Source organism: Eleutherodactylus coqui, chromosome 12 (assembly GCF_035609145.1).
Source record: "Eleutherodactylus coqui strain aEleCoq1 chromosome 12, aEleCoq1.hap1, whole genome shotgun sequence".
NCBI lineage: Eukaryota > Metazoa > Chordata > Amphibia > Anura > Eleutherodactylidae > Eleutherodactylus > Eleutherodactylus coqui.
The window spans coordinates 64,988,567-65,222,287 of record NC_089848.1 but is presented as its reverse complement, the minus strand read 5'-3'; the positions used below and the strand labels follow the sequence as shown (position 1 = coordinate 65,222,287).

At 44.6% G+C, this 233,721-nt stretch overlaps 2 protein-coding genes across 5 annotated transcripts; one reads left to right on the top strand and one right to left on the bottom strand.

Annotated features, from left to right (window-relative positions):
* Window positions 1-13,058: 13,058 nt before the first annotated feature.
* On the bottom strand, window positions 13,059-127,040 carry HYCC1 (hyccin PI4KA lipid kinase complex subunit 1). 4 transcript variants are annotated; one of them, XM_066585278.1, is made up of 12 exons: window positions 126,798-127,040; window positions 78,223-78,298; window positions 75,082-75,183; window positions 67,608-67,787; window positions 56,896-56,976; window positions 48,955-49,070; window positions 41,146-41,241; window positions 36,202-36,318; window positions 32,649-32,736; window positions 31,049-31,208; window positions 19,276-19,484; window positions 18,088-18,233 (listed from the first exon to the last, which is right to left on the bottom strand). In XM_066585278.1, exons 2-12 carry the CDS (start codon window positions 78,271-78,273, stop codon window positions 18,219-18,221), a joined length of 1,215 nt encoding a protein of 404 aa, XP_066441375.1. In that variant the 5' UTR covers window positions 78,274-78,298; window positions 126,798-127,040; the 3' UTR covers window positions 18,088-18,218. The 4 variants fall into 4 exon arrangements, with proteins under 4 accessions (XP_066441370.1, XP_066441375.1, XP_066441371.1 ...); XM_066585274.1 differs by having other exon boundaries at window positions 18,096-18,233; window positions 19,198-19,484; XM_066585277.1 differs by having other exon boundaries at window positions 18,104-18,233; window positions 19,214-19,484.
* Window positions 127,041-203,966: 76,926 nt separating this feature from the next.
* KLHL7 (kelch like family member 7) lies at window positions 203,967-233,179 on the top strand. Its single transcript, XM_066585732.1, has 11 exons — window positions 203,967-204,183; window positions 206,181-206,283; window positions 208,321-208,414; window positions 210,416-210,540; window positions 214,964-215,139; window positions 215,810-215,984; window positions 217,190-217,332; window positions 218,682-218,922; window positions 220,891-221,092; window positions 222,071-222,168; window positions 232,474-233,179. Exons 1-11 carry the CDS (start codon window positions 204,061-204,063, stop codon window positions 232,755-232,757), a joined length of 1,764 nt encoding a protein of 587 aa, XP_066441829.1. The 5' UTR covers window positions 203,967-204,060; the 3' UTR covers window positions 232,758-233,179.
* Window positions 233,180-233,721: the final 542 nt, after the last annotated feature.

Genomic DNA, 233,721 nt, shown 5'->3' with positions numbered 1-233,721 from the left:
TAGGACATTTGCACACTGTGAGGGAAGGGCTGTCTCCACAGTCTCAGCTTTCTTGTGCTCAGACTGCTCTCAGATCCACGGTCAGTGTGTACAAAGTCTCTGCCTCTCCTGATGTTACAGTTACCTAACCTGTTATGTGCACTTGCATCCTAAGATCCTAGCTGTTAGAGAAGCTGAATGCCTAACAGCAGGCAGTGGATTGCAAAGGGGCTACGCTTCAAATGATTGAAAGAAGTAAAATGAAAAAAGTTTAATGAAAGTCTATTGCAAAATTAATGAGACACACACAGGCTATTAAATGAGGATAATTTGTCTGAAAAGTTAGGTGCCCTTTAATACCATGGTCATGCTAGTAGTAGTTCCTCTAGGTTGTTTCTTAAACCATAATGCAGGTAATAACATATGCTCAATCAAGAGTAACTTCAAATAGAACCCATAAACGCTGAATCGGAACAGTGTTTCAGTAAGAAGCACGGGACTTTGAAAAGTGTCACATTTTAATCCAGCGTGCAGACTTCAGCAGCTAGCACTGAAGGAATCAGGAAGCGGGTGAGTATGAAAAATACAGAACCTAGCTCCCTGTCACCTCCCCTACCAGCACCATTGGTTGGGTTATGGAGCTTTAGGCAGGTAACAGGTTTCCTTTAAGAGAATCTTGTAAGATTGGGCTTAAGGGTTGGGGTGCAGAGGAATAGAAAGCCACAATATGCATTTTATTGCAAGGGGCTGAACATCAAGGATGTCCAGAGACACCCACATGGGTATTTGTGAGCGGCAATGTAGTGTACTTAGCTATGACATGGTGGCCATCCGATAGTTTTTTGCCACATTGCGGATGCTAAGCCTACCATCTGCTTTAGGGTTCTTTCACATGAGCATAGGCGATTTTTGGTTGGCCGTGACCCAGTCACGGCTACATCTCCTGTTTATGCGCCCGTTCAGACGGCCCGGGTCCGGCGAATATACGCCGAGCCTGGGATACCGTCAGGCCGGGGAAGTCAGTTTAGCTATCGTTGCTGGCCGGCTATTTTTACACTGCGGGAATACACTCATCTGAACTGATGCATTGTAAACCAATGCATCAGATGGGCAGCATATATCGGCAGGCCGTGAAAGCATGGCTGAAATACACTCATGTGAATGAATCATAAGGGATATAGAAGGTGCATCTGGATGTATGAGCTCTGATACCATATAAAAGAGAAATATATTTTGGATGTGCTGAAGTACATGAGGGAGTATTTTGACCAGTAGGCTATGGAATAAGTATATCAATTTGGGGAGTAATTCCATTTTAATGGCATATACACTGTATGCATGAACAAGGAAAGTGGCATGGAGGGTTATCTAAGGAAAAATATATGTAAATTTATATATAAACACTTTTTGGATTACCTTTTCTTATTGTAATTTTGGATTATATGGGACTCACGTGGATCCAGAGTAAATAGGTCATCTGCCCTTTTAACAGAACTTGCAACATGACTGATGATATAAGTGATACTAGAGCTTTCTCAATAAAGAGAAAACACTAATCTACAGATAGCTGTTTTAGGGCTCTTACCCCTCATCAGTGTACAATAGAGTTCTGGATGGCTGGGAAGCTACCTTCCAATAGTTGGCCCTACAGAGTTATTATTATACCATCTCCTATTTGCATACCTTATTACCCAGAGGAGTATTGCATGGTCTCATCATGCCAACTTGGTAGTCTCCATAAAGAAACCAGTACCTCTCCAGACCCACATCAAAAGCCTCTCAGACAGTGAACGAGAAGCGTACTCTGCAATGATGGGAGCCAAGAACCTTGAAACAGCTGCCTGTAGATAGATGTCTTTTCCTTTAGACTCTTGTTTGGCTTCTATCTTTAGTGATGTTGCAAGGCCAGTTAAAGGCTCAGACAATGACTTATAGGAAAACTACATTGTAAGGCCATATTCAGGGGGCGGAGTGTGAGTTGTGCCTGTGATTCTCGAGAACAACTTGCATTAGACAGCACAAGGCAATGAACATTACATATCTGATTCTGGTCTATGAAATGGACCATAATAGGACATGCTACAAGTTTTTCCACACGGACCATCAGTCTGTTTAGAAAAACGTTAATAATAATCTTTATTTGTATAGCGCCAACATATTCCTTACATAGACAGGGGGAATACAGAAAGACAAAAAAAAATAAAAAATTACAGAACCACGGTTACCTAGCAATCAGTTGATGGAAACAATAGGGGTGAGGGTCCTGCTCCAACAAGCTTACATACTACAAGTAGTGGGGTGATACAGAAGGTAAAGGGCTGGAGATGTGCATGGTATGGCGAGGTGGAGAGTGAGGGATTTTATACACATAGACAATGGTGAGACTATTGGCCGTGTGATGGCAGAATCGGTATGACTGCAGGAGCTGTTTATGAGGGCTAGCAGGAATTGCAGTCACTAGGGCAGAGAGCATGTTATCAGGCGGAGTACAGAGGGGGTTTGTTTAGGGTATGCGGTATGCCTCCCTGAAGAGGTGCGTTTTTAGAGAACGCCTGAGTCCTGGATTGCCTGGGTAGCCTTTGGTAGTGCGTTCCAGAGGACCAGTGCTGCTCTGGAGAAGTCTTGGAGGCGGGAATGAGAAGTTCGAATTAAAGGGGTGCTCAGTGTGGTTTCGTTAGCAGAGCAGAGAGCCCGGGCTGGGTGATGGATTAAGATGAGGGAGGCAATATAGGGGGGCGCTGCGCTGTGGAGGACTTTGTGGATGAAGGTAGTAAGTTTAAATTGAATTATGTATTTAACGGGCAGCCAGTGCAGTGACAGTCACAGGGCAGAGGCGTCCAAGTAGCGGCTGGACAGGAAGAGGAGCCTGGCTGCCGCATTCAGGATGGATTGGAGAGGGTAGAGTCTGGTGCAGGGGAGGCTGATCAGCAATAAGTTGCAATAATTGAGCCGGGAGTGGATGAGGGCAACAGTAAGCGTTTTTAGCGTGTCTACAGTGAGAAAAGAGCGGATTCTTGCAATGTTCTTGAGGTGCAGCTGACATGTTCGGGCGAGAGATTGAATGTAGGGGGTAAATGATAGATTAGCATCGAATATGACCCCAAGGCAGCGGGCATGTTGTCTAGGAGTTATGGTGGTGCCACACACTGAGATGGAGATGTCAGGATGAGGTTGGTTAGTGGAGGGTGGAAATACCAGTAAGTCAGTTTTAGAGAGGTTTAGTTTTAGGTAGAGAGGACATAGTGTTAGAGAGAGCGGACAGACAGTCGGTGATATTTTGGAGGAAAGGTGCAGAGATGTCACGGAATGAGGTATATAGCTGGGTGTCATCAGCATACAGGTGGTATTGGAGGCCAAATCTCCTAATGGTTTGTCCAATAGGGGCTGTGTAGATAGAGAAAAGGAGGGGGCCGATGACCGAGCCCTGGGGGACCCTAACAGCAAGGGGAAGAGGAGGGGAGGTAGAGCCAGCAAAGGAGACGCTGAAAGAGTGGTCAGATAGGTAGGAGGAGAACCGGGAGAGAGCAGTGTCCTTTAGGCCGATGGAGCGAAGCATATGAGGAGGAGTTCGTGGTCAACAGTGTCAAATGCTGCGGAGAGGTCGAGGAGGATCAGTAGGGAGTAATCGCCTCTCGATTTGGCTGTCAGTAGGTCATTGGATACCCTTGTAAGGGGAGTTTCTGTTGAGTGTTGGGGTCGGAAGCCAGACTGTAGGGGGTCTAGGAGAGAGTTCTTTGATAGATAGCTTACAAGGCAGGAGTAAACCAGGCATTCTAGTAGTTTGGAGATGAAGGGGAGATTAGAGATGGGTCGGTAGTTGGCAGCATCAGTCGCGTCAAACGTCTTCTTCATTAGCAGTGGGGATATGATGGCGTGTTTGAAAGAAGAGGGAAAGATGCTAGAGGGCAGAGAGAGCTTGAATATAGTGGTGAGATGGGAGATGACCACTGGGGAGAGGGATCGGAGGAGGTGTGAGGGGAGAGGGTCGTTAGCGCAGGTGGTGGGGTGAGCAGAGAAGAGCAATTTGGAGACTTCTTCCTCTGTGGTTGGTCTGAGTACAGACAGTGAGCAGGAGCTAGATGCAGTGCTGACAAGACTAGGGACAGGGCTAGTCTGAGATTGGGAAGTTATTTCCTGATGGATGTCATGAATTTTCTTTTTGAAGTAAGCAGCCAACTAACTCTACAGCACTGAGAATTTGTAGTGGAGGAGGTCTGCAGACGTTTGCGACTTCCTCCACAGTCGTTCAGCACTTCTAGAGCACCCCCGGATGAAGCGTGTTTGAGGCGTGAGCCAGGGTGCCACGTTCTACATCGGATGGCTCGGGTCATGGGGGGCGCCGCTTCATCCAAGGCATGTTTGAGAGCGGTGTTGTAGTGAGTGGCAGCCAGGTTGCGGCAGGAGAGGAGAGAGATAGGGGACAGAGAGGACTGTAGGGATTCAGCAAAGTCCTGGGTGTGAATGGCCTTAAGGTTCCTGTAGGTACGGTAGGTAGGTGGGTCTGGAGAGATGTTAGGGAGCATGACAGAGAAAGAAAGGAGGTTATGATCTGAGAGCGGGAAAGGGGAGTTAGTGAAGTTGGAAGAAGAGCAGAGACGGAGGAAGACCAGATCAAGAGAGTTTCCATCACTGTGAGTGGGAGAGGCTGTGAGTTGAGAGAGACCAAGGGAGGAGGTGAGCGAAAGAAGCTGATAGGCAGATGGGGAGTTGGGGTCATTAGTGGGGATGTTAAAATCACCAAAGATGAGGGTTGGAATTTCACAGGATAGGAAGTAGGGGAGCCAGGCAGCAAAGTGGTCCAAAAACAGGTGAGGAGCACCTGGAGGCAGTCAGACTGCTGTATCCATGTTTCTGTGAGAGCGAGCAGATTTAAAGATTTAGCAGTAAAAAAGTCGTGGATGGTGGGGAGTTTATTACATGCTGACTGGCAATTCCAGAACACACATTTAAAGGAGTCAGGGGAGGGTATGCATGGGCTAGCAGTTGGGCTTGGGGATTTTATCAGTGAGTCAGGTAGGGGGTGATAGCTAGGAGCAGTGGAGGATGGGCCAGGATTGGGAGAGATATCCCCAGCTGCTAGTAGCAGCAGGATAGCGAGGGTTAGCAGATGGTTAGGAGATTTATGAGGGCGACTGTTATGTTGGTTAGTGGCATTAGGGGGTTTTAGGCTAAGTAAGAAGGTAAAGAGTGCATGCGAGCTGTGCATAGGTGAGGACAGGAGAGAGGGGCTAATGTGAATAGAGAGTTTCAGAACTTTTTTCAAGTGCCAACCTCTGCGACAGAGAGCAAGGATGAGAACAGAGGTGAGAGCATTAGCGATAGCTTTGAAGTGTAAAGCATTTAGGCAGAGTTTGAGGCCTACCTGTCTCCTTCCCTGTTGAACTGCCATGGTCAAACTGCATCATACTTCATCCAGCCATACTTAATGCGAATAGCCCATTTGGCTATAATGGGTATGAGTTCTGTCCATGAAATACACTAACAGCCCTGGAACGGGAAAGTCAGCCATCTGACTAAGCCCTAATTGGTACCTCAGAAACATTACACAAGCTTTCATTTGCTTTGTTAATAGGCAGTAACAGACTTGAGGTTTCTATCGCTTTCTGTTGTCAGGAAAGCAGCCACGGAGATAAGATTCTTGTTGATCTCCGAGACAGAAAGCTAAAATTCGGATGGGTAAGTAGTTGAAATTTTTGGACATACTACACCAGTTAAATATATTCACCTTTTGGTTGGGGAATTTCTTTAAAAGAATAAGGGTTCAAGTACACGACTGCATTCACAATCAGTATTATACATCAGTTTTTATATGCCAAAAGATGAGGGTCTCCAAAACACAGAAAAGTTACAAATTTTTCCATTATACGAGTAGTTTTTGTTTCTATGTTCTACTCCTAGACTTGGCTTACAAATACTGAAGCCAAGTACTGACCACAATACTGCCATTCGAGTGAGGACTTACATGTATCCTGAATATAGTGGTAAGTACATCCCTAGAGAGACATAGCTACAGTGTTATTTTCATACACATTTTTTTCTTTAGAGAACACATCCCAACAAAGGGAAGTACAACCCTTCCTTCCTTCTTCCGTCCGATTACTTTCCCATTTTTGGCAAGAAGCTGTGAAACCAACCTTACTTTCCTCTTGAAATAGGGAACTTGAGTAAATAAGCATTTGAATTATTACAGCATCTTTATTACTTTTTCTGTAAAGCTCATTAGTCTTTCCTTGTTTTTCATGCTTGGGCTACTTTATTGTCTTGTCAGACGTAGGTTTAAAAAATAGAAGCACAGAAGGAATGGAAAGCAGGATCTTCACTGGCATCTTATGGCTGCCAGCAGCGTGCAAACAAATTAACCCAATTATATAGATCTGGATAAAAAATGTATTTCTACGGTCTCATCCTCTTTGTTATTCACTTTCTTTCAGCTAGATGGGATTTTCATAGGTCTGGCTCGCAGTGCTATCAATCTGTCAAGTGGGCTGGCCCCCCTGCTCACTGTGAATCCAGGGGACCTCCCACTTGACAGATCGAGAGCTCTGATATCCAGAGCGATGTAGAGCCTGTTCTCGTGAGGGAAGGTATTGAGAAAAAAAAAGTCAGTTGCGCTGTGGCTACAGAGACCTGCTGCTGGTCCCGCTGATTCAATGCCATGACAGATGCTCTTTAAAGGGGGTAGGGGGGAGTAGCAGGTTCACTAGTTACTCGCTCTTCATAGGATAGGGGATAACTTGCTGATCAGTAGGGGGCCTCACCGCTGAGACCTCCACCAATCTCAAGAAAAGGGGTCCCACATGCCCCTCTACTGGTCACTCCGGGGTCCCTTCTCCCCTCACAGTGACGTAAGAATGAATGGAGATTTGGCTGAGCATGCACACTTGGTGTTCCATTCATTTCAATGGGGTTGATGGAAATACCGGAACACTTGCGGCTCGGCTTTACCTGCAGTCCCTATTTAAAGTGAATAGAGTGTCAGTGCTCCATTCAGTCTCCTCAATGTGAGGGGTGCTGTAAGCACACAGTGAGAAGGGGGGACTCAGGATCAGCAGGGAGGTCAATGGTGGATAGGAGATAACTTGTAATGCTAGTACAACTTTTTTTTTTTTTTTTTTAAGTAGGACATGTCATCTTTCCTGACATGACTGTTTTAGTTATATGGTTATTCTTGTCTTATAAAGTCATGGTATACCACCAAGATACGGCATCACTTTATCAGCGGTGGAGATACATCTCTGGGAACGCCACCGATATCCTTGGGAAATGCCATCACTTGATTCTCATTCTCAATAACAAAAATCATACACCTAGGAGTTATCAGGATGGAATGAAATTTTATATGCACAGTTGTCACATTGATATAAGTGATTACAAAATCAGAGCAAAGGATAAATTTATTACAGAAAACTGAACACTTTAAGGGAGGCTCTAGTACCCTGTTGAGCCACCTCTACCTTGTATGCAAGATGTGATATGGGAGGGTAAGGAGGCAAACTGGTTCAATATGATATCCTGCGGCATATCGGTCTCCACAATCTAGAGGCTCAATTATAGCAAATGTAAACTCATAGGCTGCTGAAGTTTGTAGCCCTAGATATGTTCTATTGGCAATAAATCTGGTGGCCATGAAAGTGTGGCAAAGCTGTGGAGACATTCCTGTGACCCCCCTTGTGTGTGCGGCTGAGCATTATCCTACTGGAAAATACCTCTTAGAAGGATGTCCTGAACATATCACTAAGCTGTCATTGTTCATCATACCACTACTAGTGGTGACCGACTGTTGTATGCGATGCCCCTCCACTCCAGACCATCACACTAACAGTGGGGCAATGTGCCACTCCACAGCAAAGGCAGGATTGAGGCGCTCACCCCTAGGTCACCAGACACGAACACGGTTGTCGTTAGCGCCCAAATTAAATCTGGATTTGTTGCTGAAGACAACCCGGTTCCACTGTGTAGCAGTCCAGTTCCGTCATTCACGACACCACTGCAATAGGGGGCAATGGTGGGTGGGTGTGAAAGGCAGTACACGTAATGGGCATTATGAGAACAAATGTCCTTCAGCCAAGGGCCTGGTAATGGTTCTGACATACACAGGAGCCTGTAACGATGGTTCCTCCTGTCTCTGGATGGCAGATAAACCAGTTGGAGCTGCTCATGCTTGTTGGATGATCATACGATCCAGGTGCCGGTCAATTCATCGATACTATTGTCCAGCTTCTTGCATTCCCTCTCCCAAACTTAACTGGGCGAAAAACTCTTGGATTGCATCATAGAACCATGTCTAGTGGTCAACAAGCTTTACACAAGTGGAAAAAGAGGTCACTACACACAAGGAGCCTCTGAGAACCGGAGATGTAGATGCATGTCGAGGTCTGCAGCAAAACGACAACTGTTTCTAAAAAGAGAATACCCCTTTACCATTTGAATTCCCCATGAAATCATACTTGTGCATTTTTCATATAACACTGTGTTCTGCCATTCCTCTGTTATAATGCTTAGAAGTTAACCAATTGGGGGTCTACTGTCACAATCAGTGCTGACTGTGCAGGGGCATATCCCTTTGACAAAAGCAACACTAACACCCAGTTGTCAATTTATTTAAAAATCAGGAGGAATAACAGTGGAAAGACAAAGCGCAAAGTTTTGAGAAAATATGCTCCAGAATGGTTATTTAATGGGAAACAAGCATTTACTAAAACAGAAATGTCAAGAGAACCCATGGGTCTTAGAAAGCACTCTCTTCCACTTCTTGACCAAAGACCCAAAGTAATTTCCTGGTTCCACAGCAATCTTTCTTAACTCCTTAGTGACCAAGCCTGTTTGCACCTTAATGATCAGGCCAAATTTTGGAAATCTGACATATGTCACTTTAACATAGAATGACTCCGTAAAGGTTTTGCATATCCAAGTGATTCTGACATTGTTTTTCGCCACATATTGTGCTTCATTTAGGTGATAAAAATTAACTGATAAAATTTGTGTACATTTATTAAAAGCGCCAAAAAATTGGGAAAAATCTTTTAAAAATTGTCATTTTTGTCACATTTTGAACTGCAATATGTCAAATATAATAAAGAAATTTTTGATCAGATATATCTCCATCTGTTTACTTTATTCTGGATGTACATTTGAAAAACTTTTAGTTCTTTTTAAACCATTTAGGAAAGGTAGAAATTTAACAATTACAATTTTGAGGTACATTTTATTTTCCTACACCAAGCCAAGATTGCAAAGGCTCATAGGTGTTAGAATGATAGACACCCCCAGAAATGACCCCATTTTAAAAACTACACCCCTTAATATATTCACTAAGGGCAGGGGGTCATGAGTATTTTGACCCCACAGTTTTCCCCCCAGGAATTAATGCAATTTAGAGGAGAAAATAAAATAGAGAAAATGAGGTTTTTCACCCCAAAATGGATACCCCCGTTTGTCCTGTGTTCAGAAACATACCCATTGTGGCCCTAATACTATGTCCGTATGCACAATGGAGCCTAAAATGAAAGGAGCTGCCAGTGGCTTTCAGAAGAGACCTTTTGCTTGAAGGGGATTTAGGCCCCATTGCCCACCTGTAGAGGCCGTGAGCAGCCGAACCGATAGAGAACCTCCACAAATTACCCCATTTTGAAAACTAGACCCCTTAACAAATTCATCTAGGGGTGTACTGCGTATTTCAACCCCACAGTTTCTGAATGAATCAAAGCAAAGCAGAAGGAAAAAAAAATACGATTGTAATTTTTTTGCCAATTGTGTCATTTTAAAAATGTTTTTTTGTACACCACACATAGGAATGAAGACTTACACCCCAAAATGGATATCCCGGTTTGTCCCGTGTTCAGAAATATACCCAACGTGGTCCTAATCTTCTGTCTGGATGCACAACGGCACCCAAACCGAACAGAGCATCAAACTTTAACTGTCTTAACTTTTACGTGATCAGCATTATCCATTAGATAATAGCGATCACGTGACCGGAAACTGCTGACCGCAGCCCTCGCTCACTGCTCCAAGCTCTCGGTTACCTTTAGTAGCCAGGTGCAAGCAGATTTTAAATTTACCAGGTCCTCCACCAGCTTCTGTGCGCCATTTTGGTGAGGGGCGCACGCGCTGAAGCTAGAGAAGGGTCCGCGGATAAGAATCCCATCGGGAGACATCGCCACAGGCCTTAAGTAATTTAACCTTCCCTCACGGTTCGGATCCGTGACAGGAGGTGAAACTTTAGCTTTTATTTTTTTTAAATTTTACTTTTATGTGATCCATTGGATAACGGTGATCACGTAACAAAGAACTGCGGCCCCCCATGAGGTCACCAGGCTCTTGGCTGCGTTTAGTAGCAAGGAGCGGGGAGATTTCAAATTACTCCGGCAATCTGTGCCTTTTGCGCATGTATCTTCACTTTTACAACGAGCACGTGCGCAGAAGCCGGGGTAAGGTCCAGGGGCCTTAGATACAGAATTTCATCTCCCCTCACCGATATGATCCATAAAAGGAAGATAAACAAACTTTTTTCATTTCTCTTTACACTTTTTTTTACTGTCAATTGACTTTAAGGCGATCACGTGACCAGGGAGCTTCCCGCGGCCCCCCATGACAGCTCTGTTAACCGACAGCATGGAGCTGTCACATCCAAAGCCTGAAGGGTTTTAATCTCCAGAAGAAGCGGGTTTTTACGACCTTGGGGATTAAAGCCCAGCAGGCCAGAACGTAAAAAGGCAATGGGGTGGTCACAAAGGGGTTAAATAATGCTCTGTCAATTTTAAAAGGTTTAGTGCTTGACTAACTCTTTCAGTCCCATACAGTTTTAAGGAGCACCGTCTCATTATGGGGAGGAATGGGGTACTGCTCCCAGTGTTCAAACATTTATCATCCATGCTGTGGTCAGGTGATAAATGTCAATTGTCTGACCATCCTTTTCAGTTACATTATGCAACTAAGATTGTACTGGGTCATCTTGTTCATCCCAAATAGTCAATCTGAATAGTGGGATCATTTGATCATTCTGGACTTTTTACCTGGATTTCAACCAGAGAATAACTGATGCTGGAAGAGATTTGCACCGTTGTTCCATGAAGTCACATATCTACAGTCATGCCAACTATTGTTCTAATCCAGTAGGCACAAGTCCACTTAGAAGGGGTTGTCCAGTTGTAAACTACCAATGGCCTGTCAGCAGGTGAGGCCATTAGTAATAGATCAGCTGGGGTCTGTCACCCAGGAACCCACCGATCAGTTGTTTGCAGAGTCCGTGTGTTAATACAATGAGCTGACAGTTCTGTTCTCACCACAGTGGCTAGACTTGGTATTACATGCAAGATTCCCATATATTTAAATGCGAACTGAGCCGTCATGCACAAAGCTGATTTCTGCAGGATGCAGAGCACACAGGTCCAGCGAACAGATGCTTGGCAGGCGTCCCTGGTAGTGAACCTCTGTTAAACCGTTGATAACCTATCCTGAGGATAGGTCATCAATACTTTACAGCTGGACAACCCCTTTTAAGTACATCTGTAGGATACACTATGCCCCTCTGAATGGCCTTAAAAGTCTCCTCACTCATCTTCTAGGTGCTCTCCTTAAGGAGTGATGATACCCCCCTCCTCTCGACTCACGTCACAGGCCTCTCACTAGCCAAGCCAGGATCCTACTGCAGCACACTGATGAGGGGGCAAACACTCCGAAACAGCTGTCTGTGTATGGATACTGGCTTGGTTTTCAATTCCCAATCATTGTTGCATAGACTTGTATAAAAAGGTCAGGCATTGATTTGCAAGAATGCTGCTATCCAATAGGTGGCGCTGCAGGAGGCATTGTTCCATCTTTAGCATCTCTCCTTCCAGACTGCAAATAAGAAACTGCAAGATACATAATATTCTATCTGATTCCGTCTTTAAAAGAATTAAGAGAAAACATGTCAGTTCTGCTTTACTAGAACACAGTGATCAACAGCCTCCGAGCGCAGGAAAATCAGGACTCGAAGGCTTCCACTCCCGAGTCCCTGAACAGTATATTATCATGCAAAATGCTATTTAATGAATCAAGTTATAGAACGCTATATAGTCTCAGGCTCATAAAATTGGAGCAAAGGAGACTTAGCTGATTCACTTTAAGCAACTCAATGGATTCCAATAGGCATGACTGGTACACAAAGGATGCTTGACAGCAGCAAGTGGACAAGCAGTCTGGCCATGAATATTCGATTTGGGCAAAAAATACTTGAAATACCATTGGGCCACCAAATACTTCAGGAATAGGCTGTCTGAATCTATTAAACGCACTTTCATTGGTTTATGTAACCTGGGTGCCCACAATGCTTTATTGTGGCTTTGCTAATGTGCCAAGATTCTGATACTTTGTTAAAAGGGAATGTCATATATATATATATATATATATATATATATATATATATATATATATATATTTTTTTTTTATTTTTTTTTTCCTTTACTATAACCAGATCCTGAAAGATCTTTCTTCGAAAATATATTTTCTGATTGTAGTTTTTTCATTTTTCGGTACCCAATTATGTGGGGCGGCCATATTTTCTGAGCAGAGTCTATGGCCAAACTGCCTCTGACTGAGGCCATGAACTATTGGTGGAACTTAGGTTATCTGCCTCCAGCCTTCTGTTCACGGGCGATGTGTCACTGCGTGATAATCCGGCCGCGGGTAATGCAGTGAACGCTTCCCATAGACTTCACTATGGAAAGCGCAACCCAATGTCCACGAGTGGAGAATCATAGCGGTTTTACCTCTTGTGGGATTTAAATCGCGGCATGCTGTGATTTGCTGCGATGAGCCTATCTGTCAGATAGGCTCACCGTAGAGACCTGTCAGTTCTCCCTCCTGCTCCCCCGCAGCGGAATATGGCTAGCGATATTCCATCACTGCCGTGGACAGGCAGCCTTACTGTATAATAAAGGAATTAGCCATCACTGTAATCCTGCTTAGACCATTGAAAAAGGAGCTCTACAGAACAGGAAGTGTCAGACTATTATAGGGCCAGTTGCCAGAGTGAAAATTGTAGGCTTTCAAGGGTTTTTTTTTTTTTAACTATATGAAAAAAAAGTGTATTTAAATAAATGTTTAAACATAAAAACTTTATTCAAAATAGGACATTTTCTGAGGATACATTCCCTTTAAGGACTAGAGGACTTCACATTGCTTCAATTTGAACATTATCACCCAACAGACAAATATATAGGTAAAAGCGAAAAAGTACAAGACAGATTTTACAAGGATTTATTTTAACATAAGAACAAAATGTGCAATACTAAATACATTACTAGGGTGTAAAAAACAAAAAAACAGAACAAGTAAATACGGCTAATCCTATCATACTACAACAAAGCAAAAACTGAACAAACAGAAGACAAAGCGGAATTCCTACATTAAAGACAAAGAAACAACATGGCTAGGAGTCTCAATCAAAATGTGGTGAGAATTACAAACTATCAGCGGTTACACGGTATGGCACATCCATAGCTCATTACAAAACTACACAAATACCAAAATAATAAAAACATGAAGAGGGAATATAAAACACACAATGAAAAAAAAAAGTCACTGATCAGGTCTGGTTTTATGTGCTTTTCTATGGATGCAGTTTTGTTATAGATATCCTATGATCGACCGTGGCAATAGAAGCAAGACCTGCAGCTTCACATCCCAGCATTAAGCAATTGTGTCTATATTAATGACCAGCATGACTGGTCCAGAGTAGAACCCTAGGAGGGGATTAGCAAAGTGTAACTGATAGTTCATCTTAGGGCTGGGTGATTTTTTTTTTCCTTTTTACTGATAACCTAGGTCACAAATTAAATTTCTTTTTTCTTGTTAAATGATCTAAAAAAGATGGCTCTACTTTGGGATACATATGACGGATTGTGTAATTTGGGGGTGGGGTGATAAATTTTGCGCTTTTTACGGTGTTACTTTTATACTGCAGATCACAGTTTATGGGGATAATAATCTTCATGTATTAATACTTTTCCACAACAAAAAAAAAAAAAAGAAAGAAAGAAAATCACTTAAAAAAAAAATAAATTCTATTTGCATGGTTGCGTAAGACCCATAAGATTTTTATTTTCTTCCCAATGGAGCTGCATGAGGTTTTTTGCAGGAGGAGTCAGTTTCCATTGCTACAATTTTAGAGTACATATAAGGGTTTATTCAGACAACCGTATATCGGCCGGGTATTCACGCCCAGCCAATATACTGCGTCTGTCTGCAGGGGGAGGAGGCTGGAAGAGCTTCTTCAAAAAAAATAAACTGAATTTTACAATTCTGTGTACAAGCAGAACCGCGTGGTTACTAAAGGACAAATTAATCAGTTTGAATAAAATCACCCAGCCCTGGTTCATCTCTACATCTAACAAGCTTTAAAGTAGTTTACAGTAGTGCAAAAAAACTTCTTTCATCCAGAAATTGTGCCCCACCTGTCCATAGGTTGTGTCTGGTATTAGATCTCCACCTCACTGATTTTAATGAAGCCAACCTGCAATACATAGACAGGTTGGCCAAGCTTGTGGAAGAAAGCATTTTTTGTTTTTTTTTATTAAAGGGCCACTCCATTGATTTTTTTTTCTTTTTTTACCTAACTAGTTTCCCGGTATGAGTCAACTAGTATTACCTTGTTTAGGAATTTCCAGATAGAAAAGAATAACTAAACTCTTCAGTTGGGTCATGTGATCTCATTGTGACCACTTGGTATTTACTTGGCTTTGTGTTCTCTCAAGAAGTCACTATATCAGTCACCAGAACTTCAGTATAATGTAACTGCGTGGACTGTACCATACAGGCTCTTCACTGGGGGCAAAGAAAATCCTATCAGTTACTGCTGATTAAAAGCTCCTGTCACAGTTATAATGAAGATGACCGTTCTTCCTCCCTGACTGCATTCATGGTCTTTAGGTTATTTAAAAAGTATATAGGCGATAACCGTCTTCCCAGCAGGCAGATCTGCTATTGACTTTAGCTTGTCATGTGATGTTATGCTGATGCATCATGGGACTGCTAGCACAGCATAGAATAGAAAGCAGGGAGAAATCTACAAATCAAGATGGCGTCAGATAAGTATCAGACAGGAGGCTGTACTGCATGGCAGTTAGTGCAATATACATAGGTGACTTCCAGAAGATGATAGACAATCAGCTGAGGAGTCCAGGGATGGAAAAATACGTTTGCGCTGCAGTGGCCCTATAATTTCCACAAGCCCTATTCCTGTTCCTTCATATGTATCAATCCAAGAATTACTTTTTGGGACTTAAATAAAAGCTTATGTTAAATGGTATCTTTGTAACTAAGTGAACATGTGAAGAAGATTGTGCTTTTGTCATGTTGGTATTTTATAGAGCCATTTAATATCTCAAATTAAAAGCTCAAGGATTGTAGAAGGTTAAAAACAACTGATGTGTTAGCGCACGGACATTTCATACATATTGATTCAAGATGATAATCTAAGGTGGAGCATTTGCTTTATCAATCATTCAAATTATAACCCAACTCTTAAGAGGGTTGTACCAGAATTAACTTTCATCACCCATCCATAGGATAACTAATAAGTCTGATTGGTGATGGTCTTTCTGCAGAGAACCCCACCAGACCTTAGAACAGGGGTCCCGCTTCCCTCATCCTCCTCACTGTAGTGAGAAGGAGTTTAATAGAGCAATGGCCACTCTTGTAGTTAACTATCTCCAGCAGTCCCATTGAAAACTAAGAGTTATGAAGCCCCATTGAGATGAACGGAGCAGCATATGAGGTCATCACTTCATTCAAGGAGACGTCCCTGCAGGTGGCAGAAGCATCCCGGTAGTGATGAGAAGAGGAAACATGGATCCCTTGTTCTCGGGATCAGTGGGGTCTCAGTGGTGAGACCCCCATGGATCAGAATTATTACCCATCCTATGGGTAGGTGATAAAAACATAATTTTTGTGCAACCACTTTTAAAGGTACTAGATTGACCCGATGTTTAATACACGAACATATAAGGTTTCGAAAAGTGGTTGTGAATGTTTTAAGAACTGCTGAACTGAGGATTCGGCTTGAACTGTTCGCCCTCCACGGCTTGGTCTTCCATGTTTTGAGGACATGGCAACAGTCAGTCAAACTGCTAAGCACTTAATATGAACGTTGCTTACCAACAACTTGACTCTCCCTAGTGGTGATGTTGGCCGAAGCACAACAGCGCCGCTAGACTTAACATAGGAACTTTGACCTGGCCTGACGGGTCAATCAATGTACCAAACTCAAATTTTATTATTTTATGGCAGCGGTGAGGATGTCACAAATCTAATGACACCAAAATCATCCACCAAAGGTCACTCAAAGGAGTTAAAGTGTGGTGCACGAAAAAGCCTGTGGGCTTTTTTTCTATTCGATATTCACACATCCCAGTCAGTGTTTTTTTCCAGTAATTAGAAAAAAAAATTGCTGTGTTTTCACAAAAATATGAACGTGATATATGAATATGCCATATGGATTTACACTTACGCAGGTATTCCCAATAAGCAACACACACGAAACATGGAACACTTGCAATGATAGAAATACCAAGTTATCTAAGCATTACACATCCACTGTATACTCCGGTCACTTGCTTTATACCCACCTATATTGCAGTATTCACATCAACTCCGAGCACTTACATGAAAACCATCTTCATCATCTGACCTACCCCTACAACCAACTGGTAACTTGTGTGCAAGTTTCCATTAAAACACCTTTATTTCAGATTGGCAGTGAGCGGCTGAATTCTTTGCATCATTGAACCTTTAGGATGTGCTTTGTGACGTGCCAAAAAGAATAATAAAATTTACAAAAATTCTCCTGCTGCTTGAGTCATTAAGGAATACAGACTACGAAGTAATCTTCCCTTAATTTCATACACAAGCACCAGGCTGCACGGGTGTTAAGTTAAACCAACACTTTATCACGGCTTACATGATTTTTTTTTCTTGAACTGGAAATAAAAAAAGGTTTGATAATAAAATATTCAGACATTTCCAAAATATTAAAATATTGTTTAAAAAGACCTAAGAGAACTGTAAAAAAGTACTTTTTGGAACACAACTATAAATCACAAAAAAAAATTTATTACAAAAAAACTATGACTTCACTTTTTTTTCCTCTTCTTCTTCAAATCAGCAATCAAACCAGCAACAAACCTGAAAACACTAACACGTGGCACATTACACTGCCACCTGCTGGCACGCTCAGGTAGTTTCTGTGGTATGTACTTGCCACTTAAGGACAATTAAATCCACAGTAAAGTGCTATACCAACTGTATACTGTAGAGGACGCCATTTCTTCACTTCCAGAGTCCCCAATTCCTCAAGTGCAGTTTCTACAGCCCCTGGCGGGCTGATCACCTGCATTTTCTAAAATAGTTCAACAACCACCCCCAAAAAATGGCTACCTAAGCAGCAGGCTGTTCAAGGTGCACTTTCAAGTAAATAGTACAATAGTAAAAATCTATGGCTAGATACCTATCCAATGTATAGAAACCGTTTAATGCTCTGTTAGGCAGCGTGTAAAAACTTTGGCAAGTTATTGTATACAAGTCAATGAAATATCAAAGTTTCGCCATTAAATTTTTTAGAAAACATAGGGTCAATATAATCAGAACCCCCCATCCGTATTCCACTGGACATTGCTGCCAGGTCTAGTCAGTAGACAGAGTAATGCAGATACTTGGGGACCTCTGATGAAGGTTTGGTTGGGGTTTACCAGGCACTGCAAGCTCAGTCCTCTCCGAAATGTACACCAGGTTTTCCTCTTGAAGGCTACATGCGCTAAACCGATTTGTTTCCACACAAGAGCCCGAACCGATATGGTTTCCACCCACAGCATTATGTAACACAGCCGCCCCACTCATTTGCTCAAAGGATTTACTGAACACAGATGTTGCAGTTCGTGCAAGACTGTGACTCCCGGGTTTCGGGAGGGATTGACTAGTTGTCAAGGTCAGCCTCTTCAGAGACACCAGCTCCAGGTTTTCACTCATAGCCCGCTGGTTGTGCTTCCTACTGAGATGCTCACGGCAAGAATCTCCCCCAGAATCCCGGTCTTTAACCCCAGCCCGAGTTCCGAGAGATCTTCTCTGGGCCTTGCCCAATGATGGCCTGCTGAAACTGCCACTACTGCTGTGAGACAGGGCAGACTGGCTGGAGCTAGAGGCAGCCCTTGAACAAAATCCTTCATCCACCTCCGCTATTTCGGTCAGCTCATCTTGTAGTGTCAAATCTGCAGAGTCTGGAGAGGGAAGAGTAAAAAAGTTAATATCACAGTTCTATGTGCAAGAGAACAGCAGCTCTAATGCTAAAGTGCCACCCATAGCCAAATCATCGGAAGCAGGGTCATTAAATACTTACCCACTGATCAATCAAAGCACTAAAAGGAACCAGTCATCAACTACCAACTAAGTTACGGTGCTTATAGTTTAGGCGACATGGAGTCCTGGGAGCCAAGTCTCATACTTACCCGGTCCCCCATTTCTGTGGTATTCCCTGACAATGTCAGTACACGGTTGCCTCTTTTCAGCAGGCTGTGCGCATGTACTTCCATTCATCTCTATGGGAGTGCACACCACGCCTTCTGAAAAAACGTCAAGTTGCTGTGCACATGCCAACTTTGCTGAGGGACACCGAAGTAACAAGAGGCTCCTCGGACTTCCCAGTCACCTAAACCATAAGCACCATAGCTTAGTTCATGGTGTTAATAGCTGATGACAGGTTCCCATTAAGATTTCTACTGTGCAGATGACAAACAAAAAAAGCAAAGATTTAAAGAAACATGCGCGATTTGATTATAAAGAAAGTTCGGTTGTTAATCATGCAAGAAAGTAGACTGCACGGTCATCCAAGTCGTAGAAACCCCAAACGTTGGTTCTTCTACAACTTAAAAAGGTCACAAATGGAAAGGTCGTATAATGCATGAAGTGACTTGCCAATTTAATTCATATACGATTTCAAGAGTTTAATAGAAACCCGTCCATAGCATATATTCCTTTACATAGAAGTATGTTGAAGAGATATATGCCCTCATGCATTCCAGGTTAGTCTTCCATAGAACCACTTGAAGTAGGTGGCTGGATGGAATTCAAGCGAAATTGCCAACGGTGTACAGTAATATACAAGACAAGCATGCTTGGCTGAGCTCATTTCTACACCCTTTAGTGTGCATATCCATGCATTGTGACCCTTTCACTTGCAGGTACCTTGAAGCCAATCTACCAAGTGATTTAACACTGCACTCTGCCAGGTGATGCCATTCCGTCCTCCATTAATCTCCTTACAGATTTTTGCCTTCTGATTTCTGGCTTGCCCTCAGCTCTAGCTTCAGAACAGATATCCTGCATTGCCTGAATATGGTGTGCATCATTCTCTGTTAGTGATTTCACTCTTTCCCCATTCCCGATTCTGTCTCCAGCCACATTAGTGACACTAATCTCGGGAATGACAAGGTTTCCTGGATCTGAGGAGTCATTATTTGTGTCATTTTGTTCTAAAATGGAAAAAACAAAAACAAACAAAAAAAAGAACATGGTAGCTGAAATGATGATGATGGCAGCTTGGCTGGAAAAACAATATACATGAACATGTAACAAAAGTTAGGTGAGAAATGACAAAATATAGGTCTATGCTCCGTCCACAGCGTGGGGATCGTTTTTTGATCCATTTCAGAATGATTTTGGTGACAAAAAAGACCAATGAGATTTTATCTGCCACATTAAGGTGTTAATGAGTCTCACTTTCCTGCATGTTGCAAAAAACTGTTTTAAAAGGGGAAACTTTCATGTTGAAAATACAGTCTGGTCTGCAGGCAGCATATTATAGAGCAGGAGGTGGTGAAAAAATATAAAATTTTATGGGAAAACATTCAGTAGAACTTCTCATTTTATCCTAAGAGGGGTTTTCCAGGCAGCGCCAGCTGTTAGTGTCAGGATACACTGATGTCAGAGTTGAAGCAGCTGTTCCGACCCCTGTGTAGTGGCCGGCACTTGTAATTGCAGGCTGGGGTCCCATTGATTTCAATGAGAGCTGTGTCAGCAATTACAAGCGCCAGACACTATACAGGGGTCAGAGCGGAGGCTTCCACTCCAACCCCGGTGTATCCTTGCACTGCCTTAAAAAGTCCTTTAAACCCCTGCCCACTGGACTCATAAGGCCAAAAGTCTTAGGCTGTATTCACACGAACGTATATCGGCTCGGTTTGCACGCCGGGCCGTTATACGTCGTCCTCATCTGCAGGAAGTGGGGGGGGGGGGGTGGAAGAGCCAGGAGCAGGAACTGAGCTCCCGCCCCCTCTCCACTATTTGCAATGAAAGGAGGCGGTATGGGGCAGGGCTAACTGCCGAGAATTAGCCCTGCCCCCGTCCCGCCTCTCCCCATTGCAAATAGTGCAGGGGGGTGGAGAGGAGGCAGAGAGGGGGCGGGGGCTCAGTTCCTGCTCCTGGCTCTTCCATCTCCCCCCCCCCTGCAGATGAGGATGATGTATATCGGCTCGGCGTGAAAACCGAGCGATATACGTTCGTGTGAATCCAGCCTTACTGCATGGGAGTGATTGACAGCCATCTCCGCATACGCACAGAGTAGAACCGCCCACTGGACTCCCAAGACCACAATGAGCAGAGGTTTAAATTAATAAATTGCTAGTGACACTGATATACATATTTGTGGAAAATTTATTCAATCAGCTCATTTTGCTCTAAAATATGCCACCAGCAGATTGGATTTTCAACAACAGAATCAAGAGGGGTTGTGCAACATTTAAAATACATAAAATCAATCACTGCGGGCATATAGAGTTTTTTTTTTTAAATCTATTATACATCAACTTTCTAATGCCCTGCCCCATCCAGTCCCCATCGGTCTGATCCGGAAGGCAACTGCAGCACTTATTTGCCATACCTCACTGAAATAACCGTTCAGCCAATCACAAGCCTCAACTGCCATCTGTCCATGAAAGGCATGCGACAGCTGAAGTCGCTCCCTTGATTGGACTGACAGGGTTGAATATGGGAGGCCACCAGGAAGGAAAAAAAGATTTTAAAAAGTGGCTTTTTTCTATTTTAGACCATTATATGCTCCATGTGATTTATTTTTGAAGTGTCAGGAACCCCCTTTAAACAGTCTATGTACAATAAAGTCAATAGAACAATGACTGAAGGTGGGTGGGGGAGACCTGACATAACTTTAGTAGTTTATCACATCATCTCATTGACTTCATTGTAATTTGAAATAATTATAAAATGGATATTAAGTGATAAGTGACGATAATGTTTATGGATTCGTGACGGATCTATAAAAACTGAGGATAAACAAAACATCCAGAGGAAGACACGAGCCCCACTGTGAACATCGCCATAATACATAACATTAGTGGTGGTTAGAAGTCTGACGGTACATGAATGAATACATGATTGAAAACAGTTGAGCCCTAGTAACTTAAACCAGATTTGCCAATGTAACTGGTGAAAAAACTGTAACACAAATCCTAAGATTACACATATGAAAAAAAGGTGGAATTATCCAATGAGTAAACAAAGCAGACAAAGAAGAACAAACATAAAATGGTCATAAAGGGATTAATCTCAAAGTTACACTTGTTGAGAAATTGTTCTTGCCAAGTTATTATATAGTCAATTAGCCTATTTTACTTGTATCTGGTCATGCCAGCCGAAGCCTGATCTTCACCCCAAGGCATGACGACCGACTGGGCATCAAGGCAGTCAACAAAAATATGGCCTGGCTGTATCTATTCACACTGGTCAGAAAAGATTCTCTCTACCCGTATCAGACATCAGCGGGTTTGAGGTGACCAGATACATACAATTGAAGTTCATCTTTAGAACATATTTTCCTCCCAGAAGGTGGGGATTTAACTTGGGGGATATTCCCATCTGGGTTATGATATACCCCAGGATATGCTGTAAAAGTCTGAGAGATGTGGTTCCTACTCTTAGGATTCACGCCTATCTCGATATCTGGCCCATACTGTCGCTGGTTCAGTCGTATATGGCGACTAGGACATACGTCAACAGCCAAGCGGACTACCCTATGCCGTTTATGTAACCCCCATCCAAGTTAATGGGACTTATAAGAACAGCATAGTATAGCAGGCTTTGCCGTTTCTGCAGCTGACCAGTTATGTAAACTGCGTAGCTTGCTGTGCCCGGCCGTCTCCATAACTCCCATCCACTACTATTGGAGTTACAGAAACCGCATGGCCAAGCCACACTCAGCATGTTCCATCCTCCCGGGCATCTCATGCAGAAAGATATTTCCATCGCGCCATGTCTGGCAAAGATGGAATACCCCTTCAATTTAACAATGGTGATAAGAAATACCCAATCATCATACATTTACTGGATTTGGTTAAAGGGAAGCCATCATGTCCCCACATCACCATAAACTGCTGTTAGGGGACGTGACAAGGAGCCGGGTGATGCATTTTTTAATACTTAGCCACTCCCACAATGCAGTGCTGTCACCTGGTGCAGTGCGCGCAGCACATGAAAATCGGACTTTTCCAGAGTCGTGTGCGCACTCTTCCCTACAAGCCTTTCTTTGTCCAGGACCTGGATGGTCACATCACCGGGCCCCCAATCACTTTACCCTAGCAGCACCATAACTTAGTAGTTTATGCAGCTGTGGGGACGCGACAAGTTCCTCTTAAAGTGACCCTCCAGGACAAACCAGGATGACCGAACCACTTCTCCGACTACCTGATAGACTAATGATGCATAGTGGGCATCATTAGTCTCAAGGCTGGGTTCACATCATGTAAAATTAAGCCAGTAGTCCAAAATGCTATTTCCATGTACCCACTGCATTGTCCCAACACCTACTGTAGAGCATGATGAGGATTCCATGGACAACATTTTTGCACCCAACATGCTGTTCGTTAACCCAGCTATTGGGTATACTTGCTTATAACTTGCTCCTTTTAGGTTCAATTTGTGAGACAATTCCATGAAAAATGGTAAAAAAAGGGGAGACATCTGCAGTTTCTGTACATCACTTTCCCCCAGAAGCCTGCAATTTCCATAAAGACTACATTTTAGAGACAGAATGTATCCGGAACTTAAAATGATCCATTGAAAGCGATGCCCGCTTCCCCTTGGATCAAGTTCTATTTCGACCTTACAAGTCTGATTTGAACAGACATCCCTCAGTCCATGATGCCCAGACTGAGCACATTACAGTAATTATAGAGCAATCAGCGATAATTGTGACAACCACCCCGAAAAGGAGAGCAAGAGTCAAGAACCTGTCAGTAACACAGTCATCACACACAGTAATTGTTTCCCCGCTCTGTGCAGGATACCAAGAAGCCAAAGCTTTAAATCCACGGTATGTAATAAGAAGGACAGAACGGCTGTCACATTCTATCAACGCAACTACGACCGCCATGCTGATGAATTACAAAATGCAACATAACATGGGGCTTGTGTTAAATGAGAACTACTGTACACTTAAAATATACAACGTTTGATATACAGTATATTGGGATGGTAAATACAGTTAAGGCCGCCTGCAGAATTTCCGCCCCTGGACGCCTGCATAGGATTGCATTACAATACGCAATCCCTTGCAGACGGCCGCGGTCTGTCTGCGCGAAATCACCTGCAGAAAACAAACCGCGGCCTGCTCTAATTCTGTCGGGGCTCGAAGACTCGCACAGAAACATCACTCACCAGCCGCCGGCTCCGCTCTGCGCCGGCACGTGAAAGTGCCGGAGCGGGTGAGTTCCGCGCTGCTCTCTGCAGGCGCTCGGGTCAGGTCCCGCTGCGAGAATTCTCGCAGCCGGATCCGACCCGGCCGTCTGCAGGCAGCCATACTCTGGTTTTCAGACTATAAGATGCACCCAGTTTAGACAATAGAAAACAAGAAAAACATTTCATACCAATTTAAACGTCCCTGAGGGTCTCAGCAGAGGGGCTATGAATGGCTGTGATTGGCTGAGCATCACAGCACTTAGCCAACCAGAGGCGGGGTTTTTCCAATTCCCGGCCAGAAGAGATGCTGATGGAGGGGGATGGGGGTAAAGGGGAGCCAACAGCGCTTCTTAGGTGGGTTTTTTTTTTCTGCAGCTAGGGCTTATTTTCAGGGTAGGACTTCTATCCCAAGCCCCCTCCCCCGAAAATCCTCGCAAGTGGTGCTACAAAGTCACGCAACCTTGTAGCGCGACTTTGTAATGCTACAAAACCGTGGTATTGGCGCGAGAAAACAAAGCAACGATTCTCCCGCAACGATGCAGTGTCATCCTTGTGAAGGGGGCCTTAGTGATCGAGTACAAGCAACGCTCACCAATCACACTTCTATTTCCATCAGCTCCATTGAAGATGAATGGAGCGGCACCACTCTAATCAATCTCCTCCTCACTGTGGGAGGTGCAGTGAGCTTGCAGAATGGTGAGAGGGGGGATATAGAACCCCTGTCCTCAGGATCAATAGGGATCTGAGCGGTGAGACCCCCACCGATCAGACTTCTCACTTGTCAATCTTGATGCAGCCCCTTTAAGAACTGAACTTGGAAGGTTTATCTAGTTTGCTCCGAAACTCTTGTGAACTCCTCTAGGGATTCATTCATCTACAATGGTTTACATCTAGAAGACTCACAGCAAAACCACAGAAGATCATATTTTTGTGATGCTGCTCAAGGGGACAACCCAGCCCGGTTTGGGAGGAATTTCATTACTTGTAGATTTTTGGATGTTTTTTTTCTTGGTTGTCATTTAACATAATATTAAGTCTACTAAACTTGATAAAGTGTTCGATCTACATGTAGAATGCTATATTGTTAATAAACCATCATGGCCGTTCAATGCACATCAGTATAATGGTCAATACCAGTCTCCTAAAGTAGCACCTATAAACCGGCTGTCAACTTTAATCAAGACCCTTGTATAAGGTCGAACCGTCGTTTACGATGTGGAGAAATTAAGATGCATCTTAACTGATGCCAGTGTTTGCACCACGTATGCTGCTCTTGGACTCTATCACTTCCCAGCTGTGGGTATGAAGTTTGTGCTGCTGACCAACTATTGCATATTGGAGCACCTGCGATGAGGTCACCGTCATGTAATCAGTTACATCTCTTAGCTCCGTCTCTGATAGCATTACGGTGACGTCATCACAGGTGCTGCTTCAGTTTATTACTAAACCTGCAGAGCGTGCATGTAGCAGAGCTGTGCACGTCCCGCGCGCATGTAGCAGAGCTGTGCGCGTCCCGGGCGCATGTAGCAGAGCTGTGCGCGTCCCGGGCGCATGTAGCAGAGCTGTGCGCGTCCCGGGCGCATGTAGCAGAGCTGTGCGCGTCCCGGGCGCATGTAGCAGAGCTGTGCGCGTCCCGGGCGCATGTAGCAGAGCTGTGCGCGTCCCGGGCGCATGTAGCAGAGCTGTGCGCGTCCCGGGCGCATGTAGCAGAGCTGTGCGCGTCCCGGGCGCATGTAGCAGAGCTGTGCGCGTCCCGGGCGCATGTAGCAGAGCTGTGCGCGTCCCGGGCGCATGTAGCAGAGCTGTGCGCGTCCCGGGCGCATGTAGCAGAGCTGTGCGCGTCCCGGGCGCATGTAGCAGAGCTGTGCGCGTCCCGGGCGCATGTAGCAGAGCTGTGCGCGTCCCGGGCGCATGTAGCAGAGCTGTGCGCGTCTCGGGCGCATGTAGCAGAGCTGTGCGCGTCTCGGCGATATGTAGCAGAGCTGTGTGTAGTGTGTGGCGTCACAAGAAACACTGATATGTACACTGAACCTCATGCAGCTTGTCCAGTCTCCCCACAGACTCCATGACACTCCAAGGTGTCCATTTTTCATCCATCTCAATTCTGTAGTCCCATTTTGAGGTACAATGGTTGAAGACTCGCGGTTACTTGTTGTCTATTGGAAAAAAGCTCTAAGAAGCTCGTCACAATACAATCGCCATCAATGGACATGTTCCACACAGGCAGGTAGTACTGTACGAAGACAGGTAGGAAATAAGACGCATACCTTTAGGGACTTTTCACAAGTGTTCCATAGGATACAGTAGAAATGGGTTAAAAAAACCAAACAGTTTAGTACTTACCCGAATCCCCGCTTTGCGGCGACTTCTTTCTTACCTTAGCAAGATGGCCGCCGGGATCTTCACCCACGATGCACCGCGGGTCTTCTCCCATGGTGCACCGTGGGCTCTGTGCGGTCCATTGCCGATTCCAGCCTCCTGATTGGCTGGAATCCGCACACGTGACGGGACGGAGCTACGAGGACCAGCTCTCCGGCACGAGCGGCCCCATTCACCAGGGAGAAGACCGCACAGCGCAAGCGCGTCTAAAAACGCCAGAAGACAGCGAATTTAGACGGCTCCATGGCGACGGGGACGCTAGCAACGGCGCAGGTAAGTGAATAACTCCTGTATGGTTCATAATTAATGCACGATGTATATTACAAAGTGCATTAATATGGCCATACAGAAGTGCTGAACCCCACTTGCTTTCGCGGGACAACCCCTTTAAAGCTGCTTCACAATCCTCCTGCCCCCCCGGCTGCTGCAGCCAACTAGGAAGGACAGGATGATTCTGAAGCAGTTTTAAGTCCTAGGAAAATCCCTTTAAGGTCCTGGCCAAAGCTCTGCCTCTCGAAGGTCGGGCTCACTGGAGCATGTGGTGACAGTACCAATCCACCATAGGCTCCCATGTAGCTGCTCACACATATTGCGCAAAATATGCTGGCAAGAAAAATCGCATCATGTTCTATCTTGGTGTGCCAAGATGGTGCATGGCGAATGGCGGCACGTGACATGCAGTGAATTACCATGTGAGCCCAGCCCAAGCAGCATACAGGCCTGTTACATTCTGCATAAAACATTACATTAAAAAAAAAATTAAAATTTAAAAAAGGGAACATTGTGGCCCGCATCATTGGTTGTAAAAGATTATTTCCACTTCCTCCAGTACACAATACATCGCTTCATGCGGGAATTTGCTTTTCAATCCGTGAAAATCTATAATACTTTGCTTAAATGAAACGCCACATTGCCGAATTATCACTCCTTTAGCGCAAATGCTAAACTAGGTCAGGAAGGGAACGGAAGCATCATATAATAGCTCACACTATTATATGAAGGCTAAGTGATGCTCTTCTCAGTCTCAAAACAACGGCATTCCCCTAAGTGCCGAGCGCTCCGTAAATTAACGCTCATTTACTGTACTTTTTATTTTAAAAAAATCTATAAAAACAACTTTTCAATATAATGGCTCTATATTCTGAAAGGTTTACAGGAATCGTGAAACCGGTGTGCGTTTATGAGTGAGGGTTTAACCCTTCGCAATCCAATTCTGGATTTTCTAGGGGTTTTCTCTTTCTGCCATTATAGAATGGCGCCATCTGCTGGCTAGAGCAAGTACTTCAGTATGGGACATGCTGGAGAGTCCAACAGAGCAGCCAGTAAATCTACAGTAAGAAAACCCTGCCGCACGTCTTTCGACATCGGAGCTGTACAGCCTTCAATCAGAATGTCTTTAGGCGGCAGACAGTGGTTTGGAAAGGGTTAAAAGTACGTATTAAAAAAGGGACTTCATGGTGCTCAAATATTCTTTAACCCCTTAACGACACAAAGTTACGTCCTGCAGGTTCGGGGTGTGTATGGATAGATTTCACGGGTTAATGCCGGTCTATACAATGCAGGTGCCGGCTGAGCTGTTAACCCATTAACCCCTTGAGTGGTGGGTTTCTTACCCCCCTGTCAGACCCACCAGGACAGGTTTTTTATATGGGCCAATCATTTAATTTCAACTAATTTTGCAATCACGTTCCAAGAGCCATACCCTTTTCATTTTTCCACTGACACGGCCATATGAGGGCTTGTTTTTTGAGGGACAAGTTGTACTTTTTGATGGCATCATTTTTGGGTATATATAATGTATTGCAGAACTTTAAAAAAAATATTTGTAGAGAGATTGGGGGAAAAGAAAGAAATTCTTCCATTTGTTTCTTGGATTTCATTTTTATGGCGTTCAGCGTGCAGAATAAATAAAGTGATAACATTATTCTCTGAGTCATATGATTTCGGCGATACCAAGTTTACACCGTTTTTTTTTTAATGTTTTGCTATTTTTGTACATTTAAAATATTTTTTTTTCTTTTGTGTTGCCACATTCCAAGAGCCGTATTCATTTTTTACCATTGCCAGAGCTCTAGAAGGCCTTGTTTTTTGCAGGATGAACTCTAGTCTTCATTTATCTAATTTTTTGGAACATGTAAAATTTTGATCACTTTTTATTGCATTTTTTTCTAGGGGCAAGATTAACAAAATCTGTAATTCTGGCATGTTTTTTTATTTTTTTTCACTGCATTCTCTGAGCAGTATAAATAATGTATTAAAGTAATTCTACAGGCCAGTACGATTATGCCCATACCAAATAGTAGTTTCTTCCTTTTAAGCTACTTTTTCACAGTTAAAAAAAAAAAAAAAAAAAGCAATAAAAGTTTTAAATCACCCTCCTTTTGTCGTATCTGTAATAAAAAATCTAAATCATAAAAGAAATACACATATTTGGTATGTCCAATCTATCAAAAAATGTAAAAAATTAAGAACGCCAGAAATGCTGGCTTATGACAAGCAGATGGTCTTCGTGACAACCTGTAAACAAAGCAGTGCAGGAGTTTAAAAAAAGAAGCAGGAGATTTCCAGCAGATCGGATCTATCTTCCTGCTTCTTTTTTTGAAGTCCTGAACTGTTCTATGAGGGTCTGTGCAGGCAGAGCACACTACCACAGCTTATGGCATTGTGCTCTGCAGCTCCCATAGTGAAACATAGCCGGGAAATCTTCCGAGCTATATCGCTATGGACAGTGGAGCTCGTCCCGGAAAATTTCCGGGCGTGCCACTCAAGGGGTTAAATGCCACTGTCAATTCTGACAACGGCATTTAAATACCTCGACCAATGTTCGGAGGTCCATTGGCTGATCATAACGTTATTACCTATCCACAGGACAGGGGATAACTTTAGATTTTGCCAGCAGTTTGTATGTCTGTTAAAGGTAATTCATTCAGCGTCCGTGCCCGTCGCTCATTTTGGCCCTCCTAGCAGGGAGGAAATAAAGGCTTGTAATAACTGAAATCTCCTACCCGCCGCATATTAAAGAACGAATAGAAAGTGCAACCTGCAAGTAAGGCAGTACACACTGAACACCGTGGGTGACCTTCAGCCATGGCTATAGCAATTTTCAAGGTCAAATGTTAGTTAATACAACAATACTTTCTATGCAGAGATTCGCTTACAGCGTGAATTTTGACTATATTTGAAAACGAAGGCCATTAGAGAAGTGTCAGCATCACCCATTTGCAGAAGTTAAACCGCAGGCGTTTTCTTGTTGATTAATAAGACACATCTGCCGTCCTTCGAAGACGTTTCATTTTGAAGATCTTGCATTTCTAGGATTGATGACTTTCTCCAAGTAGCTTTTCACAGCTGATTAAGACGTTTCATTATTTTCTATATGAAAGACTGACTAGCTGCTGGTGAAAAGTGGTTTGCAAGTTATATAGATCCTGTAAGGTCGGTGACCCTGCGTGCAGCAGGTACTTGTATTGCGGATGGCTTAGCGACGCTGCGGGTACACGCAGACCATACGTAATGTTCATTGCGTATGGGCTGCGGGTTGGATGCCTCTATTGACATCAATAGAGGCCATCTGCGTAATTTCTGCTGTAAAATAGATCATGCTGCGATTTTTCTTGAGATCATTGAATACGCAATGCATATCCGCGAATGTAAAGGACAAACCAAAAATGCATGCCTTTCAGTGCGCTGTGGTTTACCATGGAAAGTCCACACGGACGCCGATCACGGAATCCACAATACGAATACGAATCGTGTGAGACCGGCCTTAGAGTGGATGGGTCTTATGTGTAAAATGTAGAGTAGGCAAAAAGTGGTGCAGTTGCTATTAGCAACCAGGCAAAATCCAACAGGTTAAAAATTTTTTTTAAAAAGTATAAATGGTTGCTATGAACAATAACTCGACTTATGCAATATAAGTAGTCAGAAATCTGCCATCGGCGATGTTGGTGGTCATCCAAAAGATCAAGTCATTACATTTTCAGATCCTCACCAAGCTAACGTTCCCATAAGGTCATCAGCAAAGACGGCTCTACGATGCACATTCTTCGTTAAAAATAAATAAAAAAAATAAATAAATCAAGCACCTAGAGGAATTTGTTGCTTTGCTGCAAAACTCTGCATGCAGTTACATCTCAGGGAGATATGCAAATAATTAGATGAACGGTCTTGTCACCTGAGGCCCTAAAAGTGGTTCCCCCTTGGCCTATAAAAAGGCTATGAGAGGCTCCTTGTGTGTAGTGATCTCTTCTTCTGCTTGTATAGACCTTGTCGACCACTAGATCTGGCTCTACAATGCAATGGAAGAGAATCCGCCCAGTTAAAGTTTGAGAGGGGGCGCAATAATAAAATGTAAGAAGCTAGCTGGTTATATAAACAAAAATTGCTCACCACCTGTGAGCTTCTGACCAGACTGCTAGGGGGTGTTGGGACCAGTGGATGTGTGAGGGCACACAAGGTGACCGGGCACAGGACACCCTCAACAGACCACCAGTAGAGAGGATTGCCTGATCATTCAACAAGCACGATTAGCTCCAAATATTTCGTTGTCTGCCATCCAACGAAATGTGGCACCATCCTTACACCCCCCCCCCCCCCCCCGAACAAGGTACTAAAGCCTCCATGCCTGCCTATATCACCTCTCGCATCGAAAGCTAGAGGTGGTACAACAGGGGACTAGAGCCTCCCTTCAAGGGTTCAATTTTCCTTAGTCAACTATCCTTTTGCTCAGGTAGTGAAATCACTTACATCAATGTTAGAATCACACAAAGGAAGTTTCATTTGATTCGGACAATTCCTTGTAGGTGCTTGATTTGTTTTGACAATGAGTACTTATGTCAGACATTTGTATTCTCTGTAAAGTAAAGCGGTCTTGAAAACATCATTAAGAAAAATGTGCAAGTTGGCCTCTCAGAATTTGTGCAAACCCCTAAACATATTTCAAAAAGAGATACAAAATTTCAAGTCTCACCATTCCTCTTCCACCGATGACCCCGTATGGACATACTGGTCACAGCATTTCTAGATATCCTGGATGACGTTGGCGCAATTTCAACTTGGATACATTTAGTGCCTTCCTTAGTTCCCTTAATAGCTCCTTGTGGTAATGAAGCCTTTATTGCATTGGCAACCTGAGGTGGGGAGGAAAATATGGGTCAAAATCGGCAGTTTTATATTTACGATCTGGTAAGCACACTATACACATGAATATATGCTGCATGTGGAAGCACTGAGGGAGATGGCTATGCCATGAAGGACTGAACTATTGATGACCTGTATGGAGCCAAAGTGTTGTGGGAAAGACACAGTTCCACCCATAGCGCAGTAACTTGGGAGGTTTACCCAGTTTCCAATCATAAGAATGCCTGTAATACCACCCTGGGCCACTACAGTGTGTACAATGCTATGCATTTCCAGCAACATATAAGCTCCATACACTAATGCAGCAGCTCGGCAATCAGCGGGGGTCCCAGGTGGCGAACCTCCGCCAGTCTACTTTCAACGGCCTATCTCAAGGAGGTGTCATCAGCAGTCCTAGAAAACGGCTTTAAACAGATGTTCCTACAACGATCATCACTTTTGTGCATAAAACCAGCTATACCGGGTTGCACTTTACAAAATGTATTTTGGTAAACTTTTTGAATAACTCCTATCTTGAAAAAGATGGTATAAGCTTTTCCCGCGATGCATGTAAATTCATGGTTTGGTGGGCAGACTTAACCGTCTCTTGGGAGATGTTGGTGGTGGGCAGAGGGGTGGGGTGGGTGAGATTAGCAGCGCATGTGCAGTTCAATCTAACAAATGTGCCCACAAAGGGGCGTGATGAACTGCGCATGTGCCGAGCCAGGATATCCCAATCCATGCGCAGTCTCCCAAGTCGTCCACAGCACAGTGCCAGAAAGGGGCAGTGGTAAGATACCCATAGTGGCCAGGAGATCTAGTCCTGACCGCCCACCGGGCCACTCATGGTGAAGTTACATGCAATGCGGGAAAGTTTTATACCATCTTTTGCAAGGTAGGAGTTTCTCAAAAGGTTTAGGGTGCATTCACACGGACGAGTGCGATATCGGTCTGAGAAAGGCTGTCCGACAGCGTTCTTGTAAAATTGCGATTCTGGATGAGCGCATGATGCGTTTTTGTTTTTTTTTAAGCAAAAGTGCATTGATGTTCTTGTTATTTTCACGCGCATTTTCCATTGGCTTGAAAGAAAAAAAAAAGTTAAAAAATTGCAAGAGGTTACAATAACGTTCAATGGTAAAAATTACATTGCAATCTTATGCAAATTGCATGGCGTGCGAGCGGGATGCAATTATATTTTTTTTTAAGATTTCACAGGAAATAATGGGTGGTAAAAATGCTATGAGAGGAAAAAAAAAGCTCATGCGAATAAACATATTGAAATACATTTGTGATTAGGACACGCTGGTTCAGTTGCTATCGCTACCAGATGGAACTGGCATGTGTGAATACACCCTTGCCGAAACAGGTTTTGTAAAGCACAGAACTTTACCGGTTTACTGGCTGTGTGCCCACAGAGGGAATGACCGGTTCCCTTTAATCCGTACACTTACCAATAGAGGCTCTGGGAATAATTCCAGTTGTGCCCGGTATAAAACATCATCCAGTGCCCTCCGTGCTGCATCCCATTCCCCGTTGTAACTAGAAAAAGACAAAAAAAACCAAAAACATTAAGAACAAGAAATCCTGTCATTTCCAATTAGGATTATAAAACTTGCGCCAAGTAAATTGACAAAAACGCATCCATGCCCTCCTTTTGCTTAGGTTTCAATGTAGCGGCAATATAACATGGACATGCCGAATGCACACGGCCTGGTCGGATTCAGAATAGGAGATCCCGCAGCGGAATCCGACCCAGTGCCTGGCCAGTGACCCCTGCGTACCTGTCCGGATCGGTCTTGCCAGCACATGCACAGTACAGGCGCTGACGCGGATTCCGAGGCCCGTCCGCAGTGACTTCTGCGGATCAGATGGCCTCTATTGACTTTAATGGAAGCCATCCGCGCCCATACACAACACGCTGTGATTTTCCCTCCGCAAGCAGAAAATCGCGGACGTGGAAAAGCGATTTTCTATAGCATGTCTATGGAAAATATTTGCTGAAGAATCCAGAGAACGCCACCGCTCCAGATTCTGCAATGCAAAGCCGGCCGTGTGCATTGGGCCATAGAAAGGGAATATTCAGGAGTTATGAAAAATGGAGCAGTTTTGTAAACTACATAATGAGTTAAATTCCCCAGAAGGTTTTCATTCACATCTCTGCAAATATACGAATTGCTGAATGTAATATGCTGAATATCAGAATATACAAAACATATATTTCATATGTAACATTGCTAATATGGATATTAAGAAAAACTCAAAAAAGGCATTAAACAGTTAACTCAGGTTTAACTTGATTATGTCTGCAACACAATTTACACTGATTATGACAAATTCTTCGCCCCCTTGCATATGGCCTTGGTTAGATTACTTATTTTTTTTAAACAGGTGGGTGTAGGACTGTAAATCATTCATTTACTAATGTAAAGTCTGCCGTCTATGGCAGCGGGTACCTGTGCCTACTGGTTACCATGGTTTCAATACTTTATTTCTGAGTGCTTTACTTTTCATACCTTACAGCAATTAGAAAACAATTCTGATATATCACCCGTTATTCTTGTACAGATTGCCATCTATATGCAGGAATTAGTCTGCGCCATTAAAAAGCAATCACATTTCTGAATACATTAGTAGTTGATACATGGCAGAGTATATAACACTGGTGTAGCCTACAACATAACTGGTGCTAATGTACAGATGACATGTAGCATTACAACCCGGAATTAAAATAGATTTATGTAATGACCCGACAATATAGTCCAAGCGGTTAGTAGAATTCAATAAGGCTGGTTTAAAAAAACAACAAAAAAACAAAAAGAAACCATAAAGTTTGAGTGCGTATGTATCCCCGCTGCCGAACAGATCTGTCCTATGACAGAATAAAACCGCCGAATGGACGCCATTGACTGTGATGGGGTTCGTCCACTCAACTTTCCAACATTTTACCGGATGAAAAATGCGTCGTTTTTCTGCTGGATCTGTGATGGAAACTCTGAATGGAGGTTCCAGTGCAGTTGTGAAAGCAGCCTTAGGCTGCCTTCACACGGGCATTAAAAAAAACACAAAAAAACACAAAAAAAAAAACACAAAAAAACTGAATATGAACCCTATTCTTTTGAATGGGTTAATTCACATTAGCGAGGTTTTCTTGCTCGGCGCCATGATGCTATGTGGGAAACATAGCATCCTATCTTTTTGCGGGACCGCCTACGGTCTTCAATGGGCCTGGCGCCAGCAGTGCCGGCCCCATTCAAAGCAATTACATACCTCTGCAATCCCCTGCCACAACTGACAGCCACAGCGGGGGATTCCCTTCGTCCACACACTGATGAGAGGCTGTTTTTACATGAAACGGCCTCCCATCCACAGGGCTTTCACATGGTGGCAAATGCGATATTGGGCCATGAATCACAGCCAGATATCACCCTCGCCAGTGTGAAAGACGCCCTTAAGCTAATAATCTTTATTTGTAACCTATTCTGCAGCGCTTTCAGAGCATTGGGGGAACACAAACAAGACAATTACACATGGTATACACTTATTTGGAGAAAGGCGGGTGGGGGAGGTTCAGGAGGTACGGGGAAACACAACACGGTGCGAAAATTACATACGGTATTTAATTATTAGGAAACAGAACGGTGGGATGGGGTTATAAGGAGGTACAGGGGCAGAAGATGTATACGATAGGCAAAGTGGAAGGTAGGGGGAGCCACAGAGACGGGCAGGGGGCATCTTGTGAGGGGGTGGGGATTAGATCAGGAGATTCGGTATGCCTCCCTGAAGAGGTGCGTTTAAGGCACGTCTGAAGTTCTGTGCGCTGGGGATTATCCGGTTGTTTTGGGGTAGAGCGTTCCAGAGGACTGGTGCTATTCTAGAGAAGTCCTGGAGGTAGGACTTGTAACAAAAAGATATTGACTTTCAGAGATAAATAATTATTAAAAAGCTCTCAGTTTTGCCTGTATTGTTTAAGTTACAGTAAAACATATATTGCACCTTCAAAGTGGTCGGCATGTTGTGCAAATCAACTAGTACAAAGTGAATTTTTACGGTTTCACTTAATTCCAGTAAAATATACACATAAGGGGCCAACTCCGATGGACATCTTGTCAGGCCGTGTGCTGTCCATGTATTCCAAGGACAGCAGACAGACCCATAGCAAACAACGGGCCTATTGATGTGGGAAATTTATCACACAATTCGATTGTCCATTTGGGGAAAAAAAGGAATAAAATAATAAAAAGGAATAGCTGCATGTTCTATGTTCTCCCATTTTCACAAACAGGAATAAAGCATTCCGTATGTGGGGCTCCATGTATATCAGAGAGCGCATGGGTATGCCTTCGCCACAGTATGCCACACCCCTGCCAAGTACCAATCCACAAATCTGCAAAATGAGAAAAGTTGCGCACAAGCTTGTACAGGGTGGGCCACGGAAAAATAGTCCAGTATCACCATCTAGCTGTGTAAGACATTGTCTGTTGTCCATAGCAACCAATTACAGTGCAGCTTTCTCTTATACTGCTGAGGTAAAATGAAAGTTGCACTGTGATTGGTTGCTATTGGCAAAAGAGATTTTCTTTCAGATCGCTTTCATCAGGGTGTGGTGCCGGCCTACTTTTCCATGGCCGACCCTGTATAGATAACCCGACACTCTACACAGTCATCACTTTCATACTTGTACCCTGATGATGGGCTTCCTATATGTTTAACACCGTAGGTAACAAAAGGATAACATGGCCTACAGTAAAATACTTGTCTTCCACAATATTTACATGCTTCCCTTTTACATTTTACCTCAGGCACTCCAAGTGTAGAGAACATGAAACCAGCCTCCCTATAGATGAAAATCCCCATCGCTGAATTACCGTGTCCTCTAATAACAGGAAAATCAAAACCCATTTAGCTGTCTTTATGGGATTCTCCTGTAGCTGCATTGTATTTTCCAATAAGGGGTGTAATAATATATTTATATAGCGCCAACATATTCCACAGATGTAATCTTACAAGGAGTAGTAAATGCCAGTCAGAAGCTGCACCATAAACTCCGAGGACGCCGGTATTCTGTTCTTGACACCGCTAAATTTTCTTGCATGTTGCCGGGGATATCCACATACACAGAGCCTGCAAAAACATCAGTAAGAAATGTATATTATATGATAAAAAGGTGAGCAAAATACACAGCCCTTCACCTTGTTCATCGGTCCCTGTGCCTATAGGTATAATCTAACACTCCTGGGCCCTAAAGTAAAAGTATAAAAATAAAAAACAGTCAGCGTCTTACCAGGTTCCAGTTATAATATCGGTACCTTCTTATGTGGTAGATGGTCCATTGGGCCCCCTCAGGCACTACTACCTCTGCACCCCTAGGCTCCTCTCAGTCAGTGAGCCCAAGATTAGACTAGGAGAGCCATATACATTGTTCGGTGACAACTGGCATGGGATCGAGCAAGCCGAACTGTAGACCCTGTGATCTTTTGGGTAGTGATCTGTTGCCCTGACCTCTTGAGCTATAGCACAGGCCATAGCACCCCACAACGCCAAGAGAAGAGTCCACCTTCTGCAATCATTCCTGGATAAGTGGGGAAGTTCTGGACCTCAACCTAGTAGTCTGCACTGTTGGATAGTCAAGCGCTAGAAGAGCCGCTACGTGGACCAAAGCCGAGTGTAACTTGTTGCCCTGTGATGGGTTCTGTTCAAGTGAATATCCTGTGAAGCAATAGAGACTGTAACCATTAAGTTGTGTGCCCCACCAAAAGACTGATTATTGCTACCTGGAACCACCAAGTGCCCACATTGAGAGACAGTACCTGCCATGGTCTGTACTTTTTCCCTAGTCCCGATGGTACAAACTTCGTGGTTCAAGTGCTAGGCTTCCCTCCAATTGAAACCAATGGGAGTGATACCTTCTATTACACTTCGGAGTCCTTATTGCAGTCAGAGCCGAAAACTAATAGAAGGCATCACTCCCATTTGATTATAACGAAAGTGAAGGTTTCTATTACACTTCCGGCCATGACCACTGAATCGGACGTGCGGCCCCACAGCACTGACAGCAGGCCGTAAGTGTAATAAAAGGCTTGTACCTTCTGTGGAGTTACATATTGTCAAGAGTATTCCAGGAGTTTATTATTGATGACCGATCCTCACGATAGGTCATCAATAGTTGATCAGCATGGGTTCGTCACTTGGTATCCTTGCCGATCAGCTGATCCTATAGCCTGCTGTCAGTACAGTGGAACCGGGATGTCTGCAGCAAGGTTCAGGGTCGGAAGTATAATAGAAATCTTCATTTCCATTAAAACCAAATGGGAGTGATGCCTTCTATTACATTTCCGGCTCTGACTGCAATGAAGAGCCCGAAGTGTAATAGAAGGCATTACTCCCATTGGTTTCAATTGGAGTGAAGCCTTCTATTACACTTCGGTAACTCTGACCACTGATGTAGATGTCCGGCCACGCTGCACTGATAATGGGCTGGAGGATCAGCAGGGATCAGAGAGGTCATCAATAGTAAATGTCTGGAATATGCCTTTAAGTCAGCCTCATTTACTATGCCATCCTTGGCCTGCAAGTAGGGTCAAAGGCCAAACACTCATTCCAATTGATACAGGATGTAGTCATTGATTAAATAAAATCCATTGTCCGGGCTCCTTCTGTCGAAAATAAGCTACAAAAACCTAAATGCTACACTATTCATTCAGTGCCTGAAAAAAATAGGAAAACAGCTTGATTAGAAAATTCTGAATTTTACTGACCTAGATTAACGTAATCGGAGATAATCACCACTTTATATGATTTTTCAAGTAGTCTGTCATGGCCATCATTAAAAATACAATTTACTTATTCAGCAAGCATGACGTTCTCTATACACGGAATGCAGGCAGCACCGTCCACATAGCTAGAGCTGGCTATGCTACGGGCAGAAAGGTCCTCCAAAACACCAAATCAGTCAAATATGTGCTACATTGTCCAAAAGGAAAGTGTATCTGCTGCTGTATCTGCCCGCATGCAACACCATTTACTAAATAAAGGCCTTTCTGTTGCTCAGTCACACAGAAAATTAGACTCCGCTGGGTATTTTTTCTTTTTCATGTACCGTTTTGTCCATTAGCTACTAGATTAATGCCTGGCGCTGCAGAGATGATGGAAATGTATTGGGATGTAGAGTCTAATATGGCTAAGACTATTGACCGACTCCGCACTTAGTTGATCAATACAACCCAGTCAGCGATCGGTCAACCGCAGCGCTCATTTCTACTTACACGGCATTTATAACGTAAACCAGTGCTTAAGGGCATAAAAGCTTAAAAAATAAAATGCATTTTGCTTATTTTGGGAATACTAGAAAATACTGTGCAAATTGACATTTATTGATTCTCAATGCGAAAAAATCCCCACAATGCGATATAGGTTATTAAAAAAAACAAAAAAAAAAAAACACAACACACTTCTGCATGTTTGGTTAAAGCCTACCTAAAACTTTCAGAATAGGCGGTGTGTTGTTTTTTTTTCGGTTTTTTTTTTTAAACAGAAGGTTTTCCCTTACAGACTTCATCACCGATTCTTAATTTACCTTGAGCCAGTTGGTGGAGACTAGCTGCCATGTCGTCTCTAATACACTACACACAAGTAGAAGAGATCCTGTTTTTATGTCGGTCTCTAATATACAGAAATATCAGCAGCATGGATGACATTATAGAAAAGGATTATAGCCAACGGAACCTCCTTTTCAGGCAACCATTATAACACGGCGTTTCTAACACCATGCTAAACTAACGCTGTATGTTCTATTTTAGTGCATTGCAGAGCTTTTTAATGGACCATCATCCATTGCAATGATTGGGTACGCTAAAACGCTGTAGAAACACCTGTGTGAGTGGCCTAAATGGTCACTAACTTTACAAACAACGAACGCTTTTATGATAGCCCGTGTGATAAAGTAAATGGCAGTTTTGCAAACCATTTACCTTTAATTACATTTTTATGCTGAAGAATCACTCAAGTGACCACTAGAGGGCCCCACTACTGTTAACTTGCTTTCCACTTTCTGCTATCAAACGAGATTGCCTCCACTGAAGATGGTACTATGACAAAACAGGAAGTGGAGGAGGTGGGATGAGTCATCCTGTTCTTTGAAGTCTATGAGAGCAGAGTGGAGGGGAGGAAAAGACACACATGGACATCCTGCAGGAGCTAATGGCAAGTTAATTGCTTTTTTTTCCCCAATTTGCCACTGCTCTGTACTGCTGTATACTGTCTTACATGATGAGTGTGCTACAGGCAGAGACCAGAATCTGCAGTTCTCTGTACATGGTCTATAAAAAAAAAAATGCAGCAGCCAGGCTCTGCCCACTAGTCCACAAAGAGAAAACGGAGGGAAAAAAAAACAAATAAACCAACCACAGGATACATATCATATAATGGACAGAAATGGCGTTATTACTCATGTACACACGGCAGCTTATTCAAAAAGTCATCCGAAACAATAGGCAAGCTTTAAATAAGGCAGATATAGGATACTGTATATCCGTACAAAGATTATTGCATCCTCAGAAAAACGATGCTCTGCATAATAAGTTGTTGAAACAAATAACGTATGCACATAGGGCAATATGGACGCTGACTGCGCTCGTTTACAAGAGCATAAAATAAGCAAAAATGACCCATCAAGAACACAGTTCGCTTGACCAAGAGACCAAATGAAATATACTGTACACACCACCGGGAGCCTATAACACAATATACTGTACACACCACCGGGAGCCTATAACACAATATACTGTACACACCAACGGGAGCCTATAACACAATATACTGTACACCTCAACGGGAGCCTATAACACAATATACTGTACACAACGGGAGCCTATAACACAATATACTGTACACAACGGGAGCCTATAACACAATATACTGTACACAACGGGAGCCTATAACACAATATACTGTACACCTCAACGGGAGCCTATAACACAATATACTGTACACAACGGGAGCCTATAACACAATATACTGTACACAACGGGAGCCTATAACACAATATACTGTACACAACGGGAGCCTATAACACAATATACTGTACACAACGGGAGCCTATAACACAATATACTGTACACCTCAACGGGAGCCTATAACACAATATACTGTACACCTCAACGGGAGCCTATAACACAATATACTGTACACAACGGGAGCCTATAACACAATATACTGTACACCACGGGAGCCTATAACACAATATACTGTACACCTCAACGGGAGCCTATAACACAATATACTGTACACCTCAACGGGAGCCTATAACACAATATACTGTACACACCAACGGGAACCTATAACACAATATACTGTACACACCAACGGGAGCCTATAACACAATATACTGTACACACCAACGGGAGCCTATAACACAATATACTGTACACACCAACGGGAGCCTATAACACAATATACTGTACACACCAACGGGAGCCTATAACACAATATACTGTACACACCAACGGGAGCCTATAACACAATATACTGTACACACCAACGGGAGCCTATAACACAATATACTGTACACACCAACGGGAGCCTATAACACAATATACTGTACACACCAACGGGAGCCTATAACACAATATACTGTACACACCAACGGGAGCCTATAACACAATATACTGTACACACCAACGGGAGCCTATAACACAATATACTGTACACACCAACGGGAGCCTATAACACAATATACTGTATTGCATATGGGTTGCACGAAAAAAAACAAACAAAAAAAAGCTGTCAAGGCTCATTGCCCGCACAGTTGGTGGCCGGCGTGTTTTACAGATAATAATTGTTATAATCATATATTCCTTGTGTGATGGTAAATGCTATGTAAAGTTCTGCAGTATATATTCCATGAAAGAGAAAAGGATCCCATTTAAAATGTCAAAAAAATGGTATTCTTACCTTGAGGACATGTGACACAGGGATCGGAGGGAAGGTGCTGGCATGAAGTTTAAGGCAGAATTATAGCATAATAGGAGGAATGACAGGACTTCAAATCTAGAGGAAAAATTGATATATGGCATTAGTACTACAGAAGCTCAACGAGCAGCCATGGAAAGCAGGCAGAATAAAAACATAGCTAGACATACTTGGATATAGCAGCTGGCGTTAGTAAACTACATGATGACTTGAAAAGGCAAAATCCCCATATCCGCCACACTGACTAGTCAAAGTCAACTAACCAAAGTGTGGGAAGAAAAACACGAAACCAGAGGAAAGAAAACACTTTACATGGACACATTATACCATGGTGTACAGCAGTATTTTGGAATTTCACCCCTCCCCACCCACACCGATGACATTCTATCGTGTTTCCCCCAAAATAAGACCCTTATATTAATTTTTGCCCCAAAAGAGGCGCTAGGTCTTATTATGGGGGGGAATCTAGCAGGCTCTGTCCAGGTCTTCTGCTCTCCGGATCTCAGACGTGCTGAGTCGCAACATTAATTGGCGAATTCATAAATCCCGACTCCACAACGCGATGGCTGTGATTGGTTCTTAGGCTGCTGCTCAGCCAATCAACGCAGAGCTCGATAAACTAATCACAGCAATCACATTCGTTCATCGATTGCTGCATTGAAAGGCTGAGCAGTGCTCGAGAACCAATCAGAGCCATCGCTTCCTGAAGATGAGCTTTATTAATCCCATAAGCAGGAAGTGGTCTTTCGTGGGCAGCCGACGACAGCAAGAACCCCGTCGGAGCTCCAGAGAGCAGCGGGAGGGACCTAGGCCGCTATGTAATGTATTCCTTTTTTATGAAAGGGCTTATTTTTGAGATAGGGCTAATATTTCAAGCCTCTTCTAAAATCCTAAAAAAAAAAATCATAGGGCTTATTTTTGGGGAAACAGGATATCATAAGGGTAGGTTATCAATAGGGTCCTGGAATAAACGAATTCTAAAATAAAAAAGGCCTCTTCCTCACTCAGTGACGTCTATAGCTCTGTACATTAGAGAGGTCACGCATTCCACCTTCATAGCGTTTGCGCCTCACTGATTGATCAAGCGCAAGCGGCTGCAACTCCTCGGCAGGTTGGACTAAGGTCATGCACCATCAGTGTATTGTAGCTGGTAAGCAGGAGGTCTCCAACGGGGGGGGGGGGGGGGGGAAACTGAAAAGTCACTGAGCAAGGAAAGGGACTTTCATAGAATAGGCAGGTAGAGCCTAGGCTGCTGGCAGAGGTGGACCGCAGATCGGACAGACCACCGCTAATTAGCATATGGTGCACAAGGAACTTCAGGAGCTATAATTTGAGATGGAAGTCAGATTGGAACATACGGGTGCTGCTGCATTCGCCATGACATCACACATGGAAAGGTAGATTTGATTACAAGGCCAACAATATGGTGACAAACTTCCTTTAACCAACCTGAAGAAACAAAACCAGGCAAAACGGCTACTGTGTTACGCTTTGTGCAGGCCATCATTGGTATTCGCTCTATGAATCCCCATCTCAGGTCTCGCCATGTATAATGTATAGCAGGGTTCAGTTTAACCAAACTCTTTAAAGTGACGTACAGGGGACATAACACGGCATTTTAACAGGGGTGTGTAGATGGATTGGTACCGCGGTTCCTGCATTAGGTTCTATGGACTTTAATAGCTTTCCTGCCACCAATGCAGACATGCGTTATTTTACCGCAAATTTACGCGAGCAGTTAAAAAAAACCTAAAAACTAAAAAACGTGGCATGTTCCATTTTCATCGGATTCATGCCGCTGGAGGTCTCCATCAATATAGCCTTGATGGAGACCACGTGAAAAACGTGTGATATTTCGCGAACAGCAGCGCCCGTGGTTTGTTTACAATCGCGGTACTCCTGCAGCGTAAAACCGCGTATCACGTTCCATCCGTGGACATGAGCCCCTCGGGTGGATAAATAAAATAAATCTAAAATAAATGTGGTTGCGTAAGTGTGAACACCCTCTTATATTTGGGGAGGTGGTTGTGTTTAGAATCAGCCAAGCCCCTTTAAAAACGCATGAATAAATAGTAGTCAGTACTCCGCTGTCATCATTTAAAGAGATTCCAATTTCCCCCATATAAAGCTCAGCTCCTATAGGAGGATTTTGCTGAAAATTTTCTTAGTTGCATTTTTCAGCAAACGCCATAAAGATCTTACAGCACATCAAAGGGATCTGACTGTTGAAAGGGATCAGTCAGGAGAAGGGGAGGCGTTACATATACCATGGGACACCGTGAAGACATCATCAGGAATTGGATTACATTTGGAACAGTGACATCAAAAACTGGATGTCCCTCAAAAATTGATGAAAAGGCCAGAAGAAAATTGGTCCAGGTGGCTGCCAGGAGCCCAACAGCAATAGTAAAGGAGCTGCAGGAATTCCTGGCAAGTACTTGTTGCGTAGTACATGTGACAACCACCTCCTGCGCATTCTTCATATGTTTGGGCTGTGGGATAGGGTGGGAAGACTGAAGCCTTTTCTAACAAAGAAACATCCAAGCCCGGCTAGGTTTAGCCAAAGCCTACATCAAGTTTTCAAAAGCATGTGTGAGAATGTGTTATGGTCTGATGAGACCCAATTTGAACTATTTGGCCATACTTCCAAAAGGCACATTTGGCGCAAAGTCAACATTAAGCATCACCAAAAGAATACCATACCCACAGTGAAGTGGAGGCAGCAGTATGCTTTGGGGCTGCTTTTCTGCTGCTGGACCTGGGGCTTTAGTCAAGGTGGGGGGGGGGGGGGGAATTCTGAACAGTTCCAAATAATCAGTCTATTTTGGCACAGAACCTTCAGGCCTCTGCTAAAAAACTGAAGAGGGACTTTCACCTTTTAGCACAACAACGACCCAAATGAACAAAAGAATGGCTTTGCCAGAAGATCTGTTTTGGAATGCCCTTGACATGAGTCCCATTATACATCTTTGGGTTGACCTGTAGAGGGCGGTACACACGAGATGCCCTTGCAATGACAGATTCGGAGCACTTTTGTAAGGAAGAGTGGGCAAAGATTGCCAAGTCAAGATGTGCCATGCTGATAGACACCTAAAAACACTGAATGCTGCCATGAATTCAAAGGATACATCAGCAAAGTATTAGGGTGTGCATATTTATGCAAACACGCCATTTTTGTTTTGTCCGTTTCCAACCCTAAAAGATTTCAGTTGGTTTTCCAATCCAATTGTAGAAATAACAGGTCACATTGAAGGTGGAAATAACTAAAAGGATTCATTTTTGTTGGATTTTTTTATTTATTTTTAGCATTACAAAAAACCTGGCGTTTAACAGGGGTGTGTAGACTTTTTGTATCTACTGTACTGTCGGTATGCCATAAGTGCCTCTGATAGGAATAATCCTTTAAAGGGGTTGTCCCGAGGCAGCAAGTGGGTCTATACACTTCTGTATGGCCATAATAATGCACTTTGTAATATACATTGTGCATTAATTATGAGCCATACAGAAGTTATAAAAAGTTTTATACTTACCTGCTCCGTTGCTAGCGTCCTCGTCTCCATGGTGCCGACTAATTTTTGGCCTCCGATGGCCAAATTAGCCGCGCTTGCGCAGTCCGGGTCTTCAGCAGTCTTCTATGGAGCCGCTCGTGCCAGAGAGCGGCTCCGTGTAGCTCCGCCCCGTCACGTGCCGATTCCAGCCAATCAGGAGGCTGGAATCGGCAGTGGACCGCACAGAAGAGCTGCGGTCCACGAAGACAGAGGATCCCGGCGGCCATCTTCAGCGGTAAGTATTGAAGTCACCGGAGCGCGGGGATTAAGGTAAGCGCTCCGGTAAACTTTCTTTACTTCCCTGCATCGGGGTTGTCTCGCGCCGAACGGGGAGGGGGGGGGGGGGGGGGGGTTGAAAAAAAAAAAAAAAAACCCGTTTCGGCGCGGGACAACCCCTTTAAGCTTTAGTGCAGCCCTTAGGAATGGTACAATCTGCTAAAAGTTTGTGCACCCCTGAAATACAGTATATCCTGCATGGAAGCGCAGTATATATTTTGTTTAGGTTTCGCCAACAGGTTTGTGCTGTATATACAATTTTTCAGAATATACTGGCTTAACAAAGAAATTAATAAAATATCGTTTAGGTTAAAATCCATATAAAACAATCAAGACCCAACAATTCTTGCAAGAAATACAAGTTTCCCTGTTGCAGCTTTGCCTTAAACTAGTGTTGATTACTGTTTACGATGGAAGCATTGTAACGCTACATTTCCTTATTCCTACAGGCGGTACACAAAGGGGTTTCGGCATACGATGCTACCTGGGAGATGAATGGCTTCTGTTGTCTGAAGTGTTCTGTTTCCATAATCAGCGCATATAAATGCAGATTACAATTGCCTTTGATAACTGCTCTGCTGCGATGTGCTGACACAGAGTAGTGCTCCGCCGAGATGAGAACGCAGCCCTACCCAATCTAAACGCACGGCTCGCATTTCCATACCGCCAAACCATGAGCCCTTACTGATCGTAAATCCTTCACTGCACAGTGTCATTATAAAAGGAGTACTAGCATTAACCGTTTAGATACATAACCACATTGAGACATATATTTTTGCATTTCAAGTAAGTTCATTTCATAGTGATTGTTATATTGACTCTATCTCATTTCTTTTCTTAAAGGGCATCTGTCAACTACTTTGAGCCCTACAAGCTAAAACTTAGCTAACCCACTGGATCCGAGATGTAAGCTTTATACTTATCTTTCCCGCCGTTGTTGGAGCTCAAATCCGAGGCTGAATACACCGAGCGGACTACATTAGCATGTGCCAAGTAGGCCTTCCATTCTATGCATAGAATGGGAGGACTACTTAACGTGCACCTATGAAGTCTGTTCCATTCTTCCAGCTTATTGGGTTTTTTTTGCCTTCCTCTGGATCAACACTGTTGGGTAATAGGCTGAAATGGATTGACACGTCCTTTTTCAGCCTTAGATACTGTTAATGCATTAATTATTAGTCCCGAGCCTCTACTTCGATTATTCTGCACCCCAGTTCCAATGACTTCATACATAGTTGAGTCACTTGGCCTCATTTCTAGCAAGGACTAAAGGCCCCCAGGATTAATTTGCTGAGATACTTTATACTGTATTGAAGACACACACAAGTGGATCAAGGAATTTGGGCAATCCGATGTTGTTCCACAAAGGAGAAGTATAGGTACAGAAAGAGAGATTGCCATAGTGCATAAAAGCACAGGCCCAGATCTGCTTAGCCTGGAGGAGGATGTAGTCAACCGCAAGGAAAGTACACGCGGTTTTTTTTTAGCAAGAAATGTATATCCATGGTCAGAGATAAAGGGAGGTAAGCCATCAGTCACTAAAGCCTGCATGTGGTGGTGTTCCAATCCACCTCAATGTATACTGCGTGAGAGTTGTGCTACAATGTAATGCAGCCAAGTGACAAGAACTGCCATCTCATCTGAGGGGTTCGGTGTGGTTCACCAGGATAACTTAACCTGGCTTGATTGCCAAACAAAGAATGACAACTGAAGTGTTAATTTTCTGGAAAACAGATTTTGGGAGATAAATGGAAGACAGTCTAACACTGGCTTTGTTGCCCAAGATTCCATTTTAGTGAGATTGACTCTTCCTACCACTGACCGTGCCAGTCTCGCCCCAGGCGAGAATATTCACCAAGCTGGTCTAGGAAGTGAAAAGTCTTTTGAAAGGAGAGACCAGGATCTGCTAGATACAAAAGCAGGTCATCTGCGTTCATACCCACCCGTTCTTTAAAACTATGTTTGCACAGGCCTTCTATAAAAGGGACGCAACAGACTTTCAGGCAGAGGTTCCACTGATAACGCATACAGAATGGCAGATAGCGGGCAGCCTTGGCATGTGTCACGGCTACAACTTCTGATTTGCATGGAAGCATAACGTGCCTTTCATCTGCTGCATCAAGTATGCTTTTCCGACCATCGAGCCTACAGTCCTCAAGTTCCTTTGAAGTAGCACAAAGCAACGGCCAGGAGCAGACAGCACATCTTGAAGACCCAGTCTGCTTTGAAATCCTTGGAGAGAACTTACTGATGAGGTATACCTTGTGACTTGTTGCTGTGCGCAGTCTTGCCATGGTGTATGACCTGTGACATGAAACTGCTACAAAGGTGAGGTTGTGGAAGACAGTTTGGCTGTAAAAGTTCATTCACACGTGTTTATTTAGCATCGATCTAAATGCACGTAGTTTTCAAGGACGGAAACTCTGCGTATTTTGACCTTCTTAAGTTTTATTTTTGCGCTCGTGATCATAGCGTATTTAGAAGTGCAAATAAAAGTGCAAGAAGCTCCAATAGATTACGCCTTCCTCCCTGCATAGATACGCAGCGACTAAGCATGCATCATGCGTATTCACTGCGAATTTACACAATTCCATTGACTTTAATAAACTATTTCGGTCCCCAACACAGATTAATATAGGATATGCAGCTGCATTATCCCAAAGAGGTTTATAGGCATGTGAAGACGCAGGTCTGAATATCCTAGTGGAAATCAATGGGGTTTCAGCACTGCATAAATACCCCTATGTGAAGGAGCCCTTTTTTAAGCCTCCTACACCGCGGTTTCTGTTTCAGTTAATGATTGTTTCAACCTACATATGAAAATGATTATGACCACCGGTTCCATATAATTGGTTAGCCATACCACTGGCTATAATCCAAAAAAATCCCGCTGATCTGCAGATATTGCATCCCTCATTCCCTTGCCTTGGCAGGTTATCCTGCATTCTGTACATCACAGTACTCATTGTGAGCCACGTGTATTATGTTCGAGAAATCAAGACCGATTAACAAAAAATGGCTGATTGATTGTAAGTCCCAGTAAAAGAAGAAAGGAAAGTTCATTAACCCCTTCAGTGGCAGGTTTATTATTACCATGTCAGCGCAGAAAGCCCCGGAGATTTTCCTGAGGTCGTTCGAAGTGGCGAATGTGTACAGTGGCACAATAACGGTGTCCTGGCCAGCATTTCAGCACTAAAGCTGTCCACGGAAATCTTCTGGGGTTTAACTGCATGGTCAGTGCAGCAAACCCTGGAGATTTTCCGGGCGTGCCACTAAAGGGTATAATGGAGTTGTGATCAGCCCTATTCAAATGGAGATTTTGTTTGCATGGATTTTGCGCCAAAATCTACGTTATTTTAGTATCCCATGGGAATCCATGTAGCAGAAAATAAAGAATCAACATGTTCAATTCTTGATGCGGAATTAGTGTTGAGAAGTCTGCATGTAGATCCATGCCATCTTTAAATGCAAATCCTTGGGAGAATTCAAAGCTTCCGTCTCAGATTACTGCCAGGGATTATAAACAGAGTCCGTGACAGATATTTCATTATAGGAGCGTGCCCTGATAAAAGGTGTGCACACTGCAACCTGGCAGATTAGTATGGCACGGGTTTAGAAACTAGTACTCTGATGTAACTGGCAAACTTTAGTAACCACTACTATGTGGCAGGCACGATAGAATGGGCAATCAATTAGTAATGTACTAATAAGCTGGCATAAACTTATATATGAGTAATGGTGAACTGCAAGGTTGAATCACTGTGTCCTGCACAGACTTAGTCTGAGGGCTGCTGGGACTATTCCATTGGCAGCCATTCAAGGCTGTCGTCAGCATCATGAAATGCACAGACCTCTCTTCCCAGCATGTCACATGAAAGGTATGCAATCCACATATACTTGGCAAGCTGCGGTATGATGCCAAGAGGATATCATCATAGACCCAAATACACTTAAACCTGCACTTTACCTGTTCTGAGCAGTTAACGTTTCCCTTTGTGGATGAGGCCCACTGTAGACAACTCTGGAAAGACCATGCTGGGATAATGCGCCTTCAGTGAGTGCCATGGATCCTATACTGGAGGGCTGGAGACAAAATACACTTATCAGTCATTTACTACCAAACTACTTTACATCACGGTGAATGGCTGCTTTTTATTAACATCACAATGTGAGATCCAAAAAGGAGTGCCAATTTGTTTCTGAACATATCTTTAGAACTTTTTGGATCCATTCTAAATGCAAGACATCACATGCTGCCACTAGAGGGAGCAAAGGAGCACACTGCATACTCTTATCAATGTATAACATTGCTCCTTAGCCCTCACTAGGGCTGGGCAGTTAATCAAGTTTAATTTGATAAATCGCAATTGTGCTGAGGAACGAGTCTAACTTCTGCCAGAATGGTGAAATTGAGATTAATCCTGACAGTGGTGGAAGTGGAGTGTGTAGGATCCGGGGGAACAAGGGTGTAAAGAGGGGTGGAGAGGACAGGTTATGGAAGGGAGTGCATGGTACATGGGGGGCCGGGATGACCGTGGTATGTGGAACTCCATCCTTCATGTGTATGTAACTAAGGCCGATTCACAAGGCCGTATATGCGTGCGTAATACGCAGTTAATAGAACCTATTGATTTCAATGAGTTGGTTCACAATTTTGCATATGCAATCCTGTCACGCAAAAAAATATGCAGCATGTCCAAAGTATTGCATATGGACAGCGTTGCATACGCTGCCCATGGAAGAGATTAGCGCTCACGCTGTGTGGTACACAGAGAAAAAAAAAAAAAAAAGAAAAAAAAAAAAGAGCATGCTGCCATCTTTGTCTCGCTCGCATCTAATAGATAGTGTATTTAACCCCTTCGTGACGGAGCTTTTTTGCTTTTTTCCATTTTTGTTTTTTCCTACTCCCTTTTAAAAAATCGTAGCTCTTTTATTTATCCATCGACGTCGCTGTATGTGGGATTGTTTTTTTGAGGGATGAGTTGTATTTTTCAATGGCACTATTTATTGTACCATATAATTTACTGAAAAACTTTAAAAATTCTTAGCGGAGAGAAATGGAAAAAAACACGACATTCCACCATCTTTCGATGCTTCCTGTTTCTACAGCACACAAATTGCAACAAAAACGACCTGATATTTTTATTCTATGGGTCAGTACAATTGCTACGATACTAAACTTGTATAGTATTTTTTTGCTGTAGTACTTTTTTTTTAAAGATATTTAATTTTTTTCAATTATTTTCTGCAGTCATTTTGTGCGCGCAATACCTTTTTTATTTTTCTGTCAACGTAGTTGAGCAAGGGCTCATTTTTTGCGGGATGTCCTGAAGTTTCCGATAGTATCAATTTGGAATACATACGACTTTTTAATCGCTTTTTATTGCGTTTTTTCTGGGAGACAGGGTGACTAAAAAAGTGTATTTCTGGCGTTCTTTATTTTTATTTTTTTTCAGACGACGTTCACCGTGCGGGAAAAATAATGCACTACTTTGATAGATCGGACTTTTACGGACGTGGCGATACCAAATACATATTTTTATTTTAGGATTTTGATTTTTTAATAATGGATATGGCAAAAGGGGGGTGATTTAAACTTTTATAACTTTTTTTTTTAACAATTAAAAAAACTTTGATTATTTTTTTTACATTACTTTGAAGTCCCCCTGGGGGACTTTAACATGTGATGCTTTGATCGCTCCAGCAGTATGACATATTGCTATAGCATTACGTCATACTGCTTTTTTACAGGCAGTCTATCAAGCCACCCTGTGTGGATGGCTTGATAGGCAGTCTGCTAAGGCAGCCCTGGGGCCATTCATTAGGCCCCCCGGCTGCCATGACACCTGCACGGATCCCCCGATGTCACCACGAGGGGGCCGTGCAGGACCCCCGAACAGCATTCGGGGGATTTAAATGCCGCTGTCAGAATTGACAGCGGCATTTAAAGGGTTATTAGCCACGTTCGGCCGAACGGCCGAGCGCAGCTATTGCCCGCGGGTGTCAGCTGTAATAAACAGCTGATGCCCGCGCTGTATGGAGGGAGATAGCGCCGCTACCTCCCTCCATACACGTCCTGCAACAGCAGGACATAGTTTTACGATAGGGCTGTCACTAAGGGGTTAAGCTAATGTGAATGGATCAATGAAAATCCATTTACTTTCACTGACTTCATTCATCGCGTAACACACAGTTGTACATTGTGTGCGAAATACACGCTTAAAATACGGTCGTGTGAATGAGCCCTAAGGAAAAAAATAAAAATTTAGGCCTTATTCACATTAGCATTTCATGTGGCTGATTTAGCCACGATGAAAAAAAAAAAATGGCGACCATTTGAAGTATTGGATTTCAATGCATTCATTCAGAGGACTGATTTTAGCTGCATAAAACCTGTATTTAGTCATTAGAAGTAATTCTGAGGATTAATGCTGACCGAGAGCATTCTGGGCAGCGGGGTATATACATTGCACCCTGCCGTGTGAATGGACGAGAAAACGCCAATTTTAGCCGCGACTCAATCAAGTCTTTTCCCCGTGCATGCGATTTTTGGCCGTGATGCGGCCAGTGTAAAAATACATCACCCGTGTGAAAGGGGCCTTAGGCGGAGAATTGAGAAGATTGAAAATTGAAGGAAAAAATTTTTTTGAACTTTTCGGCTAATGCCCCCAGCTTTAGCTCTCACTAATGGTGGATGCAGGCAGCAGTGTGTCTGCTTTTACATTTATGACTATGCAGGAAATTTACAGCTCTGTAGCAGAGAAGAAAAAAAAAAAAAAAGAAATGCACCAGCTTTAGCACGGCGGCTCACGTTGGATGATAACTGCCACTTGGCCAACTTCATCATAACTATAATGGACTTTTCCCACAGGACGGAGTAGGCTGTCTGATGCACCGCAAGCCGCAGTCAATTCTACACCATAACGGCTTAAAAAACCTGCCTGCAGTTCCACCTCAAGATTTTGGTGTGGAATTCCAAAGTTGCGAATTTGGCTGCGTCCTGCGAAGTAATTCTGAGTAGTACAAAATCTCCCCCCCCCCCCGTATGTCCTTATTTTAGTATGAATTAGGTGCACAGCTGAAGACCTGAAGTCCATTGGTGTCAACGATCTGCATGTCCTCGCTGCCCCTATGCTCGCTTCCTTCTATGTATAATGAAGTCTAGTGACTGCGACCCAATTCACTGATATCTGCAGCAATCTACACTAATATGCTGCATTGTTTGCTGCTCTGACCACATAAGCCGCTTATCACAGCCACGTCTTACTGGAAAGAACAAAAAATAAGGTTTAAAAATGACAAAGAAAAAACCTTAAGATGCATAAATCCTGATGAGCACGATGTAATTACCCACTGCGTATCACAGATCACATGACCTCTCCTAATTATCAGATACACAGCGCAAGTATCAACAAGAGCAAGCAAACCCTCAGCATTGCTGATGAGATACCGGTTTACCCGGTGTGTCTGGCATCAGTGTGGTACTTACAGAGGAGCCACCATGGAAATGTAAATACGGAGATGGCTCCACCTGTGGATTGTCTGCGGATTTCACCCCTCTACATTGAAAAGGGTGAAATACAAAGTGAAAATTTGCATCAGAAAACAACAAAGGCCCTTTTACACACAAAGATTATCACTCAAAAACCATCTTTTGAGCAATAATTTTTGCGTGTAAATGTGCCCATCTTTCACTTTCCTGCCTCATCGTTCGGCATAAAATCCATTGTTTGGCAGAAGAGCTGATAGAGACTTCACACTGTGTTCTCCACGGGGAGCGCTGATAACATTGTCTCATAATAGCATGCAGCACACTGTCTATCCACCTTTAACCAAAAGGGAGCACTCATGGGCAATGATGTAAGCTCCACAGATGAGGACCCATCATCCAATATCCATATAGTATATAGCGTTAATGAAGCAGCATCAAGTCAGGCTTGAGTAAGACTGACTGCGTTCAGTCGAAACGTTGCTCTGTATGCAAGGTCGTGGCAATAGAGAAAAAAAACTTGGTGAGAAGATTAAACTGCTTTTGGAGATTTTCTGTACCCTTGATGCTGCTTCATTAATGCTACAATAACATGTCTCAGCTGTCAGCCCCAGGGCAGAACAAAGGGAATGTATTCAGAGAACAGACCACCCGCTGTTCTCTGAATATAGCTCCCAGCTGCTCACCCGCATTAATAAGCTACTAATTAGCATCAGTACCAATTAGTAGTTTACGCAAAATGATCGCTCAGAAGCCATCTTTTGAGCAATCAATCATCTTTGTGTGTAAAAGGGCCTTCATGTTGCATCCACAGGACTTTCTTTTAGACCTCGTTGACACGCCTGGCACTGTAAATCGGCTGTGGATTTTCCATGCGCAAAGATGCACAGAAAGCCCACAGCATTCCGCTGCGTGCGATATCCTCACGTGGGGTCTTTAATGGATTTACAATTAGGCCAACAACATACCAGTAATTAGCTTTTGTTTACAATTTATTTTTGTGCTTCTCCATCAGGCTTAATAATCGTGTTGAGTAACCCAAAACCAGTAGAACCCCATTTTGGGCCAAACTTTGATACAAGTTTGGTTCGGCAAAAACCTGAACCGAGCTTTCAGCGGAGTTCTACTAGTTTGGTTGGCTGAACACTGGTGTATAACACGGTCTAAGAGCCATAGAAGCAATATATAACACTCAGAGTTATACAAGGCTTTTATGGCTCTTCACGTTACAGATCAGTTTTCAGGAGTTTTGGTGAGTCCGGTTCCGGTTGGACTAACCTTCTTGCAAAAATTCAGCGAACCAGCCACCCTGAACTTTTCTCACCCTGAAGTTTGCGCATCACTGTTGATGCCATTCACAAAAAAAAACCACAACAAACAAAAAAAACCACAACTACTTTGTTATAAGCAGAGCAATGTAGTTATTTCTATAGCATGCAGTTGCATATCTCTGCCACTGGTATAATGCCGAGGTATGAAAGGTTTGTTGATTTTTTTGCAGCACTAAACATAGCAATCTTAAAGGGGTTGTCTCGTGGCAGCAAGTGGGGTTATACACTTCTGTATGGCCATATTAATGCACTTTGTAATATACATCGTGCATTAAATATGAGCCATACAGAAGTTATTCACTTACCTGCTCCGTTGCTAGCATCCCCGTCTCCATGGTGCGGTCTAATTTCAGTGTCTTCTTGCTTTTTTTTAGACGCGCTTGCGCAGATGGGTCTTCTCCGTTCGGCTCGGCAGCAGCGGCGATTTGGCTCCGCCCCTTGTACGCGTCATCGCGTAGCTCCGCCCCCGTCACATGTGCCGATTCCAGCCTCCTGATTGGCTGGAATCGGCACATGTGACGGGGGCGGAGCTACGCGATGACGCGTACAAGGGGCGGAGCCAAATCGCCGCTGCTTCCGAGCCGAGCCGAAGGGAGAAGACCCATCTGCGCAAGCGCGTCTAAAAAAGCAAGAAGACACCGAAATTAGACGGAGCCATGGAGACGGGGATGCTAGCAACAGAGCAGGTAAGTGAATAACTTCTGTATGGCTCATATTTAATGCACGATGTATATTACAAAGTGCATTAATATGGCCATACAGAAGTACTTAAAGGGGTTGTCCCGCGAAACAAAGTGGGGTTATACACTTCTGTATGGCCATATTAATGCACTTTGTAATGTACATTGTGCATTAATTATGAGCCATACAGAAGTTATTCACTTACCTGTTCCATTGCTAGCGTCCCCGTCTCCATGGTGCCGTCTAATCTTCAGCGTCTAATTGCCCGATTAGACGCGCTTGCGCAGTCCGGTCTTCTCCCTTCTGAATGGGGCCGCTCGTGCCAGAGAGCGGCTCCTCGTAGCTCCGCCCCGTCACGTGTGCCGATTCTAGCCAATCAGGAGGCTGGAATTGGCAATGGACCGCACAGAAGACCTGCGGTCCACCGAAGGTGAAGATCCCGGCGGCCATCTTCACAAGGTAAGTAAGAAGTCGCCGGAGCGCGGGGATTCGGGTAAGTACTACCCGGTTTGTTTTTTTTATCCCTGCATCGGGTTTGTCTCGCGCCGAATGGGGGGGCTATTGAAAAAAAAAAACCCGTTTCGGCGCGGGACAACCCATTTAACCCCACTTGCTTTCACGAGACAACCCATTTAAGCTCTACTCACATCTTCCATAGGCTGCCTGCAGACGGCCGGGTCAGATCCCGCTGCGAGAATGCGAGATGAGGACTCGTGCCCCTGCACAGCCCTGCGGCTCACCTGCTCCCGGCGTCTCCTCTGTGATGCGCCGGCTGCCGCCTAGCCGGCACATGCACAGAGTGGAGCCAGTGCCTCACCAGTGACATTTCTGTGCAGGCCTCTGAGACCTGCACAAAAATAGAACATGCTGCGATTTGTTTCACAGATGACAGCTGCGGTAGCGGATCAAGCTGCTGGCACCCAGTAATTGTTTTTCAGGGAAGGGCTTTAAGTATAAGCCCTTCACTGAAAAATAAGAAAAAAATAGTGTAAAAAATAAACACCACATACTCACCTTCTTTTAGCTGCCGGGGCTCAGCCGCGTCCTCTCAGCGCCCTCCTTGGCCCGGCAATGTAGTTCTTTCAGCAGGTGGGGATTTTATACAATACACCAAAATGTTTGTTTTTCAGGGAAGAGCTTATATGTAAAGCTTTTCCCTGAGAAAGGATTATGGGGTGTCGGCAGATCATTGTCTTCAATGGAACTGTCGGCAGCAGCTGCGGCTCCATTGAAGACAATGCATGGTTTCTCAATTGTGCACGCATGTCCTATCTTTATAGGCACCTGTAAAACACGGACATATGAACACACCATAGGGAATGCAGTGGTTGTAATAGACCCGCTCATGTGAAGGCACCTTTAGAGTCATCCCAATCTATGCCCTTGTATAAACATTGCCTTAAAAGAAGGCCCTTCAGAATAAATATATATAAGGCCATGGTATGTGCGAATATATGGAAAACGGGTTCTCTCATTTGGGCCATTTAGATGCGCATCTACAGGAGGAAATGTGAGAACGGAGGTTCTGTCAATTTCCGCTTTTCCCATTGAATTCAACAAATAAAGTGGCCTCTACCTGGAGTCGTCTAGTCCTAAAGTTGTGGATACTGGTAGGTTTTGACATTTCCTGTTTCAATCTCAAGTTCAGTGTTGTAATAAAGCTTCCCTAAAAGTTTCAATCAAAAACAGTCCAAAAGGAAAAAGGGAAGCTGCTGACAAAATAATCAGGTTAACGCTTTCATTTCCAAAGCGCTTCACAAAATTATGGTAAGTTCAGTTAATGTAAATCGCAACTTCGTTCCACACAAGGACTCAGTTTTCGCTTTTCTGATAAGTTCAAAGTGCTCCGAGATAGACAAATTTTCCCATATTCATAATAAATCATTGATCCATCTAACTATTTTTCAGCCAGCAATAAACCCTTCCCAATCCACTGTCTGACGTCTGAAGACATTCTGATTGAAGGCTGTACAGCTCCAATGTCGGAAGACGTCCGGCAGGGTATTCTTACTGTATATTACTGGCCCGCTCTGTTGTCAGGAGCCTCTTCAGCATGTCACACACCATAGTACTGGCTCTAGCCAGCAGATGGCGCCATTGTATAATGGCAGAAAGAAAGCCCCCTAGGAAACAGTGTATATGCATGCACAGCCTGTAGAGAGGAGTCCACTGCACTTCCACGGGTGACAGCGGACTCGAGACATACCCCATAAGTTAGTTTGTGGTGCTCATTGTGGGTGACAGGTTCCCTTTAAGGGATACCTATGGCAGCCTTAGTGGATATCAAATGCCAACTAGGAAGAAGACTTTTCCAATGAACCTTCCTCAGACAAACGGATATTGGTCAAAAGCACAGAACGATGCCGCAGCCCCGACATAAATGACAGATAAAACACTAATTTCCTACCTCATGGTATACAGAGGGCTTCGACAAGGACGGGATTGTGAAAGATAAGACCTTGCTGTGCCCTTGTTCATCCATAATTTCCTGTGAAAAATAAGAAAGATTTTTCAAGTTAAAAACATTAAATCTCAGTGAAAAACATCCCCCATCTGAAATCAATTAAGCCTTTCCCTGTACAGAGCATCAGACCCTAATCTTACCCATCCTAATGCTAGTCTAACCTCCGGATGTGGAGCGCATTTATACATACACATTCCATACATCAGACGGTGGGCTTTAACATCAGAGGACGTACAGTATGGAGAAGGGATTAGGAGCCGATCCTGCTTCCTACAGCGCAAGTGATGGCTGTTTTTTTGTGGATTGATTTCTTTATTGCCGGCACCAGCCACGATCAGCATGAATGCCAATCACAGTTGTTAACCCTTTAAACGGCACTGTCATTTTTGAGAGCCCCAGCGCCCAATCAGCTGGGGTCCTGAGCAGCTGATTGGAGGCTGGAATCGGCACACGTGACGGGGCGGAGCTACGCGATGACGCGTAGAAGGGGGCAGGGCCAGAACGCCGCTGCTGCCGGACCGAGCCGAAGGGAAAAAAGACCCTTCTGCGCAACCGCGTCTAATCGGGAGATTAGACGCTGGAATTAGACGGAGCCATGAAGACGGGGACGCCAGCGCAGGGAAGGTAAGTGAATAACTTCTGTATGGCTCATATTTAATGCACGATGTATATTACAAAGTGCATTAATATGGCTATACAGAAGTGCATAACCCCACTTGCTTTCGCGAGACAACCCCTTTAATCAGTCAATCGAGCTCAGGAATGTGACAGTTTTATGATGTGCCTTGCAGCACCACCTATTGGATGCCAACATTACTACAAGTCAAGTTCTGAATTTTTATGAAGTTTAAAAAAAAAAAAAAAAAAAAAAGTTGGGACGAGGACATCGCTCTTGAACTCCTTTAACCTTTCATATTTTCCACTTCCTGGGTTGAGGTTCATTCCATTCTTGAGGGTATCAAACATGGCCATAAATTTGTACTCCCAAATTCGTCTGACGCTGCGACTTGAAATTGCCCTTTAGTATGATAACTCTCACCTGCTCTATGCTGTGTCCCTGACCACAAAAAATGTTTTGCCACAGGTGTAACCTTAGAACATGCATCTGCCAGAAGTCTATTCCTTGGTATAGGTTTCTTTTGGTATATGACTATTGAAGCACAGTTGTAGGTTTGCAGAATCCCAACATATACTGTATTATGCCAAGAGCAAGCTATTTGGTATAGGAGGTGTTAGCACATCAGTATATAAATGTTAGATTTCCTGGTGTATACTGTACACATGGGACCATAAAAGGTACATCTCACCCAGACGCTTGTCTTCTGCATCCTCCGCTCGGAGTGCTTAGCTGTATAACAGCCGGCCGCTCTGAGCAAGGAACAGCTGGATACAGAAGGCAAGCGGGGCCACCCTGCTTGTCTTCTGCATCCTCCGCTTGGAGCGCTCGGCTATATAACAGACGGGCGCTCCGAGTGGAGAACATCTGGATGCAGAAAACAAACGGCCCGCTTGTCTTCTGCATCCTCTGCTTAGAGAGCGAGGTGATCGCTCAATGTTTAAGCGATCACCTTGCGCTGTAAAGGGACAACAATTATCGCTCAAAAGAATTGTTGTCTACATGGGCCTTAACACACATTGCCACAATACACAGATTATATCTTCTGCACATGCATTTCAAGGTCATTGAAGAAAAAAAAAAAAAATGCATGACTTCGTCCAGTTGACAAAAATATGCGAAGACAAAAAGCTAGCACAGAATCCACTAAGGGCTCCTTTAGACTTGCGAGCGCGATATTACCGCGAGAAAAATCGCGTCAGTATCGCATGTTTGCTCATGCAATGTTTGAGCGTCAGCGCTGCTTTTTCCTGGAAAACAATCACGTATCGCTGTTGCCTTGCCAGTAGTTTTGCCAATCGTGCTGTTCAAAAAAAACATACATTAAAGTTAATGATGTCCATCAGAAATAGCCGGTATCGAACGAAGATATAGTGTCTCCATTATAAGACAGAAGATATGACTAACGAGTACTGACCCTTAAGGTCCTTTTACATGGCCACTAGCCATTGGTTATCGTTCACTTTTTACATTGACTAGTTTTGATGTGCATCGGCCATTACCGCGCCTCTAGTCAACCCTTCTGCAACTGCTTTCTAAAGCAGCAAATCTTTAAGACGCTAGTTTATACCAAAAGATTTGCATCAGACGAATGATGATTTTTAGGTCTGCAAGAAAGATCCAAATCAGCCACAATTAACAATTTTTCACCAATTGTACGGTCGTTGCACAACTTTACACCAAACAATTATTGTGGAAACTAACGTAACAACTTTTTGCACAATTGTACTAGATAAAAACAAACAGCCTGTAGTAGATCTCCCCCTCCAGCACAGGCTAGATTTTTGCTGAGGACAAACAAAGCACTTGTTCCCATTTATTCTTTCATTGCCATCAGTTGTTAGACATCAACTCCAGCGCCGCAGGGATCCCCATTCATTCACCGAAACGTATACTTACTAACCCACTAATCCAACAGCCCCCCCCCCCCCACCCCACAAGTAACTCCTTCTAGTGCATAATCCAACACCGGCGGCCGTAATTACCTTCATTACAACGTCAAACTGCATCTCAACAAGGTTTCATTTAGCAGGTTTTTCCTTCCCATTAATGGAATTGAAACAAAAGCAACGTACGGGGTCTTACTTTAAAATGCGTCAAAATATAACCTTTCCTATAAAAAGGCATAGCAGAGGCTTGGGAAAACTAGGTGAGTTTTAGAAAAACTCCAACACTATACCAAATTTTTATATATTCAAAAAAAAAAAAAAAAAATTATAATATATATATATATTTTTTTTTTTTAATTTATTTTTCTTACTAACCGTAACCTCTGTCTGCACAGTCTCCAGCAGAAGTGCCTCAATAAAAAAACATCATAAAGTGTATGACCCTCATCACACGGGCACAGCTGTTATGCCTAGGTGATTACTTGCAGCTGTGATTGATGGATGCTCTGGTAGTGGCTGGAATAAGAAAAAAATCTCAGCCAAATATTGATTGCGACATCTCCGGGTCACAAACAAAAAGGTGACCATTATCTAGAGAGCTCGAGGACTAAGAAAACTCCCCAGGTATCCTGTGAGAATGTCCAAGGGGTATAGTTTCTGCTTAGGGAGAGCACCTGGTAAGTACGAGGAGAGTTCTAAGAACATGCATGCTCCTCTGGGAATTTATCCAAAATGGAAGATGGAATAGCACCTCTACAGCACCACCTATTAGGGTCCTTTTAGACAATTCTCATTTAAGAGAGCAAGTGACATCACCACTAGCTTGTTTGCTTTGCTGTACTCTGTTTAGACAGATACATTGTCGGCTCGTTCAAAGGAGAATCGTTCTCAATTACTTATGCAGTGAATGTGAGAGACTGAATTATTGCTGTTTAAACCAAACCATAAATGAACGGGCCAACAATGATTTATTACGCCCACATAAAACGAACGAAAAGTGAAAATGAAAATTCGTTAGTTATTCAGTTGTTTGCTCAGGTTTAGACTGAATCATTAACATTCACTTTCCCTCGTTTGAACAAATTTTCGTTTCATATATTATATTATATATATATAAAAAACACACTGTAAGGTGTGAAGATATGGTCAAACATGGAATTAAAAAAAAGTAATGATAAAAGTTGAAATAGAAAAATAAATAATCCGAAAAGATTTAAAAATGAAACCTTTCCATATCACCATGGCAACCTGTACAATAAAAAGTGTTATTTATAGCGTATGGAGAACACTTTTTTTTTTTAATTCTAAAGCACACAGAGAAACTTCCACAAGAAAAATATAAGTGAACCCTTTCATGACTAGAAAAATGTCACTTTTGCCACCTGGTTGTACCTGTCCTCATGCTCAGGAGTCTTTATCCCCAAGCATGTACACCCCTTTCTTTGCGCACTTTTTTGTCCCCTATATTGACCTTCGTCTACAAAGACTGGACTCCGTGGTGTTACTGTTCTTACATGCAGAGATCCTTGTCAGAAAAGTACATTACAAATTATTTAAAAATTGGAGCTCAAATAGAAGAGAGAAACTAGTGGCAAACAGTCATTTTGTACATTTGAGTCAGGAGGGGTGTAGTTTCCCCTTAGGGAGAGCACCCGATATGTATGAGGAGAGTTCTTAGAACATGCATGCTCCTCTGGGAAATTTATGCAAATTGGAAGATGGAATAACGACTCTACAGCGCCACCTATGAGAAGGCAACATTCCTGCAAGTTAATGTCTGACCTTTAACAGACCTTGTAACACGACTGTGAATAAAGCCTGTATTATTGCTCCTGTGTGTCATCCAGGTTGTCTAATACTGGTATGTGTGGATTTGGAGTGGTGTATTGTTAGGGTTTGTTGGGTTCAAAAAAACCGATGCATGGACCCTAAAAACGACCAACACTGTTCACTCACACCCCTCAACACGTTGCCTTATTTTTGCCAAGCACACCAAAAACGGAGATCGATCTCGTCACAGGAGTATTCTCACAGATGCTATATTATGGGAAGAAAAACAAAAAACAAAAAAACCCACATATTTGGCGTCGCCATACTTATAATGCCCATACTATAAAAGCTAAAGTACTTTTATTGTGCAAAATTGGAAATATAAATACAATTTTCTATAAATATGGTAGCGCCATAATCGTACTGACCTGCAAAAATAAAAGAGGTAGAGTAAGACATTTAAAAATTTCCTCTCCGAGAGTGAGCTAAAGGTTTTTTTTTTATAACCTTAGTTGGGACAAGTCTATTTTGGTACAACCCATCAAGAGAATTGGAGTCACTGCTGAGACCCCCATACGGTCCCAGAAAGGGGTTCCCCAGTGTCCCTCTCTCCTCCTCACAGAGAGGACGAGACTTAATGCAGCAGTGGTAGCGCATGCGGTATGCCGCTCCATTAATCCTTCAATGGGACTGCCAGAGATAGCGGAGAGTTTGTACTCCGCCATTTCCATTAGCACAACTGAAAGAAAAGGAGCGGCACCACGCATGTGTGACCACTACTCTATGCAATCCACATGTCCCTGCGGGTAGGTGCAGTGACGAGAAGGGGGGACATGGGACCCCTGGTCTTGGGATTGGTGGGGGTGCCAGCGGTGAGACCAGACCCATCATATTACCCATCCATAGGACAGGAAGTAAGGCAGTCTATTTTGGTACAACCCCTTTAACTACTGAGGATGTGTCCGGAGGATGGTTATCAATTGTTAACTGTGAGGGTCTGCCATTGGGGACCCCTGGCCATTAGCAGTTATCAGGCCTGCTGTTATTCAACGGGAAGTCATTGGGAGCTGTGACAGCATCAAGACCCCAGGCTGCTCCAATATAGACAGAGCTGTCAGCTTCTGGCTCTGTCCATACTGACAGCAGGCCTGATAACGGCCAAATGGTTATCGATAGTCAAGTCAATAACTTATATGTACCACAAAATAGTGCCATTGCAAACTACGACTCATTTCCCCCACCGAGAAGCTACTTCGGCCGTTCAGAGCCATTAGACAACGGCTAAATTGCTTGCATTACACGCCTCATACAAGACAACCGTTGGTTTTTACTGCGGAAGTGCTGCACCTGCCAGCGGTACGCCGGTGAACGCAACGTAGAGGAAGATTAAACTTGACTCCCGCTCAGCTGGGATTCTATATGTCTACAGCTGCTAACAGAATGCCTTGTATATTAAGTCACAAATCATGCTTCCCAGCTCCGAAGTGTGATTATTAGCATTTCTAATGTAAGCAGAGCGCCGTCAGGGGACGCAGTGGTCAGATGTGCCAATGGATTCCTGGAAGGACAGAGGCACAAAACCGATGAAGATATAAGCCGCTTCCCGACACTGAGCCACTAATGCAAAACCAGGGAGGGATGAAAAACGTCTTATTGTTCCACCTTATTAACACAGCATGGGCAAGACAAGATGCAGGGACTTCTCTTCATCTTCTATGGAGGGGAGATCTGGAAATCCTCTATACAACTGCTGTTCTGTAGTTCATATACATGACAATGGGCAGCGACAGGCCAACATATACGCTGAACTACCTTATTAGAGGTAGCTGACCCTCCACAGTTGGAACGTCTCTGTATGGAAATTAGATGGGTGACCCCATGGTGCAGCATAAAATAAAGTGAGCACAGATCAGCATCAGTGTGAACCTACCAATGAGTCTTGGTCATCGGTGCTAGACTAGCCGGGGCCAGGATTTCAAACTACCAAACTTTTCTTGGGCTTTCTTTTGCAGTGGTGTCAAAAGGTATACAGAGAATGGTGTGATCAAGGAAAAACACCCAACAAAAGGGATCAGAGGAGGAGGTCAAGAATCTGTCTGATGAAGAGGTGGTGCCCAGTCAAGCAAATTGCACCAAAATACAATGCTGATACTCGAAGTCTGAACGTACAACTCAACTTTTTCTCTTAGGACAAATGGCTATAACAGCCAAATTTGAGTGCTATTGCTGTCTAAATGAATCATAAAGGAGAGACTGCAATGAACAAGAGCATAAAAATTCAATCTGAGCAGTGGGAAAACACCGGCTGGTCAGATAATCCAGAATACTGTTGCACCTTTCTGATGAGAGGGTCAGAATTTCGCGTGAGCAGCATGAATCAATGAACCCTTCCTGTCAAGTGACAGTCCAGGCCGGTGGAGGTGTAGCAATGGGTGGGGAATTGTTTTTGGCACATGCTGGGTGCTCAGATGTCTGTAGAAGGCAGACACTGGACTCATGTGGTATTGAAGGCTATAGGAGGTACAACACTACTAGATTTGTGGTAATTGCCCTATGGATTTACAGATTTGGCGGCCGCAGAATTGACATTTCGACATTAACATGTTAGGATTTCATCTGTGCTAAAATCAATCTGGGAAAAGGTTAGTACAGACATTATCAGAAGTTTTACACCAACTGCGTACCATTTTGCGGGTTTATTTTTTTCCTCCCCGCATATCAAGAGCTATAACCCTTTCATTTGTCCATCAACATAGATGTACGAGTGCCAGTTTCTTGGGGGATAAGTTGTGTTTTGATGGGAACATGTAATTACCATATAATGTATTGGAAAACTTTAAAAAATAGGTTTAAAGTAGGATGCAATGGATAAAAATGGAAACCACACAAGCGCGCCACTTTCAGGGGTTTGCTTTGGCAGTATTTATGGTGTTGTAAAAACGCCATGTTAAGTTAATTCTACGGCTCAGTACCATTACAACAACACTAGGTTTATGGAGGTGTTGCATCTTTTTCCCCTTAAGTTTTTGCCCATACCTCAGACATCCCATAGGATATTATAAACTGGACTGGGTTTTCTATAAACCAGTTTGACAGAGGTAAGCACCATCAGGCCATGATGCCCAACTTCTTCGACTAACAGCTGCTCTGTAATTAAGGTTCCATGTCGAAGAGGAGGAAGAGCGAAAGAACGTCTATAGAAGTTTGGCTCTCAGGACCAGCTACATTTTTACTTCTCTTCAAATATTTTACACAGAGCTAATGATTTCCCACATCAGAACACGTCACACAGTCCATTTACAATCTTTTTTTTTTATCCCAGAGCTAGTTCCTTGCCCACATCGGACCATAGGGTTTCTAAAAACTGCATTAAATAAGTTCTTGTGTATGCCGGAGTTCAGTAACGAACATTCGCTCTTTTCTATGGTTTTGGCAGAGGGTTAATAGAACGAGCGCATACGGATATATTTATTTAGTGTTTACCCGAAAATAAGACCCTGTCTTATGTTATTTTGCCCCAAAAGAGGCACAGGGTCTTATCCATTTATTTTTTGTGGTGGTGGTGGGGCGTCTTCTAGACGTCCCACCACCACCTGCTGGAGCGCCGCAGCCCATCCGCACCTAGCAGGTGCGGATGGGCTGCGGCGCTCCAGCAGGCTTCTGTGCAGCTTTCAGTGCCGACAGAGCATCTATTGCTGGTGAAGAGCTCGAATGCCCCGCCTCCAACAAGCGATTGCTCCGATTAGCTCATTGAGCGCCGGCTTTGACTGGCTGAGGCGGCACTCCTGAACCAATCAGAGCAAATCGCTTGCTGGAGGCAGGATATTGAAGCCCCGTCACCAAGAACATATGCTCCGTTGGCACTGGGGCCTGCATGGAAGCCTGCCGGAGCGCCGCAGCCCAACGGGAAGGACTCGAACAGCGCCTGCTAGGAGAGTATTGCTTTTTTTTAATGTAGTGTAGCTAGGGCTTATATTTCCACCCCACACACACCCCTCAAAAATAAGGGGAACATATATTTGTAGATGGAACTTTTTTTTTTTCCTATATAAAAGTTACTGAATAAGTTTTGGTTCATGTTTATATATATATATATATATATATATATTTTTTTTTAATTTATTTATTTTTTTTCTTAAAGTGATAAGCAGTCCTTAACAGCTCAGCTTTAAGGTTGATCGGCTGATAAAAATGAATCTTTACATATGTAAACTAGAACTTATTCAGTTAATTACTGTCTTACAGTTTTCTCCGCACAGAGCTCCACTATAAATTACTCCTCATAAGAGAAGGGAAAGTTCCATGCAGCTCATCAGTGAGCGAGTTGCCCAAACCGAGTAAATTAAGTCCGTAGGCACCTTCTCTGAGCGAGGCCTCCTACTACATCCAGCATGCTATGCATCTCTAAACTGCTCTCAGTGGTAGACATCACATCTCCAGTGAAACGTAGGAACATCACCCCTAGGCAGCCGAAACGGAATAAATGTCCTCTAAGGAAGGACACGAGTATTGTCACATCTACTTACATAAAAGACAGATCAAGTGAAGCACTTTACTGCCGGCTCTTCTCCATCGCTCATTTTAATGAAGCCGATTTAACCCTTCACTATAAAACAAACTATGACAACTACTATTCAGCAAAGAAAGCGTATGACTAAGTTTTTCCTATTGTTACCAAACTGACTCCAACAATAAAACATGCCATTGAAATGACCTCATTGTTCCCCGTGGCAATCTGCTTTTCTTCATAATGTTAGCAGAGCTCTGTCAATTACCTAGAACAGAATGCAGCTATACAAAGTCTGTCTCTGGAGGACCCGACCATTATTTACAACATGTAAAACATAATTATTCCAGTGGTGGAGCTGCATGGCAACTGTACACTCGCTGCCAGGTTTCCTTGCACATTGAAGGTATTGCTGACGCTCTTAGAAGCAGGACACCATGCGGTCAACTTATTTTTCAAGGGAACCTTTCTTACTAAAAAAAAAAAAAATATATGAAAATGTCCGGAATGGATAACTCTACTTGATGACTTTGTAGTGGGTGAGCAAGGGTATAGTTTCTCTGTAAAAGGAGAGCATCTATAAAACGTGGAGAGGCTTAGGCCCAATGCCAACGACTGTATTTGCACTGCGGGATCCGGAACGGGTGTTCACCTTCGGATCCTGCAGCAAATATTGCCCATAGGACATGCAAGGAAAACAATTTTCCCTGCCCACGAGCAGAAGTCAACTGCAATATTCCGCTCACGGAGGAAGAGGAGGCCAGCACATCCACAGAGCAGAGAGAACAGCTGACAGGTATGCCGGAGTCAATGCCGGGGCACAGGGTCTGACTCCGCTGCGAGATTTCACGGTCGGAATCCGACCCAGCCTTTGGCATTCGGCTTTATAAGGCCATACCTGCTCCTCTGGAAACACTGCAAATACAAAGATTGAACACATGTCTCTACAGCGCCACCTATTGGATGGCAGCATTCCTTCAAGTCTATGTCTGGCTTATACTCCCAGTCATTGTTAGAAGGCCTATGAAAATGTCTGCCTTCTCTAGAAGGAAAAGATATGATGGCTTCGTAAAAATGGCTGCAGGTGGAGTGCGAACCACTTAAAGGGAAATTCTGGCAAACTTTTGAGCTTTCCATTGTAATTATACACTATGCCATTTTTCGATATATTACAGTTTCCACATATGTTACACTTTGCTATGCTGCCCTTGAATGAGTTTGACCAAGCAAATTTGACCATATTGGATCTGTACAGGAGGGGAAAAAAAGGGCATTTGAGGCTGAGAGAAATTTTCACTAGCATTTCCACTTATTGCCATTATTCCAAACGTCCATCTAATTCAAACTAAACTCCAGTACCTGCTTTCCAGCCCATTTCCAATTTCGACATTTCAAATGGCCACCAGGAAGTGCAAAAACTACAATCTCCCACAATGCCCAGTTACTGACAAGTGAGCATTCACAACTGTACAAACTATCAGCATTACAGAATTTGAAGGCACTGCACAAGTCTCACCAAGTCGTAACCATTGGATAGCAATGGAGAACCAATTAGGAGGGAAGACCGCAGGTAAAGTAATATCTCTGCAGCTCTGTAATACAAGTTGTCACATTATTCAGCAATTTGCTATCATATTACTTTCACTCTGAATTACTGGAATTCCCCTTTAAGTAGAATTACAGCGATTTAATTCCAATAGTGTTAGCCCTCCAGCACTGTGCAGGGGATGATGATGGTAGGTTTCCTGCGCTGGAGAATTACAAAATTTTTCTTATATTTTTAAAACTGTACATGCAAGAGCTGGTGAGAGGGAACGTTTCTACTCAACCCCTCTCCCTTCATAATAAAACCCGTAAATTAACAGACACTAACCAGGTTGTAGATGCTCAGGAGAAGCGCCTCGATGCATCCGCTGCTTTGTAGGTCCCTGCTGGTAGACACGGACAGGTAACACCATATTAGTTCTGGAAGGAACTGAAGCGTAAATATCCTCAGGTTCTTCTCTTTGCTGCGATAGAATTCAAAGAGCTGATGGCAGACAGGTTCTAGTAACTGCAAACGGATACAAAAAGTGTAATCTCATGAAAAGGAGCCAGATATGTAAAACTGAAGAGCACAACATGAATAAAACATGGCAATATTGTTGTCAGTATTATTACAAGTATGGCTGAGTAGATAAAAAGGTAACACCAGCCAATAGAATGCACACAATAGCGGATCACCGTTGGGCCGGTATGTTGGCAGCATCAAGTCCCCTGTGGTTCCACCGAACTGAAGTTGTCAAATATTCTATGATAATCTAATCCTGCTTCAGTAGAAGTTGGGGAAAGGCGTGGGGGTTTGGGAAGGAGGGATAAGTTTATAAGATGTTCCTGACTGAGGTCCCCATAATATGGTCGTCAAACTGGCTTTATATACCAAATTTTATGGTCATGGTACTTTCCCCCAAGTTCCTGAATCAGACGTTAATGGGGGCTCACTTAACTAATGAGCTGAGCTGGACAGCCAGCCCCTTCATACACGTCACCAACGCAGAGAGAAGAAGCTTCCTGTCTTCTGGGAGTCTGGTCTTAAAATCAAAGCTTACAGCAGGAGCTCGAGTCTTCCAGGACGACTCGACAGGGACCAAAATTGTGCAATCCAAGCAATTTTGAAAATTAAAAAAAGGGGCTATCCAGCTACTGGTTAACATTGCTCCTTTAGTGCCCACTGTGTTAAAATAAGAAGAGGAGCACTACTTACCTGGTCCCTGCCGCTGCGATACAGCATTGACAGATATCACTAGAAGTCAGGTGACAGCTGCAGCGTCACCAGTTCTCACATTTTGAGCTCAATCATGCAAGGAGTTTGGGAACACGATACGGCAGCCTCTAACTGGAAGTCAGGTGAGCACTGCAGCCAAAGACATCACCTGTCACAACAAACACTGGGACCAGAGCGGGACTGGAGTGCTGATTGCTGCGCAGGAAACGGCCAAGTACCGCGCCTCCTCTTATTTTAGCGTAGGGGGCATTAAGGGGGCCCTGTTTTCCAGTAACCAGACAGGCCTCTTAAAAGTGCATTAGCAAGTTTTTTTTCTTCATTTAGAGAGAGAGAGATATATATATATTTATTTTTTTAAATGGCCATTAATGAATCCGATTATCTATTTCACACTAGAAGTGGATAAACCAGAGTAGTGTTCCTAAACTGGGCTCCCCGTACCCTGGTTAGGAGCAACCCAACACAGTAAGACCTGTCACTTTTACAGGAGGGATAGCAAATAGATTTCAACTCGTCAAACATCTTTGAGCAGAACACTGACGCTTCGGCACCAAACTTCATTGGAGGAAGGATTTGGAGTTTCCTGGGAATCTAAAAAGTTACTTAGGCACGTCGGCTGGGAATCTGAACTGCAGATTACAATTGCCTGCTGTGATGTTTCCCATGTGAAATTTTGACAAATATATAAAAGTTTGTCACATCAAAGCATTTTACGACTACTCCTAGCAATAAGTACCAAAAAGACAAGAGGCGTGATACAATATGTTCTGCATAGTGCATTGGAACAACATTATATGATGCCATTACTGCCATTCTGTTTGAAGACGTGCCAAAAAAAATTCACATATATAAACTAGAAAAGCCGGCCATTCAACATAAACAATTCTCAATAAGAGCTGGCTGGGTTGCCAAGCCGCAGCAGAGATAGAAAGAAGCTTCCACCTACACTCCGGGAAACAGACCAGCTCTGCTGATTCACAAAGTGCTTATCTTCTTCACTATATACACATCATCCTTCCAGATACTTTGGCTCCCTATTAAGAAGCTGCAGCATACAGTTGGCCCTATAGAAGTGGGGCATGAACTGGATCTGAATGTACGGGTCTAGTGCTGAATACAACAGAGCACGTTACCCAGCTAAATGCATAAGGACTGGCCCATTAACCTGTGAACTTACACTGCAGGGCTTATGGCCGTTACACACAAGAACTGCATGACTATTTGCCCGAGTGAATGAGCCGATGACGTCATCACCAGTTCGTTTAAACAGGCAGATCGTTGACAACTGCTCGGTTCTCGTATTCCTACATGAAGCACTGAGCGGGGAGTGTTTAAACGCATCGAGAAGTGAACGAGCCAACGAGGATTTTTAAGCCCCGCTGAACTGAATGAGCAGCACACAATTCTCGTAGTTTTTAAAAAAAAAAAAAAAACATGATTCTTGTTCACTTTCGTAAGTTTGAACGGTTCTTTAATGATAATTGTTCAATCTAAAGGCACCTTTACTTTTGAAGGGTTAAGACCATAGTGTGAATAATCTTTTTCCCTTACAGCGCATAATTTTTATACCACTTATCAAATTTGTCTAATGAAGGGAGTTAAAAATAAAAAAATTAATAAATAAACCACACTCATACGGGCATTGGTTTAAGATTAGACATAAGCAAATGTGTAAACACATGCAGAGGCCGGCTGGCAAATTTTAGCCTGCGGGCAAGCATACAACACTGGCCCAAGAGTAATCACCCCATCATTAGGGTATATTCACACGGGGCAGTTTGGATGCAGTAAAAACCGCATCAGTAATGCCGCAAGTGTTTTTGCCACAGTTGCAGTTTTCACTGGCACAGACCGCAAAGGCACACCGTTTGGTGATGCGGTTTTTTGGGGGGAAAAAAAGTCAAAGTTCTTCCCACTTGAGGTCTTCAAAAGACATAACAGGAAGGCATCAGTTTCTTACAGAGTGTCCTGCGTCACCTCCTGATTTACAATTTGCATTCTCCGCCGCTTTATCTGTGCCCCACACTACTAAATAAGCCACTTATGAAGCAGAGGGAAGCAGCAGAGAAAATGAAGAATGACAACTTTACTGCACATCCCATGAGGGCTAGAAAGAGCTCTGGGCCCTAAACATCTAGTGGGGGAACCAGCCTGGGGGCCGGCCCAGCCCTGAACACATGCTTCACCAGCATTTCACTCATCAGCGAGTCTACTATTAGGAAACCCCAATTTATTACAGTATAAAGGGGATTCAAAAGTTAGGACCACCCTGAAAACCTTCAGAACAAAAAGGGATACATGTAGAAAATGGTGTAGAATACTTAAGGCCCATTTACACGCAACAATTGTCCCTCAAATCCGCTGTGGTTAAGCCAGCAGTAGTCGCTGCTGCGGCGCAGATTTGCCGAACGCAACAGGTCTATTTTTTTTTTTCCACTGCGGCCGCGCTCTTCTCTATGGGAGTGCCGGCCACAGCGGAAGAGCGAGCGGCCGGGCCGCTTCAAAGCCGCGGTGGCAATTCTCCTGGCGGAAATGTTGCGGTTTTTGCTACGGCCAAACCACAACATTTCCGTCTGAATCCGCCCTGTGTGACCGGAAAACTTGGGGAAAACTTTCACACTATGGCCATCTTCTTGGCAGCAATTTTGGACTGAGTATTATGATGAACAGAACAGAACAGACCACATTGACTTTTATGCTGTCCATTCAGTTTGTGCTCAGCTGGCCGGGATTTTACATGCAGCAGAAGATCGCTGGTATGGCGATGAAGGATTGGAGGGTGGAAAGATGTGCTGCTGACAAGTAAGCATTTTCATGCATACATTAAAGTGTACTGTTCTAATACACACCAGGTTATTCACCTTATTTGCAATCTGTTTCACGTCTGGAAGTTCTGATTTTCAGGTGGCCTTCACAATTTTTGTGCTGTTAGCAACCCACTTTCATAAAGGGGCACGTAGCAATTATACCATTCTGCTAGTAACTCACTGTCCTGCACTTCCTTGCTCTGACTTCCCATGTTGCATTACACTGTCAGAGGTCCAATCAACAGGGAGGCAGTATTTAAATGCCCGCCCCAATGCTTTCCCAGAAGGTTTAAGACACTCGGAGATATTCTGGCCAAATGGTTAGTAAACCCACTAACAGTAGCATACACACACACACTCGCTGTAACAGCATAAGAGGCAGAGATTGTGGTGAGAATTATCAGAGTGTCTACAAATCTGTCAGCCTGCAGCCTCTGCGTGCACAGGAGCCACCTGTGAAAATAGCTCCTTCCTCTGTTGCTAAGAAACTTCCCTGTGTCCTGGTTACTACAGAAGCTCTATACCCAACAACAGAGAGTGGATTGCAGAGAAGCTGGAAGGGAGACCCCTAGTGGCAGCCACTTAAAACATGACTTACAGTGGTAAAGCAACAACATTTTTAATGCAAGTAAATTACAGAAATGATGAGGCCAACACAAGCTAGGAGATGAGCAGAAGTTGTCTGAGAAGTTAGTGCTTCTTTAAGAGAGCCAACTGGCTAGCAACAGGCATTTGCTGGCTGATCACAACATCTTCAAGCAGGCAAATTATCAGGTAGACGTTTGTACCGATCCGCTCAAGTAAAAGGGGCCCTAAAAACTGAAATAAAGGCTGCGAGTTAACCATGAAAAGGCTTAAAATGGTTCTCAGTCAGGAACGGGTCAACAGCTCTTCTCCTACGAAGCTCTATTCCAGCTACAAGCCACACTGTTCTAGCTGTATAATTATGAAGCTTAACTACCCAGTGGGGTGATAAATCGTTCTATAATGAGAGAAATATTAAAACTTAATGACCGCACCCCATGAGGCCTTTGTCTAATAACTAGACAGATAAAAACATTTGTGCAGAGAGTCATTTCTGAAAGAGTCCAGAAATACATTTTCTCTATGAACTTTTGAAATCCCTCCGTTTACGTTAATCTGAAGTCTGATAATTCTAATTAATGTTTAGATGTGTAGGCAATTAAAGGCATATACCCATCACAAAACTATCCCCCATGCACAATATAGAGGATAGCTAGCTAATCAGTGGGGGTCCAACCACTGGGACCTCCACTAGTCCTGAAATGGCCTCATTTCTACATCGAAGGTAAGGTTTTTTTGGCCACAATTCTTCCATGAAGACCAAACTTTTCCGAACAGTAGATGTATACCTGGGTCCCACTGGTTTCTGCCAGTACTAAGCTGATAGCACTGTTGGATATCTTACGATTTCGAAAGGAAGCAAGCATGAGTCTTTCATCTGCTGTTAACTTTCCTTGGCTGACCACTAAGTCTATGGTCCTCAAAAGTTGTCTGTTTCTTTGTGCCCCTTCAAAAAGAGCTTGAACAGCGCATCTTGAAGTCCCAGTCTGCTTTGAAACCCTTGCCAGAGAGAGACCTTGCTGATACAGTATAAACTTGTGTCTTGTTGCTGTGCTCAGTCTTATCATGGTGTATGAACTTAACATGAAACGGTCTTCCACAACCTCATCTTTGTAGCAGAGTTTATGGTTCCTCAGCCAGTTTTAAGCCTCCTACATAGCTGTTTCAATTTATGACTGTTTCAACCTACATATGAAATTGCTGATCATTACCACCTGTTTGGTAGAAATGGTTACCGTATATACCGGCGTATAAGACGACTTTTGAAGCCCGAAAAATCTGCTCTGAAGTCGGGGGTCGTCTTATACGCCGGTAATACCAAAAAAAAAGTGTAAAAAAAAAAAAAAAAATCATTACTCACCTCCCCCGGCGTTCTGTCGCGCTCCGGCAGGATGTCGCTCGCTCCTCGTCCCCGGCGCAGCATTGCTTTCTGAATGCGGGGCTTGAAATCCCCGCCTCCAGAAAGCTAATACACACGCCGTCAGCCAGTTACAGCCATTCAATGACAGCATTGAATGGCTGTGATTGGCTGAAGGCGCACGTGGCTTCAGCCAATCACACCCATTCAATGATGTCATTGAATAGTGTGATTGGCTGAAGCCACGTGCGCCTTCAGCCAATCACAGCCATTCAATGCTGTCATTGAATGGCTGTAACTGGCTGACGGCGTGTGTATTAGCTTTCTGGAGGCGGGGATTTCAAGCCCCGCCTTCAGAAAGCAATGCTGCGCCGGGGACGAGGAGCGAGCGACATCCTGCCGGAGCGCGACAGAACGCCAGGGGAGGTGAGTAATGATTTTTTTTTCCTCCACTGTATTACCGGCGTATAAGGTGAAAGTTGGGGGGTCGTCTTATACGCCCTGTCGCCTTATACGCCGGTATATACGGTAATCATTTCTGACTACATAAGCAAAAAAGAAAAGAAAAAAAAAAAGCGGACTTTGTGCTAGTACACCTAGAAGAATTGATCGCTGCGGTTTTGAAGGCAAAAAAGGTGTTCACACCAAATCAATTTGATAGAGATTTTTCTCTTGTGCATTCACTTTTCATTTTGTTAATTGACAAAAGTTTACTACGAATACTTACATTTCTTACAGCATTCTTACTTTGCAGATTTTTTCAACACCTGCCCAAGACTTTTACACATTTTTCTCAATTACTACTACAGGGCATGGCTCATGAAAGCTTCAGTTCATCAATTTTCATAGCTATAATATGTCCTAATGCTATGTAAATGAAAGTAGAGGATTTAAATAATACTTCGAGATTTCTACTTTTTTTTTCTTAAACAGCGGGATACGGATGGACACACTTACATTCCTGTTTTACCCTCCCTCCCCCCGCCTCCCTCAGTCTTGTTGCCCCCTTATCTTTTCAGAAAAGAAAAAAAATTTATTATATATATATATATATATATATATATATATATATATATATATATATATATATATATATATATATATATATATATATATATATATATATATATATATATATATATATATATATAGGCTGTGACCAATCACAGGCAGCGTTCAGCGAATGACTGAGCGCTGCCTGTGATTGGCTGAGTACTCAGTCAATCGGTCGCAGCACTTTCAGGAGGCAGGGGAATTTAAATCCCTTCTGGCTGAAAAATCTTCAGTAAAGCGCCGGGGAGCCAACTGGGAGATCCCGCCGAGTACCGGCGGAGAGTGTGAGTGAATATAATATAATATTAGTATAATATATACCGTATGTTTTTTTTCCTTTTTTGCACACTTTTGGGATGATTTTCAGGGAAGGGCTTATATTTCCAGAAAATCAACGCCGTGGGGAGTCTCATCACTGAACACTGTGACAGCACTGTTACAGTGTTCAGTGATGAGGGAACTCCCTGCAGGCGTCAAGGAATCCTCTGCCACAGCTGTTACAGCAGCGGCTCACGATCATCGCCCATTGATTTCAATTGGGCCGGAGCCGCTCTTGCATGTCGCATGTTTCGGAGACCAATTTTAATTTTTTTCTCCCGAACGCATGCCTGACGAAGGAGTCAGGCAAGGGGTTAATGTACCCTACTTAATAAAATTAGAGCACTACATGAAATTCCAGCATTGATTTATAATATTCCGTGACAGATTCCTAATATTCATGGAGAGAACGTCAGCATTTTATAACAAACGTAGATTATCTCCATGCCCTTTGACTACTTACCTCACTCTGAGGTTCCTGAATGACTTCATAGAGTGCAGAAACCAAAGTGGTCTTCTCCTTCAGATTTACGGCATAACTTGTAAGAGACGCCTCCGGCAAACTCTAAAGACAAAACGTCTCCTGTAAGTCGACATTACCGCTCTACTAACTCATGCAAAACAGGCTTTTAGGCGCTCGAGATCACCACAGGCGACATAGAAAAGGCCTTTTATATTCTTCAAGCAAATTGCAAGGCAAATTTAATGTGGCTTTGCATGTACCTGTAACCATCATAAAGGCTCTGGATGAGAATTTCATTACAGCAAGCATAGATACCGGCATTAATAGATCACTTACAGATAAAAGAACAGGATAATTTGGATTATAGAGCTGAACCATAGAATGGAGCTGGGGTAGTGTTGAGTGAACCAAACTAGTAGAGCCCCATTTTGGGCAGACCTTGCTAAAAATTCAGTTCAGCGAGTACCTAAACCTCAGGCCACTCATTTCTGCCGAACAAAAAGGGTCATAAAAACTCCTAAAAATGTGTTTGGAGGGAGGAGTTCTTCAAAGGATGTGGCTCAGTTGTTAGCACTGTTGCCTTGCAGCGCTGGGGTCCTAAGGTTCAAATCTGACCAAGGTAATCATCTGTATGGGTTATGTTCTCTCCGAGTTTGTGGGTTTTTTTTCTTCTCCTCTGGAGTACAATAAAGGAAGGAGAAAGAATCAGCCTAGCGGTTCAGTGGTTAAATGGGTTTGGTCATTAAAAAAAAAAAATATATATATATATATATAATAATTATCTAAACGTACCTATTGCTTCCCTGTCTGTCTCCTTATCACATCATCTCCTGGTTGAGCCTCTCTAGTGCCCCAGGTCAGCTCACTGCAGGCTGGGCCCAGCTTGTTATGAGGGCTGCATATATCAAATTCCTTCCAGCTGGGTCAGTGAAGGTCACATCCCTGTGCTGTAGCTTCACTGCCTAGGAAGGAATTGTAATCAGAGATAGCTCTCTTGAACAATCTCTGAAGATAGGCAGTTCCCATGCTGACCTGTGAGCTGTGACGTAACGTTCATTGGTTGGCAGGCAGAAGACTGCCAACCTAATGTACGTAACCTCACAGGAAGGAGAAGAATCAGGCAGCTGGAGGTGAAGTGACCCCCTGGACTGCAGGAGACAGGAGAAGATAAGGGAGGTGAAGATCTGGTAAGTAGATTGATGGGGGAGGAATAGAGAAGTATAGAATTTTTCTTTTTTAGTGACAGAACCCCTTTAAGAATATTGCATGCAGTGCTGGAGTCCTAGGTTCAAATCTGACCAAGCACAATATCTGTATACAGTCCTTATGTTCTCCCTGTGTGCTTTTTCCCCCCCTCTCCTCCGGAGGAGGGAAGAGGAAGAAGGAAGTATGGTGGTTTATTGGTTAACATTGTTGCCTTGCAATGCTAGAGTCCCAGGTTCGAATGTGACTAAAGGCAACATCTGCATTGAGTTTCACATAGAGACCTGAACCCAGTACCCCAGCGCTGCAAGGAATCAGTACTAAACACTGAGCCACATCCATTGAAGAACTACCAAACTCTTAAGTGTTCAAAAACTAGTCGTTGGGGCTTTTATGAACTTCCAATTGGGTTCAAACCAATCTGGCCAAACAACTTTCTGATGAAATTTGTCGAAGTGGCCAAACCAAACTATTGTAAAATTTGCTCATCTCTAAACACAGGTATTAAAGGAGTTGACTTTTTTGGCATTTTCTGGGTTTACCAGCAGCTTATCATCCACTATCTATTGAAGTAGACATGCATGCCTGGTTGATCTGTGCATGGATGTTTATAGGGGAGTCATGGGACAACTCATGTATATGGTCCACCTCAGCTAGTGCGGGTGCAGGGGAAGCCATAAGTACTCCAAACAATGGGAAGTGCTTGCGATTACATGCAGACACTTCCTCTCACAATATAAAGTCTCTGTACCATATAACCCATTGCACCTTTCTTCTGAAAAGGAGATGAAGATGACAAATTACATCAACAGAGTTCCCAAATGTACCTAGACATCTTCCCCTGCCAAAATGCGCTTGGACCGTTACAACCAAGTGTGGTGCCATCAGATAGACCATTCTACCACCACTAAACTGTTGCCCTCTTCCTCAGAGGGAAATAAAATCTCAGGAAACACTGTTATAAAAATATAGGTTTGTAATATTGGCGATCTATATAGTCGCATGACTGACCAGACCGCTAGATAGGAACATAGAAAACGTAGCCTTAATGATTTTTCATTGTAAAACAGCAGAATGAAGATCATGAATCTAAAACCGTTAAGGCGCACACACACACACACACACACACACACACACACACACACACAGGTTGATCCCTCAAAAGATGGCTTTTAAGCAATCATTTTGCATAAACTACTACTTGGTTCTAATGCCTATTAGTACCAATTAGTAGCATGTGAGCTGTATTCAGGAAACAGACCACCTGCTGTTCCCCGATTATTCCCATTGTTCTGCAGCAGGGCTGACAGCTGAGAACAGCTTAGAGAATGCAATCAGCTGTAATCAGCTCTCCCCTGCCAGAACACAGCGTGCGGTCCTGCTTATCAGCTGTTCTGGCAAACGATGGATTTCATGCCGAACTGAAGATCGTTCTGCAGTAAAGTGAGAGATGGGCACATTTACACCCAACGATTATTGCTCAAAAGATGGCTTTTGAGTGATAATCGTTGTGTTTAAATGAACCTTTAGCCTGTGAGCTTATGGAAGACAAAAGGAGGTTTCACATCTGCGTCCAGGTTCTGCTTTCCTACTCCATTTGGGAGCAGGAAGGGAATCCCCGTGGCTGAAAGGCTCCGTCTCAGAGCGGAACAGAACAGCGCTTAACGGACCCCATTGACTAAAATGTCCAGCTTTTAGATTGAAGTAAAAGCGTTGCATGCAGTGCTTTCTCTTTCGGTATCTTGAGCAGGATCAGTGACAGAACCTCCACCGCAGATGTGAGACCACCCAAATCCTGTCTGAACACACAAAATTTACCTAAAATATTTTAATATGTATGAAAGGAACGTAAATAATTACAGCGAAACAAGATGCAGTCGATCGTCACCATCATCTACAATGTAAGTTCAAGAAGACTTAGATTTTAAACATAACTACCTTAAACTCTGACAACCATTCCTCCACAGCTCCTCGCTCTGTAGTCAGCATCTTCCCGCAGCGTACAGCTAGTTGCCTAATGAGAGATAATAAAAGGAAATTAAAAAAGTCTACCCAAGCATTTACAACAATAAAATGCATCGATTTTTTGATCCAAGTCCAGCCCACGGTCAAGAGGAAGCAAGAACGCTAGCGGTCACCCTCTCAATGAAGTCAGAAGATAGGCAAAATATTGTAGAGTCATTTGTACTTTAAAGGGGTAGTACAACCTTTAAGGGGAAAAAAAAAACCCAGACACACTTTGAAATCCCTTGACTCAAACCCATCAGGCTGCAGCTTTTTTGCAGGTTTCTAGGAAAAAACGGTAAGGCAAGAATGTACATCATTATAAGTCGGTTTTGCCGCACTTTAGAGAGCACACTATGCCCCATTCCTCACAATTTTGCCATTAGTCTTTCTTATGTCTGTCTTTTCATATCAATGCACATCAAAAATGTGTACAAGAGCCCAAATAAAACAACCCTTCAGGCTCCGCAGATACAATGAAGGAATGTCTTCAAATGAACAACATCTGCAGCTCGGTAGCTGGCAGCAGAAAGCCTTGGCACGCTCTTCTGGGTTTAAGACATTAAATATAACAGAAGACACAGAACCAAGCTAAGAAAGCAAACAGCAAACGTAACGTATGGAAAAACAGATCAGTGATCGTAATAAATCGGCAGGTTTAGACAGAGCCATGTGTCCAGGCCATACACGTCAGATGGGAATGCCCATTTAAAGCATCACTCTAGTCCTCGGACCAAAGGGGTTGGTGGGGGAGGATTACTACTTGCTGCTCTTTTTAACATTCTACCTGTTGCCGGATTCCTCTTAGGTCTTCCAACATGGCCTTACCGCTTCCTCCCAGACTACCCAATGCACATGGGCACTGGTGGTACATCGGTAATCCAAGACCCTATAGGCTGATATGATTGGAGCTTTTTACATGAGCAATGCTGGCCAATCGTTGAGTAGCATGAAGTGGCTCAGACTACAACTGCACAGTGTAAATTGTGAAGTGACGGAGTGATAGCCATCTTTTAAAAAAAGAAGAAAGGAGGCGTGGCTAGCAGATGGCGGGATAGGTCGCTTCTCAGGCGAGCTCCCGCGTCCCTCACCTTAATCAGCGCTCAGAGGCACCATTGAGCCGAAAAAGGTGACCTCCCGACATCCCATGGGCAAGAAGAAGCTCCCGCACTCGCAGTCCTGCACCCCGATGAGCCGTGGAGGCACCCTGGAGCGCTTTCTCAGCGGCAGAGGAGAGACCGCCGGCGGAGGCAAGATGGCGCCGGCTCCCGCGAGACACGAGTCACAGGAGCCCCAGGACGGCGCTGAGCCGGCACAGCACACCGGAGGACCGGAGGAGAGGAAGAGCAGCCGGAATAAGCCAGGCACAAGCTCACCAACGGGGGAAGGAAGCTCCCAGCCATACAGAGGAAGAAAACTAATCCAGAAGGAGGGAGACCGAACACCGGAGGGCGCAGTGAGTACTCCCAGCAGCAGCCCCTGCAAACAGGACAGCTCTCCACTGCACACAGCCCAGACACCCATAGTTGATGGGGGTTGTAGTCCCCACTGGTCTCCCTCACAAACATCAAGCCCAACAAGTAGCCCACCACATAAGGAAGGAAGGGGCTCCCCACACAATATAAATGAGGAGGCCTGGAAGAGCCGCATAATGGACATCCCCACAAAAACTGACCTCAACCAATTTTTTCAGAGACTAGAAGCATCTAATAAGAAAGCCTTAGAAAGCATCCACCAGGACATGCAACATCTGGGTCATCGCATACTACAAGTGGAGGAAGTACAGGAAGACACAGCAGCCATCTTAGAAACACACAGGCAAGCAATCCAGGCGCAGGCAGACTAAATATCTGGCATCGTAATGCATTTAGATGACCTAGAAAATAGAAATAGGCGGAATAACTTACGAATCCGAGGCCTACCGGAGGAAGTGGAGGGGCAACACCTCGAAACGTGGGCTCAGTCCTTCTTCCAACAGTTACTAAACCGTAAATCGGACGAACGCATTGAAATTGATCACATCCACAGGGCCCTCGGCCCTAGAGCAACGGACCCAAATAGACCAAGGGACATTATTTGCAGAATACATTTTTTCAGAGATAAAGATGCAATCTTACGAAAGGCCAGAGAGAAGGGAGACCTACAACACGAGGGAAAGCCTATCATCCTCCTACAAGACCTTGCTCGCCATACATTACGAATGAGAGGAGCCCTCAGACCCCTGCTGACTACCCTGAAAGCCAAGGGGATCCCATACAGATGGGGATTCCCTTTCTCACTAACTGCCAACAAAGATGGGAAAACAGCAGTGTTCCGGTCAGCAGGTGACCTCCCCAACTTCTTAGGTACTCTCCAACTGCCTATGGTGGCAATACCCGACTGGCCCACAGTACCCACTGTCCTAGCCCCCACAGCCCAAGAACAATGGCAGACAGTGCGGCCCAGAACAGGACGAGAGAAGCCCTCACCCAAAAATTCCTGAACCTACCTCAGTACATCGCGGAAAGACAATTGTCTCCTTAAGGCCAAATACATGCTTCCCTGACGAAACACTTGGAACCTCAGAGTAACTACCCCGCCATGAAACATAACCCCCAGCGAGAGTCGACATAAGAGACTGACCAACAGTGGATCTCCGCTGGCCCCCTGAAACATGCGGGAATTCACCCTGTGTAACTCAAAGCGGACATTCTGCCTTACACACGGGCGGGGAATGACCTAAACTCACCTACGTTTGAAAACAGATTTTAGTTATTAGCTCTGTTCTTGTTATACTGATTGGTGCCTCTGGTGCTTTAATCCAAGGCCCCAGACAGGGGCCGGTAGCAACCTGAAAGGGGTCGTGTTGTGTGTGTGTGTGTGTGTGGGGGGGGAGGGGGGGGGGGGGGGCCCAAGCCTGTCCTGACCGGTGCCTCCGCGTTCCTCACACAGGGCAACCATTCGCATTTTATGTGAACACTGGTTCTTACTGACCAGTAGTTCCCCCTGACTACACACGCAGCAGCTGTACTCTGCGCAAGGCCCTGCCTTTTGGGCCTTTACTTACTAAGTCTTTCTCTTTCTCACTAGGGCATAGCCACCCATGCCTAAACTCTTTACACCTTCTCCCCCTCCCTATACTGACCGGTCCACCCTTGACCTTCCGGCCTCAAATAGTCATCATCTTATATCAAGTGGTAGGTGGATAACATTACCTTTTGTACTTTCAACGCCAGGGGTTTGAATGGGCCCACCAAAAAAAGAGGACAGATCGTGGACCACCTGCACCGCAAAGGGACCCTGATCGTCTTCTTCCAGGAGACGCATTTCCAGGAATCAAAACTACCCAACTGTAAATATAGACACTACATGACATGGTATCATAGTCCACATCCAGATAAAAAGGCGGGCGGCACATCCATAGCGATTCACAAACGTTTACCCCATAAACTATTAGAAATGGAGATAGACAAAAAGGGGAGATCCATATTTCTTAAAATCCAAGTAGACAATGAAATTCTAACGTTGGCGAAGGTTTATTTTCCAAATCAGGAGCAGAAACGTTTTGGAGTCCGAGTACTGGGAGCCTTGGTGAACTTTGCGGGTGGATCTCCTATCATTCTCGGTGGAGACTTTAATCTGGCAATGGATCCAACCAGAGACACCTCCGGGGGTAAGTCGGGGATCTCCCCATCAGCACTACACAAAATCAGATCAGAAGTAGCCAACCTTAAATTGATAGATCTATGGAGGGTCCTGCACCCAGGAGAGAAGGACTTCAGTTTCCACTCTCTAGCCCACAATAGCTACCATAGGTTAGACTACCTATTTATATCCCATAAATTGCTAGATAGAACACCGACCTCAACCATGGGTTCCTTTATTTGGTCTGACCATGCTCCGGTCTGGGGATCACTACGTAGGAGGCAGGTGGGTGACTTGAGTCCATCCTGGCGACTTAATGATAACCTGCTAGAGGACGGGGCCTGCCTGCAGGACATACAGCAGGCTATCGACACATTCGTGGACGTTCACAAAACTGACACCACATCTGCCCCACTGAAATGGGAAGCCCTCAAATGTGTCATCAGAGGAATCTGCATTTCCCATGGGGCACGTCTTAAAAAATTGAGGACGGCCAAGTTGGAGGGGCTCCTTGCCCAACTAAATAGTCTGGAGACAAACAACAAAACAACACCATCAGACGACACCGCAGCAGAAATATCAACTAGAATTAACATACTGCGCATTCTAGATCAGGCCTCACTATGCCAAAGAAACAAAACAAAAGGTTGGCATTATGAGTACGGGGACAAAAGTGGTAAAGGCCTAGCTAGGGCGCTAAATCCCAGAACCCTCCAAACATATGTCTTCGAGGTACATAAACTGGGAAAGGGAATAGTCCATAGCAATACGGAGATCCTCGAGAGTTTCCAGGGGTACTACCAGGAATTATACAACCTCAGGAAACAGCCCGAGGAATCCGTAGGAGAACTAGAAAGGGATAGGGACACATATGTGGCCGAACATACCCACACGCACATACCGAGAGAGGATGCACAAGCACTAGAACAGGACTTCACCCTTGAGGAGCTGAAAGAAGCAATAACTTCACTAAAAATAGGGAAGAGTCCAGGCCCAGATGGCTTTTCGCCACGTTTCTATAAGATCTGCATGGATCGTTTGGCCCCTCTGATGCTGGAAACGTTCAATTCAGTCTCGAGAACCTGTCCCTTCCCGGCACAAGCGTTGCAAGCAATCATTACGGTCATCCCCAAACCGGGCAAAGACATAACATGTTGCGGAAGCTATAGACCGATCTCCTTATTAAACATCGACACCAAACTATTCTCTAAATTAATAGCAGGACGCCTTCAAAATCATATCCCAACCCTGATCCATGGAGATCAGGTGGGCTTTGTGCCGGGAAGGGAAGCAGGAGACAACACCATAAGATCTATAGCCCTGGTCTCAAGGGCCATTAAGTCTAAAGACCCCTTGTGCCTGTTGTCAGTCGACGCTGAAAAAGCGTTCGACAGAGTGGAATGGAGTTTTCTGGAAACGGTGTTGAAGCAGATCGGACTAGGCCCAAGATTGTTAGGGTGGATTATGGCACTATATAACAATCCATCGGCGAGAATTCGGGTTAATGGTAAACTCTCACAACAGGTACAAATAGGAAATGGAACGAGACAGGGCTGCCCACTGTCCCCTTTTCTATATATCCCAGTGATGGAGACATTGGCAAATGCCCTCGGAGCAAATCCCAGCATCAGAGGGGTACAGATAGCTAAAAACGAGCAGAAGATTGCACTATACGCCGGCGACCTCCTAATATATCTATCAAACCCAAGGGTGGCCCTCCCCAACGTACTTGATGAATTCCGGAAATTTGGTCGACTCTCCAACTTTAAAGTTAATGTAAATAAGTCAGAAATCCTAAATGTCAGCATACCTGAACAAGAGGAGAGAGCCTTGCGGGCGGCTTTCCCGTTTAAATGGAAGAAGGAAGGAATCAAATGCCTAGGTATAAATATCACACCAAAGCCAGAAGATCTCTTCCTAAAAAACCACCAACCACTACTGGCAAAAATTGAAAAAGACTTAGACAGGTGGCGAACGGCACCTCTAACTTGGTTCGGCAGGATAAGTTCTGTAAAAATGAATGTCCTCCCTAGACTGCTATATGTCATGCAGACGTTACCAATTTTTCTCCCGGCGACATTCCTAAACAGAGTCAGGAAACTGATAATGAGATTCATCTGGACTGATAATGAGATTCATCTGGGGTTCAGGGAGACCCAGACGGAACTGGAGAGCCCTCACGGGACACAAGGAAAAAAGGGGGCATGGGGATCCCAAACATGGCCTTATATTACAGGGCGAGGCTGACCAGACGCATATTAGAGCTAACACAAGATAGATCACACAAACGATGGGTGACTATAGAGCGGGAAGCAGCTCACCACTGTGTGACCGGTCTAATATGGATCCCGGGAAAGAGGAAATACAAAGACGCTGGCCTATCCCCATTCACAGAAGGGATATTTTCAGCTTGGATAGGATGGGCCACGAAGACGGGACTGATCAGGAGACCGGGCCCATTAACGCCGCTAGTGGGTAACAAGGACATCCCAACATTCTTCAAGGGCTCTCCACTAGTCAATATGCTGAAAGAGGGACAATCAGTAGACATCCCCAGGGTGAGAGATATCACTAAGGAGGGTAGCATGAAAACATTAGAAGAGATCTTGGAGGGGAGAGGGTCCCCGACCGGAGCATGGTACCAGTATATGCAGCTAGGCCATTACATAACATCGCTGGGAGGAATTCAGCTATTAGGGGCCAACCCAACGCCCTTTGAAAGTTTATATATCCTTAACTCAACCACAAAGGGAAGCACGTCCAACTTATACCAATTCATGGTGGGAAAGGATACACAGGAGAGCGGGATTAGAAAAGGAATGGGCAAAGGATTTGGGCTACTCACCCCAGGAGGCGGCATGGAGGAAAACGTTCATCCTTACACACAAATTGAGTATATCCAGTAGAGCACAAGAACTGAATTACAAGATCCTGATCAGATGGTACAGAACACCCGAGAGACTTGCCAGAATTTACCCCCAGTACTCGGACTCATGCTGGAGATGCCAATCGGAAAGAGGTACCTTTGTACATATGTGGTGGTCATGTCTATTGATCTGTCCTCTTTGGCGGGAGGTGGGAGCACTCTATACATGGGTCGTGGGGAGACCCTTTCAGATGACGCCGGAAGTGGCTTTACTTTCTATGTTTCAGGGTTCCATATCAAGCGTTAAAAAATCATTGCTAAAGTTCTTTATACTTGCAACACGTCAGGTTATCGCGAAAAAATGGAAGGCGACATTTATACCCTCTAGACCAGACCTGGGCAAAGCACGGCCCGCGGGCCACATCCGGCCCGCTGAATAGCTCGGACCGGCCCGCAAAGAGTGTCCTGGTGACTCACCAATGAGTCCGGTGTCAGCAACGGGAAGCAGCGAAACTATGCACTCCGAAGCCTTGTCCATTTTGTTCACTTCTGTGCTGTGCTAATAGTTATTCAGGCCTTACTTATTCAAGCACCTCTACCAATGACGTAGGCTTGAATAACTTTATTAAACAGCACATAAGTTAACAAAATGGACAAGGCTTCGGAGTTTGTAGTTTCACTGCTTCCCCATGCTGAGTAAGTGATGCCACTGTAACTTCTGAGTGCCAGGATGCTCGTTGCGGACCTTGGGGAGTGCCAGGACAATCGTTCCACGCTCGTCATTGGTAAGTGTCAGGACTTTTCCCTTTGCATTGTAATTAGAATAATAATACTAATAATATTCACTTTTTAATCTCTCTTCTTGGGGCAGCTCTCTGTGCCCTCTCCTAGGAGCATACTACTGTGTATTAAAAAAATCTATTTTCCGAGGTTAGCTGTTAACCCTTAAATATGGCGGCTAACATTAAAAAAAGAAAAATTGATGCAGAATGCCGAGTTTTTAACAAAGAATGGACTTCTAAATATCTATTTACTGAAACCAAAGGTAAAGCTGTGTGTTTAGTTTGTGGAGAGCAGATAGCTGTATTTAAAGATTACAATTTGCATCGCCATTATGAGACTAAACACGGAGAGAAATACAAGAACTTGACGGAGGCAGAGCGGGCACGGGTATCTGAAGATTTGCTAGATATTACAGCGCCATTCATTTTCAATGGCGGCCGTATTCTGGCCGCAAATCGGGCGGCTGGAATACTGCCCCATTAAGGCAATGTGCATGGAGCCTTCGTATGTTGGTCTGGCCCTCTAAAACCATTCCAATTTCTCATGTGGCCCCATGGGAAAATTAATTGCCCACCCCTGCTCTAGACTAATGTGGCTGGAAACGATGGATCATATAAGTTACATGGAAGAATTAGCTGCTACAGATGAACTGCGGCACAACAAATATATAGCGACATGGAGTGCCTGGATCTCCCTGAGAGAGGGGGCAGAGTTACTCAACTGGACCCAAACAGGGTCGACCCCCCCCAGACGGGGTCGTCCCACCTAACTATAAAAGGAACCAGTGGATGCGAGCTGGAATAGTGGGAAAAGGCAGGAAGGTCTTAACCCCCCCCCCCCCCCCTAACCTTTCCTCAAACTCAAAATTCATTAACTTTCTATCTTTCTAACTCTCTTTGGTCTTGGACCAACACACCTCGTGCCTCTTCTTGAGGTGCATTGGACCACTTAACTGAGTTAACAGTTTTAGTAGTTTTTCTTGAAAAATGGTTCGGAAGAATGTAACTAACTGAAGAAAAAAAAAAAAAAAAAAAGAACAGAACACAAGAACCAATTATTGAAAAGACTTTATTTAATGTATCTACTTATAAGCTCAAGATTGATGCAATGATGTAAGTTGGCCTGGAATGTAGGCCTTGTTGTTAATGGCATTCCAACAATATGCAAAATAAATAAATACATTTTGAACATAAAAAAAGAAGAAAAAAAAAAGTGAACACCAGCCAATATCACTCCCTCTCCAGTCTCAGGGCAAAAAGGTTTTCCCCAGGAACGAAGGAGGCTCCCTTTATAGAAGTTATTCCCCATCCCCAAGATAGAGAGAAATTTTGATTGGTGGAGGGTCTCAACACTGACCCACCCATTTCAGGAACAGAGGTCCTATGCTGCTCCCCCTCACTGCGGGATTACTGCACCCCCTAACTCCACAGTGAGGAGCAGATTAAATGCAGTGAAGGCTCCGCCCATGAGCAGTGCCGATCCATTCACTTTTAAAAAAAATCAGATCGCTCGAAATAGCTAAAGGTACAAAAGCTCGGTGATTTCCGTCAGCCCCATTAAAATGAAAGAATGGGGAAGCGGCCACACACACTCGGCCATCACTCCATTCAATCTTAAATCCCTGCTGGTGGGAGACGCCTCACCGCAGTGATGAGTTGAGGACGCAGGACCCTGGTTCACAGGCTTGATGGGGGTCTCAAAGGAGAGAATCCCACCGTTCATAACGTTATTCCCTATCCACAGAACAGGGGATAACTCCTATAAGTATGGTTTACCCACTACAAACGTATTGTAACCCCAGAGACTGGTCTTTGGAGGACTAGGGAAGGATATAAAACACCTTTCAGATAACAGTTAATGGACGATAAAAGCGGTAAAAAAGGGGAAGTTAGACTTTACTAGTTAACTTTTAGAGACCGCAGACAGATTAGAGGAACAGAGCACAACGCAGCTACATCAACAACTCCCTTTACACGAGAAGAATGATGAACACGTGCCATTAATTACACGCCGCTTCCCTCCTGCGTAATTTACTTCAGACATCTATCCAAGCAAAAACAAGCCTACGGTATTAAGTGATTCGCTATCATGGTAGGGGAGGCTGCGAGTCTACGGCATTCTGACATCTGTTTAACAATTTCTGGGAACAAATCAACAGTCGTACTCTTAAAGCTGAAGAAAAACCATCAAAATGAGGGTTAATTAAGGATACCAACATGCAAGAATGACGGTCACAGCTGTAGAACTTGTTTTCCAATTTTGTAGTAAGCCTGAAATGTCATGTACCGTGACTGACATGGCAGAACAATGTAGCCCACTACACACCCACTCAGCGTATTCATCCCCTCTAAGTGCTGCCGTGCTGTAATCGCAGGAAAAAGGATATTCTTTTCATAAGTTAACTTCAGAATGAACATATGTAGGATAACCGCTCGCCAACAGGAACTACTATATATGTAGACTTAAAACACCCCACGGGTGGTTTGACGTTAAAGGGGGTCATTTTTGTCAGAAAGAGCACCACTTGTTCTTAGACTGTCTGATACTTTTAAGAAGTAGTGCTACTCCTTCCTATGGACTGTGTTTGGTGTTGCAGCTCAGCCCTACGGAAGTGGGGGGAAATATTTGAGTACGGTTCAGCAGCAATCCCAAGAGCAGCCCATAGAAAATACAAAAAAGTGGTGCTCCTTCCTTAAAAAGCTAAGAAAGACAACCCTTCTACCCAATTTCAGATGCAAGCTTTAGAGAAGCTATATAGGCATCTTATAGGTTAGTACATGGGTCTAATGGCTGGCAATGTACACTGAATGGCAACTCTAGTAGACACATCCATTTGAGGCCATGTTTAAATGGAGGTTCTGAACGTAAATGTGGAGGATCCATCACAGATCCAGTACAAAATGACAGAAGAAAAAAAGTCCTGAACAAAGTCCTTCATGCAGTAATTTGTAATTTTACAAGAGACTAGATGAAATGGATACCGTTATAGTCAATGGGGTCCATTTGGCACCATTCGGCCAGATGATTCCCCTTTCTAAATACCATGTCTCCCCAAATTAATCAACAAGGTACTACTTACAAAGCAGCATGGGCGAGGAGTTAGTTAAAATGTAACTTTTATTCCAACCTCCAACATGGTTGGCTCTGTACTTCAGTAACACATACTTGACCCCCACACCAACACATAGCCAAAGGTGCATGCGGGCTTAGCATTACAAACCATCATGGATGTTCAGCCAAGTAGACTGTTGAAATGTCATTAGCTACACTTACAATCAGGATTACAACATCTTGCCGCTATACAGTACATCCTAATGTTCAGATTGTGCCGTACTATTTTAGTCCCTGCTGAGCAGCCTCTCCACTGGACAAGCAGAACCTGTGGATATGAAACCCTCCTATTGGGATACTTTAGGGATATTTGCAGGGTAATCTCTTTCAGGGCGGCAGCCCTACCTATCCTGTAGTATACTTTGCTGTTACAGTTTATAGAAACTATCAGGGTGAGCATTTAGTCCACTTTCCCCTGTTTTTGATGCCAGCGGCAACTCCTCAAGGTTACCATGTTTGTGGTGTATTAAACGAATAAAATATATCTGAACAACATCTATCATTAGTAATATCGCTCCGATTTATTATTTATCATCAGCATTTTTTGGCTGAGTGTCCATGATTGTTTGTAATGCTCAACTCAAATGCAGATTTGGGTCAAGGTTTGCATGTATGCACATAGTTACTGAAGTACAGCAATACTTGTATTGCACTTTGTAATTAAAAAAAGTGACATTTAACGGTATAACTCACTCATTCTGTTATGTAATTTTAGGCACCCATCACCGGTAGCAGCACATAAATGGATCTCCGTTGGCCTTCAGAACTTGAGAATATTTGTTGTGGCATAGATTTTACTAGGTGTTTAAATTGCTACTCTGCAGGAATATTGGCCCATGAGGACAGGATAGCTCCCCCAAATAAAATGGGGGTACAGATATTTTCGGAACAGTTGACGGGAAGGGTTCACTGATTCCTACAGTTGGTACCAAATTCTAATTTTAGCATCCTGAAATAGAAACCCAGATTCATCTGAGCAGGTGTGATTTTTCTACTGCTTGTTAAGCCAATCCAATTTTTAGCTCTTTTGTTCATTGGAGTCTCGCTTTTCAGTTTCTCTTAGGGCTTATTCACACGACTGTATATCGGCCGCCATTTTTACAGTTGGCAGATATACGCTACCATCTGATGCATTGGATTCCAATGCATCAGATCACACAGGCTATTCCTGCGGCGTAAAAGCACCCAGCCAATATAGCCCTAGGCGCTTTAATGCCGGGCAGCAAAGATAGTCCTGGAACTAACAAGGGGCGGGAGCTTAGGTCCACCCCACCCCCTCCCATTGCAAACAGCCGGAGGGGAGGAGAGAGGTGGTGAGCCGGCGAGGGAGAGGGAAGCTGTCCCTCCCCGCCCAACGACATTGCCGCCTCAGCGCATATGCGCCAGGCCCTTGCCATCTGAGCGGGCGCACCAACGTTAGATTTGTGCATGCGATTTTACGGCGCCGGCAGGCGCACGTAAAATGCCTACAGCGGTGTGAAACGGCCCTTAGACAGCAATTGTACTCAAACTGGTTGTTTTCTGCATTCTAGGATGTCCATACTGGGGAGCTCCAATCCTGAAAGGGCAAGTGTCTCTAATAGACTGTACAATTTATATCATTCCTGCATAATCTAGTGGGCATATGCCAAAATGTTAAATCAGGACAAGTTAGAGTGGCACTAAACGTCTTGGGGCAAACGTTTTTTGCAGTTTTAAATTAAAGGGGTTGTCCCGCGCCGAAACGGGTTTTGTTTTTTTTCAATAGTTCCCCCGTTCGGCGCGAGACAAACCCGATGCAGGGGTTAAAAAAGAAAACCGGATAGTGCTTACCTGAATCCCCGCGCTCCGGTGACTTCTTACTTACCTGGTGAAGATGGCCGCCGGGATCTTCACCCTCGGTGGACCACAGGTCTTCTGTGCGGTCCATTGCCGATTCCAGCCTCCTGATTGGCTGGAATCGGCACGTGACGGGGCGGAGCTACGAGGAGCCGCTCTCCGGCACGAGCGGCCCCATTCAGAAAAGAAGAAGACCGGACTGCGCAAGCGCGTCTAATCCGGCGATTAGACGCTGAAAATTAGACGGCACCATGGAGACGAGGACGCTAGCAACGGAACAGGTAAGTGAATAACTTCTGTATGGCTCATATTTAATGCACAATGTACATTACAAAGTGCATTAATATGGCCATACAGAAGTGTATACCCCCACTTGCTTTCGCGGGATAACCCCTTTAAGACCAGACCAGACAGACAATGTACATAATTTATCACAGCGGCTCATGCCATCTGACACATCTTTCTAGAAGTTAGGTACTTTTCTTCTCACCATCTTTTGGTTGACTCCTTTTGACCCACAATTTAAACTTCTTTCAAGGGATATTCTGGTGAATCCAAGTGAAAGTTATGTGCTTCATTAGACGATAACCTGCAATTTTGCAGTATAAACATTATAGCTTGTTTTACAGAGCTGCAGAGATATTGCATTTCCTGTGCCCCCCCCCCCCCCATTAGTTCTCCATTGGTATCCAATACTTATGACCTGTACGCCCCGCTTTTCTACCGGTCAGGCAAGTGCAGTGCCTCCACTTCTGCAATGACGACACCATTTGTACATTTGTGAATGCGTACTTTTCAGGAACTGGCAGTGTGGGAGACGCAGTTTCTGCACTCCGCGGTGGCTGCTTTAAATAATGTGAAAATCTGAAGCTGGCTGGAAAGCAACATTGGCGCTGGCCAGCAAAAAAATAAAATATGGTACTGGAGTTCAGTTTGACAATTTTGATGGGCATTTGGAAAAGGATTGATTGCTTAAAGCGGTTTTTAAGAAACTGGGCGAAGTTTTCAAAAAGTTTCCCAACTTTTTCCACTGATTGCCATTATTCCAGACACTTTTCAAAAAGTCTAGGGAGGCACAAAAAAGCATCTTTAAAAGAAAAAACAAAAACAAATGTGTTGCAAGGCATGGACTCCATAGTATGGTGCAAACAATGTCCAGAGATAAATACAGTTAAAAGCTGGCATTTCTTAGACTGTCTCTCTCTTTGTGGACAGGGCTTAAAACTGTGCGCCCATGCATTTAATCCGTAAATTGCACGCAACCTTTTCTACAAAAGGGACAGGTGTCAGCTGTGCAGAGACGGGGCTCCGCTGTGCCGTAAAAAGATTTTTTTTTCCTTCTAGAAGGATGAAATATTGCACATTGCAACTGGCTGTCAACCTGCGATAGAACATGTCATGTATTGTGAACCCATAAGTAGTTTGTTCTGGAAGGTCTGCCTGAACAAAATGTTCCCACATACCTGTCAATCTTGTTGGGCCATTTATTTGATAGAACATTGCGCAAAAAGTCAGCAGTGACGTGCAAGCTGCGTCCGATACTGCAATAAATCATGGCGATATAGAATATCCAACACCAATGTAATTGAATAAAAGTCTTAGGCACAGATTGTGCAACACGGAAATATTCCATCTCTAATGATAGAATGATGCCGATGGCCCGGCCAGCTTTCAGTGCGGTGGGGCCTGATGTCATCATAGGGGATGGGAGTGGAAGTGCCGTAGCTGGTTTCACTCCCATTGAAATCAACAAGACCTGAAGCCAACAGTATAATTCTGACACTTCCGCTATCTGGGATGGACACATTCATTTCAATGGGAGGGACGTCAGCTACGGTACTTCCGCTCCAGTCCCCTAGGATGACCTCTGGCCCCACTGCAGTGACAGCGGGCCGGGTAATAAGCTGATCGCTGGGGATAGAGTGGTAGGTGATTAACTACTGATGTAATCTATCCTGAGGATAGGTCGTTGTTAGTTTTTGCTTAGAAAGCCAATGATGTGTGTAATATGGCGGTGTTCAATTTTTCTTCTGGACTTATTACGCTAGCTTTCTAATTTAGCTGCCAGCACTGACTGAATAAGAAATAGTTCACTTCTTGTTCAGTTTTTTCCGACACATTGTTCCATGTAAGCAGGCAGCCCTTCGCTTATGAGCGACTGCCTCATTACAGTGATTGGAAGAGGGTGGGCACGATCCCCAGCCCACGAGGCTTGTTCTGTGTAAGCACAGGAACGATTACCATTGGCACGACCTGTTGGGCATCTGTTGACCAACAGATTGTCCTGTGTAAAAGCACCTTATGTGTGTCCCAAGTTGACACCTCTGTATGAGAAAGCTTTAAATGTGCAAGTATTTGCTTAATAGATTAACACTGAAGCAGAAGGAAGGACTGAAAGAGTAAACCAGCTTGTACATAAGGTTTATTATTTAATGTCACACATCAGGCCAAACTCTAGTTTGAACAAGAGGGTGGAGACAAGCTGCTACAGTGTCTCCCTCACACAGAGATAAGAACCTACTCCCCTATGTTTCGTGTATGTAGAAGCAGCATGGAGGACATTATAGAAGTGAAATACGCAGAGCTACTGTGAATCCAGCACTGGGGTGAGACCATGGACAGCTGTGCTACATGGTACTTCCAGTATATTCCCCACACAGCACACACAGCTTTACTACATGTATCCTGATTCACATACATGATGCACAGCTGTGGTACATCCATGCTGATTTCCAGACATCACCAGCTCAGCAGACTCCTGGATACAGTGATTAGGCCCTGGTCGTGTGATCACATGATGGTGATGTCAACACAGGAAATCCTTACAAAATATGTTGAATCAGCACTTCAGGGGTTAATTATGAATAAAACAGCACTTTATTCCTCAATGGTAAAAACATAGCTGCAACGTTTCGATCCTACACACACAGGATCTTTGTCATGCTTGTTAGAATAAAAGTAGCAATAGCTACCCATACTCTAACTACAGTCCTTCTAGTCTTTGGTTAGGAACAGCTAGCACCCACCACTGCCGTTCTGATTGCATCATGGCTCCCAACATCTGAGTGATGATGCCAGAAGAATGGCTGCAGCAGTCAGCTGGTAGCCATTCCTAGACAAAGGCCGAGACAACCGCATGGCTGCATTGCTGAGGGAGAGGATGGGTAATTACGGCTACTTTTGTTTTAACAGATTTGGAGCAATTTCTGAAAATCATATCTCACCCAAACCATCCCTTAGGGTGGCTTAAGACGAACGTGTTTTTGTGCGTGCATACACACACACACACACACACACACACACAAAAACACACGTCTATTACAAGCAATGCATTCCCTATAGTGCGTTCACATGCCGTCACCCCGTAATTGTTTTTCAGGGAAGTGCTTTAAATATAAGCCCTTCCCTAAAAACAATATTAATGTGACAAAAAATACTTACCTGTCCGCCACTGCGTCCCCGCGGGGATGAAGAACACATCTGCCGCAGATGTTTCCTTCATCTCCGCATGGAAAAAGAATTCCCTGCTGCACCTGCCACAGATGACAGCTGCGGTAGCTGATCAAGCTGCTAACACCCAGTAAATGTTTTTCAGGGAAGGGCTTTAAATATAAGCCCTTCCCTGAAAAACAAGAAAATAAAATGGCGCTAAAAATAAAAATCACTCACCTTTCTTCAGCTGCCGGGGCTCAGCGGCGTCCAGCCGGCTCTTCTCCTGCACTGCTGTGAGGAGTATTCAGCAGGCAGGTATTTAAAATCCACGCCTACTGAATGGGCTGCCTGATTGGTCACAGTGCTCAGCCAATCAGACAGCTCTCAGATATTGAATGACAGCTGCTCTGATTTGGCTGAGCGCTGGGACGAATCGCTTACCCCTTCATGAAGTCATCTGTGACAGCTGTGATAGGGAATTCTTTATTCCTCACAGGGATTTGTCTGTGTCACAGATGTGGAAGGTAATTCTTTTTCCACGCGGGGACAAAGGGAGCATCTGCAGCATGCGGCAGATGTGTTCTTCATCCCCGCGGGGACCCGGCAGCAGTGGACAGGTACGGTTTTTTTTAGCACTAAATTTATTTTTTTTTATGTGTAAAGCCCTTGCCTGAAAAACAATTCAGGGGTACCGGCAGACCATTGTCTTCAATGGAGCCCTTAGCAGCAGCCACGGCTCCATTGAAGGCAATGCATGGACCTGCATTCACGCATGTACATGGGTGTGCACTTATGTACGCACAAAACACACTCGTGTGAAGCCACTTTTAAAGCGCAAAGATGAATAAGAAGCAGAGCAAAAGTTGTACACAAAACAAGCAATGTAATTTACCCTTACACATTGGAAGTCCAGTGCCTAGGGCAGCTCCTTCTAGGTGACAGATCCAGGGCAGCTACTTCAAAAAAAGTTTCTCTCAACCCCCTAGGCACCAGACTTCCCAAAATAAATAAATAAAGTAAAACTCTACTGGCAGAACGGGGGAGGGGTGCTGTGTGCTCAAGGCCACACTGACAGCACAAAGCGTGGCTTATAGTTGTAATTGCCGCTTCTGTTATTCGCACGGGCACGAGCTGCAGCAGGGACGCACAGACAAATAGTCGGATCACAGTAGGTCTTATTCTGGTTCATATTTTGGACAAAACTAGTACATGTCAATGGGCAACAGACAGACAGGATGTTAGAGCGCTGCTCAATCCGAAAACATTGGCACAACAAGCATCCATGTGCCCCAAACTAAGATCTTTTTCCATTAAAAAAAGGAAACCTCAAATCAATCATTGGGCAGAATGTATATATACTACATTTACATTTAAAAAGTAATCATTTAAAATTAGTTTTGTGTTTAATAGTAAAAACCCATAATAAAAATTACAAAAAAAAACCCTGACAACTAAGGCCTTCCTGGCAAACTGCTTTAAAAAGGAGGAATAAATTTACGCGTGAAACACAAATCATTCAAATAAATGTAAATGTTGACACACGATGACACTTCATTTGTGAAAATGCAAAGGTCCGATACAACCGCGGCGTATTTGTCAGCATTTCTCTAAACGCGGGTCCTGTGGGATGTGTCACCATGCAGCAGAGGCAACATGATGGATGTTGAAAGCATTTACTCAAAAGTGGCTTATTTGGTTCCTTTTGTTAAACTACTGGATAGCAATGAAGCCGGGAAGTACCGTATTTTTCGCTTTATAAGACACTTTTTCTCCCAAAGTGGGGAGAGGTAAGGGGGGGGGGGGGGGGGGGGGGTCAGATAAGTCACTGCATCTTATAAAGTGAAAGTGCCAAAATTCGGTCCCGGGCGGCAGCTGTGTGAAGAGGATTGCACGTCCTTATCTTATCACCAACCTGCCAGCCAAGACCACATCCATAGCAGGGGGAGGAGAGCCGACCATACTAACAGACGATTGGTGGGGCAGGAGAGCAGCAGCAGTTCCCTCCAACACTCACTAAGCTTTTTGTACAGGCGGCTCTCCTCCCCTGCTATGGAACCGGCAGCTGTGTGATTGCACATCCGCCGGTTGCATAGCAGGGGAGGAGAGCTGCCTGTGCGAACAGCCGATTAGTGGAGGCAGGGGAACAGCAGCAGTTCTTGCTGGCATTCACCAATCAGCTGTACCTACAGGCGGCTCCCCTGCTATGGAGCAAACGTGTGATCCTTATGTCTGACTCCATAGCAGGGAAGGAGAGCCACCTGTATGTACATCCAATTGGTGCCTAGCTGTGCTGAAATGTATACCCCATATCTCACCATTATGAGACAAGCCATGCAGGGTTCCTGAAAAGTTGGGCGACAACTAATGGAATTATTACATTGTCACTCAGCTCTTCCAGGGTCCTAAATACCAACGGCAGAGCATTTATACCACACACATTATATATCACTATAACTAGTCGAACATAGCATTCAGGGCTTCTGAAAAGCTGACAAGTAATAAGACCTCGTAATACATTTACACTTAGCTGTCCCTGGATCTTGAATGGCAAGTTGACCCAGTGGTATACTATTCATTCTGAGGCGGTACTACTGCTCTTTATTCCTCCCTCATTGCCTGGTCTGGGTGAGTCCAAAATATTTTTTCCCATTTTCCTCCTCTAAAACCTAGGTGCATCTTAGAAGGCGAACAATATGGTAGTTACAAGTGCTACATTATACCATTATCTCAGCATGTTCCAAGATTCAGCTACAGCCTGTAAGGCCCTTTTACATGAGCTGATAATTGGGCACGAACTCTCATTTACCCAATTAGCCTTTGTGAATATGCTTGCTCATGGCAGCACATCCCTCCATGTAAAAGGGGGGTGTGCTGCCAACTAATGCAATCTGTATGGGGACAAACAATCTAACACTCAGTCCCTATACTTACAATCAACCACAACACTTGTGTGACAAATGCCATAAAGGTCTCAAGTGCTCTGGTATTCTATTTACAATACCCTCCCTGAGGGATGCCCAGGAGTGTAGGTCCATGGGTAGAGATATACTAGTCAAACCCCAGCTCCGGTCTACTGGGACCAAGGAGCTTCGGATGACAGTTTGACTTGATTAGCATCAAACCAGCATTTTGGGGGTTTTCTATGGATGCAAGTCCATCTCCCTATAGAAGAACAGTTATTCAGTGAACATATCCGCAGACAGAGAGCATGTTCAAATTTTTTTTTGCATGACCTAAATGTGTGCAAAATACGGAAAGCAGACTGAACCCATTGAAATCAAATGGGTCCTATTCTCTGCGTATTGCGTGCACAAGTTTTGCACGTGCAAATACGCCCGTGTGAAGCCGGCCTTTGTAGGTTATTGACAAGTAGACCATATTTTATTAGTAATCAATGCAGAAATCCAGATAAGTCCAAAGGGTACAGGTAGCTATTATTGCAAACTGCCTGATCCAAGTCAAACCTAGTGTAGTATACACAGAAGACGTCTAACAAAGCCAAAGCAGCTCTAGAGAAGGCTGTGTAGTCACAACATACGTCTATGTTCCAGCTGCATCCTGTTTATAATCATTAGCAATGGATTGTGAAACTCAAGAGATCGGCAGTATTCCCCATCTCATACACCTGGATGTGAAGCTGGAGCGCCGAGCCTCCCCAGCGTGACAGTGTTGCCATATGTATTCTCCCCCCTCACTCGGCTATTACAGGAACATCTAGATATATATTGTATATCTACGTGATTTACATATTCACCGCATCACATTGAAATAAGCCACGGAATGACACATTTGCTTTTGGTATATAAAAAGTAATTTCCAACATGTTGGATAACTTATTCTTCCTTTCTGAACACTCTTCAGTAACGATCTTATTAAGGAGGCTAATGAAGAACACAAGGCAGAGGCTTCCCTGCAGTGTTGTGTAGTCATTATCATCAGTCACTGACGGCCACGTCATTACATTGCAGTACGAAGTGGCGGGGGACATCGGTGACCAGCAGGAAAGGCATGGGGCAAAATTAAATCTTTTTCCTCTCTGAACATTAGGTCAATTTCACGCGAGTGTAGTTATAAACAGGAACCTGCAATACGGATATATTGTGTCAGTATTACATCATACCGCTGGGCAGTTCTCACAGGAGAAGAACAAATAAATTTAGTTTACATAAATTATAGCTCCTTTGAAAAACAGTCCCATCTGTATTTTAAACATGCTCCATAAATCTTAATGGGCGCTCTTTCCATCCACAAAACTTAAGTAAAAAAATACTACTTTTTAAAATGTGCTCCTATGACAAGCCCCATAGATTAACCCTTTGCAATCCAATTTTGGTTTCAGGGTTTCCTAGGGGGTTTTCTCTTTCTGCCATTATACAAAGGCGCCATCTGCTGGCTAGAGCCAGTACTGCGGTATGGGACATGCTGGAGAGGCCCCAAGAACAGAGCGGCCAGTAATATACAGTAAGAATACCCTGCCGGGCGTCTTCCAACATTGAAGCTGTACAACTTTCAATCAGAATGTCTGAAGAAGTCAGACAGTGGATTGGAAAGGGTAATCGTAGTACTAGATTACAGATGTAATAATTAAAAATAGACATATGTAAAAGCAGACTCACTTACAAGTTTAGAAGTTAGAAACTTTTTACCGCACCCCTATGTTAATACAGCCTTATAAAATATACCTCCAGTTCATCAATGTTGACTCCTATATCAAATTATTAGCTTCTTAAAGCAATCCTGCAATCCATGGGCAAAAACTGGCCAGCACTGGGGGAGGGGGGTTCTATTAGCGGATGGCATCCCTTCTACTAGTTCAGCCGCCAATCTGCTTGTTCCTGGGGTCTTCTTACTTTTAAAATAGTTAGGTTGATTTACAGACTACCCAATGCACACTGAGCACTGGTGCTACATAGGTGGGAAGTACACACTGCCGATTGGCCAGCTTTGCTCACGTGAGCAGCGCTGGCCAATCAGAACGCAGCATCCTATGTCCGACTACTTTTTACACAGTGTGCATCAAGCAGTGACAGAAGCCATGCTGGAAGAATCAAGGGCCGCCTCAGATTGGTGGTAGCACAAGAAGAAAAGAGGCAGCGGTAATTTAACTCCCACTTTCCGGTCCCTGGACAAATGTTGCCCTTGGGAGTGGAGGGTCACTTTAACTTCAACTAAAAGGCCCATTTAGACACAACAATTACCTCTCAAAATTCGCTCAAACGCCAACTTTTGAGCGATAATCATTGTGTCTAACTGTACTGACATTGTGCAGTTTTCGTTAAGTAGTCGCTGATCGTTTTCTTTCAGCGTGCTGAAAGAGAATGATCGGCCTGATCAGGAATTCACAGCAGGATACAGCTGATACTATTGTTTCAGCTGTATCCCGCTGCCTCAACACAGCCGAGGTATGAAGAATGCAGCAGACACTCCGCTCGGAGCGCTCGGCTGTAAGACAGCGAGGCGCTCCGAGCGGGGGGGGGGGGGGGGGGGGGGGGGGGGGGGAAACAAGCCGCCACACTTGTCTTCTGCATCAACCGATCAGAGCGCAAGGTGATCGCTCAACGTTTGAGCGATCACCTAGCGCTGTAAAGGCTCAAAAGGACATCTTTTGAGCGATAATCGGTGTGTCTAAATGGGCCTTTAAATCAGCACACTCTGCGTACGAGCAGCTCACAGGCATACAACACCGGTAGGGTCCTACTAGAACACAAGGGGCAAAAAAAAAAAGAAACCCACATGGTACTCATTTTTGTCACTTTTTTTTTTTGCAGCGGTCAACTGTATAGGAAAGTTTTTTTTTCCTTCTATAAAAATGAAAAAAAAAATAAAAAAATAATCCAACCCATACCACCCTGAAGAAAAACAAAGGGATGTAGCTTTGGCCTCCATCGGTGAAGAGAGCCCTATAAATACATTCCCATAGCATACATGTTGAACATCGGCTCTCATGCAATGTAGAGCCTTATTCTGTCACATGAAGCCTCGGTTCTACAACTTCCAGTAATTAAAGGAGATGTCTCGAGGAAGCAGTTAAATTTTTTTTTTGCCCAGTCCCCCCCATTAAGTACACATTACTAAGCCCCCCTGTAAATGACATTTCTAGCTGGTTCGTACTTACCGTTCCAGCGTTTCAGCAAGTTATAAAAGTTTCCTCAAGATGGCCGCCGGCTCTTTCCCAGTCGCTCGCTGCAGCCCGACGTGCGCGCTCCCGAGACGCCGCCAGCTGTGTCTCCATGGCAACCGGACGCATCGCAGCCGCCGACCAGACGCCCCGCAGCCGCCGACCAGACAGCAGGTAACCGGCGCTAGCCCCCGGCTCCCCAGCGCTAGCTCCCCCGGCGCAGCGACAGCCCCCCCCCATCGCAGCGACAGCCCCCCCGGCCTAGCGCTAGCTCCCCCGGCCTAGCGCTAGCTCCCCCGGCCTAGCGACAGCCCCCCCGGCCTAGCGACAGCCCCCCCGGCCTAGCGACAGCCCCCCCGGCCTAGCGACAGCCCCCCCCATCGCAGCGACAGCCCCCCCCGGCCTAGCGCTAGCTCCCCCGGCGCAGCGGCAGCCCCCCCCGCGCAGCGGCAGCCCCCCCCCCGGCGCAGCCCGGCGCAGCGGCGGCCCCCCCCGACCCATCACTTACCTGGGAGGCTTCTCGGGGCTGCTGGGCTGGGCTGGGCTGGTCTTCTCCGCTGGGCAGCTCCAGTTTCTGCACCTTCCTCTAACAGAGGATGGTGCAGAATGGCCGCTTCAGCGCGCTCCCGAGCAGTGACAGCTCGTCTGCGCATGCGCAGAAGAGCTGTAGCGGGGAGCACACTGAAGCGGCTCGTGCTGAATGGAGAAGACCGGACTGCGCAATCGCGTCTAAAAAAGCAAGCTGCCAGCGAATTTAGACGGAACCATGGAGACGAGGACGCTAGCAACGGAGCAGGTAAGTGGAATAACTTCTGTATGGCTCATATTTAATGCACAATGTACATTACAAAGTGCATTAATATGGCCATACGGAAGTGTATAACCCCACTTGGTTTCGCGAGACCACCCCTTTAATATACAGATATGAACCTTGTCCTGTGTGTACTAAAGCCAAGACGCTTACTTGCTGACTTAGACATGGTTAAAGGTCGACAGCGGGTCTGCTTCCGTTACTTCCTATGCCCAGCTGGTGATCATTTATGTTAACCATTTTAATGGCTACTCACACCATAAATTGGCCATCTGGAACATAAGCATTGATCGTTCATTATAGGTTTACAGCCTATTCTCAGAAGTGAGCAACTAAAGCAGAAATGCCAATTACATCAAGAGACAACATAGATGTACAATACTGCCAAGTCACTAGATTTAAATGTACGCTTTATGGAATCACATACAATACATATCAGAGGATTTTTTATTAAAGGGCCAATTACATGACTGATGAACGGGGTGGGGTGGGGGGGGGGGAACCAAAAACCATACACACATGCGCGGTCTTTTGTTGCCCATAACAACCAATCACAGCACAGCTTTCATTTCTTATGGTAATCTCGAAAAATAAAATCTGCACAAAAATCGATTATGAGTAAAAAGTGCTTTTAGATTGTTTTAGGTCGACTGTCCACGGGCGATAGCTCATAGCGTGATCCGTGGCGATAAAAAAAAAAAAAAAAAAAACGCATGCTGATCACGCTTTCCATAAAATAGCTATGGAAAGCACATCGCGATTTTCCCACTGGCATCTTAAAGTCACGGCATGCCACAATTTTCCACGATGAACCTTTTGTTAAGATAGGTTCATCACGGTGACTTTAGTGTTCTCCCGCGGTGTTAGAGTGCAACGCCCATGGACAGGCCGCCTCATTAGTCTGCCCCATGTACTATACTGCTGTTTATACTCACACTACAAAAAGCTTGTTTAAAAAACTTGTCAAGTACAGCATTTATGAAAGCCCAAGGGGGAGGAAAAAAGATAAAATTTGTATTCTTGCCTAGAAGAGTTTGTGACTCAGCCAGCAACCTCTCGTCTCTATAAACAATCCTACAAGCACGCAGAACAAGAGATCACATTATACTCCGTTTCCATGTAAGAACCGACGAGAAGCATAGTTTTTATAAAAAAATTTAAAAAAAACATTCCAACACAACCTGCCTAGTGCTTGCATATTAAAAGGGGGTGAACTTTAAAAGGGGTATTCCTATTTCAGGAACCCTAATTCAATGTGTTTACCCATAAGAGGTTCGTTTCCTAAATGCTCTGTTCTCCAGATATTGATTCCTCTGGTTGTTTGGTTTCCTTGCAATGAGCAGTAATCACCTCTTCTATGAAAGGAAGTAGAGGAAGCCGCTCTTCTGCACTTCTTTCATCTTAATCTGATGGCCAGGGTGTCCGGAGCATTAGTCTTCGGCCCAGCGGGCAGCTACCACACTGCTCTACTATTCTATCCATAGAAGAGGCGCTCTGTTTCCCTGTCAACAAATAGAGGAATCAATACTTGCAATATCTGGAGAACGGAGCATTATGAAAATTATATTCTGTGTGTCTCCATTTAAAACCACCCCTTTTTCCCCAGTTATTCATTGAAATCTGTGAGCGAAATAAGGGTTTTTCGAGATTTTAAAAGTCCCTCCACTCCATCACCTCTCTGATTCCATGAGCGCCTGTGCTGATCCTAGGACACATGACCACCGCTGACGATTTGCCGCGATTCTCCGCAATGAGCCTATCTATTAGATAGGCTCATAGCGGAGACCTGTCAGTGCTCCCCCTGCGGCGGAATATTGCTAGCGATATTCTGTCATGGCCATGGACAGGCAGCCTAATTGTGCAACAAGTACAGTAAAAATATTTTTAAAAATGCTGTTCTGCATGCAAATAGGCAATGCCTGATGCACAAAAAATGTGGCGCAAATGTGCAAGTGCCCTTTTGTGCAGTTCTTAATCCCCTGGCTAAATTCAAAAACCACTTGGGGGGGGGGGGGGGGGGGGGGGGGGGGGGGAGACCACACACACACACACACACACACACACACACACACACACACACACACAATGTGAGAACACTTTACAAACAGCACCGTAGATCTCAACTTCTCATACGTCAATACGTATTATTTTAGTAGGTAGATTAATGATTCTTCATGTACTAATAAACTTTATAACTGGTTTTAGACAAACTTTGAGACCCACTTATGAGCAAATTCCATGGAAGAAGCAGGTATCCGGTAATTAGGAAATCTAACGTTCTTCTACACCAGCTTCGCCCATTTCCTCTGAAATACTTTGAGTCGATGACCATCCAGGAGCAGACGATATCTGCTGACTGAATAAAATTCCCCTTTAGTAAAATCCCCATACACACCACACATCAAAACCCATCTCCAGTATATTAGTAATATCTACCAGCGACACAACAGAAAGACCACGAGTGGTAAAGTTCAGAGAGGTTCAAGGCTACACAGAACAGCCGCTATAAATGAGAATAGATCGGCTTTAAATAACCCTCGTCAGCAAAGCAAAAACTTTCCCAAGTTAGTTCTACCTCATTAACCATTAGCCTTGGCTTCAATGAAAAAGTATTAGAAAAAGGAAAAAAACCTAAACATTAAACACAAACATGGTATTCCGATTCTATTTGTGAAGCCATTCCACATCACGGCTATATTACACCCAACACAAATGTTGGCAGTAACAATCATGGCTCATCGTGTTACAAGATGCAGTAGACTAATATCCAGGCACTCCAAGAACAAGGCTCTGGATGATCGGCTCTTGCAGATACCATGTCAGCCCTAGAGCTTCGTTGGGCCCGAGGCACAGAAAGCTAACCCAATAATAAGGGCTATTAAACATGAAATGAGGTTCACACAGAAGCAAACTGCTACTAATGGCAAGAGATCCTACGTACTAACACCAAAAAAAGTTCTCGCGTCAATCCAGAACTCTGCAGAACTCGAGAAGCAGACGGGAACATGTATAAATAGATGAGAGGTCTGAATCAAGTTCCAGGATTCTAATCTCGAGGACTACAGCTGCAGCCACTTCTATGTCCACAGATGGAGAAAAAGTGTGGAGTGATGGAAACATATAGGGCGGGCACTATCACAACGGGTGCAAGCCCCGTCGCCATGGGAAAACAGGAGGAGGGCTGCTTTTCTGACACTTCGAATTTGGAAAGTTGGACATCTTTAGTAAAAGGGTTGCCTCGTTTTAAGGCCGGGCTCACGCGGATGTAGTTTGCTGCGGGCCGCCCACGAGACATGCACTGTGGGCTTAGCAAGTAATGACAGTGCGTAACGGCAATTGCCATGCACCATCTTGGTATGTGCACATAATATGCGACGAGATAAAACACGCAGCCCTTTTTTTTTAGCGCATATTTTGCGCAGTGTGTCTGAGCAGTACAATGCAGGGCATGGCCGATTGGTACTGGGTATTATGCATTTAAAATACGCACGGGGGGGGGGGGGGGGGAAACCCCCCCCCCCCCAAAAAAAAAACACAATCAGCATGCGGTCACGTGAGCCCGGCCTTAATCTGTAATCCAGCACACTTTTACTGACACATTTGCAGGATTATAGCATTTGGCCACGTGCCACAGAAGTTATAGGCCGCAAATAAAACTGTGCGCAGTCCAACGCTGCAGTCATTTGTTACCATCTGCCCCCTTTTCTCACCAAAGCAGGTTAGCAATAAGAGGATGAAAAGTAAGACATGACCTCATCAGACTACATGCATGGTTTGTTTGTAGTCTGTAGCCATGGAGACACATAGGCTTGCAATAGAACTGTCAACACAAAAGTAGGATATTTTTTAATCAAGACTCATGTTAGATGCAGTGGAAGAATAAAAATTTGTAAAACTGCACAGAGCCTTTAAAAATCTCTAATCATGGACAACTCCTTTTAGTGTTCCAATTTTCACATATCAGAAGTACAAGATCACGTTCACACCAGTGTACACAGTCGGTAAAAAGAGGATTTTTTTTTTCTTTTAACGTCTGTATGCCAACCCTTTTTTTACAAAGCGCAGAAGGAGAAAACACACACACACACACACACACACGAAGGTACCAAATCATTTTTAGTGGGTCTGTGTGCTGTCTGTATTCAGCACATGAACAGAAAAGACATCTATGTGAATGAGCCCTAAAAAGAAGCAAAATTTGGGTGTCATTTGTGCCAAATCCATTTCTACCGCTACATACAAAAGCAGACAGAGCTTCCTTTACTTACGCCCAGCTGACAGCTCCAACCTCTCCCGGCCCCTCTGGGGAACAATTTGCTGCTGAAGAACGCAGATTCAGCTTCCCAAGGGACTTGGCCACTTAATTACTGCATTAAATGTTACAATAGGAGGAACACAAGCAGCCCTCGCTAATGATCCACGGTCCAACAGTGAAGAAGCAGCACATTGTCAGACGATCCAGCGCCAAGCCAAACTCAATAATTCAGCCCCGGAGCTGATAACGATCTGCACCGCAGCCACATCCATCCGATAATGCAGCACTCACACCATTTAATACCCGCGCTCCACAGCGAGGACACGGGGTTAAATACCATTTACTTTCTGACAAGCATCCAACCAATAACATAAGCAAAAGAGAAAGAGAAATACCACGGCGGCGTATTCTATGCATCTGTTGTGATGGAAACTGTCAGCATTTTCCTAGCACAGCTCCACCCGCTATTACAGCGCACAAAGCCCGTATAAATAAGGGTTACACAAAGCCGCTATTAAGACACAAGTGTTACATTTCAAGGAAAGACTGTGCGGCTGTCGCTGCGAGGAGCTGATCAAGATGTCTCACCGCAGAACGCGCTGCGAAGCTTCGCTGGCCACGAATAGCAGAAAAACACAGGGCGCTTTTAATTAATTATTCTATTACTAATTTTTGATTATGAGTCACTGAAGCATACGGGGCCTTTATTAATTTAGGTTGAGAACATCTCTAAGGCTGCACTAATTATTACTTTCTTACTGGCTCTATTAACACTTTGTTAGAAAATGCTGCGGCTCATTAGGAGTGAGCGGATAAGAATACATTTACACAATTTAGAGTTTTAATATAGAGTTTCACATAGAAGCAAAGTTATTTAGATCTGCAGATCTACTTAAACTACTTTATATACACAAGTTTCTTAAACAGGGGTATTCCAGGCATTAAAGGGGTTGTCCCGCGCCGAAACGGGTTTTTGTTTTTTTAATTCAATAGGCCCCCCGTTCGGTGCGAGACAAACCCAATGCATGTGTTAAAAAAAAAAAAAAAAAAACGTTTAGTACTTACCCGAATCCCCACGCTGCGGCGACTTCTTCCTTACCTTAGCAAGATGGCCGTCGGGATCTTCACCCACGATGCACCGCGGGTCTTCTCCCATGGTGCACCGTGGGCTCTGTGCGGTCCATTGCCGATTCCAGCCTCCTGATTGGCTGGAATCGGCACACTGACGGGGCGGAGCTACGAGGACCAGCTCTCCGGCACGAGCGGCCCCATTCACGAGGAAGACGACCGGACTGCGCAAGCGCGTCCAATCGGGCGATTAGACGCTGAAATTAGACGGCACCATGGAGACGAGGACGCTAGCAACGGAGCAGGTAAGTGAATAACTTCTGTATGGCTCATATTTAATGCACGATGTACATTACAAAGTGCATTAATATGGCCATACAGAAGTGCATAACCCCACTTGCTTTCGCGGGACAACCCCTTTAACTATTGATGACCTATCCACAGGATAGCTCATCAATTATTGACCGGCAGGTACCCACCCCCCCTGGATCCCCACCGATCAGATGATCCTCTGACCCGCTGTCAGTGCAGAGTGGGTGGACATCCACATAGCTGGTCAGAAGGGTTGGGCTGTACAAAACAAAACAGACGCAAACGCTGTTGCAGAATGTTCCATCCCGTGTGAAAGGTCCCTTGGAGAAATTTTGAAAATGTTTTCTAATCTCTGGAATGCCCCTTTCCCAATTGATGACCTTTCCCAATGGAAGATTGCCTGCATTATCAACCCTGGCTGCTACAAAATCTACAAACCTGTCGGCTTCTTGTTCCAACATCCTGGAGAACAGCTGATTGGAGGAGCTCCCAGGAGGAGGAGGACCTCCACCCATCAACTACTGATGACAAATCCTCAGGATAGGTTAAGAGATGGTGGAGTCCTTAAGTTTTTACAAAAAAACCCCCAAAAATCTTGACCCAGTTATTCGGGAGGATCACCAAATACTAGGCCCATCACCTCATATTTCAGCCTCTCTAGGCTGCACATCCACACATCTACCCTTCACTCTGCAGAAGGTCAACCGGGCTGAAATATCACGGTAACCGAACTAAACAGCGCCAAATGGACCCCATTGAGTATAATGGGGGGTCTGTTAAGTTTCTGCTCAGCTACCTACCATTTTACGGGAAGAAAAATGCACTGCATGTAACGCCATTTCTTTCAATATTTTGTGATGAAAGGAGGTTCCAGTGCAGGTGTGAACCAGGCTTACTGTAGTAGAGTGGTAACCTCACGCTTTTATAGATCAAAATTTAATTTCAAGCTGGAGTTGATAGTTTTTTGGTAAAAACTGACTCCACTAGAGGGGGGAAAAAAAAACAAAAACAAAACAAACATTTTTATTGCAGAGCGATAAAATCTCAATACAAAAACAGCATGGTCTTACGTGTTTCGAGCAGACATACAGCCTTTGGTTATAGATACAAACCTGCACCGCTTAAAAGCATTCCTCCACCCAATAGACACACAAAGATTAGGAACTTGTACAACGTGTTTGTTTTTGTCTTTTTAAATAAAGAGTATGCCAATATTGTTAAATTAAGTCAGATCTGCAATTTATACCAAGTAGCATGCAACACTACAAAATAGAACAAAGTGACTGCACAGCACACAACGCCTAAGGTCACCAGCAGAGAGAGGGAGACTGCAGAAGGTCTAAGAGTCAGGGTGCGCGCCGTCATCACCTTCTCCAGCTGCATCTGGGTAAACATTTGCACAGGTCTCCACCGTGCCAGCACCCACAGTCCTGAACACTAGATGCCGCAAGGCAACTCACGGAACAGATCACCCAAGTGCTCAGTGCGTGTTTAGAGAAAAGATTACAAGATCTGCAGTCTTCAGTACTTTCATAACCCCTTTAAGACAAAAGCCATTGTATTACACAAATTGTAGCACTGTACAGGCTTTCTGCCCAGTAGCTCACACAATACATGTGGACCACAAGACGGGGTGGGGGTGGGGGGGAATGTAGAAGACGTGGCACTGCCAACTAAAACTTCATTTTCTATTTTTATGTATATGGAAGTGTTATTAAGGGAGGAAATAAAATTTTAAAGAGCCATACACTCTCCCAGCCTCAGGAAAGAAGGAGGGGGGAGGGAGGTAAGCACATTCCAGAGCATGATATCGGGCAGAAAAATATAGTTTTCAGTCTTTGCCTACAGTTAACAGAGAAAAAGAAAAAGCATAAAATGAACTTGAAGGAGTCTCTGGATGCTGTGGGTGATGTTCTGTGAGATAACAACGCTTCACCTCATGTCGGTGGCAGTGGAGCTCTTCTACTTGATTAATGTGCTCAAACACAGAGAACGGCAATGTGTGATATTTCACAGAGGGCCAAGACTGCTTGACAAATACGCCTTGTGGTAGAAATGATAAGTGGCCAAAAAAGCAGAAAATGACCATCCTCTACTGAGTTCTGCTTCTCACATGATTTTTATCACACTGCTAGGCCACAACATATTTTTATAGCATGCGAGTATATCACAAAAGGGACGGAGGAGAGGGAGGGGGAAAAAAAAAAGAAAAAAAGTGTATTTTGGCAGCGTGTTCGCATGTAGAACAAAATGTTACTGCTCTAGTCAGAAGAGAATGTTGCAGATGATACCTATTAATGACTAACGCAAAAAAAAAAAATGATATTACAGAACCAGCTTTCAAGGCTATTGAAGATCTCATGCCCGATTACAGATGCGTTTCACAACATTGACACCCAATGTAACGATGGGGTGCGTTAGAAAAAGCACCAAAACGCACTAAGAGCAGACAGCGTTTTCGAACACAGGTCTGAGAAGCCCCATTAAAATCAACGGAGGCGCTTTACAATGCTATGAAAACGGTGTGTGTCTGGCCTTATGGTCCATTAAAAAGAGGGAACACACACACACAAAAAAAAAAAAAATCCACACGCACGTCCCACATGTCCCATTTTGGTGCAATTGGACATGAATGGTCCACTCTTTTGCACATGGACAGGTTGCCCCATGTACTCTCTGATGCAAGTTGAACAAAGACTCTTGGGAGCAACTCACACTTGGCCATTGGAATGCAACCCGATACAAGTAACCAAAGAATTGGCCAAACTGAAAAAGACGAAGGCTGATGAGAAATTGGCTGCTGTACCCTAACTTTTTGGTCTGTTTTCTAGTCTGTGGAGATTCTACCCCCTATAATAGTATAACTGACAGCTATAAGGATACAGTAATGTTATCACCCCTGCAATAAGGGCAGCTGAAGAGCTCATACTTGTGATTCGCCAATGTGTTCCGACCACAACTCCTGGGGCGAGTCATCATGGAACATTTAGTTTCTGGACATACTGTCTGCAGGCAGTGATCTCTACAAGCTGGATTATGCTCTTATATCAAAAGGGATTTTAAAGAAGATAATATAGGATATTGTTCACAGCAAGTGAACACCAAGTTTTCCAAGTGGAGGTGCTGGAAGCAGGAAAAATGGATAAGAATATATTCAACTTTTCCAGAAGCCAAACTGTGATAGCTAGAAGACTGGAAGAGCTTGGGCTTATGGGGTGCTCCCAAAAAAGGAAAGTGGTTTGTACCTACTAAAAGTGGTCTAAGGACGGACAACTGATAAACTGGCAATAGGTTGAGAGCTGCCCAAAGCTCACTGATGCACATAGGGAACAAAGGCTAGCCAGTTTGATCCAATCCCAGAGAAGAGCTACCGTAACTGCTGACAAAGTTCATGTTGGCTATGACGGAAAGTACCAAAACACATAGGGCACTGCAGCTTGCCATGTAGACATCGACCAGTCACAATGACCATGCTAACCCCAGCCCACCACTGAAAGTGCCTAAAACAGGCATGTGAGCATCAAAACTGGACCACAGAGCAATGGAAGGTGGTATTCTTGTCTGGTGGTATTCTTGTCTTGTTCTTTTCCGCAACGTGAACAGCCATGTGTCGGATACCTAGGGGAAGAGTTGGCACCAGGATGAACTATGGGGGGGGGGGGGGGGGAAGCAAGCAATTGGGATGCTCTAGGCAACGTTCTGGTGGGAAACCTTGTGTTCTGGGATTCGTGTGAACATTACTTTGACAACTACCTAAACATTATTACAGACCAACTACACCACTTCATGGCAAAGGTATTCCCCAACGGTAGTGATGTCTATCAGCCGCATACATTGCTGAGGAACATTGAGAGAAAGTTCAAGGTGATGATTTAGCCTCCAAATTTCCCAGAACCAAATCTAACCGAGCATCTGTGCAATGTGCTGGGGAAGACAAGTCCAACCCATAGAGGCACCACCTTGCAATGTACAGGACTTGGAGGCTCTACTGCCAACATCTTGGTGCCAGATCCCACGGGACACATGCAGAGGTCTTCTGGAGACCATGTATTTACAGGGCAGGGTTATTTAGGCAGCACAGGGAGGGGACCTACACAACGCTTGGCTAGAATATGGAATAGCATAGTGAAGCCATCAGCTATGGTTAATTGGTGTAGGTCTGTACACGTATAGAAGAAGTGTACATAAGTATAGACACAGACATAGTGCAGAAGAATAAACTACGAGCATCTGTCAGACAGAAATGAAGGATTAAATATTATGTGGAGGCACAGTAACATACCGAGTGACAGGATACATATAAATCCATAATATGCACTAATACCACAATCCTCACTTTAATTTATGTATTTGACCTACTTGCACACAAGATGCAGATCTGTATCAAGAGAGAACAAAGTGTAGCAACTAACTTCCATCAGCCACAAGGTATAACATACAGCTGTAAACGGCCCAAGATCAGTTTATTTTTTTTGAAAACTCAAGGATCTTATGTCAAATAAAATATTTTAATTGGAAAATAAACTTTAATGGTGGAAAATCCACCAAGGCTGTAGCGTCAGTTGTGGCATCAAAAAGTTGCAATTATGGCACAAGTGATGTCTTCTTGCACAAAGATGATCACTGATTTTTAGGACAGCTTCGCCGCTTTTTCAAGAGGTGGGTGGGGTTTGGTATCCTTATAATTATGACTTTTATACCTGGTTCTAACTGGATCTTCTCTCCTAGCTGCTAGTCCCTACAAGCACTGGCCACTAGAATAGAGTTCCTGTAAGCAGTGCCAGCTGGCTCTCATCCGAGACTATGCCGATTTCCTCACCACTACTGACAGGGATTGGGAAATTTAAGAGAAAAGAAAAAAAAAATAAATAAAAAAAGAAGTGTAAAAGTTAAAGCAAAACTTTATTCCTTTTTCACATGCGACATACCGACCTCATAGGTCTTTGTAGAAAAGGCTTTTTAGCTGTTAAGAATCTGAATTCCAGATCCCGGTAACTGTATGTGGCGAGTCCATCATTTGGGCAATCGGATGTGCTGTTAACCAACTGCAATTTATTTGTAGGGATTGGGAAGCTGAAAGGGGGAGAGAAGAGGGACTACTAGGCAGCAAATCAGTGGAGACAGTAGTGGGGGGGGGGGGGGGGGGAACACTCAGAGTGGTGCTTTAAGTGTGAAACCAAAGCATTTTAAGGCTTCATTCACACAGGTGCGGCTCAAAACGCGTGAACGAGAGGCAGCCGTGACCAAGCCAGCAAGGGGCGGAGAGTGGGAGAAAAGGGAGAGGGAGTTTAGCAGTCATACTGTTAAACTCACTCCCACCTCCCTTCTCCGGCCACTATCATTGGCTCCCATAGGAGTCTATGCAGCCACTGCCGTATTCCGGCCCAAAAGATAGTTACAGTACTATCTTTTCTGGCCGGCGGAAAAGCTATGCTATTGCATAAGCTATGACTACACAAACAGGCAGATGTCGTTGCCGCACGCATGCGATTATTAAGCTAGCAGGGACATTAACATTGATTGATATATAAAAAAATATAATGAAATCTGTGTTGCCCATAGCAACCAATCACAGTGCAGCTTTCATTTTACCTCAGCAGTACAACAAATGAAAGCTAGACTGCAATTATCTCTAAAAATAGCATTTGTGATGACAATCAATAAGGCTCAAGGGCAAACACTTAAGGCAGCAGGTGTACATTTAGGGAGAAAAAAATGCATTTCTCAAAACCTTTATATCCTAGCAAAAGATAGCAAGACCGGAAACGTAATGTACAGAACTGTGCTGACATAGCAGATTATAGATACATTCCTTTCACCATTTCAACTCACAGCAAAACACAGATTGGATTTTAGAAAAAATTATATACAAATTCCACGCGGACGAAGTAGTTGGTAACAAGCAAATATCCATCTATTTCTGAATGTCCAGATCTCAGTAGAGATGGGGGGACAGGAAAAAGTACAGGGTGTCCATATGCTGTTTGATGTAAGTTGCACCCAAGAATCTCGGGTGCAACTCACTCTCAGCAGGAAGGAGTAAGGGGGCATAAGTCTTATGTTGTCAATGTACCCGGCGGCAGCATTGTACTACATGCTAGGTGCATGTGATGAGAGGTCTCACACTGAAAACAATGGGAGAAACTCCGTTGTGGCTGTCAAGTTCCCTTCATCCCCAAAGTGATGTGAAGCTGTTATGTCATGAAAACTCCTTGCAACCTCAGAGAATTCACGTGTTGGGGAGTGCGATATGGGTGGCGGGATTCATGGCCCCATATCATGCCCGCCCATTTGAAGTCAGCCTTAGAGACCTTTCACACAGGCGTAGCAAGTTTCGGTTGGCTGTATCACAGCTACAGCGCGGGGAGAAGAAAACAAAAAAAAAAAACAAAAAAAAACACAAAAAAACCAGATGACCAGGCGCACAGATCTGCCATTTGTACCCCCGTTCAGACAGCCTGGGTCCGGCGCATATATGCCAAACCTGGATTGCTGTTGGGGCGGGGAGACAGCTTAGCTCTGTTAAACTGCCTCCCCCTTTCCGGCTCTTGATAGTTCCTGGAACATCTTCTATCTTTCCCGGCCAACATAAGAGCGCCATGTCAGCCGGCCAGGCACTTTTATGCAATGGGAATACGCCCATCTGAACTGCTGCATTGTATACCAATGCAGATGGTCAGTGTATATCGGTCAGGCGTGAAAGTGCGGCCGATATACGCTCATGTGAATAAAGCCTTAGATGCCAACATTTTCTTCCTGTTGAAGTTCATATTCTTGGCCAATACCATTATAGTTACTTCCTGTGTAGTAGGCCACAATATACAGAGAGCAGCTGTTAATTCCCTTCCTTCACTTCTGACACATCAAAGTGTATTATTCAACACAGTGATGATCAGCACGCAAAATATTTTTTTTTTAAAGTGTAAATTTTTTGTAACTAACATTGTATTCACGCCCTCATTCGTTGTTCAGTTGTTTGAATAGAATGGTAGAGTTGGAAGGGACCTCCGGGGTCATCGGGTCGAACCCCTGCTCAGTGCAGGATTCACTAAATCATCATCATCATCATCATCATCATCACAGATATTTGTCCAGCCTTTGAACACTTCCATTGAAGGAGAACTCCCCACCTCCCGTGGTAACCTGTTCCACTTATTGATCACCCTCACTGTCAGAAAGATTTTTCTAATATCTAATTTGTGATTAGATAGGTCTGACTAAGGAAGAGTAGAGGGGGATAATTACCTCACGTGATCTAGACTCTATGCGTCTCTTAATACATCCCAGAATTGTGTTTGCCTTTTTGGTTGCTGCATCACATTGTTCACTCATGTTCAGTCTATGATCTATTACTATACTCAAGTCTTTTTCAGATGTGCTGCTGCTTAGCCCAATTCCTCCCATTCTGTATGTGCCTTATTTTTCTTGTCCAGATGTAGGACCTTGCATTTCTCCTTGTTAAATACCATTCTGTTAGTCGCCGCCCACTGTTCAAGCTTTTCTAGATCTTTTTGAATACTCTCTCTCTCTTCCCTAGTGTTAACTATACCTTCTAGCTTTGTGTCGTCAGCAGATATGATCCTTTTCCCCTCAATTCCCTCCCCCAGATCATTTATAAAAAGGTTGAACAACACTGGCCTAGGACAGAGCCTTGTGGTACCCCACTTGATACATTCTTCCACTTAGATGTGCAGCCTTTTATGACCACTCTGAGTACAATCACTCAGCCAGTTGTGAAGTCACCTAACAGTTGCCTTGTCAATCCCATATTTTCTCAGTTTAATAAAGTATGGTATGAGATACTTTGTCAAATGCTTTACTAAAGTTAAGATATACTATATATGCCGCATTTCCTTGATCAACTTAGTCGGTGACTCTGTTATAGGCGGAAAATAGATTAGTCTGGCATGACTTGTTTGTTACAAACTCATGCTAGCTCTGGTTAATTACTCCAAGTACTTGCATACATGTGGTTTGATTATTTGTTCAAAGATCTTTCCTGGTATAGAAGTCAGGCTCACAGGCCTGTAGTTTCCTGGATCCACCTACTTCCCTTTTTTGAAGATAGGGACAACATTTACCCTTTTCCAATTTTCTAGGACTTCTCCTGTTCTCCAGGAATTTTCAAAGATTATGGCGAGTGGCTCAGCAATTACCTCTGCTGCTTCCTGCGTTTAGTCTGAAGATTATCATTCACTTTTGTTCGTCTGAACGATTTTTGTTCCATCTAAATGCATCCAAGGGCATTAGTAAAACTGAATAAAACTTCTTTAGAAAGTCCATCCTCCCACACCCTCCCTCTTTGGAAAAAGTGTGAATATTTACCCATCAGCTCTACTGAAATGTCTGATTCAGGGCCCGTCCACACTGTCATATGTCATAAATGAAATGCACCAATTTTTATTTAAAAAGATTTATGAAGAATATGTAATGTACTTGCGTATGGGCTGCAGGTATATATGCGATAATAGAGAACAATGGGCTCGGTCTCACGTATATACACTGCAAAATAGAACATGGTACGTTTTATTTTCCTCTCACCGAATACGCAATTACGACACTCTTAAGTGAGCCGAGCAGGGTAAGGCATACGAGCTACCATGTATCGCACGATCATGTGAGCTCAGCCTTATATTTCTAGTAGGAACAGAGTAACCATCAGTGTTACATTCTAAGAAAACCAACGTTCCAGAACTCTTCTGTTAGAGCGAATACAATTATTAAGCAGACATGTGAGGGGCGATGACGGGACCGCGTTGCCAAGTCTAAAAACACAGGCAAAATGAAAGAAGATTAGGATAGTTAATCACATTTGTGGCCTGCACACTAATGTTTAAGCCCACCGGCAGAGTCTCCTTGGAGACACAGAGTAATGCCGAATATTAATGAAAACAGAGCACACATGCTGGTTTGGCCATCTTAAAGAAATAATGTTATACAGGAATTGTAGGAATACATGGACTATAAAACAGGAGCAGATGGAGCGTGGGCAATAATAGTCGTTAGCCCTAATCAATCATAACAGCCAGGTTCACGCATTACTTTTGAGCAGCATTTCTCTTTTCTCAGCAGGCCTAGTACTTATTAGGACTTGTAGAGGTCACAGAAGAGGGGGTTCCGGCTTCTGACCCCCTTTATGAGCCAGAGGGTCAAGCTTTGGTGGATCTGGCCGTCCATGTATTACCCTAGCCATTTAGGTTAAATATAGGGTAAGGGCTTATTCACACAGGCGTATGCGTACAACGCTGTGCGTTTCCCACAGAGTTGTATGCATTACAGCCCATAGACTCTGCCAGCAGAGAGCACCTAGGGCTGCGACTGGCACTGTGCATGCCTGGGAATCCGGCGTCACGAACAAGACCAGTGTGATTCTCACCCCCCACCCCAAATTCTCCACTCTGTTCTGAGCAGGGATGCCTATTGAAACGCTGCCCCTTCGCAATGCCTGCGTACGGACAGCGTTTTGTATGTAGCCCCATTCAAAGGCTGTGTTTGATACGCAGAGAAAGAGAGCAGGCTGCAAGTTATCAATACGCAGCGCTCACACGCTGGTGTGAATGGAAGAGTGAAAGTCCATAGACTTTCACTGCCTCCATTCACCGCGTGTTACGCACAGGAAATATGCATGTGTAATACGCAGTGGCAATACGCCCGTGTGAATGAGCCCTTATCTAAAAAGAAGGAGCACATTTGGGGATTAAGGCCTCATGTCCACGGGGAAAATCAGGCCCGCCGCGGATTCTCCATGCAGAATCCCGCAGCGGGTCCCTCCTTTCCAGCGGACATGTGGCTAAAAAGAAGATTAAACTCACCTGTTCGGACGCTGCGGATCTTCCCTCCATCGCAGCCGAATCTTCTTTCTTCGGCCCGGCGGATGTGCGCCGTGCACTTTTTTTTTTCCCTCTGAACTCCTGCTCTCCCGCACCGGAGAGCAGAAATTCAGGTACGGGTGTTCCGTGGATCCGGACGGCTTCCATAGAAGCCTGCAGGAGCCGTCCACGCGGGAGACCCGCACTAAAAATGGAGCATGCCGCGGGTGTTTTCCCGCAGACGCAATCCGCGCCTGAAGGGAAAATGACATCCGCAGGTATTTAACTACCTGCGGGTGTCCAATGCATCCCTATGGGGCACGGATCACGCTGCGGGAAAAACGCTGCCGATTTTAAATCTTATTTTACCAGTGGAGAGGAGGCCTTAGGCCCCCCTGTTCACGGGCTTAATTTCGCCAAAGGGAAAACGCCGGCGAATCACGCCATCTGAAACTTTCCATAGTGTTGCTATGGAAAGCGCCGGCCCTGTGTCCACGGGCAGAGAATCATTGCGATTCTCCACTCGTGGCCGGCAGATCGCAGCATGCTACGAATTGACGAGATTCTCCGTGGTCAGCCTATCTGTCCTGCACAGGGGGCCTTAATTAGAAAAACTACAAAAGACAGGTCCACAATCCACACATCACTGCAAAGAGGAAGGTACAAAGTTTGACATTTTGGCAAGTTCTATTTTCTGCGTCACCGCAGCGCTTTTTCTTGTTGTTGGAAAATGGCGAGACACAGAAGAAGTAGTTCTGCATGCTTGCGTTTGCCAACTGTGAATCCATTGTTTAGGTGCAACACGAATTCTGGCGTCGATTCCAAAAACAGCCGCCTTGTCAGAAGCAAATTTATGAGTGGAAGAGAAATTTTGTTGAACTTGGCTGCATATGCAAACAGAAAAGCAGGGAACATAAAACCAATTCTATTTGCATACGCAACCAAGTTCAACAATTTTCCATGTCACTCGTAAATTTGCTTCTGACGGGGCGGCTGTTTTTGGAGTCACTGACGGAGGTCACTTTGTAACTGAACAATGGATTTACACTTGGCCAATTCCAGCGCACAAGACCATTTCTCCTGCGGTGCCGCCATTTTCCTACAAACAATAAACAGCGCGGCGATGTGGCAGAAAAATTGAATTTATGGCCCTTTTACACGGGCCGACAGTCGGGTAAACAACTGCACGAGTGCTGACGTCACCGCTAAGGTAGTCAGCGCCTACACTGAAAGACTTCTCGCTCAGCGTTTCACATTCACAACAAGTGAACTAGAATAGTAAGCTATTTTTTTGCATTTACATGTAATGATTATGAATCAAATTTGTTTGAAGGAATTTTGTCAGGCCGGTTATCACTGCAGATAGTATTGTTTGTAGTGTGGTGGGTACTACAGACATATCATCCATTGCACAGCTCCCGATGAGTTGTGCCTGTAGTACCTAACCTAGCACCGCAATGTTGACAATGCCATCTGCTTCAAGCACTGAGCATAGTGACAGTGGGATAAGCCAATTGGCAGGGATCCCGAGCAGAGGACCTCCCACCGATCAAATACTGATGACCCATCTTGAGGATGGTTTTTGGATAGTTAAAGTCCCAGACAACCCCTTTAAGGCTGTGTTCACATGTAGTGGAAATTCTGCAGAACTCCTGCAGCAAAACTACAGGTTAGAGTAAGGGCCATTTAGACAACGGTTATCACGCAAAAGACATCGTCTCAATAATAATCAGTGTGCATTTACACGGCAAGAGGATTGCTCCAAATTTGCTAAAACGGCCGTTTGAGTGACAGTTTTGAGCATTCACTTTGCACAAGCGGGACGGCTATCTTCTGCATACAGCTGTTGTCTTCTCGAATCGCTCAGCTGGTATACAGCTGAGCGCTCCAATCACGGTATGCGGATGACAGCTGGACCGCTGTTTTCTACATACTCCTGCTGTGGCCACGTAGCGCTCAGCTGGTATACAGCTGAGCGCTCGAGCGGGGTATACAGAAGACAGCTGGACCGCTTGTCTTCTGCATACTCCTGCGGTGTTCTCTGATCAACAATAGTATCAGCGGTATCCTGCTGAGAAGTCAGCGCGTGGCACTTATAAGGCTCATCATTCTCTTTCAGCTTACTAAAAGACAACAAAGAGAGAATATTTAATAAAGACGGCTTTGAGCGAATTTTGAGCGAGAATTGTTGGGTCTAAATGGGCCTTTAGGCTAGCTTTGCGTGGGCGGACGCAAAATGGGGGCGTGAATCCCACCCCCATATCGCGCTCGCCATCCATGTGAAATCCTTGAGGATTCTACATGTTTTCAAGTGAAAACATCCCTGCATCACTTCGGGGATGCAACGAACCTGCCAGACACAGCAGGAGATTGCGGAGTCTCTCCCATTGTCTTCAATGGGAGACCTCGCATTGCATGCACTTTGCATGTGAAAACAATGGGCGGTGCGATGCCAGAGCACGCACGCACAAGGCAGAACATGCAGCGAATTGTTTCCCGCATCGCAGTGCCATACGGGAAAACATCGCACAGGTGTATGACCCCATTCAAAACACTGCACAATGATTTTATCAGCTGTGTGGAGCCGGCCTTACAGAACAGTTACAGCATAAAATTTGCATCCCCCTTCCTACGTAGGAACAGGATTTGCTTTAAGGCCCATTTAGACAACGATTATCGCTCAAAAGATGTCTTTTGTGTCATTTAAGCACAAGGTGATCGCTCAAACGTTAAGCGATCGCCTTGCGCTCCCAGTGGAGGATGCAGAGGACAAGCAGGGGACGCTTGTTCTCTGCATCCAGCTGATCCCCGCTGGGAGCGCCCGGCTGTCATACAGTCGAGCGCTCCCAGCAGAGGATGCAGAAGACAAGCAGGGTAGCCCCGCTTGTCTTCTGCCAGCTGTTTTCTGCACGGAGCACCTGGCTGTTATACAGCTGAGCGCTCCGTGCGGGATATGAAGAACGCAGCTGGACAGCTTGTTCTTTATACCCAGCCTGTCATCAGTGAGCGGGATACAGCTGAAACAATATCAGCTGTATCTAGCTGTGAATATCCGATAAGGCTCAGCAGTGTCTTTCAACGATGAGCGATGGCTTAACAAAAACTGCTTGATGTCAGTGCAGTTGGACAACGATGGCTTTGAGCGATAATCGTGTCTAACTGGGCCTTTAATCCCACGCACTTTAAGGGTTTGTTCACACGATGGAATTCACCATGGAAAAAAATTCCACGCCTCTTTCTTTTTTAAACTCAGTTTTGCAGGTGTATCCGCATAAGGAATTCGCCCTGTCAATGGGCCAAATCTGTATGTGGATTTTCGACGTGGAGACTCTAATTTCTGTATCAAGAAGTGATGCGTAAAAAGGCCATTCCTCTGGCAGTCCCATAGAGTTGACTAGTGCAGCTCCACACATTCGACCAAAGTTCCATTCAATCTCCTGCTTGCTGCAGGGGTGTACTGAAGAATGAGGGGGGGGGGGGGCAGGACCCCTGTTCTCAGGATTCATGGGGGTTTTAGCATTGAGAGCCCCACTGATCAGACTTATCCCCCATGTGGTGGATAGGTGATAGAAGTCAATTTGGGGCCATCAAGTCTAGGATAACCCCTTTCTGCTTCTACAGGGTGGGCCACGCTCAAGTAGCCCACCCTGTATTTAAGAAGCTTCCACAAGCTAAACCCATTAATCCAATAAGCATTGCAGAGCCATCCTGGCAGCTATCAAATGCCCGTACGTTGAATCGCCCATGCTATGTGCGGCTCGTCTTTCGCTTCATACCGTCTATACGTGAAATGACTGAACACATGGACAGAAGAGAATTGGAACGACTTATTCCTTGGAGGACTGAGACTCGCTGACGTACACTATTCACCATGTGTAACCTGAGTGTTGCACAATCCCCAGACCTAGATGTACACAATGAGCGCGCACATCTTCTGCACATCTGTGTGGGTGTAACCAGGACGACTCTGCTAAACCAGTTTCTTTCCTATTGCTCATATGTGAATAATCACCTCTCACCAGGATCTGCTTCCCGGAGAAGCTGATGGACTACAATTGACGAATACCAATACAAAAAGGTTCCGTCGGTGGCGGCTGGAAATGCTCGTCCCCAACAGTTTCCAAACCCACAGACGACTGTCAAATAAACCCAAGAGTATCCCCAAGAGGCTCTTTCAGGAGCTGCAGACATCCGAATGCAAGAAACAAGTCAATGATGGGGCTTGATTAGGATTACGGCCGATATCTGTGTTACATTAATTTCAGTCCTCAAGCTGGACGCCTGGCACGAACGGGCCCCCACCTTTTTCCACTGAGTCTTGGCCTCCATTCAAAGAACAAAATTGTACTTTCTAATCACTACTTGGTACATGTAGATAGACAGCTATTGACTGCAATTCTGTTATTAACCCCTTCCTTGCAAAAAAAAAAAAAATTTAAATTATATCCATACCGTGAAGGGAAGAACTACTGAACTCAATTCTAAGCCCATCCTCGTTCTATTACTTGCACGTAGACATTATACAATGACATCTACTAATATGCTTTTACAGAGCGGCTGTGAAGGAGACTTACTCTTCAGCACCGCACTTTTATGATGCTGGAGAATAAGCCCTGCACGAGTGTCCCATGCCTGGCGGAGCAGGTGATGGCTGTGTAATGACAGTCAAGCTCCTGCTCTAACAGCTGGGATTGGAGGAACCTCCAATCCCAGCTATATAAAACACACACACACACAATTTGCAGAGAGAATGGGCTCCCCCTAAACCAATCATAGTCCATGCAACATAATCACAGGGTGTCAATGGACTTCCATGCCAAGGCTAACAAAAGTCTTCCACCTTCACCATCCACTGCCTGTCGTTAGCCAGTTGGCTTCTCTAGTGACAGGGACAATGCTAGTTACTTCATGCTTCAGAGGATTGGGCATCCAGATGTTGCTTTGCAGCTGATTGAAGCTAGTCTATGTAGGCAGCATGAGAAGTGTGGGAGAGGAAGTCCAGGCCAGCACAGAACTGGGAGAACGGCTGCGTCGGACCACCTCCTCAACTGTAAGTGCATTACAAACTGCAAGGCATCAGAAAAACCTACATGCAAGACTGAACTGATAATACCAACAGCAGCAGCCATGCCTTGTCAAAAAAAAGTGTGTAAATTGCTGGGCTATTAATCCCAAATAGGCCAACCGTTCAGATCACTATGGCAGATGATCAGTCGCAGATAAAAAAAAACACGTTTTCACCACACGGTTAGCAGCATAATCACAGTGATGCAGTTAGTGCTAATGCCCACGGACAGGTTTCTGCCGCAGCCATTAGGTTCTATTGAACCTAATAGCTTTCTACCTGTCAATGTTCACGCTGCGGAATTCAGCAGCGTGAAAGAAATTGCGGCATGTTCTAAATTGCTGTGGAAAAAACACACGGTCGGCTTCCATTGTGAGCACAGCAGAAGTATCGTGTGATTATGCGTCATGGGCGCCGCCTCCGGAGAGGTGAGCATGGTGGTCTTTGGGGGGCACCGTGTCAGACTCCGCTGGCGGAGTCTGACACGGCCGTGGGCATGAGGCCTTAGGGCTAATGCCCACGGACGGATTTATGCCGCGATCCCCACGGCGTAAATAACGCAACTATTAGGTTCTATTGAACCTAAGAGCTCAGTCCTCACATTCAGGATTCTGCTGCGGATTTACGCTGCGGGAAAAGAAAAAAAAAAAAAGGAAAAGAAAAATCGTATAGTATTAATAGAGACCGTGGAAAAAAAAGCGAGTTTTTCCATGATCGCCAGCGGGGACTATTTTGTTTATCTCTGTGGGATTCCCAGCGGCGTGCAACCAGGGGCGTATCCCGCTCCGTCCATGGGCATGAGCCCCAAGGCTGCTCTCACATCGGACACTTTACTGCGATTAGCACAGCGTTCCAAATGCCACGCTAATCCCGGTACACCACTCCCATTGATTTCAATTGGGTCTCGCAGACCTGACCTGCGCTCAAACGCAGAGTTTTTAATGCCACGATTTTCTAACATTGCCTTTTATATTTTTGTGCTTTTTAGCGCTCTTTAAAACACATCATCACCCATCACAATGATGCGGTGCATTAAAAAGTTCTGTCAAATCCTGCATCACGAGTTCAAAAACACTGCTTACAAATTTTGAGCACCGTTTTCTGAACGCATGTGAGAGCAGCCATAGGCCCCCTGCACACGGGAGGAAATTGTGCGGCGGGATTTTCTGCCCTTCGACACCTGCATAGGATTGCGTTGCAAAACGCAATCTATGCAGATAGTCGCGATTTGTCCGTGTGAAAATACACGTGGAAAACAAGTCGCGGCATTCTTTATTTCTGTGCGGTTCTCGCAGAGGCCCGCACAGAAATGTCTCTCCCAGCGCCCCGGCTCCGCTCTGTGCCGGCTGCCAGCACATCAACGAGCCGGAGCCACGGGAGTGGTAAGCGCCGCACCGGTCCCGGCGAGATCCGACCCGGCTGTCTGCAGGCAGCCAGTACGAAGGCAGAGCTGTAGTAAGGGACCCATCACATGGGACAGTATATCCAGAACCACAAGCCACACTAACGTGCACATTTTGATGCACTGTTGAAAGTAGCAGAATTTTGCAGAGTGTTCTGTCCCATGTGAAGGATCCTGAAAAAAAGTGCCTGCAGTAGAGAGAAACTCTGTTGCAGCATAAAAAAGGAGCCAAGCAGCGCTATAGACACCACAGTCCTCAATCTGGACATGTCCGCCGCCGTAAGACACAGAACCCCAACAAAGCCGCACTGCCTTCCATTACACCGGATTGGTGAAGCTGTACCAGATTGTTCTTCAGAAGTGGTGGTTGGTGGGCTTCCTTTTCATCAAGACAGCGGCACTTCAGCCTTGTGACAGACTATACTTCACCACAATTGGGGTCACCAGCAGCTGAAATACGGTGGCATCAATATATGATCCACAGCCATCATTACCGCGGAGTCCTTCACACACAATGACAGTCTGACAATTAAAATGCAACAAAAACCCAGATGAGTTTCCCAAAAACCAAACTATTATTTTCTCCCTTTCACAAACGCCAAGCTCTAGGCAACCAAGCTGAGGAGCGTCTAATGACACACTGAAAGGAGCTTGGGGTTGAGCTTCAGTGTCCGCGAGCGGATTACGCAATTCCGTAAAATGTGAGTGGAACTGTGTAATTCAATGCATTTCGTTGAACCACGTATTACTGGTCGTGCAAGACCGATGAAACACCCACCTGCCCTCCCGAATTAAAGCTGGAGGTGGCGAGTAATGCACTAAAGCGAAGGGGGCTTCCTTCTTGCATGGGAGTACACCTTTGGGTTCTCTAGAGAGGCATTGCTTTTCTGGTTCCCCAAAGGGAGAAAAGGAGGGTATGAATCGTGATAGTGTGGGCCTTCGGTTAGCACGTTGGAGAGGGATACTTGTTTTTGTTGGGTGATAAGGAGTACTAGAGCATTGCTCTGTGTTACATTGGCCAAAAACAAAGAATATGCAAGAGGGAATTAAAGGAGATGTCTCGAGGAAGCAGTGATTTTTTTTTTTTGCCCAGTCCCCCTAATTAAACATACATTACTAATTACCCCTGTAAATTACTTTCCTAGCTGGTTTCTACTTACCGTTCCAGCAACTTATAAAAGTTTCCCCAAGATGGCCGCCGTCTCTTTCCCCGTCGCTCGCTGCAGCCCGACGTGCGCGCTCCCGAGACGCTGCCAGCTGTGTCTCCATGGCAACCGGACGCCAAGCAGCCGCCGACCGGACGCCCCGCAGCCGCCGACCAGTCACCCACCGCCAGGCAGAAGGTAACCGGCGCAGCCCCCCCCCCAGCGACAGCCCCCCCGGCCTAGCGCTAGTTCCCCCATCACAGCGGCAGCCCCCCCCCCGGCGCAGCGACAGCCCCCCCCGGCCTAGCGCTAGTTCCCCCATCACATCGGCAGCCCCCCCGGCGCAGCGACAGCCCCCCCCGGCTTAGCGCTAGTTCCCCCATCACATCGGCAGCCCCCCCGGCGCAGCGACAGCCCCCCCCGGCCTAGCGCTAGTTCCCCCATCACATCGGCAGCCCCCCCCGGCGCAGCGACAGCCCCCCCCCGGCCTAGCGCTAGTTCCCCCATCACATCGGCAGCCCCCCCGGCGCAGCGACAGCCCCCCCCGGCCTAGCGCTAGTTCCCCCATCACATCGGCAGCCCCCCCCGGCCTAGCGCTAGTTCCCCCATCACAGCGGCAGCCCCCCCCGGCGCAGCGGCAGCCCCCCCCCCGACCCATCACTTACCTGGGACGCTTCTCGGGGCTGCTGGGCTGGGCTTCTCCGCTGGGCAGCTCCAGTTTCTGCACCTTCCTCTAACAGAGGAAGGTACAGAATGGCCGCTCCAGCGTGCTCCCGAGCAGTGACAGCTCGTCTGCGCATGCGCAGAAGAGCTGTAGCGGGGAGCACACTGAAGCGGCTCGTGCTGAATGGAGAAGACCGGACTGCGCAAGCGCGTCTAAAAAAGCAAGCTGCCGGCGAATTTAGACGGAACCATGGAGACGAGGACGCTAGCAACGGAGCAGGTAAGTGAAATAACTTCTGTATGGCTCATATTTAATGCACGATGTATATTACAAAGTGCATTAATATGGCCATACGGAAGTGTATAACCCCACTTGCTTTCGCGAGACCACCCCTTTAAAGCTAATACTATAAAAACTGGAAGAAAGGAAATATAAATATATGTATTTTATACCCAAACACTTTCAGTACTGTGCAAAAGCTTTAGGGAGGGGTGGAGAAAATGCTGCTTTTTCCACGGCAGGACAACAGCCCCAAACATCCAGCTAATGCAATTTATAACCATCTTCAGCGTAAAGAAGAACAAGAAGTCCTGGAAGTGATGATATGGCCCCACAGAGCCCTGATCTCATCATCATCATCATCATGTCTTACTGGGAGTACATAAAGAGACAGAAGGACCTGAGCAAGCCGCCATCTACGGTTCGTTCTCCAAGATGTTTGGAACAACCTCCCTGCCAAGTCTACCTGGAAGAATTGATGATATTTTGAAGGCTAAATGCCCATTTACACTGGACGAATGTTGGGCAAACGATACCCGACACTCATCCCTGTGTGTACTCGCTTCTGAGCTGTTACACAGGAGCGAGGATCATTGGCTCTCTGACAGAGCAGCCAGCAGAGGGGTTGGGGCGGCTGGAGGAGATTTCACTCCTTGCCCATCTGCATTCACTTAACATAGCGGCCGTTTAGTACTGAACGATCCTCATTCAGCATTCTACGCAGCTTAAACGATGAACTATGTCCATTCAGTGTAAACAGCAGCAGTTCAGTACTGAACAGCCGTTGCTAAAGTGAATGGAGAGGAGTGGGGGAGATCTTCTCCAGCCGCCCCCCCCCCCCCCCCTGCTGAGAGAGCCAGCGATACTCACTCCTGTTTGCTCGACATTCGCCCCGTGTAAATGGGCATTTAGGGTGGCCAAACCAAATATTGATTGGATTTAGATTGCTCTTTTGTTCATTTGCTTTGCATGCAAAAAAAAAAACCAAACACACAAAAAAACTAAATCACTGGGGGTTTATTTCCGTTTTCTCTGCTCCAAAAACAGAACAGAGACGGAAGACCCAGACATTAGTGTGAACAGAGCCCAATGGACAGTCAGGCAAGCCACACATTGGTGCTCAACAAAGCAGAGGTTGCTGTCAATGCCCAACGCCCACCTATTACCCATCCAAGGGGCTTCTATATACCCGCCCTGACAGACCAACCCAACTTGGTTAGCCACGTCTAGCAGAAGATATAACACAGCAGAATGCACTACTTGCTGCTATTAAAGAAAAAAAAAATTTGAAAGGAACAGACGCTCCCTGGAAATCAATAGGGAATAAAAAAAGTTTTATTTCGGTCTCGGAAAAAGCCCAACAGCAGTGTGAACAGAGCAGCCTTATTGTACTAAGAATGGGGGCTGGTTAATGGGGCTGCCAAGACCTCCCGGGCGGTGGGAGCCGATAATCAAAGGTTTCGGGAAAGCTTAATCCCCATGATTATAACCCATTATATCCACGGAAGCCCAGAAAGTACCTGCGCCTCCCTGGGAAGTGTGCGAGCCAATGCATCAGGGATCATAGGGAGGCGATGTAGTGGCCGAGCTGTAGATGCCCACGAGCCCATATATGCCCACGGAGCACACCAGCCCATAGATGCCCACGGAGCACACCAGCCCATAGATGCCCACGAGCCTTTCACCAGCCCGGACACACTCCGCGCTGCAGCTGACAGCAGGGATGTGCCGGATTCCAGGACAGGAGTACTCCCAGCTGCTGCACACAACTTCCTCACCCGGCACACTCCCAGCCATCACCCAGCCTCTGTGTGCCCCTGTGCCCGCTGCCCGGCACCCCCCGTAGACGTACACAGAGCTGCAGCCGGGATGTGGCTCGTGTGATGCGACCGTCTGTACGCGGGCAGCTCATCAGTAAAGTGCATGCCTAGAGAACGAAGTACTTACAGGGAGGACGGAGCGGAGCGGCTCCCGCACTGGACAGGCCGGTCCGGGGTTGCAGAACTAACTTTGCAGACATTTGAAGGGAAGCGTCCCCTCCCCGATACGTGCTCTCACCGAAGAGAAGAGCCCATACAAGCCGCAAGAAGAGGGGGGATACCCAGCGACAAGGATGAAGCCCGCACCGTAAAAGACACTGAAGCTCTGCTGTTGCTGCTGCTGCCTCCCTCTCTTGTCTCGGAGCTGTCAATCAAGCACCACCACGTGACTCGGGGCCACGAGTTCCGATGCGCGCGCTGGGCAGTGAGGTGACGTCATGCGGGCACGCCCCCAAGGCGAGGAGTATATATAGAGCGCTGCGCGGAGCGGCTGACGAAGTCTCGCTGTGTGGAGCCGCCGGCTTCCGCAGCTCCCTATAGTATGTATGTATGTATGTATGTATGTATGTATGTATGTATGTATGTATGTATGTATGTATGTATGTATGTATGTGACTGGGACGAGTGTAACTCCTTCATTGCCAGTATAGTCTTCACAAGGTTCCTGCCGCGTATGATGTACAGCGTGGAAATGTCTGAGGTAAAAAATACCACAAATTCATGCTTTTGTTCCTGCGTCTCCATGTAAATGGTTTATCTCCTAGATACAGGGCCGGGCTCACACAGCGCTTCCATCGCAAGGTTCCGTCTGGAATTCCGAAAGTGACGGAAGCCGTATTGTACGTGATTCTGTCCGCCGCCGATGTCTGAGAGAAATCTACCGTAATGGAGACTAAAGGAACATTTACGCTGGGCGACTAACACCTGAATAACGGCTGGAGCAGCGCAATCGGGGGGTAGTTGTCCGGGGGACACGCGGCCGCTGAGCGAGAAGTCACTCACTTGTCAGTCACTTGGTTTTTAGCTCACCTGAAGCCCAAACAACTGTTGGCGCGTGTAAACCGGAGCCAATGACTGTGAACGGAGGCGGGCGGCCGGAGGAGCTCTTCAGCGGGCTTCACCTCCATTCACAAGACAGCTGTCGCTCCTGTGTAACAGCAAGCAGCAGCAGTAGTTGTTGGCACGGCCATCGGGCTCTAATGTGCCTGACAGTCGTTTAGTTGAAAGCCACGTTAGAAGGGCTCCTTCACATGGGCGTATGCAATTTTGATCCGTGAAAAAAACACTATTTTCACTATGCATGGATTTTTGTTGAGATTTTTTTTTTTTTTTACGCACCCAAAAAACCCCAGAAAAAGACCCACTTTGTTGTTTTCAATGTCAATTGGGAAAATGCAAAAATAAAACCGCACACATGCATCCGTGTTCGCTGATTATTTTTTTACGCTCCTATAAATTCATAGGCGATTTGGGTCTGTGAGCAGGGACCAAAATAGAGAACATGCTGCAATTTTTTTACTTGACACATCAGATTGCATAAAATAACACGGCTGAATACACCGCTTTATGTCACACCCGTGCGGCACAGGAGTATCGCGCTCAGCACGGACACGGTGACGTGCACACTTACTGCAGTTGTTAACACTATGCACTGTAGGACAGTGCGCGCCACACCAGGAATCTGTAAGACAGTGTGTAAAGCCCGTGTGGCACCGAGTACCCTGCTTAGCATGGCGTAGAATAACATACACCCTGCTGGGAATAGTAAAACACCACATTATGCTGATCAGCAGCACCACTCCAGGGAGAAAGAAGCCTGGCCCTAACCTAGCAGGGAGGTGAAGGGTCCCTGCCTAAAAGCGGAGTCATCGCCTCGATAAAGGTGGCCCCACGGTCTTCCTGGGCCCTGATTGTCCCTATAGGAGCCCCTGGAGAGATAAACCAACACAGCAAAGCAATACAAAAATGACAACAGAAATACAGCTGAAAAAGAAATCATTGCACTTACCTGGAAGTAGCAATACACCCAGTATACCACTCTCAGAAATGCATCACAGAAGGGGAGATCAAGAATTAAAAACAATCACAAAAAACGGCCGTTACTTACTGAGTGAGGAGTGCATATAGATGCATCCTCCTCTCACCATGCAGGTAGCTGACTACCAAATGGAGGAGCCAATAACACCTGTGCAGGACACCGATAAGACAGCCACTCACACTGCCTCCTGATAATGAGGGGGTGGATGCTTGGTGTATACTCCCACACATAGTGGATACAGGGTGTCAGACCATTCTGATATATGTAGTTCACCATGCAGACCAGCAACCTATTAATGACGCCATGATAGTTTGGCGGGTTGCCCTGCATATCCATCAGTGAACCACATTGGTACTGCCACCCTGGGCTCCCCCTGGAGTCTTAATGCCACATTGCATGTGAATGATAGATAATAAATGCAAGGCATTGGTTGGATGTTGGCCAAGATACATGAGCCCGCTAACCACTTCACAGTTCCTTGCGTTGTAGTGGGTCCCTACACTAATATAAAGGCATCACAGAAGGGGAAATCAAGAATTAAAAATAGTCACAGAAAATGGCCGTTACTTACTGACTGAGGAGTGCATATAGATGTGAGGACTTACAGAAAACGTCTGACCTCTGTCATTGCCAATAAAGGATATATAACAAAGTATTGAGATGAACTTTTTTTGACCAAATACTTATTTTCCACCATAATTTGCAAATAAATTTGTTAAAAATCAGACAATGTGATTTTCTGGATGTGTTTTCTCATTTGTCTCTCATAGTTGAGGTCTCCCTATGATGTCAATTACAGGCCTCGCTCATCTCTTTAAGTGGGAGAACTTGTACAATTGGTATCTGACTAAATACTTTTTTCCCCACTGTATACATTATATGTACCCAAAAATGATGCCTATTAAAAAATACGTGTCCCACAATAAACAAGCCCTCATATGCCTTCGTTGACAGAAAAATTTAAAAGTTATGGCTACTTGAATGCGACTAAAACAACTAAAAACTTAGTTGGTCATTAAGGTGCAAAAAGGCTTGGTCATTAAGGGGTTAAGGATCACATCGTAATAACTGCAGTGGTATTTTCCTAGATGCTAAATGCTTGCAAAATACAATGTTAACTTCTTACAAATATGCCCCACTTATTCAGGAGGTGACATAAGGGTGGATCACCAAACATTAAGCCCCCTGTTACTTAGGGTGCTATTGTATGACCGCTAGTGCTAACATTATGCTGATAATGTCCAGGTGCAGCTCAGCAACTATCTGTAAATTGTAACTACTAGCTATACTCACAAAGTAATACCCTTATATATCTGAGGTTTAGCATAAAGCAGGTAATGTTCCAGAGGTCGTCCTGCCAGACTGCTGCTGACTGTGGAAAGCTGCAAAACGTTCACTGGAGGCTGGCTGGTCAGGGGTGTATGGCCTACCATTGCTAGGTCCTGGTATGTTTGCACCATAACGGTCATCATATTGGCCATAAAGACCAAACTGTTGGTAACTGTCTCCATACCCAGGTCTCTTTATGGGACCATGTTTATGGTGTGTGTGTGAGTGGCTAGGGCGCATATGGTATCAGTGGTCAATTGCCTAAAAAAAAAACAAAGGAAAGCATGGGGAACTGCTTGCCTCATGTATTGTCATTACATAGCTTTGGGCTGGCAAGGCAAATTTGAAGGGGATATTTCTAATATTGTTTCCTACCGACCAAGTGAAGGCATCTACCCAGTCCTCATGTTGGCGTGTCTCCAGCAACTCCAGGAATCTTGTCTGCACTTGTGTAGCAATACTTGCTGCTACTGTAGTTGCTGAAGACAATGGCTTATTATGTTGTCTGCTTCCCTTTTGAGGAAGTGCCATACGGGGACATCATGATGCAGCTGACTGCAATGTTCCAGGAACTTCACCATGTAGATCAGAGTGGTGTGACTCAACAGGTGATGTTGGCGGTTGTTCGCTTGTTTCTTCCTCCCCTTCTTCGTCAGGTTCCAGACTGTCATGGGTGCTTTGGGAAATTTTAAAAAAATGATTTTAGAATATATATATGTAGGTTTGTTAAAGGAAAAAAACACCCCACCTAAAAACGTACTGGCGCAGGTCAACAGTTCTGGCCAGAAACATTAGTTGCTGAAAGTAGAGAGAGGGCTGTTTTTTCTTTTTTTTCTTCTCTTCTTTTTTAACCTTCATTCCCTGTGTTGATGGTTGCTGTAATCCCATCTGAATTCTTCCCTTGTGCTTCTCTTTTTGTTTTTAAGTCATGCACTGAAAAACATTTTTAAAGAGGAATTTATAAAAATTCAACCCCTTATATCATCACATTTCCAACACACCCCCTTAAAAAATTGGTGTTTTATCATTACTATAAAAAATTTTGAAACCAGTGAGAAATTTAAAAAATAGATCATACTCGTCTCTACTTGGACCCCGAAAATGCAACTGAGCTGTTCTCACGGCCATAGTAGAGGCTTCCGGGTAGACACACAGCAGCAGCATGTTACTGCTACAGCCAATCGGAGGCCATATCTTGGCGGTCTAAAAATCCAGGCATCATGGTGCCCAGGATATAAGTGGTGATGCCAGGAATACTGATGGTGATGCTGTGGCTGCAGCGGTCACATGATTACGGCTGCCCATCTACACAGAAGCAGTTGTCAGGGCCGTGTGAGCAGCTCAGGAGGAGAAGGGAGTACAGTCTATTTTTTAATTTTACAGCGGTCCGGTGAATTAAAATGTTTTTATAGTACAAACACCTGATAAAGCAAACTGCAGTAGAATGTATTGCCGGTGCCCCAACTAACATGCTCGAATGCACAATGTGCCATTCCTTAGCACAGAATCAGTTCAAGTGCCATTGTTGCCTAAGGAAAACAGAAAGACAAGACTCCAGCGGGGACAAATTGGGTCACTGAGCAGTGGAAAACATCTCCTGCTCAGATGAATCCAGATTTATGTTGCACCAGAACATGGGAGGGTCACAATTTGGCTCAAGCAGCATGAACCCTTCCTGTCCTTTGTTAACAGTTCAAGCAGGTGGAGGTGAAGTAAAAATGTAGGGAATGTTTTTTTGGCGCACCCTAGATCCTCTGAAGTCTATGGATGGATGCTCCGTCCAATTGCTGCAATTTCTGAAGAAAAAAGGAGGTCCCAACATGCTACTAGATGGGAGCCTCAAGTCAAGTGGCCATTTATTGTATGTTGATCTGACTATCAAGACTTTGTAATTAGGACAATGTACATTTTGCATGATTATATGTAACAATGTGTTGTATTTTAATCATGCACACATTTTTACATCGGATTTCAAGAGGCAGATTGTAAGAAGTTATTATGATTGATGGTATCCTGACCGCAGACAGAGCCTACCACCCATTGTGTAAGGTGCTCTGACAATTAGAAGTTAGTAGGTGCATTTGCTGAAAGCCTGGAAGTGACTAGTGTTACAAAGAAATGATATCAAGCGCTACATGTCAGACAGATGCACAAGAAGGCTCACATGACACTTTCTTCTCATTATGTAGACACATTAAAGGAGAGGAATGGATGGAACGCTCCTGGTGGTAGTTCGGCAACTGTCTGGTGGGTGTAATGATATGCAGGATCATTGACCTGATAACCCAGTCATTTGGCTGAAGAGTTTTCTTCCCGGCTGTTTAGATTTCAGGCTGATTATACAACCTTTTTATAACCCTCCTGTTGATGCTGTATTTTTGATTGGCTCTGACTTCTTTCAAACCAGCCCTCAGTAACCCCGACAAAATATAAAACAGTTGGCATGAACACAATACGCTGCGATTGTCCACACCAGGAATACCTTTGCAAGTGTCCATAGACTGAAGTCAAGAATATTAGATGTCAATATCAGAAAAGGCTAAGCACTAATAATAACAGAAGTCTACTGAAAATGAAGAGACATGAACAACGTTAGCAGGAAGCTCAGGGACTATCAACTTGGCAGCAAACTAGCTATATTTTATCTGTATTGTATCTAGTTTTGTGGTTTTATAGAAATGACAAGATTGTGGTCTTCTCAAAATTATCAGATTTTTAAAAATGTTTTTCTGTCGGCTACTATGACCACAAGATCTTTGGAAATGTCAAACTACATCCCCTTTCTGTCCAAATGAACCTTTTTCATTTAATCAGCGGATGTGGTGGATGGAAATTGCACATGACATTACCTCCTTAAAGGGTATTCCCATCTTGGCTTTTCATGGCCGAGAGGGGAAAACCTGGAAGTTCTATTCTGCTCATTTGTCAGATAGAGCCAAGCACTTAGGCCTCATGTCCACGGGCAAAAGAAGAATTAAAGGGGTTGTCCCGCGCCGAAACGGGGTTTTTTGTTTTTTTTTAACCCCCTTCCCCCCCCCCCCCCCCCCCCCCCCCGTTCGGAGACAACCCCGATGCAGGGGTTAAAAAAACAAACCGCTCAGCGCTTACCTGAATCCCGGCGGTCCGGCGTCTTCATACTTACCTGCTGAAGATGGCCGCCGGGGTCTGCTCCCTCCGTGGACCGCAGCTCTTCTGTGCGGTCCATTGCCGATTCCAGCCTCCTGATTGGCTGGAATCGGCATGTGACGGGGCGGAGCTACACGGAGCCGGCATTCTGCACGAGCGGCTCCATTGAAGAGAGCAGAAGACCCGGACTGCGCAAGCGCGGCTAATTTGGCCATCGGAGGGCGAAAATTAGTCGGCTCCATGGGAACGAGGACGCTAGCAACGGAGCAGGTAAGTAAAAAACTTTTTATAACTTCTGTATGGCTCATAATTAATGCACAATGTACATTACAAAGTGCATTAACATGGCCATACAGAAGTGTATAGACCCACTTGCTGCCGCGGGACAACCCCTTTAAAATCCGCAGCGGATTTTAACTCTTCTCCTGCCCGCGGATCCGCACCCCATAGGGATGCATTGACCACCCGCAGGTAGATAAATACCCGCAGATGGTCAATAAAAGTGATTTTAAAAAAAATGGAGCATGAAAAAATCTGGACCATGCTCCATCTTCGTGCGGGTCTCCCGCGGGGACGGCTCCCACGGGCTTCTATTGAAGCCTATGGAAGCCGTCCGGATTCGCGGGAGACAAAAATAGGAATTTACTCACCCGCTCCGGTTCTTCCCTTCGCCGCGGCTCCATCTTCTCTCCGTTGCGGCCGGATCTTTTTTTTTCGGGACGGCGCATGCGCGGGGCACGTCACCGACGTGCCCTGCGCATCCGCCAGGCCGAAGAAAGAAGATCCAGCCGCGACGCAAAGAAGATGACGCCGTGGCGAAGGGAAGATCCGGAGCGTGCGAGAGGTAAGTTTATTCTTATTTTTATGCCTCATGTCTGCGGGGCAGGAGGGACCCGCTACGGATTCTACATGGAGAATCCGGAGCGGGCCTGATTTTCCCCGTGGACATGAGGCCTTAGCATTGCGTTCTTTCTGTAGCTCTCATTGAAGTGAATGAGAGCTATGGTAACAGCCTAACACGGCATGCTGTGCTGTTTCCGTAGCTGCCCAGCATTCCGGAAACAGCCTAGAGTTCTGTGCTATTTTGTTTCCGTAGCTCCTGTGAAAGAAGCCATAATATTTTCTATTTCACCCCTTTTGTCTTGTAACCTGCTCTTCTTCTTAATTTCTCTGTCTTTCCTTGGCACATATTCAGATATTCGGATGGCTGCAGGGGGGAGCGCAGGGGAGAGAGAGATCTTTTGGGATGAGCAGGCAGTTACTCAAAAATGCCGATGCTCACTCAAGTAATTTCCTTAACCGAGCATGCTTGCTCATCTCTAATAGAAATCAATTGCAGGAATGCAAGGCCATTTACTGAGGTGTCATGAGAAGCAGCTTCAATTGGCTTGAGAGAAGTCCTGCCTGCACTTGCTGAGATTTTAATAATCAATGACAGTAAAGAAATTATATTAAATTATACATATTTACAAGTAAGTAGTCTTCTAGCCTAGTTTCAATAGTCCTTGTATAAATAATTCCACTGATTAACTAATAAATCAGATGACTTCCTATCACAGTCGGTGCTGTGTGTGATTTGTAAGCGTCCTTGAGCTCGAGCATTAACTCTTTGAATTTGGCCACCTAAAAACATACCAACTAGCAAATATTGCGCTAACACTCCCATTCACTTCAATAAGAGCTACGGAAAGAGTGTGGCACTCGGCTCACTCCGTAGGCTCCAGTCGGGTAGCTATGGCAGTGGCTTCCCATCTCAGCTAAGAAAAGCCAAGATGCAAATAACCATTTAAGTTGTTCCACTGATTTTAGTGTAAGAGATTACAGATGGAAAAGTTGTCATTGCTTCACTGACTTCAGTGCTGAAAAATAGATCCATTCATTGTTTTTAAGCATGAAGTAAATAGGAAAGTAGATCTGAAAAGTGATTGGACAGATAGCAAAGTTGTCATGCGTCACATCCGTTTTTCAGTTTCATCAAGTTTTTTTACTCATTTGTTATGTGTTTCTTAGCAAAACAGCAGAATGTGATACATAGATGCAAGTTGAGTCTCGAGAGCTGCTGTGCATGCAAAATCAATGCCTTCCTCTGGATCAAGATTGGGGGGTAAAAGGCTGAACTGGATGGACATATGTCTTTTTTCGGCCTTACATACTATGTTCTATTTAAGGGCTTAGTCAGACGGGCGTTTTTTGCCGCGATTTGCGCATGCGCATGGCGATTTTTTAAAACCATTGCTTCGCAATGGTATCGGACACATGAGCGCTTTTTATGCGCTCGTCCGAAAAATTATAGAACAAAAAATCGCAGATCGCACCTCTCTGCGATCTGCGATTCCTGTTCGCTTCTGTATATGCGCTCAATGGGGCCGGCGGCAGCAGCGCCGACCCCATTGAGAACATATAGAAGACAAATCATTCTTCTCTTCCACAGCTGTAACAGCTGTGGCAGAGAAGAACGATGTTTGCCCATTGAATTTAATGGAGCGGCAATACAGCCGCTCCATTGAAAGCAATGGGCTGCCGGCGTGCGCGGGGTTAATTGTCGGGAAGGGGTTAAATATATAAACCCTTCCCTGCAATTCATGCTAAAATGTGTTAAAATAAAAAAAAATTGTATACTCACCTTTCCGCTGCAGCCGGAGTCCAGCCGCGGCCGCTGTCAGTTCTCCTGAACTGCTTCTCGGCACTATTCAGCCAGCGGGGCTTTAAAATCCCCGCCTGCTGAATGATCTGCTCTGATTGGTCACAGCCTGACCAATCAGAGGCCAATTTCACTCACACACCCATTCATGAATTCATGAATGGGTGAGTGACTGCTGCCTCTCAGCGCTGAGCCAATCAGGGGCAGGTCTGACTCACATCCATTCATGAATTCATGAATGGGTGTGAGTGAGGCATGCCTCTGATTGGCTCAGCGCTGAGCCAATCAGGGGGCAGGTCTGACTCACACCCCCTTCACACCCACTGCAGGACGGCTGCCCGGAGCTGCAGGCAGAAGGTGAGAATGCAATTTTTTTTTATTTTAACACATTTTAGGATGGATTGCAGGGAAGGGCTTATATATTTAAGCCCTTACCGACAATTCATCCCGGGCTCGCCCGCAGCGCATTGCTTTCAATGGAGACGGCTGTATTGCCGTCTCCATTGAATGCAATGCGCTGGACAGCTCCGGCCCGTTTCTAATGAAACGCGGCTAGGAGCAGATTTTCGGGCGATTTGCGGGCGACTTGCGCGCACCGGTCACGCGATTTGCGGATGCGCATCCGTCATGCGATCCGCAAATCGCGGCAAAAAACGCCCGTCTGACTAAGGCCTAACAGTGTATTACACGCATACAACCCTATTGTTCTCTATGGGTTGCGCATTCAACGCTGCCCATACACAAAACATTGCACAAGCAACGCCGCTATGAAACAGAGTGGGGAATTAAAAAGAAACTAGTCACACTGCGCATTACCGCGTGCGTGACATATGCTGTCATGCACAGTGCATAATAATTGCCATACGCAGTGATAGTCGTCTCCCACGGCGGTAAAACGCTGCGTGATCCACACCGCATTTTAAGCATATGGCCATAGGAATGAGGCCTAAGTCTCAATAGGAGATCCGTCAGTGAGGCTGGACTAACGACTTAATTTCCCTCTGCTCTGTCTTCTCCTGAACTTCTCATCAGCTAATTTATGACCATACCATCTTAGAAACGACGCTGCAGCACATGTAACCCACCTTCTTGTCAATCTTATAAAATAGTACCATAAAGATGCCAAGTAGAAATCCTAAATTATTTTCTCATCAACTCTACAAAGCAAACCGTATTGTATTGATGATCAAACAGCATTATGCTAGCTTTACATGATTGGAGCAGAGGTATATTTCTACATGAACTGCATAAGAGGTTAGAAATGATTAGAGTATCTTGATATTACCCTAAAATTTTATTCATATATTTATGTATATATATATATATATATATATATATATATATATACACACACACACACACATATACATATACACGGATATTGTTTTCTGTCTCACATATTCAGTTGTCCCTACATACTTCCTCTTTTGCATTCTGCCTGTCAGCAACCTCAAACCACTGAATCATACTCTGATTCACTCCATCTGATCCTTGAATTCGCATCATGCAAGCTGACATCAAGTCTATAATTTAAGGGAAAACTTCTAGACAGGAAAGACAATTTAGTGCACATGAAAACAAATGGGAAGAAGTACAATATTTCAAGAGGTTTGTCTACAGTCCCGGCTTTCCTTGTTGGTCTTCTGAGACCAGATTGAATGTGTGGGAGCTTCCACACGGAGTTCTCACCATTAACACACTGTAGGGAAAACATAGCATTGCATATCAGATATAGAACAGCTAAAAGATCTTCTGGCAGGATCGGCAATCTGAGGGCCCCTTTACACCCAACGATTATCATTCAAAAAAATTGTTGGATCGTGCAAATTTGAAGGATATCATTCAGTGTAAACTCAGCAATGATTGAGCCGTGAACAAGAATTTGTTCATTTTTCGTTTGTTGTTCATTTTATGCAGGCACAAAAATAATCGTTTGCGTGTGAACAGCGATCTTTTAGTTCACATAGACTGGTGCAGTGCATGTGAACGACTAAACGATACGCGAACGTAATTCTGAACAAAGTTGCTAATTATTTATTTGCCTGTATAAACGGGCTGACCGAGTGAACTCTATCGTTCATCGCTCGTGCGAACAATTTATTGCTTTGCGTAAAAAGGTGCCTTAAACGTATATGTGGGGGCAGCCTAACAATCACCCAGCAGATTAAGGATTGGGCATGTTGGTTTCAGCATGCCATGGTTCCCAAAGGTAAGCCACTGCTGGTAGTGTCTAGCAACTCCGTATTCTTCCATGCCAATTATAACAAATATTAACTGGCCTGAGCCCAAGTATACATGTTTATGAGACAGTTAAGAGAGACTATTGATAAGGTCAGCTCAAGGGCTCGTTCACATCAGCGTTTTTGATTTCTGTATACATTTCCGTCAGAGGAGCTGCAAAATGGAAAAAAACTTTTAGTTTTGAGTCCCCTTGATTTCAGTGGGATTTTCTGAGCTTCAGTTGTGCTCAGTTCAATTTCATTCAGTTTGATTTCAGTTTTTTTGCATAAAAAAATAGTGCAGCAGTTTGCGCTATTATTTACTTTAACCCCTAAGTGACCAAGCCTGTTTGCACCTTAATGACCAGGCCAAATTTTGCAAATCTGACATGTGTCACTTTAACATGGAATAACTCTGTAAAGGTTCTGCATTTGTAAGTAATTGTTTTTCGCCACATATTGTATTTCATTTAGGTGGTACAAATAGACCGATAAAATTTGTGCATATTTTTTAAAAGCACCAAAATTGGGAAACTTATGGGCTCAAAGTAGCCGAGTCCGGGGATATACGTTTTATACTTACCTTCCCTGCCATTCCCTCAGTGTCAGCGCTCAAACCAGCCGCAGCTGTGTGCTAAGTTGTCCTCCCATTCTAAACTCAGTAAGGCAGCTACTTTGAGCCTATAAGCTTTTTGGGTCAAAGTAGCTGGCAGTTTCTCGTTAATACTCAGATGCAATTGAACTAAGCAAATGACCTGGTTTCACAGAATTGTTGCCCGAAATTACTTTGTCATAAGATAGAACTACTACAGATCCATAAAATAGGGTATGTTATTGGATAAAGAGCACAAATAATTGTTCTGTCATGCAAATTAAGGACCAATGGGCAATAAATGTATTAATCGAGTAAATGGTGGAGCATAGCATTCATTGATTATCGACAACTCTTTCAGGAGTCATCAGCTTCCAGCCAAAGGTTTACAGCCCAAAAGATTAAATACCAAGAACAAGACTGAGAAGTGATTTAGTAATGAAAAGTCAACTACTAACAATACTTGGAATGCTGGCAGTTCTCAAGGTTCCATGACAGCTCCAGGAGATTTATGGTGCAATCATACATCTATTTAACCCCAAGGAGAAAGTCCATTATCAAGGACACTTGTGAAATGTAGCACAATATGCCAGCAATGGTGAGATATGATATGTAATATGATTGCAATGTTATTATACCAAATACTATCTGACTGACCTGAGAGACCTACCTGATATAGATCTTTAACCCGCTAGTCACCTTTGGTTCAAAAGTCTATTTTACAAGGTTATTGTGCTTTGATTCCAGATAATCGAGACCATAATAATGTTTATACACATTTATACCTGTTTTATTGGTATAATTCTGTTTATTTGATATTTACTTTAGCGCCTCTTACTGAAACAGGTCTTTGAGCATGTGACAAGTTCGACATCAACCGGGTGATATAAAGTGAAAGAACTCAATGCTTTGTGAGATTTGTTAGATTTGTTTGCTTTATTTGTAAATATCTGAAAGGCTGAGTCATCATAACACAGATTTCTTTAACAATGCAATGGTCTTGAATGAAAGTTTGTCAGAATGTTCGATCACCCAATCATTGCCCAGTGTAAATAGGGCAATCAGATGGGAAACGAGCAAACCTTTTATGCTACTGAGAAAATCGTTGTTGGCAACACATCTCTCTGTGTAAACAAAGCTACTGACTATCATGTAAATGTATGGGGAATGAGCAAATTCTCATCTCCCATACCGTATGAATCAGCCTGTGTATTTAAATAAGCATTGAACTTGTTCATTGGTGCTCATAAAGTCCCTTATAATAGAAACTATAATATTTGGTAACCCAGTGGAATCATTGGATGACTGACTAGATTGTGTATTTACGAATATCTACATACATAGGCATGTATTTGTACCAGAATTTGGATAGTGTGTCTGCAATAAATGTTCCTACAATTGATCTGCCTTTATTTGTAGACATTCTGAAAACAGTAGACCATAGAGGATAGATACGTTTTAGCCAATTATAAGTAAAAGTGTTACAGAAAGATTATTGCTAAGGCTGATACATTACATATATCCTCCAAAAACTAAAAGGGGTTTTCCAGGACAAAAAACAACATATTAACTGTATATGTTATATATATATATATATTGGCATATGAACCTTTGTAATGACAGTTTGGAGCCACTAGGGGGCCATAGTTTAAGAAAATGGTTGGTAGAGAAGAGGGTCTCTCTCTACAGTGGAACTGGCTTATTATGAACCACCTGAGAGTCCCTATTGAAGAGGTGTGAACCTCTCAGTGACGGCTCTCAGACTCTCATTCTAAAAAAGAGACACAGGCCAAGCCAATAGAATAAATAAATCTACAATCAGAAAATAAGAACAAAGTAAAATTGGAAATTTTTTTACTGTCTGGTTTGTGGTCTGTGTTATCTTGCCTGCGGCTGAACAGATACAAATCATCATTCAGCTGATGAGTGAAAGATGGGAGCCTTTACACACAACGATTATCGCCCACACGACGGCTTTTGAGTGAATTTTGAGCAATAATCGTTGTGTGTAAATGGGCCTTCAGCCCTGTTTCACTGCTGGGTATATTAGCTTCTGATGTACAAACTTGCTGTGATCCCACAAAGACAAGAGATCCTTACCTGATGCAATTCATCCACATTCACTTGCATTAAAGGGAATCTGTCACATCCCCACAGTGCCATAAACTAAGTTCTGGTGCTGTTAGACGACATGACAAGAAGCTGTGTGATGTACTTTTTATACTCACCCGCTCCTTGGATCCAGCACTATCACTTGGTTTAGATCATGTGGTGCAGGAAAATCTGACTCTTTTCAGAGTCACGTGCGCATGCTTTGCCATAGACTTGTATGGAAGAGTGCGCACACAGGGCTCGGAAAAGAGTCAGACTTTTTAGCATCGCACGATCTTCACCGGGTGACAGAGCTGGATCGTAGAAGCGGATGAATATAAAAAAAATAAATCACTGTCTCTCCATCACATTCCCTAACAGCACTATAACTTAGTTTATGTGACAGGTTCCCTTTAACATGTGCTCTAGCAGGGCCATAGTGCAATCTTTGGCCATGAGAGGTCGGCTGCTAAAGCCTCCGGATAACTCTGGCCTACCATTTGGGGTGTAAGACAAAAGCCTTCCTTTTAGAGTTGTGTATTGTAGGAGAACAATTGACGGCACAAAACAGTACAACTTGTATCTATTTTTGTGTAATTTACTGTAGATGCAGAGTAGAATCATTTCCAATTTTATGTTCTCCCTTAGAAATGCTATTAATCACTTTTGGTTTGTTCCGTTTTTCTGCGGCAGAGTAATTTCCGCTTCATTCATCACTAAATTTAAATTTCATTCATCAGAGTGTTTTGTGCCGCTCTAAAATCCAAATGACCAAGAAAACTAATTGAGACAATCTGTAGCATAGAAGCATGTTAGAATGATTTGTAAACCATTAGTAATCCACCATGTCAGTAAGCCCGGCACCAGCCGTGACCTGAGACATCTGATGCAGTATATGCAGATGATCATTCTGTAGCTATATGCCATTGTATTAAAAGAATCAAATGAGAATTATATAGAAACCTGAACAATTAAAGAGGTAAGTCCATATAAACTCGGCATGTTTAGGGGTCTTCAAGACAAAATCTCAGACTATTTCTGCAATTTAGTTGAAGAACAGGAACCTTTCCTCACATTTATAATATGATCTGTATGCTAGTCAGTAAACAATTTACTCCATATACATGTATGTTATATACTGTGTATACAATGAACCAATCAGCCATAACATTAAATGTATAGGTTCCCCTCATGCTTCCAAAACTGCTCTGACCCATCGATTGAGATCTGGGCAACTTGGAGACCAAGTCACCAAATTCAACTTTGTCATGTTCCTCAAACAATTTGTGAACAATTTTTGCAGTATGTTAGAACAGATAATCCTGCTGAAAGAGTCCTTGCTATTAGGGAATACCACTGCCAAGAAGGGGTATACTTGGTCTGCAACAAGGTTTAGAATAATATGTGTAAAATGTCATGTTACAGTTCATAAAAGGACAGTAGATATGTAGATATTAGGGCCACAATGGGAATGTTTCTGACCACAAGACAAACAGGAGTATCCATTTTGGGGTGAAAATCCTCATTTTCATGTGCACTATAGAAAAAATTAATACCTTTAAAATTACATATTTAAAAAAATCTGAAATTGTATTTTTGCTCCTCTAACTTACATTAACACCTGAAAAGAAACCGTGGGGTCAAAATACTCATGACACCCCTCAGTGAATACATTAAGGGGTGTATTTATTTTTTTAAATGGGGTCATTTGTGGGGGTATCCATCATTCTGACACCTATGAGTCTTTGTAATCTTGGCTTGGTGTAGGAAAACAAAGTGTTCGTCAAAATGTTAATAATTAATGTTAAATTTGTACATCTCATAAAGTAGTTAAAAAAGAAAGCTTTTCAAATGTGCTTCCAGAATAAAGTAAACAGATGGAAATATATATCTTATCAAAAATTTCTATATTATGTTTGCAAATATTTGATATATTGCCATTGAAAATGTGAAAAATGACAGTTTTTTCAAAATTTTCCCGATTTTGGCACTTTTAATAAATATACACAAATTATATCGGTCTATTTTTACTACCTAAATGAAGTACAACATGTGGCGAGAAAACAATGTCAGAATCACTTGGATATGCAAAACCTTTACGGAGTTATTCTATGTTAAAGTGACACATGTCAGATTTCCAAAATTTGGCCTGCTCATTAAGGTGCAAACAGGCTTGGTCACTAAGGGGTTAAAAACATCCCCCATAAAGGCAGATAGAACAATCTACTTGTTTCAAGCCACATGACATCAAATCAACAGCGTGGTATACTAGAACATGCTAACACAAAATATCAATAAATGTAAATCTGAACAGTAATTCAAACCTCCAGGGTGGCGACTGTCCAGAACCATTATCCAAAAGGCTTCTCTATTTCTCAATTTTGCCTCCCAGTCACCGCCTCTACGAGGCTTGTTAACCCTCCCTAGCCCAGAACCTGAAATAATGTGAAATCGTCCAAGTGCACAAATAAAAAGTGTTGCAATACCGCAGAAATTCTGCAGTTACTGACATGAGAAGAATCATATATATGCTTCACAATACATTTTTTTTAGCTATCGTATGGTTAATTTACATGAGGAACAACTAATGACATACACTACATGCGTAGTGGAAGAGTTAATAAAGGATAGGATTTTAAAATCCTTTTTGCTAACATTGGAAGAGCACATCTTACTGTGCAGCATAAACTTTCTAACATCCACTAGTGAACATGCCACATCTATAGGAACCCTTGGTAGCTACCCATGTGTTCACAATAAACCGTGTTTCCATAACTGAAGGAGAAAGGGCTTTTCCTATGGTCATACCTTTCTTTGCAGAATGATTACAACCTGCTTGTAATATCCTCATCATCCGTGTGCAGAATAGGTAAATGTTTTTTTAATTATAGAGGCTACTGTGTTGTAATCTGCAGAATATTGTGTTGTAAACGTGGGGATGCCGCACCCATGTAACCTATTCTTCTTTCCTCCAGATGACTGTGATTGACCTTTACTGTACTTTTCCAATGTGATATGCTGTCCATATTGGATCAAAATATCCAAATATTTTCTTCTCCACACTCGACTAGCAACGACTTTCGTATATACAATCCATTGTCCACTACACAAACGCCTGACTACTTGCTGTTCATGTTGGAGACGAAGTCCCACACCGCAACATACCGATTGGCCAGGTGTCACATTGTTCTCCTGGTACCTGTAGTACTATGGGTTTCCAGAAGTACATTGCTGCTAGTGGGGTTGATTTGGCTGGCTGATGGTATGGAGTTCTCCAGCCAGCCAATCACCATTGGTCTGTGCACATAAATACCAGCCCCTTGAGAATGCTGGTCACTTATCCATTATGTCATTCTTACTCAGTACTTGGTTTTATGCATGCTGCTAGTTTGAGTTGATTTCCCCACCTTCCCTGAAGATGGTCTGGACACCTGATCTCCTTGTCTGCATGTTCTGTGGCCCCTTCTCCCTTCCCTTTTATCAGATGTGGCCTCCAGAAATCTGATTTCCCCTACATTGTCAGGTGGGTGATATCTGACATCATGTTCCTTTTATGTCAGATTAATGTCTGATTCTCTTTCCCCCTTATAGTGGACCCTTGAACTAGTTCCTGTTTTATTTATGCATACATGAGGTTCTGAGTGTGTTTTCCTTTTGTCTGTGAGGTGCTGACTTTAGGTGTGAACAATGACTAGTTCAGTAAATGTCTGAAGGTGTGGACTACACTAGGTGTAAGCAATGTCTGCTTCTTTGTGGTGTACCTTCTATGTTAGTTACTTGGCATGAACAGGATTGTGTTCTGTGTATGTCAGTTGGTGTTGACTACACTTTGTGTGAACTGTCCTGTTTCAGTGTGTATGTTGTATTTCCCTTGTCTGGTGTTCCTGCCTGTCGCCATCTAGGGTGAGCCAGGTCCCTAGATTCCAGCGTGAGGTCATACCCTATTAGAACGATTGTCCCACTTCTAGGCAGGGTTCCCTTTTTGTGGTTTTAATTGTTTTCTTAGAATAGGGACCCACAAGACAACAAGGACCCTTGATGTTGGCTTGTGAGCTTACATATTTTGGCCAAAATACTAACTTATACCTCTTACTAACTTACTAGCAATTCCATCTGCCTACGTCTATTAGTTCATTGGTAAGTATCTGGCCACCTGGTTGTTGTATGCACATTCGGTTTATGTATGTTGTTGGTACCCAGTTGTGTATACATTTTACTACTCACCTTTTTCCCTTTCCAGACCGTATTTGAGTTGCATCCATGTAGGTTGTTGTTCTCAAGTCTTGCACAGAATAACACCAGGCAGGGTGAGAAAGAAGCGCCCAAAGGACAGCCGCATACCTGCAGGTAAAAATCCCACTCAAACATGAAAAAAATTATTCTGTAATAGAAAAGTAGTGACAGAAATAAGATATTCTTTCAATTTATTTGAAGATGTGGTAGAGCAAAGATATGAATCTCCATTTTACATATCATATGTCTACAGAAGTTATCCTTTTTCTTGATTTGTTACTCACGGGCAATGTTCAATTAGGTACAATTTCAAGCAAGTTATACAGAAAACCAGTTACAGGGAATTCTTTGTTACATGCGAAAAGTAGTCATCCGGCTCATATTGTAAAGAATTTGCCTGTGGGGGAGTTTACACGTGCCAGGCGTTCACAAGAAGGATTTTAAAATCTTATCCTTTATTAACTCTTCCACTACACATATGGTCTAGATCATCAGTTGTTTCTCATGTAAGTTAATAGGTGAGATCAACCATAAGACCGCTAAAAAAAAAATGTACTGCAGAGCATATATATTGTTCCTTGCATGTCGGCAACCGCACAATTACTGCAGTATTACAACACTTTATCTGTGCACTCGAGTGATCATACATCATTTCAGATTCTGGGTTTGAGAGGGGTTAACAAGCCTCATAGAGGTGATGACTGAGAGGCAAAATTGAGAAATAAAGAAGCCTTTTGGATAATGGTTCTGGACAGTCATCATCCTGGAGGTTTGAATTTACATAACTACTTTACATTTAGTGATCAGAGATGAGTGAGCACGCTCGGTTAAGGCAGTTACTCAAGCGAGCATCGCTCTTCTTGAGTAACTGCATACTGATCCGAGCAGATTCGGGGGGGACGGGGGCAGCGGGGGGGGGGGGGAAGAGAGATCTCTCTCACTCTCCCCCCTGCCACTCCCCGCAACTGCTCGGATGAGTATGCAGATACTCGAGAAGAGCGATGCTCGCTCGAGTAACTGCCTTAACCGAGCGTGCTCGCTCATCTCTATTAGTGATGTTTTTTGTTAGCATGTTCTACTATACCACGCTGTTGATTTGTGGCCATGTGGCTTGAAACATGTAAATCGTTCCCCCAGGTGCAGCCCTCTAATCTAGCCCTAAGCCAAATTGGTATAGGGTACAGCCTTAGTCATAAGACAGGAAACAAATCTGTGTTTTAATAAATTTAAGTAAGGCTCTTTTAATGTCATGTTTGCTCCATACAGTATATCAGATGCATAGGACTGTGTTAAAAAAATAAATAAATAAGATTACACACATACGTCTAGCATTCTATGGGGCTTACGCATGACAGAAGATGCCATTTTGCGACCACTCACCATTGGTTTACAGCTTTTTATTCCTGTTCTGAAAAACATAGCCTGCAATGCGATTTAGTAGATCAAAAGGTATTCACTAAAGTCAATGGCCAGACGTATATTTTTTTAACTTGTTTTTATTGAGAATAAAGGCCCATTTAGACACAATGGGTTATTGCTCAAAATTCGCTCATAAGCCGTCTTTTGAGCAATAATCGTTGTGTGTAACTGCACTGACATCGTACAGTTTTCGTTAAGCCGTCGCTCATCATTGTCTTTCAGCGTGCTGAAAGACAATGAGGAGCCTTATCAGGGATTCACAGCAGGATACAGCTGATACTATTGTTTCAGCTGTATCCCGCTCCCCGATGACAGGCAGGGTATGTAGAACAGAGTGGTCCAGCTCTGTTCTCCATACCCCGCTTGGAGCGCTCGGCTGTATAACAGCCAGGCGCTCAGAGCGGAGAACAGCTAGATGCAGAATACAAGCTGGGCCACCCCGCTTGTCTTCTGCATCCTCTGCTCGGAGCGCTCGGCTGTATAACAGCTGGGCACTCCCAGCGGGGAACAGCTGGATGCAGAAGACAAGCGGCCCTGCTTGTCTTCTGCATCCCCCACTTGGAGCGCAAGATGATTGCTCAACGTTTGAGCGATCACCTTACGCTGTAAATGAACACAACGATTATCACTGAAAAGCCGCTCAAAAGACATCTTTTGAGCGATAATCGTTGTGTCTAAATGGACCTTTACAAAACATATCAAATTATATCACTCAGTGGCAAATCTGAGTGTAACATGGACCAGTTACAATTACTTAAAACAATATACACTGTATAACAAAGCGTATTTGGAAAGATAGTTTGCAGAGTTCAGGATATTATCATCATACCTGTGAAGGGCCAAATGGCATATGGATGGGTTGAAAACCTCATTTGGTCTGTCAATTGCTGAAACGCGTTCTGCATGTGGGTTGTGGTTGATGAACCACACCAAATTCCCCAGATTTTACAGAATTTATCTGGGCACTTTCTATTTTTGTATACTATTTTTTTCATATGGGAGAATAGAATTGCCAAGATTATGCCATTGGGGGAGCGTTGGGGTTTCCTATCCATCCAGCGCAATGCTACAGCCTTACAGGCCACAAACAGCACTTCAATAAGAAAAATGTGGATATGGAATGACCACTGCTCTTCATCCAGCATACCTAGCAGACATTCAGCAGGGATGGTAGAAGTGGCACCCCCAGTAGTTGTCCCAGGAAGTCTGAAACCTCCGTCCGGAAGGAGTATATCATCGGGCAATTCTACATTGAATGGTTAGGTTAGCGTTGGGTGCCTGACAGCGATGACATTGTGTGTTAGGGGTTCTGTTCATCTTAAAGAGTCTGCTTGGTGTCAAGTAACATTGATGTATAATGCATAATTGAATCATCTTGTTGTTAGCTGCTGGCAAGACTGAAGTGCAGAGAGCGAGGGGATTATTTCTCGCCATTTGTCCAAGACACCCAGCTCTATGTGTGAAATATTAGCTATATCTGGAAGTTTAACCTCCTGGGTCCTTATGTGCACAAAACTCCTATCAAGGAATAGGTGGAAAGGTTTTTATGTGGCTCGGGGAATTGGGCGTTGAATGCATGTCGTAGTTGGATGTATCTGTAGAAGCTGGTTCTAAGGATCTGGTAAAGTTGCTGCAGTTGCTCAAAGGAGGCCAAAACTCCATTAATGTATCCATGATGCTCCAAGAAGGTAACTCAAAGATCTATCCAGAATTGCATGTCTGAGAGGTTCAGCAAGTTTGGGAGTGCTCTATTACCTCATAGGGGAGTTTCAGGGAAGAGCCTTCATACCTAGCAATCTGTTTACATATCTGCCACAATCTAGTGGCTAATCTGTGTATAGGAGTATCAGTGTGGTATACAGGTCAGTTTTTTTCCAGTACAATCCAGAGAGATGTCTCAGATAGGATGTGCATTAAATTATGTTTCCGTTTGGGAGGTCTAAATCAGAAAGGCAGTGGCAAATCTATCCGCCACGTAATACAGCTTAAAGTCGGATAGTGCCGTGCCTGCCATTTCTTTTGGGCGCTGTAATGTTTCCAAATGGAGTTTCGCTCTGCCCCTTCCCCAAATAAAGGAGGTTAGAAGAGAGTTAGTTTTATTTAAAAGGTTTTGTGGCACTATTGTATCTGCGTTTTCCAAGCAGTACCGGAATTTTCGAGAGGATTATCATCTTGATAAGATTGATTCGATGGCCAGACATATTTAACTGTATGGCATGTAGTTACCTATCAGTTTGTTGAATAAAGCTGGCTATTAGGCAGGGATAAAAAAAAAGAAAAAATGTATAAAAATTCAACTGTATCCAAAAAGTGTGGTGTGAACATAGGATTGTATAAGACATTTAATATACACATGATCAGACACCAAATGTGCAAGCACCAAAAGGGAAACAGGCGACCAAATACTTACCAATAGTACTAAAACAACAAATAGATGGAAATATAAATAAGTATGAGGTATTAGTTTTGTGCAGAATATGTAAGCTCACAGGCCCATGTCAATGGTCCTCATTGTTTTGTGAGTCCCTACACTAACAAGACAACTAAACCGAGGAAAGGGAACTCTGCCTACCAGCAGGGCGATTGTCCCAGTAAGGACAGCCAGGAACCTAGGGACCACCTGTCTCAACCTAGATAGGTAAAGGCCGGAAAACCAGACAAGGACATCATTTACACAAGGTGTCTGCACACCTACAGACACTGAACAAGACATAGTTGATGTGCAGACACCTGGAGTGAATAATGTCTTGTTCAGTGTCTGTTAGTTGATGTGCAGATACCTGGTGGGAACAGACAGTGAACAAGACATTGTTCTCATCAGGTATCTGCACACCAACTAACAGACACTGAACAAGATGTTGTGCACACCTCCAGACATAGGGGAATCCCACCGAGAGCTTCGAGCATGCATACATACACCGAAACAGACAGTTGTTTAAACGTCCACACCCACATACGTAAAGGGCAGAGCGTCAGACATCACAGACAGAGAAGGGACAAGGTGGCAGACATCACCCATATGACAGCGTAAAGGACATTGACGTCTGGAACCACATCTAATGGAAGGGTAAGGGAGCAGTGACATGCAGACCATGCAAACAGGAGAACCAGGTGACAAGGCCATCTTCAGGGAGAGTGTGGGAGAACGACTCAGACTAACCTCAACTCAAACAACAAGACAGCATGTAGGACTCCAAATAATATGGCTGGGTGGAGAAATCCACACCAATAGCCAGCCAAATCAACCACACCTGCACCAGTGTGCTCCTGGAAGTATATAATATTACAGGTTCCAGGAACACAGTAGGTTGCCAGTGTAACATAAAATAGTATGTTAGGCTGAATGAAAACAATTTCCATCTAGTTCAGCCTGCTTCAACCTCCTTGTTGATCCAGAGGAAGGCAAAAAAAACCAAGAGGCAGAAGCCAATTAGCGCTTTCGAGGGAAAATATCCTTCCCGACTCCATAATGGCAGTCAGAATAATCCCTGGATCAACCTCTGATAGTTCCTACCTGTCTGTAAGACCCTGATCAACAACCCCGTTGATCACCTAATGTTTATATCCTGTAATATCCTTTCGCCCTACAAAGACATCTAGTCCCCTTTTAAACTCCTCTATGGATTTTGCCATCACCACGTCCTCAGGCAGAGAGTTCCACAGTCTCACTGCTCTTACAGTAAAGAAAGTAGTAGCGTGGTAGCAATAATCCCAGAAAACCTGTTTAATTTATGAGAATAAGTATATACTAAAACTTATTTGCCCATAACAACTAGTTGGATTCCTAAACTAATTTTTCTAGAATAAGTAAAGGCATCTAATATAAATAAGCCCACATGCTTTTTCTTGCACTGCACTTTGCCCCCTCTCACATGCTCACTGTTGCCGTAAAATCAATCAATGTGAGTTTAATACATTCATGGACTGTCAGGTGGGTTGAAAGTTACAATGTTAAGTCTATGGGCGGCGCTGCTGTGCTTCAGGTATGTGCTAGAATGAGTGAAGCCTTGCTAAGCAACGCAGCATACACTGCCCAACCAAGAGCGATAGAGAGACAGTGATAGAGAGACAGAGAGAGATAGTAATAGAGAGAGAGTGATAGAGAGAGAATGAGAGAGCAATAGAGAGTGAGACAACGATAGAGACAGAGAGAGAGCAAGATAGAGACAGAGCAATAAAGAGAGAAATAGTGAGAGAAAGAGCAATAGAAACACAGAGAGAGCGATAGACAGAAAGAGAGAGAGATAGGGAGACAGACAGAGAGTATTAGAGAGATAGAGATAGAGAGACAGACAGAAAGAGAGCAATAGAGAAAAAGAGAGAGCGATAGAGAAACAGACAGAGGGAGAGTGATAGAGAAACAGACAGGGCAATAGAGAGACAAACAGAAAGAGAACGATATAGAGATAGAGAGAAAAACAGAGAGAGTGATAGAGAGACAGAGAAACAGATAGACAGACAAATAGAGAGAGATAGCAATAGAGAGACAGAGAGTGATAGAAAGAGAGCAATAGAAAGACCTAGAGAAAGCGATAGAGAGAGACAGAGCAATACTGAGACAGACAGAGAGAGAGAGTGATAGAAACAGAGAGAGACAGATAGAGAAAGAGACTGAGAGACAGACAGAGTGTGAAACAGAGACAGACAGACAAACGGAGAGAAAGACAAACAGAGACAGACCTGTAGGCTTTTTTATATTACATGTCTGCTCCAAATACAAAGTGACACTCTAAAAAATCACCTAACCAAGCAGATTTAGGCCGGCTGTCCACGGGAGCCGCCGCCTGGGAGCAGGAGCCGCCACCAAATCTTCGCCGGTCAGCCCTATCTAATAGATAGGCTGGCCACGGAGAATCAGCGCAATTTGCAGCATGCTGCGAATTGCCTGCCGCAAGCGGAGAATCGCAATGATTCACCGCTCGTGGACAGGGGCCACCGCTTTACATAGCAATGCTATGGAAAGCGTCGGTTGGCGTGATTCACTGGCGGTTTACCTTAGAAGTCCACAACCACCACTTTTGAAACATTTTATGTTCGTGTAGCGAACATCGGGTCAATCTAGTAAAATAAATGATAGGACTGAATTACTCCAACTGGTAACTTCAGTTTCCATGTACGGCCACATCTGTCTGAGAGTTTCAGCTGTAATGAAGAATTGCCATTGCAGGTCTATTTCCCAGCGCTGTTATTTTTGCATGGTTTGCTCAGCCTGCACTTACTCATAAATGAATTTAAATTGTTATCAATTTTGTGGGAACAATTTTCAATCTATTCAATCAATTGTGTGACTGATTGTTTTCTTCTGAGATTTTATGTTGGCACTGAATCACTACCCAACAGCAAGGCAACCTAGGGGCTATTCATAAAGCAAGCTCCCAGCCAAGGAGGCCGGTGTATGCTTCTGATAATTCTCAAGTCATGTTTATGCCTCAACTAGATGAACTCTGGTTTTATTCTCCTCATGTTTTGCAAGAACTGAGTCAGAGGCTGCTTAAATAATAGGCTTTGTTATGTAAATTCTAAAGAATGGCAAGCAACACAATGGGTCCATTAATATTCTACTCATACCAAAGCACATTAAAAGACCTTTCCAAGTTCTTCAGTGTACACAGCCTCTATTTATAGGTTATTATTATATTTGTATAATGAAAAATGTGTTATTCTGCATCCAAGAAAATTAAGATTAAGGTTAGTCTATTAAATAGAAATAACACTTAAAAAAACTTATCATTAGAGATGAGCGAGCATACTTGATAAGGCAAACTACTCGAGCGAGTAGTGCCTTATTCTAGTACCTGTCCGCTCGTCTCTAAAGATTCGGGTGCCGGCAGGGGTCGGGGAGAGCAGGGAGGAACGGAGTGGAGATCTCTCTCTCCCTCTCTCCCCCCTGCTCACCGCCGCAACTTACCTGTCACCCGTGCCGGCACCCGAATCTTTAGAGATGAGCGGGCAGGTACTCAAATAAGGCACTACTCGCTCAAGTAGTTTGCCTTATCGAGTATGCTTGCTCATCTCTACTTATCATATGTATTTTTTCAGAACATATAGATTATATGCAGATACCAAATCTATCTAGAACTTTAGACACATATAGAAACTTAGAATGACTGTTTTGACATCGTAAACCAGAGCTTCGAAAAATGTACATGGAACCATAAAAAAGTTCAAAACTTACTGTGAAACCTTCTAGGTAGATGTTGGCAGTTGGCTGATATAATTAAAGTGCTTCCAAATTTAGTCAATGCTGAAAAATTGAAAAGGGTTGGGAAGGGTATAGTTTCTTATAGAGGGCATCTAGTAGGTGTGGGGAGACGTATTAGACCATGCATGCTCCTCTAGGAAATTTAATATGCAAATAACCGCCGTTAGACTGCAACCTATTAGAAGGTAGCATTACGGAAAGTCGTTGTCTGACCTTTTAATAGGCTGGTTTTGGCGTATATTCCCTGTCATGTTATGAGGCCTTTTAAAAAGGTCAGACATTGATTTGCAAGAATGCTACCTTCTAATAGATGGTGCCCTAGAGGCATTTTACCAGCTCCAATTTGCATATGAAAAATGACACAGATGTCTCTTACCAAACAGGGAGGTGAGGAGCCCCTACCTGAAAGCAGAGTAACTGTCCTGATAAGGACAGCTCCGCTGTGTTCTTCTGGGCCCTGACTATCTCTATAGGATCCCCTGGAGAGCTGCACTTACACCACAAAGCAAAATAATAAAGGTAACCAAAAAAACAACAGAAAAGATGCAGCAGTACTTATCTGAACTAGGAAGCAATTCACCCAGGCTAGAGGATCTCACCAACAGCAACCTCTCCTCTAGGGAACTGAAATCAACAGCAAGGGGGAGAAGGCATGGTAGGAATATAAAGCTCTCCACACCTGCTGATAGGTAGAGCAACTGGAGAACCACACCCAAAAACCCTCTCTCAGGTATAACTACTAGTTAGCATACAAATATGCAGTAAACTGAGAGATAGCAGCCAGCAATCTCTGCACAACATGCATTAACTTTTGTCCTGCATAGTAACAGGGTGACAGGTCAGACCCTGTGTCATGGCCACCATGCTGTTGCGACTGAGAAGCCGCAACAATAACATATATTATGGGGCAATTCTGAGAGAAGCCACCAAGAGACCTGGATGAGTTACAAACCTCTATGGTTGGGTCGGAGTGACTGTGCAGGCAGCAGTTTCTTACCTGCACCATTATAGACCAGCAGTAAATACCACATTTATATGGCACCTTGACCCATTTCTCATGCAAGAACACAACCTTATAGATGCCTGACCATACCCCAACAGTTCCTGAGCACACCTCCACTGGACAATCACACAATGTCCCCAAATTACGACTCCACTAACTATTTTTAATTAGCAATTAAAAGTTACTTCAACAGTGCCTTTATAGTGAGAGCCTTATGGGAGCAACAGTTCTCCAGCCAGAGTAGACACAGTGCCTCCATAATTAATCCTATAAAATGTGAGCAAGCAATGAGTTTTGAGAGAAAATAAGCGCATTTTCCTTATCCTTCTTCTACTGTTAGAGCAAATGGTCCCTTCATCCATTCCTAAACTTTTAGCCCTCCTTGACCAGGACAGGAAAGAGGTTATCTGTGACACTCCATGTATGCTCTGTAAGGAGGTGGTTGTGAAGGAAAATGCTACATTTTGTTTTTAAGTTTTCTTATTTTCTGATATGGTATGTTGATATTTGTGTTAACCCTTTCCAATCCACTGTCTGACCTCTGAAGACATTATGATTTAAGGCTGTACAGCTCCGATGTTGGAAGGTGTCCATCGGGGTTCTCTTACTGTATATTGCCAGCCTCTCTGCTGTCGGAGCATATCCAACATTTCACCTCATGCAGTACTGCCTTTAGCCAGCATATAGCGCCATTGTATAACGTCAGAAAGAGTAAGCCCCCTAGGGAAACGAGGATAGAAATTGGATTGGAAAGGGTTAAAAGGTAGATGAAGGCTGACTAGTGGTCATGCAGTCTTACTGCTTCTGGTTCCCTTTGCAATGTAAATGTGTACTATTTTGTAATAGGCTGTTGGCAGATGTCAATAGAATTGTAGCATAACGCGATATTGATGCCAAATAAACATGACAAAGGAGATCAGTATAACGCATATATAAACACGAAAACCTCCTGAAACATGCTAGAAAAAATGTCAGACCCGTCACATATACTGGAAACATAGTGTTAATACAAAGCGAGTATAGCTTGTCTCAGCACTTGTAGGCTAGTGCATATGACTCAAATTCCATATGTCAAATCTAGTACATGTATTGTACTATAATGTCCGAAAAAGCTATGAAGGTCAACATATATAGAATAGGACCCCTAACAAAAATTTGGCAATGACATAGATTTTAAGACGAATAACATGGCAAAGCTGAACATGCATAATACAGCAGATGTCAGAAACGATCTATTCAACCGAACGATAAATCACGTGATATAACCCCAATGAATCTGATATACATGGATCTGGAACGAGAACAGCTGATCTCACACAGACTATACATTTGTGCATGCATATACCATTGTAGAATCAACTGAAACGGCGTACATGCAACTAACAACTCATAAGGATATGCCTGACAACTAGCAACATCCAGCTGTGCAGTAGATTTGTTGCAGCAAACTAGGCAAGCAAGTAACCGAACATTGAGGTAGTTTACTAATCCTGTCTAATAGCGCATAAACATAGACCAGACAGTCTAATAATGCACCACATTTATGACACTGAGTAACAATGGATGATAAATCTGTAGATGCGTTACTCTAACTATATGTGGTGGCTTAGTTTGCACCAGAATCTTGGCGCACATTGTGAAATTTAACCCCTTTAGTGGCACGCCTGGAAAATCTTCAGGGCTTGCTGCACTGACTATGCAGTTAAGCCCCGGCAGATTTCCGTGGACAGCTCTAGTGCTGAAATTGTGGCCAGGACACAGTTATTGAGCCACTGTACGGGTTTGCCACTTCGAATTACCTCAGGAAAATCTCTGGGGCTTACTGCGCTGACATGGTAATAATAAACCTGCCACTGAAGGGCTTAAGCCTTGCCCCTTTTCCGCAAGTCACAAACTTTTTCCACTAATTCATGCTTCCTTGCCGGGTGAGATGCAGTGCATTACTCTTTGTGGTGCACTTGCAATATAAACAGGTCTAAAACTTGATGCAACATTAAGTACCAGAAATGTTACTAATGTGAGCCAACTAATAGGTGCGCTTTTTTGCTATTGTCTTTATCATTACTCAGGAAAAGCAAACATATGAAATGGCGACCTAATTATCCATTGAGAATAATATGATTAGAAGTAATAGTCGTTATCTAAGAGCACTTTCACACACTGGAATATTCCGCAAAACACTGCGGAATATTCAATCATGTTGGGAAAAAAACATACCAAAATCCACATATCTATCTTGCGAATTTTGTTGCAGATTTGAAAATGGTTTAATTCTGACAGCAATTCTGTGTCAATCGGCATTTAGACATGTAGATTTTGGTACGGATTCTGACAGCAAAATATTCCGCCACATACTGTGGAATATTCCAGTGTGTGTGAAAGCACACTTAGACTATGGGAGAATCACCTGCGACGAATTCCGGGTCTAAAAACCATGTAAAACTCCAAAGCTTTCAGCCAGTTTTTCTGTGCGGATAGAATTCCGACATGAGAAATAACGTTTCTGCAAGTTTTCACGTCAGGAACTGACCTGTCACTTCTTGACGCGGAAACGCTCATCTCTGCCTCAGAATTCAGCATGTGGTTTTAAGAGGCAGAATTCGCCGTGTGAACATACGCTTACACTAAAAACCAGCCCCAAAATCCAGGTGACGGGTCATCTTTAGCTGACATTTATTCCCTTATGGTTTTTATTTCGTATTGGAATTCAACAATCTGAATGTATTCTTCCGTTAATGAGAAGGCAAGACTGAGCTTAGCATTACAGTGACATTCATGGCCTTGTCAGTTCATGTCTCCTGTATAAACAGTACAGCGGTAGTCAATGCTGAAGGATGACCTAATTTCTGAGAGTGCTGCTTCACAGTCTGTCAGAAGTACTTGTGAAAAATGACATATTTCTATTGATGGGCTTGCAATATAACTTAACCAAAAAAAAACACAAGAAAAAGTCCAGATCGTTGTAACTACTATGTATTTCAAAGTAGAAATTCAAATGAAGTAGTATTGTAAGGCAGCAATCATATATGTACACGTAATCCCAATATATACTTCCGTAGAAGTCTATGGAAGAATGCACAGCGGTCCGAACCACAGGCAGCATGAACCTGGGACAGGTATGTACATTGGGGGCATGTATGCCTGGGGCATTTCAGAATAAACATCCTCGCACTATGGGGTCCTTTGTTTACACGGGACGACAGAAGCCTGTAAACACTCTCTTGAACGATTACTCAGCCAACCATTGGCCCATGTAAAAGTATCCTAACTTAATCCCTTAGTGACAGCCAATAAGCCTTTTTACTTACCGTATATACTCGAGTATTAGGTGACCCGAGTATAAGCCGAGTCAATACGTTTTACCACAAAAAATTGGTAAAACTTATTGACTCGAGTATAGGTCTAGCTATACTCGAGTATATACTAGGTAAAAAAAAAATGTAATACCTATCAGGCGGCGTCTGTGTCCCCGGCGCGATGCTCTCCCCAGCGGTGAGGCAAGCTGCTTCAGTCTTCTCCCCGCTGTCATCTCCCTGGCTTGGTTTTGAAATCCCCTGCCGTCAGCTCTGTGTGAGGAAGTGCTGTGATTGGATCGAGCGTCGGTCAATCATAACCGGCGCTCGATAATGTCATTCAGTGAATTTCTGTGATTGGTTTATCGAGCGCCGTCTGTGATTGGCCGGTGCTCGATCCAATCACATCGCTTCTTCACACAAATCTTTTAATTGGATAAAATACCAAAGAAATCCAAAAAAACCAACACATAACAGGTATTACCAAGTACATAACAACCCAGACAATGAATGTATTTTGTTATTTATTGCATGTGGTGAATGCTGTAAACATAATTTTAACAACTGACGCAAGAATTGTTATTTTTGTTTTGTTCACCTCCCAAAAATACAATAGAAAGCAATCCAAAAATCATATGTACTTCAAAATGGTACCAATAAAAACTACAACTCTTCATGGAAATAAAGACTCCACATAGCTCCGCTGCCATAAAAATAACAAGGCTATCGGACTTAGGGCTTAGTCAGACGGGCGTTTTTTGCCGCGATTTGCGCATGCGCATGCGTCCGGCGATTTTTTAAAACCATTGCTTCGCAATGGTATCGGACACATGAGTGCTTTTTATGCGCTCGTCCGAAAAATTATAGAACAAAAAATCGCAGATCGCACCTATCTGCGATCTGCGATTCCTGTTCGCTTCTGTATATGCGAGAACATATAGAAGACAAATCATTCTTCTCTGCCACAGCTGTAACAGCTGTGGCAGAGAAGAACGATGTTTGCCCATTGAATTCAATGGAGCGGCAATACAGCCGCTCCATTGAAAGCAATGGGCTGCCGGCGTGCGCGGGGTTAATTGTCGGGAAGGGGTTAAATATATAAACCCTTCCCTGCAATTCATGCTAAAATGTGTTAAAATAAAAAAAAATTGTATACTCACCTTTCCGCTGCAGCCGGAGTCCAGCCGCCGCCGCTGTCAGTTCTCCTGAACTGCTTCTCGGCACTATTCAGCCGGCGGGGCTTTAAAATCCCCGCCTGCTGAATGATCTGCTCTGATTGGTCACAGCCTGACCAATCAGAGGCCGGTTTCACTCACACACCCATTCATGAATTCATGAATGGGTGAGTGACTGCTGCCTCTCAGCACTGAGCCAATCAGGGGCAGGTCTGACTCACATCCATTCATGAATTCATGAATGGGTGTGAGTGAGGCATGCCTCTGATTGGCTCAGCGCTGAGCCAATCAGGGGGCAGGTCTGACTCACACCCCCTTCACACCCACTGCAGGACGGCTGCCCGGAGCTGCAGGCAGAAGGTGAGAATGCAATTTTTTTTTATTTTAACACATTTTAGGATGGATTGCAGGTAAGGGCTTATATATTTAAGCCCTTACCGACAATTCATCCCGGGCTCGCCCGCAGCGCATTGCTTTCAATGGAGCGGCTGTATTGCCGTCTCCATTGAATGCAATGCGCTGGACAGCTCCGGCCCGTTTCTAATGAAACGCGGCTAGGAGCAGATTTTCGGGCGATTTGCGGGCGACTTGCGCGCAGCGGTCACGCGATTTGCGGATGCGCATCCGTCATGCGATCCGCAAATCGCGGCAAAAAACGCCCGTCTGACTAAGGCCTTAGACTGCAGCGATGCAGATTCAGTTTTTCTTTTAAAAAAGTGTTTTTATAGTGAAAAAGTAGTAAAAAAAACTATATAAACTTGGTATCACAGTAATCTTATTATTATAAATGATGAACGCTGTAAAAACAAAAAACCCACAAAAGAAGGTGTAATTTCTGAGGGGTTTTTCCATCCCCCCCCCCCCCCCCCCCCCAGAAAAAAAGAAAAAAAATTAAGAAAAATTATAGAATACAGTATCTGTATCCCAGAGTGGTGGCTTTAAAAAATACAAGTAGTTCCAAAAAAATACAAGCCCGCATACAGCTATGTCAACAAGTTATGGCTCTTGCAATGTAAAGATGACAATTGCTTGGTCTGTAAATCAAAAAGTAGGCTTGTGCTTAAAGCCTATTATTCCAAACTTGGAAATGTTTGGCATATCCACAGTATATGACCTAAATTGCTGATAAATGTGGGTCTCACCTCTGGGGGCCATACTCATCTCTGGAATGGGGGTCACCTGAACCTTCTCACCTGGTGAGGTGGGTGTTGGTGGGACCCACATCTACTAGACATTTGTGGCATATCTTTTGGATATGCTATAAATGTCTATGATGGGAATACCCCTTTAATACTATTCAAGTATCCCATGGATTTTTTGACATGGTGGTAATCCATGGGGTCTACTATTCTACAGTGTAGAGATGTGGTGGGATGCACTGATATAAGAAAGGGATGGCAACAGAATTTTTAACACATATTAGAAAAACGAAGAAGTCGCTAGATTATAAATTAATACTGGAATATCCCTTTAAGCTTCTGACCTTATTGGGCTGTAATTGAGAATGAATTAATCAGTCAGTGACTTTTAATCTGTTTACAGTCTGATACAGAAATAGCAGAAGTGGTCTTAGTGCCGTGCCCTGGATAGCTTATCCTGCATTATTTAATAATATCCATTAATATTTTAGAGACGTAACAAGTTTTATTTTTGATTTTTGAACACAAATACCAAGACCATAGTAACACAGTATGTGAGTATGTACTGTGTGTAAGGCCAAAAAAAGACATATGGCCATCCAATTCAGCCAGTACCCCGCACCTCCAATGTGGATCCAGAGGAAGGCAAAAAAAACAATGAGGTAGAAGCAAATTTTCCCCATTCAAGGGGAAAAAATCTCTTCCTGTCTCCAATCTGGCAATCGGAATAATCCCCAGATCAACAACCCTTGACTATTACATGCAATGTTATAACACTCAAGAAAGGCGTTCAGGCCCCTATGTGTCAGTGTAGAAACCTTCTGTTCTCTAGGCGTAAAGGGTGTCCCCTCATTACAGTCACAGTCTTGGGTATAAACAGATGATAGGATGGATCTCTGTATTGTCTCCTGATATATTTATACAGAGTTGTTAGGTTGCCCCTCAGCTGTCTTTTTTTTGCTAAAGTGAATAACCCCATCTGGGTACCTCTCTGGGTATTGTAGTCCGTCCATTCCATTTTAGTTTCCCACCTTTGAAACTGCTCAAGCTTTGATATATCCTTCTTGAGTACCGGTGCCCAAAACTGTTCACAATATTCCATGTGTGGTCTGACCAGTGACTTGTAGAGCAGAAGACCTATCTGACACTGGTTGCTCCAGTTAAGCCTACAATCAACTGAAATTCCAAAATCCTTTTCCATGTCAGTGTTACCCAGTAGTTTCCCATTAAATGTATAATGGTGACATGTATTTCCTCTGCTCATGTGCAGAACCCTACATGTATCAGTGTTAAATCTCATCTGCCACTTTTCTGTCCCCAATTTATCCAGATCCTCTTGCAATCTCCTTGCATCCTCTCATGTTAATTACTTTACATAGTTTTGTATCATCTGCAGATATTGATATTTTACTGCCCAATCCTTCTACCAGGTCATTAATAAATATATTAAAAAGAGTAGGGCCCAGTACTGCCCCTGTGGTACCCCTCTAATAACGGTGACCCAATCAGAGTATGCACCATTAATAACCTCCCTCTGCTTTCTATCACTGAGCCAGTTACTTACCCACTTACACACATTCTCGCCCCGCGTATTCTTATTTTATATACAAACTTTTTATCGGGCACAGTATCAAACGCTTTGGAAAAGTCCAGATACACAAGATCTAATGACTCTCCCGGTCCAGTCTAGAACTTACCTCCTCGTAGAAGCTGATCACGTTGGTTTGACAGGAGCGATCTCTCATAAACTCATGCTGATATGGAGTTATACAGCCATTTTCCTTAAGGTCTTCCAGGATAGCATCTCTTAGAAACCCTTCAAACATTTTACCCACAATATAAGTTAGACTTACTGGCCTGTAGTCTCTAGGTTCACTTTTTGACCCCTTTTTGACTATCAGTACCACATTGGAACAGATTACGCCACTAAAGGAAAAGTTGGAGCATGCAATGAGTTTATAGAGTCGCAAGCAATTACTGAGAGATAGAAAGCAGTATATATTTAGCATTTTCCTTTTTGGATAATACAGAATTAAACATGAATGCCCCACATGCTACAACACAAACTACATTAGAATGTTCTCTACTCAACCACTCCCATTATATTTACTGTAATCATCTGGAATTAGTCATTTTGGTATATATACATACAAGTCCATTATGTCTTTATGCACTTTTAAGTTTATATTCCCCTTAGGGGCCTTTCACATGAACGCGGTGGAGCCCATCACGGCGCCCCCCAGAGCCCCCAATACTTACATCCGGATCTGGCGTCCTCCGTCCCGCATGACGCTTCGGCGCGCATGTGCAATAGAGCGCGTGACGCGCCGGCCATGTTATATGACACGCCCACAGCATCACATGATGCACCGGCCGCGTCATATGACGCAGCTGGCGGTGGGCGGGGAAGCGGTTTCACGCTATCTTCCGCTGTGCTACAGCGGAAGATAGCGTGACGGACGGCTTCCATTGACTGCAATGGAAGCCGGCCGCGCGTACACCTGCGGCAAATAGAGCATGCTGCGGGTGAGGTCGGGTGATTTCACGGTGCGGTAGTCTGGCATTACCAATGCACTGTTGGGATTAGGTTGTCTGGACATAGGACACGGATCTAGCACAGAAAACCAACAGCAGGTAATATAACTGCTCCCTCCGGTCACAGGACAACCTTTTGTTCTGAAACCAGAGAGCCACTTTAAGCCGTTTTTAATTGTACATCAAAATCCGCGTAGAAGCATGCCAAGTTTGAAGCAGAATTTTTTGCTTGTTGCCAAGTGTGATATGGCCAAATTCTGCCAATGTGAAAGGTCCCTTAAATGGGTTTTTCCACCTAAATAGGCCCTCATCTGGAGAAGCGTTTGTCAGCTAAAGGCAGTGACAATCAGATGTAATTTAAATGAATAGGCAACCATGTTGGTGACTCTACCTTCCCCTATGGAGGATGCCTAGGAATAGGTTCCATGCCATTGCGACCAAAGCCCCAGTATCATTATTCTGACTCTGACTATTGCCTGTTTTTGAACTGCCTGACATCTGTATTCCCTGACTTCAGCTTTGTGTATTGGGTTTGTCTGCTTCCTGCCTTGACCTTTGCCTGGACTCTATTACTGAAGTTGTGCTGCCAGCTCTGACCATCGCAGGTTCCTCGCATTACGCTTCAGCCACACCTTCAGGTACCACGCCTCGGTCTAGTGCAGCATCAGTAGCAACACTACAAGACTATTTTTTTTCAAGTGACAACTTGGGGACCCCACAGCAAAGACCAAATCCTACTTGGAGGGGTCAAGCCTGAAAACCAGGGTTCCCAAGTGCTGTCTCCTTAGCCCAAGTCAAATCGGCATGTGGCAAGGTAGACCCAAATCTGTCTAACAATAGTTGGACGAAATGTGACTCTCTTGGTACCTAATGCAAAATCTGTAACCCTCCCCCCCCCCCCCCCACACACCTACCGTGTATAATACTGGTGCCTTTTTATAAGGTAGAGGGTCCTTGTGCCCCCTCAGGCGCTTAGGGCCTAGTATGATTGCCACCTCTACACACCCTATAGTTACCCCCCTGATTACCAGCTTTGGACTTATTTATGGTAGAACGGCCTATTTTTATTACATGTCATAGTGCTAAATGATCTTGTATAGAAGGTGCAAAACCTCTATACAAGATAAACCGTTGAACCTCTATGGTGACTTTAGGACTTGTGCAAATTCCTAGACTACCTTCCTCCAGTTGCTAGACTAGTAGGGGCGAAAATCGAGAAAAAAGTATTATTAGAATGTCTAGAGAACTGCTAATCTGAAGCTGCCTCTACCTCTCGTCAACGTCTTGAATGTACCTTTGAGATTAAATGGAGCAAGTCTGAGCTTCTTATTACAGTGGGCCTTAGGCTACCACCCAAACACTCTTATTATAGTGCTCACTGCTGCAAGCTGTCATAATACGCATTTTCTTCAAGATAACATGTCTGCCAGTGTGATGCATTTTCAATGCCAGATTAATTCTCTATTTCGGAGTCCAAGTTTTTAATGTGATACCTAGGCTGAATTCCTTATTTGCCAGATGTTAGAGAATGCCTTAAACTCCAGATAATTAACTCAGCTCACATCATGGAGAAAGGAAGACATGACTGCAAAGCAGAATCAGAATATGATCTCATTGTGGATGGAGTTTGTCAGTTACCTGAATAACAATGTATTGTTGGCTCTGACGTTCTGGTGGTGTGGTTGGGCAGGTGGCGGAGAACAAGGTCTGCAAGCGGAATTTTATCTGACAGATCGAATTATTTATTTCATCTAATCACCATGTATCAGTATTAATATATTCTTTTGCACTCACAATAAAATGGAAACTATCTTTGAGCTAGCTTAGCTGCCAGGAATAATGACCCGAGAGTGCCTAATCACCCTCTTTCGTCTTTTAATCTCATGCTGTATAATGGTGCTGAATCAGAGTGGATGTAATTTGGCTTCAACACTTTTTAATGTTCAAGTGAAAGCAAATCTCTACAAAATGGTTTACATGACTTCACACTGTACCTCAGGGGCGGACATAAGATATGGGGCCCAGTAGACAAGCTACACTAAAAGCAGCTAGAAGCTTCCTACTGTCTATTGAGATTGTTATATATACTGTTCTGCCTTGTTCCATGTTCTTAAAAAGCAAATTTTTGGGAGATATTTCACACCAAAAATCACCAACAAAGTAAAGTCTGTATAAGGGAATGGAGTTTTACAAAACCCCATTCCGAGCAGTGGGAAAAATATCCATAGCATGCAGATTTCCCATAGAAATGCTTTGGAGAATTATGGGTGAACTTAGTGGTAATGTGAGAAGGCACAGGTGGTATACTCAGGGTTTTCCCAATTTTCTAAGTAGCTGTCAGTCTGATGGACAACGAGTGGACCGGGCTCCAGAACAGGAAGAGCCAGGCCATGAGGGAAGTCATAGTCCCTATGTCCGCCTGTGTGGGCAGATGGGACATTAGTGATTCATGACCCAGTTCCGGCCATAGTGGTTCGAGTGAAGGTCAGGTCTTGAAGTAAGCCCTGTTAGCAGCTGCTGCCTGGAGGCTTTATGCATTATTCACATAGGACTCCAGAGATTTCATTACTGCACTTTAATAAAAACTATAACAAACAGTTTCAGCCTGGATCACTGGCACCAGGATAACCCAATCTCTTAAGTAAAATAGCCAGCACAGTCTTGAAAATCCATGTTAGTGGTGGAATAGCAAAACGTTTATCTGGTTACCAGTATTCACTTCAAAGCTGACGTTGTCGGGAAGGCAGGGGAAGAAGAACAGTTGATTCTGAGTCAACTATCCATTTTCCTCAGAGGAGGGTCTATCTATAGGGTAAGTACTGCAACACCTACAGCTTGAATCAGGAGAGAACTTTGCTTCTGCCTCCGTCCACCGGATAACTGTGCCACACATACACCACTTCCGATGACTTCCCGCTTGGAGCCCTTGATCGTAGATGTCTGGGGACATGAGGAATGTTAGTTGGATTTCAACTGCGCCATCCTTTTGTTCTCTAGGAGATAAGCTGCTGGCTGGCGAGTCTGGCAGCGGCTTTCTCCACTCTCTATATTTAGAAAATATGCACACTTATCCAAACTGATTGTATGGAGTTGTGAGGCAAGATAGCTGATGGTTGAACAAGTGTTTGGCTGAAAGCCACTGCCAGCCTTAGAAGTCAAGGTTTGGTCAACATCTTTTCAGCGATTGCATAATAAACGCCCTGATATCTGTTTAACGGCTCAGTCACACGGGCGTTTATTGCCGCGATTTGCGCATGCGTCCGGCGATTTTTTAAAACCATTGCTTTGCAATGGTATCGGACACATGAGCGCTTTTTATGCGCTCGTCCGATAAATTAGAGAACAGAAATCGCAGATCGCACCTATCTGCGATCTGCGATTCCTGTTCCCTTCTCTATATGCGCTCAATGGGGCCGGCGGCAGCAGCGCCGACCCCATTGAGAACATATAGAAGACAAATCATTCTTCTCTGCCACAGCTGGAACAGCTGTGGCAGAGAAGAACGATGTTTGCCCATTGAATTCAATGGAGCCGGCAATACAGCCGACTCCATTGAAAGCAATGGGCTGCCGGCGTGCGCGGGATGAATTGTCGGGAAGGGGTTAAATATATAACCCCTTCCCTGCAATGCATCCTGAAAAGTGAAAAAATAAAAAAAAAGGATGTACTCACCTGCTCCCGGCAGCCGGAGTTCCGTGCGGCCGTCCTGCAGTGGGTGTGAAGGGGGTGTGACTCAGGCTTGCCCCTGATTGGCTCAGCCTGAGCCAATCAGAGGCTGATCTCAGTCACACCCATTCATGAATTCATGAATGGGTGTGACTGAGACTTGCCTCTGATTGGCTCAGCGCTGAGCCAATCAGGGGCAAGCCTGAGTCACACCCCCTTCACACCCACTGCAGGACGGCCGCACGGAACTCCGGCTGCCGGGAGCAGGTAAGTACATACATTTTTTTTATTTTTTCACTTTTCAGGATGCATTGCAGGGAAGGGGTTATATATTTAACCCCTTCCCGACAATTCATCCCACACTCGCCCGCAGCGCTTGCATTCAATGGAGCCGGCTCCATTGAATGCAATGCGCTGGACAGCTCCGGCCCGTTTCTAATGAAACGCGGCTAGGAGCAGATTTTCGGGGCAATTTTTCGGCTGATTTTTCGGCGCCGGTCACGCGATTTGCGCATGCGCATCCGTCATGCGATGCGCAAATCGCGTGAAAAAACGCCCGTGTGACTAAGGCCTAAGTGTGGATGAGTGATTTTCCTGGCAAATGGGCACTATGAAAGCAAAATGCTCTTAAACAACTCTGAAAAGGTTATCAAATAGGACACTTCCAAGCCCAAAAATTCACAGAACACACAGATCAAAACTCATACAGTTTGCAAAGAAGCATGCGGCGGACAGGTGGGAAAATGGGATTACAAAAAAGTGCACCTTATACATAAAAACTGTTCTAAGTAAAATAATGTTGCTCATATCAACCAATCAGATAACATCTGTTATTTTTAAACTTGGTGCAACACTGATTCTTTTCATGCATAAAAAACTTTTAGCAAATACACAAGTTGGCGCAGCTGTCATGACATGGAAGCAGGTCTGAGCTGACATCACAAAATCAGCCCTGCCCATGTGACCCTGGCGTTAGTGTATACACCCTGTCATTCAGTGCTGCATGCAGACGAGTGAACAACCATCTGTGGTATAGTGCTTGATTAATCAGTGGGGAGGTGGCTCTACTAGTCAGATAATTATTAGTGTGCTGTATATATTCTGGCCTCTCCTCTTAGAGGGCGCTGGTTATTCCTCTGCATGGCAGAGTTCTGGTCCGGTCCACATCCTCCTGGCGTAACTCACTGTCACATAAGCCCCTGGTCTTTATACTGACATCTTGGTATTTTTACATCTGCTCTCTAGTATTGTTGTACAATTGTCACCTCCTACTATCATCTAGGGACTGTCTAGATAGCCCCCATATCCCGCATGTGGGGTCACCCTTGTCAGAGCGATCGCCCTACTTTTAGGCAAGGTTTTACAATTATTTATTATTATAGGGTGAGATTTCCCTTTCCCCATTTTTAGTTATGTTATAAATAGCTTTGTTCTCAGAGTTTTCTAACTGTATGTATATCCGTCTTTCAGGACAACTATTACGTCTGACCCAGACCAGGTCGGACATAACACTAATACTATCCTAGAATGTACAAGCAGAGGTGCAGACCTCAAGCCAATTAAAGGGGTATATCCATCTAGTACTACCTTGTAAATCAGCATCCCAGGCCAACTAGGAAACTGCTGCAGAGCTCCATGCGAGTAAACTGAGCTATCTCTAGTACCCTGAATAGCAGATGGCTGGGAGCTTTGCTGTGAACAACTGAGGATTGTGGGGGTCCAGCTGTCAGACCCCACTGATCAACAAGTGATGGTGTATCATAGCTTACAGAAATATATCCAGAGACTCAAGGCTGTAATTATTATAATTGTTGCCATAGATGCTGCTACTAAATCCTAATTTGAAGGGAGTAAATAGTTATGCAGTTATTAATGGATGAATGTAAAAGTCTACTTTGATTGTTTGTAGACATGACTTGCCTACTGATCAGTGATTGTGATTCAATGAATCGATAATGAAATAAACTATTAAAAAGTCCAAGACAATGAGTATTATTTACAAACAACTAACTTCTATCCATATTTACTTTATCTAATGGATATGTATCACACAGCGCAAACTTTGCATCATTGAGTCAGACAATAGCTGGTATATTTTTGTAGCCTGACCTTACTCCCCCAATATTTACAATTTCTTTATAATAATTGTAATGAATGAGGATCACTTTGTAGATATTTGTCTAGTTGGATCAGGCGAAGATCATGTCCCTCTAGGACATAAACTTCGCTTGACTCAAATGTTAACATAAATGCACTGTCAATCCTGGGCGCATCAAATGTCAAATAATAGGAAGGGGGGTTTCAGCATTCCTGTCCGGAACAACTTCCATATACCCAACAGCTAGCATTGCTGCTGCTTCCACAATCCCAAAGGCCTATATTTCACGATCCAGGGTATGACTGCGATGGTACTTTATTTTATGACTAAAACAAAACTTGTCAGCTTAATTATAATGACCAGGACCACCGAGCAAAACGAGGTTAGTATGAAAATAGACACTACATACTTCACAACAAAAGTTATAAACGTCAACTATGGTGCGTGCGGATATATGAGTCAGTTGTACTGCTTGTTTTACAAAGGTTTCTAAACACCAGAGGTAAGTAGTGCGTGGCCACTTTTTCTGAGAGATTTGCAACTTTTCAAAGAAAGAGACCTGTCTGAAGGATACCAATGATGACACACAGTTTCTTGTACACTTCCAAAAATATCCATTCCCTTCCATCTGGCTAGTCGATTAAAGACAAACTATTGGCTGTTTACACTAGACAATAATTAATCAACCAGTGACTGTGACGTTATTGGACCCCTGGGATGTAATCACAGAGGTCCGACAGGTTGCCATGGCAACAGGATGCCAGATACAGGTGTCCTGCTTTGCTATTTGCCTATGATTGCTATAACCAGCGATAAGGCATTGCAGTATAGAAGTCCTACAATGCCTTATAATAGTGATCATAGCTGCTATGGATCAGGTCCCTTTCAGGGACATAAAAAGTGTTTAAAAATAATAATTTTTTTTTGCTAATTTCCCCTTATTTGTATGTAAAAAATTAAAAAAAACAAAAAAACTCCACATATGTGGTATTATCATGTCCGTAACGACCTGTACTATAATTTGAGCACACTAATTATCCTACACAGCAAAAAGCGTAAAAAATGCTCATTTTATTCATTTACCTCCCAAAAAGCGCAATAAAAGCAATCAAAAAAACTATATGTACCTCAAAATGGTACAAATAAAAACTACAGCTCATATGGCAAAAACAAGCCCTCACAGAGCTCTGTCCATGGAAAAATAAAAAAAGTTATGTATGTTTTTCAAAAAGGGGTTTTATCATGCAAAAGTGGAAAAACCAAAGATGAGATCTCCGCCGCGCTCCACATCCATTATCTGAACGACTATTGCTCCTGTGTGAAAGCACGAAAGGGGAATCCCTGCGGGCGAATGGTTCAGTCTCTGGATGGAACTGGACAGCGCTGGGTGGACCCCATTGACTATAATGCAGATCGTCCAGCTGCCCGGCTTTTCCTCCGGTATCTTCAGCCGTATCTGCGACGGAACCTTCATCCGGAGGTTCCAACACAGATGTGAACCCGGTCTAAGTCAGCTCAGGGCAGGTTTAAATGGTCATAGATGCTTCGCTTCCAACCAGCTGACATGCGCTGTCTGCACACGCTGCAATGGAGGGAACAACAGAGACAAGTTTCAGTAGCAGTTATTGGGCCTCATACATGTAGTTGCATCTTTTAATGGTGAACAGGACTGCAGTAACAAGAAACTATATGATAACAATGCACTTGAACAACTTTTGCAGCTGTAGGAATGAATTTCCACCAGATTCTAGGCTGCTTTGTCATCAGCATATTCTGCTTGACCCAGAAATCCTTTAAGTTTGCGAAAGTTGTGTAACATCTCACTCAACTATAGAACATCCGAAGCACAAGCTTCTAAACTATGGCTGATACGTAATAATTTGTAGAGCTAAACAGGGCTGATAGCCGGTATTAGGACCAGATTACTCTAAAACGAAAGCTTTCCACATACTCAGAAATCCTGAAATCCCATCATTTGGCACATCTCAGTGCCTGGATTTGTCTCTAGTTTGACCCATATGGCTGCTTTCTCTTCTGCTATAAAATGTACTTTTTGCAATAGGAAATGCAAGTGAGATCTTGAGATCTTGCTTGTCTATCACTAAATAGTATTACTGAGGACCCCTCACCAGAGGGCATAAGCAAAAGAATAAGGGAAGAAGGTGCCGAAGTAATAGTTATCCCTGGATCATGGGGTTGCGGGGATCCAGTGGCCATCCACCACATTATAAGATAGTAGCAATATAAATGGCACATTATACTGTATATATTCTTCCATAGCTGAAACTATTATTCATCAAAGGAAACCCAAACAGCAGCACAATAAGGGCTTAAACAGATGGGCGTGACTTCATCCCATTATGTGACTGTGATGATCATGGCCGCATAACGGGGCGAAACGAAACCATTGATTGCAATGGTGCGTCAAACTATTGCATTCAGATGTAGCTGTAGTATATAAAAATTTGCATGCCTTGATCCTGAATGATACAGATGACGCCATGTTGGACTTGCTACATGCTGTAGTAAAGGCTGATCAGAGAAGACCTAAGTGCATCAGATTTATTTTCGGGAGGGGCCAACATGGCTAATTCTATCTTGAGTCACTATATATATATATATATATATATATATATATATATATATATATATATATACGAGAAACTTGTATGTATCTGTATGCTTGACAAAGACCTTTTGGTCACAATGTTGTTGCTATTATGTCCTTGGAGGAATAAGCACAATTTTGCACCTTGAATGCTATTACGTCTTCCTTGTATGATTCTTGATTGTATCCATTGATTCTGGTTCCAGGTGACTATGCATTTGTTGCCTCACTATTAGGCCTCATTCAGATGATCGTGGTTCTAGCACAGTATAAGGTAAAGGTAAAGTTCCCTGGTGCACGCACCGAGTCATGACCGACTCCTAGGGTGACGTCACATCGTTTTTGCGGGGTGATTTGCCATTGCCTTCCCCGGTCGTCTTTAGTATAGGCACATGAAAAGATCACGGCTATACTGCACTAAAGATCGCATGGACAGGTTATTTCCAGCTATTACATGTGCATACATAGGTGCGTACATATGTGTGCTACCCCCCGTACGCACAAAAACATGCGTGAATGCAGGTGCGCATTACCTTCAATGGAGCCGCGGCTGCTGTAAGTATATATATATACTTACCTGTCCACCGCTGCCGTGTCCCCCGCGGGGATGAAGAACACATCTAGATCTACTTACAAGGCTTGTGCAGACTGTGCATTCTTTGAAACCGCAGGTGATGACAGAAGAGTCGTTATATGTAAGATCTGCGCTAAGCATTTAAAACATGGCAAGAATGTAAACTACCTCAACACAATGTGTATGAACAGTCACATGAACTCCCACTATCCGCTGACTTAGAAAGCCCACCTGGGCCAGAGGGCAAAGAGTCAACCGCATTCTGATTCCTCTTTTGCTGTCTTTTCCTCCATCTCCCTCCCTGTTTATGCAGCAGCCTCTGAGCACAGAGAGGCAGTTTTATCTAGTGGCAGTCCTGACACGCCTACTTTGGGCGTGTCCTCCACAATGGCCAATCAGGGTGCAGGCTTCAGAGCCACGAGCGGGAAATGGAGAGCAGAAGTTGAGCCGCCACCATCACACCACCATCACTAACATTGAAATCTGCCCCATATTCCATTATGTCCCAGGTCAGCAGCCGACCCTTCACCCCCCAGCTATGATAACATTAAAAAAAAACACTCCAACCATCCACGAGAACAAAACCTGAACACAAGTATTGCACAGCTGCTTGCAATGGAAATGCTCTTCTTCAGGCTTGTGGACAAAGTCACCTTCTGCAGCATGATGCTCCATGCTAATCCATAGTACCAGATGCCCCGCTGCCATTTCTTTGCCCAAAACGCTATCCCTACTCTGCACCGCCGTGAGAGTGATAATGTGCCCCTCACATTGAAGAATGCTCTCAGTAGCAGGGTGCATTTGACCACGGAAACATGATCCAAGAAATATGTCCTACCGATAGGTCAATGTCATGCAGGTGGGGCATGAAGCCAAAAGTGGTGGTGCATGTTTTATGGCACCCCCAAGAGTTGTGCGGCAGGCATCCTCTTCTGTCCCCTCCTCACTCCCCTCTTTTTTTCCTTCCTCCACCTCTTTGTACCAGCTTTCAACACTTTCCACATCAACACAAAATCCAACCTCCATGCAGTGGTGCATGTGGTAAACGCCAAAATGTTGTCCTACAACTCATATGTCTTGGGAAGAGCAGCCAAAGATCTGTTGATGGCTCTGCAGGCCTAAGGCTGACACATGGCTGACCCTGCACAATCTGAAGCCAGGCAAGGTCATGTGTGACAATGGGGCCATCCTGTTGGCAGCCCTTTGCCTCAGCAATCTCACATACAGTATATACCTTGCCTTGCCTGGCCCATGTGATGAACCTGGTAGTGCAGCACTTCCTAAAAAATTACCCAGGTTTACATCCAGTGCTGAACAAGGCCAATAATCTGTGCTCACACTTTCGGCATTCACACCCAGCCGCTTCTTGTCTGGCAGAGGTGCAGCAACGGTTCGGGCTACTACCCAACCATTTCATCTGTGACGTGCCTACAATGTGAAATTTCACGTTGCATATGTTGCAGAGGCTAAGCCAACAGCAGCTAATGATAATGAAGTACCAGATTGTGTATGCCATTTGCAGATGCTGTATAGAGGTTGGTTACTTGATGCTTGTGGAGTGGCTGCAGATCAAAGACTTGTGTGCCATTTTAGCCTGCTTTGAGGAAGCGACCAAAATGGCCAGTCTTGATGACAAACTGATCGCTATGAGAATCCCTATTGTCTGCCTACAGAAGCTACAGGGCCTAAAGAACAGTGACGTGTTGTTGCCACAGGAGAAGGAAGAGACAACAATCTCCCAACTGTCTGGTCAGTCTGCCATTACTCAACACCGCAGGTAGGGTGACTTTCTCCAACACATTTCTCCACCCATGGAAGAAGTATAGAGGAGGAAGAAGAGGAGGGGTATAATATAGGTCTAGAAGCAAGGATAGAGCTATGCAACATTCCTTCCATCCATCACTAACCCCAGTTATTTTAGATGCATGGTGGGACCAGCCAGAGAACACTCTTGGGCTTGACCCTAAGGAATGAAGGCCATCACCCTTAGGCAGTTTAAGGCATATGAGTGCTTTTATGATGGTGTTTGCAGATCAATCATCACATTGCCCATATCAAAACATCAGATCATTATTGAGTGATCACCCTCCTTCATCTCCGCTACAAGGCCAAAATGACAAATCTCATTCTGGTGCAGCGGCTGAGCGGAGGCAAGCCAAGGTGGGGGAGACCACGGCTAAGCAAGATGGATGTCATGGGTGGTTCTGCGATCTCTCCCTGCAATGGCAGCAAAGGGCCTGGCTCGATCGCGTGCTGTGGCAAAGGGTTTACTATGGGTAGCGATTATCAACAGTGGTTTGTCACGTGACGCCAGTACCTCTTCCTTAATGGACTCCAGTTGTTGAGTAAGAAATAAATGACACAAGTTATTTTACTTTGCTTGCAAACCGAAGGTACATAGTTTTCATCAGCTTTGTGTAATGCTCAAAAACAATATCTACAGTTCATCAGTAATGCAGAGGTATTGCCTTGCATTGAAAATAATTTTGCTCCAAGTTTCAGTTTAACACAATACAGTTTTAACTTCATGCTCTCTCTCTCTTTGCATTTAATGGTTACTTGTCAGGTTGTGCTGCTGGACTCTGTGTTGTATTTCAGGATTCCAGTACACCTTCACAGGTAGGAGTTAATTGAGCTGGCTGGGTGTGGTTGTTGTGGTCAGCCAATCCCCTGGGTTTGGGGGTAGATATATGCCCTAGCCCTCTGCAAGAGAAAGCTATATTTCCCCAGTCTTGTCTTCCTGTGTTTGTGTCATGTCAGCCTGCAGCTTGCTGTATGTGTAGTGTCTGGTCAGCTTGCTGGGTCTTTTAGGTCCTGTGCTGCCTGTTTTGTGTCTTACTAGAGTAGCGACCTCAAGGCACGAGGAGTCTTGATCGTGGCCTTGCGGCTTAAGTTCATTGACCAATGTACGAACTAATCCCTCGTTTTTATATTCAGCTTTACCATCTGCTTTAGTGTGTGAGGTTGAGTGGTAAGTCCTGGTTCTGTGTACCACCTTTTCTGGGAGAGCCATGGACGAGGTTCCAGCGTGGGGCCTCCTTTATCAAGGCGATCGCTCCGCTTGTAAGTAGGGGTTAGTCATCTTCCCTGCAGCATAGGGTCAGTGTCCCTAACCCGTGACCTCGGGTCACGTTCGTGCTTAGTTGCCCACACGAATGTAACATTACTCAGTAAGAATTCCCACAGCCCTTGTTATCTGAGGGTTGATTTCCAGAAGATTACTATGCAGTTGGTAAACTTATCTTAGAAGTGGGCATCTTTCACTCTCCCTTTCAACAGGGGCTCATGCAACTCACTGTTGTGTAAATGGGTTCCAAGCTTTCCCCTCCACACTGCACTTGTTTTGGAGCTTGTAAACACTTGCTTTCCACTCTAGACAACGTTTATCCTCTGCAGCTCTGCTGTACACCTCCTCTCATGTCCTCCTCCTCCGACAACCTCCTCACTACTCCCTCTAACTCTGCCATGTCATGTCATTTTTGCCGCAATATGTACACCATAAAAACAAAGCCCTCCCAAAGATGGCAGAATTGCATTTTATTTCCATTTCTCTCCACTTAGAAATTTTTTAAAGTTCTTCAGTACATTACATAGTACATTATATAGTACCATTGAAAAATACAACTCGTTCTGCAAAAAAACAGCCCTCGATAGATAAATAAAAGAGTTATGATTTTTTGAAAGTGCGGAGGAAAAAAGGTCGAAAATAAAAAAAAAGGGGCAGTTCCCAAGGGGTTAAAATCAAAAATGGTAATTATTTATGCATAGCATTGAAATGGTTTATCTTCTTTATGTCAATGGGTTGTGACTTTTGTATTTCATGGCAAACCTTGAACCCAAAATTAACCCCAATAGCACAAGATTACCTTTTTCAGTTTTTTTCTGAAAACTCGGCTTGGGCAAAACACAGAATGTGATTCCATTTAACCCCTTAAGTGGCGGGTTTCCTACCACCCTGTCGTGCCCACCAGGGCAGGTTTTTTAAAATGGTCTAATCATTGAATTTCAACTAATTTTGCAGTTGCGTCTCAAGAGCCATAACTTTTTCATTTTTCCATTGACATGGCCATATAAGGGCTTGTTTTTTGCGGGACAAGTTGTGATTTTTTAAACAGGGGGGAGGAAAAAAGAAATGGGGTAAAAAGAAAAAAAGGGGCCATGTCATTAAGGGGTTAAATAATGTATTAACTTCCTTCTCTGTGTCATTATGACGCATGGATACCACATGTGTGATTGTATTTTTGATTTTTTTACAAAGTAAAGGGAGATAAATGTTTTTATTTTTTTTTTTAGAATTTTTTTAATTTTTTTTTTTTGTCCCTTTAGGGGACTTCCACAGGGACCCATCAGGACCCCTGATCACATTCCGGGGGTCCGATGGTGACAGCCATAGACTGCAGCATGTAAAGGGTTAACACAGCAGAGATCGGAGGTTTTCTCTGATCTCTGCTGTAAGAGCTAGTACCTAGCTGTCCTCTGACAGCTAACAACCAGCTCTCCTGCCACAGAGACCATCGGCGTGCTTCTGACAAGCCGATGGTCTCTATGGCAACCTGTAAACAAACCAGTGCAGGAGATTGCCGACATATCGGCAATATCTTCTGCTGGTTTTTCAAAGCCCTTGCACTGCTCTGTGTGGGTCTGTGCAGGCAGAGCACACTGTCACAGCTTGTGGCATTGTGCTCTGCAGCTCCCATAGTGATACATAGCCCGGAAATCTTCCGGGCTATGTTGCTATGAGCTGTGGAGCTCGTCCCGGAAAATTTCCGGGCGTGCCACTCAAGGGGTTAAATGAAGATTTTCCATTAAAGCCCTAGATCGAGATGTAATATTTATCCATTTTACATCTTTATACTGAAAACAAGGCAGGTTGGACGAAAATGACAAATGAAAAAGAAGGCACCTGTGTTCGTCTGAAGCAGCTGTCTCCAGCAGTAGGTAGACGTACACAAGGCTTAGATGTGGAAGAGCTTTATGGCGTTATTACATTGTAGGAATACTAATCAGAAATGTTCATGGGAAATCTTTGTTCGCTTCACAAATGTGCTGCATTGTTTGTACAAAGACAATATTTTTCTACTTAATAGCCTTTGAAAAGTAAGACACATCTGTAACCCGGTAATGATGAATACCACAAATCCCAAACAAAAACAGTCATTGAAAAGAGCATCAGGAATTTCTGCATTATTAAAAATTGAATTAGTAAACTTGATTATTTTTTTCTTTCCACTAAACAAAATAATACACGAATAAACAGCAAACCATCAAATAACACCTATGCAAATATTATATCTGTATAAACCATGTATTTTGATACTCATTGAACACTTATAAATTATTAAAGGGGCATCCCCAAGATTAAAGGGAGCTTTGCATAATTAGTATTTTAAAAATTATTAATATTTGCAGAGTAGATATATTATCTAAATTGCAGCATTCAAAGGAATTCTTTGTTCTAGGTACCTCAAATTTTACCAGGGTTGCGAACCTCTTGTAAGAGGGGTGAGCAGTTCTTCACTCCCCTCTTACTATAGTGACTCACGGCCGCTGTAAGCAACAGCCACTTTGGCCACATTAAACCCCACTCTTTCTGGCTAGTGATAATGCAAAGAGGGGGGACAGAGAGAAGAAGCAGGTGCTTGGAGCACAGGATAGAACCCCCCCCCCCCCCCATCCTTCCACTTTTCCCATTGTCCCAACTCCATCACTGGTACCTACCCCCAGCACTTTTGGGATCCATATCCCTGTAGTCCCAGAAGTGTAGTCCCACCCAGCATGACTGAATAAGGTGCTCACCTCGAAACGCGTATCCTATGCTGGTTTTTACTATACTTAATAAAAGAGAAGTTGGATAATACATCCTACGGTCCCACTATTTTTTCTGGAGAGTTGTGCCTATCCACCAGTCTTTCTTCCTTTGGTTTTTCACACATCTGTCGTGCCCACCTTTAGTGAGTTCTCCTGGTTGGCAACACCTCTACAGTTCATCTATTTTTCACAGCCATTCCTAAGGCTTTTTTGGTCCCTAGACATTTATCTGGAACCAAAGCCTCCGATACCATCGGGTTTGCTCCACCCCTCTCCTTTTCTACCCCTTTAGATATAATGCCACCTCTCCCCCCCCTTTTAGGTACAATGCCACTTTTTGCTCCCTTTAGGCATAATGCTACCTCTTGCTCGCTTTTAGGTATACCACCTTTCACCACTTCAGATATGCTACCCTAGATTCTGTCTCCCCAGATAGCCCACTGTGTGACAAGGTGAATTCACATCCACCTAAAACTTTGAACATGCCAAAAGTTATGGGACAGCAACTAACATCGTGTAGGATCCCCTCTCACCCAGCAAAGTTGAGCAATTTGACATGGCATTGAATCCACAAGTGGGCGGAAAACATTTAGAGGGATATTAAGCCGTACCATCTGGATAGCCACTCACAGCTCAGTGGTATTTGAAGGGGCAGGATCACATGTTTAGGAGGACCAGTAAACCCACGTCATGCCATGAGAACATATACCTACAACAGTATGGAACTCCCACCAGCCTTGTTGACAACTGGGATCCCTGCCTTCATGGGGTAGAATAAGAGCAAGATGATCATATGGGTGTGGTTTAGCAATCATGATCTATGAAGGAGAATATGGGAATTATGGGAAATGTAGTAGAAGCAGAACGCAGGCAGTCTGAATAGGGTGTAAGCAAACAGTACACAGTGCATTCCACAGATTGAAGAGCAGAAAATCAAGACAAAAGGTAATGGATGGAATTACTGTAGTATTGTGTGATGAATTATGACTATTTTGAAATTTGACTTCGGTCTCACACAACCTATTTAAGCTCAGCTGCCATAGGAGAAAGAGAGGGAGGGGAACTGTCACACTGAGGAAGCACCCCAGAAAGAATCTAGACCACAAACTTCAGACTCAAGGTCTGGGGTCTGAAATTTGGCCACTGAATTTCATTTTGTGGTATGAGGTCTGAATTAATTGTGGGGTCTGACGTCAGGAGGTAATTTTGCTACAGTCTTACATACTACTTAAAGGGGTTGTCCCGCGCCGAAACGGGTTTTTTTTTTTTCAACCCCCCCCCCCCCCGTTCGGCGCGAGACAACCCCGATGCAGGGGTTAAAAAAGAACACCAGACAGCGCTTACCTGAATCCCCGCGCTCCGGTGACTTCTTACTTACCTGCTGAAGATGGCTGCCGGGATCTTCTCTCTCGGTGGACCGCAGGGCTTTTGTGCGGTCCATTGCCGATTCCAGCCTCCTGATTGGCTGGAATCGGCACGTGACGGGGCGGAGCTACAAGGAGCCGGCATCCAGCACGAGCGGCCCCACTGAGGAAAGAAGAAGACCCGGACTGCGCAAGCGCGTCTAATTTGGCCATTAGACGCTGAAAATTAGACGGCCTCCATGGAGACGAGGACGCCAGCAACGGAGCAGGTAAGTGAAAAACTTCTGATAACTTCTGTATGGCTCATAATTAATGCACAATGTACATTACAAAGTGCATTAATATGGCCATACAGAAGTGTATAGACCCACTTGCTGCCGCGGGACAACCCCTTTAATTTATTATTTTTTTTATGATAATAGTTAAGACTTCCTTGATATAACAATTTTTTTCAAGGTTTTCCCAATGCTAAAAAAGCTGTAGAGAAAAACCGTCAGAGGTGCTGCTCAAATCTAGGCAGATAAGGCTGGACCTGCATAGGTCATGGCCTAACTGGACCCATACGTAGATCAGCAGTGTGCTAGGAAGCAGCCATAATGAGAAGGCCACTAATAATATATATGCCACACGATGACAATGCCAGGTAATGTAGCAGTCTTGGCACGCTGCTGCAATTAATAATAATAATAAACTTTATTTGTATAGTGCCAACATATTTCGCAGCGCTTACATAGACAGGAGATACAGAAAGACAAAAGTACAAACATTACAGAACCACGGTTACATAGCAATCAATTGGTGGAAACAATAGGGGTGCGGGTCCTGCTCCAACAAGCTTACATACTACAAGTAATGGGGTGATACAGAAGGTAAAGGGGCTGGAGATGTGCACTGTATGGCAAGGTGGAGAATGAGGGATGTTATACACATAGACAATGGTCAGACATTTAGCCGTGTGACGGCAGAAACAGTATGAATGCAGGAGCGGTTTATGATGGCTAGCAGGGATTGCAGTCAGTAGGTCAGGGAGCATGTTATCAGGCGGAGTACAGAGGGGTTTGTTTAGGGAATTCGGTATGCCTCCCTGAAGAGGTGCGTTTTTAGAGCACGCCTGAAGTTCTACGAGTCCTGGATTGCTCGGGTAGCCTTTGGTAGTGCGTTCCAGAGGACGAGTCAACTAATCTAGTACTGATTTTCATTTTATTACACTACTGAAAATCTACATATAATACTGGTCTATCTCATTTCTAATCTCCACTTAGTACATGCCATGTACCTCTTCAGCTTCTACTATTCTAGCCCACAAATCAATACACTTCCCTTTATAAGAATCTGCTGTTACAACAAAGCAGAACTGTGGTGGCCGAGGAGATTCCTTGTTCTGTAGTTTGCATTCGTAATTAAATACTTTTGTAGTTCCCTTCATTCAATGCAGACAGAAGATGTAACATGGAATATAATGCTGAATCAATGCCCAACTCTGTATAAAAAGCCATTATGTAGAGATCAGCAGGCAGGGCTGATTTTTACCATAGGGCAAATGGTGCATTTGCACTAGGCCCCCTGACAGAGAGACCAATTTCAGAAGTATTGTGGAGGTTAAAAAATAATGAAAGCTATACCAACCTATTGTGTGTTTCCGCCACTTCGCTCTCTGTTAATTTCTTGGCCCAGAAGTCATGTGCCTGTCAAAGCATGTGACCGCTGTGGCCAATTATTGATCTCGCTACTCGTTTAGGCATGTGATTGGCCGCAGCCTTCAAATACTTAGATGGGCATGTAACTGCTGGATCTGGAGTTGAGTGAAGACTGCAGGGTAGCCCTCAGCCTGGTAAACCTGGGTTAGGAGAGTTTGACTGTTTGGGGGTTTTTTTGCCACAAAAAAGTTGGGAACAGAGAGGGTGGAGTGACAGTGGAGGGGGCCCATTTTAATACCAACCACTTGGCTTACTTAGGATAGCCCTGTTGGCACAATGTCAGCCACATCATGGCCAAAACATGTGGATCCTGCCTTAGTGTTGTGTAGGAAATTTACTAGATGCTTATAGAAAGATATATCCATTCAATGTGCCTGAAAAATAATTTATGACTGTAAACCCTATGTCTAAAGTCAAATGTTGTGATAGGACCCTCAGCTTATGCATGGGAATTAATTATATCTAATGCCTAGATGGAATAACTGGTATAATGGCCATTGGTTCATGAGCTTTTGGACAGTGTGTCTCAAGTCTAGTCTTCAAGTTCCCCAACAGGTCACGTTTTCCGAATTTTCTTAGCATTGCAGAGGGAATATAGTTACTGTCTGTGCCTCAGCAGGGGAGCCCCAGGTTGTAGCAGCAGTGTTGGTATGGATTTTTGCCTGGGCTGGAGGGATACGATTAGGCTTACTTTTCCTGTTAGGCTTACATCTAATGTAAGCCTAAAAGGAAAAATAACCCTAACCCTAACCCTGCCCAGGCAAAATCCATAAAGATTTCAGCCAATCAAGAGCTAGGGGCATGACAGGGGCATTCCTCCATGCAACCCCTGTCAAACCCCTAGCTTCCGGTGGTGACAAGGTACACCAGTACCCATCTCCCTCTGGTGCCAGCGCTGATAGTTTGGCTGGGTTGTCTTTTAACCCAGTCAGCCAATCAGTAGTAGTTGTAAGATTTATAAATCGGCCCTTTAGCTCTAACAGTGCCAGCTATTCCGTTTGTGTACTGGCAGCATGCTGTGCCAGAGTTTTCTATAGGTCACTGTAATTCTAGTGTCCAGAAGTACTATTTTAGTCAGCTTTGTACTTTTAGTCTATTTAGTCTGTAAGGTTAGTGGTTAGTTGAGTAGTCACCATTTAGTCTATGACTGGTTTCTGGCCTCTCCTGTAGTTGGGTTGCCCTCTTCACGGCAGGTGCTCCACTTGAGGGACCAGTCTGTTTCATGCGGTTCTGGTTAACTTGTCCATGTAGTCCTCCATAGCTCACTATACTCTGTACTATTATTAGCCAGTCTGAAAAGACCCATATAACCTGCCACCAGTTTAGGTCAGTTTTCATATCCGAAACGTTGATTGTGAAATATACTTCTACCTAATGTGTCAGAGGGATTTTCAGTTACACTTCTGCTTTTTACCCTGCTCTGCTGTACACACTACAATCAGCAAAAGTTTGACATAAAATATATTGACGTTTTCAGATTCTTATTGTTCTCTTTATAAACGTATATTTTAAGCTTAAACCCCTTTAATCATAGGAGAAAGCTTCGAAACTGATAGAAAGTGGAGTAATTGCCAGCCAACATAATCTTCCAATAATGATCATCCTGTAGCATAGAGGATCCATTAAATATTGTATTAGTATATCATAAGTATGGAACGTTTTAGTCCTGGCAGCTGTTGGGTGCAGAGGGAATTACCTGCCTTCAACTTCATGGTTCAGGAAATGGACAATACAAATACAAAAGTATAGAAAAAGTTCTGGCATTTGCAATGTTGAAGTACGAGATAAAGGGCGGTATATAGATGAACCTTGCAGACAGTGGTGTAATGAACATCGTCCTGCACACCTCATATGCTGGTCCACATCCTTATTTTGCAGTATAAACAACATGCATAAACCAAACAGGAAGCAGACACTAAAACTGCATGAAAAGACAAAAAGACCACAAAACAAACATCAAGGGGAAGGAGGAAATAGAAGGAAATGAACAAGAGGGGAGAGGTCTAAGGGACAAAAGTGAAGCATGGTAGTGAGGAAGAAATGGTGGTATTTCAGGCTACACACTTTAAGAGCCCGGAGCTGTGTTGAAGACCTTAAAGCAGATAAATAACTAATCTAGGTTACCTGTTGGCAGCCAATGAGCAAAAGCAAGAGAGTGCCTAAAAGAAATTCAAGTAGACCACACCGGAGTAAAGGCTTCAAAAAAGTTCTGCCCTGAAGCGGAGAGATCCTCCATTCTCATAATGGCATGAAGCAATTGCACCAATTGCAATCTGGCCGGCACCAGGGTGGATCTCCGCAACCTGCGAAAAAGCACCCTTATGGCCATTAAGAAATAACGGAAGAGGCCCTTTTAAAAAGAGGACATTGGGAGCAGCGCAACGGAGAACAGGGCTAGTTCTGGGCTACTGCGAACAGAAGCTAGACGGAATTTGTTATATAGAGAAATTATCTGCTCCTGCCTCGTCTTTAGTGCAGGGCAGCTCCACCAGATGTAAATCATTTTACCCTCTCTCCACTACTTCTCCAGAAAAGATCTGGTATTGGCTGGATAAATGCGATGGAGAAGACAAGGAGTCTTATACCAGCGGGTCAGAATTTTGAAGTTTGTTTCTTGGAACTCTCAAGATATAAATATTTTATGAGTACGGAGGAAAGCACAGTCCCATTCAGAGGAGGAGGAAAGATGACCTAGTTCACCCTCCCATTCTTTAAAGAGTACCTGCACTTTGACCTTTGGAGCGCTTCTGCTCTGTCGGCCTTTTTCGTCTCCTTCCAGTAGCTGAAGGTGGCCCTATAGTGCTATGTAAGCGCTATATGGAGCAGTCTTCAGCTACCAGAAGGAGCCAAAAAAGGCAAATGAAGCAAAAGCGCTTCGAAGGTGAAAGTGCAGGTACTCTGTATCAAAACAAAAATTCGACAAGCCGTCCCCAGACCTGTGAAGCGACATGTGAAAGGTATGAGATAAGATGTGGTGGCAGATCTGATCTGAAGCCCAAAGGGATTTGAATTGTGTCAATGAAAATCTAATATGAAATTGAGCTGATAAGGAAGAAATGCAGCTCTGCGATTGACCATAGGTATAGCATGCATCCCCTCCGCGGGGTAGAAGCTGGGTGAAGGGACTCTAGTGAGACAACCTACCCTTCTAGGGTTACACATCTCAGTTGGGGAAAGGAAAAGGAGGGTATTGCCAAAAAACTGTTGAGAAATGAGGGCAGGAAACATAGGATTTTGGAAAAGTGGCATGAGTGGACTAAAATAGGAAGAGAGTTTAAACAAGTTTTTTATCCCTTGCCAAAAACCCAGCAATATTATATAAGTGGGGATAGGGCGACATGTTTAGGATGTTTAGGGCGAAGGATCCACATCAACAAAGAAAAAGAAAACTCATTCTTAGCAGATTCTATCTCCACCCAAATGGTGGCTGCATATGGGTGTGAGACACCTGACAGAAGGCCAACTATATAATAAAGTGCAAAACAGGAAGCCCCACTCCTCCATCATTCTTGTATCTGGTCAAAATCCTATGTCTTAGGCTACATTCACACAGGTGAGTGCAATATCCGTCCGAGAAAATCAGCCCCATATCACGCTTGCCAATGTCCATTTTTTTTACGCCGACTTTATTCAAAAAAATTTAACTTCTGCTCTGGCCCGTGTTTCATGCGCGTCAGCAGATCTCAAGTCTCTCGCATTGATTCCAATGGGAGACATCACATCACACGCACATGCACATTACACGGCATGCGAGTGCCATACGATGTCCTTTAAGGTTTCATTGAGAACAATGGGTGAGGCGTTCCTTGGGAACTCCCACAGATAGAGCACGCTGCGATTTTTAGCCTCACAGCGAGTGCAAGAACCGCTCATGTGAATAAGACTGTTCAAAAGAATGGAGTTCGACACACAAAATTCATGTGAGATTCTCACCCATGTGAGTAAGCCCTTAATCTGGGAGAGGAGTCGCTCCAAACAAATCTCCCTGCAAGGGCTCACTCACACAGGCGTATGCGGCGCTCGTATTGTGCATGTATTTGCCTAATATGCATTACACAGCAAGTGCACATGTAACATGTTTATCTGCTGCATATGTAAAACCCCCATAGCCTATATTGGTGCGTGATACGAGAATACGCACCGATATAGGGCATTCTGCATTTTTTTCACACGCGTAATACACACATGTAAAGAACACAGGTGTGAGTGGCTCAATAGAAGTCAATGGGCTGTTAGCAGCGCGTATTACGTGTGTGAAAAATACATGGGATACATATCGCCATGTGATTGAACCCAAAGAGATTGCAAATAGGAGAAAAAGGTTTTAGGAATGTGGATCTGCCTTGACTTTAAAGGGGTTGTCCCGCGCCGAAACGGGTTTTTTTTTTTTTTAACCCCCCCCCCCCCCGTTCGGAGCGAGACAACCCCGATGCAGGGGTTAAAAAAACAAACCGCTCAGCGCTTACCTGAATCCCGGCGGTCCGGCGTCTTCATACTTACCTGCTGAAGATGGCCGCCGGGGTCTGCTCCCTCCGTGGACCGCAGCTCTTCTGTGCGGTCCATTGCCGATTCCAGCCTCCTGATTGGCTGGAATCGGCACGTGACGGGGCGGAGCTACACGGAGCCGGCATTCTGCACGAGCGGCTCCATTGAAGAGAGCAGAAGACCCGGACTGCGCAAGCGCGGCTAATTTGGCCATCGGAGGGCGAAAATTAGTCGGCTCCATGGGAACGAGGACGCTAGCAACGGAGCAGGTAAGTATAAAACTTTTTATAACTTCTGTATGGCTCATAATTAATGCACAATGTACATTACAAAGTGCATTAATATGGCCATACAGAAGTGTATAGACCCACTTGCTGCCGCGGGACAACCCCTTTAAGGGTTTCTTCACATGACCATATTTACAGTGAAAAATCCACAGAGAACCCACTCTCGTTTATTTTTTGGTACTCGTGGTTCTCGTGCACGCTAACAAAAAGAACATGCCCTATTTTGTGCGCATTTGTGCACCAAGGAGATTGCACACACCGGCACCTCCTTTTGCTTATAAGCCATTTAAATCAGGGCAGGCATAATTCCCCCGGCCATGTGAACTAGCGGTGCCTGCACAAATATGCATAGTATTGTGCGCAGGCACAGTGGCACACACAGAAAGTACCATCGAATTCTACACAGGAGCAGTGTATTTTGCAATACGCTCGTCTATAGTAGCCTTAAAGGGGTTGTCCCGCGCCGAAACGGGTTTTTTTTTTTTTTAAACCCCCCCCCCCGTTCGGCGCGAGACAACCCCGATGCAGGGGTTAAAAAAACCACCCGCACAGCGCTTACCTGAATCCCGGCGGTCCGGCGTCTTCATACTCACCTGCTGAAGATGGCCGCCGGGATCCTCTGTCTTCATGGACCGCAGGGCTTCTGTGCGGTCCATTGCCGATTCCAGCCTCCTGATTGGCTGGAATCGGCACGTGACGGGGCGGAGCTACACGGAGCTACACGGAGCCCCATTCAGAAAAGAAGAAGACCCGGACTGCGCAAGCGCGGCTAATTTGGCCATCGGAGGGCGAAAATTAGTCGGCACCATGGAGACGAGGACGCCAGCAACGGAGCAGGTAAGTATAAAACTTTTTATAACTTCTGTATGGCTCATAATTAATGCACAATGTACATTACAAAGTGCATTAATATGGCCATACAGAAGTGTATAGACCCACTTGCTGCCTCGGGACAACCCCTTTAAGAAAGAAGAGTTGTCATAGTCAGTGCATTGTGCTCTGTTTCCATTACAGGTTTTCTCTATTTTTGTCTTTAAAAACCTCAGACCACCTGAGGCCCCAATGACTTCAGTAGAAATCTATTGATGGCGATCTCAAGGGGAATACTTTATTAAACAGTCTAGTGACCACTCAGTCTATATAAAATGATACCAGGGGCATAACTAAAGGCTCAGGGGCCCTGATGCAAAAGGTGAGCTGGGCCCCCCCTCTATCTGTACCCGTACCCATACCTAAACCAGAGAAATAACTTGAAGCTTCTGGGCCCCAATGCAAAACCTGTAACAGGGCCCCCAACTATAATGCTTTACTCATAGTACTGGGCTCCCTATATGGAGAAGAGAGGCCTTATGGGCCCCTTAAGGCTCCTGGGCCCGGGTGCAACCGCATCCCCTGCATCCTCTATAGTTACGCCCCTGAATGATACATATGTTATTCTATGGTATCCTCTCCCCATTGCTGGATGTCAGACACACTGCAGGTCTCATAAGTGTACAAAGAATGTTTGGCTGACTTTTTGAAGGCTTGTAGACATAGTGACAGTGCCCAGATTCTGGGTAGTCTGAACTGTTGTGAATCTTTTAGTAGAAGATGGTAATTTCACTATAGTGATTTTAAGAGGCGAAATTGAAAGAATAAGTAAATTTATGGAACAAGTATTCATCAGAGACTAAAAGAAAACGCGCAACTAAAACTATAAACTGCAAATTCATTTTTGAGTGATTAGTTATTTTGTGTATTGAAAGTAAACAAATGCATAAAAATAAATCTTCTTTGTATAGCACCAACTTATTCCGCAGCACTTTCAAGTAATTTATTTATTACGCACCCACCAAGCTGGGCACTCATTTTACCGAGCTCGGAAGGATGGAAGACTGTCGACCTTGAGCCGGCTACTTGAACCATGCGAGGATTGAACTCACAACCTTCAGGTCAAGTGAGAGAGTTTAGGACTGCATTTCTGCTGCCTTAGCACTCTGCGGCACACAAGGCAAATTATAATCCAGCCTAAAAAGTGTGAGATAAGTAACTATATTTTTGTTTTGACTTTGATTCTGGTATTGTATGTACCTAGGCGAGTTCATGCTGTATTTATCTAGCGTTATAAGTTTGGTTCGGGTGCTGTATTTATGTGCTGAGCTTGGTTCTGGTATACTATTTATTACTTGAGCTGTTCTAGTGTGGGTATGCTGCTATTTTGCTGCTTTCTGCACAAGCAGACTGCTTATCAGGGGAAAAGGGGGGCACCAAATAAAAATTTCACGCAGGGCATCATCTAACCTAAGGCTGGCACTGCACACAGACGAGGCTCCGTGTACATATGTCACTCCTGGTTTCTGAGGGTGGCAACTGTACTCCATCGCTTCCTGGAGATGGTAATATTCTATGACATTTCTCTGCCAATCGAATCCCATTCCTTGCAGCTACCAGAAAGCACAGGCTGTCCAGACAAGATTGAAGTGTGCACATCCCATGTGGCTGCCCCAGGGAAGTTTTTAAAAATAGAAAGTAAATTGCCTCAACATTTAAGAAAGGTAACAAATAGAGATGAGCGAACGTACTCGGATAGGCACTACTCGTCCGAGTAATGTGCCTTATCCGAGTACCGCTGTACTCGTGCTCAAAGATTCGGGGCGCTCCGCTGCTGACAGGTGAGTCGGAGCGGGGAGCGGGGCAGAGCGGGCGGGAGAGAAGGAGAGAAAGATCTCCCCTCCGTTCCTCCCCGCTCTCCCCTGCAGCTCCCCGCTCCGCAGCGCGTCCCGAATCTTTGAGCACGAGCACAGCGGTACTCGGATAAGGCACATTACTCGGACGAGTAGTGCCTATCCGAGTACGTTCGCTCATCTCTAGTAACAAACACTTGGGTGGGGGGGGGGGGGGGTTCACGTGTACTTTTTATCTTTTATTTTAAAAAATGCTACTTTTTGCGGTTTTCACATTGGCATTTTTCGCGGCACGTTTTTAACCAAAAGCTCTGTGTCTAGAGGTTAGCTGTAGATGAGTAGGGAATTATAAAATGCACAAATAGCATTTTTTATAGTGGATTTTTTCTCACTTTTGGTGTTTTGGGTGTTTTTTGCAAGTCTCAGCATTCTATAGGTTTGGGTTTTTTTTTCTGGCGTTTTCTCATAGAAAAAAAAACCCATGTGTGATCAAAAAAAAAAAGGAAAAAAAACCCAAACACCTGAATTATTTTGAATGTTTACAAACACCGGAAAACTGCACCAAAAATACTACATGTGAAGGAAGCCTAAAAGTGAACTTGAATAGACCCTTTGGTCCTACAGTAGTTGGCTGTCCATCAATACAAATGCAGTATCTCTTCACAAAGTCCATTTTAGCTGTGCCAGCAATTCCCGTAGAGGTTTTCATTCTGCCGGTGGCTATTCCCTTCTAGCTCTCCACCTCCTGCTGCAGCAGCGATGACATCATTCGCCATAGCTACATGTGCCCAATTACAGTAATTACTGTTTTCAGGGGTGTAGCTATAGGGGGTGCAGAGTTAGCAGTTGCTATCAGGCCCTGGAGCCTTAGGGGGCCCAAAGACCCCTTTATCATAGAAGAAAACATCAGTATTATAAATGGCACATGCATGGGTGAAGGGCCATGTAACAGATTTTACATTGGCGCCCCCTACATTTAGCCACTACCTAATCTTGTAAGCAGGGGCGTAACTCTAGGGGATGAAGGGGATGCGGTTGCACCCGAGCCCAGGAGCCTTAGGGGACCCATAAGCTCTCTTCTTCCATATAGGGAACCCAGTACTATGAATAAAGCAATATAGTTGGGGGCCCTGTTACAGATTTTGCATTGGGGCCCAGAATTTTCAAGTTACGCCTCTGCTTGTAAGATTCTAGCAATGCCCTCACCTGCTAGTGTTGCGTGGATGGGCTTCCTAAAAGAGACCCAGCAATGCAGAGGAAAGTTGCATTTGAGCCCACAAACCTCTAGCTACGCCTCTGGCTTACTTGGCCAGTGATTAGCTGCAGTCATCACACATCCTGTTGTCACAGAGCAAAGGTGTAGGACATAACATGTGTAAGTTAGCTGCAACATTTCTGGTCACACTACATCTGATACACATCAAAAGCTGTCTAATGAGGGATTGTGTTTGTAAGGATAAGTATGCTAGAAGGTTTCTGAAGAACTAAGTCAGAGAATTTGAAATGTCAGTTTTCCTACTTTCCAAGGGAGTGATTGGTGTAGTAGTGTTATATTAGCTAATTATACCTATTCTTTAAAAATAAGAAGGCAGATTTATGAAAGCAGTATACCATAAAACTGGCAGAACAAATTTGTGACATTTTGGCACACACCCCATTGGCTCAACAATTTGGGACTTTTCGTATTATAAAGAGATGTTCATGTCTAAAATACCTAAACTTGTGTTAGAATCTACAACCAACAGTAACAGAAAGCATTGGCGCAAGAACGAGATAACAGCACAGGAATCTGAGTTCTGGACGCCGCCAGACATAATTGAGATTTCTGAGGCTTAACAACATGTTCTCCTCTCGTCGGATCACTTGCATTTCGCCAGAACACCGAGGCCGGCAAATATGTTTACCAGTAAACTTAGTATGTGATTATAAATATAGAACGCGGATCTCTCATTACACCGACCCATGAAACCTTTCACAAGAACATCTACTGACCTTCAGCATTCTTCCAATTACCACAATAAGACGGCTTCACACGACCGTATGCGCAAATAAACTTGCCGCAGCGCAACATATTTGCGTATAAATGAGGATACATCTACACGCGTATCTGCACATAGCGCTGTCCTTTTCACACATGCAGGGCCAGTTCACACGCACGACACACCCTTTCTGTGGATTAAAAAGTCTATTTAGCCTAATGGTGTCCAGATGTGTTCTTTTCTCCAGGTTTTGCACAGTGTTCCATGCTTCCTCTTGCGTATTTGAGTACCTTCCATATTCTTCTTATAGAACCTTTGCTGCGCAAGGCACAGAAAGAAAGAGCAGATCCTACTTTTTTCGCACACACAAAACACGCTTGTATGGGCGATCCCATTGAAATCTGTGTTTTGCGCATGCAATCCAATTTATATCCTGGTTGTCCTAGGGGTCTTACTCTTTTTCTGCTGTTAAACAACAGCGCTATCTGCTGGCTAAAGCCAGTACTGCATGAGGTGACACGTTGGATAGGCTCAGACAGGAGTGAGGCTGGCAATATACAGTAAGAGAACCCCGACGGACGTCTTCCAACATCGGAGCTGTACAGCCTTAAATCATAATGTCTTCAGAGGTCAGACAGTGGATTGGAAAGGGTTAACCAGGCTCAACAGGTCTTTACTGAGAGGTTTATAGTCCATGCGATGATACACTCATAGAAAATCAAATTCTATAATCATTCTAGTTTATATTCATGGCTACTAAGACACAAGACGGTGGGCTGCAAGTAGCTACTTTTATACATTTTCCCCACAATATCTGTGGCTGATGGGGGCAGATACAGTTCCCCCTTCACCTCCCAATTCTTTGTGCTATCAGTGCAGCCTTTCACCTGGCAACTGCTAGCGAGCGCAACGCTGTTCAGGTGATGCTCGCTAGAGGTCGCCCGGTACCGAAAGGAAGGCTGCGCTGATAGCACAAAGAATTGAGTGCTGTATCTGCCTAAAACTAACTTCACGCAGGTGAGTGCGATATGGGGCCGTGAATCACAGCCTGATACCACACTCGCCAACATGCAATTTTGCCGCGGAATGCGAAGCGTTTTTGTATCAAAACCTCCTCGCATGACTTTGGTGAAGTAGTGATCCTCTGCCACACCTCGCAGAGTTTCTCCCATTGTTTTCGAGGGGAAGCATCGCACTGTGTGCACCTAACATGTAGTGCGATGCTGCCGCCGGCCCCATTGAAAACAGTAGGAGATGTGACGCAAGAGCACGCACAGATATAGAACGTAAGAAAACATCGCTCATGTGCATCTCACAACACACAAATCCCGCGTGATATACTCGCCTGTATGAAGCCAGCCTAAATTAGCTGTGGATTTGTATCAAAATCTGCACCAATTAGTCTAGTCACTGAGGCAGAAATTGTCTATAAATACTAAACTAGAAGCTTCACAGATATAGACACCCGAAAATCAGTATTTATTGGTTCTCTTTAAAATCAAGGGCTGACAAGACCAGACTACAAAAAACAACAACACACACACACGTACAATTGTATATATATATTTCTTCACTCTCGCAGCTAACTACTGTCTAGAGGCTCATTGAGAAGATAATGATTTAACAGTACTTAGTTGAAATCACTGAGAAGACAACTTTGATAGATCAAAGCGGCCGGTAATACGTCTCATAAGCACATATGTGCATTTCAAGCCTCATCTATCAAGAGACATATATGAGATAAATATATGTCACCTGATACCGGTGTGATAATGTATCAAGTGCAGAGTGACAGAAAAAGAGAGCCAAAAAGCTCACAACTCTTGCTTCAATAGAGTGTAGTGATTATACTTACTGATGTTTAAGTTATGATAGCTCAAAAGGTAATAGTCGGTACATCAAATTGATGGTTTTATATATTTTTTGCTGATTCTAGTTCGGTTCATTCGGTTCGACGCGTTTCTGTGTCGCACTGGGACCCTTCATCAGGAACCTAAGTGTGATATTGCCAACTATATAAGGCATTCATAAAGATGTGCATTTGTGCATGATAACCACTGCTCCGTATAGTGGATACTTAGTGGCTGTAGTTCAAAACGAGCTACAGATTAGCCTTGATTAGCTAATAGGCACTCAGTAGTCAGGAAGTTTCCTAGCTATAGTGAATATGAGCCACGAAACTGGCAGAGTAGGTGCTGCAACTAGTGTCTGATAGCGCATGAGATTAGTAATATGCAAACTAGACCCTTGCAGTGATGGAATAAGGTAAAGACTACTAGGGGAGGAAGTATCCTCTTAAAGCTCTGCACGGTCTAGTATCAACGACTTAGAGCTATCAGCCAGGTATTATCAGCGTCAGCTATATAAAGCATGTGAAATAAAAAAAAGATTAGATGAATAGAGCAAGAGATAGGGCCTCCGGCCTGGATGGTAGGCGAGGATAAATAGCAGCCAAACCCCGCCCTCCTCATAGGAAACACCAATGGGAGGACAGTGGGTGTGTTGTAGCAGCAGCATAGGACTAGAGAATAAACTCATTAGCGACTCGGAATTTAAATTCATGCATCAATCCACCCCAACCGTAGCCACCTTTTATGCACTCCCTAAAGTGCACAAGGGCTCTAGCCCCCTGAAAGGGAGGCCGATTGTTTCGGGGGTAAATAACCTCACACAAAACCTAAGCATCTACGTGGATAAAATCCTAAGACCGTATGTAACATCACTAAGGTCACATGTTCGCGACACAATGGACGTGTTAAGAATCCTTGAAGGCATTGTGGTGAATTCAGGAACCCTATTGGCCACAATTGATGTGGAGGCCCTCTACAGCTCGATACCTCATGATGGCAGTATCAAGGCTCATGTTCACTATAGCTAGGAAACTATATAGAGTTGCGTAAAGTGACGTGTTCATGCCTCGAGGGCAGGACTGGGATTTACCTTCTAGAGTTGCAGTAAAAGTTATTGGCTGGAATACCCCTTTAACAATCTGAAGGTCATGCTTCACTTTAAATTACCATTCTGGTATTGCACTTCCATTGAAAATAAAGAAAACGAGGAGCTAGCGGTAGTTGTAAAGCATTTTGGACCAATACCCAAGTTAATTTCTTTCCTTTCCAAATGAAGCTTTATAGTAGCTTTGATGTTGAAATTACCACCTTGAAATGAATTCATTTTAGTCTATGTTAATATATTTTACACTACAGGGAGGAATCTGGGAGAATAAAGCTGCGACGTTATTACACAAATGTTATCACAAAAAATGAATTTTAATAAAGATTAAAAGCCATTTCAATGAAATCCAGAATGTTGTGGTGAAAGTAAAGCAGAAATCTCTTGCTGTTTTTAATAAATTAGTGTCAAGTCTGAAAACAGCGCATTCCAGAGATGAGTCCTATTTAATTAAAGTTACTTTCAAAGTCATGTTTGCGGTGATTAAAGTTTTAAGAAACAAAGTTTTACTCTAGTCTTTTAATATACTTGGTTTTTCTTTTACGAAATGGAAAGTACTGGAAAACGGGTGCAATTATTACGCTTGGCTCACAGGTAATACCTGTCCGTTTAGCTGCAGATGAGTCTTTAGGGCCATTAATACTGTTGCTATTGGGAACTGTAATAATATGCATTGCTGTGTAATGGGGAGGAGCGGCTTCCAGTGTTCTCATCCAAAAGATAAAGATTGCATTGAATGAACAAAACCAGCGCTCCAGGCATTATAGATATTAAGATAAGGTAAAAGCCGATGCACTGACTTTATGGAGGGAATGGGGTCTTCATTGAAGACACCCCCTTAGGGCGAATGCCCACAGATGGATTATCGCTGTGGAATTCACAGTCAGACACCCACTGCAAATTCTGCAGCAATGTCCGTCCATAGACATGCTGTGGTAAATGATTCTCCCCTGCCCACGAGCGGAAATCAACTGCGATTTTCTGCTCGCAAGCATGTTCTATTCTGTGCGGAAAATCACGCTGACGGCTTCTATTGCAGTCAATGGAACTCGTCCGTCCTGCGATACTTCTGCTGTGAGCACTGTGAAAGTACCACGAGAATCCACGTCACCGCCGGCGCGTCATGTACTGTACTGCGAATGCGCGCCAGCTCGCCGGTCAAGGCATTCGCAGCGGATCCGGAGAGGTGAGTGGAGGGTCTCTAAGGGGCGCCTGGTCTGATTCCGCTGCGTTATTTCGCAGGCAAAATCCGACCCATTCGTGAGCATAAGGGCTTCATCCTGGTCTGCAGAATACCACAATGTTCTCTAGGGGTCAAAGTCAATAGTCTACAATGGAGATCTATAAAGATATTGCAACACAAAACTGTGTTGAGACTTAATAAATAAAAAATAAATAAAGGAGTAACAGTTGTGGGGGTGCAACACGTTAAGGCCTAATTCCCACGGGTGGATTTCCGCCATGTGACACGCGGCGGAAATCCGCGGTGTTGCCCCACAGCTATTAGGTTCTATTGAACCTAATAGCGCAATGCTCACGGTGCGGAATTCCACCGTGGAATTCCGCCCTGTGAAATAACCCGTAATCACCCGCGGCATGTTCTATTTGCCGCGTCGTACGCGCGGACGGCTTCCATTGCAGTCAATGGAAGCCGTCCGTCACGGTATCTTCCGCTGTAGCACAGCAGAAGATAGAGTGAAAACGCTTCCCCGCCCACCGACGCCCGCGGTGCACTATATCCGGCACTATATCCAAAAGGTCAACCTTTATGAAGAATATACTGTACAATGCGATTCAAAAAGAACGGTGCAAGAGTAAAGCTGATGAATTGACACACAACAGCCAGAATGACATGAAAAGATAGAGGAGCTGTTCAAATTTTTAATACATCTTACGGCCGCTGTCAGACGAGCGTGTTTTTTTGCGCATCTATCTGTGCAAAAAAATAGCGTCTATTAGAACCATTGGTTTTTTATGAAGTGTTCACATGTCCGTTTTTTGGAAGCGCAAAATACTCGCACCTGCAAAAGATAGGACATAATGTGCCTATAATGTGCAGTAAGGTCCGTGCTGCACGTAAAAACATTGTGTGATGTTACAGAGGTGGCAGGGGATGAGGGGACTCCTGGAGTGCTCTGTTAATCCCTGCATGGAGTCCCCTCATCACTGAACACTGTGACAGCATTGTCACAGTGTTCAGTGATAAGGGGCCTGCAGCGGGGATGAAAGAATCCGTTGCCACAGCTTTCACAGAGGACCGCGATGCCATCCCATTGCTTTGGGATGAAGACAACCCGGTAGCTATGATTTTCAGGGGGAAGGGGGGGGCTTGAAATATAAGCCCTACCCCGAAAATCATCCCCAGCTGTAGAAAATAAATAAATAACATTAACTCACCTTGGACCATTATCTGGCTCTTCTCCCTGTCCCTGGCAGTCTTCTTCTGTATTCTGGTGGCTGGGGATTGAAAAATCCCCGCCTCCATAAAGCGCTGCCTCTGATTGGTCAAAGCACTCAGCCAATCAGAGTCAGCGCTTTCTGGAGGCAGGGATTTTTCAATCCCCAGCCACTAGAATACAGGTGGCTGGGGACAGGGAGAAGAACCGGACAGCGCTTCTCGGTGAGTTAATTTTTATTTTTTCTACAGCTTGGGATGATTTTCAGGGTTGGGCTTATATTTCACTTAGGGTGGTTTCACACAGGCAATAAAAATCGCACGATTTTCATGCGATGCGAGAGCGCTTGGAAATGCAGATTTATGAAACCCATGCTTTTCAATTGTTTCCTTCACATTGGCGATGTTTTCACGACTACAATGTTGTGAGATTTAAGAATCACGGCACGTCCTATCGTTTTACATTTTGCTCTTTTTTCTTGCCCATGTCTCCCTATGGAGCCTTCGTTTTATCGCAATGCACGAACTTGCGATTTTCGCACGAGGCGATGCATTTTTAACATAAGAAAGTCCTATTGTCTTTCACGTGAGAAAATCACAAGCAGCAGCATTGCTAACGCTCAGACATCTCATAAACAAAATTACAATCTTGCCGCGATTTTCTAATGGCGATATCGTGATCACATGTCTGAAACTACCCTTAACCCTTTGTAATCCAATTTTGCATTCAGGGTTTCCTAGGGGGTTTTCTCTTTCTGCCATTATACAATGGCGCCATCTGCTGGCTAGAGCCAGTACTGCGGTATGGGACATGCTGGAGAAGCCCCTGACAACAGAGCGGTCAGTAATATACAGTAAGAATACCCTGTCGGACATCTTCTAACATCAGAAGCTTTACAGCCTTCAATCAGAATGTCTTTAGACGTCAGACAGTGGATTGGAAAGGGTTAACCCTGAGCTTAAGTACTAGGACCTCCACCAAAACCAGCCATCCTTGCTATCTGCTCAGCCTCTGTAGGCTTCAAGTGATGCTGCTGATTTTTAATTTTCCTTCCTTCACACGACAGTTACGATTCTCTTATAAAGGCACAGAAGCTTAGTGGTTGCAATACACTTTATATGGTGCTATTACTCTTGTCGGTTGCTATCCTCTCTGGAAGTTGCAAAAAATATACTTAAAGGGGTTGTCCCGCGCCGAAACGGGTTTTTTTTTTTTTCAACCCCCCCCCCGTTCGGCGCGAGACAACCCCGATGCAGGGAGGTAAAGAAAGCTCACCGGAGCGCTTACCTGAATCCCCGCGCTCCGGTGACTTCTCTACTCACCGCTGAAGATGGCCTCTTCCTCCGTGGACCGCAGCTCTTCTGTGCGGTCCATTGCCGATTCCAGCCTCCTGATTGGCTGGAATCGGCACGTGACGGGGCGGAGCTACACGGAGCTACACGGAGCCCCATAGAAGACTGCAGAAGACCCGGACTGCGCAAGCGCGGCTAATTTGGCCATCGGAGGGCGAAAATTAGTCGGCACCATGGAGACGAGGACGCCAGCAACGGAACAGGTAAGTATAAAACTTTTTATAACTTCTGCATGGCTCATAATTAATGCACAATGTACATTACAAAGTGCATTATTATGGCCATGCAGAAGTGTACAGACCCACTTGCTGCCTCGGGACAACCCCTTTAATAGTTGTAGAACAAAATGAACAGTCTTTAACATACAATGAGGCTGGGGAATTTCAGCGGAATTCTCACGGAATGGCCACACTGAAAAAACGCGAGAATTCTGCTGGAAAAGCGCAGCTTCAAAACCTGCGGCCTTTAGCGGTTTCGCCGTCGGCATTCCGCTGCGGCTTTCTCTCCCCAAAAAGAGGAGAGAGGCCGCTGCAGAAAAGGGGAAAGAATTTACATGCCACAGAATTGAATTCCGCTCGATTTTTAAAGATGAAACATATTTTTAACATATGTTTAACATTAGAGATGAGCGAGCGTACTCGGTTCGGGTGTTTTTGCACTCGAGCATCGCTTTTTCCAAGTACTCGGACGAAAAGATTCGGGTGGCGCCGGGGGGAAGCGGGGGGTTGCAGAGGGGAGTGGGGGGGGGGGGGAGGGAGAGAGCTCCCCCCCTGTTCCCCACTGCTACCCCCCGCTCCACCACGCTGCCCCCCGAAACTTTTCGTTCGAGTAGGCAGTTACTCGGAAAAAGCGGTGCTCGAGTGCAAAAACACCCGAACCGAGTACGCTCGCTCATCTCTATTTAACATGTTTCACCCATAAAACCCGTGGCAGTCTATTGTAAACATGTGTAGTTTTGGCACGTGTTGCAAAACACGTATTAAAACAGTGAAGCTAACTTCACGCGGGCGAGGGCGATATCTAGCCGTGATTCATGGCCCAATATTGCCCTCGCCATCCATGTGAAAGCCCCGTTTTCATGTAAAAAATAGTCTTGCACGACTTCGGGTATGAAGGGAATCCCCCGCTGTGGCTGTCACAGCCGCGGCAGAGGATCGCGGAGTTCTCCCACTGCTTTCAAAGGGGCTGCGCTGTGAGATCATGCAGCCAAATAGAACATGCTGTGATTTGTTTCTGCGCGGCATCACATCGCGGTTCCATGCAGGAAAGCATCGCTCATGTGTATGATGCCATCCAAAAGAATGGGGTTCATATTTGCGCGTCTCACAACCCACAAATCTCTCGCGATTTTCTCTCCCGTGTGAAGCCGGCTTACCAGTTGTGTAGCATTGTCGCTCATTAGGATATGTTTAGACACGGCAGTTTAATATGTGAATGTAGCAGTTTTGCTGATGAAGGAGACAATTGTAAAATATCTGTAAACAACAAATCTTTCACATCCGAATATAGCAGAATTGTCGAAGTCTCGCAGTCTCTGTGTTTATCACTTTTCTGGACAGGTCAAATTTTATTTGTGTTCTCTTATTTATTATTTTCCGATTCATTCAAAATCGCTTTTTAAAGCCAAGAATAAAAATGATAACGCGTGAATGATGTTCTCTTCAACTCCAATACCGCAATTAGTTCTAATACACCAATTTAATCTTCATTCTAGAAGCAGCCGCTGTGAGTGATGGATGTAATTAAGGAGTAGATTATAAAATATGCTAAATGTACTGTAGTGATACTCGGTAACTACTGACCAGCGAAGGTGCGCTATCGCCACCTGCTGTCCAGATATCCTTCTCCAATTAGCTGTAAAACTTAAAGGGGTTGTCCCGAGGCAGCAAGTGGGTCTGTACACTTCTGCATGGCCATAATAATGCACTTTGTAATGTACATTGTGCATTAATTATGAGCCATGCAGAAGTTATAAAAAGTTTTATACTTACCTGTTCCGTTGCTGGCGTCCTCGTCTCCATGGTGCCGACTAATTTTCGCCCTCCGATGGCCAAATTAGCCGCGCTTGCGCAGTCCGGGTCTTCTGCAGTCTTCTATGGGGCTCCGTGTAGCTCCGTGTAGCTCCGCCCCGTCACGTGCCGATTCCAGCCAATCAGGAGGCTGGAATCGGCAGTGGACCGCACAGAAGAGCTGCGGTCCACGGAGGAAGAGGCCATCTTCAGCGGTGAGTAGAGAAGTCACCGGAGCGCGGGGATTCAGGTAAGCGCTCCGGTGAGCTTTCTTTACCTCCCTGCATCGGGGTTGTCTCGCGCCGAACGGGGGGGGGGTTGAAAAAAAAAAAAAACCCGTTTCGGCGCGGGACAACCCCTTTAATTACAGTTATGGAGCTGCACACCATCTGGGGTCACAGAAAATTCAGGGATGAAATTGTGGAATTCAGAGAAATTGTGGATTAGAGAGAATCAAACATTAACCCCTTCATGAACAAGCCTGTTTGCGCCTTAATGACCAAGCCAAATTTTAGAAAACCTTACATGTGCCGCTTTACACATAGAAGAACTCCGTTAAGGTTTTGCATATCTAATCTACCTCACCTCCATGTGTATATACTGAGGAGAATCTACCTCACCTCTATGTGTATATACTGGAGGAGAATCTACCTCACCTCTATGTGTATATACTGAGGTGAATCTACCTCACCTCTATGTGTATATACTGAGGAGAATCTACCTCACCTCTATGTGTATATACTGAGGGGAATCTACCTCACCTCTATGTGTATATACTGAGGGGAATCTACCTCACCTCTATGTGTATATACTGAGGAGAATCTACCTCACCTCCATGTGTATATACTAAGGAGAATCTACCTCACCTCCATGTGTATATACTGAGGAGAATCTACCTCACCTCCATGTGTATATACTAAGGAGAATCTACCTCACCTCCATGTGTATATACTGAGGAGAATCTACCTCACCTCTATGTGTATATACTGAGCAGAATCTACCTCCCCTCTGTGTATATACTGAGGAGAATCTACCTCCCCTCTATGTGTATATACTGAGGAGAATCTACCTCACCTCCATGTGTATATACTGAGGAGAATCTACCTCACCTCTATGTGTATATACTGAGGAGAATCTACCTCACCTCTATGTGTATATACTGAGGAGAATCTACCTCACCTCTATGTGTATATACTAAGGAGAATCTACCTCACCTCTATGTGTATATACTAAGGAGAATCTACCTCACCTCTATGTGTATATACTAAGGAGAATCTACCTCACCTCTATGTGTATATACTGAGGAGAATCAACCTCACCTCTATGTGTATATACTGAGGAGAATCTACCTCACCTCTATGTGTATATACTGAGGAAAATCTACCTCACCTCCATGTGTATATACTGAGGAGAATCTACCTAACCTCTATGTGTATATACTGAGGAGAATCTACCTCACCTCTATGTGTATATACTGAGGAGAATCTACCTCACCTCTGTGTGTATATACTGAGGAGAATCTACCTCACCTCTGTGTGTATATACTGAGGAGAATCTACCTCACCTCTGTGTGTATATACTGAGGAGAATCTACCTCACCTCTATGTGTATATACTGAGGAGAATCTACCTCACCTCTATGTGTATATACTGAGGAGAATCTACCTCACCTCTATGTGTATATACTGAGGAGAATCTACCTCACCTCTGTGTGTATATACTAAGGAGAATCTACCTCACCTCTATGTGTATATACTGAGGAGAATCTACCTCACCTCTATGTGTATATACTGAGGAGAATCTACCTCACCTCTATGTGTATATACTGAGGAGAATCTACCTCACCTCTATGTGTATATACTGAGGAGAATCTACCTCACCTCTATGTGTATATACTGAGGAGAATCTACATCACCTGTATGTGTATATACTGATTAGAATCTACCTCACCTCTATGTGTATATACTGAGGAGAATCTACCTCACCTCTATGTGAATAGACTGAGGAGAATCTACCTCACCTCTATGTGTATATACTGAGGATAATCTACCTCACCCCTGTGTGTATATACTGAGGAGAATCTACCTCACCTCTATGTGTATATACTGAGGATAATCTACCTCACCTCTATGTGTATATACTGAGGGGAATCTACCTCACCTCTATGTGTATATACTGAGGACAATCTACCTCACCTCTATGTGTTTATATTGAGGAGAATCTACCTCATCTCTATGTGTATATACTGAGGAGAATCTACCTCACCTCTATGTGTATATACTGAGGAGAATCTACCTCACCTCTATGTGTATATACTGAGGAGAATCTACCTCACCTCTATGTGTATATACTGAGGAGAATCTACCTCACCACTATGTGTATATACTGAGGAAAATCTACCTCACCTCTATGTGTATATACTGAGGAGAATCTACCTCACCTCTATGTGTTTATACTTAGGAGAAGCTACCTTACCTCTATCTGTATATACTGAGGAGAATCTACCTCACTTCTATGTGTATATACTAAGGAGAATCTACCTCACCTATATGTGTATATACAGAGGACAATCTACCTCACCTATACGTGTATATACTGAGGAGAATCTACCTCACCTCTATGTGTATATACTGAGGAGAATCTACCTCACCTCTATGTGTATATACTGAGGAGAATCTACCTCACCTCTATGTGTATATACTGAGGAGAATCTACCTCACCTCTATGTGTATATACTGAGGAGAATCTACCTCACCTCAATGTGTATATACTGAGGAGAATCTACCTCACCTCCATGTGTATATACTAAGGAGAATCTACCTCACCTCCATGTGTATATACTGAGGAGAATCTACCTCACCTCTATGTGTATATACTGAGGAGAATCTACCTCACCTCTATGTGTATATACTGAGCAGAATCTACCTCCCCTCTGTGTGTATACTGAGGAGAATCTACCTCCCCTCTATGTGTATATACTGAGGAGAATCTACCTCACCTCCATGTGTATATACTGAGGAGAATCTACCTCACCTCTATGTGTATATACTGAGGAGAATCTACCTCACCTCTATGTGTATATACTGAGGAGAATCTACCTCACCTCTATGTGTATATACTAAGGAGAATCTACCTCACCTCTATGTGTATATACTAAGGAGAATCTACCTCACCTCTATGTGTATATACTAAGGAGAATCTACCTCACCTCTATGTGTATATACTGAGGAGAATCAACCTCACCTCTATGTGTATATACTGAGGAGAATCTACCTCACCTCTATGTGTATATACTGAGGAGAATCTACCTCACCTCTATGTGTATATACTAAGGAGAATCTACCTCACCTCTATGTGTATATACTAAGGAGAATCTACCTCACCTCTATGTGTATATACTAAGGAGAATCTACCTCACCTCTGTGTGTATATACTGAGGAGAATCAACCTCACCTCTATGTGTATATACTGAGGAGAATCTACCTCACCTCTATGTGTATATACTGAGGAGAATCTACCTCACCTCTATGTGTATATACTGAGGAGAATCTACCTCACCTCTATGTGTATATACTGAGGAGAATCTACCTAACCTCTATGTGTATATACTGAGGAAAATCTACCTCACCTCCATGTGTATATACTGAGGAGAATCTACCTAACCTCTATGTGTATATACTGAGGAGAATCTACCTCACCTCTATGTGTATATACTGAGGTGAATCTACCTCACCTCTATGTGTATATACTGAGGTGAATCTACCTCACCTCTATGTGTATATACTGAGGTGAATCTACCTCACCTCTATGTGTATATACTGAGGACAATCTACCTCACCTATACGTGTATATACTGAGGAGAATCTACCTCACCTCTATGTGTATATACTGAGGAGAATCTACCTCACCACTATGTGTATATACTGAGGAAAATCTACCTCACCTCTATGTGTATATACTGAGGTGAATCTACCTCACCTCTATGTGTATATACTGAGGAGAATCTACCTCACCTCTATGTGTATATACTGAGGGGAATCTACCTCACCTCTATGTGTATATACTGAGGAGAATCTACCTCACCTCTATGTGTATATACTGAGGTGAATCTACCTCACCTCTATGTGTATATACTGAGGTGAATCTACCTCACCTCTATGTGTATATACTGAGGTGAATCTACCTCACCTCTATGTGTATATACTGAGGGGAATCTACCTCACCTCTATGTGTATATACTGAGGGGAATCTACCTCACCTCTATGTGTATATACTGAGGAGAATCTACCTCACCTCTATGTGTATATACTGAGGAGAATCTACCTCACCTCTATGTGTATATACTGAGGTGAATCTACCTCACCTCTATGTGTATATACTGAGGAGAAGCTACCTCACCTCTATGTGTATATACTGAGGAGAATCTACCTCACCTCTATGTGTATATACTGAGGGGAATCTACCTCACCTCTATGTGTATATACTGAGGAGAATCTACCTCACCTCTATGTGTATATACTGAGGAGAATCTACCTCACCTCTATGTGTTTATACTTAGGAGAAGCTACCTAAGCTCTATGTGTTGCGTTTTTTTTGGTCACCCCATTTTCAAGAAACAATTTAGTATAAAGCGATCAAAAAGTCACAAGAACTGCAGCAGGGTACCAATAGAAACTAAAGGACGTCCCGCAAAAAAAATGAGCCCTCGCACAGCTGCGCCAAAGGCTGCTAGAAGATATTTACATTTTTCCCCCAAAATATATTTTTTTTCAGTAATACAGCAAAACTATATAAACTTGGTATCGTCATAATCGTAACATCCCATGGAATAAAGTCATATCATTTTTGCTGCAGTGTGTACCCTGCGAAAACAAGACCCCCCCAAGATGGCGGAATTACGTTTTTTCTTCCATTTCACTGCACTTAGAATTTTTTTAAAGATTTTCAGTACATTTAGCCGTCATGCAGCTCAGTGGAGGGAGGAATAAAAGATAATTTTGTGTGTGTGTGTGTGAGGTCACCCCGTGGGAGGAGCGGTGACGGACCTGCCCGCCTCTCCCTCACACTCGACCTATCAGCCCCTCATTACTGAGCCGGCGCCAGGAGATGGGTGACGTCACCCACTGGGAGTAGCGGTGACGGAACTTCCTGCCTCTCCCCTTACACTCCACCTCTCAGCCCCTCATGGCTGAGCCGGTGGCATATTTGGTATTTCAGCCGCACTTAAGCGGCGCTGCTGATTAGAGCCACCTGATTGGCTCTTCGGCACCACGTGACTACATTGCGTGCACACTACACTTAAAGGGGTTGTCTCGAGGAAGCAGTGAAATTTTTTTTTTTGCCCAGTCCCCCTTATTAAGCATACATTACTAAGCACCCGTGTAAATGACTTTTCTAGCCGGTTTCTACTTACAGTTCCAGCGTTTCAGCAACTTATAAAAAGTTTCCCCAAGATGGCCGCCGGCTCTTTTCCCGTCGCTTGCTGTGGCCCGACGTGCGCGCTCCCGAGACGCTACCAGCTGTGTCTCCCTGACAACCAGACGCCCCGCAGCCGCCAACCGGACCCACCGCGGCCGCCGACCACGGCACACACTCTTGGGCCACAGTCACCCACCGCCAGGCAGCAGGTAACCGGCGCTAGGCCCCGGCTCCCCCGCGCTAGGCCCCGGGGCCACAGCGGTAGGCTCCGGGGCCACAGCGGCAGTCCGTCACTCGTCACCCCCGTCAGTCCGTCACCCATCACTTACCTGGGCGGCTGGGCGGCACTGCTGGGCAGCTCAAGTTTCTGCACCTTCCTCTAAGAGAGCATGGTAGCAGAATGGCCGCTCCAGCGCGCTCCCGAGAAGATACAGCTCGTCTGCGCATGCGCAGAAGAGCTGTAGCGGCAAGCACACTGAAGCGGCTCGTGCTCAGAGCAGAAGACCGGAGTGCGCAAGCGCGTCTAAAAAAAAGCAAGCCGCCAGCGAAATTAGACGGAACCATGGAGACGAGGATGCTAGCAACGGAGCAGGTAAGTGAATAACTTTCACTGCTTTCTCGAGACAACCCCTTTAACTGTAGTGTGTAGTGCACGGCTGCTTAAGGCAATCCGCGTGCACGCAGAGCCAATCAGGTGGCTCTAATGAGCAGCGCCGCTTAAGTGCGGATGAAATACCAAATGGAGATGGGCGGGGTTGTATCGGTGACGTCACTCCGTAGGAGGAGCGGTGACGGACCTTTCCGCCTCTCCCCTCACACTCCACCTCTCAGCCCCTCATGACTAAGCCGGGCAAGCCGGCGCCAGGAGATGGGCGTGGCCGTGTGGCTGACGTCACCCCGCGGGAGGAGCCGTGTGACGTTGTTGTTGTGCTCGGGCCTCGGCAGCTCCTTACATCTCCGGCCTGCTCTCCCGCTGGACTGCCGGCGGCACCGGACGAGGATGGCCGCGCCGGGCGCAGAGAAAAACCCTAACAAGAAGAAAACCGAGAAGAAGTTCGCCGCCCGGGAGGAGGCCAAACTGCTGGCGAGCTTTATGGGAGTGATGAACATCATGAGGAAGCAGGTGAGAGGCTGCTGCAGTGCGGGGCTCCATTGTCACCTGCAGGACTACAACCCCCAGCATGACCTGCATCTCCATAGGCAGCGCACTACTGCCACTGGGCAATGCCCAGCTGTGAGGACGGGTACCCACGGGTAGGAAATCCACCTGATTCCGGGAGTGCCGCACAATATGCGCTACTAATTCTGCAGCGTTTCTGCCCCATGTGACCGCAGCCTGAGGGCCCGTCTCCACGGGGCGGGAGTGCTGCACGATATGCGCTACTAATTCTGCATTCACTCTGCGCCATTGGCGCAGGTTTTAGACTACAGTTGCGCCCACTAGAGGCCGCCAGGAGAACGTCAGCGCTGCTAGCGCGAGGAGGAGCGTGGAGCGCTGGATCTGACGAGGTCGGCTAACGATTTGGCCTCTTATTTTGGATACGGAAATGCTGCACAATTTAGCGCGGGATATTCTGAGGAGCGCCCGCAGCATTTCCGCGCACGGGGACGTATGATTGGGCCGTGTTCACACGGGGCGGGTTTTCCATTGGGTCTGCACAGAATCTCCACCGCTTTTACGCCGGGAGCAAAGCAGATCAGATTTTGAAAATCTCATCCACAAGATGCGTAGAAAATCCGCACAAAACACGGAAATTGACAAGCGGCGCGGAATTTAAATCTGTCGCATGTCCATTCTAGCATCGGATAGGCCATTGGTTGCTGATGGACGGGGGTCCACTGGACGGCGGGCCGGACGTCTTCATCAGCTGTCGGCATCGGAAGTGCGTGTGCCGCCTTCACTCCCATTGAAGTGAATGGTAAAGCAGCGCCGCTGTGGCACTTCGTGCTTCTCTCATGGTCATGTCAATAAAGTCTGCGATGAACCCCATCTTAAAGTATATAGCCCAGTTGTAAACTATTGATGTCCTGTCTGCAGATTGGGCCACCAATAGTATATTCTAGGGGGTCTACCCCCTGGGACCCTCTCTGATTAGCTATTAAACAAGCCGGTGCACTTGTGTCTTCTGCTGATTTCTGCACTAAGCAAACAGCTCCGTTCCCAGTGCAGTGGCCAGGCTTGGTATTACAAAGTTCCCATTTAAAGGGGTTGTCCCGAGGCAGCAAGTGGGTCTGTACACTTCTGCATGGCCATAATAATGCACTTTGTAATGTACATTGTGCATTAATTATGAGCCATGCAGAAGTTATAAAAAGTTTTATACTTACCTGTTCCGTTGCTGGCGTCCTCGTCTCCATGGTGCCGACTAATTTTCGCCCTCCGATGGCCAAATTAGCCGCGCTTGCGCAGTCCGGGTCTTCTGCAGTCTTCTATGGGGCTCCGTGTAGCTCCGTGTAGCTCCGCCCCGTCACGTGCCGATTCCAGCCAATCAGGAGGCTGGAATCGGCAGTGGACCGCACAGAAGAGCTGCGGTCCACGGAGGAAGAGGCCATCTTCAGCGGTGAGTAGAGAAGTCACCGGAGCGCGGGGATTCAGGTAAGCGCTCCGGTGAGCTTTCTTTACCTCCCTGCATCGGGGTTGTCTCGCGCCGAACGGGGGGGGGGTTGAAAAAAAAAAAAACCCGTTTCGGCGCGGGACAACCCCTTTAAGTGAATCGGAGCTTTGTATGTAATACCAAGCTTGGCCACTAGACGGGGAGAATGGAGCTGTCTGCTTCCTGCCAAAATCAGCTTGGTGCACACTGACCCAGTGAACAACTGATCATCGGAGACCCCGAGCGGAAGACCCTCACCGACCTACGATGCCTATCCTGTGTGATAGACCGTTGATGTTTAACACCCCTTTAAGCTACTTTCCTGCAAAACCTGCTTCAACCTGTGAACGAGCTCCTCGGCCTGAGCCTCTCCTCGCGCTACTAGCCCGGTGGAGCATGACCTGCCACCCAAGCTGTGATCCCGTTATACAGCAGTGTTATATATTAACCCCTTCCTCCGTGGCTCGTTGGATCACACACCGCCTCTGCACGGATTACATTAACTTACTTCTTCTTGTACTTTCAGAAAACCTTGTGTGACGTTGTCCTAATGGTGCAGGACCGAAAAATCCCGGCTCACCGCGTCGTTCTGGCCGCTGCAAGCCATTTTTTTAACCTTATGTTTACCAGTAAGTTTCCACTTCTGTCTGACCGTTCTTCACAAACCGCGCCATTCCCTCCACATGTGGCACAAGATTCCAAGACTTGTCATCCGTCCCGCTAGTATTCTGGAATCGGCCGTGGGATCGACCCACGTTACATAATAAAGCCGGCAGCAAATGATTGTTGGGACCCTGAACGATTGTCAGCCATGATCTGCCTGTCTAAACGGGCTGCACGAGCGAGCTGGTGGTGGTGTCACGAGCGAGCTGGTGGTGGTGTCACGAGCGAGCTGGTGGTGGTGTCACGAGCGAGCTGGTGGTGGTGTCACGAGCGAGCTGGTGGTGGTGTCACGAGCGAGCTGGTGGTGGTGTCACGAGCGAGCTGGTGGTGGTGTCACGAGCGAGCTGGTGGTGGTGTCTCGAGCGAGCTGGTGGTGGTGTCACGAGCGAGCTGGTGGTGGTGTCTCGAGCGAGCTGGTGGTGGTGTCTCGAGCGAGCTGGTGGTGGTGTCACGAGCGAGCTGGTGGTGGTGTCTCGAGCGAGCTGGTGGTGGTGTCTCGAGCGAGCTGGTGGTGGTGTCTCGAGCGAGCTGGTGGTGGTGTCTCGAGCGAGCTGGTGGTGGTGTCTCGAGCGGGCTGGTGGTGGTGTCTCGAGCGGGCTGGTGGTGGTGTCTCGAGCGGGCTGGTGGTGGTGTCTCGAGCGGGCTGGTGGTGGTGTCTCGAGCGGGCTGGTGGTGGTGTCTCGAGCGGGCTGGTGGTGGTGTCTCGAGCGGGCTGGTGGTGGTGTCTCGAGCGGGCTGGTGGTGGTGTCTCGAGCGGGCTGGTGGTGGTGTCTCGAGCGGGCTGGTGGTGGTGTCTCGAGCGGGCTGGTGGTGGTGTCTCGAGCGGGCTGGTGGTGGTGTCTCGAGCGGGCTGGTGGTGGTGTCTCGAGCGGGCTGGTGGTGGTGTCTCGAGCGGGCTGGTGGTGGTGTCTCGAGCGGGCTGGTGGTGGTGTCTCGAGCGGGCTGGTGGTGGTGTCTCGAGCGGGCTGGTGGTGGTGTCTCGAGCGGGCTGGTGGTGGTGTCTCGAGCGGGCTGGTGGTGGTGTCTCGAGCGGGCTGGTGGTGGTGTCTCGAGCGGGCTGGTGGTGGTGTCTCGAGCGGGCTGGTGGTGGTGTCTCGAGCGGGCTGGTGGTGGTGTCTCGAGCGGGCTGGTGGTGGTGTCTCGAGCGGGCTGGTGGTGGTGTCTCGAGCGGGCTGGTGGTGGTGTCTCGAGCGGGCTGGTGGTGGTGTCTCGAGCGGGCTGGTGGTGGTGTCTCGAGCGGGCTGGTGGTGGTGTCTCGAGCGGGCTGGTGGTGGTGTCTCGAGCGGGCTGGTGGTGGTGTCTCGAGCGGGCTGGTGGTGGTGTCTCGAGCGGGCTGGTGGTGGTGTCTCGAGCGGGCTGGTGGTGGTGTCTCGAGCGGGCTGGTGGTGGTGTCTCGAGCGGGCTGGTGGTGGTGTCTCGAGCGGGCTGGTGGTGGTGTCTCGAGCGGGCTGGTGGTGGTGTCTCGAGCGGGCTGGTGGTGGTGTCTCGAGCGGGCTGGTGGTGGTGTCTCGAGCGGGCTGGTGGTGGTGTCTCGAGCGGGCTGGTGGTGGTGTCTCGAGCGGGCTGGTGGTGGTGTCTCGAGCGGGCTGGTGGTGGTGCCACGAGCGGGCTGGTGGTGGTGCCACGAGCGGGCTGGTGGTGGTGCCACGAGCGGGCTGGTGGTGGTGCCACGAGCGGGCTGGTGGTGGTGCCACGAGCGGGCTGGTGGTGGTGCCACGAGCGGGCTGGTGGTGGTGCCACGAGCGGGCTGGTGGTGGTGCCACGAGCGGGCTGGTGGTGGTGCCACGAGCGGGCTGGTGGTGGTGTCATAGCTCGTTAACTCATACACAATGAGAAGTGCACGGTTCTCGTTTGCCCTAGGGCTATTAGTATGCGCTGCGCTGGGTGGCCGGGGAATAGAGGAGCAGCAGCTGTAACACGAAAGCCGTGGCATCGGCCATTGTTTCTCTTAATCTCTTGCAGGAATATACTGACACAGATTTACTTATCTTTCTTCTTATTAGCAAACATGATTGAATCCAAGTCCTTCGAGGTGGAGCTGAAAGATGCCGAACCGGACATCATAGAGCAGCTTGTGGAGTTTGCGTACACCGCCAGGTACAGACGGAGTATACAGACAGACAAGTACATTGGATTATTCTTATGGGTTGTCTTTGGTGTTAAAGGGAAGCTCTCGGACGGGTGTGCTCAGCCTGCTTATCGCACACATACTATGCAGTGGGCAGCAGATACACATAACAGCCATGCCTACTGCCTATCCTATGCACCAGACTATAATACCGTGTTACACATCAAAGTCGGACACGCTGCGGGTTGTTTTGTTTTTTCACACATGTAAAATGGAAGTGTGAAAAATAGAGGTCTGAATGGCCCCATATAATAAATGTACTGTTATCACTAAGTATTACACGTGGAAATAATACACCCATAATGCTTAGACTAAGGCCTCATGTCCACGGGGACAGATCCACAACGGGTCACCCACATGCGTGATCTGCGCCCCATAGGGATGTAATGGACACCTGCAGTTAATTAAATACCTGCGGATGTCATTTTCCCCTGAGGCGCGGATTGCGTGTGCGGGAAAACACCCGCAGCATGTTCCATTTTAGTGCGGGTCTCCCGCCGGGACGGCTCCCGCAGGCTTCTTTGGAAGCCGTCCGGATCCGCGGCACACCCGCAGCTGAATTCCTGCTCTCCAGCGCCGGAGAGCAGGAGTTCTGAAAAAAGTGCGCGGCGCATGCGCGCGGTACGCTGCCGACGTGCCGAGCACATCCGCCGGGCCGAAGAAAGAAGATCCGGCCGCGACGGAGGGAAGATCCACAGCATCCAGACAGGTAAGTAAATCTTCTTTTTAGGCCTCATGTCCGCGGGAAAGGAGGGACCCGCTGTGGGATTCTGCATGAAGAATTTAGGCCTGATTTTCCCCGTGGACATGAGGCCTAAATGCGCTCCTGTGAGCGAGCCCTTACTTATTCCATTATTAGTTGTAGTTTTCAGAGGTACTGTTTAATCTACTGAAAAATGTTGAAACATTTCCAAGTGGAGTGAAATGGAAAAAACACACAACTCTGCCATCTTGTATTTACAGTGTATACACTGCGGCAAACATGACGTAATGTTACTCTACAGGTCAGCGCGTTCATGGCTGGACCAGATTCAGAGTTGTTTGCTGTACTGCTTCTAAGAAAAATAAAACTATTTTCTGCCGCCGTCTTCTGAGCGCCATCACTTTATTTTTCCGTCAGCGGTGCACTGTGACTTTTTAAAATCGCTTCTTATTAAACCTAATCTTGGAGATGTGGTGAATAAAAAGGCATGAGTCTGCCGTGTGTGTGTGTGTGTGTGTGTGTGTGTGGGGGGGGGGGGGGGGGGGGGGGGGGGGGAGGGTTCTTGTGTTTCTGACGGTGTTCACCATGCAAGGTAAGTAATGCATTACCTTGATAGATCTTATAAGGAAACAGCGATACCGAATACACGCTTTGTGATTTAAAACAAAACACCTAGAAGGAGTTGTTGCTTTGATGCAGCCCCCGGCATGCACTTCCATCTCGGGCAGATATACAAATGATGAGAGTTGTGGGGTGATTAGATGAACGGTCTTGTCACCTGAGGTCCTAAACGTGGTTCCCACTTTTGTCACCTATAAGAGGCTCTCAGAGCTCCTTGTGTGTAGTGACCTCTTCTTCCGCTTGTGTAGAGCTTGATGACCACTAGACGCCTCTACGACGCAGAGAAGAGATTTCACCCGTTACCAGAGTCTGAGAGGGGCGCATTATTGGGATGTGAGAAGCTGGATGGTCGTATCAATGAATTGGCCAGTCTGACCAGACTGTTTGGAGGTGTTGGGACTAGTGGATGCGTGAGGGCACACAAGGTGACTTGGCTCAGGATGCCCTCGACAGACCACCAGTAGAGAGGATTGTCTGGTCATCCCATCTGTATGGGATAAATAATGTTAATTTGATAGATCAGACTTTTATGGACGTAGCGATGCCAAATCTGTCTAAGGGGGTTTTCTGGTTTTGCTTCTTAAAATAGTAAAAAAAGAAAAGTTTTCAAATTATTTTCCTTTTTTTCCCCACCATCCCATTTTAGGATCTCTGTAAATAGCAACAACGTCCAGTCTTTATTAGACGCGGCGAATCAATACCAGATAGAGCCGGTCAAAAGGATGTGTGTGGATTTCCTTAAAGAACAAGTGGATGCCTCGAACTGTTTGGGTAAGCTTGTAAAGGCGTAACATTATACATTTATAAATGGTGGTATTCCTGTAATCAAGAATCTGCTGATTTGCTGCAGAGCTAAAATACACTGAGGATCTTCACAAAAGCTGTAACTGGGTAGATGAAAACCAAATAGGAAATCTGATTGGTGGAGGCACATTTTGTAGCCATGTTCAATTTTGAATCTGACTCTTTTCAGATCGCCATGCGTGCGCGCTCTTGTAGACTAAATGGAGAAGACCGCCCATTTGCCACATTCACTGTAACGAGAACCAGAAGACAGGCAGCAATAGTCCACTGAGCAATGACTGCAAAGCTGTGCAGCCCGTCCCGCTGACACACGTCAGGCCCTCTTTAAAGGAGTTTTACTATAGTATTGAAGCCTTAGGCTAGGCAGAGATGTGCAACTAATTCTAAGTGTTTATGTTGCTAATCTGTATGACCATGGCAACAAGATCGTTGCTTCCCACTGGTGCATAAGATTTCAGCTTTTTTTGTTTTTCTGGCAGCATGAATGTCTGCTTGCAGAATCGCCTAGAAAGATAACTTTTTAGTTTTCTTTTATATGTGGTTCTACATGGAATAAAAATGCTAACAGCCACCTGACCGTGAGTGAGTGCGTTTATATAAAGTTGTGGTCACTCCTATTTTCCATAGAATGGTAGAGTTAGAAGGGACCTCCAGGGTCTTCGGGTCCAACCCCCCCTGCTCAGTGCAGGATTCACTAAATCATCCCAGACAGATGTCTGTCCAGCCTCTATTTGAAGATTTCCATTGAAGGAGAACTCCCCACCTCCTGTGGTAACCTGCTCCACTCATTGATCCCCCTCACTGTCTAATATCTAATTTGTCTCTCCTCCCTTTCACAGTTTCGTCCCATTGCTTCTAGTCTTTCCTTGTGCAGATGAGAATAGGGCTGATCCCTCTGCACTGTGACAGCCCTTCAGATATTTGTAGACCGCTATTAAGTCTCCTCTCAGCCTTCTTTTTTTCAAGCTAAACATTCCCAGATCCTTTAACCGTTCCTCATAGGACATGATTTGCAGACCGCTCACCATCTTGGTAACTCTTCTCTAACTTGCTCCAGTTTGTCTGTCTTTTTTAAAGTGGGGTGCCCAGAACTGGAGACAGTATTCTAGATGAGGTCTGATTAAGGAAGAGTAGAGGGGGATAATGACCTCACGTGATCTAGACTCTATGCTTCTCTTAATACATCCCAGAATTGTGTTTGCCTATTTGGCTGCTGCATCACATTGTTGACTCATGTTCAGTCTATGAACTATTAGTATACCTGTTTTGCCAACTGAAAGGCGACAAGTGGATTGATACAACAAAATTTATTAATATAAATGAATATGATAAAACAAATTTGCATAAAACTAGGTGATATTGTGTAAATGTTTACACTGATTCTCTACAGGTAAAATACATATAGGAAGTGATAAAACATAAACACGCTTTACAATACAAAAGACTTACAAACCATACTTACAACATACAAGCTGCATCCGTTAGGAGCTTTCCTTAAACACTTCTGCCTGGAGTTCATCTTTTCACTGGAGAAGCCACAGTGAAAAGCAGACAGGTTTCATGGACCAAAATTGTAAGAGATGGTCTTCTGCCCCAGGTACAAGATGCTTCTAATGCATTACGATTTGTGTCCTATTTTATACACTGTAACTTGCTTAGTCATAGGCCGTATGCTTCAAGCTTTGCAACCAAGATGTTATCAATCTGAGACCCCCCCACCATCTGAAGTAGCCAGCTTAATTGATCAAAGGTTCAGAATCAACAAAACGTAACCCTTTCCACTCCACTGTCTGACGTCTTAAGACATTATGATTTAAGGCTGTACAGCTCCGATATTGGAAGACATCCGCCGGGGTTCTCTTACAGTATATTGCCAGCCTCTCTGCTGTCGGAGCCTATCCAATGTGTCACCTCATGCAGTACTGGCTTTAGCCAGCATATAGCGCTGTTGTATAACGGCAGAAAAAGAGTAAGCCCCCTAGGAAAACCAGAATACAAATTGGATTGGAAAGGGTTAATGCCCCAGACAATGATGATGGTATCACAGGATTAACAAGACTCAACAGATTCATGGCAATACAATGCATATGGACGGAGCTCAAACAAACCTATACAAACAGAATTGTAGTTAATGCAAATCGCATTGTTCCGGTAATTGCAGTTTTCGATAACTAAGCCTACATCAAACAGGTTTAAAGTCCACAGGGGTGTTCATACCATTTCATATTTAAGATACAAATTGGAGGATAAAGGAACATAAATTTATATAGGCTTGCATTACAATAAGATACAAAACGGAGGGCTACAAATAGCCAATTATATTTGCACCACAATACCCAAGTCTTTTTCACATGTGCTGCTGCATCACATTGTTGACTCATGTCCAGTCTATGATCTATTAGTATACCCTAGTATTTTTCACATGTGCTGCTTAGCCCAATTCCTCCCATTCTGTATGTGCTTCCTTCATTTTTCTTGCCCAGATGTAGGACTTTGCATTTCTCCTTGTTAAATACCATTCTGTTAGTCGCCGCCCACTGTGCAAGCTTTTCTAGATCTTTATGAATACTCTCTCTTCCCTAGTGTCAGCTAGGGAGTTACATGCTCTGCCCCCGAGCATGAGTGTGACATCATCACAGGTCCTGTACGCACACGGCTGCTGTCTGGCTAGGTGTTCGTTAGTATTCCATAGCAACTGAGGCCGCGGGGGGTGCGTATTAGCCTTTTACTCCCCAACTCCACACCAATTTGCAATCTGATTGGTTGTTTGGATTTATGCATTCACGGTGATTGGTTGTTTAGGTTGGCTCGTGTAGAGGTGGGGAGCAAAAGGCTAATATGCGTGGGGGGTTTGTAGGGGATGTAATACTAACAAACACCTACAGCAGCCGTGTGCTAATAGGACCTGTGGTGACATCACCGTCATGTGATCAGTCACCTCTGTGGAAGGAGTCTGGAGTCACATGACCAGGCGGTGATCAATGTGTAAGACTCTGTTGTACTGCTTTTGATCCCTGTTGTATGAGGAATGTATGTAGCAGAGCTGTGTGTGTGAGAGACGTTCATGTAGCAGAGCTGTGTTACGCCTTGCGCCACCTGAAACACTGGTACTATATAATAAAGACTAGTAATATTCTATGAAGAAGGTGTCAGGACCTGAATTGTCCTGTTGCGCACCACACACACAACCCCTTCATCAGAACTTGCATTCCATCAGGGGTTACTGATGTGTCTACGGCCATTATGAACAACCAAGTTTAGAGCGTGAATAACATACTGTGTCGTTAAAGTGAGGAGCGTGTAATACAGTAGCAAGAAGCTCACCCTAGGGTTTACAGTCTCGGTGTGGGGTCAGTCTTATGGACGGAGGTTAAATCTTCAGACCAAGTCTCAGTTATTTTATCGTATATTACACTTAGCTAAATGTTAGTGTGATGAAAGGACGCCTGTTACTGCAGTGTCATAGGAGCAGAAAAACCAAATTCGAGTGGTGACCAGTCCATCACATGGACAAAAACGGCACCCAATAAAAAACGGCACCCAATGAACCGCTTTAGCTTACAATGGTTCCTGTCATGGCGTGCGTCATTGTACTGGAACAAACAGTGCTGCGTGTTGCATTATTTTATCCAGCAAGTATGATGGAAGCTCTTGCATGAGCAGCTACACCATTCCATGAAGGCAATCCCTTCTTTAAAGATAGTCACTAGTGATCAACATTTCTCGCTGGGGGCGGCCTTGGCTGGTCATTAGAGATGAGTGAGCGTACTCGGAAAAGCACTACTCGCTCGAGTAATTGGCTTTATCCGAGTATCGCTGTGCTCGGGGCTAAAGATTCGGGTGCGGCTGACAGGTGAGTCGCAGTGGGGAGCAGGGGAGAGCGGGCGGGAGAGAAGGAGAGAAAGATCTTACCTCCGTTCCTCCCCGCTCTCCCCTGCAGCTCCCCGCTCCGTGCCGGCACCCGAATCTTTAGCCCCGAGCACAGCGATACTCGGATAAAGCCAATTACTCGAGCGAGTAGTGCTTATCCGAGTACGCTCGCTCATCTCTACTGGTCATACATTTACCTGGATGAATGACCAATGGATGAGATGTGCCCTCCACAGTGGGTGGCACTGTTTTACTTTGCTGCTTCACACTGGCCTATAGACAAATGCCCCAATTAAGGGGCCTCTTGTCTATGACGACCATATCCCCTTAGTAGGGCCTACTGACAAGGACAACACCTCGGACGTAATTAAAATGTATCTTTTATGCCGCACCCCAGCTGTCATACCCATGAGGTTTGTATGTTGCTGATGGTGCCACGATTCCGGCTGTTAGTATAGGAGAGGGGCGGCCAATCCGAGAATTGTTGTGACTTGTCCACCTTGTTCCTGATGTGTTTTAGGTATTAGCGTCCTCGCAGAATGCCTGGACTGTCCGGAGCTGAAGGCCACTGCGGATGACTTTATTCACCAACACTTCACAGAAGTTTACAAGACAGATGAGTTTTTGCAGTTGGATGTGAAACGTGTTACCCACCTTTTGAACCAGGATACATTAACTGTTCGTGCTGAAGACCAGGTATGGGGGGTCTACATTGTAAGCTTGTAGGCAGGCAGGACTCTCCCACTTGAGGCATGTAGTCTGCACCAATGCAAATGCACAGACAGTCCGTATTACAACATAGGAGCACGTGTGACCTTTCTTTTCTACGTGGAGCCGTACAGGCTTCTCTGTAGTCAGCTGACACTGCGGCCAATCGGAGGCTGCAGCATCACTGTCCCAAGTTCTAGGGATCGTGGCACTCAGGATGTGAGCGCTGATGCCAGGAGTGCCAATGGTGACACCGCCTCTGATTGGCCACAGCATCACCTGCCTTCCAGGTTGTTTACCCAGAAGGCAGCGCTGGAGCTGTGGAAGCCATTCAGCTGTGCATCGGGGGTCAAAGGAAAGGGGAGAATGCCTGGCTGCTTGGAATTAATAATTTATTTTTTGTAGTAAGACCTCTTTAATGATGCGGCTGATAGATGTCATTTATGATCTCTGATTCATTTTTGTTTTTCCAAATTGTCAGTAAAAACGTTTGTTATCCATGATTTTTCGCTAAGCGTCAAGATAGAAAATAAGAAAGTAGGTCGGCACCTCGGGTCTCCGCTGCGTTTTCTGTAGCCATTTATTAAGTTTTATTGTATAAAGTGCTTCATAATGAAATAGTGAAATATAAATGAATAATACCTTATATTTGTTTTAGGTTTATGATGCGGCAGTGAGATGGTTAAAATACGATGAACCCAACAGACAGCCGTATATGGTGGATATTCTTGCAAGAGTCAGATTCCCGCTCATTTCTAAAAATTTTCTAAGTAAAACGGTGCAATCAGAGCCTCTCATACAGGACAACCCAGAATGCCTTAAGATGGTTATAAGTGAGTGAAGCCTCCTCTATACACCATATAGTAACATAGTTACTGCAGTACACACCGTCGTACAGGGTGGGGTCGGTGCATACAATCTCCCATAGAGGAGGGTAGGTTTAACAGACATGCATACAGTAAGAATAATCTACTGGAGTCATCTTGAATCGGTTGAAAAAATGGGATCATTACTGTTTAATGTTGGCTTTTTGTTTGTGTTTAGTACCTTGAGTGCTCGTGGGTGTACGGCTCTGATTAGACTGTGGGAGGGATTGGCTCCATAACACTGTAATAAGCTTTTTGGTATTGTAGGTACAGCATCAATTGAATTCAATAGGAGCCGTACCTGTACTGCCAAACCAGGCTGCTCCAATGTTGACAGCGCTATCTGCTTCCAGCACTGTCCACACTGATAGCGGACTCGGAGATCAACTTATCATCGGGTACCCTGAGAGGCAGACCCTTAGGATAAGTCATCAATAATAAAAGTCCTGGACAACTCCTTTAATATTCCACATAGCCCTGCTTACCAATGCTAGGTGAAAGTAATTGCTGCAGGCGGACTATTCGTATGTTTAGAACGGTGCACCTTTGTGCACTCATAAGTACTAGATAGCGATATACGGTAGTAAAAGGTTCACCAGTTGTAAACTATAGATGTCCTATCTTCAGAATAGGTCACCAATAGTAGGCCATCAAGGGCCTTTTGCAGAGGACTCCCATGGATCTGTTTTCTGGACTTGTGCTCTTCATGAACTGAGCAGATTTCTGCAGGAAGCAGAGAGCTCTGTCTCCGCTGCAGTGGTCTGATTTGGTATTGTATGCCATGTTCTCATTAACATAAAGGGGAACGGCCTACAATACCAAGCCTGGCCGTGCCGTTATAACAGAGCTCTCTGCTTCCTGGAGAGCAGCTGATTGGCAGGGACACCAGGTGATGGACCACCACCAATCTACTATTGATGGCCAATTCTGAGGATACGCCATCCATACTTTACAACTGGACAACCCCTTTTAGGGCTGCAAACAGTGTTTTGTTTTTTTTCAAACATGCCCCATTTTTTTGCCGTTTTGTCTGACTATTTTTGCTCCGGCAATAAAAATGCTGCCGCCAGATGTCAGTAGTAAAATATGAAAGTCCTATCTTGTATTTTTTTTAGATTATGGTTACTTATATTACTCTACATAAATTAACCCAAGGGTCTTCTCTTGTATAGGTGGGATGCGATATCACCTGCTGTCTCCAGAGGACAGAGAAGAACTAGCAGACGGTACAAGACCTCGAAGAAAGAAGCATGACTATCGGATTGCTTTATTTGGGGGCTCGCAGCCTCAGTCTTGTCGATACTTTAACCCTAAAGTACGTGGTCTGCAGAATTAAAACCATGTTGTTTAAAACAGAAATCCCTAAAAAATTATATAGAAATCATGTGAGAAAACTGCATTGGTGGAGTTTGCGATCTTGGCCCAACACCAGAAGCAGAGGGATATGCAGAGCGCCTCTCACAGATTCATGTTACTGGGAAGCTAGCTGTACAACTCAGAGATGGAACAATGCCTAGGTAGAGCATTAGAAGGGAGCTTCTCTTATGTCGGTGTTAAAACCTTGTCTGTAAGGCCCAATGTCCACGGGCGGATTTTAATTATAAAATCTGCGCATGTGATTTGTAGCTCTAGAACCCCATAGGGATGCATTAGCATCCGCAGGGCAATTAAAAGCAAGCAGATGTGTTTGTTTGTTTGTTTTTTTTCCCTTTTTTACCTTCCCGGCGTGCGAATTGTACGCGCGGGAAGAAACTGCAGTATGCTCCATTTTGTCTGCGGATCCCGCTGGACGGCTTCCATTGAGGTCAATGGAAGCCGTCCTACCCATGGCACAGCCACAGCTGTCATTGTGGCTGTGCCATGGATCCGCAGCAAAGCAGGACATTTAAAAATGAAATTGCACTGCGCATGCGGGGCACATCCAGACGCATCCGCTGTGCTAAAGAAAGAAGATCCGGCCGGCGCAGAGGAGATCCGCGCTGAAGCCAGAGTGGTAAGAAAACCTTTTTTCCTCTCCATGTCCGCGGGCACGGCTGGATTCTGCTGAAGGATTCAGCAGTGGAATCCGTGTGTGCAAGTGGGCATTGGGCCTTAGGCATTAACATATAGGGAAGCTACCTTCCAGTAGGTGGCGAAATAGTGACATTTTTATATCTCTGATTTTATATACCTTTTTCTTCCTAGCAGGCAATGCATAGCCTATAAGTCTCCCTATGCCATCCTGATGGTCTCTGTAAGAAGAAACCGTGCCCCTCCAGATCCAGTGAAAATCTAGCACAACCTTAAAGTAAAGGCTTATTAAAATTGATTGCTTGGAATGCCAGATTTCCTGTAACTGAACGGTACCGGAGGGGTTTTGTTGCTCTATAGATCCCTGTGTTTCAGGATTCAGTTATTTTAAGCTGGTTAGGTAATGTTTTTTGGAGAAATCTTACTTTTAATCTGACAGTGCTTTCATCTTCCAATATATATTGTTCTAAAATGTGGTTCCATAGGTCAATCCCAGGGACCACTGCTGATAGGAAGCAGTCACTAACTTGCCATTCCTACATGCTCATCCTCTACAAATTGCCATTTCTGACACCCTTCCTTATGCTATGTGATTGTTTTATGCTATGTAATCTAATAATTTTGTGTTTTTTTTTGTTTTTTTTTTCATGGTAGGATTATAATTGGTCTGATATCCGATGTCCCTTTGAGAAACGGCGGGATGCAGCGTGTGTGTTTTGGGACAATGTCGTCTACATCTTGGGTGGTTCTCAGCTGTTTCCAATCAAGAGAATGGATTGCTACAATGTTGTAAAAGATTCCTGGTATTCTAAACTGGGGCCTCCGACTCCAAGAGACAGTCTTGCTGCTTGTGCTGCTGAAGGCAAGATCTACACGTCAGGAGGCTCCGAAGTGGGTGAGGATCACAGTATACAAAGTAACTTACAAATACAGACTTGCTATAAAAGAAATCTGTAGGCCCAAATCCATCACACCACAAGACACGCAATGTTCTTAGTTGCGCAGTGTTGGGATGGAGGTTTTTGCGACTGCAGCTTTTCGTGACATCCGTATCACATGAGCAACCAGGAAGCAAGAAATTCCAGAACGCTGGTTGTTTATGCAAAAGGAAAGATTGTAGGAGACATCTGAGTAACCAGTGGATTGTGTCCATGAAAAGACTCACACACGTGTGTAACTTAGTCATGCAAACTTTAAAGACTTATACGCCTGGGTTCACACAGGACGGATTTGCTGCGGAATTTCGCTGCGGCAAATCCGCCTGCAGCTGCTAATCCCGGAATTAGGTAGCCATGTGGACGAGATTCGTCAAAAATCTCATCCACATGAGACGGGCCATCCGTCGTGGCAAAGCCGGCATTAGCCGGCGCTGCAGCGTGGATTCCCGGGACTCGGTATGTCAATTTTTTAAATTTTTTTTCTTTCCATTACGGCCTTGCTCCTCTCTATGGGAGATCCGTTCGCAACGGAAAAGCATGCGGCGAAGCTGCTCCAAAACCCGCGGCCAAGTGCCGCGGCTTTTGATGCTGTTCTTATCTCACGTTTTTTTTTCGCTGCGGCAAAACCGTGAGATTTTCGCGATTAAACAGTCCCATGGGAACCCAACATACTAGTACTAAAACATCATGTATATATTTTGGCTATAGCAATAATACTTTGGCTCCTATAAAACATTGACAGTATTTTGATAGGCTCAGAAACCCCTTTGAAGGGAACGCATTGCATGCAGAACACAGGCCCTTTGCAGGCTTACTGTGGGGAAGTGGAAGGGAGTACAGAGATAATTGCATCTGCCGGTTTCTTCAGATATCCACGTGTTATAGTAGTGGGGGGCTGATGATTAAAGCATGGCGTAAGTGCAGTGTAAGGCCTAATGTCCAGTTGCACGCAGGGATTCCGCTGAACAATTCCTGCAGCAGAATCCCTGCGTGCCTACGGACGTGGGGAGGAAAATGACAGGATACTCACCTGTCTAGACACTCCGGGTCTTCCCTCCGTCGCGGCCAGATCTCCTCCTTCTTTTTTTTTAAACTCCTGCTCTCCCGCGTATTCGCTGCACAGCACAAAAACGGCTGCAGCTGTGCCGCAGGTACGGAGGGCTTCCATTGGCTTCAAGCCGCAGGAGCCGTCCGCGTGGCAGATCCGCATGTGACCCGCATGCTGGGGGAAAAAAATCACATCCGCATGCTTTTAGCTGCCCTACGGATGCTAATGCATCCCTATGGGCAGCAAGACGCACGGATCTCCTGTGCGGGGGGCCACCCGCGGATTTTATAAATTAAATGTGAACGTGGACATTAGACCTAAGTACCAAGGGGCATAACCTTTACCCCCTCTGGGATACACAGACCACAAGTTGAAAACTGAGGGTCTAGTGCACAACTACTTCAAAGAGCACCAACAGCTTATAAGTGCCGGCTGTGTGAACATCTGTACACCTCGAATGTACCCGGTGCGTTGTAATGGTTACTGAAATTATCAGTTGTTTTTTTTTATCAGAAAGCTTCCAGATTGACAGGAATCCCTTAAAGACTGCATACTCTATAGTGGTGAATATTGGGCACTCGTCGTGTTCAGCTTCATTCTCTGTTATCTTCATCTTCCGTATGATGTATTTACATCATAATCTTAGTTATGTGGTTAGCACTTGGGGTCCTGGGTTTGAATCCCACTGAGGGCAACACCCACATGAAGTTTGTATGGTCTCCCTGCTTCTGCATGTGTTTCCTTCCATACTCCAAAAACACATTAGTAGTTTAGTCTGGAATTTTAGACTCTGAGCCCTAAATGATGTAAGCGGTGACAGACAATACACCGAATATGTTGGCGCTATAAAAACGCAATTCTGCTTCTTTTCTTTTAGGAAATTCTGCCTTGTACTTGTTTGAATGTTATGACACCAGGACCGAAAGCTGGCACACCAAGCCCTGCATGCTTACCCAGCGTTGCAGTCATGGCATGGTGGAGGCCAACGGGCTGATCTATGTCTGTGGAGGCAGTTTAGGAAACAATGTGTCCGGGAGGGTGCTGAACTGCTGTGAAGTGTATGACCCGACTACAGAAACGTATGTATGCCCAGGAAGTGTGAAATCACAAGGGAAGATGTATAGAAACTTTTGTTAGCACTTACAGAAAACCCTTTTTGAAAATATTCTTGATCTTAAATGCCTTCTTTTTGAACATCGTTTAATTTTTCGGTTCACAATTCTGTACTGATTTATTTCTTAATACATCTTTAGAGTGATTTGCAACCCTTTCTCGTCACATAAAGGGGTTTTCCAGGATAGGTCCTCATTAGTTCATTGGCTGGCAGTCGCCATTCAGTTGAGCGGGTGCCCGCTGTCAGCGCCATTACACACAGTGCTCAAAGCGAAAGCTGCTGCTCTGACCACTGTGTAGTGGCCAGCGCTTGTAACTGCAGCCACAGCTCTCATTGAAATCACTGGGTGCTGCGTCTGCAGTTACAAGCACCCACCACTACACTGGTCGGAGCAGCAGCTTCCGCTTTGAGCACTGTGTGTATGGACGTTGACAGTGGGCACCTGCTCAACTGATTGGCGGGGATCCAGAGTGGAGAACGCCGGCCAATGAACTAATGATGACCTATCCTGGAAAACCCCTTTAACCCTAGTGTAGCAACACTGACAGCAGGCGCCCGATCAGCTGATCAGTCGGGATCCCAAGAGGTAGACCTCAGACAATTAACTATTGATGACCTATGCTGAGGAATAGGTCATCGGTAGTAATTTGACTGGAAAACCCTTTTTAAATGCTATGTTCTGGATCCCTGCAGATGCCATAAAGAGGACCTCGGAAACCTACAGACAGATTTGAGTTCACTGGCAGCTGTGTAAATCTGTTGTACAGAAACGTACATTATGTTTTCCCTGTGGTTTTTACATATTCTATTTATTGTTTGCATCAAATATCATCTGGATTTTTGGTATATTCAGTATAAATACTTCTATTTTGTAGAGGGTTTGATAGCATTGTTTCCATTCATATAGTCTGCCATAAACTCTTTATTTCATTTATTCTATTAGGTGGACTGAACTGTGCCCGATGATTGAAGCCCGGAAAAACCACGGACTGGTGTTTGTGAAAGACAAAATATTTGCGATTGGTGGACAGAATGGTTTGGGTACGCTTTTATTGACTTACAAATTTATTTTTTTTTAATGACCTTTCTAAATATACAGTTGCAATCAAAATTATTCAACCCCCCCATTGTAAACTAGGTTTGTTTGTCAAACTTTGCAAACTTTCAACTTTTCACAAAACAAATCTGTAACAATTTAAATGGCTCAACACAACTAATATAACAAGTAGTTTCTCCAGAGTCGGCAAAAATGCCACTTTTAATGACTACTGTAGTCTCTAAATTATGCCAGCACTTCATGACCAGTGTCTTGCAGCACCCTTTACCTGTTATGATCTGCTGTAAACGTGATGCAGAGCCAGGTACCAGATTCTGACAGCGTTCCTGAGGGATCTTAGCCCATTCCTCATGGGCAGTGGCCTCCAGCTCTCTAATTATCTTGGGTTTGTGTGTTGCAACTACCGCCTTTATACCTCATCCCAGATTTGCTATTGGGTTTAAGTCAGGTAATTGTGCTGGTCACTGCAGAATCCTCCAGGACATTGGGCTATGCTTGGGATCATTGTCCTGTTGGAAGGTACCATGACTCCCAAATTTCAGCTTCCTCAAAGAAGGCATGATGTTTTCTCCTAAGATTTCCTGATACTTGATCAAATCCATCTAGCCCTCCTGCAGCAAGTGGTTTCTAGTGCCATCGTAAGCAAAGCAGCCCCAGAGTATCACCGAGCCACCGCCATGCTTCACTGTAGGCACGGTGGTCACTTCAGTGTATGCTTCATTGTTCCTCCTCCAGACATACTGCTGATCCTTAGGCCCGAATAGTACATGTTCTGTTTCATCGCACCACAGAACTGAGTACCAAACCTGTGCTTCTTTAGGTTTCTGGTTTTGAGCATATTGGAGCCGATATTTCTTGAGCCTTTGGGCCAGTAGAGGTGTACGTCTTGCAGTTCGGGCAAGAAGATGTTTAGTGTTCAGTATATGCTTTACTGTGTAAATGTCAGTGGCTGCTGCCACATATCTGCCACTGCAGGTCTTTACAGTCAAGGGTTTTTGACAACCTGCCTATTCAGGAATCCGGTGGCAGCCGGTGATGGCCGCCTCCTTCTGCCATGTCCATTTAGTATAGTCAGTGTTCCTTGTAACTCTCTACTTGGGAACTATGCTTCTATCTCTAGGAGCAGTCAGTGCATTTGCTGTCTTATTGTAACCTTTTCCTTGTTTGTGCAAGGCAGTGATCTCTGGTCTTAAAGTGATCCTTCAGGTCTTGACAAACAAAGATGTCTGAACCATTTCTCTTGACTGCCTAATGAACATTGTGTACGGGTATGCATTGGTAATCTAACACTACATGCTGCTTTGACTGGCCAGCACTGGTTAATCAAAGCAGGTGTGTAGGGTCTTGCACACTGTGCATTAGTATGCATCATTAGTCTATCAGGTAGTCAGAGAAACTCCTATTTCTCTGTCCAGGCCTGGAGGGTTGCTGTAACTTTTTGGACCACTCTCTTGACTTAGAAATATGGCTAACCTACAATCACAACTGGTGTCCTATGTCGACACCGGAAGCTAGGGGTTCATCGAGCAGAGCTGGAGGTAATGCCCCAGTCACGCTCTTAGCTGCCGATTGGTTCCTGGTCTCTGCTGTGTCCTGTGCCCATTGTTTCCTGCGCTGTGTGACAGGCTCCTGCTTTGTGCGGCTGTGCCGTCTTCGGCCCTAGACACTCAGCTCTTGCATGCCGCTCTCTCCAGCCGGCAGTGTGCCACAGACAGCGCTCTTACTCCTGGCGACCCTATTATTTGCCGGCTGACAATCTGCTGCTGTTTTGTGGAGGGCTGTCCAGTCTTCATCCCCGGCCCCTCTAGATGGTAGCCCACTGCTGGGGAGAGTGACAGCGGGGTCAGTACAGCGGCGCCAGGAGTTGAGGTGGGAGCCAAGCGGGGAAAGTGACAGTTGGGGCGGGGAGCCCAGCGGAGAGAGTGACAGCAGGGCCAGGAGTGAAGATGGCAGTAGTAGGACCAGGAGGAGGAGGGCAAGGAGATGTGTGAGCTGTCAGTGGGGAGAGCCGGTACATGTGTCTCTGGGGAGCTGTGTGCGGGGCATCGGCCAAATTCGCAGCTGTGGGAGTCACCTGCCCGTCCCCTGTAACTCGGCCTGGCCAACCAATGTCTCTCCACCCATACTTTTGGTGGAGACCCATTACACCAGTACCCATACAATCAAATGTCCTAGTCAACAAAACCCTTGCAAGTCAAAGTATTTGATGTATGTTATCACAAGCACACCTGATGCAACTAGTGAAGTCCTTGATTAATTGCTTCAGGTGTGCTGGAGACAACACCTAATTTGCAAATGTGTGCTCTGAAAGATTCTATTCAGGGAGCTGAAAAATTTTGAGACTGCAATAGTCATTAAAAGCAGTGCTTTGTGTTGAGTTTGGAGAAACCACTTGTTTATATTAGTTGTGTTAAGCCATTTAATTTTTTATTTTTTTATTTTGCAAAGAGCTGAAAGTTTGTAAAATAGCAAATAGACTTAAAGGGAACCTGTTGTTGAGCCATATAAGCTATGTTATGGAGCTCAAAGGTGGAACAGGAGCTCCGGGTAGCTGTGTTTCATACTCACCGGGCGTCCGGTTCCAGCATTGTGTGCAAAGTTACTGCGCACAGTGTGACTCTTTTCAGCTTACTGTAAGCGTCTGCTCTCCCAAAGAGATGAATGGGAGAGCGCACACACATACAACAGGCTGCAAAGGGTCAAGCTGTGTGCGTGTGGCGATTTCGCAGGGACGCCGTGCTGAACCAGGGTGTCTGAGTATGAAACACCGCTTCCCGTTCCATCACCTTTTGAGCCCCATAACAGTTTATGGGGCTCAAACATGATGACCGGTTCCCTTTAAATTGCAGTGGGAGTTGAATAGTTTTGATTGCAACTATAGCAGAGCTTATGGAGTTGCATTACTGTGGAGAAATTGGCATTCATTAATGCTCCTTTTACATGCGGTGACACTCGTGCAAAGCGTTTAGATAAAGACTTTTCGCTGGATCGCAGGCTTCTTGCTCAGCACTTCACCTTCTAAATGAAACACTGAGCATTTACACGTAACGAGAAGCCAGCGATGGTGTCTGCGATGACAATTAGTGAACGAATAGGGAGGTTTTTTGTTTTTTTTGCATTTACCTGTTACTATTATACTCAAATTTGTTTGCATGGGAGTTTGACCATAATACATCACCTGGCCATATACATCTTACTATAGCCCCACTACATCACATCCTAATGTGGTTGTGTTGATCACCACCCACAGCCTGCCGCAGTAACTGCTTTATCCGAGCGTGCTGGCTCATTTATAATGTAGACTTAACCTTTAGTTATCCTTTATGCTAATGATTATCCCTCCACGTTCTGTTGTTAATTTGGATGCAGTATCCGTTGCTCAGTAACCGGGAGTGTTCTTGTCGCCATTAAAAGGGTATTCGGATTTCAGCAAATGTTCATTGAAAAACAAAGTTCTCTTTTTAATTGCTGTATTCTTTGGACTGTAAGACACTTTTTTTTAGCAAGAAAAAGCCCACTATGAATAGTCCCTGTGCATTAATGTGCAATCAGGAGTCGAAACCCGATCTTGCCTGTGGCTTACCTCCACCTCAGGGCCTGATCTGCCTGCTGTACACCCTACCTGTGACCTCTTCTCGCTGTCTTTGGTCAGGACTTAGTCTGCATTCACTTTACTCTTGTGTGCCCGTCACGTATGCTGGTGTATATAGTGTCTGGTTTCCTAGGCAACCACATTGCTACTTTACTTGCCACTCTTCACATAATTATTATGCAAGAAACTAGTGGCGCTGCTCTGCACTCCTCCAAATTATGTTGGCCCTCTTTTTATTTACTTTTATCATCTCCACTATGAGCGGCTGTGGACTGTGCCAATACCGCAATCGGACCTGTGCTGTTCTAGCCATTCCACCTGCTGAAAAAAATAAATGGACTGTTCATAACATGTCACAACTTTATTACCTTCTAATTATAAACTTTTTCCCTTCACCCCCTGAGGGCAGCATCTCAAGAGAGGATTCACCCACAAGGACAGGAAACCTGCAGAGAAAAAAAGTTGAGTGCTTCTATATGCATCCATGGTTTCCTGTCCTTGGAGGAAGACCTGCAGTCTCTAACCTGTGAGGGTAAAGGAAGGTTGTCTTTTTGTTTCTGTTTTACCAGGTGGATGTTGAGTGCTTTTCCTATCCAGAGGGCCTTGTTGCAGTGGTGTCCGGCGCCATGTTCCATGGCTCTAGATTAGGCTGACTGGGGATTTCTTCTTGCTTGTCTTTCCACACTCCGGACGGGTGAGGAAGCTGGCTTTTAGTGTCTGCATCCACAACCCGAAAGCGCACAAGTACAGGGTCCGATATCGAGGAGCAGCACCAGAAGTGATATGGACGTTATTGATATCGCAGTGACGCAGCTGGATGGGGGGAACTTCTGCCAGAAGTGACATGGTTGTGTCACTTCCATCACCTATAGAAGTACTGGGAGAAAGCGGTAATATCGCTGAATGGGGGAAAAGTCCTCCACTGGAAGTGACATCAAGTGGCAGTCAGTTGCATCTATGATGATAAAGAGAAATTACTTATCTCGGATCTTAAGAGAATTCTTTCATAGAGATACTATGTAGTATTTCAGGGCAAAAGGTATGCATCATACATCCTGTCTTGATTTTGAAGACCAAGTACCTTCTGAATTGCGGTTATCCATTCAGATTCCTCTTCTTCGTACAAAGGAAAAGGCAGCCCTTCCTTGTTTCCCCAGTGACTACACCAATAAATTATATCCGTAATGAAGATTAAGGAGCCTAAACGGCATTCTATTCAGGATATTATGTTTGAAGGGTTAGAAAATCAAAGAAAAAGGACCCTTCCAGTCCAGAAGAATTCTTAGTCACCGATTTAAAAAGGAATGGAAGAAGCGCGATAAGAGAAATTTAGTTCAGGGTGTTAAAAGTATTCTTTTTGAGGACGAGGTCCGTGCAAACATGGATAAAACACCCCAAATTGGCATTGCAATATCCAAAGTATCAAAGAAGTTGGCATTACCTATTAACGATATGGGTGTTTTCAAAAATTCATTATTCAAGGAATCAGAAGGGTTCTCGAAAAGGGCCTGAGAATCAACTGCACCATCTTTTAAGCCTAATCTAACAACAACCTGTATTGTTATGTTGTCAGGGCCCTTATTAGAATGTTGGATCAATTGGGGTCGCAACTGTATGAAAAAAAGCTCTTGGCACCATTTGCTTTCCTTCCTACCCACAATCCAAGGGGCAGCTTATTTTCGGGCTTGCGTATCCGCATATGTTGTTACCTTAGCATCCCTAACTAATTCAGCCCAAAAGGCACTTTGGTTGAAGAATTAGTTAGTGAACTTGCTATTTAAGACTGGATTGTGTGCCATCCTGTGTCTGGAAGAATTCTTGTTCGGACCAGTTCTCAATGATCCATTGGATAAAGCCGCAGGCAAGAAAAAGGGGTTCCCAGTTACCTTGTTTTCCAAGCTTCAAAAAGTCCTTTTGTCCCTTTTAAGAAGTCTTAACAGGATAGGTCCGTGAGAGATGAGAAAGGCTCAAGGAGTAGAGGAAGAGGCCTTATGTTTTTAATACCCCTATAAAGCAGGCACGAAGATTCGGTCAGTAATGATGCTAGGACCCAGGTGGGAGGAAGACTGGGGTCATTTCTATCTGCCTGGACTGGCATTTTAGCAGATACCGGGATCATAGGTACTATAGGGTAAGGTTTAAAGCTAGAATTTCGATCCTGGCCCCCAGAAAGGTACCTGGTCACACAATTCCTGGCACAGGGCAGGAAATGCAAACTTGAGAGAAAAAGGTGTTGGATTTGATTCAGAAGAGTGTGCTAGTTCCTGTGCAGACTCAAAGAACAAGGTAATGCCACCCCCCTCTTTCTGTTAAAGAAACCAAGATCATTTCTTCTGGAAAATTATTAATTTGAAAGGGCAAAACTGGCATAAAAAAAAGTTTAAACTCTAAAAGCAACTGTAAAACTTTTCTCCACTCACTGTTTCATGGTGGTCCTTAATTTAAGATGCATATTATGACACTCCAATTCACAAAAACTACCAAAAGTTTTGAGTGGCATTGTACATCAAAGAAATGTATCTACCAGCTACAATCTCGAGCACTTTTGTTCGGTCTCTCCATGGCTCCTCGAGTCGTTATGAATATGGGAGCAGCGATGGTGTACACATTCCCTATTTGGGGAACTTTCTGGTGGTAGAAAAATCAGAACCCAATCGTCTGGAGGCAGTTGCTCAGATGTTTTCTGTTCTCTGAAAATTAGGATGGGTTGCAAATCAGAAGAAATCTAGACCCTTTCGTACAAGGAAGCAGGTTTTTCTAGCTCTAGTCCTGGCCTCATGGATACAGCACAGTTTCCTACCTGAGGAAAAGAGCCCAAAAATTCAGTCCCAGATTACAGAGCTACTTCAAAATCCAGCGGTGTTTCTGAGGAGAGGCATGTCCAAATTAGGTTCCCTAACAGCTTGTATCCCAGCAGTGCTATGGGCACAAGGAGATCCTGAAAATTTGGGATGAGGATCGTTACCATCTGGACAAGTAGATTCGCATTTCAGAAAAAAAACTTGAAACGCATCCTGGATGATACACAAGGTGACCATGGGTACTTCCTCCTCCGGATAATCACAATCAACAGCAGTCACTGGGGTTGGAGTGCTCACATATGGGAGCAGACACTCCAGGGTCACCGGCGAAGGTCTTTTTTTTTTTTTTTTTTAATAAATACAGTGCATCAAACTTAAAAGAATTGTCAGTGGCAAGATCGGCTTTATTATCAGCAGATGAGCACCTTTGTGTAGTATTGGACAGCAGTCTCGAACATAAATTAACAGAGAGGCACAAGGGCAAGTATGCTGATGGCAGAAATAGGGAAGATGCTGGAATTAGCAGAAAAGATGCTAGAAGAAAAGGCGAGGGTTATTCTGATACACCCCCCATCCCCACACCGCCACCACCTTTTGGCCCAGAAGAGCATGGTTCAAATGGTTGAAGATCTTCTCAGTTTAAGATCCCTGGGTACTGCTGGGGATTGTGGATCTTCTATCCTGGGGGCTAATTCTTCACCCTCAGGTTACAAACCACTTGACTGTATGCATTTTGAGAGGACAGTTTTGACCCAGAGGGAGTCTTCAGTCTTTGATCACTACATTACTTAAAAGTGAGATGATGGGTAATGTCCGAGATTTGTTAGGATTTATAAAAAAAAAATTCTTGAGGTTCCTTAATCGGGAGGCTCTGGATCTTTAGGCCCCCTGTCCACGGCCAAGGCTAGGGATATTCCGCCGCGGGAGAGGAGGGGGGACCCCTGACAGGTCTCTAAGGTAAGCCTATCTAATAGGCTCACCGCAGAGAATCGCTATGATTCGCCGCTCGTTGACACCAGGCGCTATGCTTACCATAGCAACCCTATGGAAAACTTTACAGAGCGTGATCTGCGGACGATTTATCGCCCCTGGGGACAGGCAGCCTAAATCCATTACCATCACAAATTCTAGAGTTTATCTACTAGCACTTTGAAGGTTCAGGTATCCATTTTAGGGGTTTTGTTTGAAAATAAATTTGCAGAGGATCCACTGATTGTCAAATTTAAGGCCTCCTTTAAATCTAGGCCTATAGTTAATCTTAGCGTTCCCCCTTGGGACCTTTTAATCTGGTTCTCAATAGTCTCACAGGCCCTCTCCTTGAATCTATTGAGTTTTCAACCATTGGATCCCTGACCTTAAAGACTGCACCTTTTTGGTTGGGGGGCTTTTTTTTTTTTTTTGATTGAAATGACTGTACTTTTTAGCTGATTCTTTCTGTAATAGGATTAAGTACAAATATTACACAGTTCGTCTTCACAACATCTACATATGACTATATGGCTAATCTCCACCTATGGAGTACACTCCAGTAGGGCCATCTCCAAGCACTACTGTTTGGTCTTAAAGGAAGGCTGTCGGATAATTTTTGCCCTATAAATGCAATATACTGATGTGGGAGTGGATGAGGAATAAAGCTGTACCTTTATTTTATTCAACGCAGGCGCCCATCTAGAGATGCAGTTCCCACGCAGTATACTAATTAGTGGCATGATATAATAAATATATATGTGTGTTCTGTCTCATTGTTTTGTATTTGGTCTGGCATCATAGTAACCTCTTACCATTATCCTCCTGTCATTAGCCTACATCCTCGCGCCCTAGGACCTGTTCTATTATCCGGTTTTATAGTCTGAGAAATACTATATATATATATATATATATATATATATATATATATATAATTTTTTTTTTTTTTTTTTCTTACTCAAGCTCTATGCCTGCAGTCACTCAATAGTAACTTTCATTGTTTACTTCCAAGGCAGGTACCCTTCTGTACTGGGCATGGGATAGGCACACAGATACTCAGCCACACAAACTAATCTGTCCTGCACCTGTCTGCCCATCATGACCAGGGCAGATATTAACCCTCTGGGAATAAAGATTGAATGTTTCTATTGAATTACGGCAAGCAGAGATCTTGAACACTATAAGGAATTCCTACAGCAGTATATTTGAAAACTATAACTTGTCATTATACAAATCAAATGCTACTTATTTGCTGAAATCAAAATACCCATCAAGGCTGGACGGGCGGGTCGGATTCCGGCTACGAGATTCTCCCAGTGGGGTGCGACAAGTGACCCGCGGCTTACCTGTCCGGTGTCTTCATTGTGCTCTGCGGATGTGCCAGCTGGCGCACAGCCGCAGTGCAGAGCCGGCGCGTCAGTGATGATGCAGCAGTGCCAGGCTTGCACTGAAATAGGACATGCCGTGACTTTGTTATTGCGCGAGTTTTCTGCAATTGTCTGCATAGGATTTCATAAACCAATGCAATCCTACGGCAGCGTGCAGCAGCAGAATCTTGCCGTGAAAGTTCCGCCTGTGTGCATTCGGCCTTAATCTGTTGTCTGTTATAACCTATGTTCGTAAACCTGACCTGTTTTGGAGATTCTTCTCACCGAATGACTTTTAGGGTACTGATTTTGAGTTTATACTGCAATGGGGTATCCACCTCTTACTCTTCTATCTGTGAGGGACTAGGTAAAATGACTGCAAGACATGGTTTGAATCTACTATTTTATTTGACCTTTTCTTTCACATCTAAGGCTTCTCTCTCACTGTTTTTCACTAGGCTGTGGCTTTCTGACTTGGGGTCCTTTTGACATTGGTTTCCAAGTGGTTCTGTCAATTTTGGAGGATAGAAAAGTGTGGATGACTATGCTTTTCTGTCTTGAAAAAATTAAAGGCTTTGGAAACCTTTTGTACATGAAAATAATACACATATCTTACTAAGTACCCGCAGAAAAAATGCACTTACCTGTTTTGTTTGGGTTTTTTTGCACTGAGTTTTCCTTCTTGTACATTCAGTAAGCCTCATATTTGTTGTACAAGCTCTCCTACCTTCAGGTTTCTTGCTTGGGGGGGGGGGTGTTCCTAGTACTGATCAGTTGGTCTCTCTCTCCGTCTCTCATGAATTCATGCAAGCTTAGCTCCCTTTAACCACGCCTACTCCATACTACACAGCTATGTTTCCTCTCTCTCTGCTTAGTTGCTGGTCCTTTTCCCCCTTACTACTCTTAACTGCTGGTTCTGTTCCTTACTACTATAATTAGAGCAGAAAATTCACGCAGCGTGAATTACATCCCACTGTAATAGTAGCTTTCTTTTCTCGCCGCTACCAAAGCCCACTGTCATAGCTCAGTGGAAAGGCAGTGAATGCTTATTCGAAACAGGGGAGCAGACTAGGGGAGGACTCACTCGGTTTACTCTAACTAAATTTGCTAAGATTTCAGTCCTCCAGGCTGCAGCGCCTTGGAAGATGATGCAAGCAAAGAAATCAAACAATTGGAAAATTTTAATAAAGACTTTTTGCAGTCTGTCTTTTAATCAATGTGCTTTTGGAAATTAAAACAGTGTTAAGGTATACATAGCCTTTAAAGCCCGTGGTTCAGTCTGAGTACTGGTTTTGGCAGTTTCAGATGAAATCCTGAGAGAGAAAGCTACAGCATTGTGAAAAACGCTACGTGATGGAAGCCTAATATTTAGTCTGAAAACTCTGAACCAGTGTCTGTAATACCAATCAGTGCCACTGGGTGACAGCCAAGATCATTTTGATTTTCACACCTATGACCTAGGTACCGACCCTGTTCCCTTCTATAAAATAAGTTATTGGGGGGGAGAGATTGCGTATTCTTATGGTGTATTTAAAATTTAATGTGTTTTATTGTATCATTTAGGTGGTCTGGACAGCGTTGAGTACTATGATATCAAACTAAATGAGTGGAAGATGGTATCTCCGATGCCTTGGAAAGGGGTGACTGTGAAGTGCGCCGCGGTGGGGTCCGTCATCTATGTCCTGGCAGGATTTCAGGGAGTGGGACGCTTAGGGAATATTCTTGAATACAATACTGAAACAGACAAATGGATTGCCAATTCTAAAGTGCGAGCCTTCCCCGTGACCAGCTGCCTGATCTGTGTGGTGGACACGTGTGGGGCGAATGAAGAGACTCTGGAAACATGAGGATGCAGGATGTGCGCTCGGCCCCATGGAAAGGACAGTCTATTTATGAAAACCTTTGTGGCTCTCGTCGGGGGGATTCATTCTGTTGTACATTACCAAACTCCATCCGACAACACAAGGGCCTAAACCTGTGGATTGTGCTTTCTCATTCAGTTATATTTTGCTATGGTCACTTGCATTGCAGTATGCTGTTTTTTTAGTGAAAGACCAAGTTTTTATGTTAATGTGAACTGTTTAAACATATGGTGTACCGGCTTTGTTATATTTAAGTCCTGGTGCCCCGAGATGACTTTTAAGTATCTAGGAAGCAGTATTGTCACTTTGTTCTACGCCTTGCTACAGTTCATTATTTTTTTTTTATGTTTCCAATTTGTGTCCATGTTTGTTTTTAAATATACATGATTCTTTTTTCTTTTCTGCTACCTCTGTGTGGTCACTGCCTGTAGATTGTATCTGATACTATTAGGAAGGCCGTGGTGCAGCCAACCACCACTAGAGTAGGCTTTTCTAACCACATATCAGTATGCTTTTATACTGCTCTTGTCTTCTGCACCTGACCTTGTGTGCAGCTGGAGTCCGCACTACATGGAGCGAGCTGATCGTACTCGGACATAACAAAAAGCCCTATGTGAGATTAGTCCAGTATAAAATCTCCATCCACTTACAGTTGAGCCATTTCTATCTACAGGATTCACAGATGTCTCAGGAGACAAGTGGCTGCCTGACAGAGCTGTTGCCATTTATCTTGGAGAAGCAATAAAAATTAGACCAAGTTCGACTTGAAGCTGATGAATACTTGTTTTACCCCTGAGGATTGTGGGCAGCAGATTTATGCCCACAGCATTAAAGGCCCATTTACATGCAATGAAAGTGAGCGATGCTCGTTACGTGTAAACGCAAAGCCATTGTGCACTAAATGACTGTATTTAGTCTTTCGGCCCCCGTAGAGTCTATATTGTCCTGT

Coding starts and splice junctions, on each gene's coding strand:
- KLHL7 (XM_066585732.1), top strand. CDS start 204,061: ATGGCCGCGCCGGGCGCAGAGAAAAACCCTAACAAGAAGAAAACCGAG. Junction 215,985..217,189: donor ATGCCTTAAGATGGTTATAA/GTGAGTGAAGCC, acceptor TCTCTTGTATAG/GTGGGATGCGATATCACCTG. Junction 218,923..220,890: donor GTCAGGAGGCTCCGAAGTGG/GTGAGGATCACA, acceptor CTTTTCTTTTAG/GAAATTCTGCCTTGTACTTG.
- HYCC1 (XM_066585273.1), bottom strand. CDS start 78,273: ATGCTGACTACAGAGCGAGGAGCTGTGGAGGAATGGTTGTCAGAGTTT. Junction 75,184..78,222: donor AATGGTTGTCAGAGTTTAAG/GTAGTTATGTTT, acceptor TTTTGTCTTTAG/AGTTTGCCGGAGGCGTCTCT. Junction 41,242..48,954: donor ACGTTAACTGCTCAGAACAG/GTAAAGTGCAGG, acceptor TTTTTCCTCTAG/ATTTGAAGTCCTGTCATTCC.